At 49.8% G+C, this 269643-nt stretch overlaps 2 protein-coding genes across 3 annotated transcripts; one reads left to right on the forward strand and one right to left on the reverse strand.

Moving 5' to 3' along the window:
* The first annotated feature begins 36983 nt into the window (after nt 1-36983).
* Nucleotides 36984-174442, forward strand: PBX1 (PBX homeobox 1). 2 transcript variants are annotated; one of them, XM_068141506.1, is made up of 9 exons: nt 36984-37765; nt 40375-40448; nt 144036-144280; nt 147937-148127; nt 149037-149172; nt 152728-152887; nt 160549-160661; nt 162168-162257; nt 168813-174442. In XM_068141506.1, exons 1-9 carry the CDS (start codon nt 37575-37577, stop codon nt 168903-168905), a joined length of 1293 nt encoding a protein of 430 aa, XP_067997607.1. In that variant the 5' UTR covers nt 36984-37574; the 3' UTR covers nt 168906-174442. The 2 variants fall into 2 exon arrangements, with proteins under 2 accessions (XP_067997607.1, XP_067997608.1); XM_068141507.1 differs by lacking the exon at nt 160549-160661 and having other exon boundaries at nt 36985-37765; nt 168813-168903.
* A 43585-nt stretch (nt 174443-218027) lies between these two features.
* On the reverse strand, nt 218028-263296 carry LMX1A (LIM homeobox transcription factor 1 alpha). Its single transcript, XM_068141508.1, has 9 exons — nt 263019-263296; nt 262594-262709; nt 261835-262021; nt 225738-225970; nt 220779-220948; nt 220559-220636; nt 220401-220470; nt 220110-220280; nt 218028-219879 (listed from the first exon to the last, which is right to left on the reverse strand). The coding sequence occupies exons 2-9, from the start codon at nt 262667-262669 to the stop codon at nt 219719-219721; spliced, it is 1146 nt and encodes a 381-aa protein (XP_067997609.1). The 5' UTR covers nt 262670-262709; nt 263019-263296; the 3' UTR covers nt 218028-219718.
* Nucleotides 263297-269643: the final 6347 nt, after the last annotated feature.

The following is a 269643-nucleotide window of genomic DNA, read 5'->3' on the forward strand; positions in this document are numbered from 1 at the left end:
TCAGAAACCCAGCAGTGTTGACTGGGCATATTTTTTACTGACGCAGATCACCTTGGTCCAGCAAAGAGCACACGCATCAGCTGCTCGTCATCAATTCAGATATCCCCCTCCCCTCTTCTCAAGGACTTCTGAGAGCAAAAGGCTTGTGGCTACAAAGATTTACACCCCCTTGGCAAGGGTTAACCTCATCTGGCAGCCACTATTGTCTCAGGACAACTTGTCAGTCTGTGAGAACGTGCTGTAATGGATTTGAAGTGGATTGCTCAGCCCACGGAGAGGGTGATGCTGTATTTATTGAATAGACATTAAAAAGAACATTTCTCAATTTCTCAGCACTGAACTCGAGGTCAATGGATCTTTTTGGCACTGACATGCTGAGTCAACTCCTAGCTTAAAGCTTTTAGAAGGACCAGGGTTAGATGAAAGGATTAGACTCTGTCTTTAGCGTTTCCCTGGCAAAATTGTTGGGTGCTAAATCATTTATGTTGCTTTGCGGTGCTTTGCTTGGCCTTTCCCTGTTACCTTGGAAAAGGGGGGGAAAAAAAATCTTCCCTTTTTTTGGATTGAAATGACACAAGTTGATTATTTCCACTGTGCTGTGCAGAGATGGGGGGGATACAAAGTGTGGTGGGCTCCAAACAACACTGAACTGTGGAGAAGAAAGCATCTCTGCAGTGAGATGGGATACTTCCCCACCTACCCGATGCCAAAGGGACGCTCAGCTCACTGGGTGCTAACAAATTCCTGGTACATGAGTGAGAAAGCTTTTTAATAGCCAGCCAGCAATTGATTACAGCGTTGTGATGGTGGTTGCTGGCTTGGTGGTCTGCCTAGAGCACAATGTCTGAGGGGTTTGGAGTTCAGGGGATGAGGTTGTGTTCTGCTCACTGTTACACTAGGGTAAATCTGGAGCAAGGCACTGACTGCAATAGATGTTTTCATAGAAGCTGACCTCCTTGGTGTCACTCACGTTGCTACAATTCCCTGTGGTTTCTGGCAATTTTGTTAAGGTACATTAGTGTCACACTAAGAGCAGGCAGGTTTGGACAAGTCTGTCTAGCTTGAGAGCAAGCCTTGGAAAAGGCATTTTTGGGAAGGGTACTGAACACAGAGTGGTGAGCAATGAGAAACTGCTGCTGTGTTCCTGCTGTGCATCTCTTGTCAATGATGCTGGCTGCCTGGCAGAGAAGCACAGCTCCCATTGATCCCAATGCCTCTGGGGAGGACCACGCGGGTGGACTGGGCAGCATCTGCTCCAGCAGAGGAGGAGGATGGCAGCCTTAGAATCTTAGCAGTCTTTTCCAACTGAAGCAGTTCCAAAATCATCAGGTCCACCTGTCAACCTAACACTGCCATGGCCCTTAAACCATCTCCTGAAGTGCCATGTCCAAATGTTCCTTGAACGCCTCCAGGGATGGTGACTCCGCCACCTCCCTGAGCAGCCTGTTCTGGTGCCTGTCCACTCTTTCTGGAAAGAACTTTTTCCTAATATCCAATCTAAACCACCCCTGGCACAATTTCAGGCCATTTCCTCTCATATTGTCCCCTGATACTAGGGAGAAGAGACTGACCCCCACCTCACTACAACGTCCTTTCAGGTTGGAGCCTTCCTCCAAAGCATTGCCTTCTACTGCAGCCAGCCTGCTTACAGCTCTCCCATTGTCTGCAGGGCCCTTCCTGCAGCCCTTTCTCAGGCCTAACCCCCGTTGCAGCCAGCACCCACTTAGGGTTTCAGGGCTTCTGGTAGCGGCACAACAAATAAAATGCAATCCGCCTGTATCATAAAGTCCAATAAAAATGAAACTGAACATCCACTTTGCAGACAGCAAGTACACTGTAAATTTATGAGATCATATCTCGTGGAGGACAGGGTAGTTAAGGGGGGAAGGAAGGGGCTGGCAAAAATGGGAGAGAGCGGCCAAAGGGTAGTAAATATGTTTTCAATAATGAAGAGGCCCGATTACCCTCTTTGCAATAAAAATGTGCACAAGGCAGAGCTGCAGTAAAAATTACTCCCGAGCAGCCTGGCGTATTTGCACCTTGTCATCTTGTCAGCTCCATGCAAATTTGCACGGCGCCCGCAGCCGGCGTGGGTCGACTCTGCAGCGCTGAGCTGCTGGGGAACGGGTGAGGGGCCTTCCTCCCTCCCTCCTTCCCTCCAAAGGCATTTCATTTACAGCCCTCCTCACCCCAGTCCTGTCCGACACCCCCCTCCCACCCTGCAAAAGGCACTGATTTGCCCGTAACCCTGGCAACCAGCACAGAGGCAGGATGCAGGGATGGAGCAGAGGAGCGCCAGGGTGCCACATGTCCTGGGTTTCTCCCCAGCTGCAAGAGGGTGGTGGGAAGTGCAAGGGATGTAGCACAGCTTTCCCTACCCCAGCCTCATCCCTGGCTCTGTTTCCAGGTGGCATTTCTCTTTTTTGGGGTGCCTTAGATATCCTTCTCGAGGCTGATGGTGCCACGTGCTGCCTAGAGCACACCCATAGCACTGGGTGCAGTTGGGCTTCATGTATTTAAAGCAAAAAACATAATCAGCACCAACCTGAGCAAAGGCTGAGGTCTCGTATCTTTCAAGGTGCTTTCTCAAGAGGTAAGGGTGAGGTGATGTAAACAGCAGAGAAGCAGCTTCCAGTTGCTTGAAAATCAGCCTGAGCTGTCCTCAAATAAACCACTGCTGGGCCTGGAAGAAAGCAATTACACAGGGGCTTAACAGAGCTGATTTAACAAAGCTGCAGTAATTAAACCTCACACACTTCAGGCTGGGGATTCAGGTCTGAGTGCTATCAGGAATCCTATCTTAGAGGCTGAATCTTTTTGGTATGAGCAGCCAGGTGGATTTAAACCAGGGTAATTCTTCCTTCTCTCTTCCCTGCCTCTTGACTTAGAATCATAGTATATAATGTATATAATGTATTGGGTTGGAAGGGACATTTAAAGGTCATCTAGTCAAACAGTCCTGCAGTAAGCAGGGACATCCCCAAGTAGATCAAGTTGCTCAGACCCCTGTCAAGTCTGACCTCGAATGTCTCCAGCAATGAGGCCTCCACCATGTTTCTGGGCAACCTGTTCTAGTGTTCCATCACCCTCACAGGAAAGAACTTCTTCCTAATGTCCAATCTAAGGCTACCCTTCTTTAGTTTGAAACCACTGCCCTTTGCCCTGATGGCCTTTGTAAACTGTCATTAGACATTTTTTTGTGGGTGCTGGTGGGGTTAGTAAGGATTTCTCTTGCAGAGCAAACCCAGCACAGAGTGAAGCTCCTGGGTCTGTTGCTTTCTGCACCAGGATATATATCCCAGAGCTGTCCTACTGGAGAACCTGGCAGAGACTTGACTGCTGAGGACAATTTACTAACTTGATCTGGCATCCTCAATGTACAGAATACTGTCCTCCACGGTTCACAACCCTGATTTGAAGCCTGCTAAAACTAATGGGAGCCTTTCTTTGGCCTTCAATGGGCTTTGAATTGTGCTGGTGAGGTGGAGGGGAAGCATTGAGTGTCAGGACCTTATTAAGGATGGATCCAGCTGGGAATGGGTGCTCCCTGTGGAGGCAGCCTGGCAGCCTGCTGCGGTGCATGAGCCCTGACCCACTGCTGGAAGCACCATCCGCTGGCCCTTGGCGCGGCAGCCATCACTGCCCGAGTCACGGGCTTTAGGGATGGAAGAAAGGAATTGTGGTTGTGTGGCTTGACCTCTTCCATTCAAAGCAAGATCAAAGGAGGGCCAAGAAAAAGCAGGGGAGGCTGTTGTTCCCTTTAGCTGAATGTAAGATGAATGGGAGGGGAGCTGGGGGCTTTGGCTTGCAACAAAGCCACACAACTCAATTAGCAGGAGAAGTCATATTCTGGAATTGCAACACTAAAGGGATATGGCTGAGGCAGAGGAAGGCAGGCAGGGACATCAGAGAGAGAGTCTCTTTCCCATCTCAAGTGTGTTGGTGGGGGGAGGCAGCAAATGAGGGGGATTAGTCTTGCTGGAGGTCTCCAGCTGGTGCTTAAAAGGGAAAACACCAGGATGATTACCACAGGGGTGGGTCTTCAGCACACCACGTAAAAGAGGCTTTAGCATGTATCTGGTGGCATCATTTAGTTAATGTGGGATATGTGTTCCTGGGGAAAGAAGATGCAGAGCACTCAGTGAGTCTTGGGGATGTGTGAGTGGCCATCACCAAGAGTGAAAGAACAGGGAAGAGTCTCTTTCTGATGGTAACTCCTGTAGGAGAAGCTAAATAGGGGTGTGAAAGGTGACCTGTTAAAGTTGCTGGGAAATTACTGAACTGATGCTAAGGGGAGGGAGGAAGGAAGGAGAGTGCTGGATCTGTATATAGACCTGAGGACTCCAGCACCAGCTGATCATGCACAGGTAAGGAAGGCCCCCTGGGAATTTGATCTCAAGGTGGGGAAAAGTTGTTAACTGTAGTCCATCACAATTTCTTGTGGGCACAGCTCAGACTATGGTGTAGTGGGAGGAAGGAAATAAAAGGAAAGTGTTTGGATCCGAGAAAGAAACCTGGGGGAAATGAAAAGTAGGTCAGGCCATGAAGATCAAGTACAGAAGTGCAGCATGCACACGCAGAGACAAGATCAGATAAGCCAAGGCACATGGTGAGATGCAATTAGCAGGGGACATCAAGTGTAACGAGAGATCATTCTAGCAGTACATCAGCAGTTGCAGGCAGACCACAGAGGCATTGGTTTGGTACTCAGGAACAGGGAAAGAGCTCAGCAGAAGATGCCAAAGTACTGGCATCACATTTGTTTCGCTCTAAGAAGGTCAGCTGTGATCCTAGTCAAGTGCTAGGAAAAAGACACCTATCTGTAAAAAGGGAGAAAAGGAGGAATGGGAGAACTATGCAGCTTTTAGTCTAACTGCAGGTCCCAGTAAAGGAATGTGATCTGTAGTCAAACTTGTGAAACCTTAGGAGAAGAGAAGGGCATGAGAACAGGTGAAAGAGATGGCTTCAAAGGAAGTTGTATCAGCCCACTACAATCTCCTGTGGAGGGAAGGTGAAAAGCAGAAGCTGAGTATCCTTTGTTTTACCAGGTGTGGTTGACAGGGTGGTCTCCTAAGGGAAGGAGAATCATGGTGCTCAAGGATATGGTGTAGTAGTGGCCCTGGTAGAGTTAAATAATGGTTGGACTTGATAATCTTAAAGGTCTTTTCCAAACATCTTGATTCTGTGAAATACTGGAAGCTGCCAAAGTGGCCAGAAATCCAGGCTCTGAGAACACCTACCAAAGGTTCACTGTAGCACTGAAAGGAGTTGTCAAGTATGTGTGTACAGGGCAATTCTTAATCTGGTGATGTTTTGTGTTTTCATTAGTAACCTGGGATGATGGAATGGGGCTACAGTTCCCAGATGACACCAGACCAGTTGAGAAGGCCAGTGTGTTGGAACAAGACTATCATGCAAAATGACTCGGATAAACTGGGTCTGAGAACTGAAATGAACTGGGTCAGGGTCTGAGAAAAAAAGGTGTGACTTAAACAAATGTTGTTTTGGTCTGTTAGGAGTAACTTTAGCAGGTGGTTTGGTCTGGCAAGTGCAGGTAAATACTTGCTGCTTCCATCCAGGTAAGCAGGGTGAGACCATGGACTAAAATAACTAAAGGCCTCTGAGAAGGAGGCTGGCTGAGAGAGAATGAGGATGCTGTGTGGAGAGAAGAGCAAATGAGAATGGACATAGCAAACAGGACGAGGAAGGTGGCTCAGGTATCCCACGTGCTCTCACCTCCTTTGGGAAGGACCGGGATAAAAAAGTGCAACGTTGCAATTCACACAAGGAAACTGTCTTAAGGTTTTGGACTCCTGAGCTGGGAAAACTCATTGCAAGGTCATACAAAAGTATAGCAGGTTGTGACTCACCTTAAGTCAGCTGTGCTTGGGGAAGGGGGGGAGTTCTGATGGATATGCAAGCAAATATTGTCCATGGTGAATGGCTGAAGTTCTTCCCCTTTCCCACTATGACCTTTTCAAGGGGAGGTGCATCAAAATTGATGGAGATACTGTAGCATAAATCCAGAGCTGGTAAAAGGAGCAAGTGTCCCTCTGCAGAAACATTGACAGCCAGCACTGAGAAACATTGGAGATGTGTCTCAAGTTGCCATGTTATAAAAAACCTGCACTTCATAAATGCTGCACCATCCTCTGAAGCTCTGTAGAGCTTTCATAAAGGCAAAACGTCCCTGAGCAGGTGCTGGTGTCTGTATGCTGGTACTCTCTCAGCTGAGAACAGGCTGGAAAACAGTTCCATGAAAATAGCTGTCTGTTGCCACATCAAGGCTGGCAAACCTTTGGAGATGTAATTCTGGGATGCTGACATTAGAAGAGAAAATGCACCTGGACTTTCTGAAGTTGAAGCACACTGAGGTGAGTGAGGATATCTGTGCCAAATTTATTCATGTGAATGGAGGGTTTTTTCAGGTTCAGTTGGTAAATGGTTAGTTTATCTGCTGCCATCCCTCCTGCTTTTCATGGCAGATGCAGCAGGGTCACAGGTTTTTCTGCACTGTGGGCTTGATGGGGTTTTATTTACCTGTGTCTCACTCACATGAATTGCAAAGGCCTTTTGGAGAGAGAGAACAGAAAGAGGGATCTGAAGAAGAAGGTGGCAACAGGTTATTGAGGTGCAAGAATACCTTCATCCTAGCCCATGCCAGCATCTGGGTTGTGTCCTTGCTGGGACACAGGTCTCCTGGGCAGCCTTGGCCTGGTCTCTTAGTGTTTTTCAGCTTCCTTGCCCAGGCAGACAAGGACTCTTGCAGGTAGGAAAGGACCTGCTGTGAAGACCATCCCTTGCTCATAGTTCATCTAAACCATAGAGCTCTCAGCCAGTTCTGGGGCTGAGTGGAGGCAGCCCCCACGTTACCAAGATGCAATTCTGCCTGTTGCAGAGAGAATATTTAATTTCAAAGCCTGGCAAATCAAATACAGCTGGGGGGTGGAGCTGTGTCTTATCTCTTGCCTTGTCCTGAAGTTTGAACAGCAGAACAAACGATCTGATCGTGTTTTTATTGTGCTCCCCCCCCCCCCCACACACTTCTATCCAGGAACCATAAACCAGCGTTAATCTACAGTTCCTCCTGCCTAACTGCAGTGCCCAGCCACCTGACCACCATCACCTCGTGGAGAAAATGCCCTCCATCTTCTCAGCTCTCCCCATGCCTCTCGGGGAAGCGGGTGCGTGCCGGCTGCCTTCGCAGCTGGCTGCTGAGTCCTGAGACTGGAGTTTTCCCCGAGGTAATAATTTACTGGGATGCTAATTGGGCCGTCCACAGAGTGAATTAAAAGGACGTTCCTCCACCCTGCTCAGGAGCTGTGGGAATCCTGTGGCCGTGCCCAAAGGGCAGGGGGGATCTGATGGAGAAGTAACTGGAGCCTGGGAGCCTGTTTGCAAGGAAATTAAACTAAAAATGTGTAGAAAAACAGCCGTTGGGCTTCACATTTCAAACCCAGAGTGGTATCCAGTAGGTCTGAAAAGCTGTTTAACACTTGAGGGCTGGCAGGATCTTAGTTTTGCTACAGTATTAGCTATTTCTCCCCTTCATTATAACAAAATTAAACAGGGAAAAAAACACCATTTGCAAATTACTTGAATCAATATCACTAAAAACTGGCTGCAAACACCCGGTGCTGGGCAAAGCATTTCTCTCCCAGTTCATTTACACCCCACACCCCCCACCCCCCCCCTTGAAAAACATCCATTTCCAGTAGGTTTAAACCAGAGCTGCCTGGTTTGCTGTGAGGGGCAGAGGGAGGGGGGACGAAAAAAAAACCCAAACCCAAACCAATATAAAACCACAAGAACTTTAAAATCAATACTTGATATTGTCTGGGAAAAAAATAAAAAGCTTTCACATTTTTAATGGTTTTTTTTTTGGAAAGCCCAACACTTTTGATGAGAAGATGTCAACCATGGCTGTGGCTCCCCGAGGAAGCTCCCTCTACGGGCGACGCTGCAGTAGCGTTGCTCCAGCTCCACCGCTACATCCTCTGCCTGAATCCCGTGGGTCAGCTCTGCACAGTGGGCATTAACACTGCAGGAGCAACTGAGACTTCCGGACTTTGAAACCTTTAGATTAAATCCTCTCTCTTTATTTTTTTTTCCCCCCCTCTCCTCCTCTGGGAAAATAGGGATTAAAAACATAATCACAGAAGTCATGGTTATCGATGCTCTGGTAGCGCTAGGGATGGTATCAGCATGGGATCCAAGGGGCTGTGCAAACACAGTGCAAAGGGATGAACGTGTTCAGCTCCAAATGAAGACTTTTCATCTTGTGTTTTTTACAGCTAAAAGCTGCAAACCTGTTTATCTGTGTAGGAAACTGCTTCTGAATTTCTGCTCCTAAAGGAGATGGGGGTTTGGTGCCTGATGGGGAAAGATAAAGCCGTTTGCACACTTTCCTCCTCTGCAGTTTGGGCTCTGTCTGGTGGTTTTGCAGCCATGCATGTGCTAAATGGCTGAAGGCAGTGACAGTGAGCTCAAGCTGCCTTCCCATCACAGCCACAATAGAGAGCTGTATCTCTAACTTCACCAAGCAGCAGAGGTGGCAGGATGGAGCCTGGAGGTAAGGATGCCACTGGGTCTTCTCTTTCACTGACTACAAGCAGCAAAATTGGTGGTGGCTCCAGGTGTTTGACTTGGCTGGACCAAACGAGATGCCAATCTCCCAGAGCAAGGCAGGGGCCAAGCAGTGGCAGCCATACTCTGCTAGCATTGCTCAGGACAGCAGCTAGAGCTCTGTTGGGTGACAGTAACCCAGCTCCCAGCTGTGCGCTCTCCTACAGACACAGCAGCTTTGACTGTTCAGTCAAAGTTTAAGAGACTTGTACAGAATACACTGAATTTTCCACCCCAGGCGCTAGAGTGAATTTTTAGGGCAGCTATTTGCCAGGTGGCAATGGAAAACATTGAATCTTAATCCCAGATAAAGGTCTGGAAAATGCTTCTCCTTTGCATTGTAACATAAAAAGCAACATTTCAGAGTTGCCACCAGAATGAGAGAAAAATGCTACAGAGATATTTTGATTCTGAAATATTGGCACATCCTTAGAGCAAATTCAGAGTCAAAGGGAGAAACCTTGTGTCTGTGAAATCTTGCTTTCAAAAGTCCTTGCTTCAGCGGAATATTTGGCAGGGGGTCTGCCCCAGCACTTCGCAGTGCAGAGCTGAGGCTCAGCAGGCTGAAGCAAAACAGTTGGTGTTGGTGGCAGAAGATTTGGTCCTTTGGAGCAAAGGAGGTGTGGTTTATAGGTTGGTTGGTACTGAAGAGAAAAGTTGATGCATTTTGCTGTTCTCCATCTGCAAGAGATGTTTCTTCCAAGTGATGATGTGATATAATTTCTGCCACAAGGCTTATGAGGAGTGGCTGAGGGAAGCGGGAAGGAAGGTGTCCTCCTCCATAGCAGCCCATGGAATTCAGCACTGCTCTACAAATCCTGAAAAGGTGGAGCCTGTCACATCGGAGTTTGGAAATATTTACAGAGGTGTTGCTCAAAATGTAGTGCTAGAGAAAGTTGAGTTTTATAGTTTGTGTTGAAGTTTAGAGAATCCTTTGTCTTGTGTGATACAGCACTGCAAGAAAGACATTGAGGTGATGGAGCAGGTCCAGAGAAGGGCAATGAAGGTGATGAAGGGTCTGGAGGAGAAGGTCTTGTGGGGAGTAGCTGAGTGAACTGTGGCAGTTTAGCCTGGAGAAGAGGAGGTTGAAGCAGGAAATCATTGATCTCTACAACTCACTGAAAGGAGGTTGCAGTGAGGTGGGGGTTGGTCTCTTTTCCCTAGTATTGAGTGACAGAATAAGAGGAAATGGCCTGAAATTGTGCCAGGTGAGGTTTATATTGGATATGATGAAAAACTTCTTTACTGCAAGAGTGGTCAGGCATTGGAACAGGCTGCCATGGGAGGTGGTGGAATCACTGTCCCTTGAGGTGTTCAAAAAAGTTGTAGACATGGCACTTTGGGACAGGCTTTACAGCCATGGCAGTATTGGATCAATGGTTAGACTGCATGACCTTAGAGGCCTTTTCCAGCCTGAACAATTCTGTGAATCTGTGCTTACTGGACCAGGGCTCTTTTGCAAGGGTAAAGGCTGATTGTGGGCCACAGCAGGCCAACAGTTGAGCTTGAAACACAGGCTTAAAACTCTAACTTCTAGCCCAACATTTGCCCACATTATTAGGGTGTTAGAGGAGGGATATCAAAAGATAGAACACTTTGAAAACAACCGCATGTCATCTGCTCTGAGGACAGCCATGCCGCCCCCAGATGTGGCCCTGGAGTTGACAGTGATGGCACAGACTGGATGGTGTCTGAGCTCAGAGATGTCCATGACAGCTCTGCAAAGCTGAGTTATGTGGAGTCGTCATGTTAACGTACAGTCAGCCAGAAAGATAGAAGAAATACCGCCGCACAGAGATCCATATTTTTCCCCACTGAGTAAAATACTGTGTAATTTTATCTAGTTACTATAAAACAGTTTATGCTCCTTGTTTGTAAAGAATAAGGGGGGGAAAAAAACCCAAAAACATATCTCACTTCCTCCACTGACAGGCTATGGAAAGAAAATAGATGGTTTCTTCTGCATTTAATATTTCAAATCAAGTAGACCCCAAAGAAAAGGCAGCAATTAACCACGAGTACCAGCAATGTGTTCCTTGTGTTTCCTCTCTCTAGATTTGCCTATGAAGAATCAGTTTGGTGCAAGCTTGTCTACTATCATCTTAAATCTTTCAGTAATAATTTTCCAAGCTAGGCAAGAAAGCAATGCAGCTGCCACACTCGCCTTTCAGACCTCTGAAATCATAGAATCATAGAGCTGCTGAGGTTAGAAGAGACCTTTGAGGTCATCGAGTCCAACTGCTCACCTAGAGTTCACAATCCCACCACTACTGCTAAGCTGCTACCACTGCACCACATCCCCCAGGACCACATCCACAGGTGAGACTTGTATCACATATTTAGTCATCTTTTGCACTCAGTTAGAAATGGGTAGTAAATGGTTAGCAGATTATTTGACCATAGCTGGAGTAAGCTTATCTCCATATACAGGAAAAGTGAATTTCATAAGCTAAAAAAGAAGGACAAAATGGGCATTGACTGTAGTGCAGATTTTCTGTGCCTTGGAATATGCATGTGCTTGTACATACAGTTATGTATTTTTTGTCTTCCCCTGTTAATTCCATGCAAGACCTGCCCTGTCTCTCCAAGTGACAAGAGGAAAGATGCCTGAGCATCCTTTTGCCCGCTTCTCCTTTGCCACCTGGTCATCATTGCTAGGGCTCTCGCCACGCAATTGCTGCAAGACCCAGAGTTAGCTGAATCCTCAGCAAAAATCCAGCAAGGATGCAGGTCTCCAGGCCTGCTGGCTCCTCCTCTGTGTTGCCTGCACCCAGGCTGGCAGCATCCTGTGACTAACTCTTCTAGACTGGATTTCTCCAAGGGAGAACCGGCGCTTAATTTGGCTGACTCTGCGCTCTGCGGGAGCTCTCATCCATGCCAGCTTGAGTCCTAGCAAAAACCCATCATCATTAGTCCTGGAAAGGAACAGCTCGGATATTCTCCACCCCCATTCCTGCAGGCTGGGATGTGCTGCACGTTCCCACAGACCGAAATTCCCCTGGTAGGCTCAATTACGGCAATCAGCCTTCACGCTTTCTTCAATGGCGCTTCTGCCTCCGACTCCGGCAGGCCACCGTGGTGGGGTCAGAAGTAGCAGCTTTCCCAGTGGTGTTGGGGGAGATGACACCACTAATTTGGCTACACCAGACCTGTGGGCAGGACTCCCTGGAGTGGGCATGCAAAGCGGCGTATGGGGCCCATGGGCTTGTTTTTAAGGGTGTTGCCCTAATTGGGGCCATTTGGGATGTACCCCAGCTTCATCCTCTAACAAGGTGGTTATGGCAGAGCGCCAAGCACACCCTCTCCATCAGAGTCTTCACTCCAGCTTGCAGCAGATTTTCTCTGGTGTAAGGCAGGGATTGGGGTAGGGAGAATCAGGCCAGTGTGCATTTCTCTTTGCTAACACATTGGCAGCCTCTCAATGAACAAACCACTAGAAAACAAATCTGGAGCAGCCCTTGGCTGTAGTGGCCAGACCTCATCTGTTAACTGGGCTGAAGAGTACCAGCTGCTCTGCTCCTGCCCCAGGGAAGAGAGGCCCTTCTGCTGTGGTCTGGGGACTAGAAATGAGCCTGAACCAACCCCTGCAAACTGGAATGGCTTTTAGACTCCAGCTCTGGCTCCAAATCCAAATTTCATGGCTTTACATGCTGCCTGAACCAATGCCTTGGCTCCAAATACCTCCCTGTTCTAAAAGGGCAGATAATATGGTGATGACAAACTCTTTTTCTGCCCGTCACTCTGTAAAATGCTGGCTTTGAGGTGCTCTGTCTTGGGCTTCTCCAGCTGCATGGCTGCAGCCAGGACAGTGCTCGCATTTATACCCCCTTTTTATTTTCACCCCTCTGGCAGTGGATACTGACTTGGCAAAGTGACCTGCATGGTTTTGTGCAGTAGGTTGGGGATGTATGACTCGTGGTCCTTGACCCATAAGGGCTTCCTTGTGCCAGGCTATCTTGCAGGAAGAGCTGTGCTCATAGGTACAGATCCTTCTTTGCCCTAGGATGAGGTTTCAAGGTGGCAGAAGAGCAGCATGTAGAGCCAGTAACACCGGAGGCTCCAGCCCCAGGAGCAGCTTAGCAAGAGTGGATGAGGACAGAGGAAGGAGTGTGTTATTTTGGCTCTTGCAAGGCATTTAACTGTTTTTTGGGAAAGGACCAAGCCTGGAAACACTCTTGCCCTTCCTGTGTTTTCTAGTAGCATCTGGCACCAGCAGTGTAACATCAGTACTTAGACACCAGCTGCGGTCAAGCAGGGCTCTGCATCTGCTGGGTAAAAAGAAAGAGATATCCCAACTGCAGATAGAAGAGATTTTGTAGAAGGAACTTATTTTCTCAGTTGTCTAAATCTCACCTGCTTTCTTGTAGTCCAAAAGACATTGCTCAACCTTGATGGGCAAGTGAAGGAGGAAACTACACTTGTGTCACTTGAAATTTTCTCCATCCTCTGGTGGCTAAATTCCTCACAGCGACTTTGTCCCAGGTTTGCCCTTTGTGCTGGTGACTGCAGTAGTCCCCAGCCCTCAGTAGCCTGAGGGCCATGATAATCAGCAAGAAATGTTCACTGCCTTTCCCCAGTGGTTGAGCACAGAGTCATCCCTGGACAAAAGGATCCAGCAGCACTGAGCCACAGCAGAATATATATTGCAAACTCTTGGGAGTAGGGGATGAGATAGAATAGAATAGAATTAACCAGGTTGGAAAAGACCTTTGAGATCATGGAGTCCAACCTATCATCCAACACTATCTAATCAACTAAACTATGGCACCAAGCACCCCATCCAGTCTCTTCCTAAACACCTCCAGTGATGGTGACTCCACCACCTCCCTGGGCAGCCCATGAGGAGGGTCCTATGAGGAGAGACTGAGGGAGCTGGGGTTGCTTAGCCTGGAGAGGAGGAGACTCAGGGGAGACCTTATTGCTCTCTACAACTACCTGAAGGGAAGTTGCAGACAGGCGGATGTTGGTCTCTTCTCCCAGGCAGCCAGCACCAGAACAAGAGGACACAGTCTCAAGCTGCGCCAGGGGAAGTTTAGGTTGGATGTTAGGAAGAAATTCTATACAGAGAGAGTGATTGCCCATTGGAATGGGCTGCCTGGGGAGGTGGTGGAGTCACCAGCATTGGAGGTGTTCAGGAGGAGACTTGATGGAGTGCTTGGTGCCATGGGTTAGTTGTTTAGGTTGGTTAGATTGGTTGATGGGCTGGACACGATGATCTTGAAGGTCTCTTCCAACCTGGTTGTTTATTATTATTGTTATTATTGTTATTCCAATGGTGGGTCAGCTCAAATCCTGAGCAGCCCCCAGCAGCACGTCTGAGATGCCACCATGACCCCGAAGCTGCTGCAGGAGGTGGGCTTGTCCCTTGAGCCATATTCCCTGAGAAAATCAGTGCTCAGCGCTCACCCTGCTGCTGTCTCCCACCTCTTCTCTCCTCCTAGGATTCCCCTCCTGCAGCCGCCTCAACCTGCTGTGGCACCTTCTGTCAAACGCTTCATACGTTTGTCACCAAAATGTTTTGGCAGCAGCAGCATCTCTAGGTTTTGACATAATCCCGACAGGAGACTTTCTCAATTATTACTAATGGAACATTATGCTCCTCTTTGGGAACTCCTGCATGAATAAAAAGGGTCATTAATGACATCTGCACAGAGCCCGGAAATTATTAGTCAATGCTGATACAGTTTTATTTTATTTTTTTAATTTATACATATATATTTTCTTAAGCTCCTGGTAATTTCCCGCCTTGCCTCCCACCCCCTTTCTCCAAAGTCTCCCATGCAAGCCAGAGCTGAGCTGGGTTGTTGCCAACATTCTTGCTTTTGTGCAGGTAAATGCTATTCCCCTCCCACCCTTGCTTCCCTTTTATTCCCTCTTGGCTTCTTTAAAGATTGCAGCTCTCGTTTCAGTCCCAGGAGATCCTGTCACACCTTCCTCTGGGCTTGATTTTATTGCCAGTCGAGCTCGAATACCTCTTGGACTTGGAGAAATCAATATTGCCCTGGTCCTACCAAGGCAGTGCTGGAGGGGGAGCAGTAGGACCACATCCTGCTGCCTGTGGCCATCAGAGTGGCCTCTCCCCTCTCACATGCAGGATGCTGGTGGCACAGGAGAGATGCTGGGAGAGGGACTGGAGGTGTCCCCAGATGCCACGTAGCATCCTGTGGCAGGGAAGCTTAATTGGGAGTATTTTAGAGGACTTTGTAGACAGCAGACTATTAGTTTTTTGTGTCCTTCTGCTAGGTGTTCCATTCTCTCTGCTCAATATCCCTAAAAATAGCCCAAAGTAGGCTTTTTCTTCTTCTTTTTCTTCTCCCCAAGTAATGGAGCAATTTGAGAAACTGGTATTCTGCAAAATGAGCAACCAGGCACCTTGTCCCTCTGCATGCTGGGGACCCCCTCACCTCCAACATCTCCCACAGGGACCTTTGTATCCCTGCTCATTCTTCTGGCTGGTGCTGAAGAGACACAAGCTTTTGCAGAACACATTGCACTGTGATTTATTTTAGGTGACCACCTTCAGCTGAGATGTATCCCAGGCTGAGAGCACTGAGGTTTTTCTGTGCTGCTCTCTGCACAGTGGTAACTTAACATATCTTAGGGAGGCCTACCAGCAGTGTGTTTAAAAGGAAGATCAGAGTGGTTTGGTGGTGGTGAGTGGAAACACCTTCCAACATGGAGGGCATGGGGAACCAGGGGCTGCCTGCTCAAAAGGACATCAAGTAAATGATACTCAATGTGAAGAGGAAATTTCAGATGTGAAGTCTGAAATGGGGAATTTGGGATGTACAGACTGAAAGGAGAGAACCAAAGGATATGGCATAGCCCTGGTAGAGTTAGATAGTGGTTGGACTTGATGATTTTGAAGGTCTTTTTCAACTAAAATGATTCTGTGAAAGGCCCCTGTGATATGGCCCTACAGGAATGTGTCAGAAAAGGAATCTCTGCCCTGAGCCATGAAAATGCATCTGCAAGTCACAACTGCTGAGGAGGTGACTGGTGCAGGGCTGTGCATGGTGGCTTGGAGGCAGCATCTGTCCCATGTGCCATGTCAATAACATGCGAGTACAAGCCCTTGGCTGATGGCAGTGTCAGTGGCATGTCCAGCAGGACAAAAACCTGATGCCATTCCTTCTGCTGTGCCAGCACATATGGTTTGGAGACACATGGATGCTCTTTCTGAAGAGGAAAAGGAAAGGTTCAGGTTGATGGTTAGGCTTTTTGAGGGATCTCTTGTGGTCTGTGGGACAGGAAAGTGGCTGATGTCTTTGCTAGCTCAAAGTTTGTTTATGTTTTCTGGGTTGGTATCAAACAGCAGAGAAGTTGAATACAGTGCTTTTCCATATCCTCTGGGGAGGATCTCTGCTTCTTGCACCTCCTATGAGATGTCCATCTTCACACTGGACGTCTCTAATGCTGTTGTGTTCAAGACTCATCCCCAAGCTGTAGTCTGGAGGAGAGGTGGCTGCTGTGGGGCTTAGCTCGCTCAGCAAGACACAAGCAAGGTGAAGATCATCACCCAGGGTGAGGGGTTTGGCCTGGGTGGGAGATGTCAGTATTTTCCCACGGGACACCTGGGGCCTGGACTCATCTCAGAGCTGCTGGATATCCCTGGCTAAGGTCAAGCAGGGATCGCTGGCCACAATTCCAACCTGGCATTTGGGGCAAAAGGTTGATGCAGTAACTCTAAAAAGAAAACCTGCTAAACAAGAAATAGACTCCTTTGGAAAAGAAGAAAGAAAAAAAAAAAGTCCCTTGGAGAAAAGATATTTCAACCCCTTCTTGATTTATGACCTACTATAGGATATTGAGACATTATTTACAATCGATATATGCTCCTGCAAGACTCCCACTGGAGCCATAGACCCTGCCTGTTAGAGTGGAGACCGGTCAGCCTGCTCCACTGGAAGTGCCAGCCATGTCCTGCTGGAACAGGCTATAAAGCTGGCCGCAGCTGTATATCTTCCCAAAAGTGGACCTGGTTACACATGTCTTTGGGCAGCTGACACAGGGATATAGTTTAGGGCTAAGACAGCAGTTCGGTAGCAGAAATCAGCATTCCCCGCCCGCGCCAGTAATGAAATCTCTTGCGCGACGTAGAGAGAGAGCTCCATGGCTTTAAAGGTGCAAAATGGAGTTGTTCAGTTGACTTACAATGGAATTGGGCCAATTCTGAAGCAAGTGCTGGATTTTATTCCGGGATTTTATCCTTAAAGGGGGATTTGCAAACCCTAGAAGGGGGGAGGGGAGGGCAAATTTTATTCAGTGTAAAATTGCGTCCTGGCCAAATTCCAGTTTGGGTAATTACATTCTCTTTCTGTAGTGGCTGCAGGACAAAGGGCCATTCATCACGCTCCACAGTGCTGCAAAGGGCTCCCGTGTTCCACCAGAGAAGTGCCTGCATTTGAATCCGAGCGAGAAAGTTTTCTCCCCTTGCTCAAGGCTGCTCCAGAGAGTAATGGAGCTTGGCACTGCTTTAGGATCCTTTTTGGGTGAGATATGGGGGTAAGAACCTTGTCATGAGCCGCTCAGCCTCCATCAAATCTGGGTAAGTAGGGCACTCAGTAAACCAGGCTCTTTCCAGCCTCCCCTGGCTTGCCTTTCTCCCTGAGGACATGCTTGGCTTTCCTGAGTTCTGCCAGAGTTCCAGGGGATCTTGCTGGAGCAGAGGAGCTGGATTTCCTCTCTGCAAACTTGCCATTTTGGAAATACCAATAGGCAGGGGACTGGCTTGCATCCAGCCCAGCGGGACTCAAGGCCTTGGGGTGCATTCCAAAGTGACCCTGGGGAGCCTGGAAGGATGCAGGTGCTCTGCCTTCATCCTCTGAGGTCTTCATACAGCCAGAGAAGAAATATTTGCACCCCTTCCTCTGGTTTTCCATTGTAGAGGAGACCACAGCGGACCACAGCTTTCAGCAGAAGCAATTTAGCAGCTAAGCAACAGAGCGTTGCTTCCTTATGTCCCTGGTAGGTCTCATCGCAGCCACTCTCTGGTTGTTGGGGCAGAGCAAGGGCCCAGAGCAGTGCTCAGGCAGAGACCATGCAAGGAGGCAGCAGCAGCTACGTAGGGTGAGGGAGCATGTCTGCATGCCACCCACCAGCTGACCTGCCAGGGAGCATCCTTGGCCTATGTGCCTTGAGAGTGTCCCTTTAAAGCAATTTGTAGACTGTTATCCTGTATCATTAACCTAATTAGTGTAATTGCCGCCATTTATGTAATGAGTATAAATACTGGAGGAATCCCATAATTAGAAGATGTAATTAGGTAATTAATAGATGACATGGTAACAAAAATCCAGGGGAAACTTTGCAAGGTGGACACTGTGTCTGTGTGTGTGTTTGTGCATGTGGCTGTTCAGACGCGCTGGCGTTGCTGGGGTCTGTCACAGATGTGCTCTGCAGCTGGCTTCGGCCTGGAGCCCCTCCATACTATGCTGACAATGTAAAGGGACCTTCAGGTGACACGAGAAAAGTCTCTTAGATCTCTACAGATCTAGCAGAGAGGCTCTGGAAAGCCAGGATTTACTTAAGAGGAAAAACATTGCCATTGCTTTGCCAGATGGATACTCTTTGCTTTCTGGTCCTGGGAGAAGCAAGGTGAATGTAGCAGAGGTGTGAGACTTTCCCCAGCCCCAGCCTGGAAGATGGCTTGGAGTCACTTTTGCCTCATGTTACTTCTCTGTTACAACCAGTGCTGGAACAGCATGATGGCCAACTCCTGCTCTGGCTCTGCCTGACTGAAGGGATGGGAAAGAGGTTCAGACTTGTACTCAGCTGTGTGATAAAGTCTCATTTTAGTTCTCTTGTGGGTTTGGCTTAGAAAAGTGATCAGGGCTGGAAATTGTGTTAGTGCTGTGGAGAGCTGATAAGGTTCCTACTGTGCCTCAGGAGCATTTTTTTCGAGGTTCATCAGCTGTGAATGTTTTAGCTGGACCCTTTCTGGTTGTTGAAATGTTGACTGTTTCCTGCTGCTCTTTGTTTCTTGCTCCTCAAAGCTTGTTCACACTTCTAGAGTACTTACGTGTCCAAATGCATCTGAGGGAAGTCAGTCACAGTTAAGGAAAGGGATTCTTTGTTTAGCTGATGTTTTTTTTGGTTCTTGTTATTGTTTTTGTTCTTGCATGAGACCATTTGGATTCTCAGCTGACACATGCCAAGAGCAGTCACTATGACCAGCTTTGTGGCAGGAGGAGAAATTTCTCCATCACAAGTACACATCTCTAATGTTGCTAAGCAGTGGCTGGCTGAAGGGACCATCGGGCTAGGATTTGAGCAACTTTCCCCCTTCAGATCTGAACACAAAAGGAAGAAGAGGACTTGAAAATGCCAGTGTGACCAGTCAGGCCAACTCTGACCCATCTGACAGAAAGAATCCAGCCCCCTAAACCAAGGCTTCTATCCAGTCCTTCATAAAATAGGAAGGCTTTGCATCCTCCTCACATAGCAGCTTCCTTTGACACCCTGGAAAGTATTACAGAGCAACTGAAGCTTTCAGTCTTCCTTCTGGCTGGCTCTGAAAGTGGCTGTCTCCCCCAGCCATTCTCCCAGAAACTGCCAACAGACTTTTTGGAGGAGTCAGTTCCCTTCTCCCTTTGACTACTCTTCTCGTTGCCTTCAAGGGGAAGACCCACTGATCTTCAAACAATGCCCCTTTAAGGAACCAGAGATAAGCTCTTTCCCTGAAATTGCTCTTGTTGGGATATTTTGGTGATGGTAGTGGTCATGGAGGTGTTGGGTAGAAGGTAGGACTTGATGATCTTTTTCAACCTTAGTAATTCTATAAATCTATGATTTTTATAGCAAGCTCTGGTGCTATCCCTGAGGATGTGAGTGATGTAGCAACACTGTAATGGCAAGTTGTAGACCTGGGGCCCCTGGTCTAGGGAATGTATCTCTGGGAAGACCAGTATGATGCTGAGAACTACTTGGATCCTGCTGTATGCTAGAGAGAGAAAAATAATTTGAAGGTCTTCAGTGGATTCAGCTGGGCCTAAGATGCATAAGCCACAAGTATCTTGGTTGTAGGATGTCTCCTCTTCAGAGGGTCAAGGGTCTCTATATGCCATGAACCTACATGTTCTTATTTTGAAGCAGCCATCAACCCTGTGGCTTTTACTCTTGGCCTTTTTACCTACTTTTTGATGTAAGTCCTCTCCAGTAGTTGAGGTATTTTGCACTTCTTGGTGGAGAACTAAAGCTAGCAAGAAGTGACCCTAAGACCTGCAACATTGGAAGGAATGGCACATAGGGCAGGTCAGAGGGGAGCTTGTGCAGGCATTGGGTGGTCAAAGGCTGCTGAGTCCCCAGGACCAGCAGCTAGAGGGAGATATGGACTCACGCTGAGGGCCAGCCTTGTCACGCCTGTCTTAATGCCAAAGAAAATCCTCTCGCTTTCTAGCATTCAGGGCCCATGTAATGAGCAGCCATAACGCAGACTTCATTACATGACATAAGTAATTCTTCAGATTAAAGACTTTTAAAATGGCTCCTGATGGAATTTCTGGAAAAGTATTTCTTACTGCCTGCCTAGATGGGAAATTTTATCAGGTGTATCACAATCAGTACACACAGGTCCAGTTACACCAGGAAGGCTCTGTCTAGACATTTTAATTCCAGTATAAAAAGGACCTTTTTTACCTTAAGCTGAAATTTGTTTGCTAGTGCCCTTCACAAAATCAGGGCTTGCTTCATCAGTTTAAGAGCCTCCTTCTCTGTAGCACTATGTTTAGGTCTGTTTGAATTCCCTCCCTACCCCGAGGCTGGGGGTTTCTGCTCCTGCTGTGGCTCTGGCTCATGGACGTGGATTAGTGTTTGGCAGCTCTGGGCTAGAGGCAGCTCTTTGTGCCCAAAGGAAATGAATGGTCTTGCAGAGCACTTTTGCAGTCCTTCAGCTTTACCCTACTTTATGCCTCTCTGCTTACTGATTTCTTGTTCTATGATCCCCATCCTCCCACTCCACTGGGCTGTATCCCATGGGGCATCATTCAGTGAAGTCTTCTCCAGCCAAACCTTCTATTTCACCTAGAAAGCTGTTTTGAGGGTTTGCTCACCAAAACTCAAATTTGCAAGAACCATGTTGCACTTTGGCTCTTCTTGCACATAGTGAGCCAAGTCCCACATCATCCCAACTTCAAAACTTATTTTGAGGCCTGGAAGACTCTTGAGATCACCCCACTGGCTTTGCAGAGCTGAGGGGAGGTACCGCATCTTCCACCCTGTAGTCATGGAGGGTGGCTCCTGGATGTTGGCTCTCTGAGTGATGACCTATGAGGAGTAGCTGCCTCCCTTTGCTCTGGCCTACCACATGGCTATGAATGACTGAAACTCCTACATGTGATTTCCTTGCCTTTACGTTCATGAAGTAGCAAGTATTGATTTATTCTTGGGGTCATGTCCAAAGTAACCCAATACAGACATTTACCATGCGTGAGAAGCAGCCATAGTTTGCCACTTGCTCTCCTTTTATGATGAAAGTCCTTTTTGCTGTGTTTCTGTCTCCCCTTCAAGATTTAAGTCTGCCTGAGTCCTGCCAAGTTTTGTTTTGGTCCTATATCTCTGGATTTCCTTTGTTGACCTGTCCCCCACCCCATAGTTTTTAATCTGTAGCCCTGATGCTAAGTGTGAACACCCTTTTCCTATTAAGCATGATTTCAGGCTCAAAGCCTTGCTTGAATGCTTGTCCCACCTGCATTTCAAATTCTAATTAAAAAATAGTTGGCATTTCCTCTGTGCTCAAGTCCTTAAACTCCCCAGTCGTGTCAAGCATGTTAATAGTGGCTCAGTTCTGACCTAGCTCTCTGCATCTTCTCTGCTGTATTTGATTTATTGATGCAGGATCAACCTGAAGTTGTCTTCTAGAAATGGCTGTCTGCTTGCCAAACCCATGGCTAAACAAGCTTCCAGGGAAAGCCCCAGCAGTGGGTAGAGGCTTGGGTATAAGGAGCCTGTTTGGAGCAGTTGTCTGGAAGAGAAAGAGAGAGCAAATCTTTAACTGGGAGCAGTTAATTATACTCCTGTGAAAGATTTATCCTGCTTCAAAGCAAAATGGATCTGAGGAATTCATGTGGCCTGTGTTAGGTGAGAGGATCCAAATATTGCTTTTTTCCCCCCCTTTTTCTTTTTCTCCTCCTAACTATCTCTGTTATTAATCTACAGATTTAGTGGAAGCCAGGAGAGTGTTGCAAAATAATTATCCTGTGCTACCTTATGGTAACCTTTGCAAGAAGGTGTTTAGATAGAGAAACTCCAGGAACTGATCATTAATATCTTCCAGGTCAGAGTTAGGGATGTTGCACCGTGATGAACTCTATATTTCTTCCTATTTCTCAGGAAAATGAGCTGGTGAGACAGAGCAAGATTTATGAAGATCTTAATTAGTTATTTCCTAGCTTTCAAAATGTTTGGGTTTGAGAGATGAGATGATAGATAATTAACTTGTTGTCACACAGTGACTTTTCAAATGAAATGTTTGTTCTCAAGGCATTCTTTATCTCCATATGCCTCATCTGCACACCATCGTACGTGCACACGTGTGTCTGTACACCAATAAATGCACAGCATGGCTGCAGGAGTAGGGAGCACAGGGTGATGATGTTCTCCTCTTGGCCATCATCCTAGGTCCCATGTCAGGCTGAGCAGAGCGTGCAGACATCACAGCCCTGCCAAGGGGATTGCTGCTGCCATGTGGCTGCTCTTCTTGCTGTGCTTGTCCTTCCTCTCCTCTGAAAGGAAGATCCACAAAGGGGATGGGAATTAGCACCTCTGCCCTGCCCTCTCCTCTGTGGGCTCATAGGTGAAGGTGAAGGTCAGAGATAAAACATCTTCCTTGTTGTTTTGTTTCATGAGTGGACACCAGAAGCCCACATCAGCTACCAGTGTTTGCTCTCATCCCAGCAGTGGGGCAGTCAGGAGGGATGTATCTGTAATTTTATTTTTTCTTCCTGCTTAGCCCTAAAAACCAGGAGAGGACAACAGCCCAGATCCTCCAAGGTCCTGCACTGACAGCTTTTGGGAAGCCCACCAGACTAGTAAGCTCCAGGGACACCTGCCAGTAACATGCTAAGAGATGCAGGTTTGTGACTTTTCTTTTTTCTGAACTAGTAAACTGTAAATGAAGGGAACTGTACCCCTCATTGCTACATCCCTTGGGGCCAGGGGGGGATGTGGAGAGAAACTCCAGAGAAGACAGAGGGCAGGTTTGCAGTGACCCCAAAGGATGCTGGATGTGGTCCCTGAAGCTGTGGCTGCTGCGATGCCTCGTTGCTTCAGGGACCAGAGCTGCTGCAGAAAGAGAGAGGTCACCTGGAAGCTGATCTATTTTTCTTTTTCTTTGCCTTTCTTTTGCATTTTTCATCAAAGCTTTATAAATAACAGACAAAACCCCTGGGGATAAACCTCCCAGCCAGCTGCCTGTTGCAAATACTGCAGGAAACAGGAGGCTGGGGGGTGGGGAGAGGGAAGGAAGACTAAATTTGGAGGCTTTTATTTTTAACGAGGGCTATTTCAATCTGTTTTAAACCCACATTAAAAAAATAAAGAAAAAAAAAAGGAAGAAAAAGGCAAATAGAGAGCCATGAGAAACTTCTGGCAGTGCTGCAGGAGTCCGTGGAGTCAAGCGTTTGCTCCGGACGGCACAGCATAGACGCAGTGTCTGCACCAGCCTCTGCTCCAGGAGACGATGGCTCAGACTCTGCCAAGGCCATTGCAGGGACAGGGAGCTCAGGGACAAAGATGAAGCGATGTTTTTTTCAAGGTCTCTGAAGTTTTCTCTAGCAAAGCCAAGAGAGGCTCAAAACTTTCCAAAGCAACCAAAAGGATGCATCTGCAAGGCCTTGCTCTTCTGCAGGGCTGTTGTTTTTTGAGTCCCTGGTGCAGTGCAGTAAGGTTAGTAAGCCCAAACAGCCAAGCAGAAAACAAACTCCTCCTTTCATTTTCCTTCTTGAAAAATTCCATGACAACCCTCTTCTTCCCATCTAGCCCTTCCTAAGCCTTCTTGTTTGCACCACATGACATAAAAGCATATAAAGTGACTTGTTGGCATCCCTCTGAGGTTCCCCTGGCACTCTTTGGAGAGTGAGGGTGTTAACCTTCATGTCCTGGCCATGTGCCAGGGTAAGTAATCACATTTGGCCTCTACAAATGAGCCCCACGATCGCAGTTGGGGAGCTGCAGTGTCATTTCCTCCTGGCTGCGTGGTGATGGGCAATGACTGATGGGCTCCACCCCAGCACTGGTTGTATCTTGGTGTGCAGGATGATATGGAGGACAGACACAGGGAGCAGTGTGGACTTACTCATGCTAATGCTCTGTCAAATTGCACTGGAGCTACAGGTGCTGTACAACAGGTCTGCTTCTCAATGCTCCCATGTTCAGGAAAAGGAGAGCAGAGAAGGCAGAGCTGAGTTGAATCAGGCTCCCTACCCCAACAGGGTGACCTGATAAATTACCACCAGTCAGCTGAACCTCAGTAACAGCCTCTCAGCTCACAGCTAAAATTAGCTGAAATGGCATGAAGAGAATTGCTGAAACCTCCACGAAAGTGATTTAAGCCAAGACACGTGACCTTGCATTTGTCACGGGCCACAGCACGCACAAGCCTGCCAATGCAGCCCAGGTGATGTGCAGTACCATGTTAAACCCATGTAGGCTTGAGCTGTAAGTAATCCTGTGGTTGGATTGCATGTTCTACCTGTGATCTGGTCCCACTATTCCCTAGCACTGACTCAAGATTAACCCCTTCTGCTAGCACCCAGCTTGAAGGGTCTTCAGCAGATGTCTGGTTATACTGGAATGGGCCTCAGCATGCAGGAAGGGTTAATGCAAGATTAGGTACAATGTGTTGGGGAAGGGTTAATGCAAGATTAGGCACAATGTGTTGGGGAAGGGTTAATGCAAGATTAGGCACAATGTGTTGGGGAAGGGTTAATGCAAGATTAGGCACAATGTGTTGGGGAAGGGTTAATGCAAGATTAGGTACGATGCGTTGGGGAAGGGCTAATGCAAGATTAGGTACAATGTTTTGGTCAACTTGCTGCATTTCCCAGTGCATATGCCAAGCTAACCCTGCCTAATCAAGACTAGGCTAAGACAGAGTGTGTATATGTGGAGGAGAAGGTAATGTAAACAGAGCTGGAAGGACTAAGTAGGAGGAGGCATGGTGGCGTGTTCCAGACTGGCTGTTTAGTCTTTAATTTTCCAGACTGGGTACTAAGGGCTTTAGAATCACTGTGCCTCCTCTTCAGTGCATCCAGCAGCTGTGGCATGTGTGCCTTTCCCAGGCTGGCAGCACAGGCTACAGCAACCCAGAGTTGCATGCAATGGAGTGGTTCCACCTTTGCATGGCTGTTCTGTGTGTGGGAAAGGATTTCAAGAAACAATTGACCAAATGAAACCTCTGTAATGCTTCTAAATACTCAAACATATTAGACATGCCTGCCCAGCTCAGAGATAAATTAGAGCTATTATCACTAGAGCCCAGACAAACAAACGGAGGGCTCTCTCCAAACAAGCCATTCACTCAAGAGACTGGATTTACAAGGGTCAGGGAAGCAGCATGAGCTGCAGGCACCTGCTTTCTTCTGAAACTCATTTAAATTTGCCATATTGACTGGTGCAGAAGGAGGGGTGAGAGCACCACTCTGCCCTTTGGGACCTAAGGAGTCACTTCCATGCAGGGACTGCAGTGCTGTGACTGGCATTTTGCTCTCTATTCCACAATCAAAGCTGGAAGTCAGACTTTGATCCATTTTGCCTTTCTCCTGCGTGACGGTTGGGAGAATGAGGTGCTGGAGCATATCAGGGATGCCAGCGCCACTTTGCTTTGCCCTTGGGTTTTGTTTCTGTTTTCAAGGAGGGATGGGCAGCTAAGTTGGTGGTAAGGTGGCGTTGAGAGAGAGGTCAGTTCAAATCAGCATCTTGGCCATCAGGGAAACTGCTGAAAGGGTAAACAGAAGCCAGAGCATGTATTTTAGTCTTGGTTTTGCGTGGCAGCTAAAGGAAGGAAGGAACAGATGCAGAGACTAAAAGGAGTAGAGGGAATTGATTATTACTCTGCTTCTCCGGCTGTGCTGGGCAGTCAGGGCTCTGGTGCAGGGAGCACAGCAGCATAGCTTGCTGTGGTGGCCAGGAGCACAATGCTGGGGCTGAGCATGATGAAGGCTGGGACTCAAAGCCCGGCTCAGGAAGGGTGCCTGGAGAAGGGCCACGGCCAGTGCACAGTGTCAGCAGCTGGCCAGGCCCCACAAGCCAGCCTCAGTGTAACCGGGAGGAACTGGGCTGGCAGGAGAGGCTAGGCTGCAAGGTGGGAGCTCTGCAGCACCATGACCCTCACCCACTTTCCTGGCAGCTCAGGCCAGCATCACCCACAGAGGCTGTGATGGAGGGTGTCATTCTCCTCTGAGAGATGCTCTTGAACCCAAAAACTTGATCCTGAACCAGAGTGTCGCTTTTTGGAAGACATCCAGTCTCGGTGCACGACCTCTGACTGATGATGAATTTGCCATTTCCCTTGGTAACCAGACCTGGTGATTAACTACCCTCACTGCTCAGAATTGTCTTTTATTTCCCATTCAAGGCTCCCTCACTCAGTGTTGTCAACTCTCGCTATTTATTTTGGGTTTTGCTGCTTACTGTGCCTTTTACCTGCAAGCCTAATGAACATGCCCATCTCAGCTATTTTCACTCTGTGGGTATCTGAGATCAAGTCACGACGAAGATTTTTTTTGACTGCTGAGCAGACTGAGCCCTTTCAGTCTTTTGCAGGGTTGAGCACAGGCAAAGCAAAAGCTGTGCTCGCCACTGCCTTGAGCATCTCCCAGTGCATGGGATTTTATTTAAAGTCCCAGCCTCTGGACTTGCACCACTACAAGGATCTTCCACTTTATTTCTGCAGAAACCTGAAAATGTGACCCAAAAGATAAACAAAAATAACAGTAGTTTGGGGATTTTATTTGTAATGCATCCAGAGTTTTGTGACCTTTTTGGTGTACTGTGAACAGAAGGGGTGCTGAATGCTGGGTTTAGGACTAAGTAGCAAAGCTGAAAACTTGCTGAGGACACCAGTGATTTCAGGGGTTTCTCCTTGTATGTGTATGTAGTTCCTGCAGGTAGAGTAGACATCAGCTCAAAATGCCCACAGCTCTTCCACCTGAGCAGTGCCAGAGTAGGTTTAGTTGATGCAGGTGGCACATCTGGCCTCAACAGCTCTGAGTTTCAAGTCTTCTGAATAGAATAGAATAGAATAGAATAGAATAGAATAGAATAGAATAGAATAGAATAGAATAGAATAGAATAGAATAGAATAGACCAGACCAGGTTGGAAGAGACCTTCAAGATCATCACGTCCAACCTATCAACTAATCCAACCCACCTAATCAACTAAACCATGGCACCAAGCACCCTATCAAGTCTCTTCATCTGCAGGTCTTCTGCATTGCTGGCCAGGTGGAAGGGCACAAATGGCTTCACCATCAATGTCCTGCATGTGGAGAGAAAAGAAGTTTGTTTCTCAGCTTCTTTTGAGGATCAGAGCTCTGCTGGGTTGTCAGCCTCCCTTTGCTGAGCAAATCTGCTTCAGTGACTCCATGGCTTGGGCTTTGTTTGTCTTCAACCATGTTTGTCACCCTTCCCGTGTCTCCTGGCAGCATTGCTGGATGAAGCACTGTGGTGGCCACGTCTGCACAGATGCAGGGACTACAGCTGGCTGCGGCAGCAGCCTCAGGGAAAGCTGGCAGGTCCTCTGATAAGTATAAACTAGGGGTGTTTCAAACTGAAACAGCAAGGTGCCGTGTTTAAAAATATTGAAATCATGTGTTTCCCCTTTGCTCATTCCTCTCTCTGTACTTCTTCCCAGGAAAACACTATTTGTGAATCCAGAGCAATAGCAGCTTTGGTGGCTGAATCCCAGATGATTTTCTGGTGATTTAAAACTTCGGCAAGCCCTACTAATTGCAGCCTGCCCCTCTTAAGTTTCTCCAGTGCTTGTAATGAAGGTCTACCACATTCTCCATTTCCAGGGTGCAAGATTTGGGTACTTGTTACCTGCCATTTCTGCTGCTCAAAGGACTCCAGAAGCTGGGAGTTTGGGAGCTAGCCCCTAACCACTGTGGATACTGTACATATGTGTTATCCTTTCCATCAAGCTGCTGGTTAGGACCTGCAATGTTTCTGTATTTACTAGTTTAAAATAAAATAATCATATCATTAAAAGCTGCATCAGATAGGGGCTGATGTGCTATGGGCTGGCAGAAAACCTATGCACAGGTTCATGTGGGGAGTCCTACCAGGTGAAAGAAAGACTCGTGGGTAGCATATGCCAATAGTTATTGTGTTTGCTTTGCGTTATATGAGGCCTAAGTAAGGGTCAATAAAATACTCTTTGATGGGAATACAAGACAGCAGTGACTTGTGTTTTATGAAATGATCTGAAGAGGTAGGCTGTGTCCATCTGGCACAACCTGATGAACTGTGGAGAGGCTGCTTTGCCCCACTTTTCAGAGCAAGATGCTTTGGGATGCCCAGCTCTGCTCCCACTCCAGTACCCAAGTGCTAAGGGTTAGAAAAAACTGCTGGAGGCTCATCTGCTTGGAATATTATCTTACTCTTTTTAATGTGATGGTGAGGGAGAAGTTTGTGTTTGGGTGCCAGTGAATTAATGAATTAGAAGACAAAGAATAAAACTAATGCTCTTTATTTTCTGAAAAGCAGATGCAGTCTTGGCTTTCATTTAGTGCAGGAGCAACTGAGAGGTTTTCCTAGCAGAGATCAGAGCTTCAGCTAGTGAAACGCAGTAAGAAAGAGACCGTGCCTCAGGCAGGTGGCAGACAGACCGACAGTGGAAGGGAAATGGAAGCAGTGGCTGGTATTTCAGCACGTTTACAGGAGCCAAAGAATAGAGCTGGAACCACAGGGCCAGCCCTAGCAACCCCAGGCCATAGAACTGGCCTCCTTCATCCCATAGCAATGCTCTTAACATTGACCAAGACATATTTGTTCATGTGTTGCCCCTGGAGTCGCTGGCTGAAAAACACTTTATGAGGAAACAGAAACACAATGTGTTATTATTTTTTAGGCTATAGTCATTCACACATTTTCTCTGCAAAATGGGTACCCTCCCTCTTTTTTGTCTTTAGCTGTTTGTGCCTGCCTTCTATTCCCTGCCCATCAGGCATCTAGCAAAATGAGATGCTGATCTTTTCTGGGGAGCTAAAACAGTGCAAATTGCTCTCATCTGGAAACCCTTTGGGTTCAAACCTGAGCACTGCACTTCTGCATTCTATTCTGCTGTAGTTCTGTGTCCAAACTGGCGGAGCTAATGACCTGAAGCCGTGGGGAAGTTTGGACACAGGCTGCAACTCCATCTCCCGATAATGCGCTTCTCAGTGGATTAGGAGAAGCTTCCCTGGCAAACTGGGAAGGAGTCCAAGCCATGGAGCTGGTGTGATAGGAACTGACGGGGCTGGAAATTTGATTTCTGACTCTTTGTGCCTCTGTTCCTTGTGAAAGAAGAAGAGGGGAGAGTGAGCCAGGAGTACTTTGAATCCTGCAATCATTAAAACCAATTCCACTTTTCCTGCCCCTGCCCACCTCCTGATATGTGTGTGAAACAATCTTTACAGCTACACAGCCATCAGATGGTATCGACCCGGCTGTGGAAATTGCTATTGACTGCTGCTGGTGCTGCTCTCTGCACTTCCGTGGCTTTTAAAGCGACACTCTTCAGGTGACTTCACTTTGCTCTTGATACAGCCTGGGAAGCCATGCCTCAGATGGGCTGGAAGGAGCATGTGTGGGATTTGCATGTGCCTGTACGTGCAACAAACACCACCTCCTCTCTCTAGCCAGGAGAAGGACATTCAAGCTCACTGCAGAAACTCTTGCCTGAAGGGAAGATTCAGAAATTTGATTTTTGTTGTGTTTTGTTGTTTGTGTGTTGTTTTTTTTTTCCTTTAGTCTATCATGAAGGAATTCTTCTGTCTTACCACAGGTTTTTCCTGCTGCAATTCCAGCACCAAGCCAAAATAATTTCTTCTACCCTTATGAAGGATCCACCTAGTCCTATATTAGCTGGGGACTATATATATATATTGATTTCTTGTTTGAAGGGGTTCCTCTGATTCCACATTATGAATTCTCTCTCATCTGCTCTGGGTTACAAAGGAAAAATTAAACCAGGAAATATTATTTGCCTTTTAATGCAAGTGTTTTGTGCAGCCTAAAGAACTCCTTTCATCATGAAACATGAGAACAAGGCTCCGGCTCGGGACTGTAAAAATGCACAGTTTGTTTTCTCTGAGGCAATTTAGTTGATGGTATTTGGTTATTCCAGAACTTGGGGTTGGAGCTAAGCTGTGGTGAGGGGAGATGGCAAAAGACCTCTGCAGAAGTTAGGGCTAGAGTCTGATCCCACTCCACATAGTAAATCCAGTGCAATCCAAAGACCCCCATCCCTTGGACACTTCATCTTTTGCACTCATGAAATGGACGTTGGGAAGGTTGAAGCTTCTGCTTAATAGACTGTTGCAGGAGATTGTGGTTCCAGAGCAGTCTAGGACCTTTCACCTCCTTTGGCTCAACAGGACCTTCTTCCAAAGCCACAATCCCAGTGAACTTGACCTCCCATTCCCAAGGCTGTGGCTTTTCCTCTTTAGAGGGTGCTGAGCTGATGGCATCAGTGGGCCAACCATTGAATGTGATGTGAGTGCCAGGCGGCTTGAGCTCACTGCAAGATGTGAATAGTTTTTGCTCTGCAGGCTTTGCTCTCATTCGGAGCTTGTCACAACCTGTCCTTTCTAGCTTCCCCTCTGGATAACAGTGCCTAGGGAGGACAACCTGCTCCCCCAGTGCAGCTTCCAGCTCAACATGTCCCACAGTAACCAGGTGTTGCTGGAATATATATATGCCCTTATCAAACAAGCAGCCTTTGATAATTTTTCTTTCTGCCAGGCTTAACCTGCCTAAATCTTTTTGGGGTGAGATATGATATGTGACTTGACAGCAATTCTAGGTGAGATTTTTTCCTCCTGGGAAAGCATGGTAAGAAATTAAGCTCTGTGGGTTTTCTGCCCAGTCGACCAGGAAAGGTAAAGTTCTTGATGAACTTGTGTTGGGACTGGGGGCAGGAGAACTGCCTCTGTGATTTGTGGTTATGCTCTGCAGCGCTGCCTCCTTACAAGTGAAAGGCAAGTGATTTTGACACCTCTTTATGACCTGGAAGCCACAAGGAAGTGGTGGTGGCTTGTATTCTTGAAAGACAAGGTCATCAACAAAGGTGGTGCAAGCATCTTTGGTTTGGCTGACTGCATATAAATAATTTCCATTCATAGGAATTAAAGTGAGCATCCTAGTTTTAGGTTGCTGGCTGTTTGAAAATTTTTGGGGCTTTCCAAGGTGATGTGCAATATAGGGATATTACTGGGAAAGCTGCTGAGAGGAGCACTAGTGAAAATGGATGTCTGGTTGTGAAGCCTATCTGTCCTACAACCTTCAGGGCCTGCCAGGGGACGTGTTTCCTGGGCTGTGAAGAACCAATATGGGACACAATCATATATCAGTGATTATATCGATCACTGTCTCAGACCCATTCAGTCAAGGGCACCAGCACCTTTTGGAGAGGAACTGTTGCTCCTGCTCTGGGAGTCTGGGCAGGGTGTTGAATGCATGGCAGCAATGACGTGTGAGGGGAAGTGACTCTGTTTTAGGGAATGCTGGGCCCACATTTGAACCAATTAGCAGAATGGAGCTGGGAGCAGTACAGGAGGGACCAGACTGATAATAAGCAAAGTGCTCAAATATGGGAAGTTGGGGAGGAAGCCAAATGAAAATGAAATTAAAGGCTAAGGTCCAACTTCAGCAGTTGTGTAGAAAGCTGGTAATAGGAAAGCTTGCAGGAACACTGGGTCAAAACCCCTGTGAGAGAGACTGTAGGAATCTGTGAATAAGCCAAGGGGGCAATTTTATCAAAAAGCAAGTCAGCAGATTGGAGCTGTTGGTTTGCTTAGCACCATAGAGTCTCCCACTGTGACCTCTTTGCTCACTTCTTTTTGGTGGTGGCCAGCTTGAGAGGTGCATGAGATGGTAGGGCTCTAGCTCTGAGAGCAGCAAGAGTCTTCTGGACAGACATTTGCACAGAGGTACTCACCAACTTCACTGATGCAAAGGGACAGAGGGCATTTGCTTTATCCCTTGATTCAGGGCTAAGGAAAACTATCTTTGAATACAGCCTTCTTTAATGAAGGTGATATTGGAAACCTGTAGATGAGCCTCTTCCTTCACAGCCTTGGAAATCTGCAGAAATCTTAAGAGAGGAAAATCAGCTTTTACCTGACAGTGTACTTGAAGGTAGATTCTGAGGTGGAAAACACTCCCAAACCACGAGTGTGCATCTGAAACACAAAAAGAGTAATTCCAGATACCTATAGTTCACAAGAGGCAGCAGGGATTTCTTTCACTGTGTTCAGGGTTGATACTATGTGATCACCTTTGGATGATAACCTTGGTTCTTGCTGGTGGTTCACAGAGGTAAGGCACTTCTCATCCCTCTGTTTCCTCATCTGTGAAAGAATAGGAATATACCTTCTTAATAAATCATCTGAGAATAGACTTAGCACAAAAGTGAGCCCATGCTGCTGGTGGTGAAGAGAAGGACTCATTTGGAGGTCTGGCTTGAGAGATCTCATGGAGAAGGTGTGGAATACAGTTAGGTGTTTGTCCCTCTAATGTGGCTTTCTCTTTTAAAAAGTGTGGTGCAGAATGTGAGACACACTCAATAAAAGTGAATTTAAGGGCTGTTTCGTATCCTTTGAGGAACATCAGTATTGGCTGAAAGAGAGAAAAAGACCTTTTTTCTGTTGAGTCCAAAATGGATCTGCTTTTACTGGAGGGCTCCATGACTGCTTTTGTGGATATTTCCTTTGATAGCTTTTACCTGACTTGTGTTCAAAATCCTCATTGCGTTTTGTCAGTCTTCAAAACCCACCTTTCCTCGCTGAAATTCAGGTTTGGGGTACGAAACAAAGGAAAAACAATGTCCCAAATGATTTTGCAGATGGCTTGCTACGTCGTAGAAGTCCCAGAAGTAGGACGTTCTGTAAGGGAAGTCACCTATTTATTTCCAAGAGGGCAGAGGATTTATTTTAAACAATGTCATTTTCTTTTCACTTACAGATGTTTTTGTGTGGGGGGGAAAAATATGGCAGTAGTTTCTAAGAGAGAGCACGTGGGCACAATCAAAGGACGTGCTGTGCTGTATCAGGAGGTAGCATTTAAACCAGGGAAAGACTGAATATTGACTATAACTCATTGTAATTATGCCATCTATTTCAAACATGTAAATATGTTTGGTAGTACTTACATGTTTATGTCAGCTGTTTGGAAAAGTCGTTTTCCTTTTTGGTAAACTTTGGAGGGTAAGAATTTTTTGCTACTTGCATCTGAATAAGCAACAAACAAACAGACAAGTTTAGATGCAAGGGATTTTTGCACGAGGCAACGCTGAAGCCCTCACCTGTAGCTGCAGTGTTTCAGCCATGTGCAGGTTGTCAGCAATAATTTTGTGACTAGGAAATGTTAATAAGCAATGCATTAACTAAGATGTGCCTTACATAACAGAATACACCTTGGCCATGGTAAATTTGCTGTGATGCAGATGATTGAGCGTGAGGCTGGGAATGGGATGAGTGGGATTCCATTTCTCTTATTTGGGCAGCTCTTCCCAACTCCTTTAAAAGGGAGCAGCAGTATTTAGTTACTTTTTTAGTGGGCTTTGAGATCTACAGATTGAGATCACTCCAGAGGATCCAGGGGTTTTGCAGAAGTCTAACATACAAACCCTGCAGAATCCTGGAATGCTGATTTAACCTGGCATTCTGAGTGAAGCTGTGTCTGTGCAAAAATTGATGAGAAAACTCCCTTCACATCTGGGAACTGGGATTCTTCACCAGGGGAAATCACTATGAGCCTATTTCCCTTCCCTTTGACATTTTCTGTCTTATCAAAAGCCAGAGGAGTAAGGAAGAAGGTTAATGACTAAACTGGCAAATAAACAATCAGTTCAAAGCAGCAACACAACGTTTCCTGGAAAATTTAAGAATCTCCTCTGAAAACCATTTAAGAATGGAAACTGCCATGCTTCAACACAAGAGAGACCATCTGTACAGAGCTCACTGTGTTACAGGGGCTGTGGCTGCTGGGAAATAGGAAGGGCTTTGTTTTTTTTTTTCTCATGGAATACATTAAAGGAAAATTGCAGAAGAGGGAGGAAAATGAATTTGATCACAGTGAACAGCCAAGTGCATTGCCACAGAGATGTCTCAGGTAAAGCCCATCTGACAGTTTGTACGCTGTTGGACTCTGGGATGTCCAGGTTTGGACAGCAAAGCAAAGAAATTCATGTCCCTTCTCACTAAAGAAGCCACATTTGAGGAGTCACAAGCCATCCTGTTGAGGGACGATGAGGAGACACTTCCCTTGTGCTGAGAGAAATAGAATGTGTTTGGCCTTCGTTTTCAAGGGCTGCCACAGTAATGGTGCATTAACAACAGCTTGATTTTCATTTAATAAATAATAGGAATTATGCTGCCATGGAGCCAAGATTTTAAACAAGAGGCTCCCATAAACATTTTCCACAGGAATCTGTGATAAACCAAAGATAGGGTTAGACGTACATGGAGGCGGTGGGGACGCCAGACTTGGAATCTGTCCATCTGCTTCACCATTGAAACAAAACCACTTTATAGCAACCACAGAGGAGAGGAAGCGATGCAGCTTGGCACATACACTTTACACTATGTGTGGTGGAAATGTTTATTCTTTATTTCAGAAAGATTTAGTGGGTGTAGAGATAATAGAGCATAGTGCTTGCTGGTGTCTTGGGGAAGGAGGGGTGAGGGTGTTTGAGTTTTAAGGGAGTCCAGTGTCAGCTCCCATGGGGAGTATTCTCAGTAATACCTATTGCAGTCTCATGCACTTGGAAGGCAGGAGGAGACAGAAGAATGAAATGTGCTTTTCAGGAGAAGTGTTGTAAAGGCCTCAGGATTAGTTATCTCTGACAAGAAGGATTTTACACACTTGAGCAGACGGCAGAGGCAGAGTTCTGGCCAGTTCTGTGTTGGCCCGTGGCTCCTCCAAGGCCCCGTGCTGGGACGCCTCTCTCGGAGTGGCTTGGATCTGCTCTGTGAGATGCTATGGGGCAGCCTGGGACTCACCAACCCCACAGACAAATTGCCTAGCCCTCACATTTGCTTACACATGCCAGCTCCCCCAGGGTCTTCTGGCTCCCCCTTGCTCATGTCTACCTGATGTGCTGAAGCATGGTGTTGTGACCTGGGAAACAGGGGAAAAATCTGCAATACAAAGAGTCTGTGCAGTCAGCAGGCCACCACATCCCATGGTCCCCAATGTCTCTATCTATTCTCTGGCAGCCATCACTCCCTTTTCTGCTGCACACATTCAGCTCTGCTGTTCTGCCTCTCCATGAAGCCACTCAGAATTAAACCCTAAAGACCCTGGGCTGACCTCTGGGGATGGAAGAGTTCCTGCTGGAGTTTGAGACAGCCCCTGTCTAGACTTAGTGTATGAGCAAGCATGTGAAGGGATGACTAAGTGTCTGAAAGTTCGGACCTTTGGAGAGGAGTCCCCTTGGCTCCTCATTTCTTGGATAAAGTTTTGCTTCCTGTGGAGCTGTGGAGATAAAGGATATTTCTCTCTTTCTCTCTCTCTCACTTTTTATAATGTTCCCTTCTTTTAAAATAAAGGGGAAAAAAAGTAAAAACTGTGCAGATAAGTCTTGGGCGAGAAAGCAGAAACCTTTGAACAATTTTGGCAAATCAAGAAACACAAAGAATGTGTTGAGTGAAACATTTCATAACGACAAAAATCAAAACATCTCACTTTGCCTTCAACCACTTTAAAACATTTTAATGGTTCAAAAGGAAATTTCAAAATGAAAAGTCATGTTTTGCTTAAAACACTGGAAAGTGTTTCATTAAAAAGGAAGAGTGGAAGCAAAACAATTGCCTTATATATATATTTTTTTTCCTCCTTTTTGCAATCGACCTGATGGCTCTTTCCCAACCTGTGCAGAGGTCAGCGAGTGGGACGGAGCCCATCTTCCCTCGCTTTGTGATGGGCTTGGAGCTGGCAACCCTCAGATCTCAGGAACAATCTGATGAAATCATCTTGCACACAACAAGTTCTCCTATCACTGTAACTACCGTTTATTTATTCTTTTTAAAATACAAATTTGCATGCAAGCTTGGCCCCAGGGCCATCCCTGCTCACCAGTTTATGCCTACAGTAGTCTTTTTGGCCACAGGACGCCTCATGTCATGGGGAATGCAGAAAGGGGCTTGGGAAGTCCTTGCCCTCTAGAGTCACACCATGACACGTAGGTCTGAATGGCAGTCTTGGTGGCCTTGGGACCTGTGCTTGCTTCCCCTGACCTCTCTGGGCAGGTGTGCGAACTGGCACCGCTAGCCAGCCCGTGTGATTCTGAGGTCACGCTAGTGCGACCATGTGTGTCAGGGAAGAAAGAGCATCATGAAGAGATGCCAGTGACTGAGGTGGCAACTAAGGATCTCCCCGGGGACTAGCGCCTAAGGGGGGACCCTGCTCCCACACGGGGTGGGAAAGTGGTGTTGGGAGGCAAAGTGTTGGCAGGGGGCTGCGGGGAGGCACAGCGGCTGCGTGAGGGGCGGTGGGGTGCAGGGAACACTAGTTATGGGGTCACAGGAGCCTGAGGAGATGCAGCAGGGCTGAGGGAGGCTGGCTGAGGAGAGGTGGGGGGCCGAGGGGAGCCTGAAGAGCAGCGGGGGTTGGGCTCAGGGGAACAGCTCTAAGGTGGAAAGCAGGCCGGAGCTGAGGGCAAGACACGCATAGCGAGGCATGGCGGTCTGTGGGGCCGGCCTAGGGGCGCAGACAGCCCATTCCTCCGCGGAGCCCCTTCTCCCTCCGTCGGCGGCCGAGGCCGCTTTAAGGCGCGGGCGGGGCGCGGCCCCCGGCCCACCTCTGAACCCGGAGATTGACGGGAGGCCGCGGAGGAGGCGGGTCGGCCCGCGGGGGCCGGCCTTCCCGCCGCCGCTGCCAATGGAGCTGGGGGGGCGGGGAGGCGCCGCTGCCCCTTCCTCCCCCCGCCCCCCGGGCTCCTCCGTGCCAGTTTGAGGAGTCCGGAGCCGAACAAAAGCAGGCGGCGAGGGCCGGGAGCGGTGCGCGCAGGCCCGGCGGAGGGGTGGGGGGGGCCCGCTGCCGGCCGCGGAACGCTGTGGGCAGCCAGCCAGCTCCTGAGCCCGGCCTGAGGGTGGGGGGGAAAGTTTGGAGTCCTCCTCTGGAGCGCGGGGGGGGTCTCCGCCGCGCTCCGGCCCCAGCGCTGCCATCGCGGGCGACCGCCCCGCTCCGCCCCGCTGCGGCCGTCGCTGCTGCTGCTGCCTCCGCCGGCTCCCCAGGCGCAGACCCTGCCCCGCCGGCTCCTGCCCACGCCGGTCGGCCCGCCCGCTGCCTCCCCGGGCGCGGGGCTGAGCTGCCCTGCTTTTGGAGTCGCCGCCGTTTCCCCTCCCTTCCCCGGAACCCCCCCCTTTCTCCCTCCCTCCCTGCTCCCTCCTCCTTCCCTCCTTCTCTCCCTCCCTCCTCCCTCCCTCCTCCTCCTTCAGCAGCCAAAGGGATTTTTTTCCCCTTTCTTTTCTCTCTCTCCCCCTTTTTTTTTTTTTCCTTCCCCATTTTTCCCTCCTCCTCTTCTTCCTCCCTGCTGCGGAGCCGGGCGCCAGCGTGAAGGATAAATAAAAAGCGAAGAGGAAGAGGCTGGGGAGGAGGAGGAGGAGGAGAAGAGGGGGGAGGAAAGAAGAAGAAGAAAGCGAGCAAGAAAAGAAAGCGAGGAGCCAGGCGGCCAGCCCAGCCGCGCCGCTCCCGGCAGCTAGGGCAGGAGGCGGCGGCGGCAGCGGAGCGGGGGCCGGCGGCCGGCGATGGATGACCAGCCGCGGCTGATGCACACGCACAGCGGGGTGGGGATGCCGGGGCACCCGGGCCTGTCCCAGCACATGCAGGATGGACCAGGCGGGGCGGAGGGGGAGGCAGGCAGGAAGCAGGACATCGGAGACATCTTACAGCAGATCATGACCATCACGGACCAGAGTTTGGATGAAGCGCAGGCCAGGTGAGAACGGTGGAGGGAGGAGGGGGCAGGTGCCGGGGAAGTTTCCCCCGCGCTCCGGCCCGGCCTTTGTTGTCCGGCTGGGGAAGCGGGCCCGGCCGCGGGGCGCACGGCGCAGGGACGGGGGCTTCTGCCTCCTAGAAATTCGGGGAGGAGGAGGAAAAAAAAATGGAGACAAGTTAATCCTTACCCACCACCCTTTTTTTCTTCCCCCCTTGCAACTTCATGGTGGTTTATGGGGGTCGCGGCGCCCACAGCCCCACGCTCTCCCCATTCCCTTCTCATCCGGGGGTCCCAAAGTCGGGCTCGGCAGGGGCAGGCGGCCTGACTATTCCCAACCTTTTTTGGGTTGGGGGGTTAATTGGAGAAAGAGATGGTTGGTGGAGCAGGCTTTGGTCTCTTCCAAAAGAGGGGCAAAGTGTTGGCTTTTTTTTCCTTTTTACCTCCTCCCCCCTCCCCCTTTTTGTTTTTTAAGGGGCGTTAATGTTCTTTTTTCCCTTTTCTTTTTTTTTAGGGGCCTGTAGTGGTGTTATTTATAAGGCCGTGGGTTGGTTGTTGTTTGCTTTTTTTTCACTTTGGAGATGCACATCATCTTTTCTTTTTCTTCTTAGTTGCAGAGGAATATAAAAAAGCAAAAAGGCTGTAAAAGCCGGTAGCCGAATTGCCCCAGCTTAGAGGAGTACAAACCTAATCTGCACCTTCAAAGGCGCCAGCAAAAGTTAAGGGAAAGGGGAGGGAAGCGATAGCCAAATTCAGGGCACAGTTAAAGGAATAATAATAAAAAAAAAGTTGCCTTGAATTGCCTAGGATACGGATGAAATTTGGGCTTCAGAGCTGCTAGGTGTGGTGTCCGTAGCCCTGGCATTCATGCCCTGAGCTGGAACAGATTGCTCGAAAACATTGTTCCTAGAAAAACGCTCTGCACAGCCCCAAAACTTGCCTAGTAAGAACTTCCAGAAGGATAAAAGCAGCCCCTAAGCCTCAGCTTACAGCCTCCCACCTCCCCAGCCTGCAGAAAGCTCCTGCTTACTGAAAAGGCTTGTTGCTGGGCTGATCTTATTAATTTTCTTATGTTCTTGCAGGGGCAGAGTAGGTGTGAGGAGGAGGAGGAAATCCTGCACTTTCTCCCCAGCCAGACCTGGGGCAGTGGCAGGATCATGCCTCAGAAAGTTGCAGCGATTGTGTGTGTTTTTGCTTGGATAATTTAGTGTCGTTAATCAAATCAATAAAACCCAAGCAGAACAGAGATAGGAGAAGGCTTTTATGGGTTTGCCTTGCTTGGCTATTTCAGCTGTTCCCTCACAGTACTTTTTTAATTCTTACTTTCAATGCTGAGCCACCAAGCACGCCTTATTTATCAGTGATGTTTGGTTTTGCATTTCCTCCATCCATCCCACTATTGCATGATTGTTTTACTGCCTCTTCTGCCCTTTTTTTTTTTTAATGAAGTTTTGAGAAGCTGCAATGTGCCAGTGTTGTTTGTAGGAGGGCCCCTACAGCCTATCTATGTGATTTGTGTGTACCCGAATGTCTGCACCCATCTGGGTGTGCTGATAAGGGGATGCTGTGGTTCTGCAAGGGTATATACCTTTGAGAGACTTCATCAGATACATAAATCTTTTTAACATGTTGTGGGTGGTGGGGTAAGTAGTGTGAGTGTTTGCCAGATGTTCACATCGTCTTTCGCGTGTAATTTCGGTTGGTAAACAGAAATCCTGTAACCGGTGCCTGATGGCAACAGCCCTTTCTACATCTAGACCCTTAAATAATTGTGTGGCTTAAGAGGAAAAAATGAAATCATGCTGTTTCTTTGCCTCAGCGGGCACATGGTGTGTTTTAAAACCAGGAGGTTAAAACCGGCCCCCTCACCCCCCAGCTCTCTCCCCTCAGAAGCCACAGAAGAACGGTCAGCTCTACAAGAGCAGCAGCCGAAGAGAGAGGCGTTGAGTAGCATTACCCTCCCCTTCCCAGCAGCAGCCGGCTGTGTTGTTTAAATGTATTTACTGTCCCAGTTGTAAAGAATTAAATTTTAACACCTGCAAATAAGCTGAATGTAAGTAGCATGGAGGCAGAGGAATGGGTTTCTCTCTTCATCCCTGCTTGTGTGCCTCTGTGCTCCAAGTTGGGTGATGAAATTCCCCGAAATTGACTGCTCTAAACGGAGCACGTTTCCAGTGCTGGGGCAAAGGTGGGGTTATTTCCCCTTTGCCTTGCAGGACGAGCCTAATAAAGCACATGGCTCGCTTTAATATTGGAGGTGGGGGACAGAGCCTAGTGCTCTCTGTATTGAACGAGACAGCTGAACCGAGCTTGGCCCCCAAAAGCTGCTGGCTTCGGCTCGGTGCATTGCCTGGCTCGCACCGGCGGTGGGAGCCGCTCGGTGGCAAAGGCGATTTTCAAGCCATTCCTAAACTGGCATAATTCATCTCCTTTGCACTAGATAAGTGCTTGCTTGCAGCACTGGCGCTCAAGTGCTAGCAGGGAGGGCAGTGAGGCCGAGGATGCTTAAAGGTATCCCCCCATCTCAGCACGCACATGCCAGCCAGTGTGAATTCGGAAAGTTGTTCCTTGTGGTGACATCCTAACCTCACCTTCCCCTCTTTTCTCTCCAGGAAACATGCTTTAAATTGCCACAGGATGAAGCCAGCCCTTTTTAATGTCTTGTGTGAAATCAAAGAAAAAACAGGTAGGAAACTGATGCTGTTGGTTCGCTGTTATTTTTCTGTTTTGCCCTTTGAGGGTTTTATTCTACCAAGTTTGTGGCCCTCCCTCCTTGGGTAGCAGTATTGAAGTGGGGAGAAATAACTTGCCGGTATTTAATGCTTCTGGCAGTGGACTTGCATGGTGTGGTTTATGTCTGGAAGGGAAAATATTATGGTTTAATTTCTATTGTATAGCCTTTTTTTTATTTATTGCTTTTTCTGGAGAGAATCAAAAAATCAAACCCTTTGCAGTTCCTCTCTTACTCTGATTTCTTCTTTAAGTCATGGCACTGTTAAAATAATAAATCTCGAAGTGTAGAATAGAGGGGGGGGGGAAAAACCCCAACAAAAGGAAATTGTGTAGTTTTACTAGTCCTATTCAGGTAAACATAAAGGTTTCTTCTTTTTTATAAAGAAAGGGTTAAAATGCTCTTGTCTGCCAATCACCCAGGCTAGCTCATGTAAGAGCAAGTTGTCAGTTGCCTTTAGTGAAAGCAATATATTAGATTGTTAGTTACTTTAGGGTACTGTTGTTTTATGGCATGGGGTGTTCTCAGGCTTCTAAAGAAGCTAATGGCATGAGAGCCTTGGTTCTGCTGTTTCCCACTTTCCAGACCTCCTACCATGTACTAACACACTTATAACACATCCCAGGGGGGCATTTAAATTTTAAAAGCAACAATTAAAAAATAGCAGTCATCAATCAAGGGTGATCTTAAACAACAGATGCTCAGGGAAGGACATTTAGCAACATGCGCCACTTAGGTATTTGTTGGAATATTTTTGTTTTGTTATTAAAGGTGGGGGGGGGAGTATGTTGGAAATTCAGTGAGGAGGGGTGAGTTCATCTCTGCTGTTGGCCTTCTGAGACAAGCAGAGTTGGTCGGCGTGCTTTTCCATGCCGGTCTAGCTGTCTTGTTTGAGCAAGCTGTGAAGTACTTGACTTCTTTCCCCACCTCCCCTTTTACAACAAGGACTGTAACAGTCAATAATTCATATCTAAACCATATAAGCAAGGGCATGACATGAATGAAAGTGACAATAAATATGATTGCACACCCAGTTGATATACATTGATAGTTACACATAAAAGGGGAACAGCTTTCAGAAACCTGAATCTGGGTCTTATTTATTTTTTTCTTTCTTAAACATATATATAAAACCTCCTAGTGTGAGCAGCTGATTGAAAATACAATTACATGACTCTTGCAATATATCTAAAATGACTAAAGGGGCCCTTTGTTAAACGTTGTTTGTGCAGTGTGTAGCCCAGACAAAGCACCGACCGATGGCATTCGGCTCTCTGAAGTCCTCACGGCTGCGTGGCCGGGTCTGACCTTCCAGAGGAGTCCTTCCTTACAGAGTTCCCATTAATACCAAGCAGTGGGGTTGGGTTAGGAACCTTCATATGGTTTTTATCGTGTAATGTGAGGAAGACTGCCTGGAGAGAAATTTTCACTGCAAAAAAGAAGAGCCACCAACTTCCTTTTCCTATTTCTTTCCCCTTTTATTTTGTGTGAGCCAGAGAAAATGTTTGTCTGCCTTTCCTCCGTGTGTTACCTTGCCCATGCAGGGGTGCTTCTTGTCAGGGTAACTGATTAATCCCAGCTCAGCTTTGCCAGTGGTGCAGTTGCAAAGTTAGGGGATGGGGAATCTGTTAGGACCGAAACCTGATGGAAAAGCCAGGTGACCTCGGGGATGCTGTGGGGCCCTAGCTGTACATATCCACAGTGACTGGGTGGGTTAATTCCCATCTACTAAGGAGAATTGAGGCGGATGGTGTAGGGTGAAAAGTGCTGCTTGGAAGTAAAAGATTTTCAGGTGTCAGCTGGGGCTCTCTTAAGTTTTGGGTTTTTCTGTTTTAATTTTGTTGTTGTTATGCCTGTGTTACTGGGGTTGTTGTATAGAGGTCTCCAGAGAGGCTGAGTTGGAGATGGCTTTTGGAGCTTTGTTTATCTACCCCTGGATATGTTTATGGTGAATCATTTTACTTTGCAAATTCAAAGACCTCCTCCCTTCTCCCCCCATCTGCGTCCCCAAAAGTCACACTTTGTAAGGAAGCAAATGGCCAGATGGCTTTGTTTTATTTCTTTTGTATTTATTTATTTTCAATTATTGCTCTGTGGGCCCAAAGCTAAGAAGAAGTTAGCCTTGTGTTTTGTTTTTTCTAGGGTGAGGGTACCGGCTGCTTCTGCTTGCTTGCTCCTTCCTTGTGGGCAGCGGCATGAAAGTTGAGCCAACTTCTCTCTTCCCACTTTCCATTTTTGCTTCCCAGATTTTTGCATGTCGGGTTTTGAAATCCTGGTGATTGTTTGTGGTCACTGGTGGGTGTTTGGAAGTGCATGTGTACATCTTCCCCCCCCTTCCCCTGGCATTATGATGTGCAGAAATGTGCGTTCGGTTACCCCGCCGCCTGATTTAAGTGACTCCAGAGCCTTAACGGAGATTTTACCACCGTCTCTCGCAACATTATGGCTAATATTTCATAGCGTTAACATTGTCTTGAGCAAACCCAAAGTGTCCATAAAGTTCTTAGGAAAAGGAGCTCCTCTTGGATTGGCCAGAGTTCCCTTTTGCACTCGAGCTCTTCGTTTATTGCAAAGCATTTATAAACACTTGAAAAAAATAATCCTCACGGTGATGCAAAAGCTCGGTGGGTCGTCTTTTGTCTGCAACCTGGGGATTTTTCTTTTGTGGCGATGTCTGCTTAAAAGTAACAAAAGTTGAGAGGCTTGAGCCGAGCAGGAGCGCATGGAGGTGGGGAGGAAATTGCTGCTTAAATATACGTATAAGTTGTCGGTGTTCATTTGGCGTATTTTCACTTGCTCTCGGTGGCTTTGTTGTGAGGGAAGGGGCAGGACTGCCTTCAAATGGCTGGCTGGCTTTTTGGAATAATAATTATGGAAATGGGAGGCATTGTTGTCCTAAATACAATTGATTTCTCCGTCAATAGGGATTGAAATCGGAAATTGCATTGCTGATTTATAAAAAGTTTGAAGGCAGGGGTAGGGGCTCTGTCTTTATGGCCTCTTTCTTTTGCTTGCTTGCTTGCTTTTTTTTTTTCCCCTCCCTTGTTTTTTTTCCTCTCTCTCTCTCTCTCTCTCTTTTTTTTTTTTAAGCTGTTCTCTGCATGAGCAGAATAGCTAAGCAGAAGAATCAGGCGAGGCGTACGCAGACGTGGGGTCCTTGGATGGCAAACTGGAAAATATCTGCTGTCAAAATGCAGCAGCATCTATTTCAGCTGTGAGCCTTGCCCAGCTCCCCTCGTTCGGCGGGGACCAGCAGGGAGAGGCTGAGCGCAGGATATATGACCGTTTAATCCGATTCCTCCTCCTTAAGAGCTTTTCCCATCCTTTCGCTTTCTCTGCTCTTTTGGGGGAGGTGTGAGGGCATCGGGCAAATGCTGCTTCTTCAAAAAACCCTGACTTTGGATTTGAAATACCCTGAATCTTATTTTCTTCCACCTCCCCCTTTACCTCTCTGTGCTGAAGGGAATTCAGGTTTAAAAGAAAAATGTACATACCACCATGGGGGGGGGGGGGGATTTATGAAGTGGAATATTTATAGACAGCACTGATTAGCTGTGCAATTGTTGTTGAATAATGGGTTTGTGGGTTGTTTTTTTTTCTTTATTTTTTTTACTTTTAATTTTAGAACATAATAGCTATATAAGGTGCTTCTTAGCTACCTTTCCCTGTGCATTATCTTCACCAAACTTAACTCAAATCAGATCTTTGGAGGAGGTAGGATTTCCCCCCCCCCTTCCTTTTCTTCCTTAACACCCCTTTGTTCTCTCCAGCTCTGTGTTCAATTAACACCCCCATCACAGAACTGTAGTCTTTTTTTTTTTAATGTCTGTTACTGTATTTCACTTCTGACACCTCTCTTATTATTCTTGCCTGCTATTTCTCTTTAATATAGCAATTACAATATAGGGTTTCTTTCTTCCTCCCTCCTTTCTCTTCTCCCCCTTCCCAACTAAAGTCCCACCAAGAGCAATGCAGGGAGAATAGAGGTGGCCATGATACAGTGGTTTTGGGGTGCAGGACAGAGTTGCAAGTGGGGTACACTGGCAAACCCAAGGTGCCTGGGATAAAGTTTTTTTGCGGGGCGGGATGGGGCGGCTTAGAATAGAAAAGAATAAACCAGGTTTTCCTTCCCCACCTTCCTTGGCTCTTCTCTGGGGTTTCAAATCCTGTCCTCCTTATCCTGCATTTCCACCGAGATTTCCCAAGGCACAGGGGAGAGTTAAACACCCTGATTTGAATTTCAGCTTCATTCTGCTTCTGCAATAGCTCATAATGTGAGCACTCGCAGGGCATCAGGGTCCCTGCTCTGCTCTCTGCAGGTCTAGTCCTTGCCTAGCTGCTCTCCCTCCTGCCCTTCAAAGGGGAGGAAGCCTTTGCTTTGATATTTATTATTATTTTTCTCTCTAGTTGAAAGGCTTTGCAGGCAAAAGGGGTGCTTCTCTCTCCTGTCTAGGCAGGGTCTGCAGGGGTAGAGTCTGCCAGGACCCTGGCATGGCTGCTCTGTGGGGGAAGTGAAACATTTCGGGAGAGCAGGGCCCCCAGCCAGCGCTGCCCGTAGAAGCCTCTTTGGCTAAATTGCTTCCAGAAACCTGATGCCTTCAAGGGAAAGAAGGGAAGGGAATGTGCAAGGGGCTGGAAGATAGGGATGGTTTGGAAGGGAAGGCAGCATTTGGGAGACTTTGGCTTGGTGGTGGAGTGCTGTATTACTGCATGAGGGATGACCGCCTCTGGGGACTGATTGGGAGGAGATGGAAGCCAGTCATCCTGATGGGAATGGGGAGATGTCCAAGTAGGTCCTGATGGCTGGAAAGAGCAGGGTGTTCAGGGTTAGACCTGTGTCGCTGCAGCAAGTCCTTTTTCCAGGCTCTACTCTTTCAGTATGGTGTTGTCCATCAGGGCTTTTCCAGGGATGGGTAACTTTGGAGGACCATGCTTGCAAGGAGATTTCTCATTTTCCTTTTTAATTCTATATTTTTTCCCCCCTCTCTCCCCTGGTAGCATGTGGTTGGAGCTCTTCGAACGGAGCAGGCTTAATTAGTTTAATCAAAATTGGCCTCCTGCTATCCTCCAGGGGAGGAGATGGGAAGCACAGGGCTGCCAGCGGGCTCTTCTACCTCCTCCCCCTTGGCCCTGCTAGCAAAGCAGAGAAACCAGGCCCAGCTCTGGTACAGTGTTACCTCTCCTGAGGGACTCCCCACAATTTAGGGAATGCAGGAGCAAGCTTGTTTGGTTTTGCTTCAAGGCTTGTTTGGTGGTGTGTTGTGGTTTGTGTTTTTTTTATGGGTGCCTGATGTTGAATAGACTTTGCTGTGACTGCAGCAGTCTGGGAAGATACTCTGAATGTCTGCTGGGTCCCATCACTACCTGCCCCATCTGTTTGCTACTGGGGGATGGATGGGCTTGTCCTCCTGCCCTTTTCCCATGCCCCCAAGACTCCCAGCCTTTGAGTAGTGGTGACTGTTGGGGGTGTGTGTGTGGGGAAGGGGGGTGCTGGGAAGGTGCCGTGCTGACAGCCTGCTCTTCAAGATACTGCCTGCTGACAGCCCTGGACAAGGCACAGAGGCATAGGAATCTTTGTATTCAGTTAATGCATGTCAGAAATATACCTGCATTAATCATGTGTGCATAAATAACAGCTAACCAGAGCATCCTCTGATGTGAATGTTGGGTGCCCTTCCCTGCTGCCATGGGTCTCTCTCCAGTTCGTCTCCCCTTGCCTCTGCCCGGTCTTAGCAGCAAAGTGGTGTGGGCAAGTCCAGGGTAAGAGATCTTGTTATTGGGCCTTGTAGCTCTAAACGAGAAACTCAGAAGATCTTTCAGGGCTAAATTTCTCCAGGGAAAAATGGTTCGAGTTCCCTTATTTGAGACCTGCAAGGGGATTTCCCCCTCGGAGCGCTGACTGTCTGCAAGCAGAGCTTTCCTAAACGATCTCAAATGCTGGATTTATTCCTGTTAGCAGGCTTGCACGCTGCGTGCCGGCCCTGGGTCTGAGGGCAGCAGCTGTAAACAAGACACAGAGAAACTCAGACAATTTCATCATGGCTTGCTTGTTGCTGTTTTTTGTCAGTTTGTGTTTTGTTCCCCCCCCTTCACCACCTCCCCCCCCCCCCCAATCACAAGGAAATTACTGCATGCAGCAATTCTTTTAGAGTGGTAGGGTGGTGGTTTAAACACGAATGGTTTTGTTTGCAGTGAGATACACTAGGCTCTGCTGCTGCTGGTGCTTCTGCTGAATCAGAGCTGGGGATTTTGGCAGGGAGAGGCAAGGAATTTGGAATTCCTCGTCTGCCTTTGGTTCAGCACCTCATTCCCCACTTCTTCCTTTTATCTAGGAGGTTGCTGCCTTCTCTGCTAATGGAGCTCTGCAAAGGGTTTTGTGATCTCTTGGAATTCTGTTGTTAAACGTTTTGCTGCTGTTTTATTATTTCTTCTTGTACTTGGAGCTGAGGTGCTTCAGGAGGCAGGAGAGCCTGTCTTATTTGCTCTGTGCACCAGGGGGTTGGCTTGCAGCTGGTGCAAAATGCCAGGTACCCAGTTGGAACAGAGGTTGACTTTATTGGCTTTATTCTCTTTTTTTTTCCCACTTTTCAAAGTTACTTTAATTTCTATTTAATGATTACCCCTGCCTTGCATTTCCATGGTGCTGCTGCTTTTATACAGCTGCTATCACCTTTCTGGTAACACATGCTTTTCTTTCTTTTGGGAATTGTTGGGGTAGGAGAAGCTGAGTCACAAGACTCTGACTCCACAGACCCCAGGACAAGATGCCCCTGCTGGGTCCATGCTTTTGGGTGCTGGGCCGGGAGAAGTGATGCTGCTTTGCGCTGCAAGGATGTGCACTGTACAGCACCTAGCACGGGGGACTCGGTGCTGGGCTGGGGTTTGGAAGAAGGTAATGTGATTTACAGCAATGGATCTGGTTAATAATCTCCAGCAGCTTCTGTATACTCAGGGGCTGGTTGTATTCCCAGCCAGGTGTTTGCAGACCGGATCAATATGGCCCTATTTGCATGGGGCTGTCCGTAATCTAATAAACCAACCTCAATCTGCGTCCTTTGCTTTCCCTAAACATCCACCCAGAGATGATCCCGGTCTAGTTGGACTGGCAAGTGATCCCCATGGTGGGAGAAGCTCTTTGTGGACTGTGTGGCCCCTGGGCTACCAGCCTGGGGTTGCATGTTGCACCGCAGTGCTGCCAGTGGGGTACTGGGTGCAAGAGTGTACCCGCTAGCAGAGCCTGGGCTGTGTTATGTCCCTGCTTTTTGGGTGTGCCAAACGTTTGTCGGTGCTGCGTGGTGCTTAGCAGACTGTAACCTCCCCAGTGTGCTCCAGAGGCATATTGACATCAGGGGTTTTCTGTGAAATCCCTTCTCTTGCCACGTTGCCTTTGGGGGAGCATCTGCTGGGAACCCTATTTGAAACCAAAAATGATGGTTTTGCAAGCTGGGCAATCAGCAGCTTCTGCTGAAAACTGTCTCCAGAGGTGTTGCATCCCCCGGCGACTTAAATAATACAAGGTGGCGGGCGGTATAGGGATAAATTACAGAAAGCCTTGGCCTGAGGAGACCGTGGGCTGAATACATTTAAGCGTGGTGTTGTCAGGCTGGTAGCAGGGCTGGGGAGTGACTCAGGTTGTGCTTTCTTCTGGTGCTGAGGATTGGTTGGGCTGGAATTACTGGTTTGCGACTGTGTCGATGTTAAAAGAAATGGGGTGTGGGGGGGAATAGAACTGAAGAATTAAATCTCTCAGCTTTGTATTTGTGAGCCCTGCCCCTGTATATATATATATATATATATATTTAATTTATTTTAAGCTTGAACAGAAAGCCACCTTCACTGCTTTTGGTGGCAAAAGTGAGGTGGCAGGAGAACTGGCAGCAGGGTGGAGGGGATGTCTGCTGGGGGAAGCTGCTTCACCGGACTGCTGTGCCTGCCGAGGAGCAGTGTGCTGTTGCGGCTTCTTGGGGTTTTTGGGGAGGTTGCCAGCACAGATAATAGAAATTCCCTCTGACACCTAGGGTGAGCAGCACATTGTCACCGTCCTCTCCCTGCCCAGCCTTTTATTTATAGGAGAAGCCTTTCCCAAAATAGCTTTTTTGTGTGCCCTAAACTGATAGGCTGTTTCATATATGCCACTACCGTCCCCTACCCTCCAACCTCTGTTTTTATTTTACATATACTGATAAATTGAAAACCTGTGGAACACCCAGTGCTGTGAGGAGTCCCTCTAATCCAAAGTGTTAACTTTGCCATTTTATTTCAGCCTTGGTGAGATCCGAGCAGAGCTGCCTTTGCAAGTGAGCTCAATTGGTCTGAACGCTGGTTGCTGGGTTTTTGTTTCTTGCTCTGAGCACAAGCCCAGAAACTCGGTTCATTTCCACGTCCCATTTTTTGTTTTGCAGGCAGTAATTTGTAACACCACATTTGGCCCAGCCTGGCTGGCCTGCCTGTCCTCGTTATCAGAAGAGGAAAATCAAGTTTCTCTCCTGGTTGGATAACATTTTCAAATTCCAGGGTGATGTCGATTAGTAGAATGAGCAGTGGCAGGTTAACCGGCAGAAATACCCTTCCAGTTGTGAACTGTTTGTTGCTGGTCGTTGCTCCTTTCCCAACTCCAGTGGTCCTAATCCTGGACATGTCTCTGCAGCATGGGGATTTTTCTCTCTTGCTTCAGCACAACTGTTTCCTTTGACATTTGATATTTACAAGGCTGGAGCCAAAATGAAAGCAAATCTGCCTGTAACTCTCTAAAATGTGCCTTTCTAATTTCAACCTTCATGTTTCAAAACCCAAGCTGCTGGTGGGTGTATGTTTGTTTATACACATCCTTTCTCTCTCTTTTTTTTTATCCTGTGCAGTGATTTTTCTGGTGAAACAGTGAGAATCATACAATACCTGGAGCCTCTGGATGGGCCAGACTCCAGCTGTAAGCTTTGAATTTGGCTTTTAACTCCCGAGTGTCTTAAAACATTTGCAACTACTTCATATTAACTTAATCTTTTGTGTTGGAGAGGGGTGTGTTTATATCCCAAGCCGTTCTTGCAAGAATACTGTTGCAAATACTGCAATAGTATGATTACTGCAAATCTCTAGGCAAAAGGCACAGTTCATGGGGTGAAAGAAATGAGTTGGAAGGAGTTGCATCTGTCAGTCCTGACTTCATAGCACAGGACACAGTTTCCTCCCTGGTACACGTCGTGTGCAGCTTGTGCTTTCCAGAAGGGTGTTTGGTCTTGTGTAGGACAGATCCAGGTGGCACCACCCTGATGGAGGTGATGCTTTGAAGGGTTAATGACCCTTGTTTTGCAAGAGGTCACCTCTTCATTTCTGATCCGATTCTGTGGAGCTTCTGGCTGCTGCCATGGGCTGTGCATGTGGCTGCCGAGATTGAGGAGCCTGCCGCGGCCCTGCTCCCGGTGCAGTTGCAAGCATGGGGGGAGCAGGTGGCAGGAATGATGTTTTTGGCAAATGTATTATTCCCCTGGAAAATCCTGGCTGTTAGATCTGGTCAGCAGATGTGAAGTGTTGATCGGTATCGGTGGTGGGGAGTTGCAGTGTACTTCACTAGTGGAGAAAAACCCAAGGAGCAATTCCCTGATTTATGCTTTCGGCGATGTGAAATGAAGCAGTCTGAAGTGCTTTGCTTAGCAAGCTTTTAGCAGACCACTTCTCCCTCCCTACTTCATGCACGTTTTTCTAAAGAGGCTGTTTCTTGGCTCTGTTGCTGGGTGGGCAGAGGTGCCTGGTGGGGCATGAACCCCTTAAATGTGTCTAGGAGGCACAAAGCATCGAGCACGGGAGCAGGGAGTGAGCAGTGCCTGCTGTAGCTAACTCCAGAGCCCCGGTGCAATTCTGTCCCCAAGTGGCTGAAAAGGTCATTTAGCACAATAGCAAACAGTTAATTTATTTTTTTTAACACTCCCTCAAATAGTCAAATTAGCATCCTTCCTCTGCTGCAGGACTTTCTAGAGGGGGTGCCCAGGGAAGGATTAGCAGCAGGAGCGCCTGGGCCTGGGCTGTTCCACTCCCCAAGGTCCCTGGCTGCTATTTGCACATTGTGGGGTCTGCCTGCAGCTGGCATTTCCCTTGTTCGGTGGAATTTACTTTCTGCCTGGCAAGGGCGTTGGGTAACATTTGTGCACCTGGGCTGCTTAAGCTGCAGAGGGGCTGGGGGATGCTGTGGAGAAGGTCAGGGGTCTCTGCTTTCCTCACAGGCAGAAGGGAGCAGGGAATGCAGCTGATGGGTATTGTATTCCTTCTAGGCAGCAAGGTGGGGGGGGAAATGGTGTTATGTAGCCTGATGGTACCTGTGCAACCATCTGGATCCTCCTCATGTTGGGTTGATGTGGGGTTGGCCCTTGCTATGCAGAGCTCCGACCCTGCTTGGTTTCCTCTTGTGGTGGATGGATCGATTTGGCAGCAGGTGTTTGGTTGGTATCTGTTGGGACAGGTTTGCAGCATTTGTCTGGGGGGGGTGCAGCCTGGGGTGGAATTTCTCCTTAGAAATGGCTCTTCTGCATCTAGATGGAAAGCTGTGGGATTCTGAGCCGTGGGTTCTCAGGGGCAGGATGACACACACAGTAGCATGATGTCATGGCTGAAGGTTTAGGGAGGCTATCTCGGGGCAAACAGGGATTGTTTACAGTGGAAAATCCACACGCAGTATGGAAGGAAATGAGACGCAGTGAAGGGTGGTGGTAGGGGAAGTCCCTGGTCTTTCCGTGCTCCTTGGGCAGGTGGCAAAGTCCACAGGGGTGGAAGGACAGCTTTTTGTTTTCCTTTTATTGCAGTGTTTGGTTATGGCCTTTTGCTGGGTCCTCGGGGGGGTTAACAGCCAGGGGCCAGGACAGAAGGCGAGTGCTGGAGGGCTGTGACATCCTGATGCTTCCAGTCCCAACACCCACTTGGGAGCTGTGGGCACAGCTACTAGAGCATTTGAGTCCTTCATGCCAAGGCACGCAGCTACGGGCAGGGGCGGTAGACGGACCTGCTTCATCTTCTGTAGGCTGTAGGAAAGGAGCTGCGCAATTAGGAGAGGTCCCTGTGGCTTGTGTTTGAAAGGAGCTCTGTTAGGGTAATTTTTAAGCTGTTCAATCAGAAGACTGTCTGAAGAAGAGGGAAAGTGCTTGTGTGGTGGGTCTCTGCCTATGCCACATCCCCTCTTCCTGGTCCCTTTTGCTTTTTTGTGTCTTTATTGCTTTTGCTTCACCCTCTTGGGGATGTCAGGTCTGCTACCCTAGAGGTGGCCAGACTCCTAGTAGCACTCTTGAGTAGTGATGCTCTGTTCCCTTGGGAAGCTCTGTCCAAGTATCTTCTCAGCTTCTTGCCTGCTGCAAGTAGTCATCAGCCTGCTGCCTTCCTCTTGACACATCTCCCCTTTGTGCAGGTACTGGTGCTGAATTTGACCCTGGTCAGTGGTTGCCCTTGCAGGCTCCTGGGGGGAAGCCTATCCCTTCAGCTCTCTGGAGGGCTTTCTTAGGTTCAGCGTGGAGTGTGGAGGAGGCCTAAATAAAGAACAAATGAGAAACATATAGAGACAAATGGGAATCAGATTTAGGAAGCAGACGAGACAACCCTTTGGAAAGGGCAAGGGGGATGTTTGCTTTAATCAGTCTCCTTGGGTTTCAGGCAATAATAAAGGAGATTTGTTTTCTTTAACCTTCTTTTCCCCCAGCCTTCTCTGTTTCCTTCTGTTCTTCTTTTTGTTCTCTTAACAGCCCTATAGTCCTGAGTCCAGCAGCATCTCCTCCCTGAGCTCTCGCCTTCTGCAAATGGTCAGGCCAATCCAGGGGACCTCTTGTTGGTGTTTTTGTTTTGCTTTATTTTTTCCCCCTTCTTCTGACTAGCTCTCTCTTTTGGGAGCATGTCACCTCAAGTCAGGCCACTTTGGCTAGGCTGGTGGGAACAGGTCCTTTCCACCACCAGAGGAGGAGCCTTTCAGACTGGAGTGAGCAGTGAAACACACTCCTCCAAATGGGCTGAGGTTTTCTCTGTGGAGTTGATTTGTCCTGGCATGCTCTACTGTGTACTTTAGAGGCAGTCTCTAGGGAACTGGCCACACTTGGAGGAGATGAAAGTTTCTCTGTTGGAGGTCTTGGGCAGTGCCTCTGAGGCACTTGAGTTACCTCCTAAGGTGCTGCTCTGGGACATGTTGGTGGCTGGTGCTTGAAAAGGAGGACCCTGCCTTCCTGGCCTTCATGGAGGGATTGTTCCCCTGCAGAAATGTGCTTCCTTCCCCTTCTTCCTTTTTTCATGCTAATAATCTTGATGCACAGCAGGTGGCTCTTGGGAGAGTTGGGGCCCGATGTAGCTGTGGGTCAGTGAAGCCCAGCCTTTGATCCCTTCTACTTCCAAGAGGCCTGGTGGTGAGTAATCATCACCTTCAGCTGAGTCCAGAGTGGAGCTGGGATCACTGGTTCCTCAGACCATCTGTGCAGCTCTTGGTGCTGTACTCTGCGCTGAGTACTATGTGAGGGAAGTTTCTCCCACCTTGAAAGGGGAATGTGCACCCAGTTGGGGAGGTTTCACCAGTACCTTCTGTAGCTGGGCTGCTGCAGCATGCAGGGTTGTTGTGGTTGTGTCCTAGGCAAAGCTTTCTCATACAGCACTTTTTTCCCCCCCCACTTTCTGGTGGGTGGTAGACAAGGAATCTGGGATAACCTCTGGCATGTTCTAGTGGATTGCTTTCACATGCTCTCCTGGGTTTTGTAACCCACTTAATCTCTGGTTTAGGTAAGAGTTCCCATCCTGGAGAGTAAGGTCACCCACCCTGGAGAGATGTGCTAGAAGGGCTGGTGATGAACAGCCTCCAGTATGACCATTGTATCATGTTCCAGGTAGAGACTTTCAAGGTGGCAGTCAGAACTGTGTGCCCAGTCAGGCTGTGGGGTGTCTTCTGTGTTTAGTGGGTGGTAGTGTGGTGGAGTGGTTTGTCCAGGGCATATTTCACCTTCAGTGCTCAGCAGGTCAGTTGTTTTCCTGTGTGGCTTGGCGGACCTTGCACACAGAGTTTGTTGGTAATCCTCAATGGAGGCTGCTTCTGATCCCAGTGTGGGCATCCTGCTGCTTGGTGAGAGCCATTATGGTGCCTAGGAAGGGCTGATTCACTTAACATTTGCAAGACAACCGCAGGGCTTCCCAGTTGCAAACTGGTTTGGCCCTGCTCTGAAAAGCAGAGTGAAGCAAATGAGATGATTGTGCCCTGTGGTGGCATTTCCAGGTCGCTGAGGTTGGCACAAGGGAAACTGCCTCCGTGGCAGTGCGGGGTGAGCATCTTCCCTTGTTCAGGGCAGCAGAAATCACGGTCGCGGACCTCCACCCCGGTATGTCACTGCTCTGTGGGCAGTCATCTCCCCCAGGTGGTGCAGGTGGGTGCCGGGGGAGCCCGTCGGTGCCCGTCGGCTCGTGGGCGCTCTGGATGGGTCCCAAAGCCGCCGCTGCTGTGTGCGCCAGCGGAGCGGTCTGTGCGCGCCAGCGTGGCGCTGCTGCCAGCGAGCTTCCCCTGCACCGCGCCACGGTGAGGCTTTTTTTAAAATTGTACTTTATTAGGAAATTCCCATTTGGTTGCTTTAAAAAGCCAGCCCTTGTGGCTGGCCCCTGGCCCACCGCTAACAGATTTGTTTGAGAAAAGGCTGCGTTGGCATCCTGCTTTATTGAACATGCCTCCTGGGAAGGCAGTTTGAATATCCTTCTGTCTCCTCGGAGCAGGGAGCTCTCAGGACTGCCTGCCGCCATGGGGATGGGGAATGCTCTCCTCTCCCTTTCCCTCCCACCCCTGCCCCTTGTTCAAGCCTCCCTTTTTTTTTTTTTAACTTTCCAGAGGAGAGAGAGAGAGAGAGAGAGAGTGCTATGCACCGTGCGTCCCGCTCCATGCAGCTTTTCTCTTTCCCCACGGAGTTCATCCAAAGTTCGTATCCAGACGATGAACAAAGTAGCTCAGACCTTTTCCTGACTCCTCACCCTTTGTCCTCATCACTTAGTGACAGACAGGAATCAAATGCCACAGACAGGCTGACGGGATGGGGCTGTGTGAAAGCCCAAAGAGGAGTGGAGCTGGGTAGGTGGGGGACTCATGTTTGAATTCTTCTCCCCCTCACTTAAGAAAGCAGAGCTGCTTTTCCTTTGAAGGGCAGAGGGGAGGTGCAGGAGTTCTTAAAATCTATTTTGTTGTTGTTTTGGCAGAAACCAGATAATTTTTTAGTGACAATAGACATGGGGAAGAAGGACCGGATGGAGTTAGCCTAAGTGTTTAGCAGTGGGTGTGCCTCCTGTCGGGAGAGGGGAAGGAAGGGGCTTTGGGCTGCTACAGATCAGAGGGATGGAGGCTACTGGTCTGCCTGCATCACCTCTCTGCTGGACCAGGAGGCTTTGATGTAGGGGAAAAGTGGGTGCACAGTCCTGGCCCCCCAGCTGTTTTTAAAGGCTGTGTTGCCCTGGCTTGGTCTTCCATATTGCAAAGAAGGGTGGCTTGGTCTGGTTTTGGCTTGCTCTTGCACCTCACCTGGATTGGCAGCTCCCCTTGGGGTAGTGGGTGGTACCCCACTGAGGGATCAGGGGAGTGAGGTTTAATGTCAGAGGCCTCCTGCCAGCAGGCAGCATGTGCAGGCTGGTTTACCTGGGCAGCTGCCTGGATTGGGCTTCTCACTGCTACCAAAAACTGGAACCAGGGACTGTTTCCCAAGCTGGCATTGGTGTGCTCAGGAAACTTGGTTCAGCCTGTTGGGAAGGGAAAGAAGCAAGGTAGCCTGTTTGTTTGTGAGTACTTGTCTAACTCATTCAGCTGTTAGAATTGGGATGACCCCTGAGGGATATCTATTCCTCTTCCAGATGTCCTCCCCACCATTCACCTGCTTTCCCTTTTTTAAATGAAAAATAATGACAAGAGCAAAGTCTGGAAAGTCCCAGACAAGGAAAGAATGGCAGCATCTCATGGCAGAGACTTTGTGGCAGACAGGTTGGCTGTATCGTGAAGTGTGGCAGAGGTTGAAGGATAAGGATCTCAAACCTCCAGGGAAAGGAGGTCTCTATGAAATGCATAGCCCTTGGGGCTTCTCCATGAGGTGCTGTGATCTTGCAGAGAGCAGGGCCAGGACTCTGCTTCAGTCCTGGATCTTCCTGTGACTGAAATGTATTGTCTGTCTCTAGAAAGCAAGCATCTTCTACTTGGTCTCCTAAGGGGATCCTTGTGGTGCAGATGAGTGGCAGGCCTCCTATGATGTGTTGCCTCTTAACAGTCTCTGGAGAAGGCTCCAGGGATGTGGTGCACAGCAGGCCTGGGGGCTTTGCCTGCTTGGGACCACCCTGTTGGCAAGGAGATAGGAATATACCTTGTACAGACCAGCCCTGTGCCTGACTTTTGAGTCATGGGGGTGTGATTGGACAGGAGGGGGTAATGCTGCTGTCAGAAAGTGTTTACATTTGGTCCTTAAATCCTGGGAAGTGCCCTGGAAGCTGTGGGTGAGAGGAGGATCTCTTGGGTTCATTTTGCATGTGGAGAGAGATTGGTCATGGCTTAAACAAGCAGGAGTGATGTTACCTCCTCTGTTGGCAGAGGAGAAACCAAATTGCTTTGCAAGTCCCAAGAATGGGCAGGGAGCTGGGTCAAGTCCCTGGCCCTGGCTGCAGCATTTCACATGGCTCTGACCACTTTCATCAAGCCTGCTGCTGGCTGTCGGGGCTGCTCGCAGGGGTCATTGTGGAGGCGGCAGGAAGGGGCCGGGGAGGTCCAGGTTTTGCCCTCTTTTGTTTGCTGATTTTGCAGAGCTTGCTGATCTGGGCCTTGGCCAGTTTGTCTGACTCACAGGAATCATTTCACGAGCCTCCTACACCCTCCATTACCTGATCCGAGTGCTTCCTGGCGTGTCGGCTCGCACTGCTGTGCCATCGCCAAGCAGCAGCCGTGAAGGGAGCTGTGCACTTGTGCAGCTTCTGTCTGCTGCAGGCTGCTGCAGCGAGTGATGCTGGAAGAGACTGGAGCCCACGTCCCCCCTTTCACCCCTTGCAGTGTGCCCTTTTCTAGCAACCATCTTTTGTGGCCCTGCAGACAGTCTTTAAATGTCTTTACAGAGACGTTTGCTCTGTTTGAGAGCCAAAGTAAAGTTCTCCTTGTTTAAGAGGAGCAAGCTTGGTGGCTTGTATTGTCCCCTGTTCCCTGTGCTGTGTTGCTGGTAGCAGCAGTGTTGGGTGCTGTGGGAAGTAGTTTGGGGGGGTGGGTGGGTTCACTCTCTCCTCACCTGGTTGCTGTAGGGCTGCTGTGTTTCTATTCATAAACACAAGAGATCAGACTGAGAGGAGGATTATGGCAATGAGAAAGACCTTTCGCTACCCACAGGCTACTTCCAGCACTCTGTCTCTGCTAAATGAGGTAGGTCAGGAAGAGCTGACCAAAGCCAAGTCAGACCTCCACATGCTGCAGACTCAGTCCCTGTTGAGCAAAGCTGGCTGTGAGACACGCTTGGAAATCCTGTGCACTGTGAGCTGGGAAGCTTCCTGGGGTTCCTGACTTGCCAGTTGTGCCAAGAATTATTTTTTTGCCCGTGTCTTTCCCTCCTTGCCGCCGCAGGGAAGCGGCTGGGGCGTGTTCCCAGCCCAACCTTGTACCCCTGCAAGGTGCTTGGGTTGGCAAAGGGCTGCTGTTGCATCAGGCTGAGCTGCACCCAGCGAGGGTGGGGGGAGGGTCCCTGTGCTTGCAGCAGCAGCATCACTCAGAAATAGTTCCATATTGTGGCTCCTCTGGGGCTTGGGGGAATCTGTGGGTTTGTGGCTTGTTTCCATGCACCACACGTGAATGTTCCCTCCTCTGAGTCTTGGTGACTTGCAAGGTTTGGGTGTTTAGTGGCTTTCTGGAAGCCCCAAGCCATGTGTGATGTTGTGCAAGTGGTCTGTATCTTAAGTTTGTGGGTACCTCATGGGGAGCTCTAGAGAACAGGAAGGGGATGGTTTGGTACGATCAGGGACGTGCATTCCTAAAGAGCTATGGAGCAAACCTCTCCAATGGACTGGGTGCTCCTGGACAGCTGGGCCTGGTACAGTGGCAGGGAGATGGTTTTAGGCTCTGCTGAGCAGGGTTGGGGTGGGTCCTTTTGTGACAGGGAGCTGTCAAGGTCCCCACAGAGAGGGGAGTCCTGTGTTTCCCCCAGGTGCTTGGGGAGTGGGAGCAGGCTTGAGCAGGACTCTTCCATCTTGCAGAATGGTTAAGCCAGTGGTGGGCTGCACTCCTCTAGGATGATGGCTGAGATTTGGGGCTCCTCAAGCTTGAGCCTCCCACTTGCAAGGCCTCGGTGCAGCCTGTTGCTAAAAGGGGAAGGTGATGCCCTGAAGATGCCCTTTTGGGTGACTTAGGCACTTTTGCAGCAAAGCTGGTGTCCCAGGGCTGGTAAAAATTAGCTGCTTGTTTGCAGTTGTGAGTTCCCCACTTGGCAGGAGTCTGTGCATGGGTGTGCATGTCCACCAGAAAGGATTTGGGGTGTAGGGGAGCATTGCTGTCTGCCTTCATATGTTTTTGTCTGTCGTTTGACACAGCCTCATCTAGTGTAACAGTGTCCTGCAAGAGGCATGGCTGGAGATGAGCTCTCCAGCCATCTCCCTCTACCCCTGCTTGTCTCCTCTGTGGCTGTGCCTTCGTCAGCCGGCCAGAATCCTGCAGCTAGTCTCCCTGAAGTGCCAGCCATGCCGCGTTCAGGTTGTGGCCCCCCTCCCCGCCTCTGCCCCAGCATTTATCAGCAACCTCCTTTCCCTCCCAGCCGCCAAATTCTTTCTCCGTGCCGTCATCCTCCGGCCAGAAGCCGCCCCGTCCCCACACTCTCTCTCTCTCCCTCCCTCCCTCCAAAACCAGCCCAGAACTGCTGGGCAAACATTTCGCCTGTTGTTATTACAGTATTCCCATCTGCATACTTAGTCATAAACCCCTTTTAATTCCAGCCCTTTTCTGGGGCGGGGTTAAGAGTTCAAACCCATCATTTTTCTTTTGGGGCTGGAGGCTTACAAAAGCAGCCCGCGGCGAGATTGTTCAGGAAGATGGGGCCGAGAGTGAGTTTAGGGGGAGGGAAAAGGGAAGGGGGCTGTGGGGAGGGGGATTGCACACAGGGGTGCTGGCTGTGCGTCCTTCCCCCTCCTCAGGGAATGCTTTGGATGAGGTCTGTGTGAGGCTGGCAGGGGGGTGCGTTCCACCAGCCACCACCTACTTTCCCTATCCTGTGGCTCTCTGGGAAGCCAGAGGAGGATGAGGCTGGCCCCTTTGTGGGGAGGTGCCAGGTCGTGCTGTTACTGGTCTTGCCTTGTTTTCTAGAGTCTTTGGGTAATAGAGCACCAAAAGCTGGAGAGGAGAGTTCTCAAATGTGCAAGATGGACACCAACCTGCCCGTACTGCCGCTACAGAGCCCCTGGACTAGATGCTGATCTGGGTCTGGTGGGAGATGCTCTGTCCTTCCTCTCCCCCTTTGTGGATGCCATGCAGTTATTGTCTGTGGACTTTAGAGACATTGGTATATTCCAGTCTGTAGGCAAGATGAGTTTCTACACACACACACACTCCTAACTGAAAGGTTTTGAGGAGGAAAAGAAATACTAATGTGTATTTGGGTTGACAGAAACAGCGTCCAGATTTGTGCAGCTCAATTTCCCAACACGTTTCAGTAACCAACTTTCTTGCTTTGCTTTTGGGAAGCATTAAAAAAAAAAAGATGGAAACCTCTCATATTTACACTTTTGAAATTAAGCCTTTGCCCTTTTTAATTAAAAAAACCCAGTATTTCTATGAAATATGACCTTAGTTTAATATTGCAAATACCTGAATGTCAGATCCAGCTCTCAACTGATGCTATTACCCAAAAAAAACCCTCCAAACAAACACAAAACTGAAACAACAGCAACAAAAAGAAAACACCACACCACACCAGACTCTTCAAAGAGCAGGCATTTGAGCAATTCTGTTTGAAAGTTACTCAAAGGCAGGAATGCCAAAGTGAAATTTGCAGGAGTAGTTTCCCTTTCTCCCCTCTTGGTGTATCCCTGGTTGTTACGCCATATGGACTCTGATGGCTTACTGTACGTGATCTTTCTCCCCCTGGTTTTCTTAGATGCATGGATTGGTGGTGCTAGGGCTATTGTGTAGCCACAGGAAAGTGATGTAAATAACATGTGCTGTGTTTTTACCAGATGAGGTAGAGGCTTTCTCAAAAGCTTGCCCCAGCATAGATAGGCACCATGAGCTTGTAGCTGTATCCAGGTGGATGGGACTGTGGGGCTAGCTCAGGCAGGATGAGTGGCTGGAATTTTGTATACAAATTAGTTTTACTCTTGATCCCCTAAATTGTCCTGAGAACTGCACTTCTGGGTGGAGATATCTTTTTTTATATATTTTTTTTTTGCCTGGATTCTGGATGGTTATTAAGGTGCTGCAGAGAGAAGGGAGCTTGTCACACCAGAAATTTGGGTTTAGTCCCTGGTAATCCAAGGCGTTCATCGTTTTGATCTAAACAGTTTAGTCTCTTGAAGTGATAAGAGTCAGCATGTGTTGGACCTGCACTCTTCTTTTTGCAAGTGGAAGAGGACGGGCCCCGCTGTGAGCAGAAGCTGCTTGTGAGCCTTTCTGCACGCCTCTGCTGCGGGGAGCAGGAGAGGGAGCGGCTAGAGCTGGAGGCTGCGACGCTTTTTCCAGCTGTGAGCATGCCCGGGATTGTGCGCTCGGAGCAGGGCTCTGCCTACCTGCCCTCAGCATGCTTGACAAGCCACGGCTTGCAAGGCATGGCGAGTCCTGCACCCAGCCTGCCTTGCCTGCTGCATCCTCCCCCTCCTGCTTTGGAGGGGAGCTGGGTGGGTTGTGGCCAGCCACCCACTCCATTTGCCATTCTCAAGGGGTGCTGCTCAGCTTGGGTGCTGCTCCTTCCTCCTCTGCTGCATGGAGTTTTGGAAAGGACTTTTCCCCTCATGATCAGAGAGGATCTGGTAGTTGGTGCTTTAGTGAGCTGCACTGGCTGCTTGGAGATGCCTGAGCAGAGGCTTTACAAGGCATGCATGGTGTTCATTAGACCCGTTTAGCAGGAAGCTTACATCTCAGAAAAGGGCTGGCTGGCCTGCCCAGTGTGGGGCAGGAGAGCAGGCTTAGCCCTTGCGTGGGAGCCAGCAGAGGTGTAGGTTTGGTTTCTGGGCACAGCATGATGTTGAGTGATGATGATCAGGTCACTCTGCTTCCTTGTTGGCCTGCCTGCACGTCAGGGATATCTGTGCCTGCAGATCCTAAGGCTCTTTGATCGATTAAAGCAGCTTGGGTTGTTGCAGAGAGAGGAGCCTGCCTGTTGTCTTCTGCTTGCAGCCTTGCATTGTGCAGTGAAGGTCTGGCTGGGTGATGCGAGTCACACACCTTTACTAGCAGGGACTGGGTGGGATATTGGGTAGGAGAGAAGCAATGGTGGAGTAAGTTTTAATTTATTTTTTTTCCCTGAGGAATAGAGACCACTGATCTCAGAGGTGTTTGAAACCTTTCCCCACTTTCACATCTCCATCCCCAGCATTTGGGTATTTGCAGGTGTTGCTCATCCAGGGTGCCAAAGCTGTGCATTGCAACACTTTCTATCTCCCACATAGAGTTGCTTCCAGCAGAAGGAGAGCTGGTGCATGGAAAGACACTGGGATTGTGACCTGTGTCTGAAGAGTTCCTTAAATCAGGATTAATTTTATGCTGGTTTTGTGCATGGTTTTTCATTCTTCTGCAGACAGGGTCCTTGCCTGCCCAAGAAGTTGGAAACATGGAGTGTGGACTCTCCTCCTCTTTCCATCTCTCTTTTTATTTGTCGTGTGGAAAAAGAGGATTTGAGATTTCTCACCTGTGCCCCTTGCCTTTCTGGTACCCAGTGCCTTAATTACAGCTGATGAAACACGTGCCAATAAATCTTGGGAGAGGTCACCCCTGTCCCATGCCAGCCGTGGGATGGGGGGACGGACGGACATGCCATCCCTGCTCCCTCCTGACCACGAGCATGTTTTCATTGCTGCTTCTTGAAGCTCTTTCCCTCTCTTAACACGCTGCTTGTGTAATTGTTGGCTGTTTGTCTGCTAATGATTATAAATTAGCGGCCGAGTGTATAAAAAGTTAATGAAGTTCTGCCGGTGGAACCATTACGCCTTCCCAGGCTGGCACGTACAGGTCGGCTCAGCCGGTAAGAAAAGCCAGACACCGAGTCCGGCCTTTCAGGGGATCGGATTTCAGCTCCCTCACTCTTTTCCTGCTGTGGGTTGTTTTTTCTTTTTTTTTTTTTTTCCTTTTTTCTTTTAAATTTTCTCTTGCTGGATGGAGCCAAAGTTGAGCGCTGGGAATCCTAAAAGATGGCAGGTGATATTTTCTTTGCTACAGAGCACAAAATCACCAAAAGGCTGGCTTTGTCCCTCACCATCGCTTATTTCCAGCCCTCTTGTTTCACTATATCAGTGTAGAGCCCAGGGCACATCCCCTGCTTAGAATCATAGATTTGTTTCAGTTGGAAAAGACCCCTCAGAGCAAGTCCAGTTGTCAAGCCAACACAACCAAGGTCATTAAATCATGTCCCAAAGTGCATGTCCACGTGTATCTTAAATGCCTCCAGAGATGGTGACACCACTGCCTCCATGGGTAGCTTACTCCAATACCTGAGCACTAATTGAGTAAAGAGGTTTTTTCCTAATATCCAACCTAAACATTCCTAGATATTTGAGGTCTGGGGTCTGATGGTTTCTAGGACCCCTCAGTTCTGGCCTGTAGCAGCTTTTCTTCTGCACATGGGCTTCTTGGGTGGCAACCAAACATCTCAAACCCCTTGAGCTTTACCTCCAGAGCATCTGACCATGACACAGCAAGAAGAGCTTCTTCCATCACAGTGCTCATGGGCAAAGGTTGGAGGTTGAAAGATTTTGGAGAAGACCACTATAAATCACCCAGCCCCTAATTTTTGTTTTCTACATTGTTCAGAACTTCAGCAGGACCTCAACTGTGTGCTCTGACATTTCTCTCAGTGGAGGCAGGTTTGGCACAGCACTTGCTAAAACGAACTGAATGGTGTAGGGGGGGGAAAAAAAGGCAATGGAGAAAGAAGATTATGTCCTCCTCTTTGCATGTGCAAGAGAGTTTTTTTTGGAGGTGCCTCTCAGGCTCTGGCACCCCTTCTCTCTGGAAGAGCTGTAGAAATTTGGCAGTGGGGCTGTCTTGTGTCATCCTCATGAAAATTCAGTTGAACTGGGAGCAGATACCTGTCTGTTCCACAAGTCCCTGAGAAGCCCATATGGCATTTTGGCAGCCATACCCTGGAGAGTGTAGTTGCTGGCCTTGGGATGCTGCAAGCTGGACAGCCCCTCTGCCCCTTCTTTGGTGAAGACTTATCCTGAGCAGCAGCTACTGTGGACTGGGAATGGGGTGGAAAACAGTTTGTACAGAGCTCCTGGGAGACAGGACAAGGTCTGCAGAATCAGAGGGAACCAACCTTACAGCGAGTGCCCAGTTTGGGAAGATCCATGACCCAGCTATGCTATGCGATGCTTGAGTGCCTTAGAGAAGGTGCCATCTTTTCCACTAGACTCAGATTTTTCCCAGATGGGATTATCTGTGCTCCCATGGCACTTTTCCCAAGTTTAAGGGTGTGAACACTAGTCCTTGGCCTTCTTCCAGGCTGAACGATCACTTTTGACATCCCTTATTTTATCCCCCTGCTGCTGGGTTATGCTCAGCAGGGCTCCTTTGCAGGGCTGGTGGGCTTCCTTGTCTTCGAAGGAGGATGCTTGCAAGGGTGCTGAGAGGATGGCAGGAGAAACATTAGCCTTTCTGGACTGCTAGGCTATGTTTCAGGGTGGCCTGGAGTCACCAGCTAAGCTGCCTGTCTGGATAGTTGGTGTGGGGCAGGAGGCAGGCTGCTTGAAGTCAGTGGGTCCCTTCCCTTTGATTCAGCTGAGGCTTAGATTGGCCTCTTGGGATGAACTCAGTGAACCTGTGTCCAGCTGCTGGCACAGGGATTAACGCCCAGAGGCATGGGTGAAAGTTAGAGCTGTCAGGAGCATGGTAGAGGCCTGGTGGCCTTGGGCACAGGGTGGGGATTATGGGCATATGTCCTCCCTGCTACTTGCAACTTTGGTACTGACCATGCCTTTGGGGCTAGGGTACAGGGTTTTGGGGTCTGCACATCCTGTGCTCAGCAGCAGAAACTCCCACGACACAGCCAAAGGAGGAGGGGCCCCTACTGATCTCCACTTTTGGGTACAAACCTCTTGATGGTGACTCCATGGAGGAGACAGCAGCCAGGAGCTGCTGCTTTTTGCAAACCGATGGTGAGAAGGGGAGGCCGAGGAGGGCCCCCAGCCCCTGCTCTGGAGGCTGATGCCTGCCAATAGCTCTGCCCGGGGCTGGTTTTCGGGGGCGCAGGCATTCCAGGAATTTGTGAAGAATTAGGGGCCGGGCGAGGAAGAGCGGGAAGACTCCTGCAACATGAACCATCTGGCCTGCTCGCTCGCTCTGCACGGCAGTGTCTGGGATAAAGGAACTGATCGAAAACAGACATTGTTTGAGACAATAAAACCGTATTACACGTTAATGAGAAAATACATTTGAGAGCCGAGCGCCTGGGGCAAGCTGGGTGTTCTCCTGCTCCCCTCGACCCGTGCATGGCCTGGTGCCGTGTTGCCCGCCGGCAGCAGCAGCTACTTTCTCCTCTGCTATGGGTTTGCTCAACGAGCTGAGGTGCTGCTGGCAGGTACAGTTTAAACAGGGCATGGTTGAAGGAGAGCATGTTTTGCTGGGGTGCATGCCCCATCTTGCAGCAGAGGGAAGTGTGATCCCAGCAGGGAGGCAGAAAGCAACCTGCAGCCTTCCCCCGCGCATGGGCCAGGGGGGCTTGCTCCATTTGCACCCCTTTTGTTCCCTCTTGCATACTCAGCCCGGGAGCCTGGGGGGCCTCAGGCTTGTGCAGCTCCTCTCTCCTAGTAAATAAAGCGGGTTAGGGCCTGTTCCCTGGCTGTGGGGCAAGTGGCACAGCCTGCCTCCCATGCTTGCAGAATTGCCCTGCAGCCTGTGCCTGGCTTTGTTGAACTCATAGCCTCAAGGACTCCCAATGCCATGCATTGCTGCTGCTGATTATCAGACCTTGCAGGCCCTGATTTCCTTCCCTCTCTTTGTTGGCTTGTGCCTATTCCTGCAGGATGAACAGACACTCTCTGCTGCTGCTCTGGCAGGGTGTGCAAGCTGGCTTGGGTGGTCGTGGCTTGGCAGGGCCCCTCTGACTCCCTTTGTTGCTGTTCAGGTCCTGGCCTTCTCCCAGTTGTTCTTTTTGGAGCTCATTATGGGTGTCCATCTGTCCTCTGTTCCTGCAAGGGAGTTGGGTGCTGTTTGGAAGAAAGTCGGGATGAATCCTCACCTAGAGGACACGACTGAGTACCCAAGCTTCAAGTCAGGCTTCAGTTGATCCTACAACTGGACTTTCAGGCCCCCTAGACACCCTTTGTAGTGTGGGGCTGACCTTTGTCAAGGGAAAAAGGGAGCTCAGGGTCTGACTAATGGCAGAAGCAGTGGTCCTGATGGTGGGGATGGGGAAGTAGAGAGGCCATGGGGGGGACACGTCTGGAGTCTGTACCTCCCAGCCTAACATTTTCAGAGATCTTTCTTCACCTCCAGCAGGAGTGGGGAGCTGAAGGTCCATGACAAAGGCTCCTTTTCTTCTCCAGGCTGGTGTTTTTATAGTGTTGGGTTACATCCCCCTGGCTTTGGGGGTGGGCGGGAAGGGGGCATTGATAGAACTTGACACAGCCTACATGATGTAATGTTATTTTTTCAGTACTGAAATGAGGCAATTTTTCACTCGAGGTCAGCAGAATTTATATCGAGCTCTGCTGGGAGGGAGGGAACCTGGGCTGGGGGTATGGGATGGGGTCTCAGACCTGACCTTATGCACCCCGGTACCCCTGCCAGCCCTGCTCCAAATCCTGCCGCCTGCACAGAAGTAACAAGCATATCAACTCCAGACCTTTTGCTGCTCCCCCTACCCCTTGCCTGGTGCTCAGACTGAAATGTTTTAATTAAAATGGATTCTATCAGGAGTAAGGAGCCAGGGCAGCCCACTGCAGCCCCTGCTTTTTGGTGCTTGGGTCCTCAACATCTGTTTCCTATTGCAAGCTCTTTGGAAAAGAGTGCTGGCCCCTCCTCCCATCCCCAGTTTCAGTCCCTTTGGAGACCAGCAAGCAGCTTGGCTTTCCAGGGGTTTGTCTCCCTCCCAGCCTCCCCTAAGCCTAGCTGGAGTTTTGTTCAAATAAAAATAAACAAACTAAGCTGATTGTGGGCAGCAGGGAGCCTCATGTCTTGCTACATGCATGAGGCCTTATCAGATGTGATCCCCCTCAGAGCGGGGGGGGAGGATGGGGTCTCTACCCTCACCCAGGCAGGAGGGAAAAAAAATCAGTAGGTTTGCTGCTGGGGGAGCTGCAAAAGTAGGGTTTGGTGGTGGTTTTGTGCATAGGAAAGGCTGTTTGCATCTTACTGAGAGAGGCTCTGCTTGTTCCTCCTGCTGAGAGCAAGCAATGCCACCACTGTGAGCTCTTCAGCTTGTTGGTGTTGCGACTACCCTGAGTCACGACTTGCATCTTAGCTGTTAGCATCTGCTCTCCTTTCTGTTATGCTATTTACAGCCAAGATGGTCCAGGGTGTGGGGATCTTCATGTTGCTTTGAGCAGTTATAGTCTGGATGCAAAGATGTTTGGTAAAACTGTCCCAAGTGGATGGGATAGTTGGCTGTGGGCTCTGTCAGGATGAGGTCTCCTGTTCCACAGGAGCATCATTGTGGCTCTCAGCATGCAGCAATGTTAAAATGGTTAACATTTTGGGAGAAACAGTTCCCACAGAGATGTAGCTGTGTGAGTTCCAGGAAGGCTGGGACATGTGGAGGTGGGAGTGCTAGACTTGTGTGTGGAGGGGACCTGAGGTGGTATCAGTGACCATCCCATTTGACCTTTGGATGGCTTGGAGAAGCAAGAGCGTGGACCAGCTTGTGCTGGACTGGCTGGGGAAGGCTGAGACATGTTGGTATGGCTGGGGAAGGCAGTGTTTTCATCAACAGCCTGGTGAGATCTGGTGGACTTGTGCAGAGTAAGAAGGAAGACAACTCAGGTTTTTCTGCTGCAACAGAGATGTTGATGGATCTGTAACCTCTCCTGGTGCCCTCTAGGTGACCAAAAGTCAAACAGCTCTAGGATTTGAATGGATTTGATGGTATTGAGCCTGTTTGCTTTAGCTAGTTAAATCTGGCGACTTTGTAGTCTGAATTCTCCTCCTCTTCTCTCTGACCTTCCCTTCAGTCTCCCAAGCAAATACACCCTGGATCTGGATCTAGGAGATCTATCAAGGCCCCTTCTGGAGGAGCTGCACCCCTTGTGAGACAGTGCCATGCCCCCAGCCCAGCTGAGATGGAGGGTAGTGGAGAGATGGAAGATGGGTGGGTCAGAGAAGGGAGGTCAGAGAACCATGTTTCCAGGAAGGTCGCTGTGCTGCTGGCATTTGCTGTGGAAAGCCGGAGGTTGCAGCCGTGTCCAGATGTGGAGAGGTCAACGCAGTGCCCTCCTGCATGGGGAGGGGAGAGGTTCCTCTCTAGCTTTTTTAATAGAGCACTGCCACCATTTGGGAGTGCGGGAGGGAGTGGGAAGAAGATGGAGCATGGGGCTGGGGAGGGATAAAGCTGGTTGAAAATTGACAGGGAAAACTGTAAACCTGCAGCCTGCAAGAGCTGATTCTCACTGCATTTAAAGGTTTAAAAGAAGGTTGTTTCCCTTCCCTTTCCTGAAACTTTTTCCTGACCCTGTTCAAATCACAAAGCTTTATCAAGCATTAGCGGCTTTTCTTTTTTGTGATTGTTGCTTTTGGCTTGAAAGGCAGGAAGCAAACAAAAGCGGTATGTGCTGTGCTGACTGCCTAACCCCCTCTCCCCAAAAGAGTGGAAGCTTTCCAGTGTCCATATTTCAATGCAATGTTATGGTTGGGGCAGCAGGGAAGGGAGGCTGCTCGACTGTGAACGAATGCAGCTGCTTGCTTAGGGGAGACCTCCTGGTCCTGCTCTGGGGCGTTGCTGACCTCTCCTGAAGTGCTTGGGTGAGGGTGGTACCTCCTTGTGTGATGACTTAAGGGAGATTTGGCTAAACTGATGGCATAATGTTTTCTTTGTTCCCTTCTGTATCCTGGCCTAGGTTAGGCACCTGCATCACCATCCTGATGCCAAAAGGTGAGGCATAGACACCCTCTCGCTTTTCCCAGATAGCAATGATAGGGAATTAAACCCCTTTGCCAGGATTCTTGTTCCTGTAGGCTGCCAACCAGTCCCATTGTGTATTTCGTCTTCCTGGTGATAGTTTCCTGTCTGTGATGCTCCTCTAGTATCAGGACCAGCTGCTGTGCAAAGGTGAGCGCATGTGTGGGACACACAGATTGTGTGTGTGAATGAGTGAAAACTCAAGAAGAGTCTTGAAAGCCTTTATCTCATGGAAGAGGAATTTTTTGATCAACAGTCACAAACTCATCCATCTTCCCCTTGTTTTGGCAGTGGTGTCACCCAGAAGGATGTGTGCTACCCATTTCTTAGGGATGTGGTGGGGGAGTGTCTCTTCGGATACGTGCGTAAAGAGCCCCTGGGCCGCTCTCGCCAAGCTTGGTTTATGTCTTTGTTCTAATAAAAAGTTGCGTGCTGCTTCATCTTTCCAAGCTGTTGCTGTGGTGGTAGTGGTGGTGTTCCCTCTCAGCAGCTGAAGAAAAGCTCTTGGTTGTTTCCTTGCCCCCTCCCTCCCCACCACCTTTGCATTAACATCTGGACAAAGATAGCTGCATCTGCGGGCTGTTGTCACTTGCTTTGACATCCTCACAGCTTTAATGAGTAGATAATTTCTAATGTGGAGGAGCAGTGGCCCGGGTTGCAGTGGGGTTTGCTCCCCACATCTCCCCAGACAGCGAGCGACGTGTTGGGAACAAACTCAGCAAACTTGGCGCAGGCAGGGGGAGCGTAAGTGAAAGCTAATTAGAAGCAGCCCTGCCTTCCACTCTGCTGGAGCTATTTACAATATCTTTCATGCGGTGACTTATTGAGTTATTCACTCAAAGGAAAAGAAGGGGAGGGGGGGGGAAAAAAAAAGCCCTTGCTTATTTATAGCAACAGTGGTAACCACTGATACATGAGCCAGCTTGGACATGGAAGCATCTGTCCTGGTCAAACCTTTGGCTATTGATTCACATCCTTCATCCCCCAGCCCTGGATGCATTGAAGCACATATGCAAATATTGCGGTCTGGAGTCACTTTTGGGTTGCTGAGACCTTTCAGGGCTTTCTCTTGCTTTCCTGACTGAGGTCCTGTGTCATTGCTCCATCCTGGGCTGGTGTCTCACACTTTCTCCCACTGTGCCATGCCTGATGGGTGGTGGTTTTCCATCATCAGTTTAACTGGGGTGGTTGCTCAATGTTGCGTAGTCTGAGCTGGCTGGGTGAGGGTGGTGCCTGGCCTTGCATCTGACCAGTTTTGTCTTGATGCTGGGGAGTGGGAGCACTCAATGTTAGTTTCAGAGGGAGGTGTGTGTATCTTGTGCTGAGGTTTGGGTGCGAGTGTCCTTGCGTGCAGCAGGGCTGGCCCAAGTTGGTGTGAGGTGTGCTAGGGTCAACCAGATGGGAAGGGTTTGACCAGGGACTTAATTCTGTGTCATGGGGCTGGGCACTGAAGTCTTGCATGGACCCTGCCCATCGCTGCCATTTTATCCTGACCCTGATGACGATGTTTTCAGATCTGTGATCTTGACCCTTCCCTGACCTGTGCTGTACCCAGATCATGGGAACATTATTTGAGTCTGGGGAGGACATGTGGTGTATTCTAAGTATCCACTTGTTCCACCTTTCACATCACCCCAGTTTCCCAGCGATTGGCTTCTGCCCCTGCCTCTCACCAGTCTTGTTTTTTTTTTCAAGCCTGGCACCAATGCTTTTGATGTTTGCAGCCTCCTATCTCTGCACAGCTCCTGCAGTACTAGCCCCGTGCCTTTCATTACCGCGTTAACAAACTCGAGTCGTGCCTAACGAGGACGCCTCATACGTTATGCTAATGATCAAGAGACATGTTAATGATATTTTAGAAGCCTAATTAGTGGAATATATAACTATATGCAATTTGGTAATGGACTGTGACAAGAAGTTGTTAAAAGGGGGCTTGACAAATCCAGTTGCATGTGGCCTCAGACAAACAGTTGCTGAGAATAGATGAAGAGAAGCGGGGTCTCTGCGTGTGTGCGTGCGTGTGCTTGCGTCTTGCCTCCCCATGCTAAGGGGTGTGTTGTTTTTGGCGCCTGCACTTGTCTGCCTGACTGACACAAGCTGAGGGTTTGGCTCTAAATTTTCTCTTCTGCTTCTTGAACTGACGTGACCAAAGCTTCAATTTATGGGCACAGTAATTTTCTCTCTCCATCTGTCGATATCTGCACGCATATGTATAAGATACAGTCAGTGAGACTGCGCTGTGTTTGACTGAAGCTGTGCTGGACTTGCTCTGCACTGCTTGGAAGGAGGCAGAGGAATTGGTGGAGCAGGACCAGGTCTCTTGTGTGCTGCATGGTCCCCTGACCATCTCATATAATGGCAGCTCTTCCCAAGACAGATAGAGAGCTGTGCTTGAGCATCCATGACTTCTAGTCTATGGGTGAGGACCAGAAGCCATGCAGGACTCCTGTCAAGCAGATCCTGAAAGCACTACCTTAGCTGTGAATGTTAGCAGGTAGTGGGCTCCTTGATAGCTGTTTTTCTTTCCTAAACAGTAGGGAGAACAGTCTGGCTGTAGATACCTCTCTGTGGATGATTGCAGATACTTCTCAGGGTTTTTTGGTCAATATGCTTTGCACGACCATGGTTGTAAAGCTGGTTGCAAAGCAGGTTGCTTGATTCAAGGCCAGGGCTGAGTGGTTTGAATTCTGACCTTCTGTCTTGGCTGAGTTGAGGGTAGCTTGAGCCCTAATAATACAAGGTAGATAAGAGCTCAAAGAAAGGCCAGCTGGATGGGGTGATTTGGTGGTCAGCATCTCTGATGATTGGACTCCATGGCCCATCTCATGTGAAAAATGCCAGTCTGTCTCACGCTTCCCATGTCATGGATGGGAGATAACAACAGCAGACCGGTTGTTAACCCATTTCAGACAGCCTGGGGCTGTAGACTCTTTCCTTATATGTCTGGCATCTCTTCTGCTTCGTAGAAGTGGAGCCTTCTTCTGGCATCCTATGAGAGGAGAAACGTGGTTTCTGTTCCAGACTCTGCTGCATGACCTAGAGCAACTTGTGCTGCTGCTGTACTGGAAACTTTTGTGTGGGGAGAAGGTGGCTGTCCTTCTCTGATGGCAGTGGGAAGTTGAAAAGAGAGGACAAAGGGTTAACAGTATTAATTCCCGTCGCTTATGAAGCAGTGCCAATTATTAGATCTTATTTCTTGATATCAAGCCTAATTCTTGTCCGTCCTTAATGACTTCCCAGTTTCCCCAGCTGTATCCTGAGAGCTGCACTATTTCATTACTTTGTGCCTCTTCGTATGTGTGACTTCTGTACCTGCCCTAAAATGAGGACTTTAATAAGATTAAATTCCCATTTAAACTCTCACTTGCATATTATATGAATATAGGCACCGTGCCTCTCTCTGGGAAAGAGGCCCTGAATCGAAGGGACAGGGAAAGATGTATGTGGCCTTTTGAAGGCTTTCTAAGTGGAGAGCTGAGTGAGAGGAAGGGGATCAGAGAGGAGAGGGTCCTGCGCAGTGTGGAGATAAGCTCCCATCCTGAGTGTTCATCTGGGCAGCATGGGTGTCTGTGGTCCAAGGGACCCTGACTGTTCCATCCAGGAGCGGTAATGCATTTGTGATGGGAAACTGACCCTAAGGAAGCTCACTGCCAGTGGGGCTGCCCAAAATGAGAATTTGCAGCTGCTTTGAAGCTTGGAGAACTTCCATTCTATTGATTTTTCTTTCTTGCCTTTTCTTTTTGGTTTTTTTTTTTTAAAGGTGTTAAATTTCTTTTACTTACTTGCTTTTCTTTCCCCCTGCTAATAACTAAATTATAATGAGGCTTCCAGTGGGACTTAAAAAATATATATATATATATAAAAAAACCCAAAAACCTAACCCAAAATATAAAAACCTCTGCAGAAATTATTCCCCCCCTTTTCTTTTTTCCAGTGCAGTCCTTTCTGCATAATAGCTCTTTGTCTCACTGGCAGATAGGCACGGGGGAGGCCAGGACTCGGCGGCGCAGCAGCGGTGGCTTACAGAAGAGTTTCTTGCCGTCCTCGGCCAAATGGCACAAAGTTCCCCTTGGAGGGGGATTGCAAACTGTGCCACCCCAAGCCCCAGGCAGCCTGTGGGCTTCATGCCTGGGTACCGCCCTGTCTGGTTTGCGCTGGGCCTCAGATGAGCTCACCTCCTCCAAGCATCCCTGCCGTGAGACAGGTATAATAAAGCAGGAGAATCTTAACACTCCGCGATTTCATTCCACGGATCAAAGATCAAAGCAGAGGAATACACAGTGACCATAAAATTAACTGCTTTTTCAATTTTACAATGCTTTCAGTGATAAAGAATCATATAAATTTAATATTAATTAAACACTTAGCTTTTAACCTCCTCCTGCATCTACTTTTGGCTCCTTGTTGGGGAAAAATTAATTGGGCATCTTAAATCTTGCGTTACTAAATGCTCTGACAGGGGGTTTCAAAAGCACTTAGAACTCGAGCAAAATGTATTTGCGCCATTTGTCCTTCCACTCACCTAATTGAAAATCTTAGAGGGGAAAGGGAGGGGGCAGGGAAGAGGAAAGAAAAAAAAGTACCCTTTTATGGGTTTGTTTCGTAAAAGGAAGGAGAAGGGGGGGGAAGGAAGAAGGCATAACTTATAGCTGCTCTTATGGTCTCAGCTTTAATTCAATCCCCGTCACACTTACCACCTCGCAAAATGGAAGCGATTGATCTTCTATTACAGATGGCCTATCGATCGGGAGCTGCGGGCTGGCGGCACGCTGCCGCTAGTGCCCGTGGCACGATCATCTCCCACGCTGCCCTCCAGCTCCAGATTCCTCTCTGGAAACCCCTGTCCATATTGTGCATTGGCTGTGTGGGGAAGATACAGCCATCAGCGTGCGTCTCTGCCTGCCTACCAGTATGGTAATGTATATTATTAGCTTCCCGACCACTGAAACGCAGCTGCCTTTGGGGTAGAGCCCAGCAAGCGGCTTTTTAGTGGCAAACAGCAACGTTTCATGAATGTGTGAGGAAGGAATTGCAAAATACTACCCTCACGATCCAAACCGGAAAGGTTCAGTGGGAGGAAAGCTCTTGGAAATCAGTAATGTTGCAAAAGACCTAAGGAGCACAGCGGAGAGCAAATTGGATGTGTTATTTGCAGTGTGGTTTGGCAAAAAGGGTAGCAGTGGGCTTTCTGGGCTGCAGAGGCCACACTTGATAGAGCAGGAGAGATCTTAGTTCCTTTTCCTAACTGGATATGGCATGTGTCTCCAGATGTCTTATTAATGCAATGATACTGGTGAGATAAAGGGAGTTTCAGAATTCCAGATGTATGGGATTGGAGCTGGGAAGTTGCAGAGAGAAATTCTCCCTTTGTGGTGGAGCCTCATTAATTTCCATGGCAGACCAGGAGACCCACCAGCAGCCACTCTCCAAGGGGATGTTAGATGCTAGCATGTGGTAGGAAACACCTGGATCAAGAGAGAAACTTAAGAAAGTAAATGAATGAGTGACTCCAGGGTGCAGAGTGGAAGCTCAGTAGTTGCCTGTTTGTACCATTTCTTTTCACAGCATCCCAGCCTTCCATGGGGTCTTCTATAAAAGCAAAAGAGTAATAGCAGCAGAAGACCTTTCACAGGCTTTTCTCCTGTGGTCTTGGCTGCAAATTGTGGAAAGCCAGCCTCTGAGTGTGCCTTAATGGAGCTGTGCAGGCATGATGCAGGTAGCTTGATGGTGAGCCCAGAAAATTAGAGGTGCCCCTAAACCAGCTATGTGAGTGAATGTGGTCCAGGACAGAACTCCATGGGTTGAGATTTTTGAGCAGCATGGAATGAATGATTTCATTCTCTTGTTGGTCCTCTCTCTGGGATCCTTCTTCTGAGTTTGAATTCAGACATTCCTTTTTATTTGGGGGTGGTTAAAGTAGTATTTTTCCAAAAAAGAAGCTCCTCCTTCCCAAGTACAGGGAGCGAGTCCTGCTTCATTAGTCAGTGAACTGAGGAGGAGTGTGGGTGTCAGAACAGTTGAATGGGTAACACAGAGCTGTCCCTGAACTAGGAACTGGGTGGTGAAATTCAGGATGGACAAAGGATGAATTGAAAAGCAAGGCCAGGGTCTAAATAGCATTGCTGGGGATTATACTGCAGGGGGCAAAAGCTGTAAGGGGCTGGAGGTATTTTGCAGCATGCTGTGTGGTTGGCACTGTTTTACGTAGTTCCTTTTGTGTTTTGAGCTCCCTTCTTTGCAAGATTCATTTCAAACTGAGGACATGGGGGAAAGCAGAATAACCTGGTGCAGATTATCGTGGACAAATTCCAGGAGGCTGTTCTGTTGGTTTGTTTTCTCTGGTTTTCTATTTTATTTTATTAATTTCTTTGAGGATTTCCCTATCCCTTTCTTGGCTGGTTGATCACTTTATTTATGAGGGGATCTCATACTGACCTCATACATGATGCTATCCCTGAGAACCAGCTGGTCCAACAGACCCCAGTTTGAGGACTAATCACTTAAAAGACTGGTGTGGCAGTGCCTGAAGCGGGCAAAGTTCTTTGCTGGAGTGATGAAGCCTCTGCACACAGCAGCAGGCATAGGGGCAACAGGACGTTTTTTGTATCATTTCAGGCTGCTGGGAAAGTACCTAAGTTGTGGTACTGGTTGGTTGTGACCAAGCAGTGCCTCATTTTCTTCTGGGTCATATACCTTGGCAAGCAGGGACTTCACCTCTTCTCATGCTGACCCTGAATCCAGCCCTTGGAAAATGAGCTGTGATGTGTGTCCCCACTTTGCCTGACGGGGTCTTGCCTTTTACTTGTGAGCAAAGGGAGTGACTTTGGGTGCAGAGTTTTGATGAAGGACTGATTTATTCTAAAATCTCTTGGGTTAGATGGAAGGCATTAGTGAAGGAGCCGTAGTCTTGATGCTGCAGTGACTCCATGTGGGCTCTCGCAAACGGTGTTTGGGATGGATGAGGAATGTTCCCACCTTCAGGTCTACAGATGAATCCCAGGCTTTGCATGTTTTGGATATGGGACACGGTCCTCACTGGTAGACTGGTGTGTTTAATAAACATGTTTTCAAACAAGATTAGACAAAGATTGTGCCAGTATCCAAAGACAGCTCTGAAGTCTGATGCTGAGCATCCCACATCATTATGGCTGTTTATTTGCTTCTGTCTACCCCCTAAAAATTGCCAGTGCTGGGCTGGAGGCTGGCTGTTCCTTAAATAAAAGGCTTAGGTTACCCCCAGCTCCCTCTATGCAGCTGTGGAAACACTTGGATATGGCTTATCCTCCAGGATCCATAAGAATAGTCATTGAGAAACAGCATTACACCAGCGAGGGTTTCCTAAGTAGTCCTTTGTGCTTCAGAGTGTAAGATAACGTTAAGGGGAGGACGCAGCACGGTGCTGCTCCCCTGCCATCCCCAGCAGCAGTAGTAATGAACAGAGGAAAGTGCTGTGGGGACATGCTCTGCTTCTCTCTCCCCAGTGGCTCCAGTTTTAAAGGTTTCCATTTCTTTAGAATTTCCAGCAGAAGGTTGGGTGGGTGAGAGGGTGGTGACCCTGCTGTACACTACTATGGTAGAGGGAACAGAGGGGGACGTGGAGTTGTGGCACAGCTTTTCTCAGGGCTTTGCATGGTCAGGAAGGTGATGCTGTGAAGGAGCTAGGAGAAGACTTCAGAAGATATTGGGGAGGGATCAGCAGTGATTTTTAAACCAGGGTATTCCTGCTGGTGATGGAGGAGCTTTACCCATTTATACCATCTGGGACTCGTCTTGTTTTTGTGCCGCGTGCCTGCAGCTGGTTGCAGGGCAAGTGAGCGGAGAACTGCTGGGTTTGGCTTGTGTTTAAACCCTTTTGGTAATGTTCCTGGATTGCCCAAGTCCTGCTCTTGGGAGAAGATGAGAAGCCTCATTCCTAGCCAGTTGTGAAAAGCAGACTTGGGGTCTCAAGCAGCTGAAATGCTTTTAAAATTGTGGATTGTTCTTTGGAATCTTAATTCTCAGAGATGTGTGGAGTGTGTGCCTGCAGCGTGCCTGTGTGCACGTGCGGATGGCGGTGGATGTAACTCAAGCCTCGTCAGAATGATTTCATGCTTTAATGAAACTGAGACAAGTGCAGATTTTGGTAAGAAGGGCAAATATTTTAACTTTGCTCGGTGCCTGAAGCAAAGCAGCTTTGGGTGGTGGAGCTGGATGGGGTCAGGATTGCTACAGTGCCAAAGAGGCCACAAGCAGCGCAGGTGAAGGGTGTGTTCAGGCATTGTTGCAGATGCAAGGGGAGCTGCGGTAAGATTTGGAAAAAGCCTGTAACAACCCAAACCTCTTTAATTCAGTGGAAGCAGCACATAAACTAAGCATGGTACGATGGTGATCCTACGACACAGAGACCACCTGGTCAGAGTGTTTGAATGTGGGGCACAACTTGCCTCAGCAGCCTTTTCCCCAGTGTGGGAGCCTGCTGTCCTACAAAGCTCCCCCCATCTCAGCATATACCCTGGACTTCTTCAGTTTGAGTGGGTGTATAATGAATCCTGAATTTGCTGGGTTTTTCCCTCTTGTGTTCAGGCTCGTAGTGGTGCAGCGCAGCAAGGGCCTGAAGGCAGATATGGTTCAGTACCGGTCACTTTGCCAGCGCTGGCAGGAGGAAGAAAGTGTTTGAATTTGGGTCAGTCACTCACTGGTGCTCCTCGGGGAGGCTCTAGTTTCTTGCTTGTGTGAGAATGGGATCACCCAGTTACGTTCAGAAAGGCTGTGAAATGTGAGGGAGCTCTTGTTACCTGCTCCAGCCATGGAAAATTAACTCTGCGCATGCAGTTTGCTCTGGGGAACTTCGCAGTCTTTTGCTCTTAATTCATGATATTTTCTTTGCCTTTTCCCTCTAGTCCCTTTTCCATAAAAGTAAGTAAAAGGAAAAAAGAGAAGGCAGGCAGTGGAGAGGAAAAGTGGCTGCAAAAGAGTGAATACACCAGCAAGGGGCATAGAAGCCCTTGGTGAAGCCCTCGGTCCCACCAAGGGCAGGAACAAAGTGTAACTGAGCTAAGACAGGCGTTGCAGGCTGCTGCTGTGGGAGTGCTTCATTCCTCCACAGAGAGTGTGCCCACTTCCTTCAGCCCTTGGAAGAGGACTTGAAACCAGCCTTGTCCTAGCACCAGCAGCATTTCCATCTCTGCCTGAAGTGGGGCTGTCTGCGCCCTGCCTGCCTTCTTGCCTGTGCCACATCTCTATCTCATCCACCCGAGGCCCATTTGTGCTTGGCCCCAAGGTGTGGAGGGTCATGTCCTTGTCATATGCTTTCACCTCTGTAGGGTGCAGAAAGCTCTGTGCTGTGCCTAGGCGCACAGAGAGGAAAGGAGACCCTGCCACCCTTCTTTAGGCAAAGCCCCATCCCCAGCTTATGGGGACATCAGTGCTGGCCTCCCCTGTCTGCTGCCCACCCTGCCCCCCCTTCCCTCCCCCCCCCCAGCTTCTCCTTCCTGCCATCGGAAGGAGGGAAAGAAAAGGAGGAACAACCATATGAAAAAAATGTTAATTTATTAATCACGGAATATATAGCAGTTCATCTGAAATGCTGTTGCTATGCCAACACCCTGGGAGTTTATTTTCTTAATCCAGGAGCGAAGCGTTTGGTCCCCCGCTCTCCTGCTGAGCTATTTGAATATGTTGCTGCTGCCGCCGTATCTGTTTAAAAGGGGGAAGGAGGGAAAAAGGCAGGGACAAAAAAAAGTAGGCTAAACCACCAAAGCAGTCAGATGCAAAGCAGTAAGAAGCCTTTCTCAGTACGACTTAGTAAAAATGACACAAATTAATATACTCTACTTAAACCAGACCAAGATTAATGCTTCTCTTTCAGAGCAGCTTAGTCCAACTGTCACTCGACAAGCGTTCGTCGGACAAAATCAACACTAATCAACATTTATTCCTCTCTTGCCCTTGGGTCTGAGGAGCGTAGAGCGGGCTGCGCCATTCTCCGGCTCGTCTCGCCACGCTTTTCACCCTCCATCCAGCTTCGCCATATATCACCCTTCCTCTCTGTGCTTCTGCTTGTACGGATCCACACGCTCAGCTATCAGGCTACATTAGAGGCATGATAGATTTTCTGTTTTAATTTACATCTATTATATTACAACATAACAGATCTTGATACAGTGGAGACCAGTGTCTCCTATAGCCAGACTCTTCGGGAAGATTTCTGTGTTAACTTACTAAGGCTGGTTGAAAAGTGGCTTCTCCTTCGCACCTCTGAGTGCTGAGTGAAGGTGTCATGGTGCATCTCACTTGGGGGAAGCTTGTGGCTGTCCTGGTTGGCTTGCTGTGGAGCTGGGAGGCAATGACTATGGCTGTCAAGCACTGCTTGCTGCTGTTGCTGCAGGTTGGTCACCAGGCTGCTTTGTAACTGAATCCTGGAAGAGACCTTGTGGTGCTGCCTCAGACCCCATAGTGGGATGGAAGGGAGAAGGATTGAAACCAGCCATCTATGTTTGGAGGATGAGGTCACAACATACCTGTTGGGCATCTTCCCATTTCTGGTGCAAGGATGCTGAAGCACCGAGTGCCCAGCTCACACAGGGTGGCAGGGTTTTTGTTAAGATGCACACTTCATTTCTGCTGGCCAGGGTACTGGTTCCTACTGTACCTTTGAAGCAGGGAAGGGATAGGTCTGAGCTAAGGCCTCCCTGGCAGATTTCTCAAGATTTTGGCAGAGTTGTGCTCTGGCTGGCTTTCCCTTTGAGCATTAGGTTTGTCTTGTCTGGCTGTCCGGAGGGTCTGTGGGGAGCAGAAAAAGGCAGAAGAGTGGAAGAAACTGGAGCATGTTGTGTTTGTTTCCTCTCCGATGAGCGGAAAACCGGTAAAGGTCACGATGCTGCTGTGCCCTGCTCGGGTTGAAGAGCTCTTCCTGCCTTTGCAGCTTTGGGGTTATTAAAATGGGAAGGAAGGGAATCCCTCCTCCACTTTCCTGTTTTTACTGCTTGTGTTCAATGCTTTTTCCTCCTGATTTCCCTGGCAGAGCACTCACTTGGGTGATCTATATTTGACTTCTTTCCAGTGCTGCAGACAGCTGCATAAGCTTGGAGAAAACTTTGCATTACAATCTCCCAGATGGGAGCGTATGGGAGTTAGGCTCTTGGGCAGGCTAAAATCAAGATGGTTATTGCTCTCCTTAGTCCAAAGAGGACAGTAAACAGTTTGGCTTCAGAGACTGAAGGATTAAAGGTATGCCAGGTGAGAAATAGTAACAAACACAATGTTCAAGCAACCTCTTCTTCAGGTTGTGTGTGCAGATACAAACCTATCTAGGGAGGTAGTGAGCTCACCTTTGTGATGGATGTCCAAGAACAGGTTAGATGAATACTCATTAAGGATATTCTTGTTCCACTGTTGGAGAAAGGGTCAGTCTGTACATGTCTGCACACCACTTCCTCTGCTGATTTGGGGTGCGAGAGGCCAGTCTGGCATTGGGTCTCCCAGTAGAAGGTTGGCGCTGATGTGGTTAGCATGAGTTGTACTCCAGCTGATCCTGGCTAAGGGGATGAGATAGATTTGTCCTGTACTTGGATTGTGTTCAGGGTAGCCTTATGTCTGGTGCTCACTCTCAAGGTTTCCTTGCCCCTGTGTGTCCAGCACATGATGTCCCCATTGCTGAGCTTGTCTCCATACCATGCTGTGGGTGATGGATTGGTGCTCACAGGGATGAGATCCAGTTAGAAAGTTATGGTCAGTCTCTCGCATCAAAGCACAGCTTGGGGATTTTGCTGGGATTCCTGTGTCTCATTTCTGCCATAGGTTCTTTTTGCCCATGTTGCTAAATGTGGTTTGGAAAGTGTAATTTCTCCTTTTTTCCTGGAGAAGGTCTGTGAGAGCTGCAAGACAGACTGTTGCTGCCCTTTTCTGCTGTTATGGCCTCCATCACATTGCATGGAGGCTGCTGGCTGGCAAAGTATTGGAACAAGCTTCTCAGCCTGGGTGGACTGAAGGCTGGGTTCAGGGAGCTGTTGGGATCTCTCTCTGCCTTTCTTTTTCTCTCTCTGCTGGTGTGAACGAAGATTTGATTAATGTGGGCACTTTAGCACAAGTGCCATTTTCCAGGCTGTAGCTCTTGGCACAGGGAGCGCTGCCGGACCGGAGCAGAGGAGAACTGCAGGCAGCGTCTGTGTGCTGGGCACTTTACAGCGTGCCAGGAGGGGAGCACCCCGTTTCTCCCCTCCCTGCTTCTTACTGCTCAGCAGTAAAGTAAATGATGCTTGGTATAACTTTGTACTTGCAGGATTGCAACTCAATTTAAAAACAACCCCAAACTCCAGAACCAGGAGGGGCTCTGTAAGCAAGCTCATCCCTGCAAACCCACTTCGTTAATTTTAATGGCGGGAGAAATTCTCCAGCTGGGGAGAGACAAGGCAGAGATGCTGAAGCTGAAGTGCCAGCAGCCCTCAGGGATGGGAGGACAGCAGTAAGTCCTAGCCTGTGGGAGACTGGCCAGGGACAGACTTCTCTGGGGAGTCCTGGCTCTTTTGATGACTCGTAAATTAGCTGGGCTCCCGTTCCAGCTCTGAACAATGGTCTTGAGCAAAGGCGCCGGGGACCACAAGGCTGGGTGGGGACTGCTCGCTCCAAGGCTGCTCCAGGCTGTGGGGCTCTGCCAGATCCTCAGGGAGGTTTTTGGAAAGAGATAACGTGCACAAGAATTAATGCTGTTTATAAAGCACTTGGAAGATGGGAAGAGCTATAGAAGTGCTGTAATTAATTGAAGCTGGCTAATTTAATGTTCTGCCTGGACATCGTCGCAGCTGATATATATATATGTAAGGGAAAGCACCTCCATTAGTGCTCGGGAAAATTGTTCCTCCTCCAGTGTTGGGGCTAAAGCAAGCAGATTTATTTCTCTTAATTGTCTTCAGGAGCTGAAGTCTACATGTCCTCTAGTCCTGGAAGTAGATTGTGCCCATGAGACTGCAAAGCTTTGCATAGTGTCCTTGCTTTCAACAGATGCCCAGTTGCCTGTGGTTGAGGTGCTGTCTCTCTCTGGCAGAAGACAGCCCAGATCTGGGCTGATGGAGAAGCTTGGGATGATTATGATCCAGGAACTCTTTCAAAGCTGTATGAATCTGGAATAAACTGGTCATTACTTGAAGAAGGGGGCAAGTTTGCCATGGGATGGCTCTGTGCTGGACCAGAATGGTCATGGGAGTGGGACCTTTGTTGTCATCCTGGTGAAAATGAGGAAGAAGGCATCTCTTTGGTGGGATCATGAAGATGTTCCTGCCCCCCTCAGTGAGATGCCCAAGCTAATTCAGGGGCAACTAGTATGAAATGGGTGAAAGGGAACTGGTGCTGTCTGCTGGGCATAGATTGTCCTTGCAAAACTGAAGGATTCAGGTGCTGAGTGTTTTCTGACCTGGATGTCACATATGAAGCCAGATCAGGGCTGTTGTGAATGTCTGCTGCTGCAGTGCTCTTACCAAGAGCTGTGCTTTTTAATGACATATTTATGCTGCAGAAAGTCTTGCTTTTGTTTTCTTTGAGTATCTAGCATAAGCTGCATCTGCCTAATCCATGCTCTCATTTACCTCGCTATGCTAGGGATGGGGTGAAGCAAAGGAGATCTCCACCACCTTCTTTTCATTGCTTCTTTTCATTCTTCATTTTTCTGGTAATATGTTTCTGTAGCTGTGATTCAGGAGCACTGGTCAGTGCAGTCCTCCTGGCCTCTTGTACCAGAGCGAGCTGGGATTGGGCTCCAGAATCCATATATAGCTCTTGGAGACATTTTCTGAGATGCTGGCTGGTTTCTGTCCAGCTTTGGATGTACTCTGCTCACTGAGAAGCTGGGTTATTCCCTGAGCCTGAATATGGTGTTGGGGCCTGACCAAGTCTGAAGGCATTGGCCTTATATGCATAGGAACAGGCAGTTTCTGTATAAATGTTTTTATAAGGGCTATAAACCACAGCGCTTTGGAGTGCAAGCCAGCTGCTGCACGCTGAGCTCAGAGGGAACTTCCCTGCCAGTGTCTCTTTATGAGCTCCTTCTCCAACAGGCTGCTTCTGCAAAAGTGAGAGCTACTTGCACCAGGAATGGTCTGGCCGGAATGGGCAAGGGATGAGGTCAGACAGGGCAAGGCTTTCCCTGCTCCTGTCTGCTCCTGGGTGCTGTTGGCATGGTGAAGAAGCCCTGAAGGAGCTGGGGGGTGAAATCAGCTACCCCTCCCAGAAAGTTTGTGGGTGTCTGTGCATGTGCAGGTACCCATGGCCCCCCAAGAGTGTCGACTTTCTGTGGCAGCTGGAGTGACTTTGGAGGCAGAAGATAGTGCAACAGGACTTAGTAAGTGACGTTCTCCTGGGTCACTGCCTGCCAGGGTCACTTGGCTGCTCAGCTGCATATCAGGGATGCTTTTCCCTGCTGGTGAAAGGGCAAAGGAGAGATCCTGCTGGAGGAGGAGGGAGGGGAGGGTTGGCAGCCCCTCCAGACCTCACCCACTGGGCTGGCTGTGTCTGGAGCTGGGCCAAAGGAGGTGTGGGAGGAGTCAGGGCAGAAGGGAGAAAGAAGAGGATGCAGCTGCATGTCCTGAGCCTGAGCTGGCCTTTCAGAGTTACCTGTGCCTCAGTTTCCCCAACTGTAAAGCCAGTGATAGTACAAATCATTTTACCCTTTTCATTGTTTCTTTGATGTAAAACACCACTGAACCTTGGTTGAAAGCTGTCGAGGGGGCCTATGCAACATGTAGACAAGAAGTGACAGGCTAGGGAGAAAGCCTAGTGGCCAAAGCTGACTTTTTCCTGGTGGGGTTGCAAAGCCACGGCCTGGAGCAGGTCTCCCCACAGGAGGCAGTCAGACCCATCTGTGTTTAATGGGGACCACACAACACGGCAGCTGGCCCCGGGCCCAGAGATATTCTTGTAACTTAATAGTGCCCTGTGGAGGCAAACAGTGCTACAGAAGGTTTAAAAGGGGCTACAAAGGTTTTAAAAGGTATTTAGGAGCCTGGGGCTGCAGAAGAGGGGTCCTGCAGACTGTTTAAAAGCTGCATGCTACCCACCTGGGTCATCTGTCCTTACATATTCCCAAGCCACCAAGATCATGTTCCTCCAAGGCAGTGCCTGGCTGCAGGGGTAACAGGTGCTATCCTCTGCTGGGGCCTCACCTCCAGCCAGGGGCTGACAGTCTCAAAAGGTCTCCAAAATCTGGGTCAAAGGAGTTGGGAGCCTGTGATAGGGGCGGGTGCTCTGTGTCACAAGGGCTCTTCTGGTGATTTTGAATTAAGACCCACTGAAGGCCTCATTGAGCCTGCACAAAGTCTCCTCCATGGCAAGCAATTGATGTCTGGTCCTGGAAAAAATGTGGTGATTTGAGGTGATCCACCATGGATAGTGGTCAAAGTCCTGTATTTCTCCTTTTTGGTAAAACAGGGCAGGAGAGCAAGCAAGTTCAGCAGAGAGGTTCCCTAGAAGGGGTTTGATAGAGCTTCTAGGTGCGCTTGGGGTATGCAGGAAGACCTCTCTCTGCCTGGTGGCCCAGCACAGCTGCTGTGTGCCATGTTCTTTGGAGGGGGATGGCTCTTGGGAGGAGCTTGAAGGAGACATGCCTAGGCTGCCAGGTGGGGGCATGGGGAATGGTGGGGCTGGGAGCTGTGGGGACATCCATCAACCTGCCCAGCTGGCTGCTGGAGAAGTGTCAGAAGGCAACAGCTTTCTGTTGCTGCTGACCTGGGCTGGGGTTGAACTTCTGACCTGAAGATAAAAGCCTTTTCCCTCCCTCCCTGGCTCCAGTGCCCTTTTCCTTGAATTGCCCAGGCTCACCCGCCTGCACCCAGCCAGACTCACAATGGAGAAAGGTCATTCATTGTGCTGCTGCCCTTCTGCATCCTGTTTCCCTTGGTACCTTCACCACGAGGCCATCTGGCTCCACCAAAAGCCTACCTGCCTCCTGCTTTCCTTCCTCGTGCTCTGCTTGCCATGTCTTTAGCTGTCAGCTCACGGACGTGTGCCAGTGACTGTGGAGTGCCAAGGTGAAAGGAGAAGGGCTGATGGTCCTTTGGCTGGAGAGCTCAGATGGAGACATAGCTGTGCTTTCACCAGCTCTCCGTGCTGCAGAGACAACCTCATGGAATTCCATGTGGATTTTGGGTTTCCTTCTGTTTACAGAGCCGGGAGGTCATAGGCATGGAGATGTGAGAGGTCTCCCCAGGCTTCTCCTCCCTCTTCACCTCTCAGAAGGGAGGCCTAAGGCAGGGAGTGAGGAGCAGAGCCCACGCAAACGCCTGTTACGTCTGCCGCTAATTTTGTGATTGGAACGAAGCAACAAAGGGAGGAGGTGCAGCGTGAGGATGGTTTAACCTTGATAAAACAGTGATTTCACCAAGGATGATGTTCTCCCATCTATCTTCATCCATCAAGGCGCTGCCGAAATATGCTGATGAAGCCTGTGGCTAGGAGTACAGTGCAGTTAAATGGGGCGTTGCAAACGCTCTCTGTACCCCCCGTGACAGGGTGCTGTTACTTACTGTCCAAATTTAGTACAGAGAACAGCATGAACCGCTGCCTTTTGCTCTGTGGGCTAGGGTGGGATGCGGCCAGGCCTGTGTCCCCTCTGTGGAGAGTCAGTGATGATGGTGGCGCCTCAGCACAGCGCTTAATTCCCACTTCCCTTTAGTGCCAACTGAGAGTCACAAGCGCAGGAGCGGTAAAAGAATTCAACTCCCCTGTACAGATGCCTTCCCCTCCCTAGCAGAGGGAGAAATTCAGCCATGAATGATGCCAGGTTTGCAGGTAAGGTGAGGGTCTTGCTGACTTTGGTTGAACATCAGCTGGTGGGTCTGCTCTGCGGAGGCGTTGGGAAATCCCAGGGCTTTGCTGCTGGTTGGGCTTCGGTGCGTTTTGCCCATGTGCTGTGTCGGAGTAGCAGCAATTAAGCTTTATTTATATGGGGTTTCCCAGCTTGCAGGGTGGGAAGTGACAGTACGTGGGTGTGAGCACTGCGTGTGAACTGCTCCTCAAGTTTGGGGATTAGCAGCATGGGCCAAGTGCCACAGTCTTTTTTGGTCAGGCATCTGAAGGCGGTTTACTGGCTGCATGCGAGCGCAAATGTCGATAGGTCAGCGGTAACCTGAGCCCTGTAACCCGAGCTGCTGTTCTACCCGATCCTGCTGGGACCGGCTCCCTTCTGCCAGGGCCACATCACAGGTAGCCCCTGAGCTTCCAGCCTGAGTTTCAGCAATGGTGTCCCTGTGTCTGAGCTGGGCTGTGCCAATGCCAGGGCAAGCTGGCATCTCCTTGCCAGCTTCTTGCCAGAGGAAGGAGCAAAATGGAGCTGTCAGGGAGAGTTACTCTGTTCCTGCTATACCATGACCAATGCAGGGAGATTAAAAAACTGCATGCTGCTGGTGGTACAGGTCCATCCTGACACCAGGAGGAACTGGGGGTTCAGAGTCCTCTCTGAGTGCAGGCATGGCCTATCTCCAGCCAACTCTTCCTCATGCAGCTGGGGTTTTTCTTCTTGGGGTTGTCCTTCCAAGAGCTGACAAGGTGTGTGTGTTACCTCCAGGCCTCCTTCCAGACTTGTGCTTGCCACATGGTAAACCTATCTGTAAAGCTTGTGCAGTCAGCAGGACTCTGACACTGCTCCAGAGCTGCTCTCCATAAATTACCCAGACGGGCAGATGCCTCCTTACAGACAAGGCATGTGGTGAAGGCTGGATAGCTTGCTCTGGACACTGTGAGGGTAGCTGTTGAAGGATATGTCCATCCAGCCCAGCACAGGGCTGGTATAACCTGCTGTGAGGAGGACAGAAAGCCTGATTGAAGGCTGCCACCCCTTGGATTCAGAGACCAGAGCACTGTGATTTCACACCCTCGGAGCTCACTCTGTCTTTGTTCTTCTGGCACCCTGCTGCCCCTGCTTCGTGCCAGACCTGGACCATGCTGAGTTGTCACCTGAGATGCCACTCAGCTACAGTAAGACCATCCTTAGCTCAGCTATCTCCAGGCATAGGCAGCACCATAGACCTAGCATGAACTTTAAGCCCACATTTGTTCCCTATCCCACCAGCAAATTCACTGGTTATTGGCAGCTCAAACTTTGTGCTGGTTTCTCTTCTTGGACATCTCACGGGACACCTTGGGAGCTGGTGTTTGGGGTGATGGCCTGATGTAGGGCATAGGCTGGTCAGCTCGTAGCAAGGCTGTTTCGTCCCCTTCTCAGCCTCTTGTGCTCCCATTCTCCCATTGCTGCTTCCACTCCTGATGCGTTTGGGAGCATTTGGGGGGAAAAAAAAGTTGACAAAAGAAATGAATTATGCATAAGGAATTAATTTCCTTGATGAATAGGGACTTAAAAACTCAATTGCCATTGGCTTTCAAGGGATGCTTGGGGGAGTGGGGGATGAGAATAAAGGCAGAGGATGGAGCGGAGGGTGAACGACTGAGCCTGGAAGTGTTCCTGGCCTTTGAGTGGACTTTGGAAACAGCCCTGGGTCATGTAAACCATATGATGGGTCCCATATTCCCATCAATGTGTGGGGTTCAAATCAGGGTGGTGAAGATGCAGCAAAACCAGCAGTGCATCTACCAGTTAATGTCATCCCTTGCTCAGAATAGGAGGAGAAAGGGCCCAATGAGGATTTGGCTGTTTTAATGGGTGGGGAAACTGAGGCAGGTGTGTACATGTAACTTGTACAGGCCAAGGTCTGATACAGGAGTAGTGCTTGGGGCTCTTGTGCTCCAGAAGCTGGCCTTTTTCCCCTCATGTGCCCTTCCCTCCTGCATGCCGCTGTGTCCTGGGAGCAGAGCCAACAACTGGGAGCACTAAAAGCACTGGAGTGAAGATGCTGTACAAGAACCTTCTGGAAACTTTGCCCAGCCAGAAAAACTTGCCCCCAAAGCAGAAAATTCAAATTCCTGGTGGGAAGTGAGCATCTCTCAACCCAAGAGATGTGCCTGGCATCAAGCAGATGAGCTCTTGCGCTGTGTGCTTGTGCACCTGGGAAGAAAACTCTTCCTTTAGTGGAGGTATGGGACAGGCCAGTGGTTTGGAGGAAAGGAAGTTGGCTTGGGATGCCAGGCATTCTTTGGTTGAGAAGTATTTCACCTTGCAGAACATAAGTGGTATTGATGGAAAGTCTGACATGGCTCTTGTGTTGGCTGGTGAATTGGAGCTTAGCCTAACATTGGGCAGAATTAACACTTGGGCAGGTCAGTTCAGTGTTCCTGTCTTCCCCCTCATCTGGTTTTTCAAAGCCCATGTGGTTCTTCCTGATCTACTGCTTCTCTGACCCTTCTGTCACCTGTGCAGCTTGGAGTAACCCTACTCTAATGAAGAGCCTCATCTTCCTGAAGAGTACTTTCAGGAGAGGGGACTAGGAGCTAGGTGAGGAGGATGCTTGGAAATGGTATTTGGAGATGGAGGAGAAGATGTGCTGTGGCCTGTGCTGGAGGCTAAGCTGGACAGCTGTGGTTCAGCTCCTTGCTGGTGGGCAGCAATTTTGCAACCATCCTCTTGTGTTTTAGACACAGTGGAAAACCTCAGCACTGCCTGATGGTCCTGTAGGCCCAGATCCTGCAAGGGAAGTAGGCTGGGACTGTCCTGACCTGGTGTCCCTGGAGTCCAGCATCAAAGCAGTTGAGCTGATGTAGCTAGAGAGTTTTCTCTTAGGACCTGAAATTTTCCTGCCCTTTGCAACTTGCATATTGCCCTTTAAATGTTGCTCTCTCAGTAGGACTTACATACCTGGGTACTCATAGACTTGGGATGAAGGTTTGCAGGTCAGCACAATTTCTGGCTGCCTGGTATTTCCAGGATTGGAGATGATGTGGAACATTGAGAGAAGTGATGCCAGGAATGGTGCCAGGTTCACGTAGCTCCCTGGCGTGCCAGGAGCTCTGTGCCTTCAGATGCGTCTCTGTGCTGCACATCAGCCTTGTGGTACACCAGAGCTCAGCCCTCTCCTACTTGTTTGCTGGTGTAATGAGGCTGGGGGATTTGTGCAATTCCTGTCCCAGCCTGCTTCCCTCTGCTCTTCAGGACAGGTAGTGGTGTGCTCCAGGCAAAGATGGAATCCCCAAAGCCCCCACCCTGGGAGCACCTATGTGGAGTTTAGGGTTGTGCTGGCCGTCTGGAAGGAGGTGGCATGAGTTCCTCCTGCCATGGAAGCAGACTGAAGGAGTGTGAATGCCTGGGGAAGGGTGGTTTTATCGTGGGAAGGGTGGTTTAATCACTTCACTTTTCCATCCCCTTCTTGGCCACCCTTCCCTTTCCCAGGCAGAGGGGATCCGTGAGGGGCTTTGGAAGCTGTCGCTTTGCATTGCACGGCTGGGGAAAGGTCTCTACCTGCCTTATTTTGTCCCTTTCACTGTCAGGGCTGACAGTGCTCATGTTTATTTCATCCAGCGTGGCGGCTGTCTCGTTTCCCTATCCTCCGATGTCATTAGCGTGCCGAGAGCAGGCCCTGCAGTGCTCAGCCTAATGAATTCCACTGTGGCTCTTCTCTCCCCACCTCGTTACCAAAGCTCAAGGTGTCAAATTAAACCCGACCGGGGAAAGGAGAGAGAGAACAAGGCACAAAAGGAGGAGGGGAGAGGGAGGACGTGTCTTGTAGGGGTTCCTTTGGTTCTAGGGCTTCCCCTTTTACCCCCTATTTTTCCCTGTAAGCTGTGTCCTTTGCAGCTGAGGTTGCTCTTTGAGGCTGGGTGTGTTGTTGCACCAGAGGTGGTGACTTTGTCCATGGCTCTGAATCTGCTTCCCTTGGGGTGGGAGGAGGAGTGTGCTCTTCATTGTCCCGTCTTGGCACCCTTTGCCCTTGCTTAGTCCTGTCCATGCTGTCTGGCCACATGTGAGACATTGGTGGGTGTGAAAGTGCCATTTTAAAAGCCAGGTGGTGGTTTCTGAGCTCCTAACCCACCTCCTGGGTTGTATCCTCAAGATGGGATGAGTTTTGCAGGTTGTTTTAAATGAAAGCTGTCTGGCAGAAAGGGACCTGGTGGTTCTAGTCGAGAAGTGGCTGAATATGAGCCAGCAGTGTGCCCAGGGGGCCAAGAAAGCCAGTGTCATCCTGGCTTGTATTAGAAATTGTGTCCAGCAGGAGTAGGGAGGTGTTTGTCCCTTGTACTCAGCTCTGGTGAGGCCACACCTTGAGTGTTGTGCTCAGTTTTGGGCACCTCAATACAAGAGAGACGTTGGGGTGCTAGAGTGAGAGCAGAGGAGGGCAACAAAGCTGGGGAAGGGCCTGGAGAAAAAAAATCTTATGAGGAGTGACTGAGGGAGCTGGGGCTGGTTTGGAAAAGAGGAGCTTGAAGAGAGAGCTCATTGCTCTCTACAAATACCTGGAAGGATGTTGTGGAGAGGTTGGTGCTGGTCACTTCTCACAGGTAATTAGTGACAGAGCAAGAGGGAATGGCCTCAAACTGCAGAAAGGTAGGTTTAGACTGGATGTTAGGAAAAAAAAATTGTGGAAAGAGTGGTCAGGCATCTTTGTGAGGTGGTGAATTTGGAGTGAGCTGCTGCCCATCCTGAAAGCACGGTCACCAAAAGGCATGCCAGCAATCCTCCACCAGCTCTGAGGCCATCCGCTTTGGAGGCACTTTTTGGTGGTTTTGTGGTGGGTTTTTTTCACTCTTAGTTTGCCCAACCCCTGGTGCAGAAGGCTGAGGGGTGTCCTGCCATTTGGATCCAGGGTTGTCCATCTCTTGGAGGTGGCCAGACCACAGCAGGACACCCAGAATAACAGCAGCCTGTTACCAGCACACTCCTTGCTCCATCCGTCTTGGCTCTCATTGATTTAAAATAGGATGGGCTTCCTTATGTCAGTTGCTTCAGCTGTAGTGAGTGTTAATGTGGGATCAGTGCCATGGCAGAGCAAGTGTCAGTGGTGAAGAGGCAAAGACAAGCCCCTTCACTGGCCACTGTTCCTGCTATCTCCCCAAATTTGGGTGACTGGAGGTTGTTCCCAGCCCCCATGAGGACCCTGGTATCTGCTGGGGACAGAGGAGCAGAGCAGGAGCCAAGGGAAATGGGGACCAGCCTTTTTAAGATGTTGGGAAGCCAGGGCCCTTTAGCACCCCAAGTTTGACATCTTAGGTCCACTGGTGGGTGCTGCTGAGAGATTTAGCTTGGGGAGCACCAACCTGGGTGACAAAGTGGCCCTCACTGTCCATGAAGCTGTAATGGCCTGTGGAATTTGCTTTTGTTTTACCCTCTTTATTGGGAGAGGAATGCATGGTGAGAAGGGGGGACAGATGCCTGCCCCTGTCTGTGGGGTGGAGCAGTGTTACTGCCTACCTGGGGAACCTGAGTGTTGATCCCTCAGCCTGGGGAACAAAGCAAGTGTTCTATCACTCACATCAGCAAAGTTGGGGTGAAAGGAAGAAAATGAAGAGGAAGAAGCAGCCAGATGTGCCTGTTCCCTCCTCAGAGCTCACTGGAGGAGCAAGAGCAGGATGTGGGGCCATGTGAGCAGACAGGCTCAGCCTGTGGACCTGTGGCCTGGAGCTCTGGCTTGTGGCAGTGGCTTTTAACCCTGTATAAGTGGCCAGGATGCAGCTGGATGCACTGGGAGGTGAGGAGCAATTTCACATGCAATTGGAACTACAAAGGGAGAGTGGAGGGAGGCACAATTTAATCACCTCAGCTGGCCCTGGGCCAAGACCACCAAGGTTCAGACACCTCTCCATTGCAAGAGATGCCAGGGGAGCATTAATTGGCATAATTTGTCAACCGTTTGGCACCTTGTGGTGTGTTGCCCATGCAGTGTCCTGGTGCTCCAGACTGGGGAGCTTTGTGGCTTTTCTGGAAAGAGGCTGAGTGCCACTGACCTGGGCAGCTCCTGAGGCTGTGGTGTGGTGCTAGGGGCCAGTGGAAGGGTCTCCAAAACTGCCAGCCAGCAGGTGAGGAAAACAATCCTGGTGGGTTTTGTCTGTGGTTCCTAGTGCATTGGCCACTTCCTCGGCAGATTGGCATAGAGGCTGAATGGTATTTCAAGCCCAGCCCAAATGTCCCACTTGCCTGACCCCACTTGCTTCTTGAGAAGGACACAGGACCAAAGATGCTGTGAAGGCCGGACAAGCCTCTCCAGCAGCACCTGGCCTGCTTTGCATGGGCCTTGGTGAGCTCCCCAGGCTGGTGTGGCACTGAAGATGTGAAGAGGAGTTAAGTGATGTAAAAACTTGCTGAAGGGGCCGTCTGTGATAAAGCAGAAATGTCTTCCTTGCATTCTCCTGGAAAAAGGCAGGAGAAAAGCAAGGCAAGCATCCCCCTGGATATGCCTCCCTGTCTGAAGGCTCAGAAGAACAAACTGTGCAGCAAAAAGGGGTAAGTGTGGCCTAGAATGGACTCAGTCTATCAGCCTGGTACATGCAGATACTGCTGCTTTTTCTCACCATGGGAGGCACTGAAATGCAGCGAAGTCATCTGGATTTGAGTGGTTCCTATTGTGTACTCTCAGCTGGCTGGTAATAGTGAGACTGTGCCCTCCTCCTTTGAAGACCTGGGAGATTGAAGCCTTGTGTGACCTGAACAGCCACTCTTTGGGAAAGCAGGAAGGTGTTGTGTGGCAAACACCTGTGATGCAAGTGTCTCTGGGGGTTTCCAGGTGGTTAGGCCAGGCCAAGCTGAAGGTACACCCTGCTCAACTACTCCTGTTGTTAAAGCCAGGTGGCAGTTGCCAGGGGAAGGAGCAAAAAGGGAGAAATCAAGAGAAAAGTGCCCCTTCACTGGTGCCCCTCCCAGACCCCTGCAGTGGGCAGCAATATCACCAACAATGCTCAACACAAGTTCTCTCACCCAGCCAGGTGGCTTGTGTTTTGGTCAATGTGTAAAGCTGTTTGTGTGGTGTGGGGCAGGGAATGGGTCTACCTGCACTATGCCTTGACTTCCCCATCTGGGCAGAGAGGTTGATAACTCCTTCCACTCCAGAGTGTGGAGGAGACAAGTTCATTCAAGCACTTGGAAGTCCTCTGAAAAGCACTGGAGAAGGACAGAAGCTTATTAATTGTTGTTGAGAATATCTGTCAGTCCTGCGTGAGGAGCTGCTGGCTGAATTTTTGCTGTCTGCTCTGTCTTAGAAGGCAGTGACAGTACTGAGAAAATGAGAGTGGGACTGTCATTCGCATGGAAATCAGTCCTGCAGGCTGAAAACAGGTTTATAGGAGCTGGATATCCAGTTCGATAGGAGAGGCTGTGCCCTGATGTGTAGCTGTGGAGGTCTGGCCAGCCTTTCCTTTCAGGTATTGGTGGAGCTATGAAGATGTAGACACTGGTTGGTTGGTGGTGGCCTTCATCCTCTGTGAAGGAGCTGCTATCTGGGCTTTGGGTGCTTGATGTTCCTTTTGACATCATCCCAAGGGAGACTTGAGATGCAGGTGAGTTGGCAGTAATGGGGACTTGTCACTGCAAAACAGATGGCTCTTTGGGGTGATGGATTTGTGCCTGACTAGTACTCGGCCTCAGTTACCTGATAAGGCTCTCCAGAGTACTAAACCATAAATTTTTTCTGCAGCTATTAGACCCCTGCTGGAGCAGGTATTAAGCTCTCATCTGGCTCACACTCTGGTTTGATTAATGAGCATCTCAGGGTCTGTAGCTGCACTGGACATGTGCTTGGGGTTGTAGTTGCAGGCACAGAGTTTCCTGGGTGCTGGTGTCCACGTTCGCGATGCTACCTCAAGAGCCTGGCCTTACAGCTTGGGGGTGGAGGGGCAGATTTTCTTGGAGAGCCATGGAGGCTTTCTGCCCTCAAGCCAGGTCATCGTCACCTCTGTGCTTTCACCCTAGTGAAAGGCTGTAGCACTTACCTGTCTTATGGGGTCTGACCATTCTGATGGGGTGGTTTGCCTTGCTTCATGTGAAGCGGTCCAGAGTGAATTTGGTGCCAGGAACTTGACTGTTGTAGACAACGTCTCATAGTTTTGGAGTAGGAAGATCTCCGTGCTTTGAAGTTGAAGACAACAGGGAGAGAGGGAGTATTCCTTGGTGACAAATCTTGGCAGGGTAGCAAAGTGTCCCTGACAATGAAGGCCATGGAGAACCAACTGACCTCAGACATTGTGTATGGGTGGGCACTGCCCCTGTGATCAGAGCCTAGGCTGTGTGCCTGCCTCTGCTGAAACACCTCCTTCCTCCCTTGGTGCTGCTGTGCATCTCCATCCACTACTCCATCCGGGCTCCATGGTGCTCTTCTCACAGAGTCAGAATCACAGAATTAATTAGTCTGGACAAGACCTTTGAGATCATCATGTCCAACCTGTCACCCAACACCATCTAATCAACTGAACCATGGCGCTAAGTCTCTCACCCAGTCTTTTTTCAAACACCTCCAGTGATAGTGACTCCACCACCTCCCTAGGCAGCCTATTCCAATAGCCAATCACTCTTTCTGTGAATAATTTCTTCCTAACATCCAGGCTAAACCTCCCCTGGCACAGCTTGAGACTATGTCCTCTTGTTCTGTAACTGGTTTTCTGGGAGAAGAGACTGATCCCCACCTGGCTACAATCTCCTTTCAGGTAGTTGTAGAGAGCAATAAGGTCTTCCCTGAGCCTCCTCTTCTCTGGATTAAACACCACCAGTTCCCTCAGCCTCTCCTCATAGGGCTTGTGCTTCTGCTGCAGAGTTGGGTGTCCCAGACTCATCTTCTCACTTGGTGCGAGGGGCAGGAGCCTTGAGAGCCTTCTCCTTTTGCTAGCCCAGCCCTGCACTCTCTCACTCCTGCCACGACACTTGACGTCTTTCTCGCGGATGAATTTTGGCAGTGCCAGGCCGGGCTTTCTTGCCAGTGTGGCAACAACCACAGCTCCCAGCTTGTTAGACTGAAAGAATGTGCCGTTTTAATTAATGATATGTAAATATCCTTGAATGGGCCGCATTTGCATATTAAGAGAGATTTGCGGAATCTGCGGAGTAATATATTTTAATTAAGGATTAATTAAAAATAATGGGAATTTCATTTCGCCTGGCAGAATCCGTTTAGATCTTTGCACACGTCTGCTCGGGAGCCCAGTCGGAGTGCGCTGCTGCCGGTGCCGTGGTCCACAGCTGGGGCCGGCCGGTGGTGACGCTCCTCTCCCGGCCGGGTCCCAAACCCGCCGGCGGAGCTGAGCGGCCGGTCCCCTCGGCCACACGGCCCGGCTGTGGGTTTTTGGGCTGCTTTTTTATATTCTTTATGGCAAAATAAGCAAATGGCTGTGAGACACGGAACACTAGTTGTGTTGGCAATTATGTTAATAGCATGCTATTAGGCTATGATTCTATATGAGCAATTGGGGAGAAGAAATGCCTTACTGAGAGAGAATGATACAACAGACGTCTGTCTTATTGATATAGCTCCAGAGGAGCTTTCTGCGTAATTACACTCGGCCACTTTTTGGAGGTGGGGGAGAGGCTGCGGCCATGGGATGGAGAGGAGAGTGCCTCACCTCCTCTCCACCCTCCCCCCCCCCCCTTGCTTTCCTCTGAGGCAGGGATCTATAGGGATGCTCTCACAATGCTCCTCCAGGTAAGGATTTGGTACCTGGCTGCAACAGGCTGTGTCCAATTGTCCTCTGAGCAATTTGGTGTGTTACTTTGGATTGCGTTGCAGAAGGAGGCATGTATCCTGCGTTGGTGGCTGAAGGGCCACTGCAGAGAACTGGGGACCTCGGCAGAAACAAGAGCTTGGTGAATGGACCTTGGACCTTGGTGACTAGACCCCAAGATTTGGTTGCTTTCAGTCATGTTGATAGGAGTTTCAGTGGGGAGTCTCGTGGCTTCATTGGGAAAGCTGGCCTGACCAGTTCATGCCATACCAAAAGATAAGTGGCTCCAGTGGGACTGACAGGGAGCAGGGGTGCCCTTGAGGGTTGAGACGGGCGAGGAACAGGAGGGGGGGACAGCAGTGGAAGAGCGAAGGTGCTTGTCCCTCCACCCTGCCTGCCTTTTCGTGGTGCTAAGCCAGCTGCAGCATATTGAATGCAAATGGAGAAAATGCAGTTTGTGGTAAGTGTCCGCTAATAAATAACCTCCGAGTCTTCTCCCTATCAGGCAGTGACATCCTGCATTTCTCTTCCCCGCCGCACCAGCCCAAGACATTTAATGATGTGGTGCTCCTTACGGGATGTGTCGCCCATGCTAAATATCCCCAGCCTTCACAAAATGGTGGGCAGAGAGCCTAGCCAGGCTCTGGCAGCCCCACACCTCTCCCCTGCAGACCTGGGCAGAAAGGTCGATGGCGGCGGTGGTGGCGGCAGCGCAGCATCCCCCTCCCCGTTGCCAGTGCCTAGCGCAGACCCCTCCACCGCGCTCGCCCGCAGTCACTGGAGGATTTCATTAACTGCACGAAGTAAAAAATAATCAATTTCAGATGTTCCCAGTGTTTGTGGTAATGGTCTCTCTAACCATTCTGATTAGCCGAGTGAAATGGAATTTTTCTTTTAAATTACAGCGCGTTGACATTAAATATAGGCAAACTTTGTGTGCGCGGGGGGAGGGGACAGGCTTTCTACATTCATCCCTGTCCTTCTCCCTGCCTGTCCATCACTCGCCTTATCTTTCCATCACCCCCTCCCCAATCACACCAAAATCTCTAGTGACTTCGTTCTGCTGCCCACTACATCAGGATTTATTTTTGTTTTTTCCTCTAGGCTCTGTGAAATGTTTTGGGTGTAGGTGTGGGTACATCTTCCCCCTTATTTTATTTATATATATATATATTTATATTTCTTGTTTTGTTAGTGTTTTCCACGGGGCTTTGGGCTGTGAGCAGTGCCGCTGCCAGGACAGGCTTCTTGCCCTCATCCTCCATGCTCTTGGCTGTGTGCATGGTTTTGATTCGACGTTGCCGCTCTGCCCCTTTGCTTTGCAGTTTCCCTTTGGCGTCCCACACGGCGCAGTCCGCAGTGAAATCGATAGCGAGAGCCATGGCCGTGTGCCTTGGGGACCAGGCTGGGCTCCTTCCTCCTCTGGTGCTCTCTCGTACTCCCCTCCCCTCCCTGCACCCTTTCTCTTTCCCCAGGCTGAATTTTTTAGACTCCAAACAAGCCTGCAGCAGCCCTTCCAATATTAATTTTGCCCCCCCCTTTTTATTTGTTTTTTCATGCATTTCCCCCCTACCTCCCTTTCCTCCCCCTCTCACCAGTGTGTGGCGGTGGCTGCAGGCGGGTCCGGTACAGCACAGCCCAGCCTGGGCTTTGGACTTCTCCTTTTGATAAGCTGTCATCCCCCAGCCCCACACGGGGATTTGATCAGAGTGCTCTCTCGACCCCATGGAAGACATTAAACACCCTCCCAGACCCTTTTCTCTGTCTCCATCTCTGAACCTTTCACTCTCCTTTAATGAGAATTTCTCCTAATTATTTCAGTGGCTGCAGCACAGGGACCGCAGTGTAGTTAGATCTTGATACCGGGACGTGACTGTTATGCTGATAAAGGCAAAAGATCAATAATTTAGGCCCTAGCGTTAATGGCAGAGCTGAGAGCTTAAGTGTCTGTATTCAGGTTTAGTCCTGAAGCTTCCTGGAGTATTAATGATTTCCAGAGGAATTCCCACCCCCTTTCCCCCTTCCCTGTGCTGCCGTTGCTTTTTCCCCAGTCCTGTCTCTTTTTAAACCACCTCTCTGCTCAGTTTTTATTCATTGGGTTTTTTTTCATTGTTTTCATACTCTGCAGCCCTTCTGCTATGCTTTTGGGTTGCCCTGAATTGTCATTACACAATTTATCTGGGGATGTGGTGATGTGCTAGGGAGCAGGAGGGAGGGAGGGGAACCTGGGTTGGGGGTAAGCATTGAAGGGGGGTACAAAAAAAATCCCCATTTCTTTCTGTTTTGATTTGGAGGGTTGAAGATGGGGCACCCTTAGAAGGTCAGTACCATGGCTGCTTCTGGGTGATGGCTTGGGCCAGGTTGCCTTCTGCAGTAGCTGGAGGTCTCCATTTGCAATGGAAGGGCCATGTAGTGTGGTGGTACAGGTGGGAGTGCCTTCAGCCCCATATGGGGCCATGCCCTGGTAGCTCATTCTGTAACCCCTGCCACAGTGCCCATGGTGTGTGTGGAGGGGGAAGACACCGCTGAACACAAAACGTTGCTGTGCTCTGTTGTCTCTGTTTCCATATGCACCTGCCAAGCTCTCAGTGCAGCTCCTCTTCCCCTCCTCTATGCCCTCAAAGACCATTTTTGCTGCAGAAACTCCTATCCCTGCCCTTCAAAGGGGCTGTTGGCAGCAGTGGGAAACATGTGCTGCATTTCCTCTGTAAAAGTTACCACAACATCATGATTCCTGCTTACCTGACATGATCCACTGGGGCAGATCCTGGCACCACTTGGTGCAGGACTTGGTTTGACCCAGCGATGTTGCTGATTTGGGGTGGGACAGAGGAACATGAAACGTGTCTGTCAGAGATCCCCATGCTCTCTGCTCCTCTCTCTTCCCAGCGCTGTGATCCATCCCCCTTCTTGCTCACTGGGTTTCCTCTCCCAGACCGATGGATCTGAGTCAGTCCCTGGTTGTCTGGGAAGTGTTTGGAGGCCCAGGATAGAAATGGGGAAGTTTGAGAGGAGAGGGGTGGGAAATATTAACCAGTTTTCTGGTGAGTCATAAGCACTTTCTTTGGCTTCCTTTTTTTTTTTTATTCTGAGCCTGTTAGTACTTGAGGATCCAGGAAATACTGAGTTGATTTGAAAGAAGATGACAAATGATGAAGGGAAATTGAGGGATAAAGACTGTTATTTAGCCATGAGGAGCCTTGCCTGGGAAACACTGCAATACACATTAGCTGGTTAATGGGAATTTTGCCTGGGTTATCTATGTCCTGATCAGGGAAGAGAGACCAGGGGTATGTGGATTTTGTGGCTTCTAGGTCTATTTGGCACTCCAGGTTGTTTTTTTGCTGCAGAGGGAATGGGGAGGATTTCTTTAGAGTTTCAGAGTGTCTGTTTGCTCTGGTGCTCCAGGTCTCTCCTGAGGATCACTGCCTTTCTAGCTTGGCATTGAGCTCACCAGTCCTCCACTGCCACCCCCAGTCCCTGATATGGGCAGCAATTGGCAGAGCATCTGCTGTCCCTAGCAGTGTCAAGAAGCATCTCATGTGCCCTGAGTGCCACCAACCAGGCACCCCAGGGAAGTTGGAAATACTGATTTGTGTCTTCTAAGGAGGTCTTAAGCTGGGGGGGAAACCTCACTGCTGAAGCTTGGTCTTTCCTGAGATTCAGTGCTGCTGTCTGTTGTGCTTTCCAATACCAAATGCTGCGAGTCTCATCTCTTCCAAGGCTCCTGGAGCTTTGAGGGAGAAAATGACCAAAAACGTGAGTATCCAAGAGGAAGTTGGCAGTACTGCAAGTGCCAGAGAGCTCTTCCTTCCAGCTGCAGAGCTGAGATACCGTCTGGTTTCTTCCCTTTCTCTTTGCTAGCAGCTGAAGGGCCATGATGGCATCCAGGGGGTGACGGTGTACTCCTTTGCATACTCGTGGCTTGGCTGGGTTGGACAGGCAGGGCAGTCTGGGGCTTGGTGAGAAGTCCTGTAGCTCCACAGTCCAGCTGGCTTACCCTAGCAGGCTCAGCTTAGCAGGGCTAGCCAAAGTATAAATTAGTTTCAACTTACTGTAGTCAGTGAAGTATAGAAATATAGCTGAGGACATGCAGGGAAAACATCTGGGCAGTACAAAAATGCTTGTTGGCTGTTATGTGATGGCATTACTTGGGGTTTGGAGTGAACAACCTTGAAAGCAGAGCTTTTCAGAGAACAAAACAGGTGTTTCCATGCTGTTACAAAAATGCATGTGTATGTGTGAGTGTATGTGTGTGCATGTATCTGTATAAGCACACATGTAATGCCATGTATTGGAATGAAAGTGTGGGATGATGGGAATCTGAGCTGCTGGCCTGGTAGATGCGGGCTCTGTTGTAGAGGTGCTCCAGGGAGTAAAGGAGCCCTGTGGTGACATTTCTTCATGCAAGTAGGGATCATGACTCCTCATTAAAAATACTTTCTTTCATTATTTATAAAAGTCAAAGACCAGTTTTGCTGGAAACATATCCATATGGGACCTAGGGCAAATTCCCTGGTGTCTCCTGTTATCCATGCAAGAATCCTGAGCACTCTTTGGGGTCATATTGACATTCCTTCTTACCATTCCTGACGGGTCTCCATTTATTCACTTGTGCTTGGAGGTACCACAGCCACCACCTAAATGTTTCCCAGTCAGGTTCTGTGTTTACACCTGGGTATCTGTATGCCAAACTCATTTGACTTCAGCAGGATCATCCTTATCCAAAGCTGCCTGAGGCACATGTTGGATTTGCTAGGCCAGGTTAAGAGGCTGATTTCTGGATACTGAGGCCTTGGGCTCTGCAGGTTGAGTATTTGCAGAGCTTGTCTCAGCAGGCTTTAGAGTGGAGAGGACTTTGAGGACACATAAGAGTAGCTGTAGGTTTTTCTAACCACCAAACTGGTGGCAAAGGAGGGAAGGATTCCCCAAAGCTCCACCGATATTTGTTGCGGGTCGCCCTGGGGAGCAGGTATTTGTATCTGAAATGTTAATGGAGAGGCTGAATTGAATCATGCATGCTGTCGGGGGAGCGGTAAAAGCCATTTACAAAAGAAGCCAAGAGAAGATCAGTAGAAACACACACAAACCCTAAAAATCCCAATGTGATGCCTGAATAATCACCCATTTGTCTGGGGAAAGAGATTAATCCAGCCAGGGTTCAGTTTAACAGGATTATTGAATGTGGAGGGGAGGCAGAGGGAGGGAAGGCTCTGGGATTTTTCCATACAACTTCAGACCATGGATCTTTCTTTTCCAGTCACCCCAACAGGACAGGGAAGCTTCAGGAGCTGGGGTGGCTTTGCTAGATGTTAAATGTGAGATGTAGCAGGACAGTTGGGATGAAAGAGGTTTGACATGGTCCTTCGCTTTGCGTCGTCTCTCTGGTCAGTTTGGTTAGACAAGGAGCTCTTTGGAGTAGAGACTGTTCGATGCTGTGTGCTCCTTGTGGGAAGCTAAAACTAGATATTTGGCAAATTTTAACCCCACCACAAAGAAATATGTATTTTGTCCAACCAACATCATGAAGTCTGGTTGTGTCCCCAAGGGCCTGCAATCAGGTTGGTTGTGTCCATTGCAATGCTGCTGGAACTACCTGACTTGGGAGAATCAGACAGAAACATAGAGAGAATTTGGGGGAGGGACATAAACCTTCGTTAGCCTCTGGTGAAGGGCAAGGAAGGGACTTCAGCTGGGCTGAATTAGTCATTCAGTACCAAGGGACAGTCCTGCCTCCTGAAGCAGGTGTTGATGAAAACCCTTTTATTGGGATAATGCCCTAGAAGGTGTTTTCTGTCCCTCAGTGCTTGGCTGCCTTGTGACTGATCGTGGCAGCTCTCCTATTGTAAGCTCCTTTCAAGGCATTAATGTGTTTTCTTCTTAAAGCAAGTTTTTACCAAGGAGATACATAGATGAGAAGGCAGACAGTGCTGCTGCCTCTACAGCATCCCCACAAAGCAGATCACACAAAAGAAAGTGAAAGGAGAAATGTTTTCCTGGCACTGCCTGCATTTATGTGCAGTTAGGTAGGAGCATGTGCGTGTGCCTGCGTCCCTTTGTGCACGCTCCATAATAGAAAGCAACCACGATGCCTCTGCGGCACTCCCAGAGAGCTGTTGATATGTTGTCAGAGACACTAACTTCTTCTAAATCCACCTTATGTGCAAGGGGTCTTGCATATTTGGTGTTCAGAAGTAGGAGAAGAAAAGTGGGAAGAAAACAAGTGGGCAGCTCTGGCTGTCCCGGTTGTATGGTGTCTTCCTCCCTGCCCTCACCTTTTTTTTTTGGAAGCAGGGGGCCTGTGCTGGAGCTTCCCCCTTTTGGGTAGCGCTGAGTGTGTTTAGGAAGAAGTGACATTCACATGAACAACACATCACTATTCCATCAAGGAATTGTCATCCTATTCTGGTGTTTCTGTATGTCTTAACTCCCAGATTATTTGTAGAAAGCTTTTCCTCATGCAGCATCGCCTCTTACAGATGTGAGAGTAGCACAATTGGTATTGTCTCTCCAGCTACTCTTTCCTCAGCTTGTCCTGCTCTTTACTGTGCAGCAGGACCCTCTGTCCTTTTCCAGGCTGTACTCGCTTCCCATTTTTCCACTCTCGGGCATCCCCACTCCCCATCCCTGGACCCCTTTCTTTCTTCCACTGCACAGTTTCTGCAGCTCAATTTATCCAGCAGAGCATCCTAGGAGCCAGAAGCCAGAGATGGAGAAACCACAGACAGCTGCATCTTTACCTGCTGTTCCATGGGGAATGATGTGGGTGTATATAGCCTGTGCATCTCCAAAACCCTGTTGAGGGGTGCAGGCCACCAATGAGCAAGCCTGCCCAGTTGAAGCTGGGAGCTGGCTGCAGGTGTTACCCAGAATAGGATTTAGTTTGGGAAGAGATACGTGCAATGGGTCCTCACCTGCACATCTTGTCTCTTGGCTCTTCAAGGCAAGCTGTGTGGACTGGGCAAACTCTTTTGGAAGTGAGGTCTGGCTTTTGGTTCTGGACTGAGAATCCCCTGTCTTTAAGAGATTGCTCTGCAGCACACCCCTGGGAAAAGTACTGCTGTTATTCTCATTTAATATGGTGGTCATGGTGGACTGAGGAGTCCTGAAAGACCCAAGTGTCTTCCAGCACAGATATTCTCCTTCCATCTCTTACATGTTCTGTGGTTCATTGTAGCTGCAGACATTCAGCAGACCCTGTTCTCAAGGAACAGTATTTCCCAACACAGGTTGGGAGCCTTTCTTTGACAATACATGGGATGGCTGAAGGCCACACCTCAAGGCAAGCAGCCAGGTAGGGCCACCAATTTCCTAACATCTGGTCCTTCTTAAGTCATTTAAATAGCAAATAAACTCCAGCAGGTTTTGCAGAGGGGCGAGGTTGGGGTTCTGCTTGGCCGTCATTTCCCCAGGCCGGGGCTGTGCTGAGCTAGGGATGAATGATTGGGACTCAACAAAGTGTTTAAACACCAGAATTGAAATTAATGTCCCCTCATTGCTGGTGAGGCTGCCAATACATTACAGCAAGCACCTTCCCAAAGTGAAATGAATGTTTGTTTATCCTCATGAAATATACATCAAAACATGTTGGTGGGAGAGGCCGCTAACAAGGGAACAGGCCGGCTCTCCGTTAATTCCCGGCTGGGAACAGACATTGCTTCTCTTTTCTCTCCTCCCTGGGCTTTATTTTTAAAGCCTAACCTGTCCACAGCTGTGTATCCAAAAGCATTAATATGGCTTTAATGAAAACTCCGGTTGATCTGTCCAAAGATATTGATGAGTGGTCCTCAATCGTATTAATCTTCTCATTGCGGGAGGAAATGAAGGTGGCGAGCGGGGCCGTCAGGTGCCACTAGAAGAGGAGGGTGAGCCGGGAGCAGGGATGACTACCACGGCCTGAGCCCTTCCTCTGGAGTTGGTCCTTTTCCTGGCTCCAGTTGATTTTTCCCAATTTTTTTTGATCATTTTAGAAACTGGAAACAAAGCAGCCATGCCTTGGCTGGACTGCATGCCGCAGTTCCAGGCCGGTATTTAACATTCGAATCATTAAGCTTCCGCCAATAAATCCATTACTGTTAATTATATTGAAGAGGCTAACGATCCGTCGACAATATTCCACCATCGATTTCCATTGGCGTCGAATGGCCACCTCGCCTTCGGTCCACGCTAGGCCACGTTTTGGGGGGTTGCCCCCCCCCCTCTTCCTTGGCAGCTTTGGCAGCAGTGAGATGCTCCTGCCATCCCCTTCTCCCCAAGCGCAGGCCGCTCCTTGATAGGAGCGCGCTGCACTTCTTTATGGCTTATGGCAAACTGCCTTGATTACTTCTACTGTTGTACCCATTATGTGAATTAAATATGTATTCAGTTGCATGCTGCTTGCGTTGTTATTGCAGGGTGACATATGGTAGTGACTCAATTAGAATGAAACTAGCATTAGATAACCCTTCTGATTACATGCATCCCAGCCCGCTCGGCAGCCTGGCTGCTGCTGCCACCGCTGCTGCTTTGCCTGATCTCCTGTTATCAGCAAGCCATGGGTTTCATTAGCTGTTAGCATCTCCAGAGGTGGGCTGTAGGCTGGAGCATGGCAAGAGGAGGCTGTGCAGGATGAAGCTGCAGCCTCTGGGCCCGCAGCTGAGCTGCCCTTGTGAACCCTTGTGGGAAGGATGCTCACAGGGGTACTTGCGGCAATACAGGGATGCTTGCAGTGATACAGTGATGCATTGCTTGCACACTAGGCCTCTCCCCTGTCGCTTACCACCATCACCCTCTTTATCTTTCTTCAGTGGTAGCACCTGGGTTTTTAAGAGCCCAGAGTGCCTGTGCTTGGGGACCATCCACTGGGTGCCAGCCAGGTGTGCTGTGATGGGTAGTGCCACGGCACCACAGCCCTTTGCAAGCAGCTGTCTGTGCCGAGGTGAAGCTTGCAGAGTTCGATGATCTCCTCAAGCAGCTGCAGAAAGGGCTTAAGTGTGGTTTGGTAGATGGCTGCTCCTGACTCTGCTTAAGTGGCACCAAGCTTTTTGTAAAGGAAAAGGATCACAGAGCTGGTGATTTTGTTTTCCTGACTCTTTTTCTCTCTGTAAATCCAGTGCCTGCTGAGAAATGTCCTGATAGGAGCTGAGCATTTTCACCTCCGGGATTGGAGTTTGCAGGGTGCTGGTGGGTGGCTTTGGCACTGCTGCCCTCTGGTGCACACACTGACTGCTCCCTGGGGAGCTGAGCCTGGGAGGGCTGCATATAACTGGAGGATTTTCTGCTTCCTTGGTTCCCTTCTGTCCTGCAAAAACCAGCCCAAGTCTTAGGTTTCTTGAAGCTAGAAAAAGATGGATTCCTTCCATTATTTCTGGCCATGAGAGACTCTTCTGTGGGCACAAGTGAAAGAGGCTGCTGGTTTTGCAAATCAGTCTCCAGCTTTGAATTTTGGCAAGAGAAAACCTGGAGGGTTTGGCTATACCCCACAGCAGTCAAACTTGTCATGACTATGGATAGCCACAGGGCAGTCACACACATCATGTGGCCCCAGAGTTTGGGGGTGTGTGTGGGGGGGTAAATACAAGAAGTTGTGAGCACCCCTCCTGCTGCCAAACCCACTGCTTTTGCTTTATAGCTTGGTGAACTTGTTTGTCAGCAAATCCTGACACAAGTAGAAAACAGATTAATTATATAAACATGATTGGGTTCCAGAAACAAATCTCAGCCTATGAACCCTGTGCAAATGTTTCTCTTTAAGGGCTGCTCACTGGTCGTGCTGCGATCGGTCCCAGCACCCAGCTTCTCCTCTCGTGTTGGGCAGAGGGAGGGGTTGTTATAAACCGAGTAACGACAGCGATCAGCGAGCAAATAACACACTTCCCAGTGACAGGGCTTAGCTAAATACAAATTTTATCTGGGTACGTATATAGCTATTGAGGGGGATAGTTATGAATGGAAAATAATACAGCTTGACAAAAAAAGGGGAGGGGAAACAAAAAAAAAAAAGGCATTTGTGGGTTTTTTCCACATCCGAGCTCGGAGTTTGGTTTGCACCTTTCATTTCTCCTTAATTCTTTGTATTTCTGTTGCTCATTCCCCGTGCAAGTGTGCCTCTGTGTGTGTACACGTGGGCCTGCATGCATATTATGCTGTCAGACCTCTGTGGGAAGCTTTATTCTTGCTTTTGCAAGTGGGATGTTTCTTTTCGCAGTGGAATAAAGGCCTTTCCCAGCAGAGGCCTGGCAAGCTGTGGCAAAGATAGTTGCTCCTGCAGTCCTAATCTTTGAACCCGTTCCAGACAGTAGCCCAAATCCCATTAGCATCCTTCCTGGCTCAGGGTTTTCTGGGTGGCTTTCAGGGGCTGTGAAGCAAAGCCCAGCTTGTGGTGCAAAGGACAGTGAACCTGAACTGTGGTGGGTGCTGCGTGAACCGCCTCTCTCCAGAGGAATCTTGGAAAGGCTGCTTTGGTGCAAACACTGTCCATCTCTGGCCAAGTTCTCCGAATTTTGATGCTCAGCAGAGCTTGGTGCTGACATTGCTCAGGGGTCCCTCCTCCAGAGGTGATGCTTTCGCTTGCAAGGAGCCAGAGCAGACAGTTCATTTTCCAAACCCGAAGCCTGTCTGGTTGGTTGGTGTGTTTTCCTCCCAGAGCAGAGTTTGCAGGGTGAACTGGGGTGGTGGTGTGGTGCTCCTGGAGCAGGATCTGTCCCTTTATTGCTTGCCTTGCTATTGCTTGTGTTGCTTTCGGCTAGAAAACCGTCAGCTCATACAAATGACTGACAGCAGCCAGCATCAGCCCTTGGCAGGTATGTAAACAAAAGAAGGAACCGTTTTCTGCTTGCTCTTTTTTTCCTCTCCTTTTTTTTTCTTTTTTATATTCTCTTTTCTTTTTTTTTTTTTTTTTTTTATTCTACTTCTTTCTTTTTTTGTTGCCTTGGAGTCATCAAGCTTGGGGGGTGGTGTAGCCCCATGCACATCCCTGTCCAGGGCCAGCATTGGCCTTGTCTGGTGTCAAGCTAGAGGGTGTCAGCTTGAATTCAGAGCTGCTTGAAACAAAGGGACTGGAGAAGCAAATAAGTAACTGTGTGGCTGTGAGGGTGGTTACTTGCTCCTTACGTTTTTTGAGTCCTCCAAACCTCCCTCTCCTCTGAGCATCCCCTTTGGCCCTCACATGCATTTCTTCCTCATCTTTCTGCTGTGGGCGGGTGCATCCCTGCAGGCTTCTGTAAGCTGCCAAGTGAGCACAGCCCCCAAGTCTGCAGGGCTGTCAAGGGCTGTGTCTCTCTCCAATTGATTGGAAAAGTTCTTGTGCATGTATTTCTTTTTCTTTTTTTTTTTTTCCCCTTCAGTGAAAAACAGCACCTGAGCAGGTGTCTGTCATGTCTGTGGAGCTCGTGCGGAAGGCAGGCAAGCTCACAGCCAGAGACTTAAATACCAACCTACTCCCATCAATGAAAAGACAAAAAAGCCAAAATTATTGAAAGAAGTGGAATTTTTCTTCTCAATTTTCAATTTCAAAAGTGCCAGGCAGCTGTTGGGTTTTGTGTTTATTGTTGTTGTTGTTGTTACATATTTGAGCATGGTTTCTCATCTCTGTCACTACCCCAGCTTCTAGTGTTACCCATGCTGCTGCAGAAAGGAGTGGGCATACCCTCAAGCTGTGGCCGTGCACCTGATTTTGGCTCCAGGGAATTTCACAGGAATGAAAGGGGATGGAAGACACCTTGAAACCGCTAAGCCACAAACTAGAGTGCATTATTGAAGTGGTTTAGAGATTTTTGACCAGGGGCTGGTGTGGAGCAGATGGGGTTTTGCTTGCTGCTGCTCTGGGGTCTGTGAGGCTTGTGGTGGGTGATGGCAGGTTGAATCCTCTGTCTCTGAGAGCAGCAGCTTCTCTTTCTTTTGCTCTCTGGCCTCTGCTCTCCCAAGTTATTTTCTGCAAGCACTGCCCAGCCCATTTCTGCTTCAGGTGTGGGCAGCTGCCTGTGCTCACCCTTGACTGGTGGAGGTATTGAAGAGAAGCTGGGGTACAGTCCCCTGCCTCCTCCTCCCCTAAGCCACTGTGTCCCTGGGGAATGGGAGCAGTGGACTGAATCGGAAGCATTGTGCTCCAAGAGTCTCCTAGTCCTTCATTTGGGTGGGAAGGAAAGGGCACTTGTTTTTCCCCTCCTTTCTTTCTTTCTTGCTCTCTGTTTTGTTGGGTTTTTTTTTCCCTTTCCCTTCCTCAAAAAAGAAAAAAGCAACCACCAACAAACCCACAAAAAATAAAATAAACCCCCAGCAGAAAGCAAGCTGTGATACTGTCGGGCCTGGCGTTGATGTTATTTATTTTCCTCAGTTGCTGCTCTGGAAGCCCGGAGTTGACAGAGCGGTTTTGTAGAATAGAAACATTATAGACTGTTACTGTCAGAGTGTTAAATGTGATGGATAGAGAAATACAGGGGAGGGAGGGGACTTTACACTAGCCATGTCTGCCAGCGAGGGTGCTCATGGGAGAATAAACCATCCGCATATAAGAAATGAATGAGGTAATGTGGCGGGAGGTAATGGACTCTTGCAACAGAGATGCGCCTTGCTGGCTGGACTTAACCCTCGCCACTCCGCTGGCCAGATAGGATGGAATGGAAAGGCGTGGGCCACACTCCCTGAGGGCCCTGACATCTGGCACATTCTGGGCTGGGATGCTGAGATGAGGTGGGAAGAGCTGGGTTGGCCCCATGGAGCAAGGGGAGCACTGCCTGGGTCCCTGCAGATGCTTCCTTCCTTCACAGCAGCACTTGCCACAAGCCCAGGATGAAGCATCTTCATGGTGAGCACAAATATTGATTCATTGCTTGCTAGTAAAGGTATGTGTGCTGCTTGGGAGGTCCAAAGGGATGAAGCCATTGATAAGCAGCAGCCTGATGGCTTGCTTGGGGTGGCTCCAGTTTGGGGTCCTGCTGAGAGTGTGTGTGGATGCCTTGGGGTCTATAACTGGCAAGGTAAGGAGTGCAACGCAGGAGAAGAGAGGTCATTTTTGACTTGGACTTTGTTTTGTCAGTGTCAGAGGTACTGGGAAGTTGAGTGGCTTTGCCTTCATTTATGACTGGTTGTGTAGAGTGCAAAGCTAGAGTCCAGAAGTGAAACCCGATGGTTATGGTGCTCAGTTTGTCTTTCAAACATTGTTTCTTGTGCCTGGAGGGTCTAGCTGAGTGGGAAGAATCTGTAACAGTTGGTGCTCATCCAGCTCTGTGATTACCCCAGGGGAGGGCAGACGTCTTCTGGTTCATATCAATGGCTTTTCCAGTCACCCACTTAACTATCAAATTGTGATTTGAAGGCTAATGAGGATTTGGTGCTTGTTTCTATCCTTCATCCTCTCTGTAGCTCCCCCAAAAGGAGAGCCGATGGGCAATGTTATTTCCTACCTGCAGAACCACAGCACCACAGCACTTTGGGTTGGAGAAGGAATCACCAAAGATTACCTACTCCATCCCCAGGCCATGGGCAGGGAAATCTTTCATGAGATCAGGCTGCTTGAAGCCCCATAAAGCATGGCCTTGAATACTTCCAATGATGGGGCATCCACAGCTTCTCTGGGCAACCTCTCCCAGTGTCTCACCACCCTCATCATAAAGCATTTCAATCTTTTACCTAATCTAAATCTCCTCTCTTTTAGTTTCAAACCATTACTCCTTGTTGTAGCACTACAGGCCCAGGTAGAAAGTCTCTCTTTATTGCTCGTCGAAGGATGATGGGCTTGCAGGGGGTGAGAAGCCTCAGGGCAAGGGCCAGCCTGGACGTGGGGCATCGTGCAGCCCTGGCAGCTCTCATGGCCCCTTCCCTTCACGCTTCGCTGGACATCCGGCCTGACTGCACAAAGTTTGTCATAGTCACTGTGTGTGAGTAATTAAATTACTTCCCTGTGCGTTTTACCCTCGCTGACTTTTACCCACCATCTTATCTCCAGCTCATGGAGCTTCGTTCACACATCCTTGAAGGAATATCTCAGCCTTCTTGAGGCCTTGCTAACCCCGTTGCTCATGTTGTCTTCAAACACACTGCTTGCTCAATCTCTTCTCTTATTAAGCAGCAGTGGACAAGCCTTCTACACTCATGGCCTTGTTGAACAAAACCATTCATTTCTTCTCTCTTTCACTTCTTAACTAACCTTTAGCCTTGCTTTTACTGGGAGAAGCGTTAAATTTGATGACATTTTGATGAAACTTTGGAGGGCTCCAAACAACACCAACTGTGCTTCGTGCCTTCTGTTGCTGGCTGTGCAGCAAATGTAATAGATCAGTGAGGTAGCTTTTCTTCTTCCTTACGGGCACTGCTAGTTAATCTCGGTGGTATTGTGTCCATCTTGAGGCTTTATCCTATCTATTTATCATCTTAGCTGGTACTGAAGCGAGACTCACAAGTCGGTGAATCTGTGGCTCATCTCACTCCATTTTTTAAAAATAGGGTATGACACTTTGTGTCCTCTGGTGTAATGAGAGATTGAGCTGCTAATGAAAATATGCAATCATTTTATTTTTGAGTCCCTGCAGAACTCTTAGGCAGGTATTATCTGGTCCTGGTGACTCCTCATTTTTCATTTTCCAAACGTGCTTTAACATCACTTCTTCTGACATCTCAATCTCTGATTGAGCCTCGGCTTTGCCACCTGAATGATGGCCCGTGCTCAAGGATCACATTGTGTTGGGTTGCTGAAGGCTGAGGAATGGGTTCCCCTGCATCCTTGCACCCAATAGGTGCCACCACAGCAACACATCTTGAGATCAACTCTACATGGGTGATGTCAAGGTCCAGGCTTGCTGTAGGTCTTGAGACAAAATTCATCTTGGTTTGTGAGCTCCTAGTTAGTTAAAAATTGCAACTAAGCAAAGCATCATATGTTTGTGTGAGTTGGAGGAATTTCTTTGTATTTGCATGCTGCTTCTTTGGGGTCTGGATCAGCTTTCTTTGGGATTCACTGAGAATCCCCAAAATGTTTTTGTCTAGGAGGTGTCTGGGTGTTCTGACTCAAACCACTGAACCTGGGAATTCTAGTACTGGACCGGCCCTCACTTCCAGACAGTGTTGGAGAGGCAGGAGAAGCCAATCTTGAACCAAAATCCCATTCCTATGAAAGTGCACCAGGAAGGTGCCACCAACGGGGGACGCTGCCTGCCCCAGGGGTGCAGCCACAGTGTCCTAGGGAGCCATGGTGATGGCAGCCTCCTCATTTGGTGGCAGCTGTTCATAACCTAACACCGTGAGAACTGTTACACAAATCCCTTTTATGTTGTTTGGTGGGGGGGGAGGGTTTGTTTGCTTGGGTTTTTTTGAGCTCTTTGCTCCAAATCAGCTTGACTTGGTAAAAGGCTTCCATTGCAGCACGTCCCAGGTAATTTATTCCTGGGTGCTGTAGGCTGAGGCAAAGCAGAGCAGAGGACCTCCAGTCACAGCCGCGCGTGCACGCAAAAAGTTAAGTATTCTTGCTTTCGCTGACAGTACAAAGGTGTCATATACGAGAAGGATTGACACAGACCAAAGGGTCTTGTGGGAAATATGATAATAACTATAAAGAAGACAGATTATTCCCCAGTTGCCAACATTCAAACCTTTTTACAGTCAGTTCAAACATATAAAACTTTATTGCTGTAGCAGAAAGGGGAACAATTTCTGGTTGCACAGCTTTCCCAGGGCTGGGTTTATACTGTCTGTGTTATTGCTCTATAGTGGCATTTTAAAGTTTATTGAACAAGACTTTTACAATTGAAGGAAGTATATAAAACTGTAAATTTATTAGATTTTTCAGGATAAGTGCCCTTTCTAGTTGTGCTCAAGAATTCGGAGCCACGAGAAACTGCTAGTTACAAGACTTATTAATATTAAAGACTGAGAGCGTGCACATTTTATACCTTAACTGATCTAAAAAATAATATTATGATATTACTGAAAATCTGAGCTGTCACCAAGCAGGGGGTGTAGAGTGTTTGTGTCGTTTGTGTATGTGTAAATAGCCTATATCCACGTGCAGATATGCGTGTGTGTGTGTATGTGTATATATATGTGTGTGTCTGAGCGTGGCTTGTGGGGACGTGTGGGCACGTGCTGTGTGAGTGTGCATGCACACTCCATACGTAAACAAACAAGTGCATGTGTGTGAGCACAAACATCTAGATAAATCTAGATGTTTCTAGATAAATCTAGATGTTTCCATGCAGGGTTTTATTTTCATACACATTTATTTCCTATCTCCTGCAATGGTTTCTAGTATGAAGGCTTGGCGCATATGTAAGGCTTTTGGGTGATGTGGGAATACAATGAACAGGGTGCCTGGGTGGATTTGATGGTTCTGCCATGCTTGGCTGTGTGTGGTGTTTGCTGGCATCTCGGTGTAACCTGTGTATGAAGACTTCCAGTATGTGAATTTATAAATCTGTACACAATTAATACTGTGTTCGCCACTCGCCTTACCATCTTTGCCTAAAACCAGTGTGTGATGGTGGGATAGCATGTTCCAAAGACCTGGGTGCTTGTCCCTATCCTCTGCCTTCTCCTTAGAACTGTGGCCAAGTAACAGTGATCATAAATTTGCAGGGACTGAATTCTCTGGTCGGCACATTTGCTCGAGGCTGCTTATGCAGCAAAACCAGGCTGTAATGCTGCCAGAGACAGCCCTGGGAGAGCTCATCCCACATATGATCTGGGGAAAAACCTGCTCTAGAGGGGTCTCTCCTCTAGTTTCCTTTTTCCAGCTTGGGGATAATTTCACCTGATTATGTGATTCAAATTAAAATAACTCATAAATCTGCTCTTCCATCCACTGCATGCAGAGCATTGCCTGCTCACCATGATTGGTGGCTGCAATGAGCATCAGAGGATTTTGCACTGCAGTGGCCATGATGAGTATCTAAGAAGGATTTGTTCTGGGGTGGGGATGACCACTGGGGCAAAGGCTGTCATGAAATGCCTCTCACTGGGTCTGGGGGTCAGGAATATATCCCCTAGCTCAGGAGTGCCTTCCTCCACTGCTCCTCTCTGCTGAACCAGCACAGCCACAGAATTAGAGGCCTTCGACTTTGGTATGTGCGATGGTAACTTGGAAGGAGCAGTGGGTGCTTTGGAGGCTGAGCAGGAGCAGGCAGAAGCACCACAAGCTGACAGTGAAGGCAAGGAAGTCAATAAGACCTGAATCTTTTATGAGACCTTGGATATTCTGATCACAGCTCTGCTGGCACTGAGATAGGAATACAGATTATCTGAGAAAGCATCCGTGACTTGAAGCTCAGTCCTGGGCTGTCTTCAGGTTTTTAGCTTGCCTCCCCATATAGACTTTTTGCTGGTTTTCCGTGGGGGGTGGGGGTGGTAAGGGGAGGTGTCCCCTTTTTCTCCTGCTTTTTGCTTACAGCAGGATGGAACTCAGGTGTGATTTCTGGGAGCCAAGGCTGGCTGGAGAAGAGAGTGGGGAAAAGGGTTAGTGCAGCTAATGGGGCTAAGAGCCTTATCCCTTCATATTGTTCACAACACAACCAAGCAGCAGCACTGCACACCATGAGTTGGAAGAAAAGGAAAGCCCTCGGATCCCTTGTAATCCTGTGCTGTGCAGTGTGACCATGCTGGAATTGCAAAGGTTCTTGCTGAAGTCGTTTTGGGTTTGGAAGGAAAAGGAGGAGGATGGGAAAGAAAAAAGGGAAAAAAAAAAAAGACCCCTGCACTGAGATGAATTTATGCTTGAGCTTGTCTTGGGAATGCAAATGTGTTTAAGACTCTCTGAGCTAAACCACCCCTTTTGGGAAGAGGGAGGGGGGGAAAGGGAGGGGGGAAAAAAAAGTATGACACAGAAGGGACACCAGGAGAATATGAAATGAGGGTGTGTGGCCCCTCCTCCTGAGCTCTGCCTGCTGCCGAACTGGCATGCAAGCAGACAGGGAGGAAATGCCAGGATGCTGTGTGGAGGGGGGACCCATGGAGGTGCTGCACTCCAGTGGCGACCTACCGCTCTGTCTCCATCCCCCATGGAGAGGTGGGCACAGGTACCTCCCCACCATTCTTCACTCTCTTTTCCCCCTGCTCATACTAGCCTGGCCATAAACACCTTAGGTGTGACATAGTCACGCTTGTGCCACCACTGCTGAGAAGCTGTTTTCCGTCTGAAGAGCTAAGGAGGGTGCTTCTACCTGTAACCCAGAGCTCCACAGGGACTGGGCAGAGAGCTCTCCCAGCATCTCAGCGATGCTCACCCAGAGGTCTGCAAAGTGGAGGGGAGGAGGGCAGCAGGGAGAGGAGAAAACTGGCAGCGAGCAGGAGGGAGGAGGGCTGCAGGAGGAGATGCGAACCCACTGCCAATTGGGCAGTTGTGTCTGTTGTCTGGAGGCTGCTGCTAACCACTCGTTACAATTAAAATGAAGTGTCCGTCAGCGGCTATCTTCGCTGTGTGGCCCATATGTTTCTGAGCTGATACTGTCCGGATTATTCTGTTTGGGAGAACGATAACGGCTGTTTATAACCTTGGCAAAGACTGAGCCCTAATCAGGCTGGAGCACATTTTCACCGACTGGCTGATAACGGGCTGTTAGCTGCCTTATCACTGGGGAGAGATAGGCCAAAATAAGCAGATCTGTGAGCACAGGAGCCCAACCAAGAGGCACATACTCTGGCCTGGCCTTTATTTTTAGAGGCTCTTTTCTTTCTTTTTATATGTTGGTGGTTTGTTTTTTTTTTTTTTCCTTCTCCTTTTCCTGGCTGATTTCAGAAGGGGAGATTATTTCAGCAAAAGAGAAGGGAGGGAGCCAGCGTATTTTGTTCACATGGGTAAAAGGGGTGGCAAGAAAGGTGTGCAAAAATAAAACAGGGCTGTTGCATTGCTTTCTGTGTGCTCCTCAATTGCCTTGTGTGCTCCCCTACTGCTGAGGACATCTCCATCTTTGCAGAGAAGAATGAAATATATCTGTCCTCCCTCTCAGCATTTCTCTTTCCCTTGCTTTCTGCTTACTTGGTCCTCTTTTCTCTGGGACTGGCTCTCTGAAACAGGTCAATGGGCTGGTTTTGGGGTGGAATTGGTTTTGTGTATAGGAAAGGTGCTTTGAAAGCAGTTCTGCTGAATTTTCTCCCCAAAATGGGATTACATGGGAAAGATGATATACAGCAGTGAGACCCAGGCATTCCTGCTGCAGACAGAGGACCAGAGCATCTTGAAATCACGTGCAGTTGGATACCTAATGAACCCAATTTCCCGAAAGGCAGCCTCTCAATGAGGGTGGTGAGAGCATCTTCCCAGTCTGTGCTGGTACTTGACTATTCCCAGCAGCTGAGATAACCTGGTGGTATTTGTGATGCAGTTGTGTGATCACAGCCATGCCACCCTCTTCGTTGGTGTAGCCCAAGTCTTGTTCCATCGTGCTCATGTCTCTGCTCTCAAATCTTCCGGTGGAAATGGTCCAGTTCTCCTGGTGCCGCTCCTCCCTCCGCTGCTCAGGCTCTGTACTCTGCCTTGAAGTCTCAGGCAGGTGTTCAAATAAATAATGCAGCTAAAAATACCTTTTGGCAGCAGCTGGGAGTTGTTGCGAGTGGCAGTGCCGGAGTGGTGGGAATATAGCATCCTGGCTCTGCGGGCAGGTGCGTCTGCACGGTCCGGAAAAGCGAGACCAAGTGCTGCAGGGACAAGGGTCTGCTGCCTCCTGGGTCTGCTGTGGTCCCTCTGACAAGCTGAGGCACTGATTCTCAACTCCCTGGCTTTGAGGCAGGCATCGCCTTCACTGAAGTTGACTTTCAGTGGAAAGATGCTGCGGAATGGACCCAGCAACTGCATCCTAGCTCCTGGAGGAGTGTCACACCAGCCCCACATGCTGACTGCATTTGCAGGCGTTGGGAAAGAAGCATTTTACTGTGGTAGCATTTTGAACAGTTACCCCTTTGGGGAGGGCTTTGCAGGCTCAATTGTGCAGCCACCTCTAGGGAAGAAGGTTAGGCTCTTCCCAGGCATATCCAGGTCCGGCCAAAGCACTTACCACCTTGGGCTTGGAATTGGCTGCTTTAGAATCCCCCCAAACCCTTTCTGCTGGCTACCCTTTCCTGGGGAGTTGTCCCACCTGAAGGCAGGCCATTGCTTGGAGGAGGCCTTTTGAGAGCTCCCCCAGCAGCAAGTTGTTGGACGACAGATACAGTTATTGCAGCACAAATGTTGCTGGGAGCAGTGTCCTTCAACTGGCCACAAACAATACTGACCTTGGTTTTCTTCTTGCCCAACTGATGGCAAACCATTTGCTGCAGGTCACTAGTGCTCTCACTCCATTGAGCAGAGGAGGAGGGATGATAGGCTGCTCCTCTGCTATGCCAATGCATCTGGGGGGTCACTGGCCACCTTCTGCACCAGCTGTGGGCCTTTCAGTGGGTTGTCCTTGTACACCTTCAGCTTGGAGAGCAAAGCTTGTTGCAGAGTCCCAAAGGAAACATGCCAGAGTACAAGGATAGGGGCTGGGGAAGCTGGGATGTTCCTGAGCTTAATGCTACTTGGCGAGGGCTGAGACCTTGTTGTGCCCATAGTGCTGGCCAAAACTGTGACAGCCCTTCAATACTGGCAGCCCTTGCTTTGCTCTCCCTCTAGGAGCAGGTGAGGATGCTGGTGAGGTTGATGTGGTGGCCAAGGGTCACCTGTGCTCTGGATGATGCTTGAGTGCCGCTGTCTCATTGAAGTTTTGGCCACAGCTCCTTTTGAGGCCCAAAAAGGTGAAGCCAAATGGCGTGCTGGAAAACCTTCCTGACTCCAAGGGAGATGCTGTCTAGGAATTGCTGGCAGCTTTTCCAGTCTTTTCGGGTGTATTTGGCCTGTTCTTATGGCAGAAGTGCAAGCACAGTGCAAAAGGGGCTAAGGGTGGACTATTTTTTGGAGTCAAAACACAGTCAAAACCCAGCCTGACTATCCCGTGGGGGTCCAGCAATGGTGTAGTGGTCCAGCATGTGCCCCTAGAAGTGCGTCCACAGTGGCTTATCTCAGTCCCCAGGGCTGGGGGGTTTGCTGCGGCTCAACAGCCTGCTGCTGGCCCGTGAAATGCAATCAGAGCTGTGTGGATGCCATGAGCCAGGGCAAGCTGACTCTTCCCATCTCATCCCACAGAGAACAAACAGAGCTCAAGGTAAAGCGCTGAAATTTCACCGTGACCTTTTCTTAAAGCATTATAATCAAGTTGAACGTTTCCAGTTGTCCCACTAATGTTTGCCCCATGGGAGAAGGCGTCCTGCTTTGAGGGAGGATGTTTGTGGCAACGAGCGCGCCTGCCCCGGGAGCTCGTGGTGCTGGATGCCAAATGCCTGCTGGGGGCTGGGGAAGCGGGGGGCAGAGGGCTGGGGCTTCTCCCTGCCTCCCGCTGTAATGCAGCCAGGGGAAGGAATCTGCTGAACGCTCTGCATCTGGTACAGCCTTTGCTCAGGGCTCTTCAACACATGGGTTGTAAAACACACACCGCCTGGCGTGTCGCTGGGCACCCGTAAGGCCTCCCAAGTGTGATTTCAAGACGTTGCTGTTGGCTTGGGCGGTGAGATTGGCAGTTCTTGCCTGCGTACAGGTTGAGGTTAGCTTGAAGGAACGTGGGCCTGGAGCAGGAGGGGTTTGATCCAAGGATATGCAGAGACGTGAAAGAGAGCCTTCAAAGTCCATCTTGGATACGGAGGAGGCCTTTCTGGGGAGAAAGGATGAGCTGTGTTTGTGCTGCTGTGTTTGCTAGACCCATCTTTTTCTTGAGGTTATGGTCTCTTCATGCTGGTGCCTTGGCATACTGCCTTTGAGGATACAATGTTCAGCCTTCTGCATGCAGGTTCATCTCACTTCAGCAACAGGCAACTGTCCATCCTGTGTCTCCTAGTCCCTGTGGCTTGCATGGCACAGAGGCTGAGGTTTCCGTGTCCCTCAACTAGCAATGGAGAAGGTGACACTGTCTGGTTTGATAATGGGTACAAGATCTGCTTGGTGTCCTGCTCTGTCACCCAAAGCCACACAAGTGACCCACCCACACCCAGCTGGATGGGAAGGCTCGGAGTGTGGGCCAGCTTGCACTGGGGAGGGAAGATGTTTTTGCAGATCCTTCTCCATCCAGGATGTTCTTGTGCAGTTGGGCTCAAAATGACCGTGACCTTCAGGCAAGACTTTTTGGTCACTACCAGATCTTTGAAAGATGTTTAAGGGATGAAGGATGGAGATACCCTTCTGTGTGTGAGTAGTGGTGGTGGTGGGAGTAGCAGTGCCAGGGTGAGGGCACCCACAGGGCTGCAAACAGCCCTTTTCTGGAAGCATGCATTATCCTCACCAGCTTTTCTAGCTTGCAACCACTTCCCAAAGTAACTGACTGCTTACAGCTGCACCCACCCATGGGGTGAGCCCTTTTCCCTGCTGTATCCAACCACTGTGTGCCCCCTGTACCCACAGTGCCTGCCTTTGCCCTGCGAAGCGAGGGTCCCCTCCAGCTGCTTGTGTGTGCTGGCACATTTAGCTTTCCTGGCTCGCAACAATGCATATGGATGAGGAGGGTGACAGGGGGCTGGCCCCGGCCCCACAATCTCCACAGACGTGGAGCTGCCTCTGCATGTAGCTCCAGGGGTTGGGTTGGTTTCTGAAATGTCTCATTGCAATATTCCAACAATCCCAGTTGGGTTTTGGCTGGGAGGGCAGAATGGCTGGGTGGGGTGATGCTGCTTCCCAAGGGTTTCCTCCAGGCAGCAGCTCTGTTTGCACAAGGCATTGGATTCAGCTACAGTGTTCCCATCAAGGATCTGTTTTCAGCATGGAAAACTGAGTTCACTGTGTTGCTGAAGTCTTGTCTGAACTGGCTGCTGTGCAGTGTTGTAGAGTACAGTGATCTGTGTGGTGCTTGGGACCTCAGGAGATGTACATCTTGTCTGTGATTTGTCCCAAACAGTGGTATAAGTGTGGTGCTACTATTTGCACAGGTGGGTGGCTGCATCTTGGGGGGAGGGTTCCAGGGTGACACCTCCCAGGTGATTTTGCTTTGTCTCCCTCTCATGCATACATAGAGCCCCTCAAGACATGATGATGCTTACTTATTTCCTTCCAGAGGGCGGATGATGCTCACTGTTGGCCTGCCTGTTGCTGTCTTTGTGAGAAGGGCACAGTCTGACTTTAGAGGCAGGTAGCCATGTACCCTCTGCTGTGGGCAGGGTGACCTTGGGAAAGCTGCTGCCACAGCGATGTTGTCCAAGTAGGGATTGTGTCTTCCAAGGCTCAGATGCAGTCATCCCATGAGAGGTGGGATGACTGGGAAACCAAAACGTGAGACCAGTATGAGGCATAGCGTTAAAGGTAGTGGTGGTCTTGGTAGCCCACAGCAGAGAGTGCAGAGACATGAGGTATGGTCCCCAGAGTCCTGCAGGAGGCAGGCCTAGTCTGTGCATGTCTGTGTCTGCTTGGGCTTGCTCCTCATTGCCAAACATTAACTGCTAATGGAGCAGTCTCCTAGACCAGCACACAAGTGTCCCTTCCCTACCTTGATGCCCACTCCTGTGTTCCCCTCCACCTTCCTCCCTGAGGGAACCCCATTCCCTCCTCTTTGGGCAGGTCTTCCTTGCACAAAATGGCTCCCTCCAAGCTCCCCCTCTGCTTCCCCATTCTCTCCTTCCCCAAAACTTTCTTTCTCTGGGGTTCGCCGCAGAGCTGTTCTCCTTCTCAGTTGTGGCTGGCTGTCAGAGGTTATATATATCTGCTCTGCTCATGCTCATCCTCTGTAACCATTTTCTGCTACAGAATCTTCTGGCTGCTCGTTGAAGCCTTAATCCGTAATGCAGCGATCAATGGGTGTGCGCCTTTACCACTCGGATGCTCATTTTTTAATCCCCACTGCCTCCTTCAATGTCATCCCTTCCCATTTTTCTTTATAGAATTTCAGGTCTACTGTACCTGCTGATTACTTAGCAGAGACCGCTGGACATCTCCCTTAATTAATTCCATCGATTTCTCAAATCCCACAAGGTTTGGGGTCCTTAGATTTCTGAAGCAGCTAAATGGAATGTCTAAATTCCGACATTTTCCCTCTATAAATTGTTTTGCCAGGGAGACGCTGGGAGGCAGCGCTCCAGCTTTATTTATTTGGAGGTGATCTTAGCCCTGGAGCCGTCCCTGTCCTTGCTGCGGGCACTGAGGAGGGCATTGGGAGGGGGTTGCTGCTCACCTTCAGCAGCAGGCCATGCCCTTCCCCCCCACTCGCCATGCCAAGGATGCTTCAGCGGACCCCTGGTCCTCCTTGCTCTGCCACACATCCCAGGAGCAGCATCCTCCCGGCGAGGGAGCAGGGTGGGACCAGCCTCTGGAAAGGAATAAAGCTCCTGGAAGAGGCCTGTTTACCAGTTGGGCCCTCACCGCGTGCGGCTGGGGAAGACTCTGTTGCTATGCACAGGGAGCTTAATTTTATTATTACTCTCTGCTATTTAATGTCTGTCTCTCAGGCAGCTGGTGATGTTTTAATGAAGCTGGAATTGCATAGTCTGTAGCGCTGGATAATCGTAAGCTGCCGAGTCAGAATCAAATTAATAATTCATGAAATTAAAGTGTATAATTAATTCGAGCTGTGCAGATGAGGAGGGACCCGAGCCCTCAGCCTGAAAGGAGCGCACACATGTCCGTAAAACGTGCGTGTGTCCGTCCGTCTGCAGCGACAGGCGTAGCTGTGCCGGGCCCCTGGCAGCCTGGGCCAGTCTGCTGCCTCTTGCCTCCCTAGCCACAGATCCTTGGGCCATGCTGCGTGCCTGGACTGTAGGGGTAGAGGCTTGGGTTTAGTTGGCTTTATGTGGGAACTTGCACACACACACACATTCTGTTGTCAGGTTAGAATGTCCACGCCAGCGTTTGGCCCAAAAAGGGTGATAGCTGATGTCTGGGGAAGCCTGCATGGCCACGTCACTGGGTATGGCCACATCTCCTTTCCTCTGGAGAGGAGAAGCAAGATGGGCTTTCTCCCTTCATGGTGTCAGCATGGTTGCATTTGTTTTCTTGTTTCACCTGGTGCAAAACTACTGGAAATAGAGCAAGCAGTGGGTTGCTTCTTGAAGGACTCTGGCAGTGAAAACTGTTTGGACTTGAAAGTGTGGAAAGGGTCAAATGGTGGTGCCCCACCAACATAGGGGACGATGTTTTCTTTGGTGATTTCCTTGTGATTTGTGCTACAAAGAGCAGGGAGGTGTGTTTCTAGCCACAATAAGTTAAAGCCAAAGGGACTCAGGTTGCTACTTACACAGGTCAGAGCCATCATGAAGGACATATGCTTGGAAGTCTGAGATGTAACAGCTGTGAGTGCTGTGTAGGACAGCTGGGCTGAGCAACACTGGTTTAGGGAGCATTTAACTTTGGGTGTAGTTGGACCTAGTGGCAATGTTGCTGATCCATCTTGTAGAAGACACTGACCCAGTGGCCATATTCCTACAAGTCTTTGCCAGCACTGAGAGGGGAAATTGGCAGATGAGCAGAGGAGGTTGCACTGCTTCCCCTGCACTATCTCCTGGGGAGAGGGGTCTCATGTTCTAATCCAGGGTTGGAGAGCTGAGAGAATAGAATAAACCAGGTTGAAAGAGACCTTTGAGATCATGGAGTCCAACCTATCATCCAATACTCTCTAGTCAACTAAACCATGGAACCAAGCACCCCATCCAGTCTCTTCCTAAACACCTCCAGTGATGGTGACTCCACCACCTCCCTGGGCAGCCCATTCCAATGGCCAATCACTCTTTCTGTGAAGAACTCCTTCCTTACATCCAGCCTAAACCACCCCTGGCACAGCTTGAGACTGTGTCCTCTTGTTCTGGTGCTGGTTGCTGGGAGAAGAGACCAACCTCCACCTGGCTACAACCTCCCTTCAGGTAGTTGTAGAGAGCAATAAGGTCTTCCCTGAGCCTCCTCTTCTCCAGGCTAAGCAACCCCAGTTGTCTTGGGAACCAGTTCTCATGAGCCTCTTAATACATGGGGCTTCCTTGTATGTGCAGAGATGAAGCTGTGTAGCCAAGTGAGATGAGAGGAAATTTGGATACAAAGACACGCACAAGCTGAAATGAAACATCTGCTGGGGTCTGAAATCGCTGTCCTCCCAAGAGTGTTGAGTGCCCTGTGCATTGGAAACCTGCTTATTCACCCAGGTTGAGATGTCAAATACTTTGCAGCTTTGAAGACCGCATCTTGAGTGTCTGTGGCCTGTACAGATTGTGGGGTTGGCTGATACCTGGGGGGGGGGGGGGTGGGGGGGGGTGGGGGGAGGGGAGAAGCAGGCCCAGCTATGCTCTCCTACCTCCACATTAAACCATCTCAGGTCGTTGCTGCTTCTGTAGCAGAGCCATGTGCTGCATTCTGTTTGCCTGGCTGGAGCTGGCTTTGCCAGTTTGGTTACAGCTTCCCAATTTGTGTTATTTTTGTACAGAGCAAAATGTTGGCACTGTGGATTTGAGGGGTGTATTTCTTGAAGACATTTGTGAATCTTTTATTCATATTGAATTCATTTATTTTTTTTTCTCAGCCAGAAATGTGGCTGCAGCAAGATAATGTGATTTGCTGTAAATGCCATAGCTGTGGAGGATCTGAAGTACAAAGCCAATGGAGTATCTGTTCAGAAAACTATTGATTGAAAGCAAACTGCACTGAAAGGACAGTGTGAGTTCATTTTGGGGGTGTGAATCAGCAACCCTCCCCACTCTTTCAAGTTGACTGCAAAATCCTTTTTCCCCTAGGTGGGCATATGTTCTCGCACCAGGTGCAGCTATCTCAAGGTAGCATCTGTGTTCAGAGACATGCCTGGCTTGGGAAGACAGGATTTGGTGGAGCAACACTTCTGCCTGCTTAGTTTTTCCTGCTCTGTTTCATGGCTGATAGCCCTGGGGGCTGAGGGACACCACGATTCTCCTTGGGAGGGGAGGAAAGTTGTGAATTCCCTTTTCTCCAGTAAGGGACAGACAGTAAAGTACGTTTCTGAGCCAGATGGATGTTGGCTCTTTGGTGGCTGTTTGAGCACTTGGTTGGGTTTCAGTGGCCATGGGGTAATCTGGCCTGATGCAGAATCAAAACAGAGATGGGGAAGCCACATATTGTTCTGTGAGGCTCCCGCTTGCACAGGAAATTCAAAAGGTTGCTTTGGTTTTTGCAGTCAGGGGCAAATGCAGCTCTTTTCTGTGTTCATAAAGTGAGGTTCTTCTCATCATTTCCAGGGCCTGTTGCGGCTGTTGGCTTTGGCAATCCTGAACAGTTTTATTTCCAAGGGACAAGACAGTATTTTGGTATTAAAGGTTGGGTTTTTTTTTACCACTCTGCCTAGGCTTCAGGGGCGTAGGTACACCACCCATCCACCCTGTACTGCGTGATGAAAAGGCAAGATAGGCAGGGCCTTCATGCTCATTAATTGCATGCAATTAAGCCTTGAAGCTTTTGCGATACCTGCTGAAATCAAGTGATTGCTTTTGGACCATTATGGTTGCAATTCTGCTCTTGAAATCCTATTGGCATTTCCCTGCCTTAATGGAAATCCTTGTCCCAGGCTGTGAGGTGCTGGTGAGGACCAGGAGAGCATAGGATCTTTTAATGAATTGTCCCTAGTATTTTTCTAATGGTTCAGAGCCAACCATCCATCCTGGCCGTGTGGGATGAAGGCATGAAATCGAGTCACCACGGCACAGTTTACTCCCTGAGCACTTTCTTTCAGCATTCAAACGTGACAAGCTGTAGCTGAGCCTCTCATACCCTGTTTCACCTCTCCATTTTGTGGTTTCTCCATTGTAGGAAGAAAGGGGTAGGGAAAGGATTTCCCCCTCCCATGTGAGCATGGCTAAAAATCAGCAAAGGTCTCCAGAGTTGCATGGCACTAATTCAATGCTGAGTAGATTAATAATAACCTGTCCTTTGTTTTGGCTAATGTGCTCCTCTTTGGAGTCCAGATTTTTTAGTGTTGTTATTGTAGCTGTTACAATATGGGACACAGGAAAGGTGAGGAATGAAGCTGACCTGTATCACTCTGCCTCTACTGTGCTCGGTCATCTCCTGCCCAGTGCCTGCTCATAGGATGGGTGGTTTATATACCAACCTCTGAGCAGCTCCTGCTCTTTGCAGGGTGTGAGGGAGCCCGGTGGCTCCTTGGCCCTGTGCTGGCTTATCCCCACGACCTTGGGGTAGCCTAGGCTGGTTGAGGGGATGGCAGGGGGACCTTTGGCTTTTGGGTTCTAGCTACTCACTCCTCCTTTCAGATGCATGCAACTGTTAAGGGTCAGTCAGATGGGGAGCAAGGAGAGGGCATGGGGAGCAGAGGTTTGTGGTGGGAGCCTGGCAGAAAGGGTTACTGCCAAATGCAAACAAAAATGTGATGCAAATGAACTGCTTGCAACAGGTAGCCTTAATCAGATGCTGTCAGATGAATTCAGCATCTCTCCGATTGTCGCCTGCACTAGCCTCCCGTTCGGAAGCCCTCATCTGCTCCAGATGTGGTTTAATTTACTGCGACTTGGCTAATTACTGTAATTAAGGATTAATTACTGTTAATTACTTTCACATAAACTCAACGCCAGTCAAAGAGCGAAGCCTTATGAAGCCTGCCACAGCGGTGAACACAAGCTCGGCAGCTTGGGTGGGCCCCCCAGGTCCTTGGGGTGATCCCAAGCTGGTACCCACCACCCAGCCGGCCCTTTGGCTCTACCCCTTGCCCCCACGGGTCACCCCTTTTCCACCCCTCCTGGGGCTGGTAGGTACATGTGGCAGGGCTCCAGATGGCATCCAGCAAGCCAGCCACTGTTATTATCGTTAATAATTAGATAGAACGGGGATTTGCTGTGCAAACGCTGGTTAGGAAGGGGCAGCCAGCAGCATCTCCGTCAGGCTCTTGAAAGATGCAACAGATTAGCCACCTCGCCCATATCCAGCCCTTCCCAGTGCTCCCGTCATTACATCCTCCACCACTGCAGCCCCAGCTGGGGACCTTGCTGGAGGCCCTTAGTATGCGAGACCTTAAATTGTTATGCTTTCCCCGGTGTGGTGCATGCAAAAAGGTGCTTTGGCAAACAAGGGCAAAAATCAACCCTGTATCTAAGGGAATGGGAGCTGGGAAAACCAGCGGTGGTGTGGCAGGGAGCACCAAAACGATTCATGGAGGTGGCATGCAGTATTCCTGTGGGATGCAGGGATCTGCTGGTGGCAGAGGACTTGTCCCGCTTCCCTGGCTCCTTTAGACTTATTAGGCTTGGGATCTATTTGCCTTATTAGTTTTAAAAGTCCTGGGGCTTTTTCCACCACAGCAGATGGAGGAAGACCCTGTCGGGGAGGGGATGAGATGTTGTAGTGGTGGCAGCAAAGCTGGGAGTGTGCCGTGCCCCATCCTCACCCACTGCACACAGCCCTGGCTCAGTCTCATGGCCGCATGTGTAATATGAAGGCAGGATGGGGAGAGAAAAATTGGCATGATTAGATGGGTATTGTTCTATTAGATCTCTGCCTGCTTGCTGTTGTGTCTCAGCATTTGAAGATGAAACATATTCATTTAGCTCCCAGGATGAATGGTTTTAATAAGGGGAGCAAGATGAGGTGGGGTAGTCCTGATGACTTCAGAGACCCATCAACTCTCCCCCTAAGGCCATTTCAGTGATGACATGGGCCACACGACCATTAATGCCGCAATCAGGACAAGTTTTCTGTGTCCCTGTGAATCCTTCAGCTGGGAAGAGCGTGTTTTGGAGGCCAGGAGAAGATGTGTATCAGCAGTAATCAGATTGAGCCTGTGGGGAGGACAGGCAAGGGGTTGAAGCAGGGGCTCCCCGGATGCAGTTCCTGAGGGAAAGTGAGGAGGAACAGGGATGCAGGTTGGCTGTCTGAGGGGGCTTCAGGGGACAATGTCTGCTGGATTGCCACCTTCCCCACGTCCTGACACACAGCTGATACCATCCTGCATAGGGGCTGAGAGCTCATTAGTTATTTCTGCCTCCCTCTGCCATCCCACCCAGCCCCTATTGCTTTGCTGCCATCCACTTCCAGGCTGGCCATGACCTGCTTAAACCTCAAACCATGATAATTCCCATTAGGAGCATCTCTGGGGGCAGGGGAAGGGACGCTGTGCCGCTGCCGGTGTCTGTGCGCCCCGACCTTGCGGTTTGGAGCCGGGGGTGTGGGGGGGAGCGCGCTCCAGCGAGCGAAGCGGGGAAGCCAGCCGGCGCTCTGGCTGTCAGCTCCGCTCAGCCCCGCTGTCAGGCGCGGGGATGCACAGGGCCTCATTGCTTTAATTGACACCTTCCCTTCACATCCCACGCTCGGCTGTCCCAGCCTTATCCTTCCCTTCGTCTTCCTTCTCCTCCCTAGGAGGAGGAGAGCTGTGGTCCAGCCCTTTTCCTTGCTCCCATACGTCTGGAGCCAAGGCTGAGGGAGAAGTGGGGAGACCAAGCTGGGTTCGGGGCCCCGGTTGGCATCCCTCACATGGCAGTTTTGCGTGCGCTGATCTTCCTGAACGTTGGAGCATCCCCTGCGGATTTCCTTGCCCCCTGTCCTTTTCCAGGGACAGAAATGTCTTCTGGCAGAAATTCCATGCAGAAATGTCTTGTGGCAGCACTCCTGGGTAATTGCTGGCCATGGAAGAACCGGAGCCTGAAGACCCGTAGGATTTCTGGTCACGCCTTGCTGTTTTGGAGGCATCTCTGTGCTTGTCAGTGAGGAGCAAGGGCTGGTTGCTCTGTGGAGCATGTACTGGTCATGTTGCAAAGCCTTATGAAACCCAAAGGAGGGGGACAGAGGAGCTGGTAGGATGGCTTCATCTTCCCCAGTCATCTCTGATGCAAATTGTGCCTGGCACATCAGGGTGACCTGCTGAAACAGTCTGCTCCTTTCTGGGCCAGAAGGGGAGGTCGATGACCATTTTGTGCCAGTAGTTTGAGGCTGGTGCCCTTTTCCTGGAAGGGAGAGCAAAAGAATATTCTTTCTTTCCAAAATGAATGGGAATCATCAGAGCTTGGGTTTCTTGCCCATGAGCAGGTGCAGACATAGACTGTGACTTGGCCTGAGCAGGACCAAGGTTTTCTCTAGAAGGTTGTTCTTCACAGTGAAGGACCTGTATGGAAAATCTCATCTCAAGAGCTCCAGGTGCAATGTGTGCTTTCAGCTCTGGGGAAATTGAGATATGTAGTACCTGGGACTGGTACTTAGGCCACCTGTGATGGCAGCCACCTCTGCCTGGCATGTGTCCATGACTCCTGTCCTAGTCTCTCCTGCAACCCGACCTTGGCCACTCCGTCCAGCACCCCACAGCTTGCCTGCCCTGGCTAGTAGGCAGGCTCCATAATTAATCTTTCCCTTGGATGGAAGTCCTAGAAAGCTTTGCTGTTACCATGGCTGGTGCTTAAGGACCAAACCACCCTTCCTTGCCTGCGCCTGCCGGGAACGTGCTGTGCAAACACAATGTCGTTGCCCTTCTCTTCCCCAGGCTTTCCTTGCTGGAGGTCTTGTGAACTGATTCACCTCTGATGTTCAACACAGGCGGCTGGCATGGGCAATGGGGAGAAATCTCTCGTGGACCCTGCTGCCTCTGCTCTCTATTTGTTTTAGAGTTGGGAGCCCTTTGATGTCTGCCTTGGCAGCTTGTGTTCTGCTAGGAGGCTCAGAGCAGCCTGTGTAATTAGTCCAGAAAAATGCCACTTTCATGTGGGTTGGGAGACCCAAGTGGAGAAGAGATTTCCAAGGGGCTTTGTTCTGCTGTGGAGAAATGCTATTTGGGGTTTGGTGGGTTTCCACAGGGCTCCTCTTGCTCTTCCCTTTTTCTCCTACTGTGGGGTGGAGCTCAGGGGTTTGGCAGGGAAAAGCACACGTGGCAAGCTGCTGCTCTGGGGGAGACAGGCCCTTTGGTGCTGGGCTGGGGTTTTGGGGACATGTGGGAATGTCTTATGCTTGAGCAAGGGATCAGCCAGAGCCATGATCTATCTGCACCAGGGAAAGAGTCAGACAATCCCAATCTAGATATTGTGGAATCACTTCCTGTGGTTTCAGTTTTGTTCCTTATTGTCCCTAAAAAGCACCCAAGGCAGGGTGCTGCTCCCTCAGGTCCTGGTCGTCCCTGCCTGCAGATGTTGCTGGCTGCACAAGTGCCTACCAAGGGGTGTAGCAGACTGCTGTAATCCCTTGCTGATGAGTCCATGCTCTCAGTAAGCTCTTGAGTCATGTTCAAGGATGGCAGGTCCACATTTGTTGTCCTGCTAGGGTGGTGAGAGCCACCATGGTTGTGCTATGACTCTGAGCTTCCTTTCTTGCAGCAGAGGTTTGAAAAAGCGCAGGGCCTTGGCACGACAGGTTGTGGTTTCAGCTTTGCCTTTTACCTGCCTTTCCCTCTGCCTGTAAATCATCATCAGCAGGTCTGTGGCCCTGGGGGACTTTGGCAGTAGGGTGGGTACAAGGTGCCAAGATCTGTGTCCCTGCCTGCATGGTGGTTACCCATGTGCCTGCCTTATGATACCAAAGCTTTTCAGTGAAGCAGTTTTCATTCCCAGTTGTTATTGGGTAGATCCCCAGCTGATTCTTTCTGTGGCCCCCAGGCAGATGGGACATTTGCAAGGAAGTTATTTGCTTTCCTCTAGCTTTTTGGTCTTACCAAGGTACTGTTGACCTCATTACACCTCTGCATCCACCAAGCCTTCAGCATCCTGCATCATCTATCATCTTTCTACAGCCTCTGGTGCCCTGAGAGTGATTTTACCCCTTTCCTGCCTTTTTTGGAGCAGATGTATTACTTTTTGCATGCTTTTCACATCCAGTTCCTCCCAGTTGCAGTAGGACTAGCAAATAGGGGTCAGTGGTACTGGCAGGAAAGGTAGAGATGTCCTTCTGCCCTGGGAGGTGGAAACATTGGTAAACTGGTTTTCAGGGTCCTGGGGACTTGGCTTGGGAAACATATCTGAGTCAAGGCAATGGTGAGGGTCTGCTCTGATCTCCCCTGTGTGGTAGGATCTTCCCATCCTGAAAGCAGCAAGAGGCACAAAGCACTTTGGAAACTGATCAGTGTATGGTTTTTATTTTCCCCCCATTTTTTCTCCCTTGAGACTTAAAATTTGTCATGACAAGCAAGCCCAACACGCCCAACAAACCCTAAGCCAACAGATAATTACATTTCTCCCTAAACCAGGCTGATGCACAGAGCTAGCTGCTGTGAACATGGGCAGAGATCTTACCTTCTCCCTGTTATTTCTCATGTATTACTTGCTCAAAGACCTCGTGCCATGTTCCTGCCTAGAAGGGAGCCGTGGGGCCTCCCTGGGGAGCCCCCTCTTCTTCCCAGGTCTGATTCCTTCAGCTTTTGCTTGGGGGATGAATGGATGCAATGGAGCCCCCCACACATGGGGCACGGGTCCCAGGTGCCTACACGTGCTGTGGGTGTGTGCACAGAGGGTGTGGGTTATGTAGAGGAGCGTGGTATTTAGAGCACAGTAATGAGCATACAGGAGAGCAGAGAAAATGGATCAGTTATGGTTCTGATCTGGCTACTGTCAAAATACGGTGTTATTTTGACGGTTGCTTTGTCTTTGCTCTCCCAGCAATACGAAGGTAGTTTCTTAGCAACAAAACTGTGTTCGCAAACAACACCAGTGAAAAACAACCCCCTAGAAGAAGAGGAGGCGGTCTCAAGAGCACTGCTCCCGTGTGTCCCCTGGCCACGCCGCATCCATAAATCGGAGGGAGAGCATCTTACCCGGTGGCAGGCGCATGCCAGCAGTCATGGTGCCGTGCAAGCGCTGCCCCGGTGTACCCCGGGGTGGGTTACTTGGGATATGCTCACCGTCACTTTTGCAGATGGGTAAATTGAGGCAGCCTGGAGGGGAAGAGTGTCACAGGGTGGCCTTTAGGTGACATGGGAAGGGTTTCAGCTTCTGATGAATGATCCTTGCCACGTGGCGGCTGGCAGGCACTGTCTCTGACCGCTCTTGGCTAAGATCTTCTCCAGGGTCTTGTCCCTGCATCTCAGATGGATCCCAGAAGGAGGGCGGGAGGGAGCTGCCTGCAAATGATTTTGGCAATGGTTCTCCTGTGCAATTTGGAGTGTCTCTCCTTTGAAGGCAGCACTGGGCCTGGTGTCTGTGCTGACGTTGGAGTCCATGAGAGCAAGCAGTTCCCCCAGCCAAGTATCTGCCAGGCTGTGTCGGGAGAACTTTTATCATTTCTGTCACAGACATCACAACTCGCTTGTCTTACCATACATCTTCCTAAATGTGACAGAATATTCAGCTGTTATTAATTGAATACTCTCTAATTTAACTGCTTAGCAGGAGGGAGAGTGACTGGTTTGTCTCAGCATGGAGAGCTGCCATTGGGCATGCAGGAGGTTTAGGGGTGTGAAGAAGTGATTTGGGGAGCAAAATGGGGCTTTTTGGATTTGTTAGTAGGAGCCTCCTGCCCTGCATGGGCCTGATCCTGAGCTTTATCCTGCCAATAAAGGGCTCCAGCATCTGCTGTGGCTCTTGGTTCTGGGGCACATGGCCAAACCCAGGCTGGAGATGCTGAGGACATTGCTGCTGCTCTACTCCACCCTGGCAAAGGGAAAGGGATGTCCCAGAAGCATAGCCAAGAGCTAATGATGCTGGCTGGGTGTCCAGGAGGGAAGGGTGATTTGGACTGAGTTGTCCCAATCTCCATTCAGGTGCTGGATGTGACACCTGAGTTGGGTGAATCTATTCTTCTCTGCTGAGCTGCTGAAAGTAAAGCTTAGCCCCTTTGGTGGGGTCCTCACCTGTGCCTGCTTGTCTGCTCGACCTTTGGCAGATCCCAGTTATGGCTTGTTGTCTTCCTCCTTTTCCTTAACATCTACCTCCAGAAGCTCTGGGGATGTCCCATGTGTAGACTGTTTTTTATCATAGGCTTGCTGAGAGGCTCAGCTCCTTCAGAGGATGTGTGAGGCAGCCCTCCTTGCTCTCACCTGCATGCAGGCTGCTAGGGGACCATCTCCAGCTACCCCAGCCCCGTGCCTGCATGCACACGTGCGTGCTCACGCCTCTCTGCCGCTCTGCCACAAAGTTCAAACCTGGAGTCAAGTTTATTGTTTCTATCTCGTTTATTTTAAGTATAGTTTTACACTTTATTATATGCTGTGACATCTTAAATGGAGCCTGTCACTCTATCTTGACTACTGCTAGGGGCTACAGCCACTTACTGTGTCAGGCTTTTCGGCAGCCCTGATTAACGATATCAAAACGAATGGATCCCAGCTCAGGCACCAGTACGAAAATCAAGGGGTGATTTGCATATTCAGATGGTGCATGGCATGGAGAGATGCTGGCTGGTGCAGGGACTGCACCAACATACCCTGTGGATCCACGGGTCTGCTGCTACTCATCCCTCTGTGTGGGACTTGCACGTCTTGGGTAAGGTTGGTGTACACCTTCCATCTCAGCCCCTCAGTTTAGGAAGGACGTTGACTTGCTGAAAAGTGTCCAGAGAAGGGCAACAAATCTAGGGAGGGGTTTGGAGCACAAGCCCTGTGAGGAGAGGCTGAGGGAGCTGGGGTTGCTTAGCCTGGAGAAGAGGAGACTCAGAGGAGACCTTCTTGCTGTCTACAACTATCTGAAGGGAGGTTGTAGCCAGGTGGGGGTTGGTCTCTCCTCCCAGGCAACCAGCACCAGAACAAGAGGACACAGTCTCAAGCTGCACCAGGGGAGGTTTAGGCTGGATGTTAGGAAGAAGTTCTTAATAGAAAGAGTGATTGGTCTTTGGAATGTGCTGCCTGGGGAGGTGGTGGAGTCACCATCACTGGAGGTGTTTAGGAGGAGACTGGAAGATGCACTTGGTGTCATGATTTAGTTGATTAGATAGTGTTGGATGATAGGTTGGACTCCATGATCTCAAAGGTCTCTTCCAAGCTTATTAATTCTATTCTATTCTATCTTGGTATGGTTTGGTGCATGCCTACGTCTGTTTTACTTGGTATCTTCAGCCAAAAGGGAAAAGCCTTGCCCCTTCTTTCCCAGAGTTTTTTCATCTCCCTGGACAATATATCAATTAGGATAGCTAAATGGAATAATATTTTTTTCTTCTTCTTCTCATGAGCCTGTTGGGATATGTAGCAGCATTACCCATACAAATGCTTTGCTTTTTTTTGGCTTCCCCCCCCTCCCCCCCCCCAAAAGTAACATTTTGTTAGGTTAATTCATGCACTGGAAAAACAAACTTTCTGTTCTTCCAGTCCAATCTCCACTTACAAGTCAGGTTTTTGTAACCCTGTCATTAAAATGCGAGGTAGCCTACAGTAATTTGAATATTTCATTCTGCCGGCTGCTAATGCACTCTGCATTACAGATGGTACTTGCTCCATCCTTCTGGACTGGGTTCAATTATAAATGAAAGTAGGGAGCTGAGATTTGTCTTTTTGTCTCTGCTTAGTTGGAATAACACAATAAAGCTTGATGGGTAGGAATTCCTCAAGCTGCCTCCTCTTTGCCTGCGATGTCTCCCGTGTAGCTTTCTCCTCTCGATAGCGGCTCCCTCTTGCCTTTCAAGTCGGGCCCGGAGTATTTTGACTGGCAGTGGTGGGGACTTTCACAAGTAATTTTTGGCTGGGATCTGCTCTATCCCCTTTTTGGAAGTGCTCAGTACAGTCCTTCTCTTTCTCTATTTGTTTGCTGGCCTGTGCATCGTCTTTTTGCATCCCAGGCAGGGAGCAGTGGTAGGAGAAGCCTGCTTTGGTCGGAGAAGGAGGTTGCTGCATGGCTCTCGTGATGACTGGGGATACTCCTGGAATGATAGGGGCATATCTCCGCCCCACAATGTGATCCTTTCTAAGCCAGGACAGCGGCAACATCCCAGTCCTCAGCTGGAGAGCAGCCCTCCTCCATCACAGGATTGCTGCTGTGGTCTAGTCCCAAAAAATAACTCATCCCAGTCCCCTGGGAATAACAGGGCCCCTGTTTCCAAAGAAAACATTTACCTCTGCTCCATGATTAACAAAAAGGGGGGCCACGAGCCTACGGCCCAGCTGCACAGGGGCTCTATATTACATACAGATGCCTTTTGCAAGCTCCTTCCTTGGCCGGTAAAAGCAATATTGCTGAGGGAGTCGGCGGAGGAGGTGAGGGCAGGGCTTTCAATTTGGTTTTACATTTACAAGGACCAGATGGCCTCACTGGAGATGATCTTTGATCTGGGACGCAGCCGGAGTTGGGCAAAGAGGGTTTTGTTTTGTTTCGTTTTTTGCTCCCTTTTTAATCTCCTCTGTTTATGGCAGGGGCCTCTCTTGTAGGAGCAGGGGGAAGCTGTGTGTCTGTCTGGCCAGTGTGCTGTGAGGCTGGGTGTCAGCCCCCCTCTGCCCCAAGGTGCTGCCAAACCGAACAGTCGGGTGGGTTTGGTGGTAAAGCTCCAAGCGAGATCGTCCAGGGTAGAAGGCAGAGCCGGATCTTATTACTCTGCCGCCCCGCAGCACGGAAATCTGCGTCAACAACCTCTTGCGAGGAATATAATTAAACACACGCAGGCGCCTCCAAACAGAAATGCCACTCATTGATCCCTTTTTATTATTTTTCCCTCTTTTCTCTCTTGTCTCTCACCCTTCCAGCAGCGTGGAGGTGCAGGGGGCTCTCTCCTCCCCTCTTGCCTTGCCTGTTTCGGGTTTCTTTCTTCCCCCCACATGTTTTGAATGGAGCAGGAGTGAAGGCAGCCGATCCTATTTCACAAGCGCTTGGACTCTTGCAGCACTCTCCCTCCTGTCCAAACAGATCGTTTACAGAAGGGGCCTCTATTTAAAGAAGGAACTGAACGTTCAGAGCTGTTTTCTGGCCTTAAAACGCTGCCGACCGGCTGTTGCCTTTCAAAGAGTCAGGCTTTGTCTGGCGCGCTCGAGGACCAGGTTTGACGCCAGGCTCTCAGGTCGACGCAGTAGTGCGAGGGACTGAGCATCGTGCAAAAAATGTGCTCCTCTGTTTGCCCAAGATCAATGAATCCCAGCAATGCTGGGTTCACGATAGCTTGCCTTAGCCGTGGCAGTTTGGACCATCTAGACTTGGGCAAAATTCATCTCCCTGTGGTTCTGTGAGCGAGACAAGCTTGCAAACCAAGCAGATGGAAGGAGAGCTTTCAGGTAGGCTTTGTGATCTATGTATAGCCTAGAGAGAAAGACCTTATGTGTAAAGGAAGCCTTTTAGGAGTTAGAGGAACATTTAGTACTGGAGAGCTTTGGTACTTCAAAATCACATCAGTGGCATCCATACAGACTCCAGGGAGGTTGGCTCTGGTCCTGTCATCTAGGTGATTTCTGTAACAGTGTGAAGTGGCCTATTATTGTCCTAGTTACAGGCCCCCACTGAAAGTGTGTGCCTACAGTTGTCCAGTGGCTTATGAGTTGCATCTAAATGGTGGCTACCCTACAGGAGTTGGAGTGGGATTTCCAATACCTTGGGCTTTGGACTTGGGTACCCTCATAGGCATATAACTTTCAGGTTTTTCGTGGAGAGAGTTTGGATCACTGGGTGCCATGGCTGAGGTGGAGGTGGACGTGGGAGGAGGAATGGTTTCACATGTGCCTGGAATGGGAGATCTTGTCTCTCACAGAAGAGCAGTGTCCAGCCTCCTCAAGAGGCATGGGCCATGGGTGACCTCAGAGGAGACAGTCACCAGTGGTAGGCACTTCTAATCCACTCCTGCTTGGTAGAGGCTGTAATCTCCCCTTTGCCAGGGCATCAAGCAAAATCCATCCATGAAGTCTCACCCTGGGTGGAGACTCCTTGCTTAATAGCTGCTCCTTTCTCTTTTGCTTCTCTCATGTCTGTATGCACACACACAAAAAAAGGTTATACTGTGTCTGTGGCCACCTTCTCCAAGCATTGGGTAACGAGGCTACCTTCAAGTAAGCAGAAGGGCTCTTGGGCTGCATGAGAAATTTGCTACTGGAAATGGGAATGTGGTTCTCAGTGACTCTGGGCATAGTGTGCCAGTAAGCAGGAAGCGTGGGGGGCCTGTGGCAGTGGAAGGAAAGGATGTGGCCCAAGAGGACTCTGCAGTGGGAAGCTGTGACCTGTCTGTCCCCAGCTTTTGGTAAAGATGTCTGTTGTGGTTCTGTGCTGCCTGCTTTGTGAGAGAGAAAGGGATGAAAAAGCCAGTGGTATTTCCTGTGATGGCTTAGTTCTGGGACCTGGAAAATCTCTCCTATATTGCACAAAATTCTGAATCTAGTCCATGGCAAGGCCATCAGCTTTGCAGCACATCAGCCTTACCCTGGGCCATGTGATGGGCAGCAGGCACCTTCAAATTATTCAGCAAAGCCAGGATTTGAGTGGGCTGTCTAATGAGCTCCAAGCCAGATTTCCTTAGGTGGAGCCTTGCAGGTTATCTTTTTTGAAGGATGGCAGGAGAAGGGAATCTGAAAGGCAGCTTTTCAGCTTGGTCTCTCGGCAGTCTTTCACCTATGACTTCCTTGCCCTGGCTGCTTTGTGCATTGAGCAGCCGGCCACAGGCGCTGCGTGTCCAGGGGAGATGACCTTTCAGAGAGGGGAGCAGGCTGGAAAGGCAGCTTCCTTCTGGGGGAAAACCTCTCTTTGTTCATTCTCGGTTTTCAGGGCTTGGCCTGGGGCGGTCAAAATGGGACCCTTGTCCTCAGAGGGGCTCTGGAGGCCCCGTTTCTCATTAGCAGATTCAGTTCATTCAAAGGACCCATTTCTTTTCAGCAGGGAGGATTGATATGCAAAGCACCGTGCAGATCCCAGCCCTACTGCCGTTCCGAGTGGGGGTGTTTATGGCTGGACATGTCCTGGGAGCAATCCCATCTTTTGTTTGCTGATCTGTTCCTGCAGGGCTTAGGGAGCCCCCGTGTCCACTCCACGTTCCAGTCTGAGATGTGTCTCCAGGCACCACCAAGTCCAAGCCAGGTCCAAGGCACCACCCTTCCTGGGGTGGAAACAAAGACTCACTCTCTGTCAGCAACAATTTACACTCTTGGTGCTGCAGAGGGGACTCTGGTCCATCACCCAAACTCCACCAGGGGAAGGTGAGGTCCTGGCACAGGAGAGACCAAGGCAAAGCCCTGTGATTAGCCATCTGTTCTGATCACAATAGCAAAATCTCTCATGTTTTTTTGCCCCATATCACAATTTAAGCTTGGAAAAAATCCCCTACGCACTCCAATAGGTGTGAGAAGGGGGAGCACATGTGCATGTTTTTATTATCTTTTTCCCCTCCATTGCCTGTAATGCCAATTTACCATCCCAGCCACCGGCTTTTCTCCACTGTGGATGCTACTCCCCTGAGCCAGGCCTGCCCTGGTGGTCAATTAGCTGGATTACATCTTCTGCTCAGTTCTGGCCCGGCAGCAGAGCAGCGCTGAATCTCACCCTGCTTTCCTTCATCTGCTGCAGCTTCGGCTCCAAACAGCTGGAGGTCGGTCCCATCCCCTACCCATGGCAGGGGCTGGGGCAAAATGGAGGAGAGTGGGAGGGAGGAGGCTGAGTGGCTGTGGGCAGTCTCTCATGGTGTGGTCGGTGTGGCTGGAGAATTCGAGACGCGCTGGGTTAGGCTCTGCAGATAAGGGATTGATGACACTTTGCAGCTGTAACTGGAACCTGCTAATCCTGCCCTGCTTAGGGAAGGGAAAACTGCTCTGCAAGATAAGCCGAGAGCGGATTGCTCCAGCCTGCTTTAGCATAGCTCCCCAGCATCAGCCTGCTTCGTGGCCAGACCAGGAGCCTGGTGTGGGGATGTGTGGGCTGCTCAGTGGGATGTGTGTGTGGACAAAATTTAACCGAGCTTTTCCAACAGAGGAGTGCCACTAAGACATGGTTGACCCCTTTGTGCCCACAGATTGGGTCTGGGGTGATGGGTTGTTTGCAGAGTATTATTGGAGGAGGTGAAATTAATTTGCTTAATTAAGTGGAGTTGTGAGGGTTTGGTGCTCCAGATGGATGTAGTAAAGATGGGCTTGAAGCTGCTGTAACTGGAAGGAGAGGAGGTGTTTTGTGCACCAGTGGGGCGGTTGGCTTGGCATTGCTTGGCTTGTTTTTAATGTCTACAAGGACTTCTAGCCTGCTTTCTGCCACTAAACCACCTCTGTTCAGTGATCTGCTTGTGGTGCAAGAGGTGCAAGCAGCTCTGGCTTTTTTGCCTACCTGCCTCCAAATCTCAAGTGGGACTGCTGTAGCTGGGATTTTTACTGCTGAAGCCGATGGGAGTTGACCACAAGCCTGCATGGAGCATCCATGAGTAGACCCAGTTTGTGGAAAGAAAAAAATCAAAAATAATGTAAATTCTATCTGCAGTGCTTCGTCTGACCACAGTGTAGCAGCAACTGAGTGTGCAGGGGCAGGGTCAAAAGTTTCCATACCCATCTCAGCCACTAGCCACTGGTCAGCAGGAGGAGGATGCAGGGGAGGACTGGAAAGACAAGCTCCTCAGTGTTCATTTCTCAGGCAGGCACATTTGTCAGGGAATCTGGGTTTTTTGGTAATGACTGCAACATTGTGCCTTATTTTTGTGGCTATTTTGGATCATTTGGGGGGGATTTTTTTGTTTCCACCCCAATATCATGTTAGTGATGATTTTCCAGACCTTTTGATCGTTTTGCTGCCATATCCTCGCTCGCTATGGCAACCCTTCTGGCATTTGGGATGGGGTTGGGAGAAAACTGGTGCAGACTCTTTGCCAGTGCTATGAAATACATGTCTCTCTTCTGCAGCTTCCATGGCACATGCAGGCTGCATCCTCCTGAAGTGATGGAGAGCTGCTGCTGGGAGCTGAGAAACTCTTTGGCATGTGATAAATTCCCTTCTCCCATTTCCCACACCCTAAAATTACTGTTGGAGGGTAATTCAGACTTTTTAAAAAAATTTGGGTTGGATTCAGCAAAGACTTTTCCTCCCTCAAAAGATGGCAAGTTACTGCTTTGGTTGTTTTGAAATTGACCCAAGTTTTTATTAAAGAAAAAGAAGGAGGGGAAAAAGGATAACGTGAATGGGAGATGATGGGATGGGATGGAATGGAATGGGATGGAATGGGATGGAATGGAATGGAATGGAATGGAATGGGATGGAATGGAATGGAATGGAGTAAACCAGGTTGGAAGAGACTTTTGAGATCATTGAGTCCAACCTATCATCCAACACTATCTAATCAACTAACCCATGGCACCAAGCACCCCATCCAGCCTCTTCCTAAACACCTCCAGTGATGGTGACTCCACCACTTCCCTGGGCAGCACATTCCAATGGCCAGTCACTCTTTCTGTGAAGAATTTCTTCCTAACCTCAAGTCTAAACCTCCCCTGGTGCAGCTTGAGACTGTGTCCTCTTGTTCTGGTGCTGGTTGCCTGGGAGATGAGACCAACCCCCACCTGGCTACAACCTCCCTTCAGGTCCCTTCCCTTGTCCCTTTTGATTCAGAAAACAGTTTTGATCTGAATTCAGGCTGTGATATGAGTTTACAAAACTGATAGTGGGTAGGAGAGTGCTAGGGGAAGTGCCATTGTCTTGAGCATCTGATGCTTCTGCTCTTGGTCATGGCCTTGGTTGGGTTTCCAGTAGGGCTCGTTAGCTGTAGCTGGAGTTGGTTTCTGGGTCTACATGGACCATTACTCTGAGCTGATGTGACTTGCTCCTGTCTCCATGGAATTACATACCTTATCACACTTAGGTGTGCTTTATGGACTTGAAGGAACACTTCTCCACCTTGGAAAGCATCTCTCATGAAACAGTTGAAGTGCTTTGTTTCCAAACAGCCCTGATAGACACTGTATTGAGAAAGGAGATGGGCTTGTGAGGATCTGGGGTAGCTTTGCGGCGCTTACAGGTGCAAGCCTCTCTCTTTGATTTGTTGCTGAGATTTGGGATTTGATTTATGACTTTAGGCTGTGAAAAGTGGTGATGGAAATGACCCATCAGTTTCACAACGTTCCTCCTTTTTCTGGAAAGGAAAGAAAGAAATAAGTAGATGCACAAAAAGCCATTTTGCCAGCTGAAATCTTCCTTGCTTCATCTCATGGCAGCCTGTTTTGGAAAATCTGAGTGAAAAATCTGTTTATCCATTTGTAAGTTTTGGAAAGGTTGGAAAGGAGGAGGGGAACTTTTATGTTGATCGTAAGAACAAAAAAACCAACCCTCAACTTCTCTGGATTCCTGCTTTCTGAAAAAGTGTGTGTCCAGGCATTTGGAAGTTTGCAGCTTCCATTTATCTTGGAAATAGACATTTGTGTTTTGGTGTTGATTTTTATCGTGGCTTTTTGCAAACATGGTGAATATGATCCAACCAACTTAATATCAAAAAGTGCTCCACCTTGGTTACAAAGATTGTTGATGCCCCTTGAAGGTGGACACTGTGTGCTTTGCTGAGGAGACACATTGCCATCTCTTGCAAACTGGCAGCATGAAGACTCAGCTGGAGGTGCTTTAGTATCCTTCACAGAGCTCTGAGAGTTCCTTTATTCCTCCTGAGCGTAGGGTCTTGAAGGTGACTTTGTGTTCAAAGAGGAGACCTGAGACACTGGATTTTCTTTTGTGTCTGGGATTTACTGTTGCAGAAGAAAGTAGGCTGCAAGTATACCTGCCTAGGAGAAAAAAGTGGAGTTTAAGTGGGTGCATGGGGTCTGGGGGCTTTTGAACACAAAGAAGTTTGGAAAGAGCAGCTCAAGCCCATCTGGAGAAGAGAAAGCACCAGGGGGACCTAATAATGACTTCCCAGTACCTGAAGGGGGCCTACAAGAAGGATGGGAAGAGACTGTTTGTGAAAGCCTGTAGTGATAGGATGAGGGGCAATGGCTTCAAACTAGAGAAGAGTAAATTTAGACTGGATTTTAGGAGCAAGCTCTTTACCATGAGGGTAGTGGAACACTGTGATTCCAGCTCTCCTGGCTTGGTTGTGACTGCATGTATGAGTATCAGGAGGATGTATACAGTGAGCTTCAAGCCATTTCATAGAAGTGTAGAATGGTCCAGGCCAGACGGGACTTCTAAAAGTCACCTAGTCCAACCTCTCTGCAGTCAGCAAGGGACATCCTTCACTAAATCAGGTTGCCCAGAGCCCTATCAGGGTGTAACTGTCCTCAAATGCAAGTCAGATACAGGAGCATTTTCTTACCAGGTTCAATGCTGTTGATCTTCACTGCTCACAAATGTAGAGTGAGGCTCCAGTGAGTATTGAGATCAGTTTAAAATAAGGTGATTCATGACTGGTGGTGTTAGCACAGGCATTCACTGCCTGTGACTGTCGTGACTGTCCTCTTGGCTGGCTGTTGACCTGGAGAGTTAGAAATATGTTTAAGGAAAACCAGGGAGCTCTTGTGACTCCTGAAACTGGATCTTCACAAGCCCAAGGGACTATTACAATGGTGGTTAAATTCCAAAAGGTCAGAAGAGGGCTGAGGTTAAATGTGTGTTTCAAAGCCTGGCTGTGGGCTGCATGAGTCTGGGCAAGAGTTTTTGAGCTGCTGAGGAGAAACTTCTATGCCTTTATCATCCATGCCAGCCTGGAGGGGCACCCACCTGTCCAGGAGAGGATTGAGACTAAACCTTGTTTATCCAATGTGTGGGTGATGTGTCCATGCTTCAGTGGCAGATGAGTGCCTTGGTGTGGAAGGGGGCATCTTACCATGCTTGATGAGAGGATAGCGAGAGCAGCCAGCAGTGCTCGACCAGCATGTCAAGCGTCTCTGGTTTCCCCATGGGAAAGTCACACCAAAGGCCAGCTCACAGACTGAGCAGAGGAATTTTCTGCCTCTCTGGAAACTCTGTATTGGGTGAGTTGTTCTCCCCCCTCTCTGTACATCTTAGGCACAGTGGAGGCAGGAAAGAAAACCCTTCTGAAAATCACAACCTAATTACTCCCATCTGCTCCAGCACTGCTTCCCATTTCTGCCTGCCAGGATGCTTGTCTCTGATGCTAAGTAGCACATTATTTTCGATAAGTTGCAATCATTTACTTGAAATCTCCTTCTCCTTTAAAATGTCCCCCTGGAAAGGCAATTCAGCAAGTGGGGAATGGGCAGAAACAACCACGAGGAAACCGGACCAGAAGCAGCCCAGCTTGGGCAGGAGGGCAAGCACTCGTCCCGCACTCATTAAACCTCACAGTGGGTTTCTTTCGAGGGTGGGCTTGTTTAAATGTCCAGCTGCTGCAACCAGCCCTGTGTCAGCAAACAAAGCTGTGGAAGCCAGGTCCTGCAGTTGGGAGGGGATCTTAACCAGGCAGTCACAGCGAATTCCATGGAACTATGCTTTTGACTACTGAAAGTCGATGGAGAGTTGAGGATCCAGTGACCGTGCTGGCTCTGGAGGATCTCTTCTTTCATCGTCAGTTTATGTTGTCATTCGGTGTCTTATTCCAAGATGTCCCTGATGCATCCCTCAGGAGGCCGTTCCTGTTGCTCCACCTTGCCATAGCCTCCTCTAGTGTCTTCTGCTTCATCTTTGGCTTCCATTCTCAAAGTCCTGTCTGGCTCCTAACTGTGGTGAATGCACACATGCAACAGCACCCAAGGGGAGACATGAGGGTGAGAAACGGTGGTGAAAGCTGTACCACTGCAGCTGACGTTCCCATGCTGGGAGTCTGGCTAGGACAGGTTCCTGCTTCCCACATTCCTTGAGGTTGAGGACTCTGACCACAGTAGGAGAAAATGCCCTTTCTAGCAGAAAGGTAGAGCTTGAAGGTTTGAGCATCCTTTTTGATTGTCACTGTTGAGCTACAGTCTCCTGCTAAGCTGTCACCATCAAACCTCATCACGTTTGGTTGCCTTCCTGATGTTGTTCTGCCTCTGTTGCCTGTGCACCTCCAAGCTGGAAGATTTGGAGGGGGTGGACATAAAAGAGTTGCTAAGCTGAAGCGTTTTGGGGTGGTCTTGGAGAAGAGAGGTTGTTGTATTTATAGCTCCTGTGCTGATCTGGCTTCTCAGGGTCTTTTGGAGGAATGCTTCCAGGAAAATGGAGTAAATAAAGCAGGGAATGTTGGTGATAACTTAGGAGGACCAGGAGGATCCTGATACCCACCTTTGTGGATCTCTTGGGTATCTTCACAGCCCCAGGCCATCCTCTGGGGTGTAGTCTGTTATGAAGGCATATGCCAGCACTTTGTTTGGCAAAAGCTGTTCCTCCTGCCTTGTACCTCCCACCCTGGATATATGTCAGACTGTGTGGCTGCCCCAGCAGTCATGGACACGAGGCACATATTGGGTGCTGGCTGTCCACCTCTTGTGAGCATGGAGCTTGCTGCTCTGCAGGCACTCCTTAGAGCTACCAGGGTTGGTGGGAAACATCTTGAAGCATCTTAAAGCTTTGGTGACTTGATGCAGTTCCCATCCTGTGTCCCTGAATTGCAGGGTAGGGAAGGAGACAGGGAGCTATCTTTTGGCTTTGTCTCCTCACCTCATTCCTAGAGGCCAGTCCTACCACCACCTCCCCATGGCCTGTATTAATAGCCACACCACTGAGCCAGCCCAGGATTGGGACTTCAAAGATGATCTCTACACACGGACTGTGTGTTCCTTAAGAGGGAAGAGAAGCAAGTGTGTGAGCTGGGAGCCATTTCCCAGCTGCTAGAATAGATCTCCATGACCCTGGTGACGTCTGTGACTGGACTGGTGGCTTGGTGGTCCCCAGCTGCTGGCATTGGTACCAGTGACCCTGCTATGACCATGCTCCTCAGTTCCCTTCTCTGGTCAGTGCTTTGCAGTGGTGCAAGCAGGGGCAAGGCACGTGGCTTGGCTTTGCATTTTAAAGTACATATATGTATTTGTGTGTGCATAGATATGTTTTATATATAGATATATATATAAATGGATTGGGAGGCAGTGGGGGACCTTGGTGAGGGCTGAGCACCCTCTAGTGGCATTCGCCACCGCTCTGGGGGCTGCCAAGCCAGCAGGAACGCAGCCAAGGACAGAAAGTCTTGCGTGAATTTTCCTCACCCCGGCTGCCAGTCACTATCTTTCTTTTTGTTCTTCCCTTCTCCCCCACCCCCCATCTCTTTAATCGGGATCAGCACATGATGGGGCCTGGGAATGCCAGGGCAGACATGCTGGGGATGCAGCTGGACTGCCAAGGATCACTCTGCTTTATTTATTATGTTTTGATTTGGTGGGAAAGCCACAGTGAGGTAGGTGCTGCCTGTGTCAGCCCACCCTGACCCCCCACCTGGCAGAGCAGGAGCCACATCCTCTCACAGGGTGCATTTGTGAGGGTGAAAGCTGCCTAGCACCCCAGGCATCCTGGCAGGAGGTACATTGGATCTGGGCTCAGTGATGGGAAGATTAAAAAGGTGCTTTTAAATAATCATTTTGTCTTCTCCTCGGCTGAGCACAGCCTTTGAGGGATAAATAGACAGCATCCGTTCTGCTTAGCCACATTGGCCTTTCCATTTATTTACTCCCCAGCCACGTTCCAAGCAGGCAGCCAAGTTCAGGCCATCCCTGTGTGGTCCCAGCTGGGTTTGGGTCTCTGCTGCAGGGATGACTGTCCGTCCGTGGGGTGCTCTGGATGTGCAGCACAGCCGGTGGGTGCCGGTCCCAGTGTGCTGCGCAGCAATGAAGCTCAGGGGTTACGCAGCGCTTTTCATCAGGAAACAGCTCTCTAAACATAAACTAATTAATCACTCGTGCCTACCTGTCAGGTCAATGATTCCTGAGATTTTTAATCTAAAAATATTTTCCCTTTTGAAATCCAGATGCACCTGTTTTGGCAACTCCACGTTTTGATTTGTTTATTTGGGGACTTCTGATTTATTTTATGTAGTGTGGTGGGTTGTTTTTTTTTTCACCTGTGTTGCTTTGCATTTGGGCTTTTGATGTGCTTTAATTTAGTGGTGTTTTTTCTGTCCTGGAAGAATAGTGAGAGGATCTTTCCTTTTTTTTTTTCCCCTCTATAAAGTTTGTCTCTCACATTCTAGCACCACTTCCTTCTTGTTAAGGATTTTGGCTACATTTACCTCCTACTTCAGTTTATAGACTGCATGCCCTGAACCATTTTCTTGATGGAATCCGAAACCCCTCGGATCTATTCACTGGTGAAGCGTGTGGCTGGGTGCCAGCAGTGCCATGGGAAGCCTCCCCCAGCCGAGGGGAGATGCTGATCCTGTCTCCTCAGGGCTCAGCAACTGGCACCCAGCTCCAAATTTGACACCATGCCCTTATCCCTCCATACAGAAATTATTCTTTCTAGTGTGGAATTGTTTATTCCTCCCTCATCTTATTGGCAAATGTACTGTTCTTGAGCTTTTTTCTAGCTTTCCTTTTTCCCTGACCTTCCCACCTTTGTGGGCAGTGGATGCTTTAATCACAAAAATGTCAATAAATGCTAGAGTCTGGAAAAGAATATTTTCAGTAGAGTTTGAGGCTTTAAACAGAACAGATTGTTTTAGTGTTAGCCAAGTCTCTCACCAGGGTCTTCTACTTGTGTTTTACACTGATAGTAGCTCAGCTTAGGGTTGAGGAGGATTATGCTTAGTATATGGCTTTTTGCTTCTTATTTCCAACTGGTTTTAGACTTTTCTTTTTAATGATGAGGAGAATCTTTTGCTCTTGTTTTCCCTGCAGATTTAGGGGGTCAAATTCATCTGGAGTGTAAGCAGACATGGTTCTGTTAAAATCCATGCAGCATTGCCCAGCTCTGGATGTGCACCAGTACGTCCTACGGGGGAGTGCTGAGGGTGTTTGCAAAGTGCTTTGAGCATCCCATCCAGAGATGGGGAAATGCTTTTAATTCCTCTTAGGATATGACTTTTTTGTTCACTCATCAAGGATTTATTTGATTTATTTTGCAGCTGCATACACCTGTGCATGGGTGCATGTGGAAATCTCAGGTTATATTTAGAATCACAGAATCAATAAGGTTGGAAAAGGCCTCAAAGATCATCAAGTCCAACCTGTCACCCAAGACGTCATAACTACTAAACCATGGCACCAAGTGCCACGTCCAATCCCCTCTTGAGCACCTCCAGGGATGGTGACTCCACCACCTCTCTGAGCAGCCCATTCCAATGGCTAACAATTCTTTCTGTGAAGAACTTTCTGTGGTCAAACACAGACTGTGGGGGAATGCACATAGGGTAACTCTGTCCTTCAGGCCTGTGAGATCCTGAGCAGTTGAGGTGCTTCCATTTTTCATTGTTTTTTTCCCCAGGAAAGCCCTTGTAGAGGAAGGACTTTTACTCAAAACAATAGTTGAGGCGGGGGGGAAGAAATTGTCTCCTCGGTCACTCTGGGAGGATTAATTTACTGCTGCCTCTCTTCTCAGTGTGGTTTAGACTTCACTGGAATGCCCAAGTTCCAAAACAGAAGGCATTTTCCAACGAATTAAATTTATCTTGTATGTTTTTCCACCACTTCTTCCACACTGTGGCTGAAAGCATGGCCTTGCAAGGCCACTCCACCTGCATTTAACAATGAGGAAACTGAGCCACAGTCAGCCCTGGGCTCTCCCTATCTTCCTCTGCCGTCTGAGGCTGATGCAAATGGTGTGGGATCAGGCCATAAATGTCACGTTGGGTGGCATTAGAGTACCCTAGGGTGAGCTGAGGTCTGGGCTAGAGACTTCCAACTTTCCATCCCATACTTGAGTCAGGACCTGAGTCTGGCAGCAAGAATTGATATGTTTCTTGTTTTTATGATTGGTGTCGCTAGCAGTTGTGCTGCATATTTGAACACAAAGTGTAGCTTTCTGGGTTACCTCTGCTGTAAGCGCTCTGATGGTTCTGCCCTACTTCTTCCCTGATGGAACCTGGTGTGCCCCCCTCACTGCTGCTGGGCTGAAGAGCCATGGAGCTGTGCTTGGTGATGAGCACTTGGAACACCAGGACTCAGACTTGCCTGTATGGGTACCCACGGAAAAGGAAGAAAAGCTCTGTTAATGGGCACTGAGCCCAGCCCATCCAACTAGGCTGAGCATCCCCTTCCCTGTGCTAAGCCCTCTCTCCCTTTTGTGTCTCCTGCAGTGCTGAGTATCCGGGGAGCACAGGAAGAGGAGCCCACGGACCCCCAGCTGATGCGGTTAGACAACATGCTCCTGGCCGAGGGGGTAGCAGGCCCCGAAAAGGGAGGTGGCTCGGCCGCCGCGGCTGCCGCTGCCGCAGCATCAGGAGGAGCCGGCTCCGACAACTCGGTGGAGCACTCCGACTACAGAGCCAAACTCTCCCAGATCCGACAGATCTACCACACGGAGCTGGAGAAGTACGAGCAGGTAACAGGCTCCTTTGTGGTGGAGGCAGGGCTGGTAGGGGTGGAATGGTGAGACCAGGTTCTGGAGCAGCTAGGAGAGCCACCATCCATTGCCAGTACTGTGACGTGGATGTGCACAGCCTGGATCGCTACTGACATCTATTGTTAGGAGCATACAGGCAAATGCAAGCTGTTGCTTGCCTTGCAGTGAAACCAGCTCCTTTAGGTGTGGGAGAGTTACAGGGGGGTTTGTACTGGGGTGCTGTGCAAGAGGAGGCTCAGCACAGGTTGCCCCTTTGGGTTTCATTTTTCGCTCTTTCCCTAATACCTTGCCAAAATTTGCCCTGAGAAAAGGGAGTCCTCTTCAACATGCTGGCTCAGTGCAGGCATTTTTCCAAACAAGGCTTGAACTAAAATCTTCCCTGAATATATTTTTCTGCTTGAAGAGTTCTTTTTCCAGAGGAGAAAAAAAATAGAACCATTTTTTCTCCTGGAAAATTATTTGTTGGAGAAAAGTAAAAGCAAAGCTGTGGGTCCTGAATGCAGCTATGGGTAACAGTGACAACTGCATGAAAAGCTTCACAGGCCAACACTCAAACCTTATTTCTTCCAGACATTTCACAGAGCTCTTCTTGCTGCTGTGTGACTTGCCCTTGTGATTAATGTGATTTCTACCCTGAGGTTGTGGTTTATTGAACGTGAGCAAGGAAGGATCCCTCTTTTTTGGGGTTCAGGGCAGGCTCAGCAGCCAGAGGCCAAGCAGCATTTTGGGTCTCTGGTTTAATGCCATCTCTGCCAATGTGATGGGGCTGCAAGCAGCCCCTGAGTGCTGGATGAGCCAGCCCAGCCCGCATTTTAACTGGTTAACTGGATGTGTGGTTAGGCTGGGGCATGTCTTACTCCTTCAGGTGCCATGTTGCATCTTCAGATCTACACCTAGTGTAGAACCACCTTAAATATGTGTCCCTGGGTCAGGGTGGCCAGGCAGAGCTCTAGTGTTGGGGAAGCTGGGTGTGATCACACCATAAAAGGCCTTTCGGTAGAGGGTTAGAAGAGGAGGGGGTTGACAGGCCCCAGGGAGCAGGCAAGGGGGTAGGTTGGATAAATGACCTTTGGTGTCTATCCTCAGCTCTCTCTTGCTGTCACTTCCTCAAGGCATGGAGACTGGGTAGTGTGGCACAAGGGAGCCTGAGCCATCTCTAGTGGGTAGGAGTGGAGAGCATGTCAGGACTTATCTTTCAGCCCCTAGGCTGAAGAGGGAGAGAGACACCCTATGTCCTCTGCCGCTTCAGCCCAAGGAGAGACCCTGTCACAGGCTTCAGGGAAGGACCTTCTGCTCCTTCTTTCCCTTGGTTGAGAGCTTTTATTGTTTGATTTTCTGATTTTGTTTCTGCATCATTTTTGCTCCTCAAAGGGACATCTAGGTGAGAGAAGCCTTTACCCTAGCCCCATGGGGTGAGGTGGGCTGCATCTTTCCTTCTCATAGCTGAGGACAGGGTTGATTTTGGCACCAATTTAATTTGCAAATGACTGTGTCAGTCCACATCTCCAACATCATCACCCACAGTCCTGCAAACCCAGGGTTTGGGGTTTCTCAATCTCCACTTCCCCTCCCTCCAATCCCATTGTTGGTGGCTGAGGTTGCTCAGTGCCTGGCTTCTGACGGCGTCTGGCTGCTGCTGTGACAGCACGGCGCTCACTGGCAATTTTGCCTTTATTGCTCTTTATTTCACGCCAAGAGGAGATGAGCTGAAATTGCTTGGGCTTCTAGGAGGCACCTGGCTGAGAGCTCACCCTGGGAGATGGGAGCTGTCTGCTAGAGCTGGTGATGGGCATTTGGAGGGGCTCTGCTAGCCTCAGGGATGTCTCCTTGTTGAGACTGAGCTGTGGATGTGGATTCAGCTTGGAAGGGTGGGAGGCAGTAAGTCAAATCTGTGTCGCTAGTCCACAAAATCAATGTTTTTCACTGCTAGCCCCTTTGCTCCCATCATGGGGTACTGGGGGCACTGTCCTTGCAGTAGCTGTGTCCCAGGAGCACTGATCAAAGGCTTCTTGAGCCATCGATGTCTGAGTGCTGTTCTCAGCCTGGTTTCTGGGGCTTGGTTCTGGGAATTAGGGAATCCTATCATAGGTGTAAGGTTCTTATGGGGATGGACAAGAGGACAATGAAGTGGCTTTCATCCAGCCTCAAAATTCCTCTGTCCCCCTCTGACTTTTCTCACTGCCCTGTCCTCACAGCACAGCATGGGGACAGCAGGAGCAGCCAGGCAGTGCTGTGCCAGCAGCAAACTAATTGGAATTATTACCTTCTTGCCCTTAGTTGTCAGGGCTCCTGCCTCACTCAGGCTTTAATTATTATCGTTATTTACTTCTTATCTGATGTGCTAAGAGCACAGAGCAGTGCTGTTGTCTCTGAGGGCTGCACCTGTGAAGCACAAGGGGCTCTGCATGACATGGCGTGTGGGGGGCCAGCTAGGGCAGCAGGAGCAGGGAGAGCAGGTAAAGAATCTTTTGGTACAAGCAGTCTTATAGCAGATACTTCTCCCATGAAATTGTCTGCAATTATCTTTAGTTCTCCTTTTCACACCCAATAGTGATTGATTCATATTTTTCTACTTTTCTGCTCAAAATCTGTAACAAATTTTAAAGGCACAGCCTAAAACTACCACAATGAGATACATCAACAGCTCCTCCAGTCCCATCCAACAAAACAATGTCTGCGACTTGCGTCATGCCTTAAGACTGGCCCATGGCTTCACCTACCTTAGTTCCATCTATCACAGTATCACAGTATCACTTAGGTTGGAAAGGACCTCGAGGATCATCGAGTCCAACCTATCAACACAGACCCCATGACCAGACCATGGCACCAAGTGCCACGTCCAATCTCCCCTTGAACGCCTCCAGGGTCGATGACTCAACCACCTCCCTGGGCAACCCGTTCCAATGACAAATGACTCGCTCGGTGAAGAACTTCCTCCTCACCTCAAGTCTAAACCTCCCCTGGCGCAGCTTGAGGCTGTGTCCCCTTGTTCTGGTGCTGGTTGCCTGGGAGAAGAGGCCAACCCCTTCCTGGCTACAACCACCCTTCAGGTAGTTGTAGAGGGCAATGAGGTCACCCCTGAGCCTCCTCTTCTCCAGGCTAAACAATCCCAGCTCCCTCAGCCTCTCCTCATAGGGCTTGTGTTCAAGGCCTCTCCCCAGCCTTGTTGCCCTTCTCTGGACACGCTCAAGTGTTTCGATGTCCTTCCTAAACTGAGGGGCCCAGAACTGGACACAGGACTCAAGGTGCGGCCTAATCAATGCAGAGTACAGGGGCACTATGACCTCCCTGCTCCTGCTGGCCACACTATTCCTAATGCAGGCCAGGATGCCATTGGCCCTCCTGGCCACCTGGGCACACTGTTGGCTATAATGCCTGAGAGCAAAGAAGTTGGCTCCTGCCTTTCTCAACATGTTTGTTGGGAGTCTTTCATGCCTCCCATTTGGTAGATGAGAAAAATGTCTGTCTTCCCTGAGAGCCAGCACACTCTTGCTCTGGGTTTGCCCTAAAGAGCCTCAGCCACTAAGGCCTCCACTTGTGTCACCTCTCAGAGCAGCACTGCCTCTGTACTGTCCTTGACACCACGGAATGACCTTCTGGTCCTGGGGTTCCTTTTGCTTTTCTTGCCCTTCCAGGCATGCAACGAGTTCACCACCCACGTGATGAACCTGCTGCGTGAGCAGAGCCGGACCCGACCTATCTCACCAAAGGAGATCGAGCGGATGGTGAGCATCATCCACCGCAAGTTCAGCTCCATCCAGATGCAGTTGAAGCAAAGCACGTGTGAAGCCGTCATGATCCTGCGCTCTCGGTTTCTGGATGCACGGTGAGCTCACCCCACCAAACCTTTCTCTCTATGCACCATGCAGTACTATTCAGGCCTGGGAGAGATGTTTTGAGGTTCTGAAGTGAATTTGGGGCCATCTGAAGGGCCGTGTGTCTTGGTCTTGAGCTGCCGAGGTGATTAAACATTTTTATCCTGTAGCTGTCTGTGGCTCAGCAGGGGAGGAGACAGCAGTTCAGGACATCCACCTTCTGTCTCAGCAAAGCTTCCAGCTGTACATTGAGAATTTCATATACTGCTTTTACTGTGGCAGAGGGACATTCTGTGGCATATTCCAACAAACCTCTGTGATGAAAATGTGCCCTCTGGTTACGGATGGAACCCTAATTCTTCATTCCATCTTGGTCCCTCTAGGTTCCTGTTTCTCTTCTTCCAATTCTGTTGTCCTAGAGTTTTGATTTATTGTAGAACTATTTCACTCCCCAAACTGGTAACATACAGGCTGTGGCTTGCGCTGCAGCTTAGGATGAGGAGGAGAGGCAGCTGCACTGAGAGTATGAGGAACGAAGTAGCAAACAGATAATGCCCAGCTGTAAATTGAACAAACTTCCCCAAGGATGAATCCTGCACTGCTTTGTCAGCACAGAGCTTTGCAGAGTTGCAGTGATGTCTGTGACCAGGGCAGCCAGGTGCTGGGAGTCACCTTCCCAGGTGGAGGAGGAAACAGAGACTGACTTGCTTTAGAAGGTTCTGAGAGAGAAATCACCTGCAAGGTGCAGATGGGAAGCTTCCTGACCACAAATCTATTGCACTCGATGCTATCAGTAGCAGGGGACAGAGGGAAGGAAGTGGGGCAAGCCAGAGTATCTGAAGTTACATTCCTGTTTCTGGATCCATGACACTGATTCCCTTTCCTTTTCCTTCTATTTCCCTCTCTTTCCTCATGCCAAGGCGAAAGAGACGAAACTTCAACAAGCAGGCTACGGAAATCCTGAATGAGTATTTCTATTCCCATCTCAGCAACCCTTACCCCAGTGAGGAAGCCAAAGAAGAGCTAGCCAAGAAATGTGGCATCACAGTCTCACAGGTGAGAGAGATCAGAGATGCAGCAAAGACAGCTACTGCTAATGGGAAACCTTGGCGTGGTGAAGGACACTCTGGATCTCAGTCAAGTCAGTCATGTCCCAGTGCTGAGCATTTAATTACTAAATGAGTTTAGAACAAGTCAGTGTAAGTAGGTGGGAGAGCAGGTGGCAAACTTGCAGACTGAAGCCATGGATGGAAAAGGAGAGTTTGGAAGAAGATTTAGGAGGGACAAAGACTTCATGGAGCAATGGCTGTGTGTGCAGCCAAGGTGTTAACAGTGCAGAAATGATGTGGAGTGACCCACAAAGGTAAAGTCTTCTCAAAGAACTAGTGCTGAGCTGGCTTGCAGGACGAGCTCATTTGAGCTGCATGTCCATTCTTCAAGCCAAGGGATTTGAAGGCAGTAGGAAGAATTTGCACAGTTTGCTCGATAAGGTAGAATGGACAAGGTCGTGGCGGGAAGGGTTTGGGTCAGACAGGCTAATAGTTATAGTTTGTGCTCAAGGAGGGTGGGCTTTCTCAGGGTCATTTCTCTCTGTCATTACTCTTGTGCTGCTGAACATGACATCTCCCTGACTTGCTTATCCCTCAAAGAAAGGTGGTCAATAAAGACAAATTGAATTATTTCCATACATTCAAGGCAGCCACGTTCCTGGAGTCTGTTGCTTTGACCTGGGAGCTGCTGGGATTTGTGAGGAGTGCAGTCAGTCCTTGAAGTGTTCAGCTGTACTTTGCTCAGGCCCGCCCTTCTTTACATCCCCTCTTACTGGAGCAAGCTGCATGATTGAAAGCCAATCTATATGGCCTCTGGTAGTCTTGTCCTTGTGTGAGCTTAGTGATCCCTCTAGGCTCCCATTGCGTTCCCCTTCTTGGGCCACTTGCCAGCCCCAGGCACATGCCTGTTTGTCACTTGAGTAAACTGAAGACAGTGGTAGCATCTGGTGTCCTTGTGAGAGCATGTCTGACTTCAGCAGGAGCAACAGCATCCGGGGGTAGGTGTCGTCACCATGTTGAATGCCTGCTGAGTGACTCTGATTGCGTCCCCTGGGTCAGAAGACCCAAGTGTTGATTCTACACGGAGTCATCCACGAGAAACAGCACGTTGGTTTAAGTAAACCTACAGCTGGCCTGATGCTTCCCCTCTCACATTTAATTCATCTGTTCACACTTACAACTTTTCCCTTGCAAAGAGAAAATGCCCAGGAGAAATGCTGTGTTTAGGATTGTTTTTTTCATCCTGCTGTTTCAAGGCTGCTTTGTGCAGCAGTCTCCAGGATCTTCCTTCTTTCTTCATCCAAAGTGGGTAGAATCGAACACACATCCAGGACTCTGTTATTGATGAAGCTAAAAGAGAGCATGGGACTGTATGAGTCTGTTCCAAGTTGTAAGCAGAGTTGATCTGAACTCAAAAGGCTGACCAAGGCAGATTCTGTGCTTCACAGCTTTTAAGATGATCAATTGTGGTGGCCATTTATACTAACTTCTTTCCCTGTGACCCTCAAAGTTCACCCACTGGCCTGCAGCATTTGAAGACAGGAGAGCAGTTGTAGAGAAATGGCCAAGTGAGAAGATCATGAAGGAGCACATTGTCATTAATGAGAAAGCTTGACCATGAAGTAGAACGGAGCTCCTCACAAGCAGCACCTGCTCCTGGTGCCTTTGAAGTGTTCATTCTCAGATCTGTGTTGGGTGCTGCTCAGTTATTGCCCTTTGTCTCTGCAAGTCTCTGAAGGGTATAGTTTCCTTTTCCTGCTCTCTGCAGCAGCACAAGATTGTACCTGCAGTTCAGTAGCTTGTAAATAGGCACATAAAGGCACCTCTGCAGCTTTGTCTGTAGAAAGAAGCTGCTGGATGCCCTGGGAGCATTACAAATAGAAAGGAATGAAAACATGGGTTTCAGTTATTAACACCTGAGCTGGAGCTATTTTCCTAAGTTGAGGAAAAAATCATGAGCTTCCCAAGATAAACATCCAGTATTGGTGCTTGGACAGTCCCTTTGGAAGAAATAGCAATGATGTACTTGCTCACCAGCAAGCAAAGGGAAATTGTCCTTGGACTTCCACCAAAGAGGTTGATCTGCTAGTTCAAAATGGCATCACCAAGAAATCCTAGGAGTGCTGAAGTTCTTCTGGGAGAGCTGAAGCATCCTCTGGCATTTGCCTATTCTCTTTTTCCTGGTGAGCTTCTTTAAACAAGGTCAGTAGTGGCTGGAAGTTGCCTTCTGCTTAGAGATGAGCCTGTGGAAAGACAATCCCCTGATCCTCTGTGCTCAGTGTTGTTGAAAAAGCTGAGAGCTGCTTCCCAAACTATTAAGTTGAATATTTCCCATGTCTTCCCTGAAGTTGTTCTGTGTGACATAGCATCCACAAGTGAAGAGGATTATCATCAGCATTGACTTCAGGAACACTGAGTTCATGATGGTTCAGGAGGTAGCCTGACATTTTCCCTGGAATGCAGTTCTGCCCAGATACCACAGCCTGCTTTCCCAGGCTTCAGAGTTACACTATCACTGTGCTGAAACTCTGAGATGCAAACTTTGGGTTGTTTATCCAGACACCCTGCAGGCTTGTCCCAGTGACCTTTCTGTCAAGCATTCTTACTACTCATCCTAGGACAGTCTGCAAGGATCACTGCTTGGACCTCTCTTTGGGACTTTCTGAAGTTCATGCATCATGCTGCTGCATGCCCAGGGAAATGGCTTTGCCAGGACTGGCACGAGCAGAGCTGCAACGTTTCATTTTGCCTTTGGATCTCACCCACCATTTACAGCCACCCCTATGACTTGTCAAGTTCATTGCCCTTCTTTATGTCTTTTGAAATAAATCCACTAGCCCCATTCAGAACAATTCCAGGTGCATAGATGCATCTGTTTGTGTCTCTGGGCAGACACAAACATCTCCTGCCTCATTCCAAGGGACAGGTTTGTTTCCTGGGACCAGAGTTCAGTCTTAGGAGGAGCCCTTTGCTCCCCCTCTGGCCTTTTGCACTGATTTCACTCGGATCGAAAGCAGAGCTTCAGCCATACCAAGGCAATCTTGTGTGTCAGCCAGGCCTGAATAACTTCATAGGGTGTTCTCCCTGAAAGCCACACTGCCTTCTCCAAAGGGAGGAGAAGGGGCACCTAGGAATCAGGATGTCTGTCCCTGTCTAAGAGATACTGAGGAGGAGGCAAATACAAAGTTCCCCAAATGACACATGCCTGTTGTTGAGCTGTGCCATTTCAGAGTCATTTCACTTTGTCGGGTGTTTTTTCAATCCATCTGGTATGTTCATGGGATGAGTCTAGTGGTTCCTGTGGAGCATCCCCTTAGAGGACACCCCATCCACAGAGGAACCAAATATATCTGCACAAACCCAGCACTCCCAAGGGAGTCTCATCAGCTTCCTTGGGTTTGGTGTGGCACACACAGGTAGAAGGCGCTTCCTTCCACAGCTGGGAAAACAGAGGGGAGGGGGAAGGAATATGCAGTGCTTAACCTTACCTAACCCACCCTCCTCAGCCTGCCATGCTGCCTGGAGCCAAACGTTAACGTCTTTGTCTTCTCTTGAACTCTAGGTATCAAACTGGTTTGGAAATAAGAGAATCCGGTACAAGAAGAACATAGGTAAATTCCAAGAGGAAGCCAATATTTATGCTGCCAAAACGGCTGTCACGGCTACCAATGTGTCAGCCCATGGAAGCCAGGCTAACTCACCCTCAACTCCCAATTCAGCTGGTTAGTTTTTATTTTCTTTTTTATTTTGGGTTGGTAGTGTTCGGGTTTTTGTTTGTTTCCCCCTCTCCCTCTAATCTCTCCTCTCTTGTTTTCTAATCTCTCTTCTCTTGTTTTCTAATCTCTCCTCTCTTGTTTTCTAATCTCTCCTCTCTTGTTTTCTAATCTCTCCTCTCTTGTTTTCTCCTTTTGGTTATTTCAGCTTTTATTTTCTAGTTTTGATTGACTCACTTCTGTGGACTTGAAAAATCAAAAAGAGAGTTAGGTTTGGTTTTGGGGGTTGTTTTCTGGTGGGGGGTAATGTACTTTATTTTCCTTGCTTATTTCCCCCCTTTTTTTTCTCTCTCTCTTTTTTTTTTTCCCCCTTTCTCTCCCTTTTTTTCCCCTTTTCTTTCCTCTTACCCTTCCCTGTTCTGTAATTTTCGTTGGGAAAAATGGTATGACCAGACCTTTTGACTGACAGTGCCACATTGGGGGTTATGTTCATGCATGGTAAACACAAGCAGCAAAACCAGTCTGAAAACAGATGCTGGTTGGACTTTGGGGGAGGGAGGGAGAAAAAATTAATTTATAAGTCATTGTATGATGATTTGTATAATGAATGGGGCTGAAAGCATGAGTGGCCCTAACAGATAGAACCCAGCATTTCTGGGGTGTCCTAACTCATGCCAGGTTGGGGGCTGTGTGGGGCAGATTTGTATCCTTTGGTTCTCTTTCTGTTGTGGTTACCCTTGATTGCTTTACATGACAGTGTCTGGATCACCTGCAAGAGTGTGCTCTGTGTGACTTTTATTTTCCCTTTGTGTCAGAATGATCCAGGGAACTCCATGAGTCGTTCCCCTTCCTTTTCCCCCTTTCATACCCATCTGCTGTGGTTTCCATTTGTTTATTTTGAGGGTCAAAGGCACAGAGCACTTTTCCCAGATGTCAACTCCTCTGCTTGAGAACGATGCTTAGTGCATGCCTGGCTCCTGCCCTGGGGATGACCAACCCAAAAATGATCCCAGGCTGCAGTCAGCTGGTTGTGATGGAAAATTGAGATCTGTTTAAAAGGAGGGGGAAAAAGTGAACTTCATGGGTGCTGTGTACTTCATTATTCATGCAAATACCTCTGTGCTTGTTTTCTTTTGGGTTGGGTTTTTTTTGGTGTGGGGGGTTGCAAAGAGAGAGTGGAAGTGTGCCACTCTTCTGCTTTTGAGCTTGGTGTCTGTTCATGGTACTCTGTCACTGGGGCGTGATCCTTGGTGTTATCAGGTTGGCTGAGAGGAAGGAAACGATAGGGATGAGAGAGGATGGTGGGCAGCAGAAAAAGCTGGATGTTACATGGACCAGCAGTGGTACACCATGCAAATAAAGGCTGGTTGCTGTCAGGACATGCTTCTGTAGTGAGTGCAACCCTGCCTGTGACAGGTAACAAGAGAAGAACCCCCAGATTTGTCAAATTGGAGTGGAAAGTGGAGAACTGGGGATCAACTAAGGGGAGAAACCACTAGCATGGATTCCTGGCTGATTTCCCAAACCAACCTCCCAGAAGGAAGGAAAAGGCAGTTCTTCACCCATAAGCTAACAAGTTGCCAGCACAGACTGGGGTCCTCATCCATGGAGCTTGCAGGGGCTCCTGTGGTTGCCTTGCACAGAAACAAGTGGTAGAAGGGTTGTGCAGTGAAGTGGAGTCCCAGTTTACAGCCCCTCAATTTCCAGGAGATGTATTACTTGCTGGAGGTCTGCCCCTCAGGGCCACCAGGAGCAAAAGGGTTGCAGGTCAGAAATACTGCTGAGAGGCATTGCCCAGTGTTGCCTGTGAGCAAGATGTGGTACCTGCTGTGGCTTGGCTGAGGTGCTCAGAGGCCTCAGGTGGATATGGCAGACAATCTGCAGGCATTCTGTTGACTCTCTTTTGGGTTTTTTTCCCCTGCTATTCTTTCCATTGTTTGAGCTGCTGAGGATTTAACTGTGGTTTTAAAAGTGTCATCCTTTCTAAACAGCTCATTCAAAATACCTGGTCAAGTGGGGTCTCTTGACATTAACACTCCCCTGTAGAAAAGGCTGGAGGGTAGAACTGCATGTATGGAGGGACATGCCTGCTACCTGTGATGCTGTCCTGCAGCCCACATGAGACACAGTTTTTCCTCTTACCATCTTTCTTCAACCACACTCAGATCCAAAGGTCTGGAATAGCAAGGGAAGAGCTTCAAAATACTTAAATGAGTTTGGAGCTGGCTTGCACTTAGTGGAATAAGTATTTCCCCAGTGCCTGCCCAGTTAAACAGTGTTCCCATGCGAGGCTGTTTCTTTGCCTTCCCTGCCAGCAGGAACTTGGCTCTTTCAAAGACAAATTGGCCAGTGCCCTGCAGTAAACAGCTCAGATAGTCCCTGGGTGACACTACACTTTCAAGGAAGGACAAACAGTCTTGTTATTAACGGGTAAGGCTTGAGCTCTTGGGTCCTCTTTCTGGCTCACTTGTCTGCACTCGAGAAACACTGACCTCTTTTCATGGGCCTAACGTAGCAGTGGTGCTGAAGCAGCAGTGTGAGGGGAGCTTGGGGGCCATGGAGATCGTTCTTCCCCACAACGCAAGGTGTTTCTAACCTGGTCCAGATCCTACCACCCTCCCTGTGCACTGTAGCAGTGGCAGAGTAGTGTGGTGAAACCTCTCTGTCAACACTGCAGTAGTCTCTGGATCAGCTTGCAGGCAGTAGGTTTGAATGTCTTTGTAAGTCCTCTTCTGTGAAGACAGCTAGATGATCTTCAGGATGTTATCTCTCAGTGGCATCCCAAGTTGAGATCTCCCCAGCTGAATAATGCAGATGTAGCAGCTCAGTCAAGCATCCTTCACACTGTTGGGCAAAGGTATATCCTGAGCACATCTGGAGTTGTCACCTCCTGTGCATCAGGTTGTCCTGTAGGTGCTAGCAGCAAGAAGCACATCTCTACGTGCTAGGTCTGAGAAGGATTTGGAAGATGGTGTCAAGGGTCATGAGTGATCCAGATGTGCTGAAATTCCATGGGACAAATATGGAAGTGGATGAGGAGCTGAAGGACTAAGATGGATGATGCCTACCTTTGCTCTTTTTTCAGATTTGATGGAAATTTATAGGTCCTTCTGATTTATACACCCTGTAGGGCATGTGGAAAGAAAGAGAGCAGGCAGAGGACAGGTCATAAGAAAGAAGTGACCAGCAATGTAGTCCCTGGAGGGCCGTGATGGTGGAAGAGGAGGTGGAACTGGATGCAATGGGACCTGGGACAGGAGCTAAATTCATTTCTGCTGTGGCTGCACGGACCCATCTGTTCTCTGCATTGGTGCCCATGTTACCGGAGATTGGTGAATGGCTACAGTCAGTCAAAGAGATTGGCCACACATTGACAAGGGCAAGGATTGCATCTGTCTAGCCATCTGGCACGTTCAAAGCAGGGTCCCCCATCCTCAGTCACCCAGGCCTGAATGTCAAACACCTTTTCATCCTGAATATGCAGTCGGGCTTTATCAGCCAGATGTTCAAATAAGCTGAGATGTCTGGCTCATTTGGGCTAACAACTCCCCATCCTCTCTTTGATTGCCTGGACAATCTCAGCACAAAAACCACATGGCAAATGAAAGCTGTTTTATGTGGGCAGACCCTTTTGCCAACCAGAGTCCTCAAGGGCCACACACAGGTGATGACATCCAGTGAAATCTTCCATGCAGAGCAGCCAAAATTGTCCTGAACTGGTTTTTAACTGCTCATGCTTTTATTTTGTAAAAAGCTTCCTGAAATCTACTGATGGGAGGAATTGTACCGTTTGGAAGTGTTTCATCAAGCACAGACCTAGGTAGTTGTATCTTATCTTCTCTGCCTTCCTCCATTTGTGGTAACCACGTGTCCAGAGCACAGCACTGGAGAGAACCCTGCTTCACCAGAGAGGCTGTTCTGGTCATTGTCTCACTGTCTTGAGAGCTGGTGGATCACCCCAGACTTCTAGACCTACAATCAAACTCAATGACTTTGTCCAGCTGAGGACAAGTCCATCTAGTTCTTTTATCTCTGGTCATGATACAAACACAAGGAAAAGTTACAGGGGAGGCAAATTCTGTGCTCTCAGTGCATGTGTTGCTGCTATTGACTTCAACTAGGAGTCTTGTGTATATGAGCAAAGTTAGCTTTAGTGGTCCAGTGGGCTGGACCTCTGTCTTGTTTTATAGTAGGCAGCAGGTGTGGATGGCTTGATTTCAGCTCCAGTGAACACTCTCACTGTATTTGTTTATTTTTGGTACCATTAGAATTGTCAGATAATTCAGGGAAGAGAAATTGTTAGAGGTCTTGGAAAACAGTGGGTGGAAGCTGAGACTGTCAGAACATCAGAGAAGCTGAAGGAGCTCTGAAAAGCTGGAGATGTGTTGAAGAAATATCAGTGGTCAAGCTTGGAACGTTTTTAAACTGAAGGCAAACTTGAAGTGGGTTTTGCTCATCAGAGATGAGGGGTGAAAGAGATCTCTTTGTGGACGTTGTTACAACTTAGACTTTAATCCAGTGAAAGTTCCAGTGGCAAGATCTAACTGCTGCAGCTTGTTTAAACATTCCCAGCACTCTTTCTGAAACTGATCATGAAACTGATAGAAACTCAACACTGTAAAAGAGTGATGATAGGTCTTGGGTTTGGGTAAGATGTCTGGATGCTGAAGAAGAACCTCTGCTCCACACTGCTATGAAAAGTGTTGGGTTTTCTGGTGGGGTTCTTTTCTGTCTAAGCACAACACCATCAAGGGACTTCATGCCAAAATCAGAGTTCAAAGATGGTTGTTACCTCTTGGTTCTTGAGGAGCCCCAGTTGAAACTATGACCACTGAAGCCTTTCAGAGGGACAGATTAGATTTATGATGGAGCCTCCTCTAGCAAAAGGATTTGACTTGTATTCATGATCTTGTCTCCATAGAGAATACCAGAGTCATAATTTTCAGGGCTCTTCACATTCCTTCCCCCTCAGCCACCTGAGTACATCAGCCTCTCTTAGCCATGTCTCAGAGCCTTTGGGCCATCGTAATTTTCATATGTGGCTGGTACGTAGGCAGTGGAGTGCTGAAGCAGCAGAGCCGCGGCGCAAAGAGCTGACTGCAATTACAGCTCTGATACGGATGCATCCATACATGTGGGGCCATTGGTATGCGCATATTTATCCCTGCATCCACATCAGCAGAAGACATATTTACCATTTAGGGATGCACATAGATTGTGAGAACACCCTGTGCCAATAGCCCTCTAGATCTTGGAAGTGACAGCTCCAGCGCTCCTCATGATTTCTGAGGCACCAGTGCTCTTCAGAACTGGAGTTTGTGGCTGTTTGTTCATTTTTATTTCCTCCCTCCCCGTCTCAGTTTTACGGCCAGGTTTGTTAAGTTTTAATAAAATATCAGTTAAGTTTATGGCATTTTTATCTGTTATTGTTGTTACAATTTTCTTTTGGTGAGGGAAAGCGAGATGAAATGTTGCTGTGCTGGGGGCAGAATGATAGCAGTGGCCTGTCAGGTGCTCAGGGATTTCCGAGTCCTCTTCCCAGCTCTGCCACTGATTATGTGCATGATCTCAAAGGAGGAGGAGACTATTCTCTGCTTTTTGTGAGCAGTAGCTGCCAAGTACTTAGATTCTCAGCCAGTGCAGGAGTACGAAGCCGAGTTCCTGTCCTGTGCCTGTGCCGGTGGTCAAAGCAATCATTCACAAAACAGGGTAGGAAGCATCTTTGTGGAGGTGAGAAGTGCCCATCTTTGTGCTTACAGTTGAGCGGTGTCAGGGTGGGCAATCCTCATTCAGCCAGCTCATTTCCCTAGACTTTTTGCTGTTAAAATAGCAAGTAACCTGAGAGGTTGGGAAGTGACAGGAGCCCTTTGCCAGCTGAGCTGAGGAGGTGATGGTTACAGCTGCCTTCTGACTAGTCCTGGTTATTTTATGCAGCGCTGTGGGATTGCTCTCTGGAACAGGTTGGGCAGGGTTGACAGTGAGCACCGACAGTGAGCTATTCCTAGCTCTGCTCTTTCAGGCACCGGTGGGAAGGTCCTGATCCAAGACTCACTGTGCTCAGTATGAGTCTTTCTCTTGATTGTCTTGGGCATTTTATCTAGCAGTGATGTTTCTGCTTTCCCTCAATCCTGAGAATTGTTAGCACCTGACAAAAGAGCCAGCTGCAAAGAGAGCAGCAGAGAATTTAGTGAAAATTAAGTCTCCAGCTTAGACCTTCCACTTCTGTCCTGACCTTTCTTTGAGGTGGCTTTTTTCAGAGGAGCTTTCCTGCTCCACCTCCAGGGTAGAGCTGGGGTCTGTCCAGAGTGTTCCTTCCTTCTACAGCAAAGGGAGGGGAATTGGCAGGCATTTTTCAGAGCTTACGCATGAGCCATAGTTGGGCAATTCCACCAGGACTGTGGATGCCAGTCTTCCAGGCTGGAAGTGGCAGTGGAGAAGCTGAGAGTGTATTTGGGGTTGGAGCTGAAAGCATAGCTGACCTGGGCCCCTCAAGTCTCTCCTTTCCAAGGCTAACGTCATGTATATAACCAAACCTTGCACGTTGAGCTGTCTCACACTTAACGCGCTGATCTGCACGACAAGTTCTGAAATAATCCCATACAATCTTTTTATTTATTTTTAACCCTTCCCTCCTTCCCCACCTGCCAGTTACACGATGGGTTTGTTCCTCCCTTTCAATAGTTGAGGAGGTGCTCAGATATCAAAGCAGAAAATGTTGCTTCTGCAAAGGCAGAAGATGGTTTTTTAACGTTCTCTTTCCCTCCTGATCCCACCCAGCTGTCTTCACCCATTACCATTTTGTAGCCTAACGTTGGCGACTGGTGCATGCAGTGGGGAATTTGCTTACGGAGCTCATTCTTCTGGGGCAGCTGGCCCAGGAGGGCTGTGACACCCTTGCATTTTCTCATGGCCCATCACAATGAGAGACACTTGCCAACATGATGTGTACTGGGACTCTAGCCCAGGTGCCTTCAACGTTTTTTGCAAGTCTTCGCTCCTGGTGCAGTATAGTTCCCAGCAGTCATAAGTTCCTGATAGCCTGAAGGAAAATCCCACACACTGCTCCCTTGCAGAGCTCCTTGTGGCTCAGCAGGAGCTCCAGCCTTAGAACTGGATTGTGTCTGGATGTGTTCACCCTGCACAGAGCACCACAGTGCAGATTTACCCACCTCAATCTGAGCTTCTCAAACGCAGCAGTAGCGTGGGTCTGGTTCTCCCTGCTAAAAAGGCTTCTGCTCTTGACAGTGAGGCTTGTGTGGGTAATTCTGTTCTCCAGTGCAGTCTGACAGGTGGGCACCTCCAACAACCAAGATTTTCAAAGCTTCCTGAAGGATTTTGTTGCCCTGAAATGAAGGGAAAGGGCTGTCCAAGTTCTCTAGTCTGGGTTTTGTCTCTGTTGAAAGCATGAAGAGTCCTTCCTCCAGCTGAGGAGCTGTTGAAGAATGTTCTTGGCATTGAGCTGTAACAACATGTGGCTTTGAATAACCTCAAGAGTGCATCCTTTTTTTTTTTCCCTTCTGTTTTGCTTGCTCTGTTCTTCATACTACTAACCTGACTGTGTGTTTTGTTTTTGTGGTTGCTTTGCATGGTGTTCCTTCCTCTTGGCTGAGAGTCATGGGGTGGATCTTTTTCCTTTCTGTGATTCAGGTGCCTCACTCTTTCCTTTCCAGGTTCTTCCAGTTCTTTTAACATGTCAAACTCTGGAGATTTGTTCATGAGCGTGCAGTCTCTCAATGGGGATTCTTACCAAGGGGCCCAGGTTGGAGCCAACGTGCAGTCACAGGTAGGGACCCATCCGATGTACTGCCAGTGAATGCATTAGTGTTGGAGGAGCCTTTGATTGTATTGGCACTTCTCCCTCACCTCCGAAAAGAGCAAATCTCAACCAGCACAAACCAACCAACACTTATAAAAGGCAAACCAAACCAGTAAACCAACCAACCAAAAAAAGCAACAGCAACAACCACCCCAAAAAAAATAAATCAATCCAAAAGAAACCAAAACCAAACACCCAACCAAACCAACAACCATGGTCTTGAGGAGACTTGCCCACACTTTGTGAATGCATTTGGCTCTGGCTTGATAGTCGTACTAGGAGGAGAAGAGGTTTAGGAGAACAGGCACGAACTCAAAACAGATGAGGTTGAGGTTCTGCTTACTTTATTCTTCCAAGGGAAGGGGCCAGATGTATGGACTGGTGTCTCGTTTTACAAGGCTTCCACTAACTCCTTTGGTGCTGACCCAAGCGTCTGCTGAAAGGCAAGAAATGTTCCAGTACACAGCTAGACCTTTTGCTTTTTTTTCCCTTCTTTTTTTTTCTTCTTTTTTAATTAAAAGCCACCCTTCACCATCTCCCCACCTCCCCAGAGCACATGCAGTCACACCACCCATGTGCCTGCCAGACAGACAGAGTGAGGGACCTTTGAGCAGCATTATTCAAACATCAGTTCATGCTTTGCTGCAGAAAAGAATTTGTGATAGCCAGGAGCTCACTCAGATGTCCCACCTCCCATCCAATGTCCAGATTGCCATTAGTCCCCTCTCTGGCATCTAAGGTTCTGTACTGTGTTGGGAGATGACAATCACTCTGACACTTCTGCATCTGGCAAGGAGAGCTCTCTAAAGGCAAGGTTGCTCCCCTCAGAGTGCTGGATGCAGCACAAGCATGCCATCCGTGAGCAACAAGATGTGCTTGCCATGCGTGCTGCTGCTGGGGCTGGGCTGGAGAAGTGGAGGGAGAGGAACAGGGCATCTAGATGAGAGCTGCTGGTGCCCTTGCCATGGTAGGTATGTCCTCTTCCTGGGCACTCCCAATGAAGGTGCTCAGCCAACTCTGAGGGTCTCCTTCCACTGCTGTGATCTTCCCAGTGCTTTGGGGCCAAAGTCTGGAAGACAGTAGGGGTAGGAACATGGTGCACAGTGGAATGGGTTGAGCACAATTGTGGAGCTGGCCACAGTCATGTTCTCCAGGAGGTCCCATGCTACACTTGCCATGCTCTTCTCCCTATCCACTCTTGTTGTCACAAGGCTTGGGACCAAGGAGAGCATGAAAAGGCCACCAAGGCAGGCGGGGAGGGGGGAAGTGGCAAGTGAAGCAGGAGTGGTCCTTTGGCTCAGCTCTCACACGACCTACTGTGGTTCTCTTTTCTCCCTCTTTGAAGTACACATTATTATTACTTAATTATTATTACTGTTTGGTTTTGTCATGCCAAAGATGAACCAAAGTGGCTTTGCCCAGTAACCTTTCATTCACTCTAATTTGTGTCTTTGTTGTCCTTGGTCTGTTTAGGTGGATACCCTTCGCCATGTTATCAGCCAGACAGGAGGATACAGTGACGGACTCGCAGCAAGTCAGATGTATAGTCCGCAGGGCATCAGTGTAAGGAAAAAAAAACCCTAGGCTCGGGTTCTTGTTTTATTTTATTTTCATTTTTGTTCTCTCACTACCAATTATTTCAAAGCCATAGGGCTCAGAATGCCACTTAGTAGGACTTGTCTTTGCTTTTACGGTCACCTAGTTTATTGCTTCTGTATCGGTCACGCCAACGGCAGAGCTCTGCCCACAAAAAAAGTGGCGACCGGGCAGGCTTTGTGCAGGCAGCTGGCGTCTAGGACTGTCAGAGGCGATCAGTGTTTGCCTGGCACCTGCGGCCACACGCGCTCGGCCGAGAGGAGCTGCTAAACAGGTGACACCTCCTGTAACCGCGGTGGGGAATGTCACTGCAAACACCATGGTCCAGAAATGGCTCCGCGCTGAGGCCAATGGCACCGTCCTGGAGCGACCGGCTAAAAATAACCCATCCCTGGCCGCCATCCGAAAGCGTGGCGGCGATGGGGCTGGCAGCAACGGCGATTGCAAATAAAAGGAGGAAAAAAACAAACAAAGCCAACCAACGTCAACCCAAGAAAGCCTCGCCCAACAGGACTCGGGCAGGATGCGAGGGGGAGGGCGGTCTCCGGAGCATCTTCTCCTTGTTCTTGGGTGCACTGGCGGGTTCTGACTAGCATGAAAATTCGTAGCGACAAGCTGTGTCGCACAGGGGGAAATCGATCAGACACACACAAGGAGAACCCAGTGTAGATTCGGGACAGCAATCCAAATTCATTTCTCAGATCAATCGTCCGCCATCTCAGCAGTGGTGACAGCAAGCTGGGAGAAGAGGGCAGCCTTGAAAAGGAGGCTGAGAGTGGGTGGTGGCAGTGGTGTCCAGGGTGGCACAGAGCAGGGGGTGCTGGCCTTGGACATGACTGGCTGCTATGGTCTCCATCAAGGAGCTTGAAGGTTGAGGTGGCCTCAGGCTGAACAGGAAGGTGGTGGTCCTCCAGGTGGGATGGTAGTCCCACTACTGAGCACCCCAATGAGGTGCGCTGTCCAGTCCCATCACCCTCCCAACTCAGGACTTGTGCCGTTTGTCACCTTGGATGCCACCATCTTTGGGCCCTCAGCGTGTTGCGAGGAGAAGGTGCAGACGGAGGGGCGCGGTGGGACAGGGGGCTGTGCTCCCCTCTCCTGTGGGCGCCGGCGCTTAGTGGGCAGCTTGACGTCAGGAAGCAGAGGCAGGGAGGATTTGTGAAGTAATGTAATTGAACATGTGCAGATAATTATGTCTCATTACATAAGCCCGTTGCAAAAACGGCACTTGGAAATGCCACATGAAAGAGCCTATCGTTCCGCATTAACTTCTCCCCGCGCTGAATTTATTCCCTTTCTGGCTTTTTAATACTTGGAGAGTAAATGAATCGCAGGCTGATCATGATAAGAGATGATACTTTTGTATAAATTAAAATACCCCCAAGGAAAGAGGCTGAGCTGATTACGGTTCCACTTGGCTCAGAAAATAACAGTGGGCTGGGTTAAGCCAAAATTTATTTTTTTTGGGGGGGAGGCTTGCTGCTGGGGATTACAAGGCAGGGAGAGGGCCACAGTGGAGAGGAGAAGAAAGAGGTAGTGGAAACTCAAAAGCTGAATAGGACAAGGAGAAGCTGGAATGGTATTACTGGCCGTGGTAATGGTGGAACCAGTGTTGCCACGAGCAGCACTGGGAATTGGTGGGCTGAGAGAAGCTCAGTGGTATACCCTGCACTTCCCAAATGAAGGATCTGATGTGATGGCATCTGATGACTTGGGCTGGTTTTCAGGGAAAGCAGGAGCCCAGATTTGCCCAAATTGGATGTTGTTCAGACAGGGGCAGGGTGGCAACTGGGCAAACCCACCTGGATTTGTGAGGCGGCATGTATTTCCCCCTAAAGCGGTGGTAAGTGTGGGGAGCAAGGCAGGGAGTCCAGAGCTGAGCAGATAGTGTAGGAAGCATCTTCTAGGTTGTCTCTCCATCTCTTAAGTGTTTTGCTTCTCCTATAACCCAGGCAGCATGCTCCTGCTTGTAGCTGTTATTGCTACTTTATTGTCTTTGCATCCAGCTAGGTCCTTTAGTGGACCACAGTTGGTCCACCCCTGAAGTGTGGCTGCCCTCTGGGAAACACTGATCCTGGGGAAGGTCCTGGGGAACTGCTCAGTGCAGGCAGGGCAGCTGTCTAGTAGCAGGCAGGGCTTTCCCTGACTCTCCCCTGAACCCTTTAATGCCAAGGAAGAGTAATGGGATACGGAGGAAAGCTGCTAGTGACACAGAGAGCTGCCGTCCCCGTGTCACCCGAGCAACCCCATGAGCTGCTGGAAGGAGATGAGCTGAAACCTAGTCAAGAGCCCTGTCACAACGATGTCTGCACAGGGCTGAGGCTAAGTCATCCCCGGAGCCCGTCAGGGCTGGGAAGTCAGCGGCAGGTTGCCCAGCTCCACTGCTGCAAACCTTGGCAGGGGAGACAATGCTCGGGGTTTGCCTTTCTTGATGGAGGATGAATTTTTAAATGTGTGTAAGTCATGACAGCTGAGGACAGGAATCCACCCAAAGCCTCTTCTCTCTGTGGCTCTGCTGCTCCACGGCTGACAGGCGGCTCAGCGGGGCTCTGCATCGTTAGCAGGATAATGGGCAATGTCCCTGGGCCTTCTCCATGGCCCCGGGTGACGCTGAGCAGAGCAAGATCAGCTGCCTTCAGCTGCCTTCTCCTCCACAGGTGAGACAGCATAGGGCAGCACCAGTCCCAGGGAGGGACAGGGATGCTCATAGTAATGGAGGGCTGGTAGAGGCTGGTTGAGGATACCCAGACTTGGGTAGCAGTGAGAGGAAGGAGGGAGACCCTAAACTGAAAGGAGAGGGTGTTTGGGGCCTGAACCAATCACTTCTCCAGGTTTTGAGTTTGAGGTGTTTTGCACTGTTATGTGTCTGCTACCTCTGCACCCTCCAGGTTCTGGTGGGTTCCAGCAGAAGTTGGTCTTTATGGTGGTAATCCCCTGGAGGATCTCAACCCAAAACATCAAAAACATCACTCTTCCTACCACTGCCCACTGGCCCTAAATCCACAAAGTTTTAGGTCCCCATCTGCTAATCAACAAATGAACTGTAGTCAAATGAAAAAAAAACAACTTTCAGAAATGTGTTTTTCAACTTTAATTTAATTTGGATAATTTAAAAGTCTAAAATAAGGGGCTATTTTTTTATCTCACAGAGGATTTTTATTGGAAACCACTGTTGTGCAGAGCTGTACCTGTTCACAGAGCAGTGTCTGTGACCATGATGGTGATGGCCAGCAGCAGCATCCACTGTTGCTGTTGGGCATCGGGACCTATAGGAGATAAGACCTTGGCACTTGTGCTGCAACACTCTTCTCTAACAATTTGAGCCTTGAAAAGGAAATTATTCTGTTCCTCAGCAGACTACAGTTCATCATTGTGATCACAACTTGGGATATATAAGTTGGTCTAGCAGAGCCTCAGTGCCTGAGTTACATCCATCAAGGCAGCCTTAGTGTGCTCTGAAGACTGCTGACATGACTCTTGGAAACTGATAGCCAGACAAGGCTGGATTCTCTGGTGTGTAATAAGAACTTTGGTGCATATCATATGGACACTCTGATACAAGCTCTTAATAGCTCAGAGATCTGAAACTTCTTAGAGGCTACTCTCCATCTGTCAGACTTGCTGGTATGTGGTGTGTTTGGAAGCTGACCTGACACCCTGCCTTCTTGGCGAGACAAGGATTTGGTTACAGAAGGTAGGACATCAAGACAGTGAAGTGGAAGGTGCCTTTACAAATTGGCAGAAAGGCATCTCCCAGCCCCATGAGTGAAGAGCCAACCAGATTTGCTGCTGGTGACAAAAATGTTATGAGACCTGTGGAAAAGGGCATCGAAATTAGTTGCTTGAGCAATCCATTTGCTGGCATTCCGCCTTTTGGACAGTCACCAGAGACTTGCCCATGCTCTTGCACCGGAAGATGATGTATGAAAAGATGACATGGAGACCATTGCACTGTCTTCAGCTTCTGCTCCTCCTGAAGAAGTCAGAGCTGTGTGCAGTGGCTACCCAGAGGATCTGTAACAAGCAGCATCTGCCTCAGAAGACTCACTCATCTTTGGGGGAGATCTTGAAGGGTTCCCAAAGGATTTCCTTGCTTCAGAGAAAGGCAGGGCAGAATTGGATGCATTCTGCATGTGGCAGCAAGAAGGCAAACTCCAGGAACGGAAGGATGAGTGTTGATGGTGCCTGTATGTCCTATGCCTGGGGAAGGATCCAGCCTTCTCATGGAGGGCTTGTCCATACTAAAGATGATAGTCATGGCCAACCCTCGGGCCTCCTTTCCACCGCTGGACCTGTAACCTGGGACCTGCTCAGGCTGGAGGAGCCAGAAGGGTGGTAGTCTGTGGAGTGTGCCCAAATGCAGGTTGTCCTCTCCGCAGCATCCCTTTGACTTACTGAATGCAACCAAGGTGATAATCGGCATCACGACCTCCTGCCACACACAAAAGGCTGATTCTCAGTCAGGAGTACCACGGGGCTCCCAGCACTCTGAGGCGGGCAGGCTGCTAACCATCGAGGCATCGCAAGATGTTCTCCTTCTTGCTCCTTCCAACAGCAGCATGCAAAAGCCTCGCTAAAAATAGTGGAGCACAATAGGGACGGAGGCCTGCTCGGCGCGGCCCCCTCCGCTCTCCCCCTCCTGCTCGCTGTAATGACCCTGCAAACACTAAATGGCATCTGAGTGCATTAAGCAGCAAACTCTCCGGTGACATAGCAATTACGGCTCTGAAATAGATTTGGTGCGTCACGGAAGATAAGGGTTTTGAAAGTTTCTGTTGTGATTATAGCTTGTAACTCCAACAAATAACAGGCTTGGTAATAAGAGGCTGCCAGCACAGCTATTGTGGTTCTCTCTCACTGATGGCACGTAAATTGCTATTAATGTCCTAAGTGTACTTGAATATGCCAGTCTCGGGGCGGTGGAGTTGGCTCTGTGTCTCTTTTTACGCGGCCTGTCATTGTCGGGCTGATAATCTACAGTAATTGCTGCCTCTTGCAGCAGTCCAAGATGTGTAAGGGTGGATATTGCGTCTTGGGGAGTGCAGGGATAGTGGGACGGGGCCTAGCTGCGGGTGGAAGTTAGTGGGGGTGGTGGACACGGTGAGGTCTCTACACAGGCAAAAAGCACGCAGGGATAGTAACGTCTGTGCGTAGCCTAGTTTCATGCTTGTACCCATGGTGAAGTGGAGCAGGGTTTGCTGACCTTCTAGGAAGCTCAGGCCGTGATTTCTATCTTCCTTGCTGTTGCCTGCATGCCTTTGCAGGGGAATAACACACAAGCCCATTGTGTGTGTGCACATCTCTGACTTTCTTACTTTGTGCATGTCCAACCACAAGGTTATTCCATCTCTCAAAATGTCCATCCCCACGGTTTACCTATGGCCACCCCTTTGCTCCTACATTGGCTGACTCTTGGCCAGGCAGGAGCTGGTCAACAGCATGGACAACCTTCTGGTGAGTCCCAGACAGCTGCTTGGTGCTGTGAGGCTTTTCCTACTCTTACCCATTTGGTGGTCTGCGGGGTCTCAGCTGGTGGCACCAGTGATGGATGCTCAGTGCTGGAGGCAGCGGGACAGGCAGCTGGAGAGGGTGAAGCAGCCTGGCACATCTGAAACAGGACAACGACTGCTACTGACTTGTGCTTGGGCAGAAGGATTAATTAGCTGAGCACTGAATCAATGTCAAGAGTGAGCAGAGGAGGTTGGGTGTGTGGCATCTGCTCCTCTCCGGCAGGGATGGCAACTGCAGAGTTGCAGCTTCTGTGCTCTGCTGGCTCCTGCCTACAGCAACTGGGGCTCTCCAGTAGCTCTGCTCTCAAGAGGATGAAGAATTTGACTCTGTGTCTTTTTTAGGAGAAGAAACAAGTTGTCCATCGTGTTTTGCTGTATGTTGAGCTGTATTGCTCAAATGGAATATAGAGGTGGCATGTCTGTTGCACAGTGGTTTGGGGTCTCTTGAGGAGGGGTGATGGGAAGCATGGAGAACCAGCCTTGGGGTGGCAGAAATTGGCTTCTGGTTTTACTGCAAAGCAAGGAAGGGGATTGTTTTGTCAGGAGCAAAGAGGTGCCCCAAATCCTCATACTTGGCCATCATGGTGACAGGAGGTGTTTGGGCAGTGTGTCTTCCCTGCAACAAGGCTTGGTGCTGATGGCTTCCCCCTGTGCAGGGTGGAATTTCTGGAGTGAGATGTTGGCTGTTTGCTCCTTTCATATGGAGAAAGGTCCTATTGTGGGGTAAAAAAATCCCCAATCCTGCAGAAATGTGCATTTTGTCAGGGACAGAATTCCCATGAGCACTTGCAATTTATCAAAGCCCCAGGTTTTGACAGGATGATTTCCAACTCCATTCTTCTGATGGAGGCCCACGGCCTGTGGTGGGTTGGGGGAGCTGGTGGGGACATCTTTGTGTCCTACACTGGTGCCTGCTGAGGGAGAAGCAGTGGGATGCAAGGCAAATGGGTGGCTTAAGTAGGGCTAAGAATGCTGTTCGGTGGCTGACATCTCCGTGTCTCCCTTCCCACAGGCTAATGGAGGTTGGCAAGACGCTACTACCCCGTCGTCGGTGACCTCCCCCACAGAAGGCCCTGGCAGCGTTCACTCTGATACCTCCAACTGATCTCCCAGCAAATTGCATCCCTGGCTGAGCCGGCCCCGGCGGGGGTGGGAGGGGAGGGGGCCTCTCCTAACACCGCAGCAGTCAGACTGGAGGTGAACCCAATCAGCACACACAAGAAGACTCCTTCTCTTCTCTTCTCTTCGTCGGGATGCTTTTTTCAGCCAATCTGGACACTTCTTTATACTCTCTTCCCTTTCTTTTCTGGGTAGAAGCCGCTTTCCCCCTCCCTTGCCACCACCACAACACCACTCCCTTCACCTTCTCACCCCATCCCACCACCGAAGGAAATGTCAACAGGTAGAAGGATTTTCAGGAGGAAAAACAAAAATCCACCACTCATATCCACCCCAAAGCAGTGTATGGGCTCGTGCTGGGCATCTTCCTGAGGAGCCACCAACGTACCTCAGTCACGTCTCGCTCCTTTCCTAGCAGGCAGCCCCCTCAGCCCTGTCTCTCATGCTACCTCTCCATAGGGAACCACAATCGCAGGCCTGCTGCCGCCTTGTCTCTGCCAGCCATGACCCCTGCCAGTGCATCGCCTCCCCGCACCCAGCCTGCCTCGGTGAGCTGCGCCCTGGGTGCTGCCAGTGACCAGGCAGGTGGATGCAGCTCCTGGTGCATGTAGGAGAAGGAGCCAGCATGTTCCCCTTTGCTTCCGAAAGGTACCGGCCCACTCCCAGCCCCAGGGAAACCACAGGCACTTCCCGGACCCTGCTCTGCTCTGCCCTGCCCACCCCCATCCCAAAGCTGGAGGATCCATGAAACCCCACTACTCTCCCTACCTGCTGTAGGGAGGGAAGTAGAGGAGGGAAGGGACTGAGGCAGAGGTGGGCAAGAAACAGCCATCACTGGAAAAAGTGCTGAGCACCTCCAGAGTGTTGTGCATGGATGAGTGATTGGATGCCAGCAGTTTTCTCACAGCACCTGGGGAGTCCAGCAGTGGAGCTTTTCCTGGCAAGGGAAGTGTTTTGAGGGGTTGGCTCATGGTTTGGGGAGCAGCATGCCATGCTGTAGAAGAGGAGGAGATGGGGTTCCCCAGGGCAGGTAGGACCCACAGAGGCTGATGGCACCTATGGTATTCCCAGAGGCTGCCTGGGCAGGCAGCAAGGGACAGGCAGAAGGATGCCAGAGGCTGGATGTGGGGGGGTGAGCACAGCAGCTGCTGTTGGTAACAGTTAATACAACAGGTTTGATTGAGGGTGATGCCCTCTAGGATGGGTGGGTGTTCCTCTTGGGCATGTCTTTCTGCTGAAGCTACTGATTTTATCCTTCTGGGGGTTACTCTGGGCAGTGGCATGCTAAGCCATGGGAGAACTTGAGCGTTTTCTGACCAGCTCTTCTGACCTGCTCTTTGGACAACCAGTGATGGGTGGTAAGCGAGACTTTATCCTGCCAAAACACCCTTTCAGGCAGCTGGTGCTGGGAGAATGTGGCCTTCACTGAAGAGCAGGGTGAGAAGGCACCGGTTTGCCCTGCACAGGAGGCAGAGCATTGTGCCAAGCAGTACTTACAGCCACCAGTTCTTCCAGCGGGCACAAGGAGGCTGAGGCAGCCTGCAGCAGGACCCTGGGTGTCGTGGGGACCGGTGACTGCAGCATGTCTGGCACTTTGTGATGGATCCGAACGCCTCTTGGCCACATCTCATGCTCTTGTATGTCTATGCCCACCCTGCCCGTACTAGTGCCAGCCATCCTGAGATGGAAACTGCCAGCACAGAGCAACATTAAGCAGGAACCATTTAAAATGAAAGATCTGCCAGAAAAGTTTCCACCCTTCTGCTGGAAAAAATAAATGATGATTAGTTTGCAGGCCAGAGTGGTGGTGTGCCCACGGCTCTGACATGCTCTCAGATGGCAGCACAGGGCCAGCAGTGTGACTCACCTGAGGTGGAGATGAAGCCTGCCTTGGGGAAAGGCCCAGAAGGCTCCTAAATGCCCACTCTGAAATTTGTGACTTTCTTCCAAATACGAAAGGTCCCAATTCAGTGGGTTTTCTGTTTCTGAGCTGGTGGAATCAGAGTAGGACATGAAAGTTGCAGCACAAGCTGCAGCTTGCTTGCTTTTTTTACATCTCCAGTGGTGGGACATTTTCTACTGCCTTTGCACCTGTGCCCAGGGATGGGGCCATGTCGCAGAGCATGATGTGACATGGGAGATCTAGGGCTGACTCCCAGCTGGGAATATATTAGGAGCAATGTGAAGGTCCTTTCCCTTTGAGAACAGTTAGGAGGTGCAGCCCCTCTTGCCCAGCAATGCACCTTCCTGCTCTCTTCCTCCTCCTCCTCCTGTGGCCTCCCTCAGTGCAGCCTTTTAACCATTTGCAGCTCATTGTAGATGAAGCTGTCCCAGCGAGATGTATTTCAGGGACATGGGACTGGACCAGCTCTCTTCTCTGGAGCAGCAACAGTGCTGTGCCTGTGGGAATGCCGCGGTACCTCTTGGAAACCAACCAGGGATGAGCCAGAACCACCCACTTACCACCACCATGCCAGGGCTGCTGACTCCTGCCCTGCAGCCCTACCTGTCCTGCCTGCACCCCCTGCCCGGGCACTTCACCTGCTCCTCCGTGGTACTTTGCAAAGTCTGGTCCCTCCGGTTCCCCTTGGCGCAGTCTCTCGCTTGCCTTTTCCTTTGCTATTTTTATATTTGGGTTTTGTTTCTCCTCCGCTTCCCTTCCTCTCCCAACCCCCCTGCCCTGAGTGTGTTGTGGGTTTGTTTTCTTCTTCTTTTGTTTGTTTGTTTTTAATACTGGTGTTGTTTTTTTTCTGCCCAGAAAAATCCTGACTTCGATACCAAAAAAAGAAAAGAAAAGAAACCACCACAAAAAAAAAACCACAAAGACAAAAAAAAACACCCTAACAAAACAAACAAAAAAACCTTTAAAAAAATCCAAACAAAAAATCCAACAAAATAAAAAAACAAACAAAAAACCCCTGCAGAAAGTATTAAAAAAAAAACACTCAAAAAAAAGGAAAAACACACAAAAAAAACTCAACGATTCTTTCAGCTTTATTAACATTTTCCATTGTTTCTTGCGATTTGTGTCTCGTTCTTTGTAGTATTGATGATAACGAACATTTGATAAATGAATGTTCTTGTATATTCAGATAAAGGAGAAGAAGAAAAAAAAACAAAAAGACAAAAAGACAAAAAAAAAAAAAAAAAAACAACAAACCACAAAAGAAAACCAAAAAACTGCAGTCGGAATTTAGTAGTTGTTTCTAATAAAACCAACCCAACCCTTACCCCTCTTCGCACGCAAAATGGAGCAGGGAGAAGGTCCCAGCCCTGTTCTTTCCGTGGCAGCAAGCGCTTCGTTCCTGTATAGTTTTTTGACATCAAACTACCTACATTCATCTCCTTTCCCTTTCTCCCCCCACCCCACCTTTTTCTTTCTTTCTTTTTTGGTTTGAGTTTTCTTTTCCCATGGAGTTTGTTTGTTTGTTTGTTCGGGGTTTTTGTTTGGGTTTTGTCGGTTTGGGTTTATTGTTTCTAATTCCTCCTCCCCGTTTCTCTTGCATTTGTGAATTAGTTCCCAGAACGCTAGGAAAAAGTGTAGAGTTGTGCACACTTCGGGTTTTTTTTTTTCTTCTGACACGATGTTTAAAAGGAAAAAAAAAAAAAGAAAAACAAAGACAAAAAAAAAAGTGACAGTAATTTCATTTTGTAAAACTTGGGGGAAAAAAGGGGGAAAAAAAAGAGGGTTGGAATAGTGAGCGTTAGTAGGTACAGTCTAACACTTTATGTTTCTTAAACTTGAGACCCAGAAATTGCCTTTTATCTTTTATTTTACCTTTTTTTTTTTCCCCTTTCCTTGTTTTTTTCTTGGTATTATTTGGGAGGGTGTCATAGGTCAAGGGAAACGAAGAGTTAATTGGTGCGTTGGCTGGGAATCGAATGTGAGTCGAAACTCAACAGCTTTGGGATTGGAGAAGTACAGGATTGGAGAAGTCAAAATGGAATCTTGGCTGCTGTTGGCCTTGGTGCTTCAGCCTGTCACAGCTTTCGTTTACCACTGGATTAACTCTTCATTTCCCTTAACCTACAACAGGGGGGGAGGGACTTTGATGATGATGATGATGATGCTGGGTTTATTTGGACCTGTCTGAGATGCTGGCCTTGCCACTTCCCCTGCGCTTTTGAGCTGTGACCCAAGTGATGTGAAAAGTGATGATGGTGGGGTTTTTTGGGGGGGTAGTTTATGTTCTCCACATAGGTTCTCACTTCTTGTGGCACCCAACCGCAGAAGATCCTTAGGTGGCTGCTCTGGGTCTGGGCGGGGTGATTTAGTCTCTGGAGAAGGACATAACTCCGAAGCGTTTCGGGGAGGAGGTGATGAGGAGTTGGGTGCTGAGACGCCATGAGTCTCCATGCCTGGGGGCAATGCTAGGCTGCCTGAAGTGATGAAAGGCCATGAATCTACCCCAGAATATGGGCTTCAACTCTCTTATGCTCTGTTTTGAGTCCTGGAAGCACTTTTGCCCCAATGGTTTGCTGCAAGGGCCTTCCTGGCTTGGAGGCACCCACCAGCCCAACTGCAGCTCTTGGCCCCAGATAGGAGGGATTCAGAGAAAGGAAGGAAGCGTTCCACCATGGACCTGCTTGAGGGTGGGTTCTCACAGCCTGATCCCAAGCCCTGGCTGCACAGGGGTGCTGGAAGTATGAGGGACAAAGAATGGGACATGGCGAAAAAGCCCCCAGAGGTAACCCAAAATGTCAGTGGCTGCAGGATGGGGTTCAAGGAGAGCGCTGAGGAAGCCACTGGTGAGCATCACTTTAGTCTTCTCTGAACACAGCGTCCCTGCTCTTCCCCTCCCCCAAACAAACACCAGAGCCCCAAAACAAGACAACAGCGCTTTTCACATCACTGAATGGTTTAGGGTTGGGGGGGGGACAATGTTATTTTTAATCCCCAGGTTTCCTGGAGTCCTTTTGTTTTCATACACCTTTATTGTTTTGATGATGATGATGATGATTAAGATGATGTAAAATCAGACATTGCCTGGGGGGGGTGGAGGGGGGAGGGGAGGGGATTAGTTTTGTCGGTTTGCTTTCCTTGTTCTTGCAAAAAGCCCTTTCTCTCTCCCTTGTAAAGCTTCTTTTTTTCTTTCCTCATTTTTTTTTTAACCCCCCTTTTTTTTTTGGTTGATTTTTTTTTTCCCTTCCTCATGGATTCCAAATATTAAACAAACACCACCACCAAAAACAAAAAAAAAAAGGAAAAAAAAAAGGAGAAAAAGAAAAAACCCTTAAAAAAAAAATAGAGAGAGACTCTCTGTTCCAACCTGGTTTTGAAACTTTTAAGCTTTTTCTGCTTCTGTAAAGAGAAAAAAAAAAAAAGAAAAAAGAAAAAAAAAGAGAAAAAAGAAGAGAAAAAAAAAGAGAAAAAAAAAAAAAAGGCCTCTTGTCTTTCTGCTCCCAACTGAGACTTTTCTGTTCTATGACGATACTAACAAGGTGTAGGTTTTACAGTTTCCTGATTTGTACTGGTAATGCATATTCCAAATAAATAGTTTCTTTTGTTGCAAAAAAAAAAAATACAAAAAGGAAAAAAAAAATTGAAAAAAAAAAAACCCCAACCAACAACACAAACAACAACCTGAAACCAAACCTGGTGTATTTTTTTTGGGGGGGAGGAAGAAGAGGAAAGTCAAAGAACCCCGGCGGCGGGGCGGGGTGGGGGGTGGGGGGTTTCCCCCCCTGTGGGGAGGTGAGCGGGGCAGCGGGGTGGAGAGCGAAGAGCAGTAGGCCAGTGCTCAAGTCCTGCTTCTGGAGGCGGGAGCCCGGGAGCTGGAGTGATGCGGTTTCGGAATGAATCTTTGCTGCTCCCAGTTCGCAGAATCGCCAAGGTTGGAAGAGACCTCAAAGATCATCGAGTCCAACCTGTCGCCACAGACCTCGTGACTAAACCGTGGTACCAAGTGCCACGTCCAATCCCCTCTTGAACACCTCCAGGGATGGGGACTCCACCACCTCCCTGGGCAGCCTATGCCAATGGCGAACGACTCTCTCAGTGAAGAACTTTCTCCAGTTTCCCTGGGCAGGGGGAAGTGTGTGCTCCTGGAGACACGGCTTTGTCCACGCAAAAAGTGTTTCCAATCTTTCGTTTTCACTCCTCGCTCACAGCTTTTTTTTTTGGCTTCTCAGTGCTCTTCTTTCCAAAAGAAAAGCTAGAATGGGAATTTTCTTTATCACAGGCAGGGATGGGACAGGGCTGGGGAACAGGGGAAGGGTTGCTGGTTTCTTGTGCTTTTCTGAGGGTGTTAGCTAAAAAACAAGTATGAAAAAATGTGAAACCCTTTCTGAGCAAAAGTTAACATTTAAGAATAACTTGCAACATAAAATAAAGTCTCTGTGTGAGATGAAAACCAGGACAGATCTGCCATGTCCCCAGAGATGGAGGTATTTAGATGCAAATGAGTAGCTGGAAAGGGTAATTGTGATTCCCCAGCTCCCAAGCTGGAGAAGGGTGGCAGGATCCCTGCCACAAATCCCTCTGACACCCCACAGGCGCTAAAGCTGAGGGGAAGAAACTCTGGAGGAGGCAGCACCGGGATGCTGCAGCTCGCCTGGAGCTGCTGCCCTGCTTCCCCATGGATTTCTTGTCAATGATTATTCAATCTCCAGCCTGACCTTTCTCTTCTAAATAACACGGCAATATCAGCACGGGCCAGCCTCCAGCTCCTGCTGCAAATTAACTGTATCGCTCTCCTGCAGGAGACCTGGGGAGCCTCCCGGCTGCCGCACTGCCAGACTGCCCCAGGAATTATCTCCCAGCACCGGTGCTCTCCTAATACCAGTTTAAATATCATCTGGGCTCCCAGCTGTTTGATTTTAATAAATGCTTATCCCTGTTCCAAACTAAGAAATGCTAAGTCTCACCGGGCCCTGATGAGAAAATCGCCCCAAAAAGGCAGGTGCCAGGATAGAATGCTGGGAAGAGGTGAGGCAATGCTGTCAGGGCTGGGCAGTCCTGCCATGCATCCTTCAGTTGCTGGGATGGGTTAGAGTTGTGGCACACCTCTCCCAGGTCGAGTCCTTCCCTGCTAAAAAGAGGTAACTTTAAGGTGGCTAAAGGGCACATGCAGCCTCTCCCTGTGTTTTGGGGTGGGTGAATGATCTGCACTGGATGCAGCATCCTCTCTCCTTCACTGGATGCCTGTGGTTAAAGAGAAATCAAATCCATGTGACCCAATCTGAAATGTTTCTGCTTTCCTTGCTTTCAGCTCCTTCCCTCCCTGCATTCACACCTTTTCTTTCTGCTGATGCTGCCTGTCCTTCCCCTGCCACTCACTTATCCTTGGGATATTTCCTTCCCTGTTTTTTTCCCATTTGGACAGCCCTTGGTGAAAGCAAAGTCTAAGGCCAGGCCCTTGCACCTTTCTTATCTCACATCATAGTAGATTAGGCCAAAATGGGGGGGGGGGGGGGGGGGTGTGGAATGAGAGGCTGGGGAAGATTTTGTGTGCACCAGGCCCCACAGATGTGCACAGCAGAAGCTGCAAAAGGCTTTTGGTGAGCAGAACCTTATGGCTTGGTGACTTGGCCAATACTCTTAAGATATGCTAGGCTGCTCCCAACTCTCTGGGGCATGTCATAGAATTGTTGAGGTTGGAAGCACCCTTTGAGATTATCAAGGCCAACCACTTGCCTAGCGCTTACAATCCCACCACTACTACCAAGCCATTATCACTAAACCATGTCCCTCAGCACCACATCCAATATCCACCACACCTTTCAAATAGCTCCAGGGATGGTGACACCACCACTTCACTGGGGAACCTGTTCCAATGCCTGATAACCTTTTCTCTGGAGAAATTTTTCCTTATATCCAACTTGAACCTTCCCTGGCACAACTTCAGGCCTTTTCCCCTTGTCCTGTCACTTGCTGCATGTGCAAAGAGATCAACTCTCACCTCGATCCACAGAATCACAGAATTAACCAGGTTGGAAAAGGCCCTTGAGATCATCAAGTCCAACCTCCCTTGAGGTAGTTGTAGAGGGTGATGAGGTCTCCTTTCAGCCTCCTTATATCCTGACTGGTGCAACGCCTTTTGCCTCTTTTTCTCCCCAAGGCTGTGAGAGCTGGGTCCGTTTAGCTTGGAAAAGAAGAGGCTGGGGAGGGGCTCTTATTGATAGTAGCAAATATCTAAGGGCTTGGTGTCAGGAGGATGGGACCAGGTTCTTTACTGTGAGGGTGGTAGAACATTGGAAGAGGTTGCCCAGGGAGGTGGTTGGGGCTGTGTCCCTGGAGATATTCAAAGTGAGGCTCATCAGGGTTCTGGGCAACCTGATCTAGTTGAGGATGTCCCTGCTGACTGCAGATGGGATTGGACTGGATGACCCCAGTGACAGAACAAGAGGTAATGGGCATCAACTTGAACACAGGTAGTTCCATCTAAACATAAGAGGGAACTTCTTTGCACTGAGCACTGCAACAGGCTGCCCAGAGAGGTGGTAAGAGTCTCTGGAGACTTTCAAGGCTGACCTGGACCTGTTCCCATGTGATCTGCTTTATGTGATCCCTCTCTGGCAGGGAGGTTGGACTCGATGATCTTCAGAGGTCCCTTCCAGCCCTTACTATTCTGCAGTTCTGTGATTTATTGTGTGATCTTCTGGTATCTCCCCTCCCCTGCCTGGGGGCTGGAGTCTTACCCACTCCCACCCATCCCTATAGTGTGAGCTCCCTCCTGGAGCCACCGCCAGCCAGTATCACTCATCACTGGGGCCAGCTACAGGTATGAGACGGCTAGCAGAGCAGAGCCCAGTTATTCCCTGTCCTTCCCAAGTAAGTGAGGGGTTGGGAGACATTAAAGTTATGGTCTGCAGTAAAGCCCCCGCCTGCCTGTGCCCTGCAGTTTAATATATGGCAGAAGTTCCGCCTATAAAAGGCGAGGGTGATGTTTGCCTCCAGTTCACTGCCAGTCTATAACTTAAGACCTCCATAAACCTGAGTGAGTCTCACAAGTCAGCCCATCAGTCTTTGGAGTAATTCTGCTTTGTAGTAAAATATTTTATTGTACCTTGGGTGCAGGCAGCTCCCTGCTGCTGGGCAGGAAAGGAAGGTGGTGGTGGCCGTCCCTGGGGCCTTCCACTGCTGGCACCACGGGGATGGTTTTGGGCATGGGGAGATGTAGGAGCCTAGAACATAAAGTCAGCTCAAATTAAATTAAGCCAAAACAAAATGAGATTTACATAAAATAAAATAAGGGCTAAATTACATTAAATTAAACAAAGTAATGAAAAAAAAAAAAGTTAAACTAAATAAACTAAACCCATAAAACAATATTTAAAGAAATAAAATGAAACAGAACAGAGCAAAATAAAAATGCAGAACAAAATACATGAAATAAAATAATAACAAATCAAATCATAAACCAAATGAAATAAAGATGTAAATAAAATAAAATAAAGCAAAATAGAATAAATCAAAAGTAAATAAAATTTTAAAAACTCAAACGAAATAAAGTAGCACAAAGTACAATAATAAATGAAATAAAAATGGAATAAAATTAAAGGAAGAGAGAATTAAAGTAAGAGAAAATTCAAATAAGATTAAATAAAATAAGATGTAATAAAGATGAAATAAAATAAAATAAGATAAAATAAAATAAGATAAAATAAAATAAGCTAAAATAAAATAAAATAAGATAAAATAAGATAAGATAAAATAAAATACAAATAAAATTAAAATAAGATAAAATGAAATAACATAAAATAAACTACAAATGGACCTGCCTGCAGGCATGATCTATTGGGAACGGTGTGCTGCACCTTTTAATTATTGCTAATGAGGTAGAGGTTTAATAGCTTCACATGGGAAATTCAGGGACCTTCTGTATGCTGGCTGGCGGAGGTGTCAGTGTGGCGATGCTGTTCCGGGGGCTGCGGAGAAAGGGAACACCCAGGGACACCAGCAGAGTAGGAGGATGGTGAGGAAGGAGCCCAGACAAGGAGGCAGATAGATGGGCACTGCCTGATCACGGCTGTGGGTGTGATGGCATGGAGGCAGGGCTGCATGACCAAGCAGAAGAAATATATACTGGGGGGAAAAAGCAACAACCAAAGCCACACAAAACCCCAACCAACCAAAAGAATAAACAAGAGGAATGCCATCACCTCCTCACCCTAACCCTTGCCCCACCAAAACGCTCCGGCCAAAATCAACCCTGTTTGCCTGCAGCCGTGGCTGGCCCCAGGGCAGGGCAGCAGAGAGGGCAGGTGAGCCCAGCTAATTAAAACTGCAAATGAGCAAGTGAAGGATGGGGACTCATGGCTGCTGTCGCCTTCCAAAGGTGCAAATTACAAGCGGGGTTCAGCGGCAGCTTCTCATCCAGAGGCAAGTCTCCCATCACTCCGTGGCCGCCAGCCTGACTGGATGGGCAGCCCCTGCCTGCACCTGATGGGAATTGGTCCTTCCTCCACCTGAAGCAACCTCCAGAGCTAGGAAAAGGGGATAGAAGGAAGGATACGAGAAAATAAAGTGTTGGGTGGTTGTGTTCAGTGTTTTAAAAAACAAACCAAAACAAACCCAAACAGACACGCAGACACACACACAAAAAACCCCACAATGTTTTGCTGATGTAGGGAGGGCTTTTTTCCTTTGTTTTCTTCCCATCTTTGTGGGAAAAGGATTCTTCAAAATGAAAAGAGAAACATAATGAGAGGCAAACACTCACTAAATCAAATTACACAGGGACTAAAGCAGCCTAGTTCCTGCCAGTGGCACTGGGCGTGCTGGAGCCCACACCACAAATGCCTCATTTCTGTTCTGTCCCTCACTACACAGCTTGGTGGCCTCACAACATTCAATAGATGCTTGGAAATGCTGCCCTAGCTTGACTCGTAAAAATCCAAGCTGAATGCAACCAGCATGCAGAGCAAAGTAAGACTTTGGTGTCACCCATGTGGGTGATGTCCAGAGCAACAACCCAAGCTAAGCTGGTCCCCCTGTTCCTTCCAGAATCGTGCAGGTTTTGCCCAGTCCTGATGGGTTTTGGAGTGATCCATGGGGGTTGTGTCCAGAGCAACAACCCAACCTAAACTGGTCCCCCTGTTCCTTCCAGAATCATGCAGGGTTTGCCCAGTCCTGATGGGTTTTGGGGTGATCCATGGGGGTTGTGTCCAGAGCAACAACCCAAGCTAAGCTGGTCCCCCTGTTCCTTCCAGAATCATGCAGGGTTTGCCCAGTCCTGGTGGGTTTTGGGGTGATCCATGGGGGTTGTGTCCAGAGCAACAACCCAAGCTAAGCTGGTCCCCCTGTTCCTTCCAGAATCGTGCAGGTTTTGCCTAGTCCTGATGGGTTTTGGAGTGATCCATGCAGGTTGTGTCCAGAGCAACAACCCAACCTAAACTGGTCCCCCTGTTCCTTCCAGAATCGTGCAGGATTTGCCCAATTCTGCTGCTTTTTGGGGTGATTTGGCAGCAGCAGGCACAGGCAGGAGTGTGTGCTGAGGGCCGTGCCAGCGATTCTCCCACTCGCTGACTCAGCTCCAGTGTGGCTCCCTCGTCCTGCTGCTAATTAGGCTCCAGCCTCTCATCTTGTTAATAAGTTTCCAGTTCATTTGCATACAAAAAAAAAAAAAGGTGGGGGGAGAAAGAGTGAAAGCTTGCAGCTCATTTTACCTTCAACATGTGGGTAATTCTTATTAAAATCTTTCACCTTTTGTGGTGGCACAGAAGCATCTGCTCGGTGCAGACAGGCACCGGCAGCACAGGGTTCTCCAGCCATAGGAAAATCCTTCACAGTACAGGGGATTTCAGCTGCACAAATCTGTGTCTGTGGTTTGCAGCGCTGCCAGAGCCTGACTGAGGCATTCAGTGGGTAAATCCCATCGAGCTGCCTCCAAATTTGGCTTTTGGGGCACATGCAACCATTGCACATAGCTCCATGCCCAGCTTGAGGAATAGGGCTCTGCCAGTGAGACCCTGCTGCTATCCAAGTCCCTCTTCTTTCAAGATCCTCTCTCTCTTATTGAGACTCCCCCTTTCAGCTGAGCCCTGTCTCCTGGTGAGAAACCCTCCCTTCAAGTGAGACCCTTCTCTTTCTATTGAGACTTTCCTATCCAAATCCCCACTCCTATCAAAGGCTTTCTCCTGCCAAGACCTCCTCTGTCTTCTCTTATAGAGAGCTCTTCTCCTACTGAGATCCCCCTCTCCTATCAAGACCTCTTCTATCCAAACCTCTCTCCTCTCAAGGCCCCTTCTCCTGTTCAAATCTCTCTCCTACCAACACCCCTGTCTCTCCAAACACCTTCTATCAAGACTCTTCCTCTCCTACTTTCTCTCCTATCCAGACCCCTCTTCTCACTATAGACACCCCCTCTCCAGCAGCTGCATTTTGGCACCGCACCCTCAGGTGCTGGACAGTCACCCACAGGCAGACCCATGAAAGGCAGAAGCACCCCTGGGATGATGCCCATCATCTCAGGCATGAGCAGGAGCAGAGGTGAAGCTGCCATCCCAGCTGTGAACACAAAGGTTATTTGCTGATGATTAATTAACCTGGGACAAAGAGGTTTGTGAAGGAAGCAGGGAACTCCTGGAGCCTGGCCAGTGTGGGGACAGAGGGCTCCTGGCCACCACCACTGCCAGCTGCCTGGTGCCAAGTGGAGGCTCTGAGACATTGCCTCTGCTTCCAGCATAGATGGGCTGGTGAAAAAGACTGCTATGCAAAAGGGCTGGCAGCGACACAGCTGTGGCCAATGTGTAGAAGAGAAGACATAAATACAGCTATAGAAAGCAATTACATCCACATGTGTGTATGCAGGGAGGTGGAGGTGACTCAGTGCTGTGCTAGCTCCCAGAACCTACAACCTGCTGGGATTTGTAAGTTCAGTGAGCCCAGGGAATGAGCTTCATGCTTGGAAAACCAGGTGGGAGCTGCAGTTAAATTGGACATGCCACCACCACAGAGCTCCTTTGGGCACAGAAAATGCCCTGCAGCAGGTTCACCAGCCACTGCAGCTGCTGTCACCAGTGTTGGGGTGCCAGTGATGTCACCCAACTCCCCAGTGTCAGCCCTTTGGAGGCCAGGTTTCTGCATGCATGGTGCATGTCATAGCATCAGTGTTCTGCAATGCCTGGTGCAGAGGAGTGTGAAGACAAGCAGCCACTATGCAAGGGATTTGATGGGAGGGTGGTGGGCTTGGGGAAGTTCATGCACTGGAGGAAGTGTGGAGGGGCAGACACAACTCTCAGCAACTTACACTTCAGACTGGTTGCTCTGTCCCTCTAATGTTGGGCAGTAGTGGTCAACAGGTTTGTAGGACACTGGAGTTTTTGACTCACTGCACTGAGAAGTGATGGCTCCATGTGTCCCAGGGAGGCAGCTGCTCTTCTGATGCTTCATGTGGAGCTTGGATACAAAACATGCTTTTGAGATTCCACCCTACCAGCCAGAATGTATCCTTTTGAGGTCACATAGTGCTTGGTGGCACTTGCCTGCATGGGAACATCCATCCATGCTATCCCCACCCACCCACATTTCTACCTGTGGCTTATGACCCATTTTGCTCCTGAGGAAAAGGCCATTGAGGAACTTCCATGGCTCACTGCAAAACAAAGTTAATTAAGCTTTTTTTTGCTTCCTAGTGGAAACAGCCTTATTAGAGATATTGGTTGCTAATGATATGCATGTCCCTGCTCCCCTGGAAAAGTGCATTTCAATAAATTGCTGCACAGCTCAGCTGCTACCACAGCTTTCACCAGCATTTCCACGCTCACCTTGCACAAACCTCATTGGCTCTGAAGTCCAGCCTCCTCTGTGGCTTTGGACATTCACTGACAACCCACTCCCCCCAGTTCCTTCAGCCCTGGCTCTCCTTAGGGAACTGAACAAGGGAATGATGTTCCCCCTGCTCTTGTCCACACTCCCCACGGCCTCCTCAAGCTGGATGTGGGCAAATTTTAGGGTGGAGACCAGAAACCAATCAGGGCAGTCATTGTCTACAGGTGGTTTCTCACCGGGGCACAGGGAGGTCCTTGACTACCTTTGCTCCTGGCCTGAAAGGCACCACAAGGACATTACCCTCAGATCTAGGTGACCCAGAGCTGTGCTAGGACCACGTCATCATGTCAGGTTCTCAGGATACACCTGGCAAACCCTGACACCTGGCCTTAGGGCAAAAGCCCCAGCTTGGTCCCCCAGGTCTTTGGTGCTGTCACCCTGGCCTTGATCCCCAGTTATTGCCAGCAGGTTCCTTGCTAAGCTCTGGATGCCAGGGATGGGCTGGAAAACAATGCTTCACAGGGATGTATCCAAACTGCAGCGAGAGTGTGGGTACTGGCACCTCACAGCAGCTAAGCACCAACAACAACATCATCTCTTCCTCCTTTCAGAAACCTGAAAGCTTGATGTGTGCTGGAAGGGGAAAAAAACCACCGAGGCCAGGGGCTGGAGAGGAGCTTTTGAAGCTGATCATGGCTGAAGGCTTGTGGGGAGCATCCTGGGAGGCCCCTGCTGAGCTGGACCAGGTGGAGGGGTGCCCACGGGCATACCTGTCTGGGGTAATCAGGGTTTCGGCCTGTCTGCTGAGTGTCCTCTGAAGGTCACCCAGGCTGTCCCTGTCCCCAGGCTCTCTCCCGGCTGTGCAGACGCTGCCTTTTGTCGGGAGGTAATAGCTGGTGTGTGACTGCAGCAATAACTCTTCCTCCCTTGCTGCACTTCTTGGCGGGATGGCTGCGGCCAGGACTGCTTCTCCACAGGCTGATCCGTGTGCCCCAGCAGCGTGGCTGTCTCGCCTGGCTGTCTCCAAGCCATTCCTGCTGATGGAGGGCAGGGAGGTGCTGGCCTATCCCGCTAAAGAGGTGCTGCGCCCAGCAGCAGCACAGTGGGAAGCAGCTGGAAGTGGGAACACCAGGCCAAATGCAAACTGGGACCACGCTGGCACTGCTGTGGAGCAGAGGAGCAGCTTGTCTCTTGCTGTGGGCCCTGGCCATGAGGGCAATCTGGAAAGGGCACTTTTAATTGTGCTGCCCTAGGTGTGGCATAGCCAACAAACACATGTGCTGGGGCCCTTCCTGTTGGCAGCATCCAAAAGCAACCCCACAATGCTGTAGCACTTAACCTCCTTCACTAGCAAGATGGGGTCTTATCTGGATCAGTTCTTGATAGGAGCCAACCAGCCTGGGGACATCAGCATTCTGGCCAGGGTGCAAGAGGGTACAGATGCCTAAAGGGACAGATTAATGCCTGTGTGGCTGTCACACTAGCTGTGCACCAGAGACCCACCTTCACACCTGAACCACGTCTCTTTCAGCATGGGAGACAGCAGAGAGCACTGCTCCAACACCACCATCAGCATGAGCTCTCCAAACTTATGCCAGCATGAAGCTTCAAAGCCCAAGGAAATCTTTTCCAGGTGTTATGAGTGGGATAGCACTCTCAGATCGAGCACTGCCTGAACTGTAGCAGGATTTCTGGCCACAAAGCCCCAGCAGGCACCATGCCACCACTGGGCACCTGCACCTCCAGCAGCAGCACTGACCCTTGACAGCAGGACAGCCCCTCTCCCTGCCCTTTGATCCCCCCCACTGCTGACAGCTTCCCCGAGGATGTTTTGTTGGTGGTGTCACCCTTGACCATTAGCTCTTCATGCATGACTATAATGTGACATCTCTGATGCGGTGCCGCCAGCAGCCAGCAACTTCAGGGAGCAATTAAAGCCGAATGAGTCACTGCAGGCAAGAGCATCTTTGACTGCACATCTCCACCACTCTCCCAGCCCCACACCACCCTCTCTCCCCAAACTGCCTTTTCCCCACCTCTTAGGTCAAGGTATCCAGAGGGAAGGGCTGTAGAATAGACATGGTAGATTTGATGCCTCAGGAGCCAGGTCCAGCAGCAGCAGAAGGTAACTCATCCCCAAGTACGGGGTTTTGGAAGCACCCTGAGTCTGTCTTGTTGAGCGTCCCATCCTGGTGGGCTTGATAGAGATCTTCTCTGCCCCTGCTCATGTGCTGTGATTTTAAGACCAGGGAGGCCAAGGCGCTGGGTTTTTTATGCGATTAGCTGCTGAGATGAACGTTAATTAGTTTTCAATTTCCATAAAGTACCCCACTGACAGAAAGATTAGTTAAACCTGCTCATGGCTGCTGAGGATCACTTGGAAATTAGGATGGGGTGGAGGAGGGGAGAGGGGGCAGGTAATGGGGAGAGGACGTGGGAAAAGGGGGCCCCAACTGTGTCTCTGAGCCTTTCAGTGGGGGGAAAGAAAGCAGGACTCTGCTGGCCGCCCACATGCAGGGTGAGGGAAATAAATACATGATGAGAGGACAAGCAAAAGAAAATCCAGGGATTTTCTTGCCATGCCCCACAGAAAAGGTGAGTTGCTTTGATAGGTCACTGCTGACCCCCTCCTTGCCCCTGAACTGGGAGAGGAGGCTAAGCCACCTCACCCAGCAATTGCACCCATGGTAAACACAGCCCCTATGCTCTGGGTATTGAGGGGGGTTCATGTTTTGATGCCTTTGTGCATTTTTTCCCTCCTTCCCAGAACCCCCTCCAAAGTAACATCCCCCTCCTCCCCACCGTGTGAGCCGGTGCAACCCGGGGGTGCTGTGGATCTGCCACGTGATGCCGTGGAAGTGAATTGCAAATGACATTTCATTAACAGCTTGAATAAAGCTGTTTTCCCTCTTTTCTGCTATGCCCAAAAGCAACAGTAATCCTGCGTGCAAAGTGCTCTTCAAAACCCCAAACCAACCCAACCCAGCTGAGGGGTGCTGCTGGCAGGGGGTTTGCTCCCCATGTGTCCTCTCCCCATCAGTGCCTGGCTTTCAGGATGCAGCAATGCTCCTTGCAAAGGACAGGAAAGCAGCAGGTGAAAAGGGGTAGCCGCTTGAGGAGGGGTATCTGTACCCTGGAGTGGGGCAGGAGCATGCCCAAATGCAGGCAGGTTTGAGGGTCCTAAAAGGGAAGGAGAACAGCTTACCATGGGTTTAATGCTCAGGGCAGCCCAGTGAACTGGGATGGAGGAGCAGCCACATGCTGTCGGATGGCACACCCATGACTTTTTGCTCATGTTTGATGCTGCAGCCTGAGCACAGCAGAGTGGGGACACCAGACCATTGGCAAACTGTACCTGGAACAAGGTGTCCCTCTTCCCACTGCTGGAGAGGAAAGGAGGGAGCCCAGTGGGAAGCAGCAAGTGCCAGTGGTTCCCAGGCTGCGTGGCCCTTCTCTGGGACTATGCCCAACCTGCTGCAGGGTGGTGGGAGGAAGGGATGGGGCCGCGATGCCCTTGGAGAGCGTGGCGCGCAGCTGGGCACCGTGTGGCATCCCTGTCATGGCCCTTTCCCAAGCCAGCTGAGACCCCAGGCACCAGCTTGGCACAATGGGCGGTGGAAGCACTCCCCCGGCCAGTGCCCCACTGCACCCACCCAAATCACCCCCTCAACACTCACAGTGGGGAAGCCCCAGAGCTACAAGTGTAGCATTCTTTCCCCTATGTGGCCACAGGTACCCCATTCTGTGACCCACAATGCCAGGCAGGGGCTACAGCCCCTTGTCAGGGCGAGCAGCTCCCGTCCCCGCTCGCGCCTTTGACGTTATTCGGCTGGACAGAGGGATGTCTGGGCGAATCATTTTCAACGCTCTTCCATATTCATAATGGGCTAAATATAGGGGAGCAAAGTGGGACCTGGCGGGCAAAGCCCTCCCCGTGGTCAGAGCCGATGACTTCTCCACCGAGATGAAATGCCGGCGTCAGCCCCGCCGTGGCCCCGGGGGCCACAGGGAATCGTACCCCGCCAGCCCCCCGACCAAGGCGCAGTTGTTCAGGGTTTGTGGCTTTGGGGCCTTTTTAGTTCCCGTTAGCCAAATTCAAAATCACGTTTTCAGCCAGTCGAAGGAGTCAGCAGAGCAACCCGGGAGGGGGTCTGCTGGCCCCGGCACCCCCCCACCCTCCCCACTGTCCTCTTCTTCATTAAGTGAGAAGGTTAATGATTTCAATTAGGGAGAAGGCAAGCAGCTAAATGAGTATAAATAAAGCTTTTCCTGAGCCACAGCAGAGAGTGGGTAGGAAGGGTGTGGGGAGAATGGAGCTCACAGGGCCGATGTGGGGCTCCCATGGGAAAACACCCACAGCAGGAGAAAGTGCTGCCCATCCCACCAAGCTGAGCCCTTTGGCAGCCCTGGACTGATCTGCATACAAAAAAATACTGATAAACTGGTTACTTTTACCTCCATGCCTCCCCACCTGCCATTCCCTGAGGAATAAAGTGCCTTTCAGTTGGACCCTGGCTTTCCTACAAGCCCAGCACAGCCCCACTCTCTCACTGGCCTCACTGTAGCTGAAGTTATCCTTGGCTTGATTCACACCAATTAAAATCTACAGTGGAAAGTTAAAACCAATCCCACGTTATGGGATAAGGTACCAGCTCCCTCAGCTTTCACAGGGCCCCAGCAGAACTGGTAACTACAGGATCACAGCATCGTCAGGGTTGGAAGGGACCTCAAGGATCATCTAGTTCCAACCCCCCTGCCATGAGCAGGGACACTTTCTACTAGATCAGGTTGCCCAGAGCCAAATCCAGCCTGGCCTTAAAAACTTCCAGGGATAAGGCTTCCAAATTAATGTACATAGGAAACAACACCACAGAAAGCAAACATCGAGCCCAGCAAATAGTCTTCGCTGTATTATGGGCAACTTCACAGAATCATAAAATCACAGAGTATTAGGGTTTGGAAGAGACCTCTGAAGATCATTGAGTCCAACCCCCACTGCCGGAGCAGCATCACCTGAAGCAGATCACATAGGAACACATCCAGGTGGGCCTTGAAAGTCTCCATAGGTGGAGATTCTACCACCTCTCTAGGCAACCTCTTCTAGTGCTCTGCCACCCTCAAAGTGAAGAAGTTCCTTCTTGTGTTAAGACGTAAACTTCCAAACAAAGTAAATGTGCTGATCTCCCTCGCCAAGATGCCCATGCCTGTTTGTGGGGAGGCACAGAAAGGCAATCTCTGGGAAGAGCATCTGTCGGGGTCCCACACTGGGAGTCCTGGGGGCTGGCCTCCTTGTCCCCAGAGTGTTACACATCACTGTCAGTTTTCTGGCTGCATGGCAGCTCCCATGCCAAGTTCTATTCGATGGACTTGCAAGCCCGCAACCTGATTTAGTGGAAGGTGTCCCTGCCCATGGCAGGGGGGGGTTGGAACTAGGTGATCCTTGAGGGCCCTTCCAACCCTGACAATTCTGTGATATCACCTTGGTGTGGATGGCTCTGGGGACAGAGGAAAACCCCAGGACGCAGCAATGGTGTGCAGCCCAGTCCTAGGCAGTCAGGCACAGGGATGCCTGGGAAGGCTGGGGAAGGACTTCTCAGGATCTCAGGTAGTGATAGGACTAGGGGGAATGGAATGAAGCTGGAGGTGGGGAGATTCAGGCTAGATGTGAGAAGGAGGTTCTTCACCATGAGAGTGGTGAAGCCCTGGAATGGGTTGTCCAGGGAGGTGGTCGAGGCCCCGTCCCTGGGGGTGTTTAAGAGCAGGCTGGATGAGGCTCTGTCCAGCCTGATCTAGTGTGGGGTGTCCCTGCCCATGGCATGGGAGTTGGAACTAGATGATCCTTGTGGTCCCTTCCAACCCTGAATGAAACTATGCAGTTGTGCACATCATGTTTAATTTCTTGTCCTGAGTTTGCAACTCAGTGTGAGATGAAGTGAGGAAAAAAAATATATGGAGGCAGATTCTGTTCTGGGGGTTGAATTACCATATTTTGGGGCATCTGCTGTTTCAATAGTGAAGTGTGCCCCTTCCAGCAAAAATGGCTCCTGCACTGGAGCTTCATACGACCAGTCTGACTGAATGCAAAGTGAAAAAGGCACAGCAGGGTGTATGTATCTGAGTGTCTGTGTGCCCTTCATGGCACAGCACAGAAACACAGGCACAAATGGCCAAACCTGCCAGAAAGAGCCCTTCAGTCCTTTGAGAAGATGAGTGCACGTAGGTCTGCTGGCATCTTGAGAATCTCAGAGCACCTCTGCCTTCTTGAACCCAACCAGCACTCACCAGCAGCCGGTAGCTTCTGGTTCAGCGATGGGGAAAGCCCCAGATTCAGCTCACCAGTGAGGATGGGAATGGGCTGTCAGGTTGGCAGTGGCCATCAGGGCATGTCCAGTGCCAGGGAATGATGGTGGCAGGAGGACGGTGGCGCTGCTTGGTTGCTGCGATGACAAGTACCTGCCCTTGATGTCCTCCAGCTCATTTTCCCCGTGTGAGAACTCAGCACTATTTTTCCCCTGGAAAAATAATAAAAAAAAAAAGAATCAAATGTATTCTGTGACTCATGGAAAAGGCAAGATAAAGTACAGCCCCCACACTTGAATAGATACGTGGCTATTTTAATAGATGAGGCAATAAATAAACCCGGGAGAGATTTTTCAAGTTTTCATTCATTTTTGATAGAGAGAAGTTATTCCTTTTCCTCTAGAAATATGAAAAAAAACCCACCCAAAAAAGTCCTTGTTGGGAAGCTGGGAGCTCCCATCACAATTTTCAGGTCCCTCGGTTTCACCCCATGGCACCCAAAGTGCGTTTTATGGTCCCAGAGTTGGGAGCTGAGGGCTCAGGTGAGAATATCTTGCATCGGAAATCAACCAGCACGACGCTTCCAGCTGCCTGGTGGAAGAAGCAAGCCAAGCACCCTAAAAACAACCTACCTGAAGGGAGGTTGTAGACAGGCGGATGATGGTCTCTTCTCCCAGGCAGCCAGTACCAGAACAAGAGGACACAGTCTCAGGCTGCGCCAGGGGAGGTTCAGGTTGGATGTTAGGAAGAAGTTCTATACAGAAAGAGTGATTGCCCATTGGAATGGGCTGCCCAGGGAGGTGGTGGAGTCGCCGTCATTGGAGGTGTTCAGGAGGAGACTTGATAGGGTGCTTGGTGCCATGGGTTAGCTGTTTGGGTGGGTTGGATTGGTTGATGGGTTGGACACGATGATCTTGAAGGTCTCTTCCAACCTGGTTTGGTTTATTCTAATAAAGGTTTATTCTAAAAAGCCCAACCCTGGGAGGATTTATTTTCATTTGGTTGATTCATTTACAGTATGCAGGGCTTTATAAAAAGGCATTTTAAGCTGATCTCCTGATTTTGGGAAGGCTGAGCTCGGCAGCGCTGGGTGGCCATGCCTGTATCTTCTTTCAGCTGTCAAGCACAGAGACATCTCAAGTGGCCCAGGGAAAGCAGCTCTCCTGTCTGCTCTGCTGCCAGCAAGAACTTTCTCAGTGCTGGCCACGGCACGGCAGAGTCCCAAAACTCATCCCTGGACCTCCTGAACGCCTTTCAGTTCACCTCTGGGATACATTTAGTAACTCGTCTTAATATTGATGCCCTCCGTGCACCTCGCCGCGGAAGGACTCCCGGCCTTGGCCGGTGTAATTATGTGTTCAATATTAACAGTCTTCATCTGTCAAAGCTCACCACTGCCTGCCTGTCCTCTTGCTGCGGCCCCAAACGCTGCCTGCCAGCCCTCCGCAAACCATCCGGAGAAGCCAAGGATGGTTTTGAGAGCATCTCCCACTGCTGATTTAGGGGTTGGGCCAAAACACAAAAAGTTGCCATCCCTACCATTCAGAAAGACTCATTTCTCTCAGCTTCTTGGTCTCCTCCTGCCTGATGGGCCAAGGAAGCTGCTGGCTTTAGCCAGACAAAATGAGACTGATACTTGATGTCCAGAAGATCCAACCAAAGAGGATGATGCAGCTAAGGACCTGCAGCCATATACCAAATGTCAAGTTAAAGACAAGAATCCCTTCATAGAATAGAATATAGAATAGAATAAACAGGGTGGAAAAGACCTTTGAGATCATTGAGTCCAACTTATCATCCAACACCATCTAATCAACTAAACCATGGCACCAAGCGCTCCATCCAGTCTCTTCCTAAACATCTCCAGGGTTGGTGACTCCACCACCTCCCTGGGCAGCCCATTCCAAAGGCCAATCACTCTTTCTATGAAGAACTTCTTCCTACCATCCAGCCTAAACCTCCCCTGGTGCAGCTTGAGACTGTGTCCTCTTGTTCTGATGCTGGTTGCCTGGGAAAAGAGACCAACCCCCACCTGGCTACAGCCTCCCTTCAGGTAGTTGTAGACAGCAATAAGGTCTGCCCTGAGCCTCCTCTTCTCCAGGCTAAGCAACCCCAGCTCCCTCAGCCTCTCTTCATAGATGCAGCCTGTTATGAAGTATTGAGAAACCTGTGAGGAGCTGCAGATGGCCCCAGCCATTCCACCCCAATTTATTCTTCCCCAATACCTGCAGCTCCATGAAACCTTAAAATCATAGAATCATAGGATTGTTAGGGTTGGAAGGGACCTCAAGGATCATCTAGTTCCAACCTCTGGGACCTCAACCTACTTCAGAGGGTTCAGGGCAGGCTCGGGGCAGGAGCCTGCAGTCACTGGCACAGCAGTCTCCATGGGGATGGCAAGCAAGATAAAAAGGTTTTTTCTAGTTGATCCTTTATGCTATTAGGCCCTTTCCCTCTGGGTAAGCGTGAAGTCTGCCTCTTTCCTGGCTGTTATTAAAAGTCAGGGCTGAAATCCCTTTGGGAGTGGAGAAGGCAGATAATCCCCGCTCCTCCTGACCTTCTTTCCCTCCTCGCTTTGCAAGGTTATTGCAGCTCCTCACTAGTAGCTGTTCTATGTAATAATCTACTTCCCTTCCAGGAAAAAAAAGCAGCGCCCTGGGAGCCCTTCATGCAGAGGGGTCTCTGTGGCCAGAGCCAAATGCCCACACACACAGCCCATCACCCGGGTGGTTATTCCTCAGCCACTGGCCAATACACACCTTCTGTTAGAAAGGCAAAAGTGGTGGTGGTGAAATAAGAAGAAAGACAAATTGCCTTAAATCACCAAACTTCCATCCTATTCCTTCTTCCTCTGCAGAACAAACAGCTCAAAGCAGTTTACTCCTCTCTTCTCCGGCATCGCAGACATCTGCCCCCAAGGCTGAGAAGCCGTGTGATGAATTCCAGCAGCAGAGGGGGCATTTTTGCCTCTGGTTTTTCCCAAATCCCCCAAACCACAGGGTTTGCACCAAGAAAGTGCTGACGCAGCCTTGGCTGCCACAGCACTCGTGGTGTGGGGATGAAAGGATGCAGGGATAAGGGAATGTAGGGGCATGAGGATGAAGGGACAAAGGCATACAGGAATGAGGGGATGCAGGGGTGCAAGGATGAGGGGATGCAGGAGGTGTAGAGGTGTGGGAATAGAGGGGTGCAGGGATGTAAAGGTGTGGAGATGCAGGAAAGCAGGGATGTGGGGATGCAGGCAGGGAAGAGGAGCCATGCAGGGCAAGGATTGCTGCAGACCCCTCCTGTGTTGGGATAGATGCCTTTAACAACAGGCTAATCGCCTCCATCGATGCTGGTTTAGGGCTGGGAATATGGAAATCCCAGGGCTGACGGGCGGGTTGTGTGTGGCTCCAGCTACCTCTAGTGGAAAGCAGACAGAAGCAGCTGCCCTTGGCTGCATCACTTTCACATTAAAGGTTTGATCTACTCCAAGGAGTTTTGCATCCAGCTACTTGGAAGACTTATCGGAGTATTTAGCTGTAAGAAACTCTTCAACCTATCACTCTCAGCCCAAACATAGATATATGTGACTAAGTCTAGCCATTGTCCTGATTTTGGGTGGCCTTTCTCTTCCAGAAAGGCCAGGACCTGCTCATTCTGCACAGTTGGGCTGGGTGCAGGAGCTCCATAATAAGACCTCAAGCTGCTCCAGACAGCCCCAGCATCTCAGGCACCCCCTCAGCAGAGTGGTCTGCAAGACCAGAAGCCAGGACAAGAAGCCCATGTTCCTGGTATGAGGCATGGTGCCTTGAGATCTGGCAGGACTCTGTGACCTCCCTGTGAGGACACTCAGCAAGGCTAGGCACAGAAGGATGGATACCTATCTTCTTGAGTATGCTGTGCCAGCACCAGCCACTGAGACACTTTCTCAGTTAGAACTGCAGCCTGGATGCAAATGAGGAAAGCAGGTGTTCAGCAGAGGAGCTGTCATCATCACTGCTGCAATGAACACACTTGCTGCAAAGATGCATGGCTGCAAAGAGCTGCCTCAGGGATGAACACAACAAGCTTTGCTTTGCTAGCAAAGGGTTTCAGTGGCCCAGGGCAGAGGTTAATTTGTTGGATTTCCTAGGTGTCACCCATGCAGACCAAAACCCCTTATTGTTTCCTTCTAGCCTCAAAACCTGGTGTATTTCCCACATGCACTGGAGTGCTTTCATTTCAAAAAGAGGAAGATCTATCTGCTTACTCACACGAACCCAGGAGCTAGCACTTTCTGAAAGGTCCCCAACTGACTGCCCTTAATAACAGCAAAGCAGCAAGAACAGGCAGCAGCTACAGTCAGAGCAGGGCCAGCTCCTCAGCTCTCAAACACCACATAGTCCTGCACCCAGAAACAACTGCTGTACAGTGCACACAGCCTTTAAAATCATGGCTGTAGCCTAGAAAGAAACAGACACATCTTTCATTACCTCCAACAAGCTCTGGCCTTGCTACCTGGGGTCTGCTTGGGAGAGAGCTCTTCAAAGAAACCTGGAGCAGGCAGATGGAAAGCAGGGCAGCTAGTTGTACCCAAATCAGAAACCACTTTCTCATGCACCTCTTTGCACTGGCACCCAGGTGCAAGGGAGGAAGCCTTGCTATCTCCTTTCATTTTCAGAAGCCCCTGAAAACAGATGCAAAAAAATGGTTAACAAGCTCTAAGTGTCAGGGACAAGTGGGGCTGATGGGAAGGATTAGCCATTAATGAGAGCCATCTTCCAAAGCATCCATCACTTCACTTTCATGAGTTTCTTAATGTGGTGGGAACTCTGCCATGGCTGGATTCCTTTTATTTAAAGCAGAGATTAAAAGCTTGAGAGGTATTAATATTAATTGAGAGACAGACATTTGCAGAAACTTTCTTTACCCCACGTCACACCCAGCTCTCTGTCCTGCTCCAGGGAACAACCAGATTTTTACTTTACTTCTTTTTTTTTTCCAGAAAGAACTAAATTGTTCTGCAGAATTTATGAGCCTTTGTCACTTCTGCTGTGACTTTTATCCCACAGGGCAGGAAGTGAAGGCTGCACCAGATGAAAGCCGCTTACAACCCAATTCTCTGTCCCAGGGCACGTTGCAAATGTTTCCATTTTTCCTCAAAACTCCCTGTGGAGTTTCAGAAGCAGAGAAGAAATCCTGCCCTGATGCTGAAATAAGGTCTTAATTTTTGAAAAGCAAGAAAATAGAACAGTTGGAGGGAAGTGCCTTTGGCTGGCACGCTTGCCCGCGGAGATGTGGAGAGGGGAGGCTACAGGAGTGGGGCAGGCTGTGCTGGACAGAGTCCTGCCGTGGTGGTGAGGGCACAGGTGGTTGGACTTCCACCCTGGGGGAGGACATGGAACAGAAGGACATGTGAATGAGAGTTCCCTTTGCAACGTGGTGCTTAGCCCGTTGCAAGTCACCCCATGGTCCTCGCTGGCTGCAGGAGAGTTAATTCCCAAGCCCCAGGAGATGGTGGTTTTAATTGATGGGTGGCAGAGTTGCCCAGCCCTGGTCGTCAGGCTTCGCTTTTCACTGCCATTTGTCTCTTTGGGTTTCTGTCAAACTTTGTCCTTGATCTGTGCAAAAGGGACTTCTCAGCCAAATGCTGTCTCCAGATGACAGTGGGTAAAGTGATGAGCTGTGTTTGGGAATTGTTTAAATGAAATGACGCCCTGTAAGCACCCTGGCAGATGCAGGTACCTGATAACAGATGGGGTAAAAAGCGAGGACCAGGAGATGCTGCTTCTCCATGAGAGCACCACAAAACCTGGGTCACCTCTCCTGATTTTCTGCACCAAGCTTAAAAGAAGAGGGAAAGCAGAAGGTGAGTACTGAGGTTAGCACAGGCTCATCTGTCTCTGGATGCCCTGAGGGTCATGGGGACGTCCTCTGCATAACCAGCCTCGTCAGATCTGGAGGCAATCCACACAAAATCCAGCACAAGGGAGAATTAGACTAGGAAATGGATAGCATCACTGTCTTCTTCCCCTGTAAGCATGGTTGAATAGACACTCCTGCTTGGTGTGATCTCTCTTGAGAGCCAGTGACACTGGCAGGACCCCAAAGTGAGCATCAATCAGCCCCAAGAGAGTCACACAGTACAGGTAGCCATGTCAGGAATGTTGTCCTATAAAAGTTGTAACATTGCTTTAAATCAAACAAACAAACAAAGCCCCAACAAGAACAAAACAAACTAACTAACAACAACAAAAGTCTAGGGAGCTCATTTAAGTGAGCTGAGGGTTCTAGGTGAGAAACCTGCTGGGTGCTGTAAGGCAGAGTTAGCTCCTGTATTAACCACAGGGGTTGAAACAGCAGCCAGACTGGGGGAGAAGCAAAGGCAGGGAAAGGCCATGTGAAAGAGGGAAACTGAGGCACACAGGCCTGCCTCACCCTGAGCTAACCAAGGTTAACATTCCACACCCTGCTCACGATAGCATTTAAGGGATGAGCAAAAGTTGCAGCAGACCTGGCTGTTGAATGTGGCTGACTGAGCCTACCTAGGCATGTCCCTGTTAATGATGCCCGCAGCAAAGCCCAGCAGAACTCAAGGGACCACCACACAGGGAGAGGTTGCTTGAGGCTGGTGGAGGAACCTGCTCTCCTCTTGTCCCTGTCTGGGGCCCACACATCCTGGTGGCAGGCAGAGGAGCGCAGATGCACCATTGCTTTGAGTCCAGCTTCAGAAATAAAAACTGGGGGAGTGGGTGGGGCAGAACAACAGAAAGGGCTTTGTAACCTTCTGGAAAAACCTTTGATGAAATAGGACATTCATGGAAGAGATCAAGAGCAATAAATACAAATAACTGGATCAGCGGGGGCCACTAGATGAATTTGCAGTGGGCAACGAGGAAGAAAAGGGCTGTGGGTGGGTGGGGCTTCTGCGACAGGCCCTTAAGCAGGGACCCTTTAAGCAGGGCCCTGTCCCTCCTGCCCTGCAGCCCATCTGTCGTTCAAGCCTCGGCCACGAGATGGAGGCTTCTGCCCATGGAGAGAAGCTGAAGCAGTCCCACAGAGAGGTCCCCAGCCAGTTGTGGGGTCCCCAGCTGCTTGTCCCCCACCTCCTGAAGACACGCTGACATTTCCCAGGCAATGCGGTACTTTGGGGATGGACTGGGACCTGTCCCCAGAGTGTTTCCAAAGGTGACTGCTGCATCCTCATCCTCTATCCCCAGAGCAGGTCACACAAAGCAGGGGTTTGCTGCAAACGCAATTGTCTGGAGCAAACAGATAAGATAGGGGGCTGCTTCTCCTCTCTCCAGCACCACTGTTCACATCAGGAGCCCACAGACAGATCGGGCAGGCAAAGAGAGAGTGGTGTGGACACCTCTCTAGGAGATGCTTCTGGCTGGGAGAAAACTATCCAGAATTTTGGTGAGGCATTCCCAGCAGGGAAAAAAAACCCAACAAACAGGTTTTTGCAATAGTGTGAGACTCTTGGGATTGCCTTTTCAGCTGGTTAGCAGGGAAACTAGGGTAAAGCAGTACTGGGGAATGGGGTGGGGGGGGGGGGGCATGCCTGCTGCCTCTGTGCCTCTTTGGTGAGTGGAACTGGAGCAGCAATGCCTGGCTCCTGCCATGTGCACCCAAGCAAACAGGGAAACACCCCCAAGCTCCCATTTTTATCAACATTTTTCTGTTAGAAAGGGCCTGCTATCTGTATTCTACAGAGTTTGTGTGTTTTTTCAGTAGGAAGGGAATCCTGTCTGGCCAAACCCCTTGCAGCTGCGAGCGCAGCCTTGTCCCCAGGGTGCAAGTGAGGTGCCCAGGGCACCTGATTTCCCCATGAGCAGTGACAGGGTGGGATCCCATTGAAGTGTTTATGGCCACACTGGATGCGTATTTGAGCAGCCTGGTCTAGTGGGAGGTGTCCCTGCCCATGGCAGGGGGGATGGAACAAGATGATCTTTAAGGTCCCTTCCAACACAAAGCATTCAATGAATCTATGATTTCCAGGGTAGTGATGTCCTTGCAAAGGGTGAGAACAAAGCGCTCTGCCTTTCCAACCTCCTGGCACCAGCCAAGACCTGCCAGCATTAACATTCGCTGGAGTGGTGACCCATCATCCCACCCTCCCACGGAAGGGACACTGTGGCTCAAAGGGGCAGCGTGGGGATGAGCACCCATTGCCACCCTGGCGGGGTCACCGCACCATTCACACGGGGCAGGGGTGCCGGCACGGCCCCGTGGCGGAGGTGATTAATTAGCGGTGTGGCGGTGCTGAACATGTGTCGGCCTCCACATCTGCCCCTCGACAGCAGGGCTCCGTAAGCAAAGTGTCACTGCTTTCCCGCTCACCTCCTTCCCCGACGTAATTGGCTGCGACATCCGCACCAGCTGCTCTGAGAGGCGAAAACCCAGTCCAGCCCCTGCCCGGCACCCCGACCGCGGGCAGCTCCTGCCACGGTGCAGTGTGGGTGACTGCAATTGGGTCCCTGCGGTCAGCTGTGGCGTCAGGAGCAGCGAGTGGTGTCTCTCCCAGCGAGTCTCAAAGCACAGGCGAAGCAGGGGCCGGGCAGCTACCATTCAACACCTTGGCTTGCAAACCTTCGGATGTTGCAGCAGTTTGGTAGGGCACAGGTTTCTCGTCCTGCATTAGTGATTAATGCAAACATTAGTAGTGTGCTGGGGATGATCAGCTCAGTAAAGCCCTTTGTAGCTGCTTTTAGATGGGGTGGGATGATGAAGAGTGTTTGGAGCCTTTCAGGTAGAGCCCTGCAGGCAGAGGGAGAAGGACAACTGGCACACACCACTCTGTGCAGGTAACTGGCACACACAGAAGCAGGGCTTCGTCCTTTAAGAAGCTTTTAAGGTGTTTTTGGGAGAAGTCCTGCCTTTGTTATCCCCAAGCAAGTTCTTCTGTGGGGTGCACTGGGATCGCACCACTCCTGGGCATACCCTGTGAAATCCCACCCTTCTTCCAGAAGAACCAAAGTGGGAACACACCTAGCTAAGCAAGCTTCCCCAGTTTTCCAAGTCAGGTCTCAGAAAGGGGTTTCCATGAGCTCATGAGCAAGACAGCTGCCGTTCCAAGGCTCAGCCTCCCTGCCAGGAGCCCTCGCCGCCCCAGAAGCCCTCAGCACATCCCTCTCATCTGCCTGCCTATTTTCACAGAACTTGTAGGAACTTAATTATCTTTGAGACTTCTCCCCCTGTCAAACCAGGCTGCAACGGGCCAGAAACCTTCAAGAGATAATAAAGGGGATGGACAGGCAGCAAGCATGGGAGCACCACCTCCGCAAGCAAGCAAGGTCAAAACCGTACTCCTTCCCACCAAAGCCCGGGGCCAAACCCAAGCGTGAGGGCAGGGTGAAGCCTGACTCACTGCTCCCATAGCCACAAGTGGGAATTGGGAGGATGAAGAGGTGAGAGATGCTGGTGTCGGCCGTCAAGCAGTGGGCCAGTAATAACCTCATTATGAGGCTGGAGATGCTGGGGAAGGGGAGGGGGGGCAGATGCCGTCCTTCTGCTGCCCGCGTGCCACCGGCAGCTTGCGGAGCCAGTAAGTTGTCAGCCTGTCTCCTGCCTCTCACCTTGCTTCTCATTAGCTCCCCGCCGTGCTGCCGCGCGGGCAGATGGGGCAGGTTCCACATCCGCCTGCCACCGCCATGCCAGGGAGCGCCGGCTTCTGTGCCGCTCCCCACCGCGGCTCCTTGGTCTCCGCTGCAGGCCAGAGATGCTCTTCCTGGGGCTGGGCGGGGGCACGGCTGGTCCACATCACGTTGCACAGGTTGCAGATGGGTGGCTACGTTCACCAGCTGCCTGGCCAAGGCAACCTCACTGTGTCCTGGTGTGCGATCCCTCTGCTGGGAGGGCAAGCTGGAAGCAAGAAAGCTCTCTCAGGTCTGCAGTGCCACAGCCTCAGTGGCAGGACCTTGCAGGACCAATATGCCTGGAAGGAACCAGACAGCTTCACCCAGCTTAAGGCAGCCAGGCCCACACCCTAGGATGAGGGGGCATCCCATGGCTAGACAGCACCCTGTCTGTGCTTTGGGTGCCCAAGGTGTTAAGCACAAGCAGCCACTTTAGGGATCAAAGGTGCTCTTTGGCAGTCCCAAGCCATAACACATGCAGCATGTGTTCCCTGTCAGAAGACATCCCCCAGCAACAGCAGCCAGCCCCAAAAGCAGGAGAGGGACAAAGAGAAATGTGAAACCAAGCCAGAAGGAAAGGGGTATGAGGCTGGTTGGTCATTTCCTTCTAGATCCTATCTCCAGAAAGGGGCAGCACTGCAGTGTCCCACACACCTCCAATCTTTCCAGGGTAAGACACACATCTTCTGGGGACATAAGCCTGTGCTTCCCAATAGAACAAAGTGAAGTACAAGCCTCTGTATTTGTCCATATTGAGCAAGGCTTTCATGATGAATGGATATTCCCAGACAGATGTGTTACCCACCAGTACAGCCGTATCCTGAGAGAAAGGGCTTCCCTCATTTATGGCCTGGTAGGATCATCACCTTGTGGTGGTTCTGCTCCCCTTTTCCTATGGGGTCATTCTTCAAGGATATGGGCTTCTGATGCCACAGCTGTTCTGCCAAGGTGACAGTGCAAGACCCACATATCCATGTACCATCAGAGCAAGAACCTGAGGAAAGTATGGGTGTTCAGCCCAAGCCTGAGTAACCCCATGGTGCTTCTACACTGCTCTTGAGGACTTGCTCTGCTGATCTGAAGGAAGAGCTCTGAGCATCCCCTGGGCAGGAGGGAGCTGCATCAGGGTGATTGTTGAGCCATATTACCATGGGAAGAGAAGACAACACATTCCTCTTAGCCAAGTGCCCAAAGCCTGAGCTACCTTAGCATGTTCAGGATGCACATGCACCCTGATACTGTCTTTGGTCTTGTCTACTCAACACCACCTGGATAAGAAAGCACCAAAATATTAAGTTGTTGAAGGCAGTATGGGGGGATGAGGGGGATGACTCCACACCCTTGCACCAACCTTCCCACCTCTCCCTGTGTCCAGCTTCTTCTGCCGTTCCTTACCAGAAAGGTCCATCTGTCTTTCTAACTGTGATGATTTCTCCCACTCCATGAGGAATTTGTGTGCTGCTCCCACAGCAGTGACCTGCATAGTTTCTCCAGGCTCCTGCATCCCTCCTGGGCAAGCTGGGGCTTGCCCTGCTCTTGCTGCAGCCACAGTGGTGGCCATAGCACTGATTGTCATGGCCCAAAACAGACATCCTCAAGCTAACATTTGCCTAGAGCAGCATCCAAGCTCACCATGGATGAGCCTTCCCAGTTGTTGTAAAGCAAACTGGGACACCTCCACACCAAAACTACAGCAGCCCCAACAGCAGCCATCTGCCAAGCTGTAGCTGTTCACATCAGGGGAGAACCTGGACATGGAAATGGGATGATAACAACAGGGAAAAAAAACCCCACATAATCAGGCACTTGGATAAAGCCAGGGAGGGTTTTTTTAAGGAGCAATATAAATTGCCCCTTTAATGCCCTCCAATTCCCCCACATCCAGCCTGCGAAGCTAGCACAGTCCTGCCAGCTCTTCACCTCTCACAGGGCACCACAGGGATGCCCCAATCACCAGCAGAGCTGAGAAAACACCTCCGCCCCCGGAGCCACCATGTTTATTGAGGTCCTCAACCCCAGAGAAGGGAAAGAGGGGGGGAAGCAAGCCTTGGCTCAGCCCAAGGACCAGAACCCCAAACCAGCAGCATCTCCGTGCTAACCGGGGCAAAGCATAGGTTGTTTTCCTCCTTTTGTCCACTCAGGCTGCGATGGAAGGGAAGGAGCTTTGAAGGCATGCGGTACCTGTGTGAAGCAGAGGGGGCAGGGGTGTGTGTGCAAGCGTACAGAGCTATTAATTAAAATTGCTCAGTCAGATGCTATAGAGAGATTAGTTGTCACATTGTGTTAATGGCAAGCTTGGCAACGCCGCGAGAAGGGGCAGGACTGCCCGCCGTCCCCTCAGCTGTTCAAGTGCCACGTTTATACCCAGCCAGAATGACTAATTGGCAGGTTTTGTCGAACAGAAGCCCCCTTGTTATTGGGAAGAGTTTGGTGCCTTAATGAAGGAGAGGGAGAAAAGGGACATGCGGGTACCGAGCGGCTGCAGCCACCTCCGAGGTGGAGGTCCCATGGGGAAGGACAGCCACAGTCCTTTTCTCATGGGGACAGGGCACGTGGTGCCTGGAAAAGCCCAGGGCCATGGGATGGCTCAGCACCAAGTTCTTTACTAGTCCTGCAAACCCCTGGCTGTATCCAGAGCTGAGTTCTATTAAAGAGGCAGAACTGCCTTTGAGGATACCCCCCAGCTGCAGGGGATGAATATAGCAAAGGACCCACCTTGCTCTGCAGTTCATCCTCCTTAGGAACAGATTCTCCCTCCTTGTGGTTTTGTTGTTTTTTTTTCTGCTGTGTTTTCTTGCTACAAGGAGTAAGAAAACAGAAAAAGCCTGGAGGAAGCTCCCAAATTCCATCTCCAGCAGAGGATCACAGTCTTAGTCACTGGAGGTTACTCAGTGCAAGCTGGGCATGCACAGAGTCTTGCAGCAGGAGGCCCTCAGAGCCTGGTCGAGATGCTCTTTCAGATGTCTGCATCCAAAATTAACTCCCTTTTGACATGATAGCTCCTAGTCTGGGCCTTTTGTCCTCTTCTCACCAGCCACAGGTAAGTGCTGAGCTCCACACCCAGGCAAAGCTCCTGGTGAACACAGATGTTGATGAAGCAAAAAAGCACAGAGATGCTTGGTATTAGCACCACAACCCTCAAAAGGCTCAACTGCAGTGGTCAGTGTTTCTGCTCTATCATGGGCAGCGCTACTCCAAAGGAGTGGGAACCGGAGGAAAATGCTCTTCTCCCCGTTTGGCAGTGGAAGGAAGCTCAGATGTGAAGTCACAAAGGTATCCAGCACCTTCAAAGCCTACACAATTTATGCACCTTGAGATCTTGCCCTAGTTGATTTGACAACGTGTCCCTTGAAAAAGGGATGGGTGGAAAACCAAGGTACAGCATGACTGAGCCACCAGGCTCAGGGTCTTGCCTAGATGTCCCTATCCAGATGCTTGCATGAAGTTTTATATCTGGTGTTTGGATTATTCACCCTAACTGACACGGATCCCACATGTCTGCTTCTGCCTTGAATAGCCATTTCCCTCTTCACCCCAAATTTATTTTGTGGATTCAGGCTGTGCTGGAGGGAAACAGAAAGCACCTGGGGATGCTGCCATAGGACAGCAAACCTTTCCTCCTGCCACAAGCACTAGTTCCAGAAACTCTAGAGAAATGAGTCTTATGTCAGCAAGTTTTCAAGCTGACCTGCTGCCTCAAGTTGTAACCTTCTCATTGCCATGGGTGAAGACAGATGAACTCCCATTGCTGCTGAACAAATCCAGCCACAGTCAGTGGGTCTGCAGTGGGAAGGTGACAGCCTTCTTGTGGAGAGTTACTGCAGAATTTAGGACCTCTTCAGGCCAACAGCGTGTCACTGTGCCAGGCCCAGGTGGAGTCATTTAGCTCAAATCTGACCTCTGTAGTGCCACATCTACCCAACCAGGCTCTCTGCAAAGTATTTCAATTATATCCACCCTTCAACCATCAGGAGCCTCAGCTGTGTGACACAGCCATGACTGCAACCTGGCCATTTCACCCATCCTCCAAGCTGCTTATGAAGATGAAGCAGAAAGGTCACCACCAACACCATTTTCCCCCCTGAGGCCTGGAGGCCAGATTTGGGTAGGGAGATGTGGTAGCTGGAGATGCAAAAATGTCCACAGCACTGATGTCATTCACACCTTCAAACAGCCTGGCCCTAAACAGTATTACAGAGGTTGCTGCATACACAGTCCTGCAAGTCATCTCCCTTGGCCCCAGGGTCTACTTGCAGATGACCAATCGACCTGGTGTTCACAGTGGTTCACAGCAGAACATGGACCTTCCCAATGCACTTCCCTCTGTGTTGGTTTTCTGCTATTTTACTCTTCTCCCTCCCCCCCCCCCCGCCTTTATTTTAACTTTACCATTTTGCAAGCCCTTACTTCAAGATTCATGCAAGTTACTGATTGCCCCTCAGCAGAGGCAGTAAGGGAATGTGTCCTCAAGGTTCTGCTTCCTGTGCAACTCAGGCTTCTGCAGACTTACTCTTTTGTACTCAGTCTGTTGTTCCCTAGATGTCACACTGACCTGACTAGACCTAAGCAGGGAAAATATTGCATTGGACTAGAAAACCAGTATTGGACCCAAACTTTTCTTTTGTTCTCTGCTTTTGACCACTTAAAGTCATACACTGCCATCTCCTGTGCAGCACTTGCCTGTCACAGAAGACACTTTGTTCATGTATTTGAGGCCAAGTTCTAATCACTGAATGTAATAGGGCAAGATGAGTGATAGACTGACACAATTAATTTCCATGTTTCCACTAGTAACATTGACTTGGGGGCACTCAGTCTTTACAAGTCACTGAGAGTGCAAGGGAAAACTTGGCTCTCAAGTAAAGGTCAAAAGAGTGCTCAGATCTTCATATGGGAGCTCAACTGTTGGAATGCCCTTCCGAGTTCTGAAGTCATGAATCTAGGAATTGCCTCTGATTGCATTTGCTAAGGAAAGATCCACTGAGAAGGTCGTGTGGACACATTTGTGGTACTGCTTGAGCACTCACAACTTCCCTGAGCCAGTCCATCTGCAGAGCACATGCCAAGGTAGAGTTCCACTAGCTATTGATCTTCTGAAGACTGGATCTAGCACCTAATCCTTTCCATCTTCATCTAACCAGACACTGATGGTGGCCAGCCCTACAATTTATTCCTGCTATAATAGCCCTTACACTGCAACACCAACTCTCACTAACGGGATGTCTGCCTACTCTTGCCATACCTTCCAACTGGAAGAACACAGGCCCCAGGAGAGCCTCAGTCATGACCAGCCAGTTAGTGGATGCATGGGAGACACCTGGCCTTTACACTGCTGCAAGATGCTCAGGAATGAACCAGTCAGGAGTTGTCTGTTCCAGCCCTCATGCCAACAACACTGGTTGTGTTTTGGCTTATGGTTTGGAGACTCCAGTTCGAGATCTGACTGATTTTTCTCCAGGCAGAGAACTCTATAGTCCTGTGAGGCTCAGTAGCAGGGTGGCAAACGTAAACTGCTGTTAAAGCAGCCTATGAAGACTGGTTTCATGGTCAGGTATGTATAGCCCAGCTTCAAAGAAATTAAGGACTCAGAAACAGCAGAGGTCCACACAATATACAGCCTCAGCCCCTGATGTCTGATGCACCCTTCCCACACACAGTCTTTGTGACCTATGTTTCTCCTTCCCTTCTTTCCATGACCCCAGCACGGAGACTTATTAGGAGAGCCCCAGTCCCAAAGTCATGGCTGCCATCTCCTTTCCCAAATCCCTCTCCATTTTCTCCAAGCTCCACTGCCCTCAGCCTGTAGGGTGTGTGCCATTTCCCAACATCTCATTTGTCATACAAATCCATCATAAATCTCTTCTGAGACATAACAGCTTCTCAAAGATTCAGTTTATTCTGGGTACAGACATGCATCCCTTAAACACAATTACATTTTTCTTTTCCTGAAAGCAAGGACCCCAAGATGGGGAATCCAGAGTGCTTTGGACACAAGATTGAATTCAGTAGCAAGTGGAGAAGCAGATCATTTTCCAACACAGCTTAGATCCTTCTTTGGAATATTCAACACAAGCTACTGGGCTCACCTACCTGCTGGCCAAGAACGCTCCCTGACTCCTCATGCCCCCACGTATCCATCTCTAAGGATGCTCCCTGATTCCCTATCCCCGCCTCCCCCTCCCCCCAAGATTTCTGCATCCCCAGTCCTGCCCCATCCTTTCCCCTCCACCCCTGCTGCATGCCCTGCTGTTGAACAAAGCCTGTCCTAAGAAAGCCACCCCACGAGCAGGTGAGCGACCGCAACAAAGCAGCCCTGCTATGCACGGCATCCCCGCTCGCCAGCCAAGCCGGGAGATTCACCTGTGCGGCCCAGACAGTGAAGAATTGTTTGGAGCAAAACACTGTGCAATCAAGTGGAGATAGCAGAGGCAATGGGGTCAGGCAGGCTGCCTGGGGCATCTTTCATCTCCAGCTTCGGGAGGTGGGGTGTAAAGTGTGCGCTGGCCGGGCCCAAGGCGGGCTCAAAGGCAGCCTTGTTCTGCCAGCTATCTGCCATCTCTCTGATGTCACACGTTTCATTTGGGCAGCTCACTTCAAAGGCCTCCTTCTCATGCTCCCTCCCCTCCCCTCACCCCTTTCTCTCTTCTGGGTTTGGACTTTGCCATTGGAGGGATAACAGCCCAGCTTTCCGAACAGCATTGTGCTGTACAAGAAAAGAGAATATCAAAGATGCTTAAAGAGCAGCTGCCCACGTTAACCCAGTTCAGGCAGGGAAGGGCTGGGACAGCCATCAGGAAACCAAGGTCTCTCATTCCTTCCATCTCAGTGAGCAAGCACTCAACAGCAGCAACAAATCTGGGCCTATCCCCCAGAACCCCAAATCCTTCTTCATTGACAGGGGACTCACCCTTGTATCCGCTTCCACCATCCATTTGCTACAGAGATCTCTGTGTCCCAGCTCATGCCAGCCACAGCTGCAGCCCCAAGCAGAGGTCCAGTTTTAGCTAGAGTTTACAGGGCAGCAATAAATCCTAACTCTGCTGCTGTGGGTAAACCACCTTGGTTTACCCACAGCAGCAGGGTATGCATCATCTACCTCCACAGCACTTGCTGGGTATCTTGAGGCATGTCCTGCAGGCAGGAGGCCAAAATACCAGCCACGATGTGTTGGCCATGCCAAGATGAGACATCTTGCTCAGCTGCAGCTTCTTGTTGAACAACTGTATCTCTGCCAAGCTACACAAACTTGTCCAACACTGCACAAGAGAAAGATGGCATTTCCAAAGGCTAATAAGACTCTGGATGCAAGTTGCCTACTGGGAGAATGTGCATCTCAGTAAGTGAAGCCTGAAGAGCAGAACATACTCAGATACAGTCAGAAAGACCCTGGTCAAAAGCCATTTCCAGTTTTTGTCCTAAGCATGTAAAATCTCCCGTGCCCTCAGCTAAGCACTAGACTCCCAGGTTTTGAGTTTAGGAAGTTTGGCAGAGGCAGTTTCAACCTTTTTTCCCCACAACTGGAAGCTATCCAGTGTAGGAAACAACTTCCTTCCAGAAACTGGAGATTTAGAAGGTAAAACAAACAGCTGTGGGAGGGGGGGGAGTGGGAGATGCACTGGTACCCAGCAGGGACACAAGGGAGAACCCTGTTTGGGTTGCTCCACCATACAGTCACCCACATAAGCACACTCACTGCCTTGCCTTGCACCACCCCGTTCCCATAGCAGCCACTTCATCCCATGGACGTTTGACAGCTATTCCTTGGCTCACCTCTACATGGATGTTGTTTCATTTTTGGTGAAAATAGGAGCAAAAAGGTGCACCAAAATTCAAATTAAAAGATGCAAAACCCAGTGTAAGGAATAAACCTCACATCTGCTCCAGACCCACCAGCCTGCTGACCTGTACTAGGGTGCCTGGATGGCAGGTCATGACTCCTCTAGGTCAAACCAAGCCTGCCTGAAGGGCATCTGACAGCTTGTCTCACTGGAGTGATGCTCTAATCCTAGCCATCACATTGCAGAGGCAGCAGCACCATTAGAGCCACCCTGTCTTCTGGTCACATTCTGCTACCCTCTCCTGGACAGGCATGAGCAGAGAGATGCTGCTGTTCCTTTTCTGCCCTCCAGCCCTGAACTCCATCCCAGCAGCACCTCACCCCATGAAAAGAGGGAATACAGTTAGCATTAAGGAAGCTGTTCTGGGGCCTTGAGGAACAGCATGTCAGCAATCCCTTGAAGTAATCTCTCAAAGTTGAAAGCTCAAAGAGAATTGCAGGTACCCCAAATACCAGCCATGTATGCAGCAGCCTTTGCTCCCCAACCCAGGCATCCATGGGAGGCTTTAAGGGACTTGCAGATCTCACTGGCAGGTATTAAAAGTTCACTGGGGCTGTAATAGCAATCTGTCAGCCTGCTGCTAATCCGTCTTGACAGAAACTTTATAAGAAGCTGAAGTGTGTTAAGTAGCCCTGGAGTTTCAGCAGAACAAATGCGGGGGGGGGGGGGGGTGTTCAAGCCGAAGCACTTTTCCTTGGACCTCTGACCAAAAAAGCCCAAGGGCTAGCTCAGGACTTGACTATGCAAACACCTTCTCTCCTGGAGGAGAAAAGGCAGAGACACCTTTAGAAAGCCCCATCACCCAGACAGCAGCACCCTGAGCGCCCAGTGGCTTATCACACAGGCAGCTGGTGCACAGGCAGCGAGGCACAATAGGGGCTCTGTGGGGGACAGCACAGCAGAGGGGTGCTTGCAGGGACCATCTGATGCACCTGCACTCACCTTGGAGTCAAGAATGCAAATAATTCACATCTGCAAATCCTGGGAAACCCATTAGGGCTGAAACTGGATCCGCTCAGCCCGCGAGGGAAGCTTGCCTAGGTCCGCACGTTGTCGTGGTTTGGAGGGAGGTTTTGATGGGCTGCTTGTCACGGAGCCCCCAGCCTGGGCTGCTCACCCAGGTGGTGTGTCAAGAGCAGCACTTTGTACTCTCCAATCTGTGGATGTTAACAGACAGGACAACCAGGTATACCCTCCTGGGAACAGCATCTTGGAGGGGCTCTCCCAGGACAGCCAGCCTGCTGCATGAGGGGCATACCAGTTCCCTGCCAGGACGCAGGACACCAAAAGCACAGCTCAGAAACCTGCCCAGCACTGAAGGACAGCTTCCCATTGCTCTCCAACACAAAGGTGAGGCTTCCAGGTACACTGTAGGTTTTATTATGGACCAGCAGCTGAGATGGCTTGTCCAGTGGATTCCAGCACCAGCAGGACTGCAAACACATTGCAGGACCAAGTTTGTGTGTCTTGGCACTGGTCTGAATATTCCCTGCAGTCATTTTGCTCTGGAGCAGATGGCAAAGTTTCATCACCATCTCTATATTTCACTGCTCTATTTCCCATGGACCTCCCAAGCCTTCTGCCTTCCAGCTAAGGGTCCTGCTCCCTCAGTGACGCATCCTATGCAGCAGAAAGCCCCACCAGGACCACTGTTACCATATCATATCCACCAGGAACAAAGTCATCATTAGAGTTACTCAAGACAAAAAGAAGCTTGTACACTGTTAAACTCCCAGCAAGAGCCTCCAGAGGACTCTTTCAGCCTCACATTCACTAGAGCTTGCTGTCAAAAGAGAGGTGGAGAGTGAGACCTTTAGCTAGAAAGAACAGTAAAGAACTTTCTCTTATGACACTGCCAAGATACCAGCCACCTGGATCAGAGGCTGATAAATAACAGGTTATTCCTGCCTTATTTTGGCCAGGTGTCCCAACAGAGGGAAAGAATGAGCCAGCAGCAGTAATGCTTCTCCTCCCCAGCTCCAGCACATCAAGGGTACTCATGGATCTCCACTCAGCTGAGTAAAACTCAAGGGGTTCCTCAGGCAGAGACACCTGTTGACCAGAAGGGCTCAACAGCAGCCCCTGGGACCCTGATCTCTCATAGCTTTGTGCTTCCTGTTAGTGGGCAGCTGCAATTCCTGCCTCACACCTCAGCTGTGGGTGTGGCATGATGGCAGCCCTCGCCAGTGCAATTCCTGAAGCCCAGCAAGGTCTGTGCTCTCACTGAAGCCTCCCCATGCAGTGGAAGAGAAGCAGAGGACAGATTTATAGGTCTCTTCAACATAGTTTTATGCAAGGTCCACAGAACATTATTAACTTATCAAAGTCAGCAGAAATCAGACAACAGCCCCAAACATTACTTCAGCAAGTTGATGACAGGCCATGCACTTACATAAGCATTGGCTGAGCAGAAAAGAGAGGTAGCAACATCTGCTGGGAAAGAAGGAAGAGCCACCACCAGCCTTGCTGGGAATGTAGAGTGGGACCTCTAATAGCAGCTAAGAAGGGAGTACCTGTCCAGGGGAGGGTGGGGGGATTGTAGTATAGCACAACAAACTCCACACAGCATGGGGGAATGTCAGCAAGAGCCAGTAGATGTGCACCAAGTAACACCCTGTAAAGACCTAGCGTGCAGGGAGCCCACCAACTTCATCCTTAGGAAGCACCTTGAAACAATCCCAGAGGAATTCACAAACTGGCATTGTCATCTTTTTCTGAGCCCTGCTTCCCCCCAGCACGTTTTCATCATCTTCCCCAGGAGCAGAGGTGCTCCCAAGTAACCAGATCCCCCCCCCAGCCACAAAGCACCTACTGTACTCGCCCCGATGCTATCGCCAGGGGCTGGCTGGGTGCACGCGGTCAGGCAGCACCGAAGCTCGGGTGGCCCAGGGCTGTGGGATGAAACAGGACTCTTCCTCCTCCCCCAGCACGCCACAGATTTGAGGCCAGCGTGGGGAGGACTAAAAATGCCACAGCTCCTCTGCTTATTCATATTTCACAGGGAAGCTCTTCCCTCCAGCTCCAGCCCTGGCTAACACACTCTCCACCAGGCGCTTCTGTCAATCCCTTCACAAAAGCCAGCACTGCCACAAACATTTGTTAGCTCCTCACGAGCTCCTGGCTGGAGGTGAGCTGGTCACATTAACAACAGATTTCTATTTCAAGAAAAAGAGAAAAAATAAGCAAGTTGGGGAAACAGCTGTTAAACTGCAGGAATAATCAATTAGGAGGCAATTTCATCATCTTGAATAAGCTTGTTTGCACTTAAAAGCTTTCTGAAGGAAGTGATTAGCCTCTAATTGATGAGAGCTGTAAAGCCTAGGGAAGAAGCTAAGCAGCTCTGTCTGTACAACCATTTCTGGGGCACTGCATGAGCCCTGAGTCCCACCACTGCCTCCCAACACATTGCCATGCCTTTGAGGACAGCATCTGCCTTTGGGATTCTTCACACATCTAACTCCTTGCCAAAGACTCACTGATACTTTTCCCTGGATTCAGGGTCCCTTCCCCACCCCACGCTCCCAGGTAACCCAGCTTGATGTGAAGAAGCTACTGATCAAACACCAGCCATACCATTCTCCTTCTCTGCCACTGGTTGCAGAAGCCTGGCCATACTCAACCAACTGCTGCTAGAACTTACCTCATTTCTCATACTTTAAATCTGAGGATCAAACCAGGCACCCAGATAGTTCATGGTGCCTCTCCTCAGGCCTCCTAACCACCAATACTGAGTCTGCTCCTTTTGTCTTAACAATGAAGGGACTGCCTCCTCTTCCCTAACCACTCCAGTCCCAGCTGTAGCTGATATCCCCTTTTTCAGGTGAGCTGCTCTGCTCATCATTGCTACTGTCCTCCAAACACTGTGTCCTGCCTGAGCTTCTCACCCTGCTGCCAGCTCTCCCACCTCAGCCTTTGCTGAAAAAACACCTTCAGAGGCAATTTTTGCCCCAAGGGGTGAGGCTTCAATGTGCCCCAGCCCTCAGATCTTCAGCTGGCAGTGCTGGGATGTCACCGCTCCTGCCTCACTCCTCCACCTACTCCAGGAGGAGACAGAGCAGCCAACAGTCAGTTATAGCTTCTGGCAGGCTCCAGCTAATCCTTTTGGAAGAGTTTCACCAGTCTCCTCTTCCCAAACTCCTCAGGGGCTCTCCAGTTACTTCCCAAATACCTAAATGCAATTGGCTGCAGAGCCAAACCCTCCAACCCTGGGACACCAGCTGAAGGTTGTCAGGACAACATAATCAGCCACCCAAGGCACAGGCATTGGGCTCCATCTCTGGTTCCATGATCTCATGCTATATTTTCCATACGGTCCTGCTTCCTTCAGCAAGTGGGGGAAGTTGCTCACTGTTTCCCATCTCCTCCTCACTCTCTGTTCAGCCTCAGGGCCCTCTGTGCTCACACATTATTTTAAGCTTGTGTTGAGCACAGACTTGTTTGCTCACAGATGCTCTTGAGAAGCCTACGGCTCCATGGATCCCTCCCTTCACCGCCCCTCCTCTCCAAAGCTGATATTATTGCCTCTGTAGCACAAGAGGAGAGACAGAGCTGCTGGGAGCCAGCCACTGCCAGAGCACTGATCTGAGATACCAAAGCTCAGCTCTCCAGAGCACTAATCCTGTTTGTGCTTTCTGAGAGTGCTGAGTAAGACTAGTCAGAAAAAGGTCATAAGCTCTTTGCCCCACTTGAAGCCACAAAACCGATAAGAAGCCTAGGGCAATGCCTGCTGGGGTTCACAACCACCTCCCCATCTCTGTGCCACAGGGTCTGCCTGCCTCCTGCCACGGATTTACTCTGCCCTGAGACCATGATTCAACCCACCAAGCATCCCTCTGAATGAGCCCCCTGTTCTCGGGGTCATCAGAGGAGAAATCTGATCTCCTCTCTGAAGCAGCAGCTCAGAGGGCCTGAGGCGGTGGGAATCTGCCGTTCTTCACCGAAAGTGCTGTCAGTATTTGATCACTTGGAGTGTTTTGACATGGTTTGCAGTTGGATACGCTCATCCTCAGCCTGTGAACTTATACATGTCAACCAGGCAAGCACATGTCAGCCTCCACATCAGTGTCTAGGAGGTCTACAGCTGACAAGATAACCTTTTCATGACCAACACTATTGCCACTCAGAGGAATGGAGACAAGAATTTAGTCTGATCTCCAACCAGATAGGAAGCTCTTATTCACCCTTTTACTCCTGAAGAGCTCCTAACCCTTTTCCTGCCTTTCCATGGTAAGTCTTTACCATCTCACAAAGCTTTCTTTAAAAATGAGCTTCCCATGCAGAGGATGAGCAGTGGAAGAAAAGACTTAGCAAATGCAAGTCACAGATTTGGACAGCTGGTGTTACCTGGGATCTTGCTCACAGACCTACCATAAGGCCAAGGCACTCATCCTCAGTGGTTTGAGCCCTATCATGTGTCACAAAGCAAGCGTTTTCTAATGATGGGTGACATTTTGTGCCCAGAACAGCATCAGTGTAGATAGCAGACATCTGGCAAATGATTTCAGTCTGGAAAGATGACAGAAGAAGCCAAAGCTTTGGTCTTTTCCCATCAGAAAAGCAGCATTTGCTGCCTCCCATGTCCAGTTCCGGGGAAAGACTCTGCGTGTGGCTTCCCTGGAATCTGTGCCCTCTCCACCTCAGATGTGCAGGAAGGTGACCTACTGATGTAGGAACATAAGAAACTCTCCTGCAGGCTCTTTCTGTGTATGAATAGATGTCCTCAACACACAAAAAGCAGCCCCCACCCTGCCAGCCCTGCAGCAAGGGGCTGGGGAGGTGGCTGTGCACTGGGGTGCACCATGGCCCTTCTTGATGCCCCAAGCTCTTCTTTGCTGAGAAGCTGTCCACTTTGTGGTCTCTTAGTGGCCACATCTCAGCTGGCAGAAGCCAGCACAGCTCCACTGACTTCAGTTTCATGCTGAGCTGTGCCATTTTGAGCAAGGCAAGGATCCAACTCTCCAAATGGAGGTGGTTTTCCTAGATAGCATCTGCTACCAAGGTGACATGCTTCCACGAATGTTGCTTGCTCCAGCTTCTGTGTCTGGACACTGTGAGTCTCCCACAAATATCATCAAGATTTGAATTTCCAGATGTCCAGCCAGCACTGGGCAGTGCCATTTGGGGTTTCACTCCAGTCTGCATCTGCCACAAGCTCTTCTACCATCCATTCACAAAGAGCAAGTTAATTAACATAATATCACTCAGAGCTAGCTTGTTCCTGCTATCGGTATCATCTAATCAGTGTCCTCAACTGAAAAGTAATCTCTGACTTGATCTTTCCTTGGCCACTGAGCAGTGTCTGAACAGAAGGGGCTTTGTTTGAGTCGCTAGAGACACAAAGGTCAGCTCCCAACCTTTTCCTGGCATTGCCCTTGCCTTGGAGAGCAAGGTAGAGCCTGTTTTCACATCAGACCTTGTTCTTTTTCTGCCTGGCTTTGACAAGAAGATATAATTTGTCTTAAGAGAGTCACACTCCAGGCTGATAGCAGGCTTAGACACGGAGTACAGTATGGCAAAGCAGCATCAGGAAAGCATGCCTGAGGGGGCCAGTCCTAAATGTAGCAAACCCACCACCCATCCAGGGGCATCCAACAACCCACCTGGCCTGACAAGAAGTCATCTGCCACACAGTGACCCCATCACCTGCAGAAGATAAGGCCCAGCCAGTTTTGCTCTGGCAAGATCCATCCACACCCTGAAATAAGGCACAACAGAATATGAAACCCAGATGACAGGAGGACCCACATCTGCTACCACACTGCACAATTGCTAGCTGGACTCGTGTTTGGGTGGTGTCAAGCACACCAGCCAACCTGCAGAAGGAAGACTGGTTCAAAAGCACAAATTCTGCTGATTTTACTAGACAAACTTCTGCTCCCTTCCACAATACTGATCCTTCCCCCTCAAATTATATACTATCTGCAGTAAGGTGAGGCAATCGGTCCCTCTGCAGAGGTAAGAGTAGGGCGCAAGGTAGGGTCAGTTGAGAAGTCAGGAACCCAGCTGCGATGCGTGTACACCAATGCACGCAGCCTGGGCAACAAGCAAGAGGAGTTGGAGGTCCTAATCCATCAGGGCGACTATGATGTAGTCGCTATCTCAGAAACTTGGTGGGACAGCACCCACGATTGGAGTGCTACAATGGGGGGTTACAGGCTCTTTAGGAGGGACAGGCGAGGGAGAAGAGGAGGAGGGGTGGCTCTGTATATTAGAGAGTCAATCTCTGCCACACAACTTGTGGTGGAAGATGAGGTAGTTGAGAGCCTGTGGGTCAAAATCAGAGGACAACCTAACAAGTCTGACATCCTGATTGGAATCTGTTACAGACCACCCAACCAGGATGAGGCGGCTGATGAGTTGTTCTACAAGCAACTGGAGGCTGTCTCAAGATCATCTGATCTTGTCCTTGTTGGTGACTTCAACCTCCCAGATATCTGCTGGGAACTTAATTCAGCAGGGAGGAGGCAGTCCAGAAGATTCCTGGAGCGAATGGAGGACTGCTTCCTGACACAGCTGTTAAGCGAGCCTACCAGGGGACAGGCTCTGCTTGACCTGCTGTTCTGCAACAGGGAAGGGCTGGTGGGAGATGTGATCGTGGGAGGCTGCCTAGGGTGCAGTGACCACGAGATAGTGAAGTTCTCAATATGCAGGGAGATTGGGAGGAGCACCAACAGAACCTCCACCTTGGACTTCCGAAGGGCGAACTTCAGCCTATTTAAAAAACTTGTCTGCAAAGTCCCCTGGGTACCAGCCCTCATGAACCAAGGGGTTCAGGAGGGTTGGACCTACTTCAAACAGGAGCTCTTGAAGGCACAGGAATTGGCGGTTCCCATGTGCCGGAAGGCAAGCCGGCGGGGAAGGCGACCAGCCTGGATGAGCAAGCAGCTCCTGGAGGATTTAAGGGGGAAGAGGAGGCTGTATCACCTTTGGAAGGAGGGGAAGGCTTCTCGAGGTATGTTCAAGGAAGCTGTTAGATTATGTAGGAATAAAATTAGGGAGGCTAAGGCCCAGCTGGAACTGAAGCTGGCCACCTCAGTCAAAGATAATAAAAAGCATTTTTATAAATATATTAACAATAAGAAGAAGGGCAGGAAGAACCTGAACTCCCTAGTGGACCTGGAGGGGAACACAGTTACTGAGGATGAGGATAAAGCTGAGGTCCTGAACACCTTCTTTACCTCAATGTTTAACAGCAAGGCAGGAGTTCAGGACGAGTGGTCTCCGGAGCTGGGCGTTGGGGTCGGGGAGCAGAGTAATACCCTGGAAATCCATGAGGAGTTAGTTCGGGACCTGCTGAGCCACTTGGATATCCACAAGTCCATGGGACCAGATGGGATCCATCCTAGGGTGCTGAGAGAGCTGGCGGATGTGCTAGCTAGGCCACTCTCCATCATTTTCCTCCAGTCCTGGCTCACTGGTGAGGTCCCAGATGACTGGAAACTGGCCAACGTGGTCCCCATCCACAAGAAGGGTCGGATGGAGGAACCTGGAAACTACAGGCCAGTCAGCCTGACCTCAGTGCCAGGGAAAGTGATGGAGCAGATTATCCTGGCAGCAATAACTGCGCACCTGAAGGATGGCCAAGGGCTCAGGTCCAGCCAACATGGATTCAGGAAGGGCAGATCCTGCCTCTCCAACCTGATCTCTTTCTATGATCAGGTGACCCGCCTGGTGGATGTGGGGAGGCCTGTGGATGTGGTCTACCTAGACTTCAGCAAGGCCTTTGACACCGTCCCCCACAGCAAACTGCTGACTAAGCTGTCAGCCTGTGGATTGGACCACTACACTCTGTGCTGGGTTAGGAACTGGCTGGAGGGCCGGGCCCAGAGAGTGGTCGTGAACGGTGCCGCATCCAGCTGGAGGCCAGTCACCAGTGGTGTCCCCCAGGGATCAGTGCTGGGCCCTGTCCTCTTCAACATATTCGTTGATGATCTGGATGAAGGGGTAGAGTCAGTCATCAGCAAGTTTGCAGATGACACAAAGTTAGGGGCAGATGTTAGTCAATTAGAGGGTAGAAAGGCTCTGCAGAGGGACCTCGACCGACTGGACAGATGGGCAGAGTCCAATGGGATGGCTTTCAACAAGTCCAAGTGCCGAGTGCTGCACTTTGGCTACGGCAATCCCATGCAGAGCTATAGGCTGGGGTCGGAGTGGCTGGAGAGCTCCCAGACAGAGAGGGACCTGGGTGTGCTGATCGACAGCCACCTGAATATGAGCCAGCAGTGTGCTCAGGTGGCCAGGAGGGCCAATAGCATTCTGGCCTGCATTAGGAATAGTGTGGCCAGCAGGAGCAGGGAGGTCATAGTGCCCCTGTACTCTGCTCTGGTTAGGCCGCACCTTGAGTACTGTGTCCAGTTCTGGGCTCCTCAGTTTAAGAAGGACATTGAGACACTTGAGCGTGTCCAGAGAAGGGCAACAAGGCTGGTGAGAGGCCTTGAACACAAGCCCTATGAGGAGAGGCTGAGGGAGCTGGGATTGTTTAGCCTGGAGAAGAGGAGGCTCAGGGGTGACCTTATTGCCCTCTACAACTACCTGAAGGGTGGTTGTAGCCAGGAGGGAGTTGGCCTCTTCTCCCAGGCAACCAGCACCAGAACAAGGGGACACAGTCTCAAGCTGCGCCAGGGGAGGTTCAGACTCGAGGTGAGGAGGAAGTTCTTCACCGAGCGAGTCATTCGGCATTGGAATGGGTTACCCAGGGAGGTGGTTGAGTCATCGACCCTGGAGGCGTTCAAGGGGAGATTGGACGTGGCACTTGGTGCCATGGTCTAGTCATGGGGTCTGCGGTGTCAGGTTGGACTCGATGATCCTCGAGGTCCTTTCCAACCTGGGTGATACTGTGATACTGTGATACTGTAATACTATGCATCTCCACACACATGCCTTGAGACACCGCTATTAGAGTGTTGTCATTGCATTTTGGTGGGGTTGTAAACATGGACAAACACTCTGTGTGACAGGGGGCTTCTGGGGGTTTTATTTTGGAGGGAGAGTAATTTGGTAAGTGAAAAATTGGTAGCTAGGCTGATGGAAAGCCAGCCTGACGTAGGTGAACGTTATTCAAACAGCAGACAGCTGTGGGTGGCAAGGATAAACCTTATCTTTAAAAGACCTTTTTTAAGAATAAACTTTAACCATGATGTTTTTAAAAGCATCCAAGTGAGGGCCATTTTTAAGGCCATTTTAATAACCATTTATGAAAACTCCCACTTTTCTCTTGCAAGCCTGGGTGGTGTTAACCCAGCCATTGCCTCCAGCCAGATCCTACAAACCAGACTCATGGGTCACAGCAGCTCCTCCACAACACACATTAACCAACTCCCTCACTTTCCACAAGCAAAGCACAATTCCACCTCCAGCCCGCAGTTACTATCAGCCTCATCCCAGCCCACACCCTCTCTGCTTCACTAGCACCAGTCCCAGGACATGATTGGGTGACTGGAACAAACTAGACGCTGCTGAGCTGGGGCTGCTGAGGGGTTTTGCAGCAGTAGCAGTTCGTATGGTCTGGAGCAGTGATCTTCTGTCCTGAAACAGCGCAAAACCCCAACAAACCCGAGAAATCCAGGCTCTTCCTAGGAAACTACAGCTTACCAAATAAAAATCACAGGTTTTCTTTCCACAGTCACACCATTTCAGATTATTTTTTTCTACAGGTTGGACTTATACACAGGAACAGCAAAGCAGTGACTGAAGGGCAGGAAGGAGAGCAGCTTGGTTTGAACACCTAAGACGAAGAGTTGAGGATTCCTATTCCATATTTGGTGGCACCAGCACATATTCATAGAACCTCTCCATGTCAGGCAACTGTAATGAGAGCAACTCTTATTGGGACATACCCACCCATACCTTTTAGGCAGTGCTAACCTGGAATTGGGATTTGTGATGAAGGGATAGTCCAGGTGAGAGCACTTGTGGAATAAGTGTAGAAATGGCCTGTAGAAATGTTTTCCCACTTCTGCAATCCATTTGCCCTGGAGAAGGACAAAGGCCTCCCAGCCATGCTCTGTTCAGTGAGCTGAGATGGCAGTCAGGTAAGTGAAGGTACCAATGAGGTCTGCAGGGTGTTTTCAACCAAGAGCTCATGACTGGGAAAAAGTTTTGCTAATAAGCTGACTGTCCTGGCTTCTCCAGGTCTCCTTCAATGCTAAGAGCACTCTGGGCTAGTGTAACATGAAGCAGAATTTCCTGGTGATACAAACACAGGTGAACCCATGAAGAGAGATGGCCCCAGAGAACTGCTCTTGTTGTGAAGAGGGCTGACCACGTGTTTGGCCTCCCTTTCTCTTTTGTCCTTTTGGCTGGGAGTCATTTCTGCAACAACCAACTTGTAGACATTTGTAGCAGAACCAGCTCACAACTGAGCCAGTCCTGCACAGCCCTCCTGTGCTCAGTGGAGAACCTCAGCAAGCCCCTCACTCCCATCTCATCTGGAGCTGAAGATAGATGTGTAGCTTTCCAGATCTTTCACTATCTTCCTATTGGCCGTGGAGGACCATCAAGGGCCAGTTAGTGCTGGACCAAAGAATATTTCATATTGAAAAGCTAAGGAGCAGAAACTTTCCCTATAGCCCCACTATACCATACCCAACTCCTTGCTGACTTTAGAGATGAATCAAAGCCTTCCCTCTCCAAGTGAAGAGGACAATGCACACAAGAAAAGACCAAGCTTTTATTACTTATTTTTTTCCAGAGATTTTTTTTTGTCTTTTTAATTTCATCTTGGTACTTGATTTCTGACAGTGTGTCAGCATCTCCTGCCAGGTCAGCCATCTCCAGACCCAGCTACATTCAGTGTCAGATCTTACGGTGGCCATGAGCCAATGTTTTGAGCCTCACAGTCACTTGCATGACTTTACAGGTTATCACTCACATCATTTGTGAACAGCAGCACAAAAGGACACAACGCATGAAAATGAGAGTGGGGATGAGGTGAGGGTCAGCTGAAGGCTCAACCCTAAGGAGAGCTTTCCCCAGGTTCCCGCAGCTCTGGCGAGGATGAACCTGAGCACAGGGTGGGAAATGCAGGGCTTTCCCTCCTTTCTTATTTGTCTGAGGGGCTGTGGTGTTTTCCAGAGCCTGGACAGCAGGTCACACCAGTCTAGCACCCATATTTGAGGGTACTATATGGGGTCCCTGGCAGAGGCAGGCTGGGTGCTGCCGCGGGGAAGGAGAGAGGTGATGCAGAGAAGCATGGCCGAGCCTCTGTGTGCCAGGATGCCTACCAGCTCCAGCAGCATTGTCCACTTCACAATGACCTCCTGGACATGTCCTGTTGTGGGGACAGGACCTGGCCACCATGCTGTCCCCATGGGTCTGCTGGTGGAGGAACAGGTCCCTGGAGCCAGTCCTGCTTTGTGTTACAACAGCACCTCAAAACCAGCAGGGCACCCTGAGAGCACCAAAAAGAAAAGCACCAACCCAACCCCAAACCAAACTGATGTTCCTTCCCTGCCACTGGGCTTTTGCAACTTAAACATAACCTTTATAAAAAGTAAATTATTTCATCTTATAACTTAAGTGCACTGAGTATTTCCTTAAATATGGTTCACGCTGAAAATAAAGTTACTTTTGCTGTACAGTAAATTTCTGATAGACTTAGAAATAAACTTTGTTGATACAATCTGGCGGGCGTGGCTGTGCAGGTACATCACCCACAGCCCCACGGCTGGGCACACGCACACCCCCCCCCTGCGTGCCCACACACACACACATACACACACGTGGCCCCCGAGGACGGGGAAGACGTTAGGGGTTTCTAGCTTTCTAGATTCGCATGGGAACATCTATCTTAAAAGTCCCTCTGTTTAAACAGCAAAGCGCTCCGGCTGCTGGAGGGAGCAGAGGGAAAAGCCTGCGGCAAAGTTTTCCCTGCGTTTCCCCACAAGCGTTTTCAGCTTTTCAAATTTCAAAGCCCGGCTGGTGCCCAGGGCTCCCCCTGTGAAGATCAGCAATTTGCTCTTTCCACCGCTCCTACTGAAGGCGGCGTGGAAGGGGCAGGGCTCCAGGATCCTCCCTCGGGAAGGGGTTTTCCCCTCCCCACGCCTTTTGCCCTCCCCACGCCTTTTGCCCTGTCGAAATGAGAAATTTGGTTCCCCGCTTGAAATTTGAAAATCCACCAGCCAGCTGCAAAAACCACTCCTGTCCCTAATCCTAGGCTCCTAAGAGAAACATGAAACTATGCAACCCATAACTTAACTCGCTCCTTGGGAATCCCAAGCTACAACATATTGTTTGACAGCATCCCAGCAGTGTCTCTCCTCTCTCCCTCCCAACCCCGCAGGCTCGGGAGCCCCTCCTGGGGCAGCGCAGTTGCATCGGCTGCCCCGTGCCGGGGACCACTCCGTACTCAGGAGGTGAAGTAGGAGTTCTGCATGGAGTAGAGGTGGTCGATGGGGTTCCCCACTCGTGCCTGGAGCGGTCCCGCATCTGCCGTGGCAAGGAAGCAGTCGCCCAGGTTGCTCAGTGAGGTATCATCACTATCCAAGTCGTGGAAGAGGGGCTCAGCACCTTGGGAAGCAGGGAAAGTGTAGAAGAACTTCAGAGCTTTCTTTCTCTTCCAGTACCTTGACAGTGCCCAGCACTCCTGCCTTTTGCAGTGTAAGTATTCAGGAGTGAGGGGACCACTGTCTTCCCAGAAATCACTGCACCCTCAAGCATGCCCCCACCACACAGCACCACCAATACATCCCAGCATCTCTTCAAAGGGGAGAAGGCAAGAGGCAACCCGGAAGCCTTACCGTAAGGATGCATGTGGTCTCCGGGCATCTGGGGCGGGGTGAGCCCTTGCCGGAAGGGATCGGAGCTGTAGACACTTTGCTCCATGCCCAGTAGCTGCTGGGGGGGTGGCAGAGTGGTGTAGGGGTTCAGCATCCCCTCCAGGCCAGTGCTGCCACTGCCATTCGTCTGGGCTGGAAGATAAGAGCAAGTCATTGGCACAGTTAGGCTGCTGCATTTTGGGGGGGTCCTTTGGGAAGCCCTGAGATGGCTCCAACGTTGAGGATGGGGGAAGCTGTGTGCCAGAGCGGTACCTGAGCTCAGTCGCTGTGTATTTTGCTGATCCTGTTGCTGCTGCTGCTGCCTCCTGGCAAGCTTCTTCATCTGGCCAAAGAAGAGGAGTTAAAAATGGGGTGAAACCATCTCCCAGCCAAATCACAGAGGGAGGAGAGCCCCAGCCCCTGGTACCCACCTTTGCTCGCTGGTTCTGAAACCAGACCTGCACCACACGGACGCTGAGCCCTGTCTCGGCTGCCAGTGTCTCCCGCACCTTGGGGAAATAATGACAGTGGCCCAACTCAGCTTTCTGGGGCACTTTAGGAGGGGACAAAGAAACTGGGGCAAGTCCTTCCCCAGCATCCAGGGTATCCCCAAGAGCTGGACATGGTTGAGGATGGGACCTTCTCCCATACCTTCCTGCAGGGCTTGGAGGAGACCTCAAATGATGCCTTGAATGCTCTCCGCTGCTGTGTGGTCAGGATTGTCCGGGGTCTCTTGGGCCGCTTGTGATCCTTCCCATCCTCAGTGCCCTTCCCTGAGGCTTGGCCCATTTTGCAGATGCTGTCCTCATCATCGCTTTTGCCTAAGGGGAGAAAACCAAAGCAGGTCCTTTACAGGCAACAGATAGTGCACATCATTTTCCAGCATGTCCAAAACAATCTGAGGGACTGAAAACAAGCTGATGTTGGCAGAACTAGTAAGTGTGAGGAGCTGAGGCTTGGGGCTGGCAACTCCACGGCAGCTCAGAGGTGGGGAGAGGTGCTGTGGCACATAGTTTATGGTTGCTCAGACAGCAGATACGCTTTTTGATTCTTCTTTTCCCCAACAGTCTGAGCAGCTGCAATGCGAAACCGTGGGACACCTGATTTTCCCTTCATCAGACCCAAATCTCTGCCTGCTCCACATGGATTTCCTGCCAGACCACAGCTGGGGCCGTATCTGGACAGCAACCTGCAGCTTAGATTCATGTGGTGGGACAGCAGCTATTGAGGACCTCTGTGTCCCTGGGGCTGTCCTCCAGCCCAGCTGGGGACTAGGCATCTGGTCCCTCTGCCCAGACAGCCCAGCCCGGTGGAGGTCAGGGCAGAGAGAGATGCTCAGAGAGGGCAATGTGCTAGCCAAGAGCTCACCAACTCCTCCTGATTTGTCCTATCATGGAGCTCAACTCCATTTAGAGCACAGACTTTTAATCACAAATATAAGGGGCACTTTTTTTGCCTATATTTTCTCCCTTCCATTGAGTTTTACATCTCCCTGGACAGAAGCCCAGGCTGCTTCAAGCTTCACCCCTTGGGTGCTGCAATGTGCTGTTCCATTATGTTCCCAGGCGCTAGTGTGTCTTTCCCTGATGCTTTGTTGCTTGGGGCCATCAGGCAGAAGATGCTCTGGGAGAGCAGGCAGCATTGTTCTTCCTCTTACCAAACCTCCTCATTTATTGCATCACCACCATGTTGATGACCTTTCTTGCTCAGATGGATGTGGGAGGGCTGTAATGCAGGTCTGACAGCACAGGTCCTTCCCACAAACCACTTACAGCCTTTTCCAGAAAACTTCTCCACCAACCATTTGGGAACTGGTAATGGAGCTGAGGTGCTGGTTTGATGCAGATTGCAAGGCTGCACTCCCATCCAGGAGCTGCTGCATATCTGGGAGATGGGGATGCCCAAAGGTGTGTGAGCCTGGCTCAGAGTAATTCATGGCAAAAACAGGTCAGTTAGGACCCCATCACAAGAACTCATCATGGATCACACACATTAGGAAAGTCCAAATCCAATGGCAGGCCAGCCGGGAATAGGAAAAGGCAGGAGCAGATCCCTGGGGTGAGGGGAGGGAATTATCCCAGCAGAGGAGCAAGGATGCTCACAGGTACCAGTTACCGTTTCCTTCTGTGCTGCTGGGCTCTCTCCTGGGCTCACCACCAATATAGAGATCTTCCCTATAGCAAGGGATGGGAAAACTGGGACAGGGAGAAACTTTCACACTGGTGATCTCCAAAGAGTCTGAAGTTTTGTGTTGTGTCCTGGGAGCTAGAGCTTTTCTGCTGCTCACTCATGGCAAGTGCTGCTCCGCCGCAGCAAGCCTATGGTAGCAGCAACAGCGATGGGAAAGGCAAACTGCTGCTTTCTTGCATGTGCTGGTGCAAGGACATAGCAATGCAGTAAGTCTGAGGGTCCTAACAGTGAGGACCCCAAGGTGTGGAGTCTCTGATGGTTCATGGGGCTGGGCAGTAGTTGCTTCTGCCTACTTCTCAATGTCAGCAAAAGCAGAATCTCTGCTTCATGGGGCCACCTACTTCCCTGCAACCTGAGAGAATTCACTTTACTGGAAGGGTAGAGATTTTTACAAATGTTGGGAGGACGACTGTCAATCAATAGAGACATTTCAATGCCTGAACCCCTTCCTACCCTAACATGAGGTGAGCATCTCAGTCCCCTCCAGTTTGGGACAGGCAAAGCCCAACATGGGGAAGCCAGAGGCTTATGGACTCCGTCAAACAAATGATGCTCCAAACCCACACCAAGGAGAAAAACCCACTCAGAGCAGCCCCCCTCTTAAGCCCTCCCCTCCAACACCTGCTCCCCAAATCCCTCCCAGTGTCAAAGGGAAAGAAGGAAAAGTGAAGCCGGATTTGGCGGGGTATTACTTTTAATTAACTCTCCCTTTCAAGCCTTTCCCCACCAAGGAGGGGGGAGAAATTAATGAGTGTCTGGGGCTGCCCCTGACGTCACCTGGGAAGGGGCTGGGGCGACGGATATTGTGCGGCGTGCCCTCGGCCCGACCCGCAGAGCCCGCGTCCCATCGCTGGGGCCAGGACATTCCTCGCTCAGGAGGATTTAGGGAGAGGAGAAACGTTAGGACGCTTTTAATTGGAAAATGGGGTCCTCTTTCAGAGGGGCTTGTTTACTCAGGCTGGGCGGCGGAGGCGCGGGGGAGGCAGTAATTGAAGCGAGGGTTTGGGAGATTACAGACAACATATGGCTCGCTTTTTATCTGCACTTTCTCATAAAGTGGCCTTTGGTGCGCGGCAGCCGGGGGAGAGAGAGGGGGGCCTGGGGGGGGGGGGGGCTTCAAAGCAGTGAGGGGGGGACAGGGGAGAAGCTGAACAAGCAGATCGCATGCTGCTGGTGGAGGGACGTGGTGTTGTGGTGTTGGGTTGACGATCAAGTTCGGGCTTGATGATTCACAGACTTTATTGGGTTGGAAGGGGCCCTCAAAGGTCAAGTTGTCCAACTGCCCTGCAGTGAGCGGGGACACCTCCTGATCTTAGAGGTCTTTTCCAACCTTAGTGATTCTATGACATGGTACTTTGGGACATGGTTTAGCGGTCATGGTACTGTTGAGCTGAGGGTTGGACTTAATGACCTTAGAGGTCTTTTTCAGCCTTAGCGACTCTATGATTCTTAAGAGCATGCAGGACTAGTGCCAGACTGGGGACACCTCAGTGCATCCTCTGGCATGGTGGTGTGGTGTCTAGGATGGAGAAAAACTGTATCATGATAAGCATCCATGTGGGAAATGCACCTAGACTGACCCCTACCATGCTATTTTCTCCAGAGTGATATGACATCCCAAGATAAATTACTGGTGGCAACCAAAACCTGGTGGGGACAGCGATAGGGCTAAACTATGCACTCTGTAGGGAGATGGGAAGGGCTGAAACTTGCCTAGGTCAGGGGCTGCTAGGGGCTTTGAGTCAGGTTTCCAACCAATCAAGGAGTTGCCATGCCTTTTTGACCCCTACACTAGCCTTTTGCATCCCTCAGGCCTCAGCTGGAGTTTCCACCAAAATAAGTCTTTCCCCATGAGGATTTGAAGTTGAAGCTCTTGGTTTGGCCAGAGCCCCTGGCAGCAGGGCTGGACCACAGGCCAATTAGTCGCTAGGGAGGAAACGCTCCCCAACCTTTCCCAAACTGCCCTTTTCCTCTACTAGGAATAATTCCAAACCGTTGTGGCCAACTCACTTATTTTCCTGCATGACATCTCCTCAGTGATTCCTATTTTAACTGAAAGAGTTTGCACATCCCAGAAGGAAAAAATAATAATTCTTCAATCAGCTAAGGACTTTCCCAGGGCTAAGACAAGAGCCAGCACCAGTGTGTTGGATCTGTCTGCTTTCCTGCCTCTCCAGCTCCTCAAGTGTTGGACCATCACTCACCATCCCACTCCAGCCACCTCCTCCCATGGCCTCACTCTTTAGTTTTTAAATCTCATTACTGCTGTTTGGGGAGAGGATTTTTTTCTGTCGAGCAAGAGGGGTTGCAGAGCTTGGACAGAGCCAGGCACAGGCAGCGCTGCAAACCAGCCAAGCTCTTGCTGCAGGGGAGCACCACACTAAAGAGAAAGAGAGGCTTTGGGCAACTTTTGCTCCATCTCCACTAAAACCGTCTCTGATCTCCCATGCACCTTCTCCCAGCTGCAGCATTGCCCGGTGCTGAGCACCAGGCTTTGCCATGTCAATCACCTGCCCTGCTTCACACCCCAACAACCCCATCCTTAATGAGCTATAATGCTGATTTCTGTGTTGGTCTTTTAATCCAGTGCTTGGCTGTAGCAGGGACCAGACAGGCTTCTCACACCCCTTCCCTGAGCATGGAAAATCATTCTCCCCACAGAACAGATCTTCCCCTGATGCTGCTGTTTGAGAAGACCCAGGGACATGGCATGGAGCTGGACAGTCTTGAGTGGAGCTGGGCTCTGTGAGGATGATGTTAACACAAAGATTTCTGCCAGCAGATCATTTCCAACTGCCCCCTCCCCCCCAGCCCACATTGCTGGGCTTTCTTACTAAATTTGTCATCCTGGGAAACATTCAGATTTGATTTGCATTGACTGTAGATAGATATTTTAATGTTGCTCTGATGCTCTGGGTAACCTGACCCAGCAATGACTCCCTGCCTGCAGCGGGATGCCATCCCCTTGATTACCTCTAGCCATGGTGCCACCCCTCTTGTAGCCCCCCTTGGCTCTGTGGTGTCCTCAGAGTGTCACCATGCTGGGTCTGCAGTCTGGTCTGGCCATCAGCCACCTGGGAATCTTCTGAGGGCACAAGATTTGCAGGCTCCCTGCTGCCAGCACATGTCTTAGTCCCATGTCTCAGTTTCCCTTTGCTATGAAAAAGGGTGGCCACAGAAGTGGCTCACTTCTTGCACTCTGTCTTTCCAGAGCATCCTCCACCCCTGCAGCCCCTCTGCTGCTGAGGTCCCTGCTCATACCCTTGCCACCAAGGTTGGAGAATGCAACAGTGTTTAGAGAATTTTTCCTGTTGATGCTTAAGGCATCGAGCCCAAACCTTGCCTCTAGACCCCACCACAGTCGCTGGGGCCTCAGGGTAGGACCAGCCAGGGAGACGCCGAGCACGGGCGGCCCCTTACCAGAATCCGACAGAGCCGGGCTCACCAAGCTCAGCAGCTCCCGCTCCTTCTCGTAGTCGCCCTTACAGAGGAGCTGCCCTTCCTTCAGCACAAACTCGTCACCCTTCTGCAGGCGCCGCTCGCAGACGCAGCAGCAGAAGCACCGCAGGTGGTAGACACTCTTCTGGGCACGCATCACCAGCTCGCTGGGCGCGATGGCCTCCAGGCACCCGGCACACTTCACTGCAAAGAGCCTGGGGGAGCAAGAGGAGACCTTGATGGGACACCTGGCAGCACCATGGCTGTACCTGGCAGGTGGCATGGCACGGGGGACAAGGGACGTTGCACCCTAGGTGGGAGGCAGGTATTGGCACCTTGCTGGTGCTGTGATTGCATTGAGCACCATGGTGCTGACATCCCACAGTGACAGTGTGTGCTGCTAGCTTGCCCTGTGACCGTGGGGCATGCTGTCTCTGGGTGAGCTTCGGTATTTTTGGTTGATCTGTTACCATGTTCTTACCACGGATGTGGTTAAAGGACAAAGATCCCAAAGTCAAGACACTCTGGGTGAAAAGCAAAGAGGCTTACGAACCCAATAGCCCAGCTACCAGCACCCCAAGATTTACTACATTTGTATGAGTTTTATCAAGCCAAGCCTAAGTGTCCATCTGCATCTGGCTCCCACCTGGATATAAGGAGATGCTGGAGATGACAGTGGGGCCAGCAAACTCATCCATGCCTCTCAGCAAGCACATGCAAAAAGCACCCGTGCTGATGGTCACCCACAAAGCACCCCACCCCTCTGGCTTAGTTCATTGGAACAGCCACATTCCTGGCTGCCAAACACGTCATAAATGTCCAATACATTGCAAAAAACTCCATGCCATCAAATTAAGTTGAGGCTGCTGATAGACTGAAGACTTGTTGTGTCAAAAGGAGAAGAAAAAGCTCGACTTGTTTCTTGGCATTGATGTGACAGTGTTTGAAGCATCCCTAATTGTAGAGTCCTCACTGGCATTGTTCTTAGGTGCTGTTAATAATAAAGACACAGCAATAACACTTTTGGGTAAAACACAGCTTTTCTTTCTCTGACTTTAAATGTCCTCACTGTGAAGCTGAGTAGCATGACAGTCAGGGACACTGAGGTGAGCAGAGTGGAGGCAATGGCATCAGTGTTGGCTTGAGAGGACTTGGAGGCACCTGGAGCTGAACTCTGGGCTGGGCTTTTGGTGAACAAGATGTTTTCCCCGATACAGATCTTTGAAGGTACTAAACCAGATGCTCTTTCTGACCCTCAGATATCTGTAGTGTTGGCTTGGGCCCTATGAAGAAAAAAAATCACTGCTTACCCAGCCTCCTCCTGAATGTCTGTGGGAACTGGACATTATTATTCCCCTGTCTTCATGACTTTGGCCCAGAAAGAGAAGGCAGAAGTCGGCACACATCCTGCAGAGGTTATCTCCGAGCATCACCCGTGTCCCAGCCCCAGGGATGCCCCAGGGACCTGCGTGGGGAGCACAGTATCCAGCCTTCCACCAGCCCCATATAGCTCCTACCACTGTGATCCCCATTCCATGTATCATCCCCAGGGAAGACATTTGGGGCCAGGGGTCTGTGGGGATGGGGAGGGGAAGGGCAACCCTGCAGCCACCAGTGGGCTTTCAATTCTTTCTCCTTTTTAGAGCTGTTACAAAAAACACACAGAGGAAGTGAAAAAGTGTTGAGTCAGCCCCATTCCAACAAAGAGAGGACCAGATGCATGCAAAACCCTCGCAGCAAAACCATCAGCAAACAGGGATAATTGAAAAATGGGTTTTGTGATGAGCCCAATAGCCCATAAAACAATGAGATGGGGACAGAGCTAGGCGCATGTGTGGCTTTGTGCCCTAGAGGTAGCTCCCAAGAAGAAGGCACCCATCACATCAGAGCTGCAGATGAACAGAAGTTCCCAGTTCCTTACTGCAGCCCAGGTGTGACCCCTGCTCCCAAGAAACCCCAGCCTGGCTTCATTTCACTTTTTCTTTCACTGCTTTAGTTACACCAAGCTCCAGAGTCAAACATCTGCCCGCCAGACATGCCACCCACCAACAGTGCCTGCCAGCCTTTGTGGCTGGGTGTCAAGGGCATGAAGAGTTGGGAATAGGGCTCCCAAATGTAGCCCATTTCATTGTCTTCAGCTCCTTCCCACGTTGGGGTCCTCTTGCACATGCTTCATGCCAGCATGTGGGCTATGCCAGCTCACTTACAGCTTTTCCCAAAGGGATGGGTTGCACAGTTCTCCCCATGCCAGTCAAATCCTGGGCACTCTCAGCAAATTATAGCATCCCCCAAGAAGTAGGTGAGGGAGGCTATACAGCTTTTAGAAACCACTATCATCACTACAGAAAGCAGAAAATCATCAAATAAAAGGTGGAGGTCAGGGAGTTTTTTAATTCCAGAGAATGCTGTTAGTGGCTTTTGTTTCTCTACATCCAACTTTAATTTCCCAGGTTTACATCCAACTGTCTGTCTCAAAGATGTATGTCTCTGTGACTGCCCTGAGAGGAGAGGTATGTATATTCCCTTGAAAGCATCTCTGCTGAAGGGTCATTTTTTTCCCTCTTGTTCCAGCACAGAGGAAAGCAGGCTTGTGTTAATATTTCTGCAGTCATTTTGTCTTTAATTATGTCTCTTTTATGTCAAAGTGGAGGCCATTTGTATTCATCTGGTAACACATTCTCCATCCTGTGTAAATGACATTTAAGCCCTACCTGTTGGGATTGCTAACTGCTCTCACTAATAAAATATTGATAAGCTATTACCTTACTGTTATCTAATCTTCACAAATGTATGTGCCCAAAATCTCAATTTCCAGGGCACTGATTAGAGAGCCATAAACCTTTGCTGGTTCGACTCAGCAGCATCAGGCCAGCGATGGATGTTTCTAAGCCCAAAGACTGTTGCAAAACAGGAAGGTGTGAGATTTAGGTAAATGGCTGCCCAATATTCAACACTTAAAGTCAGTGAGCCAAGTATGGCTTTATTTCCAAACTGCTAAGTCCCCAACAGCCCCCACTGAGAGATGGAGATGGAGCAGTCACTGCCCTGTGTGGGACTCCCCCATCCCAGGGCAACATGAGATGCAGAAAAATCCCCATAGAATCTCTCCCACAGATTTTAGGAACTAAAAAGCCAAAGGCACAGCAACTGCAGCCAACCACAGAGAGTAATAGGGGAGAGAAAAACACATCTCTGGTTTTTCAGCTCTCTATAGCCGTGGACCAGATCTGCTCAGTACTAGCATCTCCACATGGACTGGGGAGAAAGAGCATGTGTGCGTAACTGCTCACACAGATAACCCCAGAAGAATAAACCCATGCACGGATAACCCCATGCACAGATCGTCCCACTCAGGAATAACTCCATTTTCAGGTAGCCTCATGTAGGATAATTCCAGCAGGGATAACACCTGCATAGATAACCCAGCTGAAACACCAGTTGGGCATTTTCCCTTCTGAAGAAAAATTTGCTGCCAGCACCAGATCTGGCAAGTTAACATTTTTGCCTGAGCACAGCACACCAGCCTGGATCTGAACACGTTTTTCTCCACCTCCGGGATCTTCAGCTCTGTGCCCAGTTCCACCCTGCCCTTCCACCCCCTACCCCCCCCTCCCCCAGCTGCAAGCAGCAGTCTACAGAACAAATGCCATCTTTTCTCCCCTCTTTGTGCCTCCCTGCAGCTGCAAAGGGGACTTTGAGATTACATTTCTTTAAGGGACATCTGCACAGAAGAGAAGAAGGACAGAGCCTGCCCAGGGACCTCGACAGGTTTTAAAACAAGAACAAATTACCAACGTCTAAATTGCAACAGGAGCACCTTCATTTCTGCCATCCCAGGGACCCTGTGGGCTTTAATTCTTGGCAGATTTTATTTTTCCTCCGTAGCCTGGGGTTCAAAAGCTAAATCAGGCCTGTCTAGCAGCCTTTGGGTTTGTCTAACCACGTATGGAGCTGGCCAGCACAGGGAGGAACGCCAGCTGTGGTTACCCACTCAGCACTGTGATGCTTGGTGGAAAACCAGCCTGCCTTGGGCAGCTCAAGGAAAGCCTCATCGAAGTGCTGCCAGGGAGTGTTTGTAAATCAAACCAGACCCACTCAGCTCAGGAAGACCTGAAACAAGAATACAGCGATACAATGTTCCTTCAGCACACACTTCTTGTTTCTGATCTTAAAAAGGTTCCTGTTCCTCTGCTGATTAACCTGCACGACTTTTCATTTATTTTGTTTAAATTTAGGTCCTTTTTGAGATGACAATCTGCAATTTGGAACAGAAAGATGGTGGAGGTGGTGGATTTCAAGAAAAGTCTTGAAACAAAATATTTTGTCATTGCCCAAAGTGAAACCTTTCTCCTGGAAGGCCCCCCAAATGAACTAGCCAGTATTACAGACACCCCCTTTCCCCTGGGCCATGGGCTCACTTCTTCACACAATTCCTTAACCTTGAGGAAGCCACCCCAGACCTCTGCTTTGGGGTTTCCCATCCACGCAGCATCGCTGAAACCTAGACATTTTGCCACGTGGCTGAAGCTACCTCTGGGGCAGCACGTCTTATCCCCAGGGCACCGATGGAGGGGGAGCAGCATGGGCAACCCCAGATTCCCATCAAAGACACCACCCCTTCTTTCTCCCTTTATTTGGAGGTGACAGGCTGAAAGGGGCCTTGATTGACGGGCGCTTCCCGGCTGCTGCCTGTCTGCGTGTGCCGCATACAAACGCGGCCCCTCGGAGCCTCCCGGGGAGGGGGCGGCGGGGCAGGGACGCTGATATTAAATACTGATGGACACGTCTCAAACGCCGTGCGGTGGGCGAGGCGAGGCAGCTCTGCTTTCCTCCCTGTCCTCACCAGCATGGCCCTGGGATGCGGTGAGACAGGCAAAGGTAACACTTGAGTAACCCTGGTTGAAGGCTGGGGCAGGCACCAATGGCATTGGTCCCTACAAAGTGGCCTCCCTGCCAGGGAAGCCCACAGCAGATGCATCCACAGGGATGCTGAGTTTGCCAGCACTTCAGTGCAGATAACTGACCACATCAACTCCTGCTTTCACCACTGCCATTGGGGAGACTGTGCAGACACCAGCTGACCCATACAGGGAGTTCCAGTCCAGCCACGCTCACAGCTATCACCACCGATGGCTTTCTGGAGACCAAAGCCATGACCCTCCACCAGAACCATGACCCTGGCATGGGGGCAAGCCAGCTGCCATGCACAAGAGGTGCATAAGGAGGCTGGCAACGGGTGCTGGCAGCAAGCTGCAGGGCTTTCTTTGTAGGGAACAAAGATACCAGATTGAGTTGTCTTGGCACCAGCTCATCTTCTCACTCACGGTCACTTGTCGGAAGAGAGAACAGCAGCACCAGGTCCTCAATGGGCTGGTAGTGGAAAAATGCCAGTCACTGTCAACCCTGCATTTGCAGCTTGGGAACAAGTTGCTGTCCTGCTGCTGCTGGGCTCATGTCCCCCTGTCTCCCTCCCTGGCCCTTGTGGGCTGAGGCAGAGGGCATGGACTATGGCTGGGCAGAAAGAGGGAATGGATGGGCTGCCTGTGCACGGTGCCTGCGAGGGCATTCTCCAGCCTGCAGCCACAGCAGGATGCATTCCAAGGCTGTGGGAGCAACTAGGAAAGGGCTGAGTCCATCTCATCACTGCAGCAAGCAGGCTGGTATGTCCTGGGCATGGAGAGAATGTTTTATAGACCAACCCAGAACCAACAATCCCAAGAATCTCCAAACTCACCCCAGCTCTCTGGGCTATCAGGCTGATAGAGGAAAGCACCCACAGCTGCTCTCACTTTCCCTGCCTGTGCACCCCAAGTCCTTGGAGAGCTCTCTGGTGGGATAGTGAAGGGATGTTTTCTCCAGGGCTGTTCTCCTGACCCTTCCCAGTCTCACAGCTCCCTCCCCCTGAGGCGGACAAGTGTTCGCTTTACTGCCTGGCAACGGGGCCAGGGCTAAGCTTGCTAAAATATGAGTGTTTTTTGGCTGGAGTACCAGAAGGCTGCAGTCCTACAGAGAGAAAAAAATTGAGCACTCCATGCCATGGCTCCAGAAAGGGGGAGAATTAGGTTTCACACCGAGCAGGCTGGACCATGGCATTCTTTAGTTAATGCTTAACAAACGCCCAAACAAAAGCGGCCAACTTGGCTGCATGTTTGTAAAATGTATTCTCAGCAGATTCGGGTTTATTGGAGAATTCACTCACTTTGCAGCAAGTAGTGTTTCCCCTTTTTTTTTTTTTTTTTGCCTTTTAATTTCCCTTCTCCTCCCTTCCCCCCTCTGGTCAAGCCCTTCTCATTCCTGCTGCCTGAATGCATTTTCTGACACTTCGAGGGGACATGGCAACCAGACTGAAACAGGCTTATGTCACCCCGGAGGCTGATGCGAGCTCGCCTCTGCAACCCCAGGGTGCCAGCTCTTCCTGGGGTCCTGCTGAGCTGCTGCCACCAACCAGGGATGGGGAGTCCAAAAAGCCAAACCTTGGGCTCTCACAAATCCATGCCTCAGAGATTGGGTGGTGGCTCTGTCCTCCAAGAGATCAGGGAAAGGCAAGGAATGGAAGTGAAGCATCAGAGCCATGACGTTCACTGTCCTTCACCTAACCCAGAGTCCAAATGCAGTGGCCCTTCTCTATCTGGCATCTCACCCTGCTGCACATCCCTACCCTCCACTCCTTGAAAAGTCCATCACAGCAGTGGATGCCAACAGGCACAACTTGCTTTCAAACACAGAGCTGGGGACAACCAGCACACAGACAACCCCATCCAAGGACCCCAGAGGCTTTGGAGGTGGCATGGGGATCCTGCTGGAGCATTCCTAAACAGGCACTTACCCTGATGAGAGCACCTAAGCAGGTCCCATGTCCCCTTCTGGAGCCTGGTGCTGTGGCAGAGACAGCAGTGACAAGGAACACACTGGTGAAGGGGGGGCAAAGCAGAAAAGGGGGCAGCAGAGAAGGAGGGTGTTGGTGACAGTCTCTTTATTTCTGCTGCACGTGAATCATCTGGGACTTCACTGGAAAGAGCACCTTCATCCCTGCCTCCTGGACAAGGTCCAGAAGTGGTCACTTGACATGCCCCAGACCCTCTAGAGACCATGTCAGGACATGCAGGGGCACTGCTAGAATGATAAGGTTAAACAAACAAGACAAACGAAGCCTTCCCAGCAAACAGCCGCTGCCAAAATACACCGGCAACCCCCAAGCCTTCCCTACACCAAAACAAAGGCTCAGGCAAGCGCACAGCTTCAAAGGCTGCTTTAAGTTGCTCCATTTCTGGTCAAGGACATACTAACAAGACTTTCACCAGCAAGGTCTTATAGGAGCTGATGGTTCTGGGGTGTCTGATAAAAAACCTCTGTTGACTTCCGAAGCAGCCAGAAAGCAACCTCCTGGGTAAGGCCATAAGAATAAGACCTAAATGCTGATTTTCTTCCCCATTTCTCTAAAGGCTGCTGCTGTGTCTGCCATCCCTCTGCCTCCATAACAGTGTGTAGCATCAGATAGGGATCTGGGCCCACCACAAGCATCTGGTTTTGGAGGTGGAAGGACACAGGTAAGAGGGGAAGAGGCACACCCAGCACTGCATCCAAGCCCAAACTCCATCTCAACGGAGACAATCCCAAGGACTGATCCCTTCCAGCCCGCAGCACGGCAGCTCTTCATCCCAGCCAACGCGTCTCCCACTAAGCTGCATTTCAAGAAGCGACCTCCTCCCCCCTGCCCGTGCCCCCAAGAAAACAAGGATAATTGAAAAACCACAATATCACTAGTCAAATTTAATATTGAGAGCGAGTAAGCGGGAGCCAGAGGTCAGAATTAATTACACCCCACCATATTTCAGCACGCTGCTGCGGCTCCGTGTCCTTTCCTTGGGGAGCGGCGCTTCCACAGAGAGGTCGACAGACATTATTAGAAAGGACTGATTTAAACGTACCCCCAGGAGCTTTTCAGCTTGTCTCTTCAGAGCCTTTGTTTGTACTGAGATTAATGGGGAGGCAAATGATGGAAAAGCAAAGTCACCGGGAGCAAGAGGATGTGCCATCTCCACTGCCACCACCACCCTGCCTTGGCCGGCTCTGTAAGCGGGGCAGGAATAACTGGGAGAGAAGGAAATGCTGTTTGTGTCATTCATTTTGAGGATAGAAATGTGACAATGCTCAAAACTTCCATTCTGCTTTCGAAGAATCAGAAAACCTGGGGAAAAATTCCTGCAGGCTGATTTTCCTGCCTGCCTGAGGATCTTAAACACTCACTGTTCTTTTGATGTGCTGCATCCCCACGGACAAAGGGACAATTTTTGTTCTGTTTCAGCTCAGGAATTATATATACATATATAGATACACACATATATATATACACACATATATGTGTATATATATATATACATATATATATGTAATATAATGACTTGTCTTTGCAAGTCACTATATTTGCTTCTGAATTTTTTTGCAAACCCTCCTGTGAAGTCAAATGAAAATGGAAGCAAACTCAAACCCTAAAATCTTTCTGTTTTCCACTCCACATTTCAAATGGAAGGTTAAAAAAAGAAAATAGAAAAAAAAAAAGAAAAGGAAAACAAAATAAAGAGCATTCAGTTCAAGTGGAAAAGTTGTGAAATCCTCTCACTCAAGGATAGTCAGTCCTCACTCTACTGGCCCCAGCCCCGAGCAACCTGATGCAGCGTGCAAGCCAGCCGCACTTAAAGAGGAGGAAGGGCTGCAGACCTCCAGCAATGCCACAAATTTACATCCACCTTGTACCAGGGAGTTCAAAAAGGGATCAGGCAAAGCCAGGGGATGGAGTTCACACCCATCTTGTTCCCACAGGTCTGACCTCAGGCTCAGCACAAACCAAATCCTCAACTGTCCGGGGCAGCGCAGGCTCCCTTGACTTTTGAGCGATTGCTCAGGGCATCGCCATCAAGGGCAGCAACGGGTTGGATATGCACTGGGTCCAGCCCCAACACTGGGGCTGCTGGCTGCTCTCAAGTCTCCTAGGCTACAATCACAGCTTGTGTTTTCCTTCATTAAACAGAAAACTCATGTTCCCCCCAAGGGCTCTCTGAGCATCCAGGGATGGGCCCTGCAGGAGACAGTGCTTCCCAGGTGTTTAAAATTCACAGGGCGTTTGTGCCCGACGTGCCAACGTGGCAAAGCCTCATTAGGAGACAGCCAATATCCTGTCAAGCTTCCCGGTGCTCCGGCGGCTATAAAAATCGCTCAGCTGTATAAAGGCTAAACAGAGTAAACTAAGTGGGACACAGAGACCAGCTGCTTCAGACCACCTCAGCAAACAGAGATCCGAGGCAGCACACCGGGCACTGCCAGCAGGGAGATATCGGTCTCCAGGCTGGCTTATTTCTTGCCTTATCTTTTATTTCCATGAGCCCCAGCTCACCCTCACACAAGGTTTTGCATAAATATCATCTGCATGTGTTGTCAAGTTGTTGGGGATGGGGTTGTTTCTCTTTCTTTCTTTTTTTTTCTTCATTATTTTATTATATTTTTTTCCAACAGCATTTCCACAATGGGAAGCAGCTGTTGCGGTTAGCAGGCTGCTCCAGAGCAAGAGCTGCGCTGCACATGGAGATATCTCCAAAGAGGCATCCTTCATTCATAGCTCCGTGCACTAGAGAGCACTATAACATGTGTTTCCATGAAGTTTGTGAACTAAACAAGCACGCTGGAAATGCCAGAGGAATATGCTCAGGAATGAATGGAAATATCCATCTAGAAAGACATTAAACTTAAGCCATGTTTTCCACACGCACACACACACCCCCCCACACACACCTTTCACCAAGCTCATGTTGCAGCTCTCTTCCAGCGTATGCTCTCTAGAGAAACAAATTCTCAGGGAGCGTTTTACCACCTCAGCAGCACCCGAGGCAGGGCTGTGGTGACAGATGACAGCAAGCAGGGGATTTTCTCATGCCATTGGTGGTCTGGGGATGTGTCAGCAGAGGCAGGCAGGAGAGGCAGCTCAACAATTGCGATCCCAGCACCAACCTGCTCCCAAATGACATCTCATGCGTAGAGAAGCAGAGCTGCTCTGCCCTTCCTGGGTCTGAGCATCAGTTCCCCAGAGGTATTGAGCATCCTAGAAGAGCTCAGTCTCACAACAGGCAGAGATAAAACTTTGGGCAAATTTATGATCCAGCGTTTAAAATTCACTTGCTTCTCTACAGTTTTTTTCCTCTTCAGTCTGGGGAAGTTTGGGAGAGGTCTGCATTTTTAGCTAACACTCCCTTGACAGCTCATTGTTACACCAAAGCAAACCCAAACCTCTTTCTGATTTCTAGGTAGCAGCAGTGTTCAAAGGTTGCTTCAGGAGCCATGGGTGCTCCCCTAAAAGAAAGACTATAATCAATTTCAGTAAACAAGAAGCAGTCTCAGATCCTGATGGCCACTGGGGGATCATTATAGGAGGAAGATGCTCAGAAGGATCCAAAGTGGCCTAAAGGTGCTCAGTGTCAGAGCTGGCTCAGAGTTCTGCTGTAAAACCACTTCCCTTCCTTCAACTTTACCTATTTTATAGACACATACACACATATGTACACACATCATACATTTGGGCTTTGGTGTTGTTTTTTCCCTGTAAAATTCTTGCTTTCCACAGACTTTTTCAATTCAAAAAAGAGCCCAAGGGGACCTCTCTGGTTCAACTCACTTGGGTATCAAAAGGCTGTGTCCAGGGGTGCTGAGTAGTCTGTAGAAAAGGGACCCCAACACTCTGCTCCCACCTGGAAAAATCCCTGGCAGGACACCATCTCACTACTCCCTACCCAAAACATTTTCCTGAAGCTTTTTGATCTGAGAGAAAAATATTCTTTAAAAACAAATTGTTGTGTGTGGTTTTTTTCCTTAACCGTTTTGATTTTCACACCACCTTGTACTAAGGATGAGTGCCAAGACACTGGAACTTCCGTCCAGACATAAACCATCAATACTCCGTGCAACACATCCCTTAAACCCCACAGCACTCACAGTTCTCCCTGGTGGGCTCCCAAGGATGCAGGAGCAAAGAGCAGAGACCCCTACAAGGCAGGACAAAGGTGCAGAGACATCCCCGTCCCCAGCGGCACCACTGGGCTCCTGCTGCAGTCATAGTTGCAGGGATGTAGAACCAGTGCCCAGTTTGCTGGGCTACCTCAGACAGGTCTCAGTGCTGCCAAGGTGCTAGGATGAGCTTTTGATAGATTAGATGGTAAAAGCAAACACACTTTCTCTAGGAAACATGTTCCTGACACTCGTCTGCTCAGGGTTATCACAGTGGTGAGGCAGCAGCCCTTCCCAGCAGCCTCCGGTGGCCGTCGAGGCAGGATATTACTTTGTTGCTTATTCATTTTATTGCTTCTCCTTTCTAAATATTTGCTTGGCAGGGAAAGGATTCCCTTTACACAGTATCTGTTTTTACAGGTCAATTGAATTTCTGGCACTCTCAATCCCTCTTTCCCTCCAATTGCATTTGCAAAACAAATATTGATTGTACCAATTAGCTGTGAACCCCTTGTGGAAGACAGCTCAACGCCTTCAGCCAGGAGAAGGCTATCCTGGCCCCAGATATGTGCTAGTAAATGAAGCTGGTGGGATGGGAGCCCACAGAGCAGTGATGTCAGGGCATGGCTCTGCAGAGCCCCAACAGGACCCTCTGAAAGGCAAAAGGAAAAATGATGTTTCTAATCCTTTCAGCAATGCCTTTGAAAGGTATCAAAATTAAAGCTGGGGTGCCTTCTCATACCTAAGATAAGGGTAAGTCACCCTGTGTCTGAAACCTAATGACTGCAAGTGAGACCACAAATGCCACCCAACAGCAATAACAGATGGGTGCAGGTAGTAGGTTAGATTTGTTAACTCCCAGAGCCACCCATCTCCAGCAGAACTGTCATTTCTTTCACTGAAAACTAAAACGCACCAGCTCAATGGGATACAAGTGAGATAATAAAGACACCCCCCTTCTGCTGCTCTAATGCTGGGGAGTCCCTTCCAGCTCTGCTCTTTTGCTTGGGATGTGATAAGCTTTGGGCAGCAGCATGGGAACAATTCTGCTGCCTGCCCCAGCGCCACTTGCTCTCTAGATGCCTTTTTTGAAAGGATGGATGATAAAGGAGCACACAACTGAGGTGCTTGGCCACAGAGTGAAGGGCCACGATGACACCTACTTGCAAAATCACATCCTTTCAATTAGAAACAAAAATGTAAATTAAAAACTGAGCTTTACCCCCCCTTCCCAAATGTCTTTAGGTTTTGCCTGTGCAGGGCTGGACTTCTCTGAGCTACCTCAGAAAACTCAACAGGCACATCCAACCCAAGCACCACATCACACTTCTTCACACTGATTTCATTGCTCTGGGTTCTGTTTGTGGTTTCCTTGGGAGGTTTCATCTAAATCCTCACTGCCACAGGGAGCAAGGAAAGAAAGAGCTCAGTGTAAAATCAGTCAGACTTAAAAACTTGCTGTGTTTTGCTCCGACAAAGTCTAAATAACATTTCAAAGAACAAACGAGATCACTGAATGGCACAGGGGTGTGAGGGGCAGCTAGGATCCTTCACCCTGCACCTGGAAAGCTGCACCAGCTTTTAGTGGCTCTTATCAGCCCCCTGGGATCTCCAGCCCTGGCTGGAATGGTGATGCCAGCTCTGGTGGCACTCTGGCAGGAGCTGTGACACAGCCCCACAGTCCCCAACCCACCACTGCCAAAGCATTAAGAGCACAGTGCTAAATGTGTCCTGCCTGTGTCAAAAGTCACAGTCCAAGGCAAAGGTGTAGGAGAGGGGAGGGGCAAGTAGTGGGGCTGCTGGATTAGCCAACAAGGTGGAAGTCCCCATCCACAGTCTGCTAGGGCCAGAACATGGACTACTCTGCTGCCACAGTGCAAGAGAGCTAGCAGCTCTGCTAGGCAGAGCTAGCAGCCAGTCTATCCCAGGCAGCTCAGGGATGCCCAGCCTGGGAAAAGCCTTCCCTTCCCCACCCCCCCCACCCCCAACTCCTAACCTCAAACAACCACTGCAAATTCCAGAAAGCAGAGACATTCCACAGCCCCCTTGATATCCTTGCATCCTAGGGGAGGAGAATTGCCCAGCACAGCATCCAGAAGAAATCTTTTTCTCCTAAAACATGGGATATTTCTTTCCCCCTGCCATTCTCTAAAACACAGCCAGCAGGATTCAGGTTCTCCCTGCAGTGTTGGGGTAAGATGAGACAATAAAACAGAGCAGTCACCCTCCCACAGCCTCAGGGTGCAAAGACTGGTACTAACAGGGGTGTCAGGTCCCCATGCAAGCTGAGCTAAAGCCAGAACAGAGATGTCAATCTATAGAATGTTGACATATAAGCTGTCTATACATAAACTGATCCCATCTGATGACAGCATGCATGCATCCAGTGTCCCGGGGTGGAGGGTGGGAAGCAGATGCCTGGTTAAGAAAAGAAGGAACCAGCCACAAAATGCTCATGCTCATCTGCAGCTTGGACAACTGCAAGGCTGTTTGGCTCTGTGTTTTGGGCTTGGGCCCATCCTCCAGTTTAAAGCAGCTGAACAGAGCCCAAAGGCTCATTAAGCTGGTCTGCTTGGAGCTGGTTCCACCACCAGGACTTTTATCCCAATGAGAAGTCAATGTTTCTCTTTGCAGCTACAAGGGATTTGGGCTGAGCAAGAGGAGGCAGCTCCCACAGCCAGGGCAGCACTGACAGCTCACAGAACTTCACCTGACACGGGTGAGAGCGGGTGCTGGAGGCCCCATGCCCACCCGGCCCGGAACGGGGTGAGAATCCCACCTTTTCACTTTTTCCCCTGCTACCTCCTCCCATTTTAAGCTGGGACGCATCAGAAATGGGAGCTCTTGGGCCAGCAAGTCCCACAAGCTCAGAAAAAAGCAGGCAAAGGCAAAGAGCCCAGTATTTATCCTCAGCTCATGTCAAATGACATGATGGGAAAACCAAGGTCAGGAGCCCTCATTTGTTTTGCCAGCCCGTCTCCAGGACATGCAGGGTAGAGGCAGCCTGAATTGCCCTCCCTCGCAACAAACCACACGTGCAACCATTCCCTCCCAGTGACATCTCTTAGAAGACATCATCATGCCACCTCCCAACCTTGCTGAACCCTCTAAAGGTCAGCATCGAAGGCATGTCCACCACATATGGTTATTAGTTCTCCATGGGTCCATCCATCCCTCCACTACAGCTGGGTGAACAATTCACAGCGCATAAATTTATCTAGCAGACCTCAGCCCACGTGCTGTTTGCTAACAGTCTGTGGAGAGGCTGTATTTTATCCCTTTGGGTTTCTTGGCCACTGTTCAAGCTCCTGACCCTGATTTATTCGCAATCGGTCAAGAGCCACATTTCATCTCCATAGGCCACGTCTGCACAGAGCTATTCCAAGCACGTGGCCTGATGGCCTGCAGCAGTGCCGGGGCACCTTGCCGTAAGCTGGTCCCGGTTCTTTGTGGTACCTCCAAGAGGTAACAGGGTGTGGGGGGCGTTGTGTTCAAAAATAGGCTCTGCGGGGGCAAGCTGCCTGACGAGAGCAGCGTGGCTGGAACAAGCCGCACCTCTTCTGCGCACGAAGGCGATGAGAGCTCCAGATGCCGGCCAAGGCTGGCTCACCGCCTGTCCTCATCCCATCTAACCACCTCTTTGCCTACCTCTCTGCCTATTTATAGTCATGGAAGACCTTTGTACAACGCCAGAGGGTTGAGTGTAGAGGCGGGATGGCAAATTGTACTCTTTAACTTTCCAAAGTCCTTTCCCTTCTGTCTCCCAAGAAGGCTACCATGGAGAGCCAGGCATGCACCCCACCTTTGAGATGAGACCTTGAGACCAGTCAGAAAATGATTCTCAGACCTACACCTGCTGTCAGCATAGCCCTGGGGGGGTTGGTAAACCACCCTCTGTTGCATCTTGGCCAGGCTGTACTAGGGGAGCAACCACACTCATGCAGACAAGAACATCCCTCTGTGAAGCCAAACCAAACAAAATAATCAAGGTGATGTGAGAGGTACAGAGTAACCCACAGAGAAAGAGTGATAGGGAGGATAAGGGCTAGTATTAGCCCTGTCTGACATCTTCATTGACAATTGTAATTAGGGGCTAATTAGCATGTTAATGGCATTAGCAGGAGATCACAAACTGGAGGGGACAGAACAGAGCAAAGCAATCTGAAGGGGACCCTGGAGAGATTAAAACCAAACAAAGAGAAACAAGAAACACACAACAACAACAAAACAAAGGAAGCAAACAAACGAAAAAACCACCAACCCAAAACAAAACCCAAAGGAAATTAACCTCAGAAAAGCTTCTGCAGTTCAGGAGAAAAGAACATCCAGAGCAGATGCTGCAGTGGGAGGAAGAAGGTGGGAGCAGGGAAGCAGAAAGAAGCTCAGCATGGAAGTGGTGTGTTGAGCAGGCAAAGGAAGCCCTGCAAGCTGCCCTGCAAGCCAGGTCATGTGTTCTTGCCCAGGAGCAGCTCAGTGAGTGGGGCAGTCAGCAAGGTTTCACCAGGAGAGCTGAAAAAGGTCCAGGACTATACACTGGTGATCCTCAGGACATCCTGCTGGGGTGAGGTAGTGCCTTGTAGGAAAAATCCATATCCCAAATGGAAATGTTAAATGCAATCTGACTTTGTTTTCCCCTTCCTGGGCTGAGGCAGTCCCATCACATGAGCACCTCCTCTCCGAGCAGTGGCTGTGTGCCCAGTACCCATATACATATAGGAAGGGAAGCAGTGGCAGAGAGCTGTCACCCTCACCCTGGCTGGGGTTAGCAGAGCTAATGGCCATGCTCACACTACTAGAGGTGACATCCACTCCCCAGGTATACATAGGAGCAATTCCTCCTCCTCTGCAGAGCCTCACACTGCCACCTTCACTCACTGCAAGCCCCCCAGTATCCCTCATTGCACAAGCCCCTGGTGAAAGCTGCACCATCACTGTCTTATGGGACATGGGACAAAGGTGGGACACGTTGGCAATGCTAGTCCTCGTATCACTGCTAGTCTGCACTTATTATTAAGACAGATAAAATTGTTTCATTGTAAGAAAATCCTGTAACAATTCTAATGACAAGAGTGAGGTAACCTAAGCAGCTTGCTTACAGAGATCTTAACAAAACTGTACTTTGTGGGACAAAAGAGGTAGCTGTAAAACCAGGCAGGATGCAAGTGCTCATGGAGGAAGGATGGTGGGGTTGCAGCCATTCTCACACTGCTCTGGGAGCCTTGAGTGAGACAGACAAAATGGTGCAAAATACCCCTTCAGCAGCAATCCTAGTCTCGCAGTTACAACAGCAGGAGAGATTTTTGCTCATCCCCATGGTGTATGGAGTGACCAGGAGAGCAGGATTGCAAGGGCTGGGCTCATTAAAGGCACCCTTCGTTATCAGTGTCTGATAATTCAGGTGGACCAAGTGCGACCCAAGTCTCTGAGATGTTTCCCCGACACCTGGGAACAAGAAACATCGCACCAGTCATGTCATGGTGTCCCCTCCAAACTGCTGCTGTCATACCTAATGCCTGAGAAGTCCAGTCCTTCCCTGGATCATTTAGAGACTTTAGAACTGTAACCAATTTACAGAAACCTCAGATTTCTAACCCACCAGGCCCAGTGCTGCAGCTTCAGAGGCTCTGGACTCTACAGCTGCCCAGGATAGGGAAGGCACAGCAGTTTTATCACCCAAAGGCAGATTAAAGTGATTCCTGATGCACAAGTATCTGGAAGCAGGCAGGGAGGAGGGGAGGTGCACTCCCATGATTTGTGGGCTGTTCTTGGGCTGTCCTTGCTGCCAGGTCTTGGGCAATTTGATGACTTTTGCTGCAAACTGGACGAACAGGAGACACATGCGAAGGAGGAAATTTGCATTCCTCTCGCCTAAGAAATCCCTTCTCACTTTCCCCCAGATCACACATACACCCAACCTCTCAGCCTCTCCAGGCTGGCTTGGACACCAGCTCCCCTCCCACACCCAGATGACCTACTCATCCAAAAATGGCCAGGGCCCACAGCCGGGGTGTTATCCTCTCCTCCTTTCCTTCCCTGCCCTCGTCCTGCCTGCACAGCCCTGCCGGCAGCCAGGGCAGGCAGGAGGGACACTTCATCCTCCTGGAAAGCACCAGATAGAAACAGCCTCTACCAGCAGCAAAAGTGCAAAGGGGATCACCAAGCCTCCAAAGGCTGTCTTCAAGCTGCACCCCAAAGCACCTCCACTCATTCTCTTCCAAAGATTTCCCTGGTGGCTTGCAAATGTGGATGCTGTATTTCACTGCCCCTATTTCCCAGAAAAAAAATCCACACCAGGTGCTCCCTGCCTCTGAGACTAGTGGGTCCTAAAGCCAGATGAGGATGTGACCCACTGTGGACAGAGGTGGTGCACTTGGCAATGGATGTGGCACACAAGACTGCTGTGCCTTGATTTCTACATCTCCCCTTCCTTAGGTGCCTCCTCTGTGGGAATCAGAGGTGAGAAAGGACTCACACTAAGCTGAAATACAGCAAAAATAACACCTCAGAACACAAGGTCATGTGTTTGTGACGGAAAACCAAAGCCTGCCCAAGAGATTGAGCCTGCTGTGAAAGCCTGTGAAGAAAGTACACATCAGGAGGAAAACCATCGGAGCATGAAGAGCCTAAATCAATGCAACACAAGGACCCTGGTTAGGGAGCCAGCTTCTGAGAGGTTCTCCTTGCTTACTTCCACCTGCCAACCTGTTGAACATTTTCTGAGCTCATAGTTTATTAAGGCAAAGAGTGACCTGCATGTCACCGTTGTGGAAAGGTGCTTCCAAGCCACCTCCTCAGAGGGAGAAAGCAGGGGATGCATTTCACTGTAGTGCAAAACAGTCTCTCCATCCTCATGACCATCGCAAGGTAATCCTCTCTTCTACCTACCTATCTCCAGAAAGCATCTACCAGGCTGAGTAAAAGTCACCTCAAACAGAAAACTTCATCCCCATGTCAGCTGTGCTGCTCTGGGCAGTTTCTCACTGGTGAAAAGGTGAAGTCAAGACCTTGCATGAAAACTGTGGGGAGAAACCCGGCAGCGCTGGGTTAAGCAAGACCCTGCAATCTGGCTGCGGGGTGCTCGCCTCAGCAATCTTGGCTTTGCAAGGGGTTTGCAGGTCCATTTAACAAAGTGAGACAGAAAATTGGACGCCAGAGTCTGCTCTGTCGAGTGAGAGACACCCTGCTCCAAGCCCATCTCACCAGGGGCTCCTGTATTTCTTTTCCTCCTTTCTGAAAAAGAATAAAGGCAACCCCCAAGCTCAGATCTAGATCAAACACAGCCTCACACATGCTCAAGGGGGATGACCAGCACTGGAGTGGTAGGAATGAAGCACAGTCCTCACATGGACCTTCCCACATCCATTTCCACACCCAGCTGGATTTAGGGCTTCTCAGCTGGGGTGGGACCCTTCTGAGTAAGAGGAGAAAATGCTCCGGGGTGGATCCCTCTGTTTCCTATTCCAGGAAGGCCAGAGCCCCTTTGAACTCTGTCCTTCTGCCAGAGAGAGTGAAATGCGGAGATGCAGAAGCACACACCCCAACACCAATCTAGACTTCCCTGGTATCACACACTGCCATCCTGAAACATCACCGAGCCGTGCCTGTGCCAGGCAGCCCCATGACAGACAGACGAGCCGGTCACGATCTCCTATGCCGACATGAACGTGCAGCCAAACATCAGCCACTGGATTTGATCCTTTAAGCACCAGTGCCTTGCTTCAAGCAGCCAGCAAGGCTGTTATGAGAGCTCGAGCCAGCCTGGTCACTGCATGCTTTCCCTGCAAGAGCTGCCCCACGAAAGGACGTGCAATTCCCACCGCAGTGCTGCTCCTTGCATAGATATTGGATTTGGGAAATACTTTTTAGCTACAGGCAAAACATGGTTTTTTTCCCCCCATGTCTGCCCTTTTTAGCGAGAGTAGTTTAACACTGTTTGCTGAGCTCCCCAGGTCTTTCAGTAGGCACCATCTCCAAACACCCAGGGAAAATCCAACACATGTCCCAGGTGATTAAAAAACAGGTATGTCACCAAAGGCCACAGGCATCCTTCAACTCTACCCCTCCAGTGTGGGGGAAGCCTGAGGAAGACCAAACCAGCAGAAGCAGCAAGCAAACAAAAGCTGTTGCTGGAAAGGGAGGCAGCAAACAGCCCCACACGCCAGCATATCTGTGTGAAATAGCTCAGCAGCTCTGTCCATGGGCTGGAGAGTTAGTGAGAAGGGTCTGGGGCCTCCCAGAAACCTCCAAAGAAGTTTAGGACAAATTCTGGCAAGAGTGGAGAGGTGGAGGTATATATCAGGGCAAACTGTGAAAGCAAGATTGGACACCATCCCCCTTGTATAGTAACTAAAAGTGCTCCTGACATGGATCCCTGGGGTGAGTTCAGGAAAGGTATAGGACTACCCAAGACACCCATGCAATGGGTGCTGGATGTAATGGACATCCTCAAGCCAGCACGAACAGCCCCATCCTGGGCTGCTCCTCCAGGAACCACTGCAGCTTTACAATGCACCTTTGGATACAACAGCACTCTGTTTCTCTCTCTAACCTTGCTTGTTATTGCGGTGTGTAGAACAAACCCTTTGATAATCTCTTTCCAGGTCGTAAACTCGCTCATCAGTTGCTGGGATCAGGGCACAAGGGGGCCTCTCCTCACTGTTTCTAATGATCTCAAGATCTTCAATGGGGAATCATGCCTGGTTTCTGCAAACTATTATCTAATCTAATTCCCTCCATCCCTTTACTTAAGGATTTACAACACACAACCTCCCCTGAAATGGTTTCTGGTAAATTCTTTGAAAGCTCTTCTGGTCCTCACATCATGGTCAGGGTCAACCACACATTAATGGCAAAGCATTTATGCACTGGGTAACTCATTCCCTGGCAAGTCAGTTTGTTTATACATTTTAAATTCAGGAAGCAATTAATAGTTGCCACAAAACCAACAAATTTCCCTTGGCTGAGGGCCATAAAACCTTGACTTGCTTTGGGGAATTCAGATGCCTCTACCTCAGTAGACACTTTCCATGAGCATGGTGGTTACATGGTTAGGTTAAATCCTAATTCTGAGTAAGCAATGCAAGGAATCTCTACGCAGTCACTAATCTGGAGGGCTGTGACTCCAGCTTTCTGAGGCAGCTCAAGGTGACCACTTCAGGGAACTACACTGACAATGTCAGTAAGTCAAACAAACACAAGACCTTAGCATCTTCCGGCTTTCCTAAAGCCAGAAAACTGGAAGTGCTCCCTGCTGAAAAGTAGGGGAGGACTTCATTGAATCCCCTAGACACGGGACAAGGAGCTTTCAAGTTCAAAAAGCCACAGGGAATGCTGTGGATGGAGTCAGACTTCCAGCAGAATCTGTACATCTGACAAGGCATCCTGCAGAAAGGTAGAAAAACCTGGTCTCTGGAACCCAGCATCCTCTCCTCTCACCAAAACTCCCATCCCTGGAGCCCAGCATCCTCCACTCACAATGAAAACTTGATCCCTGGAGTCTGGCATCTTCTGCTCACAGTGAACAACCACAGTACCTGGAAAGTGAAGGCAGAAGCATCCACGCACCCTCCTTCCCAACCAGCACGGACACCTCTCAAAGAGATAGGATCCCCTTACTGTCTCATGGGCTAGCTGCAGAGTTCCCCAGGTTTTAGGGGACAAGCTCCCTTTCCAGACTGGTCCCCTTGCAGCCATCAGAAAGCAATGATTTCCAGGCTTACCCCTCTGCACTAGACTTCAACCAGCTGCAGACAGGCCCGTGCATATCCTCTGCCTAATCCTTCACGCACGGTCCCTAGACAGGCCCTGGCTTTTATTATTTTCTGGCAGGAGAGAAGCACTACGTTAGCCCCCATGTGCAGGCTGCAGCCTGAGCATCTCTCAGCACATACCAACTTGGGTCCAAATTATAAATGAAACTTTCATGTAACAAGAGAACTAGGGAGGGCCAATTGCCTATTCAGATTTTAAACCCTTGCTAATTCTTATTTAACAATCTGTCCATGAAGCCCCTTCTAATTGCTTGATGCAGTGACAGGCCTACAACATTTGTTTATTGATAAAGACCTTGGGAGACTCTTCCCAAGAGGATAGTCATGCTTTCCAGCAAGGGGCTGGAAGCCAACAGACAGAGCAGGCAGCAATATCACTGTGCTGGTTGTCCATCACATCAAGGACCCTGTGCTCCACACCCTTACCAGCAAACCTTTCCCTGCACAGCAGTTCCACCAGTTAGGGGGATATGAGCAGCCATCCTTACTGGGAGGTATTTTAAGGAACTAAGAGTGAGGAAATATTATCTATATGTATGCTGGAAGGTCCTGTCCATAGCAAGATGCTGTAAAAGTCTCAGGGGCTGGAGCCACAGGCGATGACAGGCTCTGCCTAAGGGACAGTGTTTGCCAGGTGTGAAGGCTGTGTTGGTGGCATACAAGAAACCCTCACAGGGCTGCAAGACAGATGCGAGCAGGGTTTGCATCCCAGATCCATGCTGATCCAAGAAGCACACCCTGCAATGGGAGAAGTGCGCCACAGTCTCACTGGCTGGCAGCAGAATGGCCTCCATCTCCGAGCCTGAGCTCCCAAGGTGTCCAAAGCTTTGTCTCCAGAGGGAAGAGGGCCCTGAAAGATGGCTCAGCAGCCAGGAAAGGCTACAGGCAGGAGCTGCCCCTCTGGCCCCAAGCTCCATGCTGACCTTGAAATGCAGGGCAGGCGGCTGCCATCACCGGCATCATATGACCCGTTACAAAACAGCACAGGCTCTACTTAGAGGTTACACACCACGGGACAAATTTAACACTCGAGAGTGTTCCCGATCCCACTGGAAGAATTCCTGGCAGGGGCTCAGCAATCGCCCACTACTGTTAAGTGGCCAAGTGCCATCGTATCGGTCGAGCTCCAGGCACACAAGGACTTCATTCCTTATTTCTGACCAGAGAGATTCTTCAGCTGATGGATGACACCATGCAAGATGATGAATTCCCCAGCAGTGAGCGGGCCTTGGAGTAGAGAGTAGTGGGAATGTGGAAAAGACACCTATCTCAAAAGCCTTCCCTTGTCTGAGAAAGGTAATTAAGGGATGCATTAAAAACATTGCATTGAAGACAACCTGACTTGAAGGTCCATAAAGACATCCTTAGGGAGAAGGATGCTTTACCAGACATCGGAGGAACAAGCAGATGGAATGGAGACATCCTCAAAGGATGCCCAGTCCTCAGAGGCCAATGCCTGGGGACTTCACTACCCAGACAAACAAAAGAAAAGTTCAACACTAGGAGAAACTGTCCCTGCAGCCGTCCTACCACAAGATCCTCCAGAGCCACACTGGCTCTTTTCAGAGGTAAAACAGGCAGATGCTATTCTGAAGCAGAGCCCAGGAAGGCACAGGGCAGGCAGGGTGAGAAAGACCCTCCCAGCGGCAGATCTGGTCCCAGCTCAGAAGTGAGCCAGGCCCTGCCACTCCCTCCTCCTCTCCTTCCCTTTCCTTCTGACTGGCCTCAGTCCTATGTTTCTGGAACATCTAGAGTCAGCTCTGCTGATGCTGCTGAGGGGCCTTGAGCCTGCTCAAGCTATAACCTCAGGATGAAAACATTAGCTTTGGAACACAGCAACAGAGAAAACAGGCAGCAGGACTCATGTGCATGCAGAAGGACTCCTGTACCCAGCAGAGGTCCCATGCTAGCAGCCAAGTTTGTGACAATGGGCAATCTAGGTATCTGCTCTGATCTGCAGGCAAAGGGGATGCTGTGCTTGGGTGATAGGCTCACAGTGAGCAGGATGGACAGCCTGTCCTTCTGGCCTCTCTGCACACAAACCTAGCATCTGCTGCTCCTGGTCCAGTTTGCCTTCCAGCCTGCATGGAGACCCCAGCATCTTTCCAGCTGCAGTGCTAATGGAAAGGACATTGCTGTGTCAGACAGGTTGGGATGCTCAGAGCAGGACCAGGCCAGGTTGGGCCATGGGCGCCCTCAGCACCTGATGCTAAGAAAAGGCCAGGCTGGGAGTGCCAGCATGGAGATGATGGAACCTGGGCAGACCAGCAACAAGACAGCTGAAAACATCGTCAAGCCACAGGCTATTTTTATCAGCAAGGACCAACACTTAATACTCTTCTATCTCCCACAAAATGTCACTTGTGCTCCAGCAGAAAGTTTACACCGCTCACAGACAAGGGCTGAAACCTGAGCACCTAATCCCTGCTCCAGTCAAAAGTTATAGTGGGATTGGCAGTGTCTGGGCAGGAGAAGATGAGGGGGGAAAAAAAAAAGATCTTTCCCCTGAGAAATGGTGGCTGGAGCAGAAGAGAGATGGGACAGACATGTCCCCTCTGGGCATTATGTCCTTCTGCAGTGTCACCTGCCACATCTGCGGGCACAAGGGACTTCGTAGACTCTGGAGCTCTATCATGGCCTCCCCACAAACTCAACCAGACTTTGGCTTCTCCAAGCAGGTGTTTAGAAGAAGGAAGGATGGAGAGAGCAAGATGTTCATCACCCTACTCACTGAACACCAGAGCCTCCAGCAGCAGAAGGGCCAAGAGGAGCAGGATGTGTTTGGCCAAGCCCAAAGCACGGTTTTGAAGCAGGTCGTGGCAGGACAGTATATGGAGTTACCGCTATTGCCTGTCTTGACAGTTCCCCCCTCTGCATCAAGCAGCTCTAATTACTTCAGACACATCTCCCCACCCCCCACCCCCCTTTCCTGCTCCCACTCCCTTTCCTTTCACCGCAAAGCCCAGACCCAGACACGCCTGGGGCGTGCAGCACAGAGGCTTCCCTCACTTAATAAAGCCAAAGTAGAGCAATGCTGTTATTAACAGCAGCCTGCCCTCCGCTCCGTGCCGACAGTGGGAATATTGCACTGGTAATCCCGGGGGAATGCCCTGCTCTGCCCCGACAGCCGATGCAATAACACAGCCCCAGCACTGCCCTTTCATATTGCAGGGAGTGTAAACATCAGTAGGGTCCTCTCTCAGGTCCCCCCTGTACATTGCAAGCAGCGCTTAGTATGAGGGATGGATTGATGGGCAGATGCCTCCTCCTATCAGGCGTGGGATAGCTGGGACTTAGGACAGCATCTACTGGAGGCCTTTTCCCAGGGAGGAGTGAAAAACAGAGAGCAAAGGTCTCTGGGTTGAGGCTGAGCCACGGTAAAAGAAATTGTGACATGGAGATGTCCGGTGAGCTCAGAAAAATAGGGTACCTCTCTAAGGGCTTGCACAGAAATTCATAGGAGGTGAATTTTGGCAAGGATAAAAAGGCATAGGCTCACCTGTGCCTCGGAGCTGTCCTCAACCTCCAACCTGGGAGGCTTTTTTCAGGCTGCATTTTTTATAATGAAAACCAAAAAGCAGTCAGGCTGGAGGTGTGGGCAAGGAGAGGACCCGGTGAAGGACAGGGCTAGGCAAGCCATAGTGAGCTCTGCAGCCCTGGGGAATTGCAGCAATGAAGGGGGACACTGCCATGATATCCCAGCAGGATGTGCAGCAATTCAGCACAAGCAAACAACGGATAGACAGGGAAAAACCAGCTCTGCTAGCTCCAGAAATCTTCTCTTGCAGCAAGGAGTGGGGTAAAAACCCTGGGGAGTATAACGTTGAGGCAAAACCCACATTCCTGAGATGGCCAAGAAGTGATCACATATACCTCCCTCCATCTCCCCTTTCTAAGATCCATTTCTGAAGCATCACCAGCCAAGAAACTTTGGTTGATTGGATGGAGTTAAAGCAAACACACACACACAAAAAGGCCTTATAGCTGAAACTTAAACAGTCTCCACAAACATCTTGCATATTTTCAAGGACACTGAGGAAATACACATTTCCCCCTCCCACTCACCCCCCATTTTGTGGACTTAGGGGGGGAAAAAAAAAATAATGCCCTGAGGGGAAAAGTAATTTAGAACTACTTAGAAAACACAAAGCATAAAAAGCCTGTAATTATTTCTCTGCCAAGAGCTTGTCAGTCTGAAAATCCCTGCTCTTGAACCACTAATCCTTATGAAGAGAAAAAAAAAAAAGAAAAAGAAAAAAAAAGCCTCTTCAGCAAGAAGCATCTCCAGTTTGCTGTGCTTTTCCAGCACCAAAGCATCAAAGGGCAAGATATAGATTTGGATTTCATTTGACTAGCACTTTTCACCCACAACATGGCCGATCTACTTCTCCAGCCAACCAAGGAGACCTGCAGAGCATTGCCCCAGGGCGAGGCCGGCAGTTGCTCTGTGTGAGAGCCACGCTCTGCAGGCATCAGGCCAGGAAGGGAAAGACCAAGGCTGATGTTTGGAAGCAGAAGTGCCTAAAACAGGCAAAAATAAATCAGTTCGTGATGGGGGTATGTTTACTTCAAAAGCCAAGGATTCAGGGATTTCCTGGGATTTTTGTTATGGGTTTTGGAAACAGTGTAAGGACAGTATTGGCAGGGAAACTGCACATTCTCTGGAGAATGGGGATGGGCCAGCAGGATGGATTTGGGCTCTCTGGTTTAGCAGCCAGATTCATGAAGGGGGCCTATATGAAGGCTGGGGAGGGACTTCTCAGGATATCAGGTAGTGATAGGGGGAAAGGAATGAAGCTGGAGGTGGGGAGATTCAGGCTGGATGTGAGGAAGAAGTTCTTCACCATGAGAGTGGTGAAACCCTGGAATGGGTTGTCCAGGGAGGTGGTTGAGGCCCCATCCCTGGAGGTGTTTAAGCCCAGGCTGGATGAGGCTCTGGCCAGTCTGATCTAGTGTGAAGTGTCCCTGCCCATGACAGCGGGGTTGGAACTAGATGATCCTTGTGGTCCCTTCCAACCCTGACTGATACTATGATCCTACGATCACTTTGTGTTACCCTGTCTGGATATGGATAGGCAATATGACACGTCCCTGAACTTGGTCATGGAGAAACTGTCCCATGAAGCTAGTTGTGTCTTCATACTTGCCCCAGCAAAGAATTTACCTTGTTTCTTCATTCTTCACACCAGCCATGATGAGCTACAGTTTAGCCACAAAGCAGAATGAGAAAGGCAAAGCACTAGGAGCAGGCAGGAGCCCAGTGTGCTTGGCTAGAGGTCATTTCTGCTACAAACCCTTACCATGAAACTAAAACCAGATCCGGCAGAGATTCACAACGCAGCACATCTGCAGAGAAAGAGCTTCTTCCCCAGCCCCACAGCAGCCAACTGCTCAGAGCCTCAGCTCCCCATCTTAGCAGGCAAAAAATAAAATGGTGCAAAGGTGAGTTTGGTGCTGCAGAGGAGACTCCCATAAAGAGCCTACTATGGTCATGGACACTTCAGGTCTTGTTAGGACCCATTTGGAGACTGCCAGCACAGGCACACCAGCAACCAGACAGAGCGGATGAGTTACCCAGATCCTGTTGCACCCCACAACTCACCTATCAGTGCTACCCAGTTTAGAGCTGCAGAGCAGAGGGCATCCATCACACACATCTTGCACTGCAGGGGCCAGAAAAATCTCATCCTTGCCATGGGCAGTTTTTCTCATACCAAGAATGAGCACCTCACTTGAACCTACCCTCCCCGTGCATGGCCCTTCACCCATCTCTGATGTCTTCTCCCATTACTTTCTCCTAACCCATCTCCGTTAACAGCACCTCCCATCAACAAGGAGTTTAATGTCCTCTAGGTTAATGTGTGCAGGAAATCTTTCCTCTGTTCTGGTTAACGCTCCTGAGGGCCAGAACTGAAACAAGCTTGGTCTCAAGAGCCCAACCCACAAGAATTCAGGCTTCATAAAACTTTTAAGCCAGTCCGTTGAGGTTGCCCTTTCAGCCTTTCATAATTATGGATGCAGAAAGAAGGAACAGCATTCACCTGAGCAGGCATCAAGAACATTCAAACACTTAATGGCTTTCCTAACCAAGCCCCACATTGCTGTTTAAAAGGATCTGCTCAATACCACTCCAGCACTATGTCCAGCAACAGAGATGCTGAGATATGCATAATTCAGTAGCTCAGTTCTTCAACACCGACTCAACTGGCCACCTATTTGGCACAAATGAGAATCAAGGCACATGAGCCTGAGCCTTCCCACCACACCAGAGATATCATGCACTGTAGCCAAGAGACTGGTTGGGTTTGCAGACTCAGTTGAGGTGATCAAGGTGCTCTCAGCTCTCCTTGCAGCCAAGACCTGGAGTTCAGCAAGTACATCGGGAAATTCAGACCTTGGCTTGGCTGAACTGTGTGCTCCAGAAAAGCCTCTTAATTCCATTCAGCCCTTACAGGAACCTACAGAAAGTGGTCTGCAAGCAAGGAGACTGTTGCCCCATCCTCAACACCCAATGTGGGGCTAGGGTCCTATAAACCTGATGCACACATACCACAGCTGCCCTTTCTCCCTCTCCTGTTGCCTGGATGATCCTCTCTAAACCAGAAATGGAAAAGATGCCCAAGAAGCACGTTGTGGGGCATTCCCAATCCAGGTGCAACACAGAAGTCATTGGGCAAGAGTTCCATGGTTGTGCCTTGGTAAATGTCCACCTCCATTCTCAGCACTCGTGAATTCATTCATCTGACAGCATCGGAATCACCCCTGTGGAGACAGCCACAGTCATGTTTCATTTCCCATGTGGCATTTCCCTCCTCCTGCGTAGATACCTCACAGCAGAAGTTAGCAACATTCTGTGTAGCTCAGACACTGTTTTCCAGGAATAAAGACTTAACAAGGCCAGCAAGGGCCAAGCACAATGAAAGCATCCCTATGTTTCTATGATGTTGGGGGTTGGAGGTAAGAAACGACAACACTGACTCTTTCAAATAAAACTGCTGCAGCTGAGAACTGCCTTCAGGTCCCCTAACCTACTGCTCTCCTCTTTCCAGGTTTCTGCTGCTAAATGCTTCCCTGAGCTTTCAATCGTAAAAAGAAAACTCCCACCTCCTCCTCCTTGTTTAGCTACACTGGGTGATGTTACACAGTGAAAAATCAACCCATAATGTGGCCTCACTAGCCCAAGGCAGGGAAGGAGGAGCCCTCAGGACACACAGGCTCAAGGATCACTCAATGAGCTCTGTAGTACAAAACCAAAAGAGAGGCAGCACGTCTCAAAGAGGCAAATCACATCCAAACACTGGATTCTCCAGAAATCACCCTTGCCTCTTGTTGTGTTTCTAAGATCCCTCTTTGCAACCTTGCAGGGCAGAGAATCTTGCCCGGAGGGATTTCGGGGGCTCACCACCCCACCGTGATGGTGGTTATCATTCCAGAGGAACAGACGTACCAGGGAAGGAGATTTTGCACGGTGGCAGCAGGGGTGGAGGACAATGGGGCCAGGAGCGATGGTCGCGTGAAAAGGGATTTGTTCCGCTGTCAAGGACAGAAAGCTCTCCCCAAGAGCTGCGTTAGGAACTGAAGCCTACAAGGGAAGGAGAGGAGTAGGGAGTGGCAAGAGACAATATATGGATAACAGCGATGGGGAGACAGCTGGGAAGGATCAACGCCGAGTCCTGATGGGCTTGCAAAGCATGAGTACCGGCTGAGGAAGCCTCCTCCAGTGTGCTCTGCCCCTCAAGGCATTTCTCCCAAGGAGAGCAGGATGTCTCCATGCAGGGTGAACCTTTCATCTGCAGTTGTGGAACCCCAGTGACCTTTGGACAAGGGGAAGCATCGCTGCCTGCCGGGACACACCAGGATACAGAGAGTGGTTCTCCTATAAATTCATGCCTTAATCCTACTGGTTTGTGCTGGTACCTCTGTAACACAAGCTCAGTCACCTTTGGTCAGAGATAGCCAAGGCAGAAAACAAAGGCAGGCACAACACAGAATTTAGGGATATCAGGAGAGATAGACTGATAATTCATTCTCAACACCTAAACTGACCTAGAAAGATGCTCAAAGCACTTATGATGATGAATGAAATCTTTTTGTAGCTAGATTCATATTTCCATCTCTATTTCATGGGTGAAGGAGCCAAGTCTCAGCTCTTTCTCTTGCATGCAACTGTGGCCCGTTATATCCAGGCCAGGCAACAACGCAGGAGACCTGAACCCAAACCAGAATCATATTCACAGGCACAGGAAATGTTCTGCCTGCAAGCACACAGTGCAATTTGAGAAAATAAATACTTTGCATCGAACACAACACCCTTGTACTGAGAAACACGCACACAACCCTCCTGAAAACCCAGATCTTTCTGGGAGGAAAGACTATTTCCTGATATCCAGCCTATAAAGCATGAAGCACCTGAAGGATCCCCGAAGACAAGCTGAAGAAATCAGTTTTTTTATATTAAGATTGCAACAAAACAGATAAGCAAGAAGGCAGAGACATCTGACAGGAAAACCCCCAAGTAAATAGCAGCTGGTGCCCCCTGTACCCCTGTTGCCAGTGCAGCCCTGGCACGGCACTGCTCAGCCTGCCCCATGCCTTTTGCAAAAGCTTCAGGGTCTGGCTGTCTGTAAATATTTGGGGTGGGAAGCCAGGGATTATAGAAGCCCTCTCCTGGGCAACCAAGGTTTGATGATCTTAAAAACCAACAACCCCCCAAACCTCAAATGGAGCTGCAGTGAGATGCCTGCCAGTTTCACAGAGAGGCACAGGACAACCTGGGTGCATCCATTGCTCCTGAGGACCAACAGCCCCAGGAGAAGACAGCCAGGGACTAGCTGTCTGTCCAGGCAGAAGTACTGAGGAATAAAACTGAAGCTACAGGCTTGTGTAACCACAACTGTAGGCTTCCTCACACCTCTGTGCAGCGCTGGCTGTGTCAGGGAGCACCATTGTACCTCCCTCCCTTCTGAAATCTCTTACAAACACACAGAAATTCAAATTTCTTATGAAAACACATTTATGGGGGGAAAAAATATTTGGGGTCAACCTTAGTATTTCATCTTAATAAAACCCAAATATTTTATCCCTGCTACTACTCTGCTATAGAGGAGATGCTTGATTAAACCACAGAGGCAGAGTTCTCCAGCCCAGGCCTCCTGTGTTTGTGCCAGTGTCCTCTTTCTGTGCTTCTATCTGCAGAGGGCACAAGCCAGAGACAAAAAGGAACACAAAGAGACAAAGAGCATCTTGAGAAGAAAACTATTCAGGACATGAGATGTACTGTGTAACCCCCTTGGCTGCATACCACAGGGTTCACTAGAAGTGGGGAACAGTTAATCTAAACCCAAACCTGATTCAAACCACTGGGGTTTTCACTGCCTCAATCAGAAGCAGGACTTGCATCTTTTTGAGCAGAAAAGGCCGACCGTCATCCCCAAAGCCCTCTTTCTGCCCCTCTAAGTTATAGGGTGTTTTGGTGTCTCCCCAGTGAAACCCTGGAGTGAGCATGCAGAATCAGAGTCATAAACTGCTGTGGGTTTTGTGTATGTTGAGGCCACCCCACTGCTGCCATGGGGACAGGGAGAGCCAGCAGAGGTCAGCTTTCCTGGCAGCACATGCAGGCACCAGCAAATCCTGCCCATGTACTGGCCAGCTAATACACAAACCCACCCTCTCTAAAACCAGCTGGGATTGACCACAGCATTGGATTCAGACCCTGCCAGAGAGCTCTCTGAGGAAGGACTTAGCAATAAACCAAATTGTGGGCTGTCTTAAATCCATGGCTCGGCAAATCCCTCCCAGTGCCTGGCGGCTGTGAGCAGGTGAAGAACCGGCAAGACGAGGGCTGGAGAAGACCCCAGCTGTCTCTCCAGCTGGTGGAGACCAAATTCTCATCAAACTGAAACAAACCCCCCTTTCTTCCCTCAGTCTATTTCTTTTCAGTGCCTTCATCAAGATTGCAAAATCTGAAGCAATCTTCTCAGCTCCAAGTGCCTTGTCAGGGGCGAGAAAGTAAAAGGATAAAAACTAATCATCGCAGATCCCAAATGAGGTGAGAGAAAGCATGGAGGGTCCCAAGGATGCTCAGGTCCCAGCTCTGCCAGCATCAACCTGCAGCCTCCAGGGTGCCACTGCCAGTGAGTAGGAGAAAGTGACCCCAAAGCCACCCCTCTCCCCACCATGGAAGGACAGATGATGAGTATATTCAGCTGCCTCGCTCCAAAGCTGCCAAATGTTGCTCCCTTCCAGGCCCTTCCATGAAGCGTTAATTGTAAGACACAAATCTAATTAAGGGCAGGGGGAAGGGGCAAGAAGCCAAATCTCTCCTCCAGTCCCTTTGGAAAGGGGGAGCTCCACAAGCAGCATACAGGAGGATGGTGGGTGGCAGAGGTAGGGACAAGACATATTTTACTTTCCTCAGGTTTCCAGCTTGGATCCCACAGCAGCCTCCGTAATGTCCCTCTCATCACCACATCTCACTGCTTCCCTGCCCCAGTGATGTAACAAAGCAAATCAATACCGCCACCGGCCCCTGTTCTAGGCCCAGCTGTACCTACCAGCAGAACCCTGGTGAGGATGAGGCCAAATTTGGCTACCCCCACAGCCATGCTTATCACAGCCTTCAAAGAGTCAGCATGTTTCCTCTGGGAGCCACGGGAAAGGGAATGAGGACAGAGAGGGTTTTTCTAGGAAAGGCAGTGTGCTGGGTGGAGATGGAAAGCAAGCAAAGAAGATGGGAAGCACCTAAAAAGAAGGTTAGGGGGTGGAAAAAGAAACCAGCAAGAGGGACAGCATGCTGCAGAGTTGCTTTGTGCTCTCCTATTCCCTCCAGGCCAGACTGATCCCTCTATCCCTGGTCAACTGGATGAGCCCAAATTAGCACTGGCATCTCCATATGATTTCCTCTATAAGAAGAAAAAAGTACCTCTGGAGGGTACACCACACATTAGCTGGGATGACCCATGGCTCTCTGGGTATACTGTTCTCTCCTATCAACTACAAAAGGAGCAAAAAGTGCCATTTGTCCAGGTTGGAGAAGGTAAAGGACCACATATGGCCAACACATAGTCCCCAGACTATAGGAAGTCTCCAGCCAGTGGGACCAAGCTGCCCTAAAGGGTCCAGCATCAACATCAACTTATTCATTGAATCCGTTTGGGATTATTCCCTTCACAACCCTTCTGGGCCAGGGAAGCAGTGCCATGGCATGCAGCTAATTGTGCAATTACATTCATTACCCACGTTAAGCAAGATAAACAACCACCATGCTTCAGCCCTCTTCCCCCTCTCTCCTCGACAGCAGCAGCTGCCAGACAGGCAAGAGAAGGCTGCGCTTCCCCAAGCCAGGCAGATCCCACCTTCCCCTTGAGCAGAGGCAGCCACGCACCACTGGGACCACACTGCTGGGGAACTCAGGTTCATCTCCTGTAGGAAGGTGTTTGGTGCAGCTCTAAAACCCAACAGCAATGTGTTTCTTCGCACATGTTTTCTTTTTGAACATTCAGAGGTTGGAAGGAATTTTTTGTTTCTTTCACAACTGGATGTGCCTTCTCATTTTAATTCATGGAGGAGAAGGTGGAGGCACCCACACAATCCCATGACTCCAGGACCAGGGGATTTCGGAGCCAGGCAGGGGGAACTTTGTGATGATGGCACAGAAGCTGGCAAGGGCACAGAGCCATCAGGCCGTGCGAAGACAGGACAAGCATCACACAACTGCCTCCCTCGGCCGGGGAGCCCGGCACGGCAGTGGCCCCTCCGCTGCTGGGGCCCACATGCCAGGCCTGCTCCGAGATGTGCTGGCCATCTGCTCCTGCCAGCCGGGGCTGGGGCTGAGGCTGGGGCTCTGTGCCGTGGCTGGGGATGTGCCAAGCTGTCCCGCCGTCGCCACGCTCCCCAGCTGCGCCCCCCCCGTCACAGCCACACCACTGTCAGCGCTCCCGGCCCCCAGAACTGGCCAGCAGGGTTTCTGCACACTGTTGGCATTGCCCACAGCAGGGCTTCAGGATAGAGATATCCCCACAGGACCAGGTCCTCCCTATGGCTCCAGCTCTGCTTGGCCCATGCAAACCCACAATGAAACACATCTGGGTGAGTGGGGCTCAGCTATTCCCATTCTTATGTGGATTTTAGGGTTCCAGGGCAACCCTGCTCTTCCCACAGCTTTCAGCACCTCTCCACATTTAAGGCCAGGTTTGACATTGTCCCAGTTCAAATCTGCCACCACAAAAGCCCATTCCCCGGTAAGTAACACAGAGGCCCCAGAACCAAGGCACATCCCCGGGGCTGCTCTGCAGTCAGGGAGCCGGCCAGGGCGAAGCCTGAACCTTGTCATAGTTGAGACTTATCAGGTTTGGACTAGCGCCGGGGGCTGCCGCGGGATTCAGGATGTTCTGTAACAAACGTCCTCTGCCCCAAATAGATACCGTCCCAGGGGCACTGGCTTGAGCAGTCCCTCCCCAGAAGTGTTCCCCTCCAGCTCTGGGGAAACTGGTCCAAGAGCAATCCCCCAGCCCCCCAAACCTCCAACCTGCATTGCTGCTCAAACTGCCCATGGGTCCTGTGCTGTGGCCCTGGGCACCCCAAAGAGATGCTAAGAAACCCAATCTTTAATCTACTCTTCTCCAGGTCCTCTCCCAAGGTCTTCCTCTTTATGAAAGACAAAGAGATGCAAAACATGTATTTTAATAAATGATTCCTCAATTTCCAGAGTCTAGCAAGTCAGATGCTTGCTTAAAACTGTCCATAACACTTTCCATGAGTATATTTATAACTGAAGACAAAACTCTGCCATCTCTCACTCTGTCATTAACCCTCTGCAGCCTTGTTACAAACAGAGCACAAACTGAGAGCAGAGAGAGGTGGCAGAAAATACTGCACATACTCATCTCTGGTAAAGCAGCTCTAGCAATCCCTTCCTTCTTTAAAAAACAACAATAACAAACCAAACCACCAGCACCACGGCACTGACATCCTAGGATGCCAAGGGCTTCCCTGGCACTCTCAGCACTGGAGTTTCACATGCAGAGACCCCAGTCCTCCTACCCAAGGAGAGGGAGCCCAGTTCCACTGGCATGACTGCCGGTATCATGGGGAGGATCGGCTGCTTTACACCATCGACGCTTTACAACATCGTGATGCTTGAGGAGCATCAGTCACCCGCGATAATTAACCAGCTATCAAGATAATTAGCTCAGTCGAGGAGCAGTGGCTCTTCCCCTGTGTGTTTCCTGCGGAAAGCCCCGTTAACCAGCATCAGCACCGCAGTGGGGGCAGGCACAGTGCTTCTCCACTCAGGGAAAATGCTCAGCCCAAAAAGTGAATGGGCAGTTTAGGCAACAGAAAGAGGGATTTTTGTTAAATGCAGAGTCATATGTAAAACTCAACAGAGCCCAAAGGGAACAGCTCTTTGGGTCTCTGCTCCTTGTCCTTGCCATCCCCAGGTAAGGAGTTGCAGCAACCAGCATGGCAGAGTTCCTCCGGGAGGGATAGAGAAAGCAGGGACAAGGACCTGCTACCCCATGCAAAAAAAAAACCCAAAAGTCAAAATTAAATTCAGGGGGACATCAGTGTGACAGCAAAGGACAGGAGGGTGCAGGAGAGGAAGAGAACAGCAGGAATTCAGGGCTGAAACCCTCACACCTCGGGGAGATTGCATACTGCAGAGCCCACACCCCAGCTCAGGCAGAAGTCACCAACCCAAATGCAGCTGGGCAATAAGCAGATAAATGGTGCTGCCGACGGAGCCCAGGAAATATTTGGACGTTTCTTTTTTTGTTTCAATTGTCCTCATCCATCCCAACAGTGAGATGGGCACAGGAAGAGGTTAAGTACAGCACCAATTTCCTTCACGGCCAGGAGACTCTCCAAGAAGAAGGTTTCAAGTTGGAGCCAGCTTCCAGAACCCAGAAGCTGCAGCGAAATGCGCAGAGAAGCTGCAAGCTGGAAAGGCATTTCTGTGCTAACGTTCGCCCCAACTTCCCCTTAAGGCTCCAAACAGAGACAGAAAACGTGAACTAAATTGTATGGGAAGCGTTTGGGAACCGGTAGCCAAATTTCTAGAGACAAACAAGCAGCACACCCAACCTAGACAAGGTGTTTTGCCTCAGGAACCCCGAGCCGTGCTGCGACTCTCTCCTTTCCACTGCCGCAGCAGCTAATTCTTCCGCTCTTTCGTAAACATTCGAAAACAAGGTCACGCGCACAAATTCTGCTTTCAATTTGCTTTGTATCCATAGTGATTGAACTCAGCCCCACGATACGAGATTTAAAGGAGGAAAAAAAAACAACAACATTAAAAAATAAATAAATTAAAAAGCAAACAAACTTGAAGAAGGCCTGGAGCAGGGCTAGATCCCGGCAAACTCTCGGCCCACTGGAGGCCAGGGACAAGAACATCACTGACAACGGTTTTCTTGTATAAAGAGCGACCTGGGAATTAAATAATGGGGCTCCAGCAGCCATGCTATTACCATAGTGAGGGATCTGGCCCCCTATCTACATCCTCCTCAAGAAACAACCACCCCAGAGGCAACAAAAATTTAACGGTTCCAAAAGCCGGCTGAGGAGCAGAGCCCTGCAGGGCTGGCAAGAGTGGGATGAGCAGGACAAAACGAAAGCAGCTGCGGGAGAGAAAGCACTCACCAACCTTCTCCCCATTCCCACTGGAAAGGTTTTTCTTTGAAAAAAAGAAAAATAGTTTTCTTAGTGTCTTTTCTCCTCCAGCCCCACATTTGCCAAAGAGGAAGCATCAGGGCTTGAAACTTTAACCACCTATATCCAAATTTCCTGCTCCATCACCGCCCCAGGCACCAGCAAAGCCTCTGGTGTGTGACAGCAAACAATCCAAATTTAGTAGAGCCTTCCCCGGTTTCTGCTGAGTGCCTCCGTTTCACCGTCTGACTGGGGGAGTAATACCATTGCCCTATCTATGGGGATATCAGGAAAATCACCCTATCTAGGACCGGGTCAGTAGGATATAACATTCCTCCTGCAGATGCTCAGCAGCAAAATGAAGCCAGAGAAGATGGGAAAATGTTTCACTCCATCCCTCTCCAACCCTGGGAGTCTCACAGGCTCATGACAAAAGGCTCCTAAATTCCCAAGGCACAAACTGAGCGCAACAAAACACCTCAAAAAGGGGAGAACCAGGTGCAAGAGAGCTGTAAGCAAGAGGCACAATTCACCATGCAGCACGATAAGGCTGGGACACACAGGGAAGCACGGAGACCCTGAGCCTCTGGTCTTACGGCAGGGTGCTAAGCTTGATGGGCGATGGGAGCAGAGTAAGAAGGGCTCACCGGGGGCAGAGGGTCACCTACTTCTCATAGTCCAGCTTGCAGTAGAGTTTCTTGTCGCGGTAGAAGCAAGTGGTCTGCAGGGGCTCCTTGCAGGACGCACACTGAACGCACTGTTCGTGCCACAGGCTGTCGTTGAGGCGCAGCAGGAACCGGTCCGAAATGACTCGCTGGCACCCTTCGCACACCGACCTGGGGGTCGCGGCTCTGCCTGCCGGAAAGGAGTCGGATACAGGGGTGGGTGGAGGGAGAGGCAGGCAAGGAGACGGAGCAGGCAAGGGATGGAGAGAGGATCCCACTGCTCTCGCTTCCCCCGCGCAAGCTGGTGGGTCAGAAGGGGCCGGGATGGTGTTTGGTGCTGCTCCGCGGCCTGGGGGACACCTGTGCCTTAGGGGAGCCCTGTGCAGGGTACATCGCCCCCAATTTCGTTCCTCTTGGAAAGGCGGCGGCAGAGGCGCAGCTCGGAAAGAGAGCGATTGTGTGAAACCAATATTAAAACGAAGAAAAATAAAATAAAATAAATTCTTTATCGCTCAATACGAAGAAAAGGCCTTCGTTGCACTGTGGGCTGGTGGGGACACACAATTTAATACAACTGCGGAACGAAACGGGAGAGCGGAAGGTGAGGGCTGGGGACACTCCTTGGGCAAAGGGAGCGGCTGGTGACGGGCAGAAACGAACCGAGAGGAAAAGCTGCCGCGGGGCCCCCTCAACATCCCCTATGCCCATCGCTCGGAGCTCGGCATACTGTGCCCCACCCTGGGAGGGTGACCCCCGACTTACCCAGCAGGGAGGAGAAGGGAGCCGCGGGGTCCAGGGCGCTCTGTAAACTCTCCTCCATCTTCAGCCCGTCCAGCATGGTGGGGACCCGGGCTGGGCGAAGGGGCCGCGCCGCCCGCCTGCCAACACAGCCCGGCCCCGCCGTGCTCAGTCCGGCTGCCGGCCCCGCCGCCCCAGGATGGGGCTTCCCCGCCCCAGCGCCCACCCGTTCTCCAGCGCACCCCCTACCCTCCTCCCTCCCTGCCGCCGACAGAGAGAAACCCCCGCCCCTGACCCCCCGATTCGGCTTCGCAGCCGCTGCCCCAAACGGACTCGCCATGTCCCACCAGCCCCGCGGCCCCGAGGTGGGGAGCGGCCGGTCCCAGGTTTCCCCGAGGCAGCGGGGCGGGAGGATGCGGGGCTGCCGTCGGCGGAGCTCGGCCGCTTACCTGGGGCGGCCGGGGCGATGCCTTCCTGCGGGGAACTGGCGGGAGATGCGTCCGCAGCCAGCGCTTCAGGGGGGTCCTGCAGCAGTTGTTGCCTTCCCGGTTTGGCCTCCCCCAGAACTGCCCGGACTGGGGAGCGAACCGCGGCCCCGTGGACGACTCTGGAGCGGAACGCACCGACCTGCGGAGAAGCGCCCGTCCGACTGCTGCCAAGGCACATTTCCTGGAGCTGATACCTCCCTGCCCGACCCCCACCCCCTGCCCTGCCCTCCCCTCTCCACCCCACTCGAAATAAGTTTCCACCCCGCTCTCCTGCTTAGCTGCAGGCACCGGCCCCGCCACGCCTCGAGGGGCCGGCGGCCCTTCCTGGCTCCGGGGGGCACGGCCGGGCCGCCCTGCAGGCAGCGGGACAGCCACGGCTTCGCTCCGTTCCCTGCCTCTTGCTTTTTCCTCTTTTTCTTAGATAGCAACGAAAAAGAAGAAAAATAGAAAGGGGGAAAAAAAAAGAGAAGGGGGGGGAGATAGAGGGCGGTGCCCCGCCAGCACGACTATCCGTGTAGCGAAACCGGCTGGAAATCAGCTCTCCTGTCCCAGGAGAAGCCCAAGATAGGAGTTTTCAGGGAAAGCTGGTCCCCGGCCCGGGGTGGGATGCGTTCCTCGGCGCTGCTCATCGCCTCGGGTGCCTCGCTCCCGCCTTTCGGCAGCATTTAAGGAAAATAAGTGCTGGAAGGAGAGGGAGGCGGCGGGGAGGAGGGGGGGAAACAGACGGAAAGCTGCCCCGGAGGGCTGGTCGCCGCTGATCGCTGCGGGCGCCGCTCCCGCTCCGCCAAACCGCAGCAGATTCGGGGAAAGAAAGATCACTCCCGGCTGTGGAAGCTAGAACTTGGAGACTTCTCGAAGCCTCGACGATTTCCCATCCCGCCTGGTAGGGTTCTCTGTTTTTCGGGGAGTTTCACGGGCCCCGCAGACCCGGAGCCACCGGCCGCGGCCATGTACCTGCCGGAGCAGCCTGGGCAGGAGAGCTGCGGCTTCCCCCGGCACGGTGAAGGGCTGGGTGGCCCCTCTCCGGCTGACAGGGGACAAACGGCTGCAGGGCTGCGAGGGACCCACCCCAGGCCAGTGGATGATGGGGAAGTTTTTAGGGGCCTCACCTCCTGTGCTTATCGGTGACCCTGGCACCAGGGGCAGGAGTGCTCCCAGCCTCTCCATGGGGCATCCTCACCACTAAGTGATCCCCACACCCAGATGACATGGGCGGTGCAGTGACCAGGGTCATCTCCTTTGGAAGTTCATAGGAAGGAGAAAGGCCCCAAAGGCTATCATGGGTGGATTACCACCCTGTCAAAATCCCATGGGAGAGGGAAATGGGGTCCTGGGACAGCCCCACTGTATCCCATTACTACACTGGGACTTTGGGCACAAACCCATCAGTACTAGCATATAGGTGAAACAGCTCTGATCCCTTACATCCAAGAAGTCTGAGCTGTAGCTGCAGCAGGGAGGCAGTGGCCTCTGATGCCTCCGTCTTTTTGTCTCCTGAAGGTCTCAAGCTGCTCCAGCCAAGTTTCTGGGTAGCCAGGTCAGAGCCACCTTGCCAAGACATCAAAAACTGCAGCATGACACATCCACCAGCTCCCACATAGATCACAGGTAATGGAGCACACTCAGCTTCAGGCAAAGGATGGTCACCAGGTGAACCAGCAAAATACACAAGAAGTTAACTCCAAAAGCACACCTTCATCTCAGGCAACCTTACAAAGGATGGGGAGCCAGCTCACTGCAGTTTCTGGGGGACAGGGCTTCTGTAATTAGTTCACTCAGGCTTAAATTAGCCTGCAGACCACAGCATTAGCAGCTGAAGAGAATTAAACCAGAGGAGAAGCAGGACTAGGAAAAAGCTAGGCTTTTTCCTTTTAGCTCTAGGGTCTGCTGGCATCCAGGTCTTACAAAAGCTGGGTGGTCAGCAATAAACAGAAACTGCCTACCAAATTGATACACACACAGCGCTGGAAAGGGGCTACACATCTCCACAGCCATCTCCCTGCTGGTAAATAGAGATGCCTAGCTTTCACCTTTTGTGCTAAGGAGCTTGAGTGGACCAGCAGGTCCCCACCATTCGCAGACAAAAGCAGCAGCACTCAGCTCCAAGGGCAGGTAGCCACAATCACAGCAACAGACATGGCTCCAGGGAGCCCAATTCCTTCTCTAATATCACCTTAACTCTGCCCTGCAAATCAGGTGCAGAACCATGCAAGACAAGGGAGGGCTGGTCCCAGAAGCAGGCACACAGGAGACCAAGGAAGACCATGGTTATGAGTTTTGTTTCTTTATGCATGCTTCAGCCACCTCTTTTGGGAGAGCAGTCACTGGACCAGCTAACCAGCATCATCAGGATGCCTTTAATGCCTGAAACCAACTTAACACAGCAAAGCCCTACCCACCACCCAGAAACATTTCCCCCACACCACACAGCCCTCTTCATAAAGACATTTTCTCCTTCCTGACACCCTCACAGCCCTTTATAGGCATCAGCTGCTGCTCACCCAGCTGGGCTGGCCAGACTTGGTGGGAGGGGCAAATCAGAAACCAGCTCACAGCCCTGTCAAGTACCCCTGGGACGTTTCTCCCTTTACCTCCAAAATTACCCAAAGCAACACTCTCTTGGGTAGAGCTAATTGCACAGAGGGCATAGGGATGGACATAACAGATGTGGGGTGGCAGCCACTGTCCTTGCAGAGGTAGAGGCCAGTTCTTGTCCACTAATGCTGACAACCCCCTGAAGATCCATCAGGGTTTCTCTACATCATGCTTCCCACCACAATGTGCTCTTCCATGAAATAAAAGCTGTCATCTTGGGGATCCTCTTGAACATAAGGATGACTATGAACCAGCAATGTGCTCTTGTGGCCAAGAAGGCAAATGGCATCCTGGGATGTATTAGAAGGGGTGTGGTCGGAAAAGATTCTCCTCCCTCTCTGTTCTACCCTGGTAAGACCGCATCTGGAATACTGTGTCCAGTTCTGGGCTCCTCAGTTCAAGAAGTACCTCAGGAAACTGCTTGAAAGAGTCTATCACAGAACCACAAAGATGATGAAGGGAGTGGAAAATCTCCCTTGTGAGGAAAGACTGAGGGAGCTGGGTCTCCTTAGTTTGGAGGAGACTGAGGGGTGACCTCATTCATGTTTATAAAGATGTGAAGGGTGAGTGTTGAGAGGTCAGGGACAGGATCTCCGTGAAGTCCAGTGGCAGGACAGGGGGCAATGGGTGCGAGCTGAAGCATGGGAGGTTCCCCATGAACATGAGGAAAAACTTTTTCACTGTGAGTGACAAAACACTGGAACAGGCTGCCCAGAGAGGTTGTGGGGTCTCCCCTTCTGGATACTTTCAAAACCAGCCTGGATGAATTCCTGTGTGACCTGCTCTAGGTGATCCTGCTCTGGCGGGAGGGGTTGGACTTGTATGATCTTTCAAGGTCCCTTCCAGCCCCTTAACATTCTGTGGTTCTGTGATCCTCTGAAAGATCATATGCGCGCTGCTTCCCATTACCACCATTAGCTCTGGGGAGCCCCACATGCCTCCTCATTCGTGTAATTCCTCCTCTTCCCTGTGCCTTCAGGTGCTCCATGAGGTACCAACTCATCACAGCCTCCCCAGCTCCCTGCATGGACCTTTGATGGGACAGCAGAGTGCTGGGTGGAATAGAAAAGGGACAAGCAAAGACATCAGGCAGCAAAGAGAGCATCTCAGGGGAGCTTAGGTGTGCTGGTGAAGTTGGTCCAAGGCCCATTCCAGACAAGGAAACCTCAAGGAAAGGCCATTGGTGGTGGCATTCAATTCAGAGTCACACCATCAGTCATTTCAGGCCTATAGGATATGCCATTGAATTCATCAGGAAGCCCAGAGGTGAACTGAATGCAAACATGCTTAAATATTTACATCTTGGGATTTGTTTGGTTGGGTTTTGTTTGGGGTTTTTGTTGTTGTTTTGGGGGGTTTGTTTTGTTTTGTTTTACTCCCAATCCAGAGCTGCTGTTGTTGCACTCCAGCAGAGACTAAAGCAGCCACCACAGAACCCAAATGAAAACAGGCTAGGGAAACACACCAGCCTGGTTTCTGTGTGAAAAACCAATCCAGCTTAGCACAAGCAACGGAGTTTAAAGGGGTTTTCATTTTCCAAGGTCCTCATCATAAGTAGCCAAATCCACAGCCTTGAGCACAAGCCCTATGAGGAGAGGCTGAGGGAGCTGGGATTGTTTAGCCTGAAAAAGAGGAGGCTCAGGGGTGACCTTATTGCTCTCTACAACTACCTGAAGGGTGGTTGTAGCCAGGAAGGGGTTGGTCTCTTCTCCCAGGCAACCAGCACCAGAAGAAGAGGACACAGTCTCAAGCTGCACCAGGGAAAGTTTAGGCTCGAGGTGAGGAGAAAGTTCTTCACTGAGAGAGTCATTCGTCATTGGAATGTGCTGCCCAGGGAGGTGGTGGAGTCACCGTCCCTGGAGGTGCTCAAGAGGGGATTGGACATGGCACTTGGTGCCATGGTCTAGTCATGAGGTCTGTGGTGACAGGTTGGACTCGATGATCTTTGAGGTCTCTTCCAACCTTAGTGATACTGTGATACTGTGAAGACCCCTCCATGGGACACTACAGAGTGAGCACCTCAGAACTGATAAATGCTTTGAAATGTTTGGGCCTGTGCACTCCAAGCTTGTGTGTGGTGGGAGGGTCCTGCTGGTAATTATAAGAAAGCTCTAGAGGTGTGGTGCACGGTGGGAAAGAAAACATGACGCTATACCTTTCAGCAGTTACTCCCAGAGCAAAGGAAAAATGTCAGAGCTTAATCTGAGGCTGTGAGGATTTTCATGGGGAAAGCAATAACTAGATCTTCAGACAAAGTAGTGGCGAGACCAAGCAATTGCAATTTAGCAAGAGCAAAATTCAGAGTAGATAGGAGGAATCACATTTCAGTAGCTGGACTCTGTTACATTCTCACTGTTACACCTGGAAAGTGGCTCATGTCTGGATTTTGAAGGCACCACCATAACATTGTCTGCAAGGAAAAATGCCACATAGGAAGGGATTTCAGTGTTTCTTGAGTTTTGAGCTCTTCAAGAGTTGTTTTTGAAGTTGTGCACACTGTAACTCCACACAAACTGGGGCTTCATGTATATGCAAGGGCAGAAGTTTTGTCCTACCCATGACTGTGATTTCTACTATTTAATGAAAATCAGGGTTTTGCAGACCAGGTGATCTCCAGTCATGCCAACCTGCAGTTCTTCTGCAGCAATTTATCCTGAAGGAAAATGACACCAATGAGTGATTACTAACTGCTATGGGATTTGCTCCTCAGAGTGCCCACAGAGACTGGCCTCTAAGATTTGCAATACTGAGGGGAGTGCCGCTCTTGGACAGCATTTTGCTGTTGTTGTTTAAAGGCCCACAACATGAATGAGGAATGTGAGGGTTAGCACCAAAGCTGGGAGAGTACATCAAGCCTCAGGTCCTCAATGACTGCAGATAGAGCTCCTTTATTTAAAACACTAAACCTGAGAGCAGGCAAGTCTAGAGAGAAACTCAAGGTTTTACAACCAGTAAAGAGCTCAGCTGCTTAATGACTTCTTACCTCTGTATAGGACAGCTGTCCACTACTGACACTTTCGGATGATAAGTAGTTTCTTAATTACAGAAGCCATACTCTGTGCCTCATGGTCTCGCTGCCCTACTAAACAGAGGGTGGGGACTGTGTGGTGGGGCAGATGTTAAGCAGATGATTGAGCACACACAATTTTTTAAAAAGCCCACTAGTCACCTGGAGACAGAGGACAATCCCTTCTTGAAGTGCAACCTGGAGACCTCATGGCCCAGAGCCCAGAGCCCACCTTCCTGCGTCTCAAGAAAAGCTGCTAAGAGTACGGGTGTCCAGGAGCTGCAAGGGGCCACTTTGTGACTTCCTGCCCCAGTCCTGGTTATTATATCCAATTACTTCCAACTTCAAAAAGTGACTGTTGATGCAGTCAGTTTTGGATCAGTGGTTTGGATCTGCCTGAAGTCAGTAGAGATGAGCATCAAGACAGTCAATATGAATCACTCATGGGACTTAGCAAGCTCTGCCTGCATGCACATGTGCTGGATCCCTCTCTTCTGCCCAGTTTGTTTTTCTCTGTTGCCCACATGTCAAGCTGTTCTGCCAATGTGGAGTACCAGGGACTCTGAATCCCTCATTGTGGACTCAAATTAAGCCACCAAGAAGCATCACACTGTCTCCATTAAATCCGTATCAGAGAGGCTTGGCTGTGGCCCAAAGCACCTTTGGATGCCTTGACCAAACTAAACGCCAACCTTGCAGCTCCATGCACTTAGGATCACAGCTGCAACAACTCTGTGCTGAGGACATCTTCAGAGCTCCTGAAAGAGGCAGCTCTTGGAGGGGGAAGCCTGCAGTGGCCTATGCTGGAGGCAACCTGATGCATGGTATGGGTACCATCCCAGCACAGTCTGCCTGCAGTGACCCAGACTCTAGCAAAGGTTTTATGGTGGGCAGACTGAACATTTTCTGCCTTTATGTATTTCTCTTTTAATGGGAAAAAAATAAATAAATCACCTTTTCAATTAAAAACCCTGGCCACTGCTT

Source organism: Melanerpes formicivorus, unplaced genomic scaffold, assembly GCF_026170545.1.
Source record: "Melanerpes formicivorus ecotype bairdi unplaced genomic scaffold, bMelFor1.0.p_v2 SCAF_7, whole genome shotgun sequence".
NCBI classification, from domain to species: Eukaryota; Metazoa; Chordata; class Aves; order Piciformes; family Picidae; genus Melanerpes; species Melanerpes formicivorus.

Coding starts and splice junctions, on each gene's coding strand:
- PBX1 (XM_068141506.1), top strand. CDS start 37,575: ATGGATGACCAGCCGCGGCTGATGCACACGCACAGCGGGGTGGGGATG. Junction 144,281..147,936: donor AGCTGGAGAAGTACGAGCAG/GTAACAGGCTCC, acceptor TTGCCCTTCCAG/GCATGCAACGAGTTCACCAC. Junction 148,128..149,036: donor TCTCGGTTTCTGGATGCACG/GTGAGCTCACCC, acceptor CCTCATGCCAAG/GCGAAAGAGACGAAACTTCA.
- LMX1A (XM_068141508.1), bottom strand. CDS start 262,669: ATGCTGGACGGGCTGAAGATGGAGGAGAGTTTACAGAGCGCCCTGGAC. Junction 220,949..225,737: donor CCCGGCTCTGTCGGATTCTG/GTAAGGGGCCGC, acceptor TTCTCCCCTTAG/GCAAAAGCGATGATGAGGAC. Junction 220,281..220,400: donor TACACAGCGACTGAGCTCAG/GTACCGCTCTGG, acceptor CTTATCTTCCAG/CCCAGACGAATGGCAGTGGC.